Source organism: Typopeltis vanoorti, chromosome 2, assembly GCF_054136105.1.
Source record: "Typopeltis vanoorti isolate ZY-2024b chromosome 2, IOZ_Tvanoo_1.0, whole genome shotgun sequence".
In the NCBI taxonomy this organism is placed as follows: domain Eukaryota; kingdom Metazoa; phylum Arthropoda; class Arachnida; order Uropygi; family Thelyphonidae; genus Typopeltis; species Typopeltis vanoorti.
This window is the reverse complement of record NC_143550.1, coordinates 59,691,279-59,941,983: the sequence shown is the minus strand read 5'-3', so window position 1 is coordinate 59,941,983 and position 250,705 is coordinate 59,691,279. Positions and strand designations below refer to the sequence as shown.

At 36.3% G+C, this 250,705-nt stretch overlaps 3 protein-coding genes across 3 annotated transcripts in view; 2 read left to right on the top strand and 1 right to left on the bottom strand.

The window, feature by feature from the left end:
- Nucleotides 1-38,484: 38,484 nt before the first annotated feature.
- Elp6 (Elongator complex protein 6) lies at nt 38,485-55,701 on the top strand. Its single transcript, XM_090405323.1, has 2 exons — nt 38,485-39,261; nt 55,555-55,701. Exons 1-2 carry the CDS (start codon nt 38,566-38,568, stop codon nt 55,669-55,671), a joined length of 813 nt encoding a protein of 270 aa, XP_090261449.1. The 5' UTR covers nt 38,485-38,565; the 3' UTR covers nt 55,672-55,701.
- Nucleotides 55,702-79,062: 23,361 nt separating this feature from the next.
- Nucleotides 79,063-212,138, bottom strand: LOC150109068 (TGF-beta-activated kinase 1 and MAP3K7-binding protein 1-like). Its single transcript, XM_090405299.1, has 9 exons — nt 211,656-212,138; nt 200,398-200,531; nt 169,489-169,726; nt 159,043-159,181; nt 133,505-133,730; nt 125,852-125,987; nt 104,850-105,020; nt 94,907-95,337; nt 79,063-80,369 (listed from the first exon to the last, which is right to left on the bottom strand). The coding sequence occupies exons 1-8, from the start codon at nt 211,719-211,721 to the stop codon at nt 94,909-94,911; spliced, it is 1,539 nt and encodes a 512-aa protein (XP_090261425.1). The 5' UTR covers nt 211,722-212,138; the 3' UTR covers nt 79,063-80,369; nt 94,907-94,908.
- An 18,070-nt stretch (nt 212,139-230,208) lies between these two features.
- The window catches only part of LOC150109067 (protein HID1), a 423,878-nt gene continuing 403,381 nt past the window's right edge, over nt 230,209-250,705 (top strand). The window contains exons 1-2 of the mRNA XM_090405286.1: nt 230,209-230,565; nt 249,620-249,833. Coding sequence (XP_090261412.1) covers nt 230,500-230,565; nt 249,620-249,833 — 280 coding nt within the window. The 5' untranslated portion in view covers nt 230,209-230,499. The remainder of the gene's footprint in view (nt 230,566-249,619; nt 249,834-250,705) is intronic.

Sequence of the window (250,705 nt, the reverse complement as noted above, 5' to 3'; positions counted from 1 at the left end):
GAGAAGATTATATAAAAATCTATGGAATTTTGAATGCGATTACATTGCAAGAATATAGCTTACATTTTAGCCAAGAAAATATCCTGAAAATGACAGAAAACGATTATTTTGAAATACGGTATGGCGCAAAAAAAAAAGCATAGAACTTCGACACCCTCTTCAGTACACGCGCTATGATATATGCCGTTCGACTGTATGCACATTAATAGAAGAGCACGTGTAGAATCTACGCCATTACATTTAGCTATAGCAATGTTGGAAGAAAAGGCGTTTATTGTTGAGCATTATTTTCCTTCATACGGAGTTGGTAGATAAAATGGTCCAAGCCTACGACATGTTTGTGAGCACTTTATTTGTCATTTCCATAAGCGTGCCCCAAGCAATAGTGTCATCATTACCTTAATAGAGAGGCCCTTTCTCCATAATGTCTGATTCTCGGACGAAGCGCATTTCCATCGAAGCAGTCATGTGAACAGACCAACCTACAGGTTTCTTGGTTTCACGAGACCTGAATTTATTCAAGAAAAACCTCTTCCGAGCGAGAAGGTTACCGCATAGTGACGGTTTCCGGCCATGGCATAATTAGGCCCTATTTCATTGAAGAGGATGGTGCAACGATCACCTTGAATAGTAAACGCTACATCAAGAATGTGCTGGTTCTGTTCTCCCGGGATTTGCATAAGATATGTCGTGAAAAAAGAAAAGAAAGAAAAAAACATTCCGTTTCGTGCACAGGTATTCCAAAGCGACGAAGAAATCTGTCATCACGTGATTCTGGAGCCTATTTATCAGAACACTTCCCCGGGAACTCGTTTCGAGATTCACAGAATTCCCTTTCCCTTCACGTTCTCCTGATCTCACATTGCTTGATGCCTTCGTTTGAGGTATATTTGAAGGAATGGTTATCCCATCGTGACCCGCCTTCAAACCTTGATGAACTAAGGGATAAAATTACACGATATGTCCAGCATATGCTCCAACCCTTGTTCTAGAAGATGACTGAGAACCTTCGCATGCGCTACGAAACCTGTCTTGAAAGACCATTTCAAGCACGTAATCTACCGCCGTTAATGCTTTATTCCAGTGCTTCCCAAACTTATGGATGTAAAAGACCCTTTGGAAAAATTAAAATATTTCATGGCCCCCATCGAAAACAAAATCGTAATACAAACATATATTGTTATAATATTTATGGTATTTATATTCAATACAAAACATACGCATCGAATATTTCAAAAATAAAATGCAAATATTACATTTTTAGCATCTTACATACACATTTGACATAGCACACTTCGTCTTAAAACATTTAAAATTTGTTTTCATTATTTCGCGGCCCCCTCAACAAAACTAACGGCCTCCAAGTAATGTAGAACACAAAAATTGCTCAGTTACAGTTCTCCCAAAAAAAGATTTTTTTTTTTAAATTTTTATGGCACAAAGACATCAAGCGCATACTGCGCCAGGACACAGCAATACATATGATAATTGGTTAGTAGGATAATCACAAAACATCCACGCCCTTGGCGGAATTCGAACCCACAGCCTCTTGGCTAGAGAGCGGATACGCTACCCACTCGGCCAACCAGGCTGGCCCCAAAATAAAGGGAACATCCCACAGCAAGGAGATACAAGGTTGCCCTTTTTCGTACCATTTTTTTCACACACACTGCAATCTATTTATGTCAGCTGAAATTAGCGGAAGTAACTAACGCCATGAATTCATTGTATGTCTGTTAAAATATGCTTGTTTTAGGCCAGTTTTGCCGGGTAAATAACCCAAGTGTCCGGGAGGCAAAACACTGATACTTTCGTACGTAACCTTTAGTTCACGTTCGGTCCAAAAGCCTCTATAAAGGTTCCTCCCGTCCTAGACTCGATGCTGTCTCTCCGAATGGAAGGACAATATCGTGCCATCATTGGGACTGCGCTAAGTTGGCTCTCAATTTGTGTGTATTAATATTAGAGATTAGATATAATAACTGACGGTTATGCATTCAGAGAAATTGGCAAATTTGGTGGTTAATTTGGAAAATATTCGCATTTAATAGTTATTTTATATGAGGTTAATTTAGAAAGGTCTTTGCCAACATATTTTTATATGACGTTATGAATTTCAGAGCACACTGATGAAAGAGAAATCCTTGAAATACTTTTAACATGACATATAAATTGCTTAGATATTTATTCCACCATTTCATGATTTCTATTACTGCCTTTGTGGTAAAATGTAATCAGCTGCCCAAAATTACATCGGTTTCAACCTTAATATGCAATGTCGACTTTCTTAACGTGTCATCTTCTTGTAATGCTAATAGTCGTGGTTGATACTGTAAACGGTTCTCTATGAAATGGGATGATCATCATCAATAAATATCACTTATTATAATAAGTAATGATTTCTAATATCGAGGAATGGAATAGTTAAACGGAATAGTTGAATGGTTTACATTGCAGATATTAGAGACATCTGACGCAATCTTAGCCTTAGATTCTAGGATCCAAATTTCAATATTTCTGCCCTGTGCTCTTCATATTGCATATCGAGACTGAATGAAAGAGAAATGCTAAATTTCAGGGAAAACTCATTTGGAATGATAAACCCCCATGAAAATTCACGATTTCATCCCTGTACTGACTGCTACACTGCGCTTCTCTCGTGTCTACAGGGGCTGCAGGAATAACATTATGGTTTCCGAAAAAAAATATTCTTGAAAATTTTAAAACTTTAGGAAAGAAAGTTATTTTATTGCACTTTGAATCTTAAAAAAAATAATGAAATTACAGTGGGTTGTGGATTGCAGTTGGCCAAGGTGTCACTGCACAAAGTCGTTTTTTTTTTTTTTTTTTTTTTTGATGAGGTCTAAAATTTCTTTTTTGCTTCATGGACATCACTGAGAATTTTTGAACATGCAAAATACCAGTGATGTGATTGAGAATAATTGGGAGGGTAATGTGTGAATACAACTGAATTCCTTGCATGTCTTTTTTAAAAGAAACATGTCATGCAGAAATTATATGTCCTTGAAAACACTAACAAGCTATAATAAGCCAAAAGGCTATTTTACTGGCGACATAAGTTAAGTTAAAGGGAGATGGTAAATCCCGTTTTATTTTATAGCCGGTACGAAATTCGGATCGAAATCTATCGAATCCATAGAGTTTCATGTCCAAAAAACTATCGGCGAGCCCAAGTGTAAGTGATTACTTGGGTTGTACAAGTTTGCTTGGAGTTGCCCTGGTGTTGTACTACCCAAGTGATCACTTATGCTTGGGCTCGCCGATAGTTTTTTCGGCATGAAACTCTATGGATTCGATGGATTTCGATCCAAGTTTCGTACCCGGCTATAAAATAAAACGGGATTTATCATCTCCCTTTAACTTTACACTAACAAACTGTTTCAACATATACTGCAGAATTTAAAAGGAATTTATGCTGCATGATATTAGGAGGAATTTCGGATAATAGTATCGATCGACCGCATCAAGGGCAGATGCAGTTAAAGAAGCGAGCCCGGCAGGTGGAGAGAATGCTGCGAGTGGGAACATTGAATGTTGGAAGCATGACTGGAAGGGGGAATAGAGGTGGCAGACATGATGAGGCAGAGGAAGTTGGACATTTTATGTGTGCAGGAAACAAGGTGGAAGGGGGCAAAGGCGAAGGAACTGGGAGATGGGTATAAACTGTTCCACTCTGGAGCGAATAAAGAGGGAAGAAATTGTTTCGGAATTTTGGTGTGTGGCATAATGAAAGGCGAAGTACTGGAAGTGGGTAGGAGGAACGACAGGATCATGCGAATAAAACTAGGTCTTGGAGAAGAGCAAGTGATCGTCTTATGTGTATACGCCCCGCAAGTTGGCTGTACAGCAGAGAAGAAAGATGAGTTCTGGAACGTGCTAGATGAAGAAATTAGGGAACTGAAAGAAAACGAGATCGTGATTGTCGGATGAGACTTGAACGGACATATAGAAAGACAGAATAGGGACTGTGAAAGGGTGCATGGCACCATGGAGTGGAAATGATGAACCAGGAAGGAGAGAGGATTGTGGACTTCGCGGTAACGTTTGATCTAGTAATGATGAATTCGTTTTTCTGCAAGAAGGAAGAACATTTGATAACGTTTAGAAGTGGTAACAACAGTTCGCAGATTGACTATATTTTGACTACAAGAAAACATCTTAAGGAAGTGACAAATTGTAAAGTAATCCCAACAGATCAAGTGGCGCAGCAACCCCGGCTGCTGTGCGCAGACTTTAAAATAAGGTCGAAGATAAGAACCTTTGGAAACCATGTGATGAAGACAATTAAGTGGTGTCGCTTAAAAGAAGAGAGTGTGAGGAACCGGTTTAGGGATAGGGTGTTAGAGAGGATTTCGGATAAACTAAAAAGTGTACAAGATTGGTGAAGACATAATTCAAAAGCAACTCTGAGCTGTGCAATTTAGGTGTTTGGTAAAACATCTGGAAAAATTAGAGATCAGAAGGAGAGTTGGTGGTGGAATAATAATGTACAAGAAGCAGTGACGGCTAAGAGGAAGGCAAAGCAGAAGTGGGACAAGTCAAGAGTGGAAGAGGACAGAGAGAGAAAGCGAGAAGCCAAGAGGGTTGATGCGCAGGCGAAGAAGGCCATGGCATATCAAGATCTTTATGATCGATTAGAAACAAAGAAAGGACATAGGAAAATTTATCGATTAGCAAAATGTAAAATAAGGCATCAAAGGGCATCTTACATGTGAGGCAGATCAAAGACTCTGGAAGAAGCGTATTAAGGAGAAATGTGGATATACTTTGAAGGACGTTTGAATGAGGAAAATGAGAGGACTCGCAGAGATGATGTGCAGCCTTATTAGGGGATGGTGAAAAACATCAGTAGAGTGGAAGTGGAGGCCGTGAAGAGGATGAAGAATGGAAAATCGGTGGGCCCTGACAGGATCCGGGTGGAGACATAGAAGACACTGGGGGAAGAGGGAATTGACCTGCTGTGGCACCTGTTTATGAAAGTTTGCCAACAGGAAAATATACCTGAGGAGTGGAAGGAAAGTACTCCTGTCCCCATCTACAAGGGTAAAGGGGATGCACAAGACTGTAAGAATTACAGAGGAATAAAGTTGATGTCCCATACAATGAAAATCCTAGAAAGGGTTCTTGATGTAAGATTGAGGAAGGGGGTGGAGATTGCAAAGGAGCAATTTGGCGTCATGCCTGGTCGATCGACGACAGATGCTATCTTTGGGTTACGGCAGATGATGGAAACGTTTTGAGAGAAACAACGGGAGCTACATTTGGTATTTATTGATCTGGAGAAAGCGTACGATAGAGTTCCAAGGCAAGAAATCATTAGGTGTCCGAGGGAGAAGAAGGTACCGGAAAAATATGTCAGGTTGGTGCCGGAGATGTACAGAAATGTGAAGACAAGAGTTCAGACCTGCCTGGAACAGACAGAAAGTTTCAAGTGACAGTTGGCTTACATCAAGGATTAGCATTAAGTCCGTTCCTGTTTAATATTGTGATGGAGGTGGTGACGGAGGAGATGTGATAAGACTCTCCTTTGACAATGTTGTATGCGGATGACATCTTGCTTTGTGCAGAATCAAGAGAAGTGGCAGCTAAACTGGAAAGATGGAGGAAAGTACTGGAAGAGAGATATGAGGCTGAGCAGAAGTAAGACAGAGTTTGTGTTGCAAAGTGGATGGCAGCCAGGAGACAGATCTGGAGCTGGAAGGAAATATCATCAGGAAGGTTAGGGACTTTAGATACTTAGGCTCAACAGTGGAAGAGGATTGAGAGGACAAGAAGGAGGTGGGATGCAGGATGGAGGAACTGAAGAGACAGAGATGGCTGGAGTGATATGCGATGAGAGGGTGCCGATCAATCTAAAAGGCAAAATCTATAGGACAGTAGTGAGACCAGCTATGACATATGTTGTGGAAACTGTGGCCCTGAGGAAAAATAACATCAGCAAGATGGAGGTAGCGGAGATGAGAATGCTTAGGTGGATGTGCAGTGTGACTAGAAAGGATCGTCTGAGCAATGACTATGTGAGGGGAACGGTGAAAGTTACGAACTTAGCAGCGAAAATACAGGAGGCAAGATTGAGATGGTTTGGTCATGTGATAAGAATGGAGAATATGGAGGGAAGAAAGGTCATACAGATGGATGTGCAGGGGAGGAGGAAGCGTGGGTCGCCAAAGAAGAGGTGGAGGGAGATGGTGGAGGAAGACTTGAGGATGAGAACTTGAATGTGGTTACAGACCATGACAGGAGGATGTGAAGGAGACGCGTCATAAACAGCGACCCTACTAAAGTGGGACAAGCTGCAGAAGAAGAAGTATTGGTCGATAATATTGAATATTGAAAATTTTCAATATTCAATATTATAATTTCAATGATAATATTGAAATATTGAAATGATTTCAATGATAGCAAAATATTGAAAATTATGCTATCATTGAAATCAAGCTGCTTTGCCAAGTTGATTTTCCGCCGTGGGTAACATTGTGTAAAATGGCATTTCAATGAAAAAAATTACAATCTGCTGAATTATCATCCGTATTCAGTTTGTGGAATATCAGATGCTGTATTTTGTTTAAAATGCAGGGTTTGAGTTCATTCGGTGATTTCTTCACAAATAACTATTTTAATTTTTACATGCTGCCTGAGATTTGGTTTCTAACTTATTTAATACAATATCATTGATTTTTCTTAGCGATTCCTTTTTATTAGTTAATTCTTGATTATTTTCGAAGAAAATAAATCAAATTCGAAAATTGATTTCTTTGATTTATCCCTTATTTTGGAAGGCTTTCAATTTTCAGGCTTTCAACACACGCAAGTACGCAAACGAAATAACAAACACAGTAGTGTATGTATCTATCTATAGATAGATATACACGCATATTTAGATAACAAACTGTATTTGTTATCTAAAAATATTAAATATTCTTTGCTTCTGCTTGAGTTACTCCGTCATTTATACCGGTGCTTTTGTTTTTAGTCCTCTTAATATCTTCTGCTAAGTATTTATCATCTGCTTTGGTAGACTAATATTATCATCAGAGGTAGCGAATCATTTGAAGATTGTTTTAAATATTGTAGATAATTTAAGTCAATTTTTACGTTTTCCTCGAACATAACAAAGTGATAACGAAATTATTGTAAATAATTATTACAAGGATGTTTCGTAATCGAATTCTTATACATATGTAAGATCGCTCATTATCACAACGCAGAGCCTTTATTATGGATTCCTATCTCACAAGACAGATAACAGTCAGAGAACGCTGCACGTGATTGACATACGAGTATGTATACAGCCTCGTAGTTTAAAATTGTTTCGGTCAAATTCTATCCAAATCTATTACCACAACAGTTGAACCAAGAGCCGTCTTTTAGCGCGCGCGCGCACACACACACACACACACACACACACACACACACACACACACACACACACACACACACACACACACACACACACACACACACACACACACACACACAGTATGTGTATATATGTATATATATATATATATATATATATATACATATATAAGGAATAATTATCTGAAACAACATTATTAGCATCGGTGGAAGTATCCATAACAACAATGGCTACTTTCCTTCCATTCTGGCAAAATAGTCTTGTTCTAGGAGGTTGATTAACGGATTTCTTGATTAAGGAGTATATGTGAAACTACAAAACTGGTGATTATGATAGGCTCAGGAGGCAGCTCTGAGCTGTGCCTTGTTCTTTATATTGTCTCCACAATGCGTTCTTTTATATCACTGCTCATCCATGTAATCACTCCTTAATTTATTCTCCTGACCCCTAGTACTGCTACTGATACTGCTTACTGGCATTCTTCCTTGTAGTTCCTTATGCCATGGCACAGCTCAGAGCTGCCTCCTGAGCCTATCATAATCACCAGTTTTGAAAAAGAGTTTGCAATTTACAATACAATAAGCAGGACAAAGGAAATTTAGAAGGGTTTTTCGCTATGTGACGAGTAAGAGAAAGAATGATTATAGAAGGATAACTTTAATCAATGCTGATGGTAGGAAAGTGACGGAATCAGAAGAAATAGTTGAGTTACTAAGTAATCACTGTGTATGGGGTGTATCATCCACAGGACAATTTCAAAAAAGATTTTGAAATTGCCGCTGTGTCAGAGACTGATGAGAATTGAAGCAGATTAACTAGAGGTATTCGTCATATTGAAATATATGAACATAAATACAGGATTGAATGATATGTCGGTTCTCGTACTATGTGAATGCTAGAGAGCAATAGCTCTAATAAAATTGTTTAATCTAGATCTCAGCTCTGGCAAGGTTTCCAAGCAAGTGGAAAGAGGATAAGATAGTTCCATTACATAAAAGTGGCTCCAAGATGGATGAAGCCAATTACAGACCAATTAGTATCTTATTAGTGATAATTAAGGAATTGGAAAAGTTGGTTTCGGGTAGAATTCAGCAATGGTGGATAGGAATATGATACTCTACGGTGGGCAACATGACTTTGTAAAAAATAGGTCCTGCTTTAGTAATTTACTCACGTTTTATAATAGAGCGACAGCGGAATTGGATAAAGGAAATGACTACACCCTTGTACAGCTGAACTTCGCAAAGGCATTTGACAATACCTCAAGGAAAACTCTTGGATAAGTTGAAGCAACTAGGAATGGATATGAATCTAGTGGCATGGATAGGGTCTTACAGACAGACACCAGATATTAGTATATGGTGAGTGAAATCTAGGGGAATGAGGGTGATTATGGAGTGCCTCAGGGTTATTTACTGGAACAGAACAATTTTTGTTCAATTTGTATATTAATAACATAGGGAAGGATTTAGGGTGGGATTATTCACTTATTTACTTATGATGCTAAGCTGGGAAGGAGAAATAGTTGAAAAAAAAAACTGATGTAGACAATTTTCAATATAATTTAAATAGATTGACTGTGTGTGTGTGAAGGATAATGCATAACAATTTAATGTTACAAAATGTAAGGTTATGCACCTCGGCATAAAGAGATTACATGCTGCGTATGATACTCATGATATTGGATTGAGGGAAATTCACGAAGATAGGTGTCATGTGGTAAAAAGTTATTAGTACATATTTTGCAAGAGTTCACAAATTAGCTCATAGGATCACTTGGATATCGAAAAAAAAAACTAACAAGCAAAGCAATTATACTTCTTTATAAGGTTACGATTTTGTATCATCTTGACTACTGTGCGCAGATTTAGTCATCTGGATTTCTTGAGAATCAGCAGATGATGGAGGGCATCCAACAAGCTGGTGCCACCAGGTTCATACGGGTTTATCCCCTGTGAGGATAAACTCAAGATGTGTGAGCTGCAAAGTCTGGTAAAGATGGGATTATTATAGACACTTTTAAGTTACTAAACGGATTCTGTTAGAATGACATAAACTAGATTTTTAATACATGACGGGTAAAGAGAAATAGATGCCATTCCTGGAGGATGTGTAAAAGTGGGGTTAGTAAGGGTGAATGGAATAGATTTTTTGCTTAGAGAGTAGTGGCTGATTGGAAGAGATTTTTTGCTTAGAGAGTGGTGGCTGATTGGAATAGATTGCAGAGACAGTTGTGAGTGCTTTGACAGTCAAAGAGTTTATGCAAGATATATATATATATATATATATACAGGGTGTTCGGGATAAATTTGACATATTTATAATTAATTATATTTTTCCGTAAGTTACATGTATTAACACACACTTCTCTTCATTTAAAAGTTTGGACCCTTCTTCATTCATATACAAGATGTCAGAAAGGATGGATAGCTGGAACCCACCTGAATCATGGAAGAGAATAACTTGTATCATGATGATTCGTGCCCGCCATCAAAATAAGGATATTACGACTGCTGCCCAATGCTCCCTGAATACAGTAAAAACAATCAGGCATGAACTAGAGACTTGCAATGGTGACTACGAGGATGTAGCAAGAAGAAAGATCCCTAGCAGACGATCTGATTGCGTTCGTACAGCAGAATTCCTCGCAAATCTGCAGGAACAGGTGTTGAAGAACCCTGGCATTGGAATTCGGGCTTTGTTCGTGGAGTTGCTAACTGTAGTCAAGCCCTGGATAACAAGGGTAGCCAATGGTAGGCCGTATGTATGGCAGCAGGATTCGGCCCCTTGCCACACCTCTGGGAAAAGTCAAAAATGGTTGTCTGAAAATTTCTACGACTTCACCAGTCCAAATGTTTGGCCTCCAAACTCCCCAGACCTTAACCCCATGGATTATTTTGTATGGGGCGCAGTTGAAAAAGACACCAATCGCACTTCCAGTAATACAAAAGCGCAGTTAATGGATAAAATTAAAACAGTTTTTGCGGCCCTTCCCAGGGAGACTGTAGCATCAGCTTGTTCGAGGTTCCGAAGCAGAATTGAAGCTGTGGTCGATGCTAATGGTGGTTATTTTGAGTAAATCTTGTTGATAGTATTGTAATTAACTCTGCCTGTAATGTTTTTTTGTCAATTCATTAAATTTAATAGATACAAAGAAGATTTTCTTTTTCCTTACGAAACTGTCAAATTTATCCCGAACACCCTGTATATATATATATACAATTAAAATATTATTATTAAATTTTCTGTTCATTCCAAAGATTCAGCACAAAATGCTATATAACTATTATATAAACCTACACCAGTGATGGCGAACCTTTTTACTCAGGTGTGTCAAACATCTTTTTTTTTTTTAAATATTGATGTTGTTGATGATGTGCCACTTGCATACATGCATTATAAATTTAACTAAATAATCATAGATGGTGACTTATACATATCATATTAGGCTATTTATTTAATAGGACATTGATATAAAATCTATGAATTCATATTATACAATTAATTTAATAAAGTGAAATTACAAACTTACATTACATTTAATGACTTTTCTGTTGCTGAGTACTGGTAGAAAGTTACTTTATAGTAGGGATATAGTGTGTACATTTGAATGCTACACAGGCAGCGCTCAAATCATTGCTCAATCTATTTCTCCCTTTCGATTTGATATTATTTAAGGCAGAAAATAGAGTTTCACAAGAGTATGTAGAAGTTTTTACGCTAAGTTTTTATAATATCATATGACTATGCAGAAATTATAATGATTAAGAAAGAAAATGTAAATTTAAAACGCTCGTTGTTTATAGGCTACAAAATAAAATAGAAATAAGCTAACTACAAAATAAAATAGGCTAACTATAAAATATAATTCTTTCAATGAACCGAAACCTACCTTCGCCTTAACTGAGAGCGATCTCACACGATTTATCGCAGTTTTTTCATCAGAATACCAACATCTTTCAACATCCAAGGTGTGTCACCTGAAACCCTCAAGTGTGTCAGTGCTGACACGCGTGTCATAGGTTCGCCATCACTGACCTACACAAACTATAATAACAAAGCTGCATTTTGCATTTTTATGTACATTATTGCAATGCTATATTTACAGGAGCTAAAATCTGAGAAGTGAAATCGTTTTTATAATCAGTGAACTCCCTTTTTACAATAAGTCAATTTTTTTAATAATATTGGTTCTTGGTGAGGTATAATGCAATTGCATGTATCCTCTAAGCTTGTGATAAGCTTATATGATGATGACATTGATTAGTTATTGCATATTAATTTGTTGCTGTATCGGCAGTAGTTCAGATATATATCCCACACTATCATTATGACACACACACACACACACAACACACACAAGAATTTGATGGTTGCTTCCCCGAACTGGAACCTGAGTTAGTACTGTATTATAGTGCTTTGCATTAGGTCTGTAGTGCGCATTTCTCTTTCATAGTATAATCTTAGGACTTGTTTTACGAGGGTGGTCAGAAAAGTTCTCGGCCTCGACCATAGATATCAGCAAGATATTTTTTTCTAAGTTGATACATCTGCGAAATTGCAAGTTATTCTACCAAGTAGTTTGTTTTATACAGCTATCTGAAGCAAAAGTGTTGTCTGTATCCCTTGAAATGGATAAAATTGAGTATTGTGCAGTTATAAAATTCTTTGTAAAAGAAGGTTTAACGGCAAAAGAAATTCATTCGAAGTTCATAAACGTTTCTGGGCACTCTTCTCCTTCGTTTTCGACAATTAAGAAATGGGCTGCCGAGTTTAAACGTGCCCGTACCAGCCTTGAAGATGATCCAGTGAAGAACGTCCAAAAAGGGTAACAACACCAGAAATCATTGATCAAGTGCATGATATGGTATTTGATTCATGCACTTTGACCGGTGAGTCAATGTGCATGAAACTGCTGAGACTATAGCTATTTCAAAAGAACGTGTAGGATATGTTTTGCGCGAAGAATTGCAAATGAAAAAGCTTTGTACAAGATGGGTGCCACGCTTGCTCACAGCAGATCAAAAATGCACTCGCATGAACATCTCTGAACAGTGCTCAGAGCGTTCTAACAAATCCAGAATCCAAAACAGTGGACAGAAGCCACTGTTTGGTTGTTCTGCGCCAAAGAAGACAAAGTCGGCTCCATCAGCAGAAAAGGTCATGGCATCTGTGTTTTGGGAATGTAAAGGCATTTCGTTTATTAATTATCTTGAAAAGGGTAAAACAATAACTGGGGCATATTATTCCGATCTTTTAACCAGACCGGACGAAAAAATTCGTGAGAAAATACCCGGTTTGCAGAAGAAAAAAAAATCATGTTTCATCAGGATAATCGCCTGCCTAAATAGATGTTTTGGTAATGGGAAAATTAAGGGATCTGCACTATGAATTGTTGGAACATTCACCCTATTCTCCAGATTTGTCTCCCTCTGACTTCTATCTCTTCTCCAAACTAAACCTCTTCTTCGCTGGTCAGCGTTTTTCTTCCAATCAAGAGGTGATTGCAGCTGTAGAGGGTTATTTTGCAGATCTTACTGAGATCCACTACACGGACGGGATAATGGCGCTGGAGCATCGCTGGCATGCCTTAAGGGAAATTATGTTACAAAATAAAAATAATTTTGAAATTATAAATTCGTTTTTTCATTGTTAGACCGAGAACTGTTCGGACCACCCTTGTAGAGTACTGTTTTCAAATGAGAGTTTGTTTAACATATCTGGAATATAAAAATTCCAGGTGACTTTTCAGTGATGTTTGTTTTATTTGTATGTAGCATAGTTAGTCTGAGGTCTTGTTATACAGGAAATGGTTCTAGTTATTCTATAGTTGGCGCCAAAGTAATGCGTTAGCATAACTGCGTAATGGCATAGGTGTTTAGCTGCTAAGATTTTATATGCTGTCAATTCAGTGCAGATAAAGTTGGCATCATCTCTTAGCATCATCAGCTGATCTGTCATGCTCCCAGATCAGCTTTATAATTTTATACTGCAGTAATATTAATCTGTTTAGTTTATAGTCTGCACAGAATGCATACGTTGTATAGCATATTTCAATACGTTTTCACATATTGTCTTATATATATATAAGCATTTTAACGTATTTAGGAGCTAAATCTTTGAGTCTATAGCTTGCTTACTTACTATCCAGAGTTTACTTTGTGGGTGTTTTATGTGGCTATTCCAATTGATATCTGCAAAAAGGTAAGTATCGGTGAGTTAAACTGGCCAAGAAATTATATTATTTTTAATCCTTTATCCTGCTGTAAGAAAAGTGTGGATTTCATGACTGGGCTACTCCGCATAAATCTACAGGGTGATCAAAATTGAAGTATCCCTTGTGGAGCGCACCCAATAATCCAAATGCTGCCAAACTGTGCGGGAATACATTGTGCGTCATGCGGAAGCGATATCTGAGAAAACATTAGCTTCAAAATTCACCAACAGGGAGCACTGCCAAATGTAGATATAGTAATTTTTCTGTGTTTTAGAGGAAGAAAAGCGACATAAACATAAATCATACATTTTTATTCACTTACATTATGCATCACGGGCTGTACTGTGCAATGTGCTGCCCTTCCCGTTTATGCCACAAACTACATTCTTTGCACAGTGTGTTCAACGGTAAAACGCAGCTGATGTTGTGCACATACTGTCTTTCAGCGTTGGCAAGTTCTCAGTATGATCCCGATAAACCCTGTCTTTGAGAAATCAGGTGAATGATCAGGTGAACGAGGTGGTCATGCAGTAGGAAACGCACGGTGAATCACTCTGGCTTCCGTGAAATGTTCTCGAAGATCCTCCTGTACGGATCGACTGATGTGTGGAGAGAACCCCCCCCCCTGCATGAAAATGACTGTATCCATGATGCACAGACTCTTCTGTAGCTGTGGCACAACAAAATTGTTTATCATATCGTGATACCTCTCGGAAGTAACTGAGCAGATCACAGCACCCGACTGGCGAATGTCTTCAAAGAAGAATGGTCCAATGATAAACGAAGCTGCAAACCGCACCATACAGTAAATTTGAGAAATGCAAAGGAATTTGTTGGATTGCATGTGTGTTTTGCGTATCTCGTACCCTGCAAGTGTGGGTCCATTCAGGTGAAAGTGATCCTCATCTCCCCACAAAGTCATCCACGACCACGCAGCGTCCAACTGCACTCGAGCAAGGAATGCTAAAGCGAATGTCAGTCGGCTTTCAAAAGTCCTGCGGGCGCAACTTTTGCATCAGGATTATTTGAATGAATAGAAATGAAGACTCTTCCATAGAATTTTCCAGACAGTTGTGTAAGGCACATCCTTGTGTCCTGATACAGCACATGCACTGCGGGAATCAACGCTGTTATTTATGGCCTGCTCCAAAACGGCAGTAGCAACTTCATTCGCTTGTTGTGAGCTGAATGGTTTGTGATCTCTGCCAGGTCTAACTACCAACTTCAAAACGACTAATCATTCGTCGCAGAGCACATGAAGATAGTGGACATCGTCGACATTTATTCAGGCAATGAAATTCGCGGAGTGCAGGAACAGCATTGTAATTATTTAGGTAGTACAGCTATAAAAATCCTTTAATATTGGTCAATCATAAATTATTCTTCATAACCTATAATCGTATATCAATATCATGAATACCAGTAACTTGTATAACCATGGAGTCGCATCGTTAGATGCTAAATATCGATATCTGTAGTGATTTATTCAAAGAAAATAAAAAATACATGTCGGCAACAGTTGGGCGTCTCAGACCCCGGCGTCTGTTCTGCTGTAGCGTTAGTTTTTGTTTTGCCTGTATGTTAACCGGTGACTTTGTTATTCAATGTTGGTGATTTAAATTTCATATTTTTTTAAAAGTTTCAAGTCTTATTTTTTAAGCTTTAAGTCTATGCTTGCAATGTCAAAGAGGTGAAACTGCACTTGTGACCCTCGTTAATGACAATCTCCAGAAAGAATTCAAATTTATGAAACTGGACAAGCTGTGTATTGATGTAACAAAAGTGGTATACCAACATTGTAATGTCCGTTTTTCCATTGCTCATGGAGGCAGAAGCCACATTAACCAACATCTACGTAGCCAGAAACAAAAGGATGCTGAAAAGACTGGCTTCATTTAAAAACATCAGCTCGTTTATGGTGAGATGTGATTGTGATAGTGAAAGCGATAAAATTGCAGCAAGTGAAGCTCTTGTTGCTTATCATACTGTAAATGACTGCTTATCGGCATTGATTAATAAAATTTTTGAACAAACATTTTCTTTAGCAAGTACCAAATCAGAAGCAATAATTACCAATGTTTTATCACCATACATATTGGGCGAAGTAATAGAGGATTTGATTAAAACAAAAAGCATTAGTCAGTTTAGATGCATTAAACAAAAATACATCAAACTTTTTCCAATAGTTTATTATTATTATTATTATTATTATTCCTGATACCTCCAAGGAGTCCAAAGACTCATCGCGGGAGGACACCTACAACTGTCTCAACCGCTACACCGAACCTCTACTACGAATCATCTCCATCAACGCCATCTACCGCCCACCTCCACCACCACCACAACTAGTATTTTTGTCTGTAAATTGCGTGTGTTCTGAAGGGCCGATTTGTCTGTATGCGGGATGAAAAACCCGAGTTTCCTGGAGGAAAAACCCTGCTACCTCCGTATGAGATCTGCTAACTCACCTTCGATTGAAATCGTCCGGATAAAGATTCCTCCCGTCGCGACGAGAGTCGAATTTAGGCCTATTTCAATCGAAGGGCGCATGTACCGTCGTTCTTCCAATTGCGCTACGAAGGAGCTTATGCGGTAGTTATGCGGTACCTTTTTGCCAAATTGTATTCGATCAGTGACCCTCATAAAATCTATAATTGCGAGGCAGTTGGACACATGGAATAAAGAAAACATTCCTGTATCTGATAGGTGAGTACAAATTTTTTTTTGAAATGAGTGAAAAACGCCTACACTTTCAAGACTTTTGTAATATGGCAGAGTTTATGCTTTGTCTTCCAGAAAGTACAGCACCTGTTGAGAGAATATTTTCTGTTGTGAACAGTATGTGGTCAAAGGAGAAATCTAGATTAAGTATTGAGACAGTGAGGGCTATGTTAGTTATAAGACAAATTGTGTCATGGAGTGTGAGAAGTTTTATGATAAGGTGTTGAAAGACTGAAATTTGCCGCGTAAGATCACTTCATCAGAGAAATATTCATGGTTCGATCGTGGCGAAATACAGTCTCCCCCCCCCCTGTGTCTACCTAAATTTTTGTATGGATTCTATCACTGAAGAATAATGGTAAGCTCAATATGTTTATGTAATAAAACGTTTTTTATAGTCTTACTTTTTCATGAATACAGAATATTACATAACCTCCGTCCGTTTTTGTCTAAAGGAAATATGGTCACCCTAGTGCCATCCAACAACCAGAATGAAGGGAAAAATCCCGTGTCAATCGTTTTAAACCCACCTGGCATTTGCGTGATATGAAAATTCCATGCATGTGATATTTATAACGCCCTAGTGGTGAATTTTGCAATTTTTTCCCTCAGATATCGCTTCATCATGACGCACAAGGCATTCCTGTAAAATTTCGCAGCATTTTGGTCATGGATGGTGCTCCACAAGGCCTTAAGCAGGAATATTTTAAAACTAAAATAATCATTAATTTTGATCACCCCTCCCCTGTACTTTCTACTTCACATCAATCTACCTCCTACTTCACATTATAGGCCTTAATATCCCATAATGCAAAGCACACATCCTTTTGGACGTGTTATAATTCTAAGCATTATGGAAAGGGCTACTACCCAGACAGGTTTCGACTATTATTGAGGTGAAAAAGTAAAGGGTTTCTCATCATGGTATCCAGAAAATTCACCTAAAACATATATCGAAAGACAATTTGTCGAACGGCAATTTATCGAAAGGCAGTTTATCGAAAAAAAAAAAAATTCATCGATCAGAAATTAATCGAAAACAATTTATTGAAAGGTAATTCATCAAAACTAAATTTGTTGTTTAGAGGTAAATCACTATATACGTAATGAAGCAGTATATACACCTACATAGAATGTTCTAAAAATGCAAGAAAATAATTACTACGTTTCAATGACCATGTACAGTCCGACCACAAATGCGAGACTCTTCGACACTTCTGCGTATGGCAGAAGACAAATACATTCCAATAATAGGGTAATTAATGCATTTCATGGGATGAGTGTTTATTATTACACGTCGGAAAATAGATTTTCTTTTATGAATATTCTAATTTTTAAAATGGTAACCATTTTGCTTGTATAACAGTTGAAAAATTTTACTTATAAAGCACCTGATTTAACGTATTAGTGACGAATTCGTACATCGTCTTAGTCCTCTCTACTCTTCGACATGACTTAACTCTTCTTGACAAAGTGCCAGCTAGGCTTCTCGCAACTTTGGACAGATATATGTTGTTTGTATCTTGAGTAATGCTAGGTATTGTTATCGAACACTTTTGAACTATAGTTTGCAAGAAAATTATTCTTTCGATGAATTATCAAAGAATTCATCGAAAAATTATTGGTGAATTGTTTTTTCGATCAACTGCATTTTCGACGAATTGTCCTGCGATGAACTGTTTATGAGGGAAGAAAAATATATATTCTATCAAGACGGGTGGGTACCAATACCTTGATTTATGTACATGTAAACCTGGATATTAGGATTACGCATCTCCATATGTCTGCTAGTTGAGCATTGTTAAGACATATTTTTATCTTTGGTGGTGGTGAGCAGTAGATGGCATTAGTTTAGATGATGGAGATGGAAAATTGTAGAGTAGGTGCCCTCCCTCGATTAGTCTTTGGACTCATTGGAGATGTCACGAAATAATAATAATAATAATAATAATAATAATATTTTTTTTTAACTGTGTGTATAACAGTGGACCGCCCATGATGAGTCTTTCACTCCATGGAGTTTTTTTTTTTTTATTGTTCTTTCAAATATTTACATATGTACAATGATCATCTATTCAGTATATTATTTTACAAGGTTCAGCACTTTGTGCTACACATAATGAGATTTAAATAGTAATGATGATAACAGTTTTTTTATATATATAACAATCATAATAATAATTTACAATTATATTGTTCAGAGTTACATAAGTTGTATAATATTAGATGTTGTGGTTTACTTTTTTTTTTTCAAGTTTGAAAAGGTGTGATTATACAACAATATTTACACATATGCAATCTAAATATTATGTTTCCTTATTTTCACAAACATATGGTGTAAACTCATGATTTACTTTTAAAAGAATTTTTTTTTTTTTACATTGCATACATTTGTTACAGTTATTATATACATTACATACATTTGTTACAATTATTATATACATTACATACATTTGTTACAATTATTATATACATTACATACATTTGTTTATATATGATACATTACTTACATTTGTTTACATGTGATATTTACATTACGTACATTGGTTAACATATAATACATACATTACATACATTGGTTTTCATGTGATACGTACATTACATGCATTTGGTTACATATGATACATCTTGGATGAGAACTAATTTTTTTTGCTTTCATCCTCGAAGCTTATGTAAGCTTATCTGAGGACGACACCAGTTGTCATCCTCAGATAAGCTTGGTTTTTTTTTTTTTTTGCTGTGTTGGGAAGCTACGAAATCTATGGTTGAGAAATTCGCGTGCGCGCGCGCGCGCACACACACACACACACACACACACAATAACTTGGAATGTATTGATGCGTCGCTGAACTGGAAGCCTGAGCGATTATATTGTGTTTCATTAAGTTTGTATGGTATTTTGGGTGCGTGTTTCTTGTTCGTAGTATGTCCTTAGAGCTCTTTTCAGGCTATTGTAGTTTGTAAGGTGTTTGTATTCAAAAGGTAATTTGTTTATCGTGTCTGGGATGTAGAAGTTTCGCGTGGCCTTTCCGTAGTGATTATTGTATTTATATGTGATATAATTAGTAGTCTGAGGTCTTGTTATACGGTATGTATTTCTGACTGTCCTGTAGTTGGCATCGAAATAATGTTTTAACAAGGCTGCATAGTGACATAAATGTTTTGTTGTCAGTATTTTGTGTTCTGCCATTGCAATGTTTATAAGGTCGTGATTTTCTTTTTGTTCCCAAAAGATCATATCATATAATATCGCATAAAGATCATATCATATCATATAATAATAATAATAATAATAATAATAATAATAATATCCGACTTCTGGGTTTCCCTCCTATTTTGTCTAATGTGGGGTTTTGCAACACAATTCCAATTTCCAACTGATATGCTGTAGTGGACACTGTATAAACATGGTTGCAATTCCTGAGAATTTTCGTCTAACTGTTCCACTGGATGGAGCATAAACATTTATATACCTTATTACACATACACATTATTTCCAATATATTATCAAGATTCTCCTTTCTGAATTCCTTTGGATATTACAGAATGACCCAAGGTGGGGGGAGAAGAAAAAGAACTAATCCAGCTCTGGTAAATCTTCCAAAGCTCCAATAAAAAAAGAAATGAATATCAAAAATCAGTTAACACCTTTTATTCCATCATCGGAGATAGTCGAGGCTGTTTTACCCCTATCTGACTTTTGGAGACTGAGCAGTTCAATCTCTACTGGCGCCCAATCAGAGATAGCCCTCCCAAGGCTATCACTAATTTAAGCAGCACGCAGTGAAGAGACAGGTAACAAGTGTCAGCATCTTGTTGTCCCTAACCCTCACACAATTATTATTATTATTATTATTATTATTATTATTATTATTATCAATATTTTTAATATCTGAAATAATATGGGTTCTATGGTCGATTTTCTTGAGTTTACATGACAAAAAACATGCTTGCTCGTTCCAGAGAGGAGCGATTAACTAGAGAACCTATCAAAAAGAGGTTTACAAAAAGTTCAGTTAGTTGGCGACTAGAGTCAAACTTACGACGCTTTTCCTTCTGGCAGTTTAGTACTGAGGAGTACAAACACCACTTCCACTGAGCAACACAGAAGTGAACACCTATCTTTTAAAGTTTTTATATCTTTATATCACCAGAAATACGTTTCTTGGATAAACAAAAATCTAATAATTATGGCTTGGCATATGTTTCCATGTAGCTTCGTGCTTAAATGGCCTGCGGAATCCTCATACGTTTAGTGAGGAAATGTAGAAGAGAGAGAGAGAGAGAGAGAGAGATGATATGATGTGATTAGTGCCACTGGTAAGTCTTTAACTTCTAGATTTTGGATGAAGCTGATGAGGTCTTCAATCTGTTAAGACCTCCTCAACTTCTTCTGTGAAAGATCAATTGTGTAGTCTGCTTCTTGTAAATTCTTTTCTAGTTTTTTTTTCTTCAATTGCTTTTCATAGAAGAGGTTGAGGAGGTCTTAGCAGATTGAAGACCTCATCAGTAATTTCATGACTACAGTTCTTGATTTTGAAGCTAGTTATTTTCTTTGCATTTAGATGATAATCGTAATCAGTAAACCTTACGTTTTTTTTCTTTAATTGTATCCCTCGCTTTCCCTTTATTAGAATGAGATGGTTCATAAACTCTTCTGAGCCTGAGTAATTTTTATTTGACGATCCACAATTTTCTCCATTTTTACATTTTTTATCATTTCTTCTCCTTTTAGATTTTGTTTCTTTTTTAGTTCGCCTTTTAATTTTTTTTATTTATCCTCTATTTTTTTATTAATTTATCTATCTTTTTTTTATCTTGTTTACATATTAAGGTCTCCCAGGTGTTTTCTGCTTTCTGCTTTCTGTTTTCTGCTTTCTTGAAATCAGAAATTTGGTCTTGTATCTGTTCAGTTGTTATACTGGATTCATTAGTGAATTTCAGCTAATGTTAGTCAATCAATATTTGACTGGGAAAATGATTCCTATTGTTCTAAAATTTTGGGCGTAATTTATGGGTGATTTTCTCTCGCATGTTTTGTGATTTTTCCAAGTATAATTTCTTTGAAAGCATCATCTTTATTTGACTGAATCAGAAGATTCAGGAACTGTTCTTCATACCTCTCCGATAATACATTGGTGTATTCTTCTAATTGGCTCTACCGGTATTCCCAGGCGAAAGTTCTAAAAGGGCAGGCAGTAATAGGATCTTCAGAACCTTTGTATTTCTGACAGGGTTTGTGACCCAGATTAGCGATATGTCCGATCTCTATATAGTTAAAACATTTAGGCTAGGAAAAGAGGCTTCTGTAGCTCAATGGAAGTGACGCTTGTGTCCTCTGCGCTTGGTCTCGAAATCAGACTCAAGTTCAAGTCTAGTCGCCGACTGGAGGAAGTTTTTCAGCCTTTCTTCGACCGATTCCTGAGTTAGTCGATCTCTGGCACGGACAAGGTTTTTTTTCCTCCCGATGTGTTTTTTCTCCCTTCGGTGGCTGCTATAATTAGTGATAGACATGGGCCAGCTATCTCTGATTGGCTACCGAGAGATTGAACTGCCCACTCAGTCTGCAAAAGCTAGATAGGGTATAAAGGCCTCGCCTACTCCCTATAAGGGAATAAAAGGCGTTAGCTGATTTTTTTGTTTTTTATTTAGCCTTGGGGCAGTTGTCACCCAAGTGATCGTATGAACCAGACAGGCACTTCCCCAGTACTCAAAGATACTTCACCATAAGTCGAGTTGTACTGATGTTGACAAACTTTGGTTCACGCGTCTTCATATCTATTGTGAAGGTGACCTCACCAAAAAACCAGTTTGGATATTCGACTGATATACTCTTTCTTATGTTATTGATTTTATTCCATTTCGAGAATGTCTGGATAAGAATTTCGTTACTGTTTTCTATATATCCCGTTGTTAATCTCTCGATTTTTATTTGTTTAATCTGGCTTCCTACCACTACAGAAATTATTATGCTACCTTGGAATGTAAAACTCTGCAGTAGTTTATCCCTGGTTTCTACATCTTAAACTACTATTAATTATATATACAAAGAATAAGCTTGCTGTTCTCCGCTATTTCTTGTAAAACCTTAGTCACTTGTCTTGCTTTTTCACATTCTGGAATTTCAATTCTTACAGTTCGCACCCTAGGAGAAATTGCTACCGTTATCTGGGGGGGGGGGATGGAACTAAATCATCTGCGTTTAATTATAAGAGAAACCTTTCAGTCTCGTAAGAATGAAAATTAAATAATCCCGTGATGTAGAAACAATTGTATACCACTAGTAAATGCTATAATTACTGTCAGTAATTCCGTAATGTAGATATTACTGCATTCCCAGTAATCTTAATATTTACTTAAATAATCCTGTGCTAGTGGGGGGTGGGGGATTGAACCACTGCTAGCACCAGTAAAATAAAATTCAAATATCAAAGCGAAAAACAAAGGAAGAAAACTAAAGTACTTATCTTGCCGAAATCCAAGTTGTCATTTGTAGGAGCCAGATCCAGAGAGGAGTTCGACCGTTATTAAGGTCTCATCAGTGAGAACAATCAGACCCAAAAGACATACCCAAGTTGAATTCATGCAGAAGGCATATGTTTCCCACAAACACGTGTAGAGAGGTGCACCATCTCATTATTAAAATTCCCTACGTTAGAGAAAGATGCAGCGTGTTTTTTTTTAACTTGATTACAAATTCAATTAAACTTGTCGAGAAATTTATATTGTTGTATAATCCTTTATCCAAGTGTAAGCAAATAAAGTTTGCGTGTGAGGTATCTTCATGACTATGCTACTCGTATGCACATTAAATAAGAATATTAAACAAGAAATTCCTTGGCAAGTTTTATTTAATTTGTGACCAAGTGAAAATACTTTCAAGGTATACTATTGTTCAACCTGTGTAACGGTGTTTGTTTTACTTATGTGTTTGCCTTGTATGTAGGAAGGCGAATGACAGATTGTTTTGTACTTATTGTCAACTGGTTGGCTTAGTGGGTTTCTGAATATCACAAATTTGTCTTGTCAGAGTTAAGATGAATGGAATTTATGGTGAGCCATGTGGTGATTAAATGCTTGTCGTAGTGCATGTTTGCTTAAGCAGTGCTTATGTCAGTGTATGGATGGATCCCATTGCTGTGTCATCCCATTGGATGACATTGGATGATTTGGATGGATCCCATTGCTGTGCATACTGGAAAATCTTTCCTTTGGAAGGCAACTGATTGATATCATAGATATAGATATTGCAGGGGAAAGGAGTGAGAGAACAGCTCCATGTGGAACCCCACAGGTTATTGGCAGTTCTGTATTACGGGATAATCCGATGCACGATATTTGTTCCCTGTTTCAAATGTAATTTTTAAACCATATGTACAGAGACCAAGCGTTCAAATATGTGTTAGCTTTTCCAGAAGTGTTTTAGTGTATCAAATGATTTAAGCATGTCAATAGAGACCACCATCACGATATTTTTTTATCTGCGGCAGCATTGATTAGATCTATGAAATCCTTCAAGAGAGTTGAAGGATTTCATCTAATCATCTCCATAATTTGGTTGATAACTTGTACTATAACTATGGATCTGTAGTTGTTGATTGAATTTCTTTTCCCTTGTTTGTGTATGGTGTGATCAATGAGTTCTATAATGTGTTAGGTGTATGTGCAGCTTCAAAAATTTTATTTATTGATTTTACTACGATGAAATCTAGACTAACTGCGTGTTACTTAATATCTATGGGTCTTATCCCATCGATTCCTGGATCTTTGTTTGCATTGATTTGGTTGAATGCGAAGAGCAGTTCTGCTTTTCTTATGGTTGGAAACCACAATGTCTGATTTGCTTATTGTCCTAGTGGAAGATAACGTGAATGGAGGGATCGTTTTCTGTTTGTAGGGTGGACTCCACAATGTACTGATTGAAGTACAGTAATTTATTTGCTAATGTTGGAAAGGTTTGGTCTCTTTCATCAAGTTTTCATGATGTCTGTAATCATTTTAAAAGTAGTAAGCAGCCTTAGGAGTGTAATCCAGCATCCTGTTAATCAGTGCCAAAAATTTTTAAATTATTCTTTTTCTTTTTCTTTTTTATTCTGCTTCTAAAGCTGGGTTACTTGAGTATCGCTTTAGATGTTTCCACAAGGCATCCTTTCTGTAGCCATCTAAAATTCTTTTATGTTATAGAAGGATTTTGGCCTGTTTTGAGTATATATTTTGATTTTATTTATAGCTTTCTTTTATGTTCACCAGTGCAGATTTAATGTTTGAATTTAAGTATCTACAGAATCGGGTAATGCCATGTGTTTCCAGTCAACCACTAGAATCTTGGTTAACTACTTAATTATTTTTGGTACTTATTTTCAGATTCAAACAAAAAAATGATTGTGTTCCACTTAGCATATTTAATGCTGTGAAATAAAGGTACGGGCACTATGTACTTTTATGTGAATTTCATGTATTTGGTCTGTTTAGATGCTGTGATACTATTTGAAATTTTTTCCCTAGTGTATGAAGTTATTGTATATCAAGTTTGTGCGGTGTTGTGATTTGCATTTGAAATATTTAAGTTTATATCACCAATTACTATTAAATATTCGGTTGTGCACAGTCCTGGACATGAGAGCCAACTATATTCTTGTGGAAATTGTAGCTTGTATAAGTTTGGTGGCCATAAATATCATTTAATATTAGATACTGTCGATTAACTGCATATGTTATTTTGATGCAATTGTCTTCAGGCATATTTCAGTTTACAATAAATTTATTTCACCATTTATTTTTGTTTTGTGAAATTAGAATCGTACCGCCTAGTCTTCTTTGTTGGCAGTGTGTATGTAGTGCACGTTTGGAATTTACTCCAAACATAGTATTGAAAGGCAAAAGAAGATATAATTTTGTTGTTCTTGACAGAAATTAGCAAACCAATTACAAGAAAATATTAGCAATATTAAAGTTTGAGTGTTCTACCAGCAGCAACCGGTGTAACAGTATTATTATTATTATTATTATTATTATTATTATTATTATTATTATTATTATTATTAAAGGCCGTACGGCCTTGAATAATAATACGGCCTCACCTACTCCCTATATATACGGGAATAAAAAAGCGTTAGCTGATTTATTATTATTATTATTCGAACGGGAGCACGGTGATATCACTGGGCCCCTTTTTTTATAGTTTTAAAGTGGTTCCAACTCCTGTTTTTAATTTGAAAGTGTTCCCAAGTAACTCTATCAGTCACCCCGAAGTCACCGATATAAAATTCACTGAAATCGGCTAAAAAGAAACCAAATTTTGAAGTATTGAAAAGTGAACAGATAGGAACACGGGCAACAACGAGCAAAGAACAAAGGATGTCGCAATCTTTACAATCACGCCACAATTGCTCAAGGGAAGAAAGGTGAGTCATGAAGTGTATCAAATGCCTGGAGGATTTATCGTCCTACGGAAATCAATTAACCTGTATGCAGAACCGGCGCTAGGGTTTGTGCTGCCCGCATGCAATTTCTATCTAAGCGCCCCCTGTAACGATCCTGGCGTGTGTGGTTCTTTTAAGATAATAAAAATTTAATTATTTGAAATTTCTTAAATAAATTTTGACAGAACAGCCACACGTTGGTTCGCTAAATGTGACGAATCGGGGTGTTGACTAGGCAGGATAATCGTTAAAAACCCGATTATTCAAAAAATTCTCAAAAGTTAAAGCAAATTTTGATAAAGCCACTTCACTTTAATCGTTGAATATAATGATACAGGGATTATAGCCTTCTCACCGACCCGAATCGCTAACAATATTAAAATGAAATTTAATTAAAGTTAAAATTTATTTCAAATAAAGTTTAAAAAATTCTTGCATTTTACAAGATACTAAATTCTTAGTAACTTGTAAAAATTTTATAAGTGGAACTATCTTTTAGGAAAATAAAAGAATATACTTATTCTTTCAATAAATAAATATACTTTTAAAATATAAATATACTGGAATTTTTTAAATTAAAATTTTAGGGTTTTTGATTTCATATTCACAATATTAGAAATAATGGTCTTAACGTCTAATTCCGCACATATATCATTTTCAATAGCCATTAACGCCAAACTAACAAGCCTTTTTTGTGACATACTTGTTCTTAAGTAGGTTTTAATCAATTTCAACTTGGAAAAGGAACGTTCACCACGCGCTACACTAACAGATAAAGTTAATAGTATTCTTAAAGCAATTGATAAGTTAGGGAAAGATAAATTATTGGACACAATAACATTAAGAATATGGCAAGAGTTTTGAATATTTAAATGATCCTTCCGAAAAATATCCCGGAAATCACATAACTCGTCATATAGTTCTATTGCATTTACTTCTTTATTGTCGCCGTCCTACAAGAGAATCTCTAAATCGTCACAATTTTTTCGTAAATCTTCGTTATTAATTTGTAGTAATCTATACAAGAAATTGAAATTATCATAATATGGTTCTAGTTGTTCAAAATGTTCTATTAACGAACACATTGCAACGTCTAGAAGTGTATAAAACATATTCACTCTAAATTTATCTTCTGGCGATTGTGGCATTTCGTCATGATGCTCGTAGTCAAATTGTGTCTTCTTTCGTCGTCGAACTTCCGTACTAGTTTTAAATTCTTGTTCTCCTTCCACCTCTTCACTCAGTTCTTTTGCCGTTTTTAGAACTTCTTTAAAATTTTTATCTGATCGATACTCTTATAAGAATATTTTTTAAGTTTTCAATAGATTCTATAGCAAGTGTAATGTTCATATTTTTATCTTGAAGTATTTTACTTACAGGGTTTATTCTGTTAAGTAAATCATGCCAAGCTATAAGAGAGCAAATAAATCTGTAGTCCTTTATTTTAGCACACAACGTTTGTGCTTCATGCTGAGTTTCTTTATTAAAATTTTCATTATTTATAATTTCAAAAAGTACATCGTAAATTTCTCCTAACTGATATCGTAGAAGGTGGATTGCATTAGTTTTACTTTCCCATCGCGTTTCTGATGGCTATTTCAATGTTACATTTTTTACGAACTTTAAAAAGATTGCCCAACGTTTGTAAGAGAATGAAAAGAAATTGTATATTTATTGAATAATTGCAAAGAAACTATTTGTATCTGCATTCACTTTGGCTGCATCGTTAATGATTAAATTTAGAGTATGAGCAGCACATGGCACGTAAAAAGCCCGAGGATTTTTGTTCAAAAGCAAATTTTGGAGCCCATATTTTTCCCTTTTATATTTTCCCCATTGTCATACCCTTGACCTTGCATGTCTTCAATGGGAATGTTCCATTTTTCCAGTTGTTCCATTATTGTTGCACATAAACCACGTCCTGTGGAATCTGATATATCTGCAAAACCTGAAAGGTTTTTCCTGGTCTTGACAATTCCATTGTCACAGGAAACAAAGCGAATAATAATGGTAATTTGTTCTGTTTTACCTGCATCAGGTGTGCAGTCTAAAATTATGGAATAATATTTAGATTTTAGAATTGATAATAAAATTGTATCCCTGATTGCATTACTTAAAATTTCCAATATTTCATTTTGACTCAAATAGTGTACTCTATTGTTTCGTTGTAGGGCCCTTTCAACATGATTTTCCATAACGGGATCAAACTTCGCAAACAGTTCGACTAATTTTAAAAAATTGCCGTTATTCCTTTCATATAATTTATTAGATGATCTGCGAAAAGCTAAATTTTAGGTACCAAGGAATTTTATAATTTCAATCAAGCGTTCTGTCCAATGTTTCTTTTCCATTTCATACATGCTTTGAGTCTGGCAATCAATAGTAGTTTTCTTTTTTTAAATTTTTATCAAGTTCCTTCCATTTTAAGAAATTTTCATTGTGAGTTTAACTAGTCTCATGTCTATGCAAAGTTGTACTTACATTTCTTATAACCTTGAACAAGACTACTTGATTCAGTAGGTGAGAAAAGTTTGCAACAAAAGCAGAAAACAGAATTTAAATTTTCGGAATAAATCAGCCATGTTCTTGGCACGAGCTCCCCGTTTTCCATTTTTCTATTATAATATGTGTCGCTAAATTTACGACCATATGTATCTCTGGGATATATCATATTTTTCTTTCGAACAGGCCCCATTTCAGTTAAAACAACTCGTAATTTTTCATCAATATTTCCCCATTCACCAATCTTCTAAATTTACAGAGACTAACAATGTGTTAGTTTCGTGGTCAACTACAACTAAATCTTGTCCAAACTGTTTTTCACTTAAATCACGTGTCTTGTTATCTTGTTCAATAGTTGCAATAGTACTTTCATGCAAACTGGATGATGTGCACGGTTCTTCAACTGTGATTTCTGATGTGTCGAGTTGGTTACAATCTGCATCAGAATATTTTAATATTTTAACAATTTATTAAGAGCCCCAGTTTGTTTCTTAATATCTGTTTCTTTCACAGCATGACGCTTACGATTTTGTGCACCAGATAACTTTTTTTTTAAATTTTTGATCCCGTTTCCATTTTATACCCACAAGAAATTATTACACAACATGACACAGAGACGAAATAATAATTCGCACTGCGCTACTGTCAGTAGCCTACTAGATGCATACCATATGACTGGTTAACTAGCAACAAATGTTTTGTACGAAAATTATTACACAACACGACACAGAGACGAAATAATAGTTCGCACTGCGCTACTGTCAGTAGCCTACTAGATGCATATCATATGACTAACTCACAACAAATGTTTTGTACGAAAATTAGTTTCTGCGCATTAAAAGCGTTCACCGTTTCACTTTAAATAGACTGCAGTAGAAACAACATTCTACAGGTAAGCATTTAGCCCGCCCTTGCTACAAAATTGTTAACAGCAGCTGATCAAAGAGGCGGCAATATACAATTTTTTTAAATTTTTATTCGCTGTATCCAGCCTTATTTATTTTAATATTGATCAGCTTAAGAATTTTTTGTTTTTATGATAAAAATTTTGTTTCTTAAAAATGAACTTATGAACCGCGCCCCGGCGGGGGTTCCCCCTTCGTAGCGGTGCCCGCATGCACTGCATGTCTGCTTCCGCCGGCCTGCCTGTACGAAATGCAGTAGGATTCTACACTTAAAATGTGCCAGCTTTTCAGAAACAACTTGGCAACGTATAACCAATGCAACACGCGAGGAATGGAAGTGTGTAATCTGCAGGAGGAACAAAAAAACGCACCTAAGGCAGCCACTTACGACACCGCCCATTACACCGGAGGCAAAATCAGATGATGAACTGAACAGACAAAAAAATGAAGGTAAGTCATATAATTTCAACTCTTTAAATATACTAATAGAAAACGGTCTAGAGACTATAAAAGCCAGCTTAGTAGATCTTGTGCAAGAACTCAAACAAACAGAACGAACAAATAACAAACAAATCCAGCGAATATGAAGATTCGATCAAACATAATAATTTAGCAGTATTAGAAGTGTTGCAAACGGTAAAAGACATCAAAATCAGAATTAACGCACTAAATGATGGGCAACACAATTTGATGAAAGAAACATCCGAATTCCGTCAAGAATTTCATTCTCTAAAACTACGAATGTTTAAATCAGCAACAACATAAAGAAGATCTTATCATAAACGGTCTTCCTAAAACTGCACCTACAGAAAACCTGAGAGATGTAGTTTTAAAATTAGGCCATGCAATCGACATCCCACCCACAGCTTAATGACATTCAGACCGTAAATCAGATTCCTAGAAAGAGCAAAAAACAAGGCTTGCCACGACCTACACCAGTCATAGTTCGTCTTACAAGCAAGTCCACAAGAAACAATCTCATAAGAGCCAGCAAACAGAAAAAAGCAGCTGCTAAGGACTTGAATGCATTGCAAGACAATACATCAATCTTCCTATCCGAATATTTAACACAATTCAACCAGAATCTGCTGTACCAAGCAAAAACAGAAACAAATTATCAGTTTTTCTGGATCAGAGATGCCAAGATATTTTTCAGGAAGTCACAAACTTCAAAACCGATACAAATTAAAAGCTCAAAAGACATAGAAAGGCTACCACAGTGAAAAACAAAGTCTCCTAATTAGTTCAAAAAGAAGACCACAATAAAACTGAATGTGAACCACCAAGACATATGCAATAACTCCAGAACATACCAGAATTTCACTTTGGTCAGACCTTTCAGATCATTCATTTGACCTCCCAAACATCAGCCTATTTCCATCACAGCAATCAAATCAATAATAATAATAATAATTTACATATATCTAACCGGTGTCATCCACAGATAAGCTCATTAAAAAGCTTCGAGGATGCAAGCAGAGACATTACATCTCAATCGAGATCAACAAAAAAAAAATTATTTATTACATTCAAGTGCTGTAAGTTACAGCGGTTAAAAACATTAAAAAGCAAAAATTATAAAATATATATAACTTACTGGTATACTATAAATGCTGTTAAAAATGTAACCTTATCTAATTGCAAATCCATCCAATATATTACCATCCATAGTAACTATTATTAACGCATTTTAGAATACAAAAAGTGGAAAAATTTGTATGAAATTTGTATGAAATAAAAAATATATATATAAATGTAATATGTAAATATATGTAAATATGTATATATATATGTAAACGCTCTGTAAGATGATAAATAATATGTTATTACAGAAAAAAATTATTATTATTATCGTTGTTGTTGTTGTTGTTATGGGCTACTCTATGGAGTCCTTAGACTCATCAAGTGAAGTCCTAAACATCATGTCAAGGACTATCCAACGTTTATGCAGTATCTACCATAATTTGCTTTGAACTCATTCACAGTCATGACACTCACAACAGACTCTGGCAACCTATTCCACTCATTCACTACTCTCCAAGCAAAAAAACCTAGTTCTAACACCCTTGCTAACTACACTTTTACTCAGTTTCCATGGATGGCCCCCTAGTTCTTCCACCACCAGACCTATTCTGAAAAATTTCCTCTGAATTAATCTTGTAAAATACCCCTCAGTAATTTGTATGTCTCAAATATATTACCCTTTTTCCGCCTATCAACCAGTTTTTGTAACTCACAAATCTTCAACCTGTTCTCGTAAGGTTCATTCCATAGACCTGCTACCATCGTTGTCACTTGCCTCTGTAACCTCTCCCCCTCTTCCTGATCGCCAAGAAACCCTGGTGCCCTGATCTAAGTGCACATTACTCAAGATGAGGTCTTATCAAGACTCGATAAACAGGAACAATAACTTGCTTGTCTCTACTCTTCTAAGTATTCTTCAGTAACAAAGTAATCTGGTGAGCTGCTTTAGCCAATTTTGCTATGTATCCCCTAAACTTTAACTCCCTATCCACTAACACCCAAAATATTGAGCTTCGTCAATTTCCTGTAGTACAGTTCCACCAATGTGGTATACACCTGAAATAGTTTCTCCCCAAAATGCATAACCTTACACTCTGTCACATTAAACTGATATCCATTCTCCTTTGTCCAGTTTGCCAATATATCCAGATCAGTCTGCAAAGGTTTGATTTCATCTGTATTAACTATGCTCTTCTCAACTTTACATCATCGGCAAAATACTGAACAGTTCCTCTCAGATCGTTTCCTACATCGTTAATGTGCAAATTAAACAGTAACGGTCCAAGATCAGAACCTTGTTCCACGCCACTAGTTACAGACCTTCTTTTGGACTCTACTCCTGAAAAATTCCTCTCTGATATCTCTTCCTCAATCACCCTCCTATCCACCACACCAGTATTTACATAACTTTAGAGAAAGAGTAACCTCCCATTCAAGTAACTTAAAATTTAGGTGAAGATTGATAAATGAGTGTAATTCATTCTCTGAATGTGTCTTATATGCAGAGATTGTGAATCAGTTTAAGATTCTGTATGGTGCACATGTTACAAGCAGAATAGATCTTTTATGATAATTCTGTATAGAGGTTTGTCATCAGCATCATCATCATCAAATTCCTGCCATGTACCCTCAAGGGGTGTACAGGATATAAGAGTACTACATGAAAAAATTACATCATTACTAACTTCCTATCTACAATTTTCCTCCAAATCAGTCAATTACTTGTCAAGACTCCAACATTATCAGATCTTATATTTCAATCGTCTAAGGCACTTTGTACCATATCAATCCACCTATATCTTGGTCTTCTTCTGGGTCGTTTTGCTGCCAACCTGGCAGAGAACACTTCTTTTGCTAATCTTTCTTCGCCCATTCTTGTTTAGGTGACCATACCACCTGAGATTAGCTCTGCTAATGCATTCCTGGATGCTGACAATGTCAAGTTCTTTCCTAATATCCTCGTTTTTAATATGATATTGCCATTGATACCATCTGTTCACGCCTCTAATCTTTCTCAGGACTCTCATATCTGTGGTCTCTAGTCATTGGTCGAGTGTTTTACTTCTGACCCAACTCTCAGATCCAAAACCGGTTTGAACACTGTCTTGTATACAGCTAATTTAGTGTTCCTACTAATTTCTCTCTTATTCCATATGAATTTATTCAATTGACTTCCCACCATACCGGCTTTGCTGATTCTGTTGTCTATTTCTATATTTAATTTACCATCTTCAGTAAAAATTGTGCCTAAGTAGCTGAAATGTTTTACTTGTTCCACAGGTTCTCCATTCACAACACAGTTGACATTTTCAATGATTCTGCCTATTTTCATTGTCTTTGTCTTTTTATTGCTGACCTTCATGCCATATCTATTACAACAGCTATTCAATTTAGACAGAGAATCTTGCAGACTTGTAGCAGATTTATTTAGAAGTATAACATCATCCGCATAAAGCAAAGAGCTGACATTAAAATCTCCAATTTTGATATCAGTTTAATACCACTTTCCTTCATAATGTGATCCATATAGATAATGAATAACAGAGGGGATAATATACATCCTTGTCTCACACCAGATTTACAATTAAACCATCTTCCTGTACGTCCTTCAACTCTAATTGCTGACTTACAACTCAAATAAAGACTAAGTATTGCTTGATACAATGCCCCATTGACACCATATAACTGCAGTGTATTGAATAGCTTCTCTCTTGGCACCTTGTCATATGCCTTTTCCAAATCGACAAAACTTAAATACAGATCTTTGTTATATTCCCATGCATTCTCGACTATTTGTCGTAAAGTGAAGATCTGATCCTGACAGCCTCTATTTGGCTTTATTCCAGCTTGTTCTTCACCAAGTTTTTCTTCCACAATTCTTCTCAACCGTTTCTCAAGTATACTTGCATAGATCTTGCCAGGAACACTCAGTAGGGAAATACCTCTGTAATTCTCACATTCAGTTTTATTTCCCTTTTTATATATGGGTACTATGAGAGCTCAACTCCAATCAGCAGGAATTCGTCCCTCTGTCCAGGCTTTCTGAACTATGCAGTGCAGCCACTGTAAGACTTTTATACCACCATACTTCAGCATTTCTGGTCGAATATCATCTACTCCTGCTGCCTTTCCACATTTCAAGCCATTGATGGCTTTTTCTACTTCAGGTATGGATATGTATTCCTGACTGCATGCCTGGTCAGTGTTTTTTTCACTATGCTGTCATCACTGCTTGTTTCATTTAGCAGTTTTTCAAAATAATTACTCCATACTTCAAGGATATCTTTTTCTCCTGTTTTCATGTCACCTTTATCATCTCTAACTCCTTTAACAGCACTCTTTCCTCCATTACTAAGCTTCTTCAACAACCTCCAGAATATTATGCCACCTTCTTGATATTTATTTTCTATATTCTTGCCAAAGTCCTCCCATGACTTTTGTTTAGCTAGTTTTACACACTGTTTAGCTTTCTTACATTTGTCTCTGTATTCTGTAAGAGTAAAAGCTGACTTATTTGCCAGGAACTTTTGATATGCTTTCTTCTTTTCCTTCACTGCCTCTTTAACTTCCTGTGTCCACCATTTTTTTATCCTTGCACACATCCTCACTACATGCCTCTCTGGCAGAATCAATCAATGTTTTCTTCAGAGTTTGCCACTGAATCTCCAAGGTTTGATTCCTGTTCTCAAACTCTTTTATTTTATTTTCAATATTCTTTCTGTATTTTAGCCTACAGTTCACATCTGAGAGCTGCTCAACTTTTATTCGCTTTAAAACTTTCTTACATGTTATTCTTTTCAATATGAAATTCAATTTTATCCTGCTCAAGACTAAATAGTGATCACTTCCAATTTCAAATCCTCTGTACACCCTGGTGTCCTGCACCAGGGAGAAAACATCGCTATCAACAATAACATAGTCAATGAGACAACTGTTATATATGCATATAACAGTTTCGTTCTTGCTTGGAGGATTTTTCAGGGAACTTATTTTGATATCTTCTAAAACCTGTAGGACGATATAAAACTGCATAAATCCTACAAATAAAGGATGCAAATTCTTTATGTTCTAAATCTCAGATTATTTTATATCCTTCTGATAACGATACATTGTTATTCAAGTTTTCATTCAACCGCAGTGACATATTTTATATGTATTTGTTGCAGTGGCTTCACATTAAATAAATTGGTTGTGAATTTGTAGAGTTGAGATCTATTTTTACATTGGCGAGCTGTGTGTTTTTTGCAGCCCTGAACTCTAAGGCAATGATCTCAGCACTAACGCCTGTCAACTCCGTTTGGAAATAATGGCGTGAGAGAATTTTTCTCAAAAAATACGAAGAAGTAACAAGTTTAGATGGAAAAATTATTTCCTTATCCATAGTGTAGCCCTATGGAAGTGATTTGTTTCCATGCTAATAGGCTGCCCTAAGAAAACAGTTCCAAGTTAGAGGAATTTTTTCTGTTTTTTTTCCGGCTGCTTCCCAAGTTAGTCGACGAGCAAGTAGCTTTCCTCTACTCTCTCTCTTGGAAACTAAGCTTTCTAAACACGTCTCAAAAACTGACTGCAGAATTCGAAGCATTGCAGACAATAATATGAGTGTTGTTATTTAGGGTGACGAGATGATGTCATTTGTTCTATCCCTTCTCTCAAATGTCTTAGTCTGTTGATAGCTTGAGTTCGTTATCAGTTAAAGAAAGACTGAAGATAATCTCCATTAAGCTTATTGGGAGCTTAAAGTAGCTTGAAAAAGTTCCATATTTGGTTTCTAGAGCAGGATTTCTGGAATAAGTAAAACAAAAAAAATACAAAAAAACACAAAGGTGGCAATGTAGAAAACATCATTCCGCTGGAAATTTCAAAATTTCTTTATTTTTAGAATACTGCACGGCCTCGCCTACTCCCTATATGGGAACAAAAAGGCGTTAGCTGATTTTTTTTTTATGTAGAAAATTAAAATTAAAAGTTAAAAAGAAATCCTTAGCCCAACGATACTTATACAGTAGTGTTTCTCAAAGTGTGGTACGTGTACCCCCAGGGATACGCGAAAGGTCTTCAGGGGGTATGTAGCAATTTTCGGATATGCATCATTAACGCATGGAATCATTATTAAAAAAAAAAAAAAGAATTATTTTAAACGTATATATTTTTATTTTTTTTCTGAAAACTTTAGTTTACGAAAATCCCCGCATATATCTCGCTTGCACCGCGATTTTTTAGTTTTAATTCTGGGGAAAAAGTGCGAGTTATATTTGAGTAAATACGGTAAATTTTTAGCTTTCAAATTCTTAAGTATGGATATTGGTTAAAGACTGGATTTATAAAACGCACAAAAGAGAGCAATATAGCAATTACAAGTAGTTTTGAGCAACAAGAAAACGTTGGTATTGTATGGTGTATCTGGTTCAAATGAAATTGATGAGTGTGTCATCTGACATCTCTAGAGAACCAACTAGGAAGAAGATGAAAAATCTTCGTAAGTATGATATGATTTACTTGAAATGTGGATTTTCATGGACGGGAAATGAAGAGGAACCTATTCCAAATTTTGTTCTATTAAAATAAATCATATTTTTTGTTTGCATACACATATAAATGCAAATAAAATAGACATTTACAATGAAATATACTTTATTTATTTATTTATTATTATTATTTTGATAAGGGGGTACTTGGTAATAATGAAAATTTAAGAAGGGGTACGCAGATATCTGAAGTTTGAGAAACACTGTTATACAGTAGAAAGTTTTTTACCTTGGGTATATATTATGTTAAAGATACCAAGCAATTTTATAAGCTAGGTTTATAATCCTTTTTCCCAAGTAAGCAAACAGACAAGTAAGTCAAGTTTGCGGCTGTACGTAGTGCAACACTAGGCAATCGTTGTAAAGGTGGAGTAAACTCTGAGCACTTTCCTTAGAATTTTCTCCTAATGCAAAGCACATTTCCTTGCGGATATGTATGCTGCTATGCATTAAGGTAATGGTCACTTAATGTTATATCCATACCGGTTTCGACCTCTATTGAGGTCTCATCAGTGGGAGCCAGACCTAAAAAATTCCACGGGTGAAGTAATACAGAGCTTATAAATATTTTACCTAAACAAGTTGCCATAAGGTGCTTTGACCTCATTAAATAAAAATCTCCGGATGAGAGTAAGATATACAGGGTGTCCCAAAATTCACGCAAGATTTAAATTTAGCGCCATTTCTGCGGTAAAGTGTTGCCAACGAGAAAAAAAAAGACAGCGTGACAGCTGACAGTTCAGGGTTATTAAAAATGGAGCGCTACACGAAAGAACAACGCATTTTCATTGTTGAGCAATATTTTAAAAATAATGAAGGTTTGGCAGCTACAGTTCGCAATTTTCGTACAAAATATGGTCGGAACAGTGATTTAACTTCATCAACTATGAAGATTAATTAAAAAATTCAAGGAAACTGGATCAATTAGTGATCTTATACACTCTGGCCATCCTTCAACGTCTTTCAACAGAAAACATCAAAGCAGTTCGTGAGAGTGTTGCTGAGAATCCAGGAACATCAATTCGGCACCGAGGTCTTGAATTGGGCATTTCGAGAAGCTCTCTACAGCGTATTCTCACCGAAAGATTTGCATCTTTATGCTTACAAAGTTCAACTGACTCAAGAACTGAAGCCTATCTGACCACACACAGCGAAGAGAGTTCGTTGAATGGATTATGGAACAACAACAACAAGTGGATGCTTATTTTTCGAACAAAATCATCTTCAGCGATGAGGCTCATTTTCATCTGGACGGCTTCGTTAATCGACAAAATTGTCGCACTTTGGGGTTCAGAAAATCCACGAGTGATTGTTGAGAAACAAATGCATCCACAACGTGTCACTATTTGATGCGGATTTTGGGCTGGAGGCATCATCGGTCCATTCTTCTTCGAAAATGCGACTGGTAAGGCAATAACAGTTAATGGTGCTCGCTATCGCGACATGATAATCCAGTTTTTTGTGCCTAAATTGCAAGATATGGATGTGGACGACATGTGGTTTCAACAAGACGATGCCACATGCCATACAGCCCGAGAAACAATTCAATTACTGCATGAGTCATTTCCTGGTAGTGTAATTTCCCGTTTTGGTGATCAGAATTGGCCGCCCAGATCATGTGACTTAACGCCATTGGACTTTTTTCTTTGGGGTTTTTTGAAGTCTAAGGTTTATGCCAACAAGCCCACGACCACCCACGCCTTGAAGGAGAAAATTGAGCGCTGTATCAATGAAATTCAGCCACATTTATGCAAAATGGTCATGGAAAATTTCGAAAAAAGAATGCGTATGTGCCAGCAAAGCTGTGGAGGCCATTTACCCGATATGCTATTCCATGCATAACCCTATACTGTATACTTTATGAATCAATAAGAAATTACAATTTTTAATTCAAAACCTGTGTTTTCTATCAAAATTACTTCTTGCGTGAAATTTGGGACACCCTGTAGAAAGTTTTTTACCTTGGGTATATATTATGTTAAAGATACCAAGCAATTTTATAAGCTAGGTTTATAATCCTTTTTCCCAAGTGAGCAAACAGGTGTTGCACCGCGTACAGCCGCAAACTTGACTTACTTGTCTGTTTGCTTACTTGGGAAAAAGGATTATAAACCTAGCTTATAAAGTTGCTTGGTATCTTTAACACTGTTATACAGTATATGAAAGATTTATAACCTTTCGTGGGGGTGAATCATGTAGGTATGCAAAATTTAAAATTTTCTTTTGTTAATAACACCAGGTGGCTTTGAACTGCACTGTTTTACACTAACTAATTTGAATAGTGAGCTGTGTGTGTTTTCTGTGAAGATTGCGGTAGTCGATCATTAGTTTATGGTGTGAGCCGTATTCGTCAATTTATTTTTATAGTATGCTTTCTGATCTTAGTTTGGTCCTGGGATTTGATAAAAGTCTTCCTTTACGACGTCTGATATTTGTGACAAAAGATAATAATAGCGATATTAGCTTTATACTGCAGCATTCCTTATGTTTATTTCTGAAACAGCATAAACGTGTAATATTACTAAATTTATCACAGTCTTTTAGCCATTTTCATTACATTCTGTTAAAAGCCGGAATAAATTTAAAGTATTTGAAAGATACTGGACAAGTTATTTCCATTGATGTACTGAATATGTCAGCTGAATTAATTAACAATAATGTGCTAGAATTACCTCAAGATCACCCTCTTTTTGCCCTAGTCAATAGTTGTGTTCAAGATAATGGCTTGAAGTCATTATACGAAAAGTTACATAAGGCTGTTCATTCGTTTACAGAATCAACAAACGGCGAGAAAAATCAGAATATAGCCTTTCTTCTTGTGATTGATGAAATTACAGTGCTTCTTAATTTAGGAGTTGCAGTTCGTGAGATTTTAGTATTTGTGCACTACTGCACAGAATTATGCAAGAAACTGAATGGTTGTTTGCTAATTGGCGGTCATGAATCATCAGAATTAGATGACGAAGAAAACCATCACTTAATTGTTGCTTTAACTCACAAATGCCATATCAGAATACAAGTGTGTGGCCTCATTACAGGTTTTAGTAAAGAAATACATGGAAAGGTAAGCACTTAGCATCACATGGATTTTTTTGTTTAAAAAATAGCGTGGAAAGACGGATCCACTTTTGAATACAAAATTTGCGCAGTATTTCGAACGTCATTTTCATAGATAATATTAGTCATTAATTAATTGTGGTACCTCTGTAGTATAGTCAGGACTTCATGATGTTTGTTCCTTAGTTGGAAAGATCTTGGTTTGAATTTCATTCATGATGTGAGAAACCTTTATAGGGCTTTTGAAATCAAATTAGTCAGTCTCATACAAAGTTAACACTTTTACCTGCCCCACATAATGTCAGCTTTGTCCAGCATGACATACAAACTGGTCAAGGAAACAGTTAATTCCCAAAGAAAAATTATGGGAATAAGGGCTAACCATCGATTCTTAAATTTGGTTTTGAATGCTTGCTTATAAACTATGATTTTGTTAGAGTGCTCATTGTTGCAGTTTGTTTTAATCTTTATGTAACTACACTCTTTAGATTAAACATTTGCAAACTGATGTTTTTTTATAAGCTAGGAACTTATATGCATCCTCATTATGAGAGGCTTATCCACTGGTACAGAGCATAATATATATCTTCATAAATTCAAACTCTTAATTTCTAGGAATTATGGGAGAAACTGGGGCGCTTGTGATATGCTACTGTTTTTTCTGTAATGATCCATTTAACTTGAGTGTTACTCTCATATTTTCTTCTTTCATCTACTTGCCAAACTGTGCAACTTGCATTCCCATGAACTACTGTTATATTCTTTTTGTTATTTTGGTTAGCTTCCTCCAAATCTCCACCATTTCATCTTCAAAAACCAAGTACAATCTATTCTTGGAAATTCTTTGTGTTGGGTTTACCACTATTGTAATCTCTTGAACTTTGTGTGTGTCCATCATCACCTTTTCTTCTAATTTCTTCCACTAATATAATAAATAGATTTGAATTTCTTAAATTCAAAATGTGAAACATTAGTGTTGGGAACAGTTGAAGAAGTATATAATCTGTGTCTGAGATACTAGTTTATACAAAAGAGAAACCATATCAGAATCATTCCTTATTACAATTCCCAACTTTGCATCAGCATATAACTGGATAACTCTCTAAACTACCCAAACTATCAGTATACAGATAAAACAGTAGTAGTAGTAACCCAAGTACAAAATCTTGCATTGGTTATCTTTCTTCTTTCAGACTGTTCTTCGTTAGTGTACTTATGGATACATTGATTAGTCACTTTTCTATACATTGTTCTCAATTTATAACATAATTTTTCAGAGATCTTGTGCTAGTAATGTAAGAGACTTACCAGCTTTTCCATGACCGAATACCATGTAGCACACCTTATGTGGTATTTTGTCAAGATTATTTTGCAAAATCTAGATAACTGCATTTTTTTTATATATTTTTTTATTATTATTTTATTTTATTTTATTTTATTTTTTTTTGACAGTACTACCTATAAAAAATGTGCTCTTTGGCATATTTAATACTACAGATGAGCTATGGGTGGGTTAGTTAATCTGGTGGCCACCCTCAAGAGACTAGACAAGCTGCTTCAGCCTTCCATTAAGCAGGGTGATAGTCTAATGCTGACTAATGAAAATTATCTTTTATCTAAAGGACATTCATGTCACAGCAGGATATAGGTTATTGGATGGAACTGGCTCTCCAAAGATCTGTACATACACTGGAAAGTTTAGATGGCATTTGCTTTGCTAACCAGCCAGGCTAAAATAGAAATATCAAAGATCAGGAACAAATTCCTAACCTTTAGATTATGAAACTGACTTATCTAAATCGAATGTAATTTTAGTGCAATATGTAAGTAGATTACAAGACAAGACCTTTCCTTTGCCATGCTATTTCATGCAGAGTTTCAAGATTAGGGAAACAAGAAAAATGAAACTTTGTGAGAATGCATAATTTTTCAGAGATAGATCTTGTGCTGGTAATGTAAGAGCCTGATCAGCTTTTCCATGATTTTCAAACCTTAAAAACCACTTCAGGTATAGTATTTGGTCCACAGAAAGTACTTCTGTCCATCATCCACTACTGTATTCTTGTAACAACTGATTGTGGTTCCTTATCTTACACAGTGGAAATCTGCTTGTTTCCATCTGCACATTTAGTGGTACAGTGGATAAATGCCTAATTCAATAATAATATTTGTTCTGCATAATGGATTACATATCATTTGAGTCTGAAGAGATATCAATTCAGTGACTTACCTAGTACCAAAGACACTGTCATGAACCTCTCCTTTACTGACATATTATTGAAGTTGCAATGAATAGCAACAGGAGAATGAACTATGAACCAAAGCAGCTACAATAGTACCAGTAGTTAGCAGTGCTAGAGAAGCACCCTCTGTTGACTAAATACTTAATTTCTTCTTCTACACGTGTTCTTACCATAAGCATGCATGGGAACACGTGTTCTACACTTCTACACGTGTTCTTACCATAAGCATGCATGGGAACCTCCATGGAGTGCGAAGACTCATCATGGAGAAACCCATGCTATCCACGATATTTGTTGTACCTCTTCTTGAATGTTCACTGACTGACAGAGCAACTACAATATTTCTTGCAACCCATCAATTCATTCACCATTCTAAACATATACACAAATGCTTGCATCCTTACTAACCACACTCTTAATCGATTTCCAAGGCTAACTCCTTGTTCTCCCCCCCTCCCCCAAGTTTGTTTATATATATATATATATATAAGAGCTTAGAGTATGCATGGGTAAATGCTGTGTGTGATCTGTACTACTGTACAGCACAGAAACATGGAACATTGATTTAAAAAAAAAAAAAAAAAAAAAAAATTGAAGCTTTCAGATGTGGTTATACAAACAAATGCTAAAAATCCCATGGACAGCAAAAATGTCTAATCAAGATGTACTGGAACAATGGGGAAAATCATGTGAACTTTTAGATACCATAAAAAGAAGAAAAACTGCATACAAGGGTGGTCTGAAAAGTTCTTTGCCTCAACCATAGATGGCAATGCTATTGCAAGATTTTTTTTTTTTTTCTAAGTTGATACATCTGTCATAAGCATCCATGTGAAATTGCAAGTCATTCTATCAAGTAGTGTGTTTTATACAGCTACCTGAAGCAAACGTGTTGTCTGTATCCCTTGAAATGAATAAAATTGAGTATCGTGCGGTTATAAAATTCTTTGTAAAAGGTTTAATGTCAAAAGAAATTCATTCAAAGTTCATAAAAGTTTATTGGCACTCCTCCTTTGTTTTCGACAATTAAGAAATCTGCCGAGTTTAAATGTGGCTGTACCAGCCTTGAAGATGATCCATGTGAAGAACGTCCAAAAAGTGTAACAACACCAGAAATCATTGATCAAGTGCACGATATGGTATTCGATGACTGGCGAGTCAAAGTGCGTGAAATTGCTGTGACTATAGGCATTTCAAAAGAACGCGTAGAATATATTTTGCATGAAGAATTGTAAATGAAAACGCTTTGTGCAAGATGGGTGCCACATTTGTTCACAGCAGATCAAAAATGCACTTGCATGAAAATCTTTGAACAGTGCTTGGAGCATTTTAACAAAAATAAAACGGATAAACTGATTTTGTTCGTCGATTTATTACTATGGATGAGACTTGTGATTCACCATTACACACCAGAATCCAAACAGCAGTCAAAACAGTGGACAGAAGCCAGTTGTTCAGTGCCAAAGAAGACAGTCGGTTCCATCTGCAGGAAAGGTCATATCATCGGTATTTTGGAATACTAAAGACTTCTATTTATTAATTATCTTGAAAAGGGTAAAACGATAACCGGGGAATATTATTCCGATCTTTTAACCAGACGAGATGAAAAAAATTTGCAAGAAAAGACCCTGTTTGCAGAAGAAAAAAAAAATCATCTTTCATCAGGACAATGCACTTGCCCACAAAGGTGTTTTGGCAATGGGAAAATTAAGGTATTTTGCAGATCTTACTGTGAACCACTACAGGGACAGGATAGTGGTGCTGGAGCATCACTGGAATAAATGTATTAGTCTTAAGGGAGATTATGTTGAAAAATAAAAATAATTTTGAAATTATAAATTCGTTTTTTCATTGTTAGGCCAAAACTTTTTAGACCACCCTTGTATCAGGATGATAAATGGAAGAAGAGGACAAGGAAGATGAAGAAAATCTTGATTGGCAGATATCAGATAGTGGACTGGCATTAGCTCTGAGGGACTGTTCAGAGTGGCTGATGATTGCTCAAAATTTGGTGCTGCCAAACTCTGATAGGAGATGGCACTCAAAGAAGATACCTATTTTTTTGTAATAATTTTTCATTTATTTCTTACATAGTCCATTTTAACTGTGCTCTAGAGACCAAACATGGAAATTTTTGAAACCACTTCAGGCCTCCAATAAACAGGGCATTAGTCTTGCACCATACAATGAAATTCATATACCAAGACAATCGCAAACATCTGTGTCCACGGCAGTATTCGAGCCCTCAGATTGTTGGTTGGAGAGTGGATGTGCTAACCACTTGGCCAATCAAACTTGCAAGTAATTGCTGAATTGCCTCTCCATCAATCCTGTAAAACCCTTTTAGTGACTTAAATGTTTCTATTTTCTCTCTTTTTTTTGACTGTCAGCCAACTTTTGTAACCCACAAATGCTCAGTCTGTCATCACGGGAGCATTCCACAGGCCACTCACCATCTCGGTCATTTGCCTCTGGGTCCTTTCGGCTTCTTCCTTATACACAAGAAACCTAGACTTGAGCATAGTAATCCAGATGTGGAGATGTATCAAGGTTTTATGAAGAGGAATGATCATTTACCTATCTCGGCTTGTCTGTGTGCCCTTCAGAAACCAAGTAATCCTTTGGGAACTACCTTAGCATCATGCCTTCTGAACCTCTGCTATCTACCAATACCTCCCCAAATCCCTAGCTTCATTAGTTTTCTGTAGTACGGTTTTATTAGTGTGGTACACATTTTGTAATCTTTTAATCCCACAATGAATACTTTTTCACATTAAACTGGCAGCCATTATCTTTTGTCCATACTGTCAAGCTATTTAAATTATCTTGCATTATTCAATTTTGCACCAACAAACAACTGATTATTTCAACTTTATCATTTATTCACAGATTAAAAAGCTGTGATCCAATTACTAAGCTTGCAGCATACTGATTTTCTTCTCAATTTTCATTTTCAACTTCTTGTACCCATATTATCATCTTCACATCAGTCCCCATTTATTTCATGTGATATGCAGCACTTTTTCAAAATCCAATAGTATCATCATGATATAGTCATTTCCTTTATTCATCTTCCCATCACTCTATTATAAAACATTAATAAATTACTAAGGCATGACCTGCTGTTCTCAAAGCCATGCTCCCCTTTCCCATAAAGTATCATTTGTATCCTCCTATTCATGAATTCTGTCTTTAACTTTTCAAATACCTTTTACTAACACTTCAGATATATTGACTGATTTGTAATTTGCTACAGCCATCGTGGAACCTTTATGCAACAGAACTATTTCATCCTCTTTTTACTTCCTGAAACCTAATTTAATCAGCGTAGTGAAAGGCGTTGCTAATTCCTTTGAATATTCTCATAATGTGTGAGCTGATATCACATCTAATTCCAAAGCTATATTTGCATTGAGATTCTGCAATACTTACCTTGCTGATCATCTTTCTCCTTGCATACCTCTACAATATTTTATCCATGTTATCTTTCCACTACTTTATCCTGATTTGTCTTCTGATCTTGAGTATACAGTTTGATATTTCTTCCTTCAGATACTGCTTCATGATCTCCCATGCACCATTACCATCCTTATTATAATTGTTTATTATAAACTAGTGCCATGGCACTGGTTTATAATAATAAATAATTCTTCCAATTTAAAATTAAGACAGAGGTCTCGTAAAAGATTTACCTAATGGCAAACTTTGTTATTGTCATTTTTTCACTTTTTACAAATGCTTGCTTAAACACTTGGCTTTGTAAAATAAGACATGTTGATTTTTTTTCTGTCCATGCTTAAGAAGCATAGAAGGCTTCATACAGGAAAAGTAGCAATCAAATTGAAGGTAGGTAGGATTTTTTTATTTTGAACACGTTTTTTCATCCTGCAAAATATGCAAACTGCCCAGAAAAACATAATTTACTTAGTTACTTATAGTTAGTTAATTTACTGAATTACTTCAGCCTTGTCAAACAATAAGAAGGAACTGTCATGTTCATAAATTTTTCCGATGTTTATTATTTCTTACAATAAATCCCTGGTGTATTTCATCTCTTATCTTCTGTTCTTTATTATATTAAATAACAAAGTAGATGACTTATGTAAAATTAACTGTTTAATAGTAAAACTTTTGTTCGTGTATCATAGGCACTGTCAGTACAAAAAAAAGATAAATAAATAAAATATGGAATAACATAGGAACATACTTAACAAAAGAAAAATTCAGCAAAGCACAAGAAAGTTTTACTATTAAACAGCTCTTCATAAAAAGTATGAAGTAAAAAGATCTTCATCCAGCAGTGGACTCATCAGCAATTATCAGTCCAATGCTGGATGAAGATCTTTTCAAGATGACTGCAAAAATGTGATGTCAATGTCTTTCTTCTCCATGCCACACCTGCAAATCAGATTATTTCAAATTATCTGAGTTTTATTGCAGAATAAGTGTGGCTGATATTGTCAGGAAGCAATTTGAATAAATTTGTATGAAATAAATCAGGCAAAATACTATGTTAGCAGTATATAAGATATTATTATTATCCTAAGACCCCCATGGAGTCAAAGACTCATCTAGTAGGTCCTTTTCATATGCACAGCTCATCATACCTCGCCTTAAACACAATCAAATTCTCTGCAGATGCCACACTCTCAGGCAAGGCATTCCAATTATTCACAACTCTGCATGCAAAAAACCTTATCATTCCCTTGTTCATACCTGCCTTATACTTCCAGGGATGACCTCTTGTTCTTCCCTGATCTCCTACCATTTTATGAAAAAACTTCAACATTGATCCTCTAATAATCCCTTACCAACTTGTATCTCTATCATATCATCCCTCTTTCTCCTCCACTAGATTCTATAAATTGCATCTTCTCAACTTTTTCTCATATTTAACATTTCAGAGATCCAAAACTACCTTATAGTCAATCGCCTCTTGACCTTTTCCAACATCTCCATCTCTTTGTTCTTTTGAAAATCAGGTGACCAAATCTGTACACAGTAGTTCATATGTGGCCTAATCAAGACCTTGTACAATGGAACAAGAATTTCTTTACTTCTATAAGTCGGCATCCTCTGCATCATTCCCAGAATTCGTTGTGTTGTCCTCACAATTTGGCAATGTGTCTTCTAAATTTTAGATCCTTATCCACCATCACCCTGTGATCTCTTATTTCCTCCAACAATATACCCTCACCAAGTGTAAATTCTACATCCCATCTTTGTTTCCCAAATTTTAAAAACATTTTGCAGCATTGAACTGGCATCCTCACTCCCATGCCCATTCACTCAATCTATTCAAACCGATTTTAACCATAGAGAATCAGTAATGGCATAAACATATTACAAATGAAGATATCAGAAGAACTTGGTGGTAATAGTTAAGAATATATAAGCAGATCTAATCTGAATTGGTATCTTCATCTGCCTAAGGCAGGTTGAGGTCACCATGAACAATAACTTTCCAGTCCAATCTATTGGCAACCAAGTTATTTAAATTTCTGTAATAAAAGTTTCAGTCTACTTATACTCTTGATGTTTTCTATTTCCTTCTAGATCTTCCCAGTGGTATCCTTCTGTTTTCTTCTCTTCCATTTTAGAGAATTTGAGGAAACCTGTTAGTAGGTATTTTGTGTACATGTCCATACCACTGTAACTGTTTATCTTTTATTTTTGTTATTGAAAGTTTGTAGTGTAAATTCTTCTCTGATCTCCTGATTGGTTTCATTTCAGTCCATAATGTTTTATTTATTTTTCTCAAACACTTGTTTCAAAACTTGCCAATCTTTATTCTTCCTTCTGTTTAATAACCCAAGTCTCTGCACCATAAAGAACTGTTGGGGGGGGGGGAGAACCATTGAACTGTATACTTTGATTTTAAGTTCTTTGGAAAGATGTGCATTTTTCCATTTATTTAAGTTTGGTTATAATAGACCACTCTAGATTTATTCTGTGTTTAATAGATTCTTCATAACTTCTTAGCTGTGATCAATGTGCCTAAGTAATTAAATTTTTAACCTGTTCCAGTTTATTTCCTTCTACTTCTAAGTTATGTTATTCTCCATTTCTGTTTATTGTCACTGTTTTGGTTTTACTAAAATTTATGAGAGACAAATGATTCAGCAAAATATTTAAAGTACAAATAGAGGAAACGAGCTCTGAAGACAACCAAGATTTAGCCGAGTTGATGCAGTTAGGCATGTGTTAGAAGATCAGAATGCAAGCATTGATCAAATCACATACCTGATAAATAATATACTAATTTGTAAAAAAAAATAGTTGCTGATCAGAAACTAGTGCTGAAATAGTGTATTATGATATCTGGTACATATTATGAGGTTATTCAGAAAAAAAGTCAGACTTGGGAATTCAATGTAGAGTTTACAGAATAACGTATATAATGGAGGAGAAAGGGGCACCTGAAGCAAGTGACTGCAACGTGCAGTCACTTGCACGTTGTAATTTGGCTGTAAAGCAAAATTGGTCTCATTCTGTTTTCATCTCTTCAGCCTAGACATCTGACAGTCTTTTGAAAATGAAAGATTTCTTATATTAAGAAACTTTGTTTTCTTTAACTTATTTTCTGTTGTTTTTCTAGTAGCAGAGCTGTAAATGATAATGACATAGAACCTGAAAAGGGGAGTGTCAAAATGATCTTGTCACCAGCTGTGCAGCTGAGTTGTTTCACCACTGACAATCTAATGTGCTTGAATAGAGTTCCCGACTGGTGTCTGATGACAATGCATACATGTTCAATACATTCCTGCAGATCATCAGCATTTTCACTGGGAGGATAGAATACACCAATTTCAAATGGCCTTACAAAAAGAAATCCATGTGGTTTAGGTAAGGTGACCAAAGATGCTATGTAATCAGTCCTCTTTTTATCAAAATTCCCTTGGGCCTCATTTCATGGAGGGAAAAATATGGTTTTGCATCCAGGATATGTCAATGTAAATATGAATGGAATTTAGGAGAAAGTTAAGGCAAACAAAATGCAAAATGATGAGAGAGTTGAAAAAAAAATATAACACAAAAGAAGTAGTGGATGGTGAAGATGGCATAGCAGCAACAGTTATGAAAGAAATGTGGTTATGATGAGAATTTCACTTGAAAGTAATAGAGGAACTGTATTTATAAATACATAGAATGAAGATGATAATGAAATAACTTTTATTTGACTGATATTTGCACTTTGAATAGATTTGGAGTTAGATGTTTGAGAAAATGGGAGTGCAGAATCAAACTATAGCTATTATGAAGTAGGTAGGACTTATTTGTATCAGTACTGTGCAGGATTGCAGAGGAGTAGAAAGAGAGCAGGATAGTTCCCTCACGCAATGAATGATTTAAGACAGAGGTGGCTAGTCAACATCTCAGGAGTGGTGATTTAAGATTTTGGAAAAGTTGATTAAGGCCAGAATTCAGGAATATGATACTATGTCAAGAGAAGTGGGGGGGGGGGTTTACATAGCTTTGTGAAAGATATATCCTGTCTTAGTAATATACTCACTTTCTGTACAACAGAGTTAGATAAAGGAAATTACCACATTATTACTTTGCAAAAGCATTTGACAGGATACTGCATGGAAATCTATTACATAAATTAGAGCATGTGGGAATAGATATGAACTTTTATGACTGATGACATGACTAAGAGTGGCTGATAGGCACAAATCAAAGAGTATGTTGGAGCAGAGTCAGTCAAGAACGCAGATGACCAGTGGTATGCCACAGGTCTCTATACTTTCTCCTTTGGACTAAAAAGATGACAAGTTGTGTCTTACATTGATAATGAAACTGAATTGCACGAAATTGTTGAGGCTAGAGATTTGGAAGTAATGGTGATAGTCGTTCAGTAGACATTACAGAAGTAACAATATATCAAAGTGGATTGGTATTTTGAATACTTGAATTGATGGACACTTCGGATTGACAGATTCAAAATCAAAATCAGACACCTTTTGATTTTGGGTCCATCATTCTGAAGACAGTCTCAGAGTATCAAGCAGTTCTACAGTGTATGAGCAGGTTTATTAATCTATCTCCAAAGGTATCTTTGGAGATAGATTAATAGTGTAGCATGTTTTGTCAAACAGCTTATAGGAACTGTGACTTGTGAAACTTGGTGGAAAACATCTTCCATGATGTTCTCATTGATATATCTTGGATGAAACACCATGTGTTTTTCCACCATGAAATGAGGGCCAAGGGAATTTTGATGAAAGGACTGATTACATGGCATCCTTGGTCACCTTACTTAAACCATGTGGATTTCTTTTTGTAGGGCCATTTGAAATTGGTGTACTCTATCCTAGTGAGAATATTGATGATCTGCAGGAATGTATTGAATATGTATGTTTATAATGAATATACATATTCATGATGAATATGTATGCATTGTCATCAGACACCAATCAGGAACTCTATTCAAGCATATTAGACTGTCAGTAGTGAAACACAGCTGCATAGCTGGTGACAAGGTCATTTTGAACACCTGCTGTGAGAGAGAATATATTTTTCTTTATGAACAGCTGTATTTGGTGAATACTTTATCAGGAAGGCTCTTTTAGAATAGAGGTAGATAGAATGTAGGGGAAGTGGAAGAAGCAGGTTTGGTGGGTTAATGTTTTTAAGTGGATGTAGAGCACTTGCTGTTCGTGTTATAAATCTAGCAGGAAATGATTGGGGGGGGGACACATTCTAGCTTTTCCACTCATCTAGAATCCATCATTCTAGCTGAGTGGAAAGCATTTATAGAAGTGCTTGTAAGGGAGAAAAAAGCTGAAATGATAATTGGAGTGACTCTGAGAGAAGGATCATTGATTAGCTGAATTGTTGCCTATAAAATTTTTTGTGAAGATTATTTTTTACACACCACTTCAAATGTGAAAATCATAATCTACAGTTGGACAAATTTGACTTTGTAAGTTAGTAGTTGGTAAGGTGAAAAGTAATATCTTAACAGAAAAGTATCTCATGGTTTTTTGAGGAGACTGAGGAAGTAAAAATAAGAGTCATTCCTCTTTTAAAGGCTTTTGTATAATTACATCTGAATCTATGCTCAGATTCATTCCATTGGATTTTGTGGGAATGAGTGCAGGTAATTGAAGGTAGTGTTGGTTCCAAAATTTATTATTATTATTACCCAAGACCCTATGGAGTCAAAGACTCATCTAGGAGGTCCTTTTATCATACACACAGCTCATCATACTGTGCTTTAAATACATTCAAATTCTCTGTAGATATAGATACAACACTCTCTCTGCAAGGCATTCCAATCATTCAAAACTCTGCATGCAAAAAATCTGCTTCTCACTCCCCTGCTCACGCCCTCTTTATACAGTTTCCACGGATGACCCCTGATCTCCCACTGTTTTCTCTAGAACCTCTCCATTTGATAGATGAAATATGATTGAAACAAGCTATTAAATGGGTTTTATGAGATGTAGAATAAATTTTTTTCACTGCACGTCTGGAGAGGAAGAAACAAGGTTCACTCCTAGTAGTTGAATAAAAAATATGGGTAGCAAGGATGTGCGAATTAATTTTTGGCTTGAGAGTAGTGAATGAGTTACCAGAAGTGGTTGTAAGTACATTGTCAGTACATGAGTTTTAGGCAAGGCACTAGCATTGTATGAATAATGATTAATATGAGCCTTCAATGCTGAATCGTTGGATTCTGTGGATATGCCAGAGTGATGACAATCGTTTTTTTTTTTTTTTATAATAAAATTCCTGATATTTTTTTTTCTGGTTGTAGAAATTGCAGCATATTTTGTTTCTTATACCATGTGTATCTTTTCATTTTTCCTTCTGTTAGGTCTGTTGTTCCTTTTTTTTCTTTCTTTTTTTTTTTTTTTTGCTAGATACATCAACATTTGGACCCATTATTTTTGTCTTTTTGAAACTTTACTGTACTTTCATTTTTTTTTTTTTTTTTTTTGATCCAGTATTTTTAAGATATTTCTAGTTTTTTTCTTTCTTTTTATTTGGTTTTTATCTCTTACTTTTTAAATTTATTGTAAAGTACCTGTTCTTTACATCATACAAAAACCTGTATGAACACACATTTAAAGAAACCCGTGAAATTTTGATTAATCATCCTAATCGTAACAATAATGGTTGCATAAAAATCCCAAGAATTTGGAAGGCATACATTAGCCCAGCAAACCCTGACTTTCAGCGCACCGAGCAATTATTTTAGCTTTTATTGGTCACCATCCATACAGTTTTATTTTAATTTATATGTATACTTATATGAGTAACTTTGTGTGAATATGTTGCTCTCTAGCTTAATTTATTTTTGTAACCAAATAGATGATAATGATAATAACAGGATGTAGTAAGGTTTTTCCTTCTGTTAGGTCTGTTGTTCCTTTTTTTTCTTTCTTTTTTTTTTTTTTTTGCTAGATACATCAACATTTGGACCCATTATTTTTGTCTTTTTGAAACTTTACTGTACTTTCATTTTTTTTTTTTTTTTTTTTGATCCAGTATTTTTAAGATATTTCTAGTTTTTTTCTTTCTTTTTATTTGGTTTTTATCTCTTACTTTTTAAATTTATTGTAAAGTACCTGTTCTTTACATCATACAAAAACCTGTATGAACACACATTTAAAGAAACCCGTGAAATTTTGATTAATCATCCTAATCGTAACAATAATGGTTGCATAAAAATCCCAAGAATTTGGAAGGCATACATTAGCCCAGCAAACCCTGACTTTCAGCGCACCGAGCAATTATTTTAGCTTTTATTGGTCACCATCCATACAGTTTTATTTTAATTTATATGTATACTTATATGAGTAACTTTGTGTGAATATGTTGCTCTCTAGCTTAATTTATTTTTGTAACCAAATAGATGATAATGATAATAACAGGATGTAGTAAGGTTGATGTTTTTTTTCCACCAGAGGTCAAGCCAGTAGTTTTAATGGTTGACCAAATCAATGTAACTTTAGCATACCATGTAGATTGTAGTGCAGCTTGTTTCTTTGCATATATATGTGTGTATACTCCAGATGATGACCTTAATGTGAAGGTTGAAACGTTGAGTGATTATTTTGCATTATATTAAACTGAAATTTTACTCTAGCATTGTAGTTGTTTCCATAATTTTTACAATGGAAACTAATCTGCAATCTTTACTTACGGTAATTATACTTTGTTTAAAATATCTTGTAGTCCTGTGTGAAATTTCTTTGTTAATTTGCATTTGGGTGTTCTGATGTTTCTTTTGAAAAAATATATTCGTAATCTTTAATCATGAGGATTATGATGTAGATTTAGTCATGCAGATTCTGATAGGAATTTTGCGTCTAACTTTTTTGTAATCAAAAATTCCAGTTCCCCTTTGTTTTTGTGTTGTTTTCCACTTATTGATATCCGTTTCGTAGATCTTGAATCTGTTCCAAGATGCTTGTGTTTATATGTAGTTTTGCTCAATGTACCTCTTGTGAATAATGGCAATATGACCATTATTTTCATCTCATACGGAGGTAGCAGGGTTGTTTTCTCCCATAAACTTGGGGTTTTTCATCCCACATACAAATTGGCCCTTCAGAACACACGTAATTTACAGACAAAAAATACTAGCTGTGGTGGGCAGTAGATGGCGCTGATGTGGATGATTGGTAGTGGAGGTTCAGTGGAGACGGAGAGTTGTACAATAGGTATCCTCCCGCGATGAGTCTTCAGACTCCTTGGAGGTGTCACGAATAACAATAATAATAATAATTTTCTCTATATTCACAGAGGTTTTTGGTCTTAGTCTCATCTCATTTCATGTTAACCAATGTGTTTTATGACTTTCTACCAGTTGCACAGTATAATGGTAGGAAACTAGATAGAGGAGAAGGGGGAAGAGAGGAGTAGAACTAGCCCTTGAGTTACTCCAGTAGCATTGTACGTAAAGTACCTAGAAGTTAGAGAGTAACAAGATGAATGTAAGGAAACAGAAAAGGAATTTGACCATCAGATAAGTATAAACAATGGCCATATCCACCTTGGGTACCTCAGGGAAAGCCTGTCCTATATTCACAGGTGTGAATACTTGAGATAATACGCACACTCAATTCTGAATCAAAAGCATTAGTAAAAGGCGTATATACAGAGTGTTGGATATAGGTTGTAGTTTTTTAAGGACTGCAGTATTAAGGCACTGTAATGCCAACATACATAGTCCAGTTTACTAGAAATGTCTATTTAATAATGTATTCTGAAAGCTCACAGTGGTGAACAGGCTTGATATACTGAAATTGACTATAGGATTCTGGAAACCTAAGGTATTTCAGTTCCCCCCAGAAGATGTGATGAATCTCTAGTTCCTTCAGATCTACTAATAGTAGATCCTTGTCCTGAATATCATACTCCTCCATATCCTAAAAATTGCATTCAGCCCTGGTATGAAGAGATAAAGAAATACTAGGAAAATAAACCTTAGGGTCATATTCCACTGCCTTGCATTGCTGTGACCAAGCATCATGGATTCATAGTTTTGTGTTGTAATCATACATTTTTCTGTCTTACTTCCATATGAAATAACAGGAACTGGAATTCATCGCTTCATGTGACTGCTGTCTGGTCTTTTGTTATTTAGTGCAGATGTTCCTTAACCCACCTTTGCCATAGCTGCTTGTTTTTACTAAGCCAGTTTATAGTAACAATGATCAGATGTTTTCTGTTTATCATACCACTTCAACACACCTGAGATACTATTTTATTAGGAACTATCCTAGAAGGACAAGTTTCTGACATAATCTTACTAGTCTTTTTATTATTATTATTATTCGTGACACCTCCAAGGAGTCCGAAGACTCATCGCGGGAGGACACCTATTTTACAACTCTCCATCTCCACCACTACACCGAACCTCCACTACCAATTATCCACATCAGCACCATCTACTGCCCACCACCACAGCTAGTATTTTTTGTCTGTAAATTGCATGTGTTCTGAAGGGCCAAATTTGTCTGTATGTGGGATGAAAACCCAGAGTTTATGGGAGAAAAAATCCTGCTACCTCCGTATGAGATGAAAATAATGGTCATATTGCCATTATATGGCTTTCACTATCGTTTTCTGTTGAAATTGCCATTTTAAGAAGTGCTTGAACATAGATACCATTTCCTAGAGATTATCTACTGTTTTATAATCGGTGCCATCCATATGCCAAGTTGATGTTATTGGTAAATTTCATTTAGCATTAGAGGGCAACATTATATTATTTGCTTGTGTGTGAGAGAGAGAAATAGCCTGCTATAAAAATTCATGGCTTCTTGGAATTCTTGTAGATAAACTTATATGTTGCTTATACATAGCTTTTAATTTTTCAAGAAATGATAGCTTATACTAAATATTAATTAAAAATCTTAATCAATCCTTTCCTATTTTCGGAAGTGTTACATTGCGATCTTCAGGGATCACAAAACGATATGTGCATGTAGGCACTAACATTAAGCAAATGAGGCTGAAGAAAGGCAACTGAAGTCGGTCCTAGAGTCCTAAAGGTGTCCCCTAGCGGGCTAAATTGGATTGTCTTGGCCGTTGGACTGATGTTTTGGGAAGCTTTCATTCTAAGAACATCAGCCGAACAACCAAGACAAACCGAATTTAGCCTGCTAGGGAACATCTTTAGGACTCTAGGACTGACTTCAGTTGCCTTTCTTCAGCTTCATTTGCTTAGTGTTAGTGCCTGCATGCACATGTCATTGCTTTGTGATCCCTGAAGATGGCAATGTAGCATTGCTGAAATATAAGAAGGTATTGATTAAAATTTTTAATTAATCTAGTATACATTTTAATTTCCTGAAAAATTAAAAGCTATGGATTCTTGGAATTGATTTATCCAGTGATATTAGGAAAGAGCTTTTCTGTATATAATCAGAACCGAGAAGTCGCATTTTATTCTATTATAAAAATATAAAATGCTGCTTAAGAGTAAGCATGCTACATAAATGATATAGAACATTTTAAGAAATTCATACTCTTCATATTTAAGAATTCGTATGAAAATTTTTGGTTTAACATTTGCCTGTTTTAAATTTCATCTCCAGGTCATTTTAACCAAGAAAGAGAATTGGAATAACAGTGACATCACAACTTTTCATTACAAAATCTATGATAAAGGAACAAAACTATTTCCATGTGGAGCATCCCCAGCTCTGTTGTAATCGTTTGCAATAAATACTTTAATAAACATCTTTTTGTTTTTCAGTCCTCATTTAAATTACAAAAGAAAAACCTTGTTTTTACAGAATTTCAAACAATGGTTCATTGGCATAACTGCAATTTTTGGATCTCCCTTCTCTCCCCAAACACGAGGCTTTTATTGGGCTGCCTTGAAAAATTTTTGTTACAAAGATTTATGGCCTGTGTAATCCCTCCCGCTGTTTTTGCAGTTATGGTGGTTATGCCACTGAAATGAATTTTTTTTTTTTTTTAATGCTAAAGATACTGCAGGAAATTTCTATCAAAATACTTATTGATATAATCAGTGATGTTTTATTATATTGTCATAATTAAGGGAGTAAAAAAAAAAAAATAGATATGAAGAAGTCTTTTCTTGTAGTGTTGTTGAGATGGTACAATGAATACAAAGCTAACTACAAAACCACAACCATTACCATTCTCTTAGTTGAGAAGGAAGCCTTCAATTTCAGGTGTATTCTTTGTAGCTTATTTATTCTTCAAAATATTCATTCTTTCACCCTGCAATGTGGGAATAACAAACAAGTACAGTTTTTTTTTTTTTTAATCAGATGGGCATCTCTTTTTTCTTTCCCATTTACAATAGAATCAGTCCATCTGAATTATATTGTAGACACTGTTTAGTGGAGTTTAGTCAAAATCCTCATTGACATGAAAGCTTATAAATTAGAACTTTTTAAATACTGTACTTATTCAATCCTGAAATTATCATCTGGGTGTCTCCATAGAATCCTAGGGCTCATAGCTGGAGCTCATGCTCACCATTATTTTTAGTGTTGAGCATCTTTCTCTAAACTCATCCACTGACAGTGCACTCACAATGCTCTGATAATTTATTCACCATTCTCCAAGCAAATAATTTAGTCCTAATGTCCTTACTAACTACACACCCAGACATATTCATTTTCCTGGGATTATTGCTTATGCTTTCTTCTCTTATCATGTATTGAAAAATTCCATGCATTATGTATGCTTCAATCATATGCTCTCTTTTCTACCTGTCAACTAAGTTTTGCAGTTCACAAATGTAATCTATCCTCATCACAAACATTTCACAAAACTATCGTATTGGTTGTACATGTAAATCCACTCTACAATTTATTCAATGAAACCTAGGCAACTAAATCTCAATACAGTGCACCAGATTTGGTTATATCAAGGCCACTTAAAGTGCAATGGTGACTACTTTATCCCTATTCATCAGTGTACTTTTCGACATCCAAGTGATCCTTTGTCCATTTCCCACTTTTACAACTGCAGCGCATTCCCCTTAGTGTAATATAGAGCTTGTAATCCTTTCAGTCCTTAATGTGCAACCTTATTCTTTGATTACAATGTGTGTCTGTTTCAGTGTTGTAGGATCTCCAAATTATCTTCATTTATTAATGTCTTCTCCAACTCAGCATTATCAGCAGTCAGCCAAGTATTTCCTTTACATCATCCCCAGTATCATTAATGTACAAAATAAGCAGCAGTGGTCCAAGCATAGAGCTCTCTAACACCCAGTGGTGTGTCGGGACCGGCTTGTGCGAGCGGGTTGTTAAAATTTTTCAAATTTAGCGAGCCGGTTAATGTTTTTAAGTCGGGTGAGCCGGTTATTAAAATTCTTTATGAAAGGATAGATGATGAATGGTGGTATATATTTTACTCGTAAATATTTTGAAATTATATAATAAACACTTACATATATTATTATTATCAAAAATAAATGCATAAAGGAGAATTATTTACAAAATACAAACTCAATTTACGAACAGAAATTTGGAAAAGATTTTATTTACTAAACAATGTCTGTATTCATTAAAACACAAACACGTTATCAAAACTCCTGAACTGGGTATTTGAATGAACAATAATGTCTTATTTTTCGGCAATTTCCGAGAACTTGCAACATTAAGTTCTTGGAAATGCACCATTGTTGCACTATCGATACATACAAAAATTCATCGGGATGACTACAGTCTCTGGTCATTGGATAGACCACGAGTGGTAATATTAGTGTTTTTAGTTCAGGATTTCATTTGATAATAGGTAAGTTGTAGGTAATATAAGAAAATTTTCTTTAATATATGTTTTTATTTCGGTTTTTTCTTTTTTGTTTTAATAATTAAAATAATTTTAATCAGGGTTAGTTTTGCGGTCAAAATAGCAGATAGCTGTTAGTTGACAAAATGAAATAGAACGAAACTTCTTAAACATTAAAAGGACAAAATTTGAAGAAGCAGAAACAAAGACATCTGAAGATACAATAGAACTTTGTGAAGAATCAAATTTTTCATAAAGCAAGCCGGTTGTTAAAAATTTACCAACACACCACTGCTAACACCCTATTGATCATTGGGCTTTGCATAGATTCTGCTGTACTATATGCTGCTTGCTGATATATCATCCATCTAACCAAATTCTTATACTTTTCCATTTGCTCTAATTTATGTAATAGATTTCCATGCATTATCTTGTCCAGTGTTCTTTTGCAAAAGCCAGCAACATCATGATGTAGCCATTTTTTCTTATCCCACATCCTCATGGACATGAAAGCTTATAAATCAGAACTTTTTAAATGCTAGTGTAGAAACTGAGTCAATTACTAAAGAAAATTTCTCTTCACAAAGCCATGCTTTATTCTTGTGCTCCATTCATTCTTGAATCCACTGTTTTAATGATTTTGCAACCACACCAGAGATGCTGTGCAATCTTTAATTTGCTCTCTCTCTCTCTCATGGACCATTCTTTTATGTAATGGAATCTAAACCGGTGTTGAAAAGCTTGAACAGCCTGGTGATAAATACTACTAGTACTGAAGGTTGTCTGCAGGGAAGACATAGTGAGAGAGATGCTGTTTCAAAGAACAGGGATAAATGGAATGAAATAGGAAGAGAAGTTGGTCTGTTAAATCTGAAGCTGCAGTAAATGGATGCTGAATAGTAAACCAGTAGTTACTACTTGTTTTCCATGAAAATCCTCATAGAAAAGACAGAAGAATGTCCATGAGAAGGTGGTCAGAATGATTCTGTGAGAGGCATCAAGAATTCTTAGGAAGTTCGTGAATGCATCGCCAAAATATGCAAACAGTATTCCAGGGTTGGGCATATTTGAGATTTATACAGTTATAAATGGTAGTCTTATAAGTGTTAGCAGTTATCGGTTGAGAATTAGTGTCTTGACTGTAAAACAGTATATCTAGTTTTTTGGAAGTTGAAGTTATAGCTGATATGTGTTTATCCAGTAAAGCCTAGAGGTGTTAGTCAGCCTAAGAAGAGACATCTGATCAAGGGTTTAGAAATGTGGATGCTATCAAAAGTAAAGAGACTGAAGTGAGATTTTTCTTGTGAGAAATAAGAGAGGACTGTTTTTGATTCATGTTGAAGTTCCATGAACAAAAAACCGTGTAAAATTAAATTCAAATAAATCACATAATGACTAAAATTAATTTACAAGACATTTCACCATCCCAAGCTAGCATTATCAGATGCACTTTAACAATATGCAGTCAGTGAAGACATAATGAAATGACCTCAATAACAACAAATGGAGGTGGCAATAGCACTCTTTGTAGTGATTTCTATTGTTAATGCTGATTGGAAGATAGGGTGGTGTGCCAGAATCTATACAAGATTCTATGCACCATTTCTGTTGCAATTAACCAGATTAACTGCATAAAAAGTTCCATGCACTTTAAAAGCACTATAGAACCTTCAGTTAGAGGAGAATGATCACAGTGGGCTTTGACATGTCCCTTTTTTTACAGATGTTCTAGTAGACAATACATTAGTTCTCTTTTCCAAAATTCAACATGCCGATTTTGCAAACTCTATATGCACCGTCTTAAAAACAGGATATTTTAACTGGAACAACTGCTTTAAACAAAGTGAAGGTGTAGCAGTGGGCTCCCTACTTTCACTTCACATTGCTAACCTGTACATGGGAATCATTTGAATCTTTGGCACTTAATTCTGCTCTCCCTCTCCTCAAGTCTAAACTATTGTTGAGGTGCCATTTGGCCGCATGCCCATAGCTTAACATGCCCTAACTTGTGTTTTGTTAATAATATACATGTCCTGAATTAGTATTACTGTGGAAGAGTTAAAATTAGGCGAGTGGATTGGTCCCTCACATGTTCAGTCTGCTGTAAGCTCACACTACATGCTGCTTCGCATAACTATCCTGCCCAGAAACTTGGAATTTTTAAAACTTTAGCCTCCAGGGCAGAGCAAATTTCATTCTCAGGACTAGCACTGCACCTGGAACAGCAAACTTTACTTACCCAGTAGAATGGATACAAAAGGAAAACCCTCACCACACTCCTTAAAAAGAACTCTCATTCTTTAACCTGACTATACATATACCAATGCTTTACTCTCCATTAAAGGCACAACAGATAAACTGAGCTCCCTCCTAAAACAACATAGAATCAGAACATATAAAAATCTCTGAACCAAGTTTCCACCTTCCTGAGAAATCAAGGATGGCCAGCTTCCTCTCTCCTTACCAGGTGTCATGTCTATAGCATCCCATGTCAGCATTGAAAGCATTATTTTGGACAGACTACCTTGATCTGAAAAATATAATATATGCATTTAGTATGAACAATCAAAAAGCAGACTAGTACAACATACCTTGGAGGAAAACCATTTCATCAGATGGAAGAAAGTGAGGGTGCTTCATAAATCCTAGTTTAAAACAGAGAGAGACTGCTCCTGGGAGTGGCACACATTCTACATAATCTGGTTAACTGCAACAGAACTGATTGTGTGATCTTGCATAGATAGATTTTGGCATAATGCCCTATCTTACCTTCAGCATTGAAGAGTGCCACTGTCATCCTCCATGAACACAGCTGTTCCTATTTTCAAAGTCATTTCTGTCCCTTTCCTCACTGACAGTGTATTGTTAAAATGCCTCTGATAACACTAGCTTGAACTGGAAAAATTTGGTTTGTAAATAACTAATAAATAAATTTTAGTCAGCAGGTTATTTATTTGCATAGTTTTTTTGTTCCAGAAACTCAAAATGAATCATAACGGTTATGGAAATTTGAACATTAAAATAGAATTGCGGTTTGGCAGCAGTGACATTCATATCCTTGCTCCACTGAAGAATAACAAGATCAGAATTTAAGTTACTGGTTATGGACGATCATAAAGTTTTTGATGACTGTTCACTCTAAGGTTTGCCAAATGAAGGGAATGAAGTGTACTGTTAATCCATAGGATTTCAGGTTAGTGAGAGAAGATGCTTTCCTTGGTGGTGAAGAATTATCTGTTGAAGATCACCTTGAATTTTGAGAGAACTGAAGTAAGAGCATTTAGACAGAACAAGTGGATCTCTCTATTCTCATATCTATCTGTGTCTGTCATATCTGTATGGCTCCTATCTATTTCTAAGGATAAATTTAGATAGGATCTAAATTATCTCTATTCTCTCATTCTTCTTTCTTAAGCTTTGATGAAAAGGATAACGAATGCAAATGGCATCCCCTTGCAGCTCTCTCATTTCTTAGCTTTATCCTTTTGAAAAGATTTGCTCTTTTTTTTACTTGACCTATAACAAAAGACTGAGATTTTCTTTATCTTATCAGCTAAATTTGTTCTCATAATCAGCTTTTGTCATCCATACTCTGTCATTGCTCCTCTTACCTGTTCTTTGTACTGCTCATGAACATGCACATCACATTTCTCCTTGTATTCTTTTTCTCCCCCACCTCCTTTCCAGAATGATGTAAATTTGCTTGGTGATGCTACTCATCCATTTAACTTCTGAAAATATGAGAAGCACTAATATTATCAAGCTTCAGAGAGATGACAGAAATGGCTGGAGATAGAACCAGATGGCAAAGATTTGCACATAGAGAACTTGACCCATCATCTGACAGATGAGAAAGAATATTTGAAGATCCCAGTTTACATCCTAGACCACCAACAGGTGTCCCCCAGAGGATGTCCCACCTAGTTAGGGCTCTCTAGTCTTTCATCCATGCGTTTCACACTTAGTTTTGTGTGTGTGTGTGTTGCAAGTCTCATATTGTATTGCCTGTCAATGTTTCTGACTGATGAAATGTTGGAAGAATTAAATATTTTTAATCCTTTTTCAGTGCTGTTTTACTCCATTAAGCTGCTAACATGATTTTCACATAACTTGTTAACTGAAAATTATGCTTGGCCAGCATAGTTCTCAAATGGCATACCCACTACATGAGGGAGAATCCTTTCTCCACAGTCAAAGACAAAAAATCATTGTCATTAGATCTATGCTTGAGTGGTGTTGAATAGCAATAGGAAGGACAGAAGACTGATGAAAGTTCAAGAATGGGAAGTGTTCAGAATAAGTAACTGATGTTAATAAAGCTGTGGGACTGGATGGTATATCACCACATGTACTATGGGAATATTGGAAACTCGGTTGTTCAACAGAAGAGTGGAAAGAGGAAACAATAGTACCACTGCATAAGGGAGAATCCAAGTCAGTAGTGTTAAACTATAGGCTAGTGTGTATATTAAGTGTAGTGGTAAAGGTGTTAAAGGGCAGAATACAAACCTGGATTGATGAGAATGGGAAATCTTTTGAGAGAGAGAAGCATGGATTTGTTAAGGGAGGGGGGTCTTGCTTCAGTAACTTGGTTACATTTTATAATAGGATGACTAGTGTATTGGACAGAGGAGATGCATATACTGTGATTTACCTGAATTTTGCTAAAGCATTTGATCGAGTGCAGCATGATAAACTTATGTTGAACCTGAGCAGGATGGGGATGGATGGTTATTTGGTAGCTTGGTTACAGGGATTGATGAGAATGGGAAATCTTTTGAGAGAGAGAGAGAGAGAAGCATGGATTTGTTAAGGGAGGGGGTCTTGCTTCAGTAACTTGGTTACATTTTATAATAGGATGACTAGTGTATTGGACAGAGGAGATGCATATACTGTGATTTACCTGAATTTTGCTAAAGCATTTGATCGAGTGCAGCATGATAAACTTATGTTGAAACTGAGCAGGATGGGGATGGATGGTTATTTGGTAGCTTGGTTACAGGGATGGTTGACTGGTAGGAGCCAGCTAGTTGTGTATGGTGGTGCAATATCCCAAAAAAGGAAGGTTACGAGTGGGATAGCAAAGGGTTATGTTCTGGTACCACTGCTGTTTAACTTGTATATCAACGATTACAGATACCAAGAAATTATATACTTGGTTTAATCCTTTATCCAAGTGTAATCAAACAAAGTTTGCACCTGAAATATAATCAGGACAGGGCATTGGATATCAATGATATGGTTCACAGTGTGAAAGGAGATATTCATTTGTTTGCTGATGATAAAGGAAGAGTAACGTCAGGAAGTTCTGATGTGTTGTTATAAGAAGATTTGAATAGGTTGGTGCTTTGTGCTGAAGAATTGGGATGTCATTTCAGTATTTCAGTGTTGCTGATTGTTAAGTATAATAATAATACTTGGAGGTGTCACGAAATAATAATAATCATCTTCCTTTGCATCTCCAGGCCTATAACAGAATTACTATAATCTAAAAACTTAGTGTGTGAGAGTTGGCTACCACCTCTGACTGTATTTGGATCCCCCTCATCTGTTTCTGGCTTTTGTTACATTTTTTTATGGTGGTTTTAGAGGGATGTGGCCTCTACCATCCATTGTTTTTAGCTTGCAGGATAACTGGTTATTGTTGTTCGTTTCTACTCCCACGAGAGTTGCAGTTTTGATAATGTTGGTTCCTTGCTTCACTTTCCTGCTGACTTTGCAAAACCCATCATGTTCTTCAGCTATTTACTGGGTTAAATGTGAAGCAGTTTGTGAGTACTAAGTCTGGGACTGGTCTATTCTCAATGTGTAGAGTGACTATTGGCCTCTCTAGTGCAGCCTGCCATCATTTGGGCCATGTTATTATTACGGACAACTCCAGGGAGTCCTTAGGCTCATCGAGGGAGGCCCAAATCATGTCCATCACAGCTATTCGACATTCACATAGTATCTATCATATCTTGCCTTAAACTCATTCACTGTCACAGCACCTACTACAGACTCTGGCAGCTTAGTCCACTCATTCACCACTCTAAAAGTAAAGAACCCAGCCCTAACACCCTTACTAACCACATTCTTGCCCAGCTTCCATGGATGTCCCCTAGTCCTCCCACTACCAGCCCTGTTCTCAAAAATATCCTCAGAATTAATCCTATAGAAACCCTTCAGTAATTGAATGTCTCAATCATATCCCCTCCTCCACCTATCAACCAATTTCTGCAACCCACAAATCCTCAACCTGTTCTCATAAGGTTCATTCCACAGACCTGCTATCATCTTGGTCACTCGCCTCTGGATCCTCTCAACCTCCTCCCCATTAAGAAGAAACCTAGGTGACCAAATCTGGGCACAGTAGTCGAAATGGGGTCTTCTCAAGGCTTGATACAGAGGAACAATAACATGCTTGTCTCTGCTCATCAAAGTATTCTTCAGCAAACAAGTGATTTGATGAGCTGATTTGGCCACTTTTGCAATGTTCCCCCTAAACTTCAACTCCTTATCCACCAACACTCCTAAATCTCTCACCTCATCAATTTCCTGGAGTACAGTTTCACCAATGTAGTAAACTGCTACTAATATTTTCACCCCAAAATGTATAACCTTACATTTTGCCACATTAAATTGACACTATTCTCCTTAGCCCAGACCTCCAATCTATCCAAATCATCCTGCAAAATTTTGACATCATCTGCATTCACTATTGCCCAACCCAACTTTGCATCATCCGTGAACAAATGAACTGTTCCTCTCAGATCCTTTCGTATATCGTTAATGAACAAGTTAAACAGCAGTGGTCCAAGAACAGATCCTTGTGGCACACCACTAGTCACAGGTCGTCTTTTGGACTCTACTCCTGAATAAACCACTCTGATATCTCTCCATCAACCACCCTCCTATCCATCTCACCAATCCTATATCCATCCCCATATGCTGCATTTTACTCATTAGAATTCCATGTGGTATTCTGTCAAAGGCCTTAGCAAGGTCCAGTAGAATCACTGTAAACCCATTACCCTTATCCAGTTCAGCCGTCACTGTGTTATAATACATAAGCAAGTTACTGAGGCATGGCCTATGCTTCACAAAACCATGCTGTCCCTGATACAGTATCCCATTTTCATCTATCCAATCCTGTATTTTCCTCTTGACTATTTTCTCCAAGACCTTGATAACGATTCCTGTTATGCTGGTCGGCTGGTAATTTTCAACAGCAGCCTTGGAACCACCTTTATGCAGCGGAACTATTTTCCCCTCTTTCCACCCCCTTGGGACTGACCCAGATCTGAGGCTCAAATTAAACAAAATGGTCAAGGGCACTGACAATTCTTTAGCCGCTTCTCGTACGACACGAGCTGGTATACTATCCAATCCCACAGATGTATTGACATTGAGGTTCTGTAATAGACTATTTACCTCTACTTCATTCACTACAATTCCAGTATAGGCTTTGATTCTTCCATTCCTGTAATGTCACCACCTGGATGATATACGCTTGCAAACTGTTTGGGATTGTCTTTAGCCTGCATGGCCAATGTTCTTTCATAATCTGCTTTTGCTTTTCTTACCACCCTTGTTACCTTTCTGGCCTGAGCTTTATACTGTTCCAGTGCCTGCAGGTCACCTTTCTCCTTAAATTCCCTCCACAATTGTTTCTTTTTTTTTTGCAGCTCAAGCTTAATGGTGTTATTCATCCATTTAACCCCTACTTGATTTATTATTCGGACTCTTGGTATTTGGTATACAGTCAACCATTGCCTCCTGCAAACACTTCTTAACCACCTCCCATGCACTATCAATATCCAGCCCTTGCAGTTTTACATGCCATGGCACTGAGCCAAGCACACTCCTAAGCTTGTCATACTTACCAGCCTGGTAATTCCACATGTGCCCTGTCTTAATTGTAAATTCCACTCCTTTAGCCATCTCCCAAGTCATGACCCTATGATTACTCTCACCAACTGGTGGCAACGTGGTCATGTTCGTTACAGCCACATTCTCTGATGCAATTACTAGGTCAAGCACTCTCTGCACCCTAGTATTTTCCATTACATGCTGTCGCAGATAGTTGTCCCTTAATAGCCGCATAAAATCCAATTCCTTCCTACCATGTGCCCTCTCCTCCTTCCAGTCAATGTTACCATAATTGAAATCCCCCATAATAATTACCCTCCTTCCACTCATTTCTTCTATTTGCCTATGCATACTATCCCCACCATCTATTCCATCACCTGGTCTGTAGCAGCACCCAATTGTATATTTTGTTCTGCTAATCTCTATCTCACATCAACTTCTATTCTCCTTGGCTGCAACTCATCAGCTATCATCAATAACACTCCTCCCCCCTTTTTATTCTCCCTGTCACTCCTGAATACGGCCGTCACATTCAATCCCACTAGCTTTATCATCTTCTGTCAGCCATGTTTCACTAATACCAACAACCTGTGGCCTGGAAATGCCAACCAAGGCCAAAAACTCCTCCTCCTTATTCCTAATACTCCTGACATTAGTGTACATGAATTGCAGAAGTCCGTTAGTCCCATCCCTACTTTGATGCATTATACTAACTATCCCATTCTGATTTGTTGTCCTTCGTACTCGCTCAGGCACATTATACTCAATCATACACTCAACTGCCTCCCTAAAGTCTGCATATCTACTTCCTCCCCTTTCCCCTTAATAAATCTAGTTTCCCTGAGTCTGTACATCCACTTCATTCATCAACACTTTTTCAAGCCTCTGTATACCAAATCCATTCAAATGTAAACCATCCATCTTATATAAATCCTTTCGCCCATCGAACTCACGCCACACATCCACAAATTCCACACCACTCTCCATGCATAACCTGCGCATAAAGTCATTGGCAATTATGGCCCTCCTTCTAAACACTTCACTGTCATACTGTGGCAAAATACCCACCATCCTAACTCTCTCACTCTTCTCTTTTGTTACCTCAAGTAATTCCCTCACATCCTCTATCATTTCCATTTTGTCTTCTTTCAAATCATTTGTTCCAGCCACCACTATCATTTCTTTCACCCTCTGTTTTTATGCTCTAATAGACTTGCTGACATCCTTAATGTTCGGACCCAGTTGGTACGATTTCGTCAAACTCTCAACTATCACACCTTTTGCTAACGAATCTCCGTACAACACTCGCTCCTTCATTTTGTTTATGTTTACGAACATTCTCTTTGCCTGCAGGAATTTCTACAAACATCTAAATTGTGCTGATGCCTGCTCAAACTAGGTTTTCCCATTGGGATTGCCCATTTGTGACTTGATAATGCAATTTTGAATAAGTTAAGCAAAGGAAATAAAATTACTGAAAAGAACAAAAGAAAAGAGAGTAAATCGAGTGACTAACAGGTACTTGCCTTTTGTAATGCATTGAGACTGTGATTCATTATGAGCTTCAGTGACTTTGGGTTCAAGACTTTTCTGATGTGAAGTCAACATCCTCTATATACAAGTAGCTTAGTTGTGAAGATACTTCATATGCAGACTTCGTTTATGCATTGATAGAGGATCAGACAAAAATATAATTTCTTTGCAAGTATTACCAAGTGAAAAAAAAAAAAAAAAAAAAACAACTATCTCTAATCTAGAGTATTTTAATAATGTGATAAACCTTTTTTGCTACTTGTATATGGAAAATATGTGATTTCTGCATCACATATTTCACCTACAATTATAGGAGTGACCCCTCCTATAATTTTTAGTAATAACAGTATACAGATTCATATGGAAATGTGTTGTATTAAATTATGGTTTAAAACAAAAGGACATCATCTGTTGGGGGGGGGGGGGTTCTATCACAATTTCCTCAAAAAATAATTATTTTCAGTGATTTAAAATTCACTATTTTGACTACACAGATTGGTAATGCAAAATGGAACAAAATTAGTTTTATTTAAAAGGTATTCTTGTTTACCTGTTATGATATTTTAATATAAAGTGACTGTTTGTTTGTAGCAGCTAATTAACTAATGGTAATTCATGGGTAAATTAGTAAATAAAACAAAAAAAAATTCAATTGGCATTTATTTTAATAACAAAGTGAAATTTAAAGTAAAATACATAACAAGCCTCCTCAAAATTACCCACTTTTTACACTTGAAGTCCTAGCAGCTTTGTTCCTTGGATTTTTTTTGTTCTAATGGCTGATGCATCTGGCATGTTCTCATCTATTAATATACTTTTCAGAAGTATATATATATATTTAATGTTTATATATCCTGAAACTTGAAAACCATCGCACTTCATTCCTTTGAAATACGTTTTATAATTCCCATTGATTTTACTGTCAATATGCAGTCGATTTTTGTTCCTTGTTCCATAACAAAATTCACTACAGAGAAAAGTTTCTACCGAAGCAATTGGAAACAGTGTTAAAATAAATTCTACAGTGGTTTTTATATTCTCAAAAGGAATACTTTCTTTATGAAAGTGTTTGAAAATTGTTGGAAAGAAAAAATCCTAACATTTTGATAATAGAAATAAATTCATATATGACTTACAAGTTATCAGAATATAATCATATTTCTACAACAGTTATATATTTTAAGAATGCTAAGTGAAAATTTTCATCTTGGAAAACATATTGGCATCCCAAAAGCATGCCTGGAGATGCCAGGATAGTTTTTGCAAAAAGTGGACTCTCATTTGAAGTGAGATGGATGACAACTATAATTATGAGATGCTGAGGCAATTGACATGAAGTCAACAGCTTCTATATGCAAGTATTCTAGTTGCGAAAATACTTCATGTGCAAATTTTTTACACTTGGATAAATAATTAAACAAGAATATAAATTCTTGGCAATATAATTTACTTTGTAACTAAGTGAAAGCAGTTTCTTCAAGCACATCAAGTGAATGATTTAGCACTACTGGACATGATATTCAGCACTCGAATTATTATTGCACGGGCACCCTCCATGGAGTCTGCAAACTCATTGTGGGAAACCCAAACTATCCACACACTATTGTATGTCTCCTTGAATCTATTAACAGATAAAGCACTCTCAACTGACTGCAGACCCATTCCATTCATTTGCCACTCTCCAAGTAAAAAAATATAATCCTCATACCCAATTTCCAGAGATGATCTCTTGTCCTGCCCTTTAGCCAAGTGCTGAAATATTTCCTCTGTATTATTAATCCTATAAAATCCTAAATTTAACTAAAATGTTTCTATCATATTCCCTCTTTTTTGTGTTTGTCAAACAACCGTTACAACCCACAAACTCTCAATCTCTTCTCTATGAGAAGAGATTGAGAGCTTGTGGGTTGTAACTCTCCTCTGGATCCTACCACTTCCTCCCCCCCCCCCCCCCAAGAAACCCAGGTGACTAGATCTGGGCACAGTTATTCAGGTGTGGTTGTATCAAGGCAAAGAGGAATGATAACTCATTTATCTTTTCTTTTTAGTGCTTTCTTCAATAACCAAGCATTCCTGTGAGCTATCCTGGTTATCTTAGCAATATATATACCCTCTAAACTTCAATTCTCTATCTATTACTAACAAATCTTTGGCTTCATCAATTTCCTGGAATACATTTCCCTCAATGTGATACACAGCTTGTAATCTCTGTATCACTTTATACTTTTCCACATTAAACTGACATCCATTATGTTTTGCTCATACTGTCAGCCTATTTAAATCATCATGCAGGCTTTTCACATCACTTTAATTGACTATTACCATATCCAATTTTGCATCATCAGCAAACAAATGTCTCTCTTCAAATTATTTCTTGTATCATTTATGTACAAATTAAAGAGCAACGATCCAAGTACAACCTTACAATACACCATTAGTTACCTGCTTTCTTCTGGATTCTGCTCCTCATGTATCCATATCACCAGTTTCATAGCTATCCCCATTTGTTCTAGTTTGAAGAACAAAGTTCCGTGTGGTGGTATCCTGTCAAATGTCTCTGCAAAATTCAGCAGTATTATTGTGTAGCCATTCTCTTTATCCAACTCATTTGTCACTGTATTATAAAAAAACCTTAGTAAATTACTAAGGCATGACTGATGCTTAAACTCATGCTGCCCCTCATAGAGTATCATATTCTTATTCACCCATTGCTGAATTCTGTTTTTTGAGATACTGATTGATCTCAAAATATGCTCCTGAGATACTGATTGATCTATAATATGCTACTACGGAATTAGATCCTCCTTTATGCGAAGGAATTATTTTGCCCTGCTTCCACTCCCTTGGGACTTTGCCAGAGTTGAGCCAAATTAAGCAGTCTAGCCAAAGCCATTGGCAGTTCCCTTGTACAGTCTCATAAAACATGAGCTCATATCCTATCTAATCCCATGCTGTATTTGCATTGAGACTCTTCTTCTAGCCTCCATAGCTCAGTCAGTATAGACAAAGCCTTTTGGTCGGAAAGACCTGGTTCGATTCTCAGTTATGTGAGGAATCTTTATCTGGTCTCTTTTGACTAAAGGTGAGTTAGCCGGTCTCATACGGAGGTAGGAGTTTTTTTCACCCAGAAACTCTGGTTTTTTGTCCCCCCCCAATGAACACACACATGGATTACGTAATGAATATGTCCCAGCCATACCATACACCAGTCCCGAGCCCAGATAAAATCGATGGGTTGGGGGAAAGCAGTGATGAGCTACCCTGTAAAAAATCTCACCAGGAATACTTTGTGGGCAATGTCTACAAATTCACCTATGGTCGGAAACAGCTGAAAGGGAAAATCAGTCAGTCTCTTCAATATCCTACGTACCTCCACTGTTTTCATATCAGTTCCTGTCAACTCTGCCACACCAATATTCTCACTTGAATGATTTACCCTTGCAAAGTGCTCACTCAGTAATTCAGTTATTTTGTCTGTCCCTGTCACCTATGTTCCATTAGCACTCGTTGAAATCATAATTCCAGTCATTCTTCCTCTTACTTGCCACATAAAGAAAATCCTTTGGCCTGCTTGACTAATTTCTTTTCACTTTCCTTATATACCATTCACATTTTCTTTTTTTGCAGCTCATGCTTAATGATATACTAATCTATTTAACTCCTATCTGATTTACCCAACTGACCTTGGGTATACAGTAATTCTTTCACCAGACATCCCCTGACTATTCCCCATGCAATGTGAACATCCTCTTGCAGATTTTTATGCCATGGCATTGTTTCAAGCTGCCTCCTAAGCTTGTCATAATCACTTGCCTTGTATTTGTCACGTATACCTCTTAACTGAAAATTCCATATTTTGCTGCCTCCCAAGTCGAGATGCATGATCATTCTCTCCAGTTGAGGCAATGTAGCCACCTTAGTTATGGATAGGTCTTCAAATCTAATGCTCTTTTACCATAAGTTTCCTCTATGCTTCTATCCTCTTTCCTCTATCCAAGTCTCCAAAGTTGAAGTTCCCATAATAATTACTTGACCTGCACTCACTGTACTAATCTGCTGAGGCATATCTTCCACATAATCCGTGGTGTCCTCTGGCTTACAACAGCAACCAATTTTATAGTTTATCCTTAATCAAACAAGAACTGCAGATAAAAAAAAAAAAAAAATATGGAAAAGGTATAAAGAGAAAGGCAGAGAACTTGCACAAGGAATATAAGACTCAAGCTAGCAAAGTTAGTATAATGAGGAAAAATTAAAACATTAAAGGGAACTAACACTATGATTTAAGCAAAATCCCAAAGTATTCTTATGTGGCCAATAGGAGGAGAAATGATTGTGGATGAATGGCCTTACCAGATGAAGGTATTCAGGTGACCAATGTGGATGATGTCCAGCTGTTTAGCAATCTCTTTATCAGAGTATTTCATAGTGGTGAAGCAAGTCTTATTCCTAGAGGGATAGGGAAGATTGAAGGATTAGAAATGAATGAAGAGAAGCTATTTAAAACTTTAAATATCCTAGATGTTAGCAAGGGACTGGGTGAGATTTCAAGTGTTTTAAAATGGACAGGGCCATCAATCCATTTGTTTAATGAGTTTTGCAATATCATCCATGCTATGATATATCCATATTATAGCAGCAATGTACGATGTTGTCTTGGCAACACTTGCAGCGTGCCTCTTAACTTTTAGGCCACTGTTTACCATCACCTCTAGAAGTACATGTCCACCAAAACAGCGCACGCGCGCGCACACACACACACACACACACACACAGCTTATACTTCTGCATTTCGAAGTGCAACACCTTACACTTATTAAAACTGTAACCCACCTACTCATTCTTCCAAGCTAAAAGTGTTTGCATTTTTCAAGGGAGTTAGTATCAGCATCACTAATTCTCCCAAACTTGCATCATCAACAGATAATAAAAATCTGCTGTCAATCCACATGAATACAGTATAACATATACAGTATATATATTGTTAACAAATAAGAGACCAGATGGAATGGAGAAAGTCATTTCAAATGAAAAAATGGTAAGCTAATTATTTATTCAGGAGGTGACTCAAAGCATTGTGGAGTAGCTGCAGTTCAGGAAGGAGAGAGTGGGATTTCTGGAAACATCCACCTGCTATGGGTGTTTCCAGAAACATTCACAGCAGACCTATACTCGAGCATCTAACATTGACAGGTCAAGGCACCAGATTGATTACATCCTAGCTCTCCAATGATGGAAGATGAGTATCTTTGTGCATGCTCATCCTGGAGCAGACGTGATACTGACCTTTAGTTAGTAAGAACCAAAGTGAGACCGAGACTCTGAAACCTTCCATGTCAGTCCCATCCCACTAGATTGAATGTCAGAGTCATCCCTAGTGGGTTCACAGAAAAAAATATCAGCACGGTTGGATGATCTTTTGTAGACTAGTAAGGAGAACTCACCTGAAATGCTGTGGGAAGGAGTCAAAGTTATAATAGAGGATACAGCTAAGAAGTATCTAAGCCCAATTAGAAGACCAAGAGACCCATAGATATCAGATTTGACATGTGATGTAATCAAATGAAGACATTTGGAGAAGCAAAGAGATACAAGGAATGAAGAATATAAGAGTTGGAAGTTTATTTTCCACTTGGTTAGACTATAATAAATTTAGTTTAATCCTTTATCCAAGTGTATGCAAACAAAGTTTGTGCCTGAAGTATCTTCAGGACTGAAGCAACTAGTAGCAAAGGTGGACCAAGCTCTCATCACTCCTTCTTAAAGAATATAAGAGATTACATAGAGAAGTCAGAAAAGCCACCAGACAAGACAAGAAAAATTTTTATGCAATAAATGTGAAGAGATAGAGTTCCAGATGAAGAGACATCTGGAACTCTAAAAGGATGGTTTATTTCATGACCTAAAGTAAAAATTTAATACCAAATGTAATATCATCAAAGACATGAATGAAACAATACTAACAGAAGAACTGGAAATCAAAAACAGATGGAACTCTAAAAGGACGGTTTATTTCATGACCTAAAGCAAATATTTAATACCAAATGTAATATCATCAAAGACAGGAATGAAACAATACTAACAGAAGAACTGGAAATCAAAAACAAACAAAAGTGTAATGTGAGGAACTGTACAGCAGATAGGATAAGTAAAATATGGAGCCCACTCACCAGGAAATTTTCTGTTTGGAACCTCCTCCACTTAGGCATGACGTTCAAAGAGCAGGAGTAGTTAAACAGCTCAACAATAAGGCGGCAGTCAGGTGCAGATGGAATCCTAGCAGAGTTAAGGCCATAGAGAATAGGGGGATAAGTGTTTCATAGATTGATTACAAGGATATGGGAGATAGGATCATGACCTAGAGACTGGAAGAAATCAACTTTCATACCACTGCACGAGAAGGAAGATATTGAAAGATTGCAAGAACTATTAGTTTTATCTTTTATGTAAGCAAGATTTTATTAAAGTTCATTCTAAATAGGACTGAAGCCAAAGTTGAGGCAGAGATGTTGGAGGAACAAATAGGTTTTATGAAAGGTAAGGGTACCAGATATCAGATCCTTTGCCTTAGACAGATCATTGAAAAGTATAAATAATTTAGACTCCTTATGGTAATATGTCTCATAGATTACTCCAAAGCTTTTGACTGTGTCCAGCATGTGAAACTGTGGGAAGTAATGAAAATAAAGGGTTTCCACACACATTATCAGGTTGATAGCAGGTGTTTGATTAAGTGATTGGCTTTAGGTTGGCAAAGTTGCTTGCTATCTCCTTACCTGTTTAGTATCTTTGCTGAGGACATCATGCATATAACATTGCATGAGCTTAACACAGGAATTAGGAGAGGTTGTAGATATGCTGATGATAATACAGTACTCCTTTGTAATGACAAGGAAGAACTACAACGAATCCTTGACAAAATTAACGAGATCAGTTAGAACTGAGGACTTCACAACTCAATCCTAGCAAGACAAAGATTATGGTTTTTTAAAGGAAATATAGACAGGAAAACTCTGAGAAATAAGTGTACCTTAATTGAGAAAGAATTAAGGAAGTCAGCAAGTGCCAGTACCTGTGATCCATTATTAATGTGAAGAATTGTTTATGCAAGCAAAAGAGTTGGTGGTGATAGTTGGCACAAATGATCTGACTGGTAACAAGGAGGCATGTTATGAAGCTGTTAAGGAGAGTGAAAGATAACAATGTGGTATATAAGGTAAACTCATCCTACCTGTTGCCTAGGTAGGATAATGAGTTGAGAAGGCGAGTGAAGATTTTGAACGGTATATAGCAGAGTTGTGTGAGGGTAAAAGGAGTTCATTTTGTGAATGTGTGGAATGGGTTTTGAGGGGGTGGATAGAGCTGTATAAAAGAGATCGGCTACATTTGAATGGATTTGGTGTGAGTCAGTTGGAGAAGCTTGGCGCAAGAGTGAATGACTGAAATGAATGTAAGATCTGAGGAAGCAAGAGGTGTTGTGGAAGAGCAGGAGAGTTAAGATAGGCAAGTTTGTAAATGGAGAGGGTGAGTGGCTTGAGTGTGGTTAGGGTGGACAAGGGGACACTGCGTGAAAAGTGTAGCTGATGGTTCAGGAGTAGATTTGAGTGTGCAAGAAAGGATTAAGACACTCAAGGATGTGAGGGTGATATTTAGGTCTGGAGAAGGGGGTATAGTATCAGTGATGATAGACAGGAATGGATAGGGGAGAGAGTGTAGAGGAGTCATGTCCAAGAAGTGGGGTTAGTGGAACTTGTTATAAAAACAGAAATGAGCTAATGTGTATGTTTACAAATGCTAGAAATATTCAAAACAAGGGGAATAAATTGTAGTGTTGATAGTTCATTTGCTCAAAATTTATTGGTATAATGGAGACATGGTTGAATGAGAATGACATTCTGACAGGAATAGATGTTGAAAGTTTATTTTTCACTTGGTTAGAGTATAATAAATTTAGTTTAATCCTTTATCCAAGTGTGAGCAAACAAAGTTTGCGCCTGAAAGTATCTTCAGGACTGGGGTAAGGTGGTACAACACCAGGGCACTCCTTGCAAAGGTGGAGCAAGCTACCAACACTCCTATCTCAGTATCTCCCATAATGCAAAACACATCTCCTTGCGGATATGTCTAATGTTATGCATTAAGGGAAGGGCCACAACCCAGACCTAGTTTCGACCTTTATTGAGGTCTCTTCAGTGGGAGCCAGGCCCAAGTGGAGATATCAGGTGTTGTACCACCTTACCCCAGTCCTGAAGATACTTTCAGGCACAAACTTTGTTTGCTCACACTTGGATAAAGGATTAAACTAAATTTATTATACTCTAACCAAGTGAAAAATAAACTTTCAACATCTTTCTCTAAATCCAGAGTAATTTATTAAAAAAGGGTGGCACACCATTTGGCAACTCCTATAGGTAGAGATGACCTGCTAATGCTTCTGCCTGGTATCTCCACATGGGCCTGGCTCCCACTGAAGAGACCTCAATAAAGGTCGAAACTAGTCTGGGTTGTGGCCCTTCCCTTAATGCATAACATTAGACATATCCGCAAGGAGATGTGTTTTGCATTATGGGAGATACTGAGATAGGAGTGTTGGTAGCTTGCTCCACCTTTGCAAGGAGTGCCCTGGTGTTGTACCACCTTACCCCGGTCCTGAAGATATTTTCAGGCGCAAACTTTGTTTGCTCACACTTGGATAAAGGATTAAACTAAATTTATTATGACAGGAATAGAGATGGCAGTATGTGTAGTCTTTTGTGAAGACAGTTAAAGCAAAAAATGGGAGGAGTTGTGTGCATCTAGGGTGGAGATGCTAGCAGCAAATACAGTGGTTTTGAAGCAGTATGGCCACACATGGATCAAGAGTCTTGGATTTGATTACCTCAGAAGATATTGTAAATAAAGCGTCACATCATCCTCCACTTAGCGAAAGTGACCATGAAGTGATCACTTTAGGTGGTGGCTAGCCACATAATAACTTTCATGTGAGAAAGAGTTATATGTGGAGCTATAAGAAGGACAGTGATTATGATCAACTCAGGAGGCAGCTTGCAGTGATACCATGGAATGAAGAATTGCATGAGAAGGAAATCAGTGCTACTTGGTCTCCACTCAGGAATTATCTGGCAGAGGCAATGACTGAGTATATTCCAAAGGTCATGAAATTAAATAAGGTAGGTGTAAAATGGATGACTGAGGGGGTGAAGCATGCAATCTGGAAGAAAAAGACATTGTGGGCAGCACATGAGTGGAGATAATCAGTTACGTGAGGAGTACAAAGAGCAAGCAAGGAAGTTGACTTGGTAAGGATAGCGAAAGGGCACTATGAGCAGCAATTAGCAAATGATGCTAAAAGAAATCCTAGGGAGTTTTTTCAATATGTGGCCATAGAAGGAAGAATAATTATGGGAGGGGTGATGTTGGTCAGAGATGATGGGAGAATATAGTAGAGGTGTTAAATGACAGTTCATTAAAGTATTCCATCCTTGTTTGTGATTATAACATAATGTAGAACTTGAGAACAGTGGGAATGGAGAGGAACCACTGATGGTGAGTGAGCAATTGAGTAAACTTGATGTTAACGAGGCTATGAGACTTGATGGTATATCACCTCGTGTCTTGAGGGAATGTTCTGGGAAGATTACAACACCTTTAATGTACATTTTGAACATGAGTTTTAGATTAGCCCAGGTCCCAAAGAAATGAAAAGATGGCAAAATTGTTCTGCTTCACTTCATAAAGACGATAAGAATAAGGCTTTGAATTATAGGCCAATCTGCTTGTCTGAAGTTAGGATCAAGGCATTGGAAAAGCTAGTGAGGACAAGAATTCAGAACTGGGTGGGCAGCAGTAGAATTTTCTTTAATGGACAGCATGGGTTTGCTAAAGGAAGATCATGCTTTATCAATCTGCTTACGTATTATAACAAGTGATGAATACATTGGACAAGGGGAGGGGGATGCATATACAGTGGTATATTTAGATTTTGCCAAGGCTTTCGATAGATTACCACATGACAAACTAGTAGTTAATTTGGAACAGATGATGATGGAAGTAGATTAGTGCATTGGTTTGGAGATTAGCTGTTTGATAGGTATCTATAGGTTGTGTATGGGGGAAGTGATATCCCAAAAGAAGTCACTAGTGGCATTCCCCCCCCTTCCAGGGGGTCTGTTTTGGGACCATTGTTGTTTAATTTGTATGTAAATGACGTTGGAAAAGGCTTAAACGATGATATACTGGTGTTTGCAGATGATGCAAAGTTGGGCAGAGATGAGAAGTAGAACAGATGTAGCTTTGCAAGAGGACCTAAATAGACTGTGTGAATGATGTTGCAAAGTGTAAGGTTTTAAAATTTGGGAAGCAAAGATGGGTGAGATGCAGAGTATAGGATTGGTGGGGATATTTTGGAGGAGATGAAGGATTTAGGAGTGGGGGGGGGGGAGTTGTGGTGGATAGAGATTTGAAATTTCATAGACATTTTGCTAAAATTGAGGATGACACAGCAGATTATGAGAATAATGCAGAGAATACTGACACATAGAAGGATGATTTGATTCCATTGTACAAGACTTTGATCAGGCTACATAGGGATTACCGTCCACATATTTGGTTACCAGGTTTTCAAAAGGATGATGAGATGTTGGAGAGGGTCATGAGGCGATTGACTTAAGTGGGTTTCTGGTCTCTGGAGTGTGGAATATGAGGACAGATTGAGAGAATGCAAAATACAGTCCAGTGGATAGACATGATTAAGACATAAGCTGGTAAGGGATAATTACCAGATTAATGGGGATGAGACTTTCATAGAATATCTGGAGATGGGGGGGAGAACGAGATGCCATCCCTGGAAACTGTATAAGGTGGATGTGAGCAAGGGGGCGAGGAGTAGATTTTTTGCATGGAGAGTGGTGGGTGATTGGAATGCATTACCTGAGATTGTAGCAAATGCAGGGACAGTAAATGCATTTAAGTTGAGGTACGATGAGCTGTGCATGTGAGAGTGGGACCTCCCACCATGAGTCTCTTGATTCTGTGGAGGTCTATTGATGATAATTTCATTCCAAACCTCCATATCTATCTGAGAGCAATCTAAGCTTGAGGGGGAAAAAAAGCTCAGTCTTCATAGCAACTTGCAACAGCCTTTTATGCAATATCTGAAAGGGTCAAATGTAGAAAACTTGCCAGAAGTAATGGATACAACCTCTGCTTTTTTGTGCTTCCACATCTCTCACATCCAGGTGGTACTATTGTAATATCACTGTAAAATAATGCCCTCATAACCTCTTAGTATCATTTTTCTCCTCCACCTCCTGTTTATCATCTAAACAGGAGGTGGAGGAGAAAAGCCCCTATTGCCTCTTCTGCAGTAAAATTTGCAGAAGAGGCAATAGGGGCCATACCGTCGGTTGTATGAAAGAAAGAAACAAAATGCCCACCAAACTATGTTAGCTCAATTCTTTGTTAAGAAGTAGAATAATAAAATTTATATTCTGAATATGTTTTATTGTCTTTCAGCTTCATGGTTTTCCTTTAACTAGGCCCTGAGACATACCTTAATTCTTTTATAAAAAAAAATTAAGGCTCAAAAAAGAAATTTGAGGAACGAATTATACTTTTTCCTGTAGGTTATTATATTCGATTAATGCGCCTGTTTTAAAGAATGCATTAGGCACACTAATCGAGGGTTTGCTGTATTATCATTTTCCTCTGATTGCAACTTTTAACATTCCTAGTTAGCACCCATATACCCAACTATTCCATGTAAGCAGATGATGTTAAACATTCCTTTATTCTGTGATACATTGATGAATGAGAGTTGTCTAAATTCAATGTTATGTCAGTATAAACCTTTTGTACTGCCATAAATTTCAAATAAGTATTCTCACTTCAACAGCCTTGATGATCAGTATTTAGGTATATCATATGTAATAAACAAACTAGTAAGCTGCATTTATCTAGAGATTTTATTTTACAAATATAAATATCTTTATACATATTTTCACAAAAGATCAGAATGGCAATAGGCAACTGTTTGAATTCATTTATGATTTAATACATTTTGAAAAACAAAGTAGGTGAATCTGTAGATTTTCATTAATGTTCAGAGGAGAGGGGAAAACAAAATGCCATCTGCACATTAACATCAATTAATCACCAACATACTATGAAAATTGTGCATCTAGATAAGTTAAATTAACATTTTGCACTTTTGTCCATCAGCAACAGAATTTGTGTATACCAAAATGCATCATTTTGGTATACACAAGACTTGGAAAAAGCACTCATCTGCTTGTCTCCATGGCTAGTGAGAATTTACGTTGAATTGAAAAAAGTTTCAGTTCAATCATTACACTTTATTTATGTAATTCTGATTCTATGGTATGTGGTATTTAGACATTTATGTAAATTGTTTGTCTTATTATTGCTTTTGCCATACTTATTGCATCTGTTAGAGCATGTCAGTCATCACAAATGCCTGTTTTGTTGTTTATGCTTGATTTTGTTGTAAGGAAAAAGAATCAATAACAATAGTATAGGATAAGTATATGCATTATTTTATCTCTAGAAAGAGCTCAGGCTTATTGCAAAGTAACCAACTAATTGTTGTATGGTTAACTCAAATAGATGCGCTGCAGACAGCGATAATAACATTTTGTACCCAATGATGCATGTGTAGAAAGTTGAGAAAGAATTGTGTTTTTTTATTATTTATTTTCCCAAAATATATAATTTCTTTATACTCATTCTGAAAATATGACCTAAATGTTTATCGATTTTCTCTGTTGCTGCCATGTCACCAGTCCTGCCTGCCAATATTTTGGAACTATTCTGAATTTAGAAAATGCACTACTATAGTTAATGCCTATGTAAGCCTAACAGTGTTATTTTATTGAGTTTTTATGATGAGCTTTGAATGTTTTTAACTTCATCATGTGTTTATAATGTTACAAAAGAAATTTTCACTTTTTCATAAAAGAGCAATTCAGGATAACAAATGTTAGAACTGAAAATTATCATGATTGATTATGTTCATGTATCACTGCTAAAATGTTTAATTTCTTTTTTTCCCTTAATGCTTCATTGTCCACCCATTACACTAATGGAATATGGTTGTAACATACAAACTACTTATATATTTGTGCATTTGTTGGTCTAGTTTTTATCTCTTAAAAAATGTATAATTTTTTTCAAGCTTCTTCAGTCCTCCAATAAGTGGGTAGTGCGAATACCCCCAGAAATGAAATTCATCTACCTAAAAGTAAATAAATTGTTTCAACAGTGGTAATTACACAGGGTAAAAATTAGCCATAACATTCACCAAAGCTTAAATTGACCAGGTTCACAACTGAACATGTAACTGTGACTCATTTATTAGGTTATTCCACCATTATACTCTATCCAAGCTAACACTTGACCAGTGAGATACCTACCTGACTGGTAATCATGCACAAAATTTTTAAAGCTCTGATTACACACACACACCTGCATATATCCTTTCAAGTCTCCTTCCTCCATATACATATTAAAAATTAGTATTCCTCCCTTGCAGGAAAAGCACAATTATTTTTAGTGCCAAATTTTAAAACAGAATTCACACAGATAAAAACAACAAGCTTTTAGTTTTCATAATTTTTAACTTTACAAATTAATTATTTCTGTTAGACAGATCACAGAATCATCTAATCACCATTCTCCTTCCCACTCGAATTGAATTTGAAATATTAATATGTGATTCTCAAATCAAGATAGATATATTTGCTCAAGGGTTTCAGAAGTTCTTAGCCTAGTCTGCTTTTTTATTAACTTGTTATGAATGTAATGTTTCTAGATCAAAACAGAATAGCAAGCTTTTATTATTATTTTACTTTGTTACCCATGAAGGGTTGCATATCTGTAGTACATGAGCACTGTAGGTTGGTTATATTAGATAAACTATGAATCCTGTTGTGGAGACTAAATGTTTTTTTCTGGCATTTCAGGTCTCCAGTAAGAAAAATCAATATAATGTATATAAAATTTAGTTTATATACTTATATGGAACCTCCATGACACTCAGCATATACATCAGTCGAACAGTTCATTATAGGTGTGGGTGTGTATAGTTGTAGATATTCACTGTTTAAGTCAATTGCTCTGTGTCATTTAAATTTTTTTTATACTGTTTGAATCTGTAATTGTTACTATGGGACTGATGGTTAAAAATGAATTTATTAGTTAAAAATAAACAACTAATAGTGTGATCCAAATGACTATACTCAGAAGAAAACACTCAACCCATATAAAACATACATGCGATGTGCTGATGGATTTGCATATAAAGGTCTGGAGAAGCCACACTGTGTGCATGCCTTGTTACAAGTGTGTGAAACCAGATCCATCCCCCCCCTTTTCAAAAAAAAAAAAAAACCTAATACTACTGGTTTAGTTTAATCCTTTATCCAAATGTAAGCAAACAAAGTTTGTGCCTGAAGTATCTTCAGGACTGAGGCAACTCTTGATAAAGATGGACCAAGCTCTCATCACTCCTTGTCTCAGTATCTCCCATAATGCAAAGCACATCTCCTTGCAGATATATATATAATGCTATGCATTAAGGGAAGGACCACCACTCAGTGGGAGCCAGACCCAGAGGTGGTGATACTAAGGTGGAAGCAATGGAGAGGTCATATTTACCTATACAAGAAGGTGTCTCACCTTCTGGCAACTCGTATAGGTAAATATGACCTCCCCATTGCTTCCCCCCTTAGTATCACCACCTCTGGGTCTGGCTCCCACTGACCAGACCTCAATAAAGGTAGAAACCGGCCTGGGTAGTGGCCCTTCCCTTAATGCATAGCATTATACATGTCTGTAAGGAGATGTGCTTTGCATTATGGGAGATACTAAGACAAGTAGTGATGAGAACTTGGTCCACCTTTACCACAAGTTGCCTCAGTCCTTCAGGCACAAACTTTGTTTGCTTACACTTGAATAAAGAATTAAACTAAATTTATTATAGTCTAACCAAGAGTGGGGGAGAAAAAAAACTTCCAGCACCTAATACTACTGGAAAAAAATGAGCCACAAGATTTGAATTTGATTCCAGTGTCAAATGATATTAATAATTGAAGTTAACATTTGGATACTATGGAAATAACATGCATTTAAGTTAATTTATATATTTTATCTGTATGGCTGTTTAAAAGACGAATTATGAATGGAGTAAGTTTAAAAAAAAAAGTATTTAATACAGAAAGGCTTACGTGATGAGTATTTGAATGCACCTTCAAAGTGGATGTGAATTAAGAATGGAAATTAAAATTAATTTCTTTTTACTGTTCTAAGGTCAGGCAATGTGACACTATTAGGAAACTAAGGAATAGTTAATATAATTGCCATTGCAACAAACTGCAGTGTCTTAGTACATAAAAGTGGAAAAATAACTTAAAAAATACAATTAATAGTTACCTGGATATATATATATATACACATATTCATATTTTTAAAAGAAATGAAATCGTTGCATTTATGGGAGGGAATTCATATTTTTTAGAATATTATTGATGTTTGAGAAACACTGGTTTACAACCTAAAGACCAGTTTTTCATTATTAGCCTTTCTCAGCTTAGGCCAATGAGGATATGCATGTAATTTAAGGTAAAAAAAATATATTAAGTCATCTATGAAAACATAGATGATAATACATCATGACACACAGTCATAAATCTTAACTGCTAAGTCACTGTCACCTTGGTGATGAGCATATTTTAAAATAAACTGCCACATGTGCAAGGTACTATCTTTATTTCTGTAAAGCCAAACATTTTATTTTTATTGAATTGAAATTTATTTTTATTTTATTTTATTGAAATTCAAGCCCTTAAACATATGCACAGCTTCAAGCTATATTCTCAATATAATGGTGTCACTGGATGAAGTAGAGCAACCAACCACCTTTAACTGCTTAACACAATGTGCCAACTCACTTGTTTGCACTTTGGTTTTTAGATTAAAGTAAAGCCATAAAGGAATAATAAAAATAATTAGGTTGGCTAACGAATCAAACCCTTTAAATTATAATAAACAGCTTTGTTTTTAATGTTCAAACATATCAATCCAATTAACTAAAATCAACTACAAGCAGTATATAAGTAAGTATAACAAAAGACTCATTCCCAGTAAACTATCAAGACAGCAGGTGTGTAGCATGAGTTTACAGAATTCCTTGTTCCTGTACATACAAATAGGTTCTTGCATAGGTCAGATGCCTAAAATATTTGAGATAAGAAAAAAAAAACATCTTAGTGATGTAGCTCATAAAATATGGAAGAAAGATCAGGTATGGCTTATCACTCTTCCCACACATATGACATTGACTGGAACAAGACCTCTGTGCCTTATCTAGAAGGAAACTTTCTTTCCCATCAGATAAAAGAATCTACCATAGTCATTTTTTCATATGGCTCACTCAACAAGAACCAAGGGCTAATCCTTAATGATATCTAGAAATCTTCAGTTAGACTGCTTCATGCACCAGATTTCGACTCTGCTAATCATCTCCAAACAGCTAGAAAATGGATGAATTATGCCTCCATTTTTTTCCAATTGTTCATATTACAATAGTTCCTGCCAGCATCTCTTAATGTGTACCTTGTATTTGTTAACCATACATTTACATCTTTTGTCCTAAGGAAGCTACAAGTAATCTGTGGTGCAACTAGTCAGTTTCTTGTTATTTAGTATGTATTCCTCAACCCTAAGACCACATAAACCTAATTTTTCTATTAGCCTTTCTCATATAAAATGGCAAGGTTTTTCCTCTAGAATATAAATTTTTTTCTTCTCAAAACATGCAAAATGGACATAATAACTAAATTTGCATATCTAAAAACAGCAATACCAACCAACTCTTGAACTGCTTAAATAACTGGTATAATGTCTATCATGTCATACAGCACAGAGTTCTGTAGGTTCAGTTCTTAATTATTCGGAATAACTAGTAGATAAGGAATTCGAACATAAAACGCTCCAAGTATGGATGGAACTGATAATTCCACATGGTAAGACTGCTTTGAGAGAATGGTGCTGTCCACCATAAATGTCAAAAAAAAAAAAAAAAAAAAAAACCACTCATACCTTGAAACTGCAATTAACTATTCAACCATATTCACGAAAGTCTATTTGCAGATCACAAGTTAAACAATACCATTCCAGTATTAAGCATAAGAAGAAAAAAAAACTTAGAAAAGAAGAGAATATAAAGAAATACTGTCATTTATGTCTTGAGTAAACATATTTACTTACATATTTATAAAATATCCAAAAATGTTCACCTGCCCCATGGTATGATAACATAAAATACGTATAATGTGCTACAAGAAATATAAATCAGGATGATTATATGTAATGTGCTACAAGAAATATAAACCACACGTCTTGTGCAAATCAGGATGATTATATTTCTTTGCTAAAAGTTTGGCAGATTCTCAACAGCTGTAAATGTTTTATCATTAGTAATGTCCTGTTACCATTTCTAGCTCAAGCTTACACCACAAATAAAATTCACCGTTATTTCTACCTTTTGAACATGTCCTGCTTCACTGGTAATGATCTGTTATTTTCAGATTCAGATAAAAATATCTAATGCATTTGGATACTTATCAGGGCTCAACAAATACACTTGTCCACAGTGAGTAGATTTTGGCATCGGGCAAGTAGCTGCAGACTGGACTAAACAGAATATTTTTTATTTAATAAAAATAACTTTATAGACAAAATTGCTTTTTTTTTTAACAGTGCACAAAAGAATGTGCAATATATAAATATAAAGGGCCATTCTAGTAACAAAAACTAATGTAACAAATTATATTTTCAAAAAAATCGTTTTTATTGTTCTTCCTATTCGTATTACTTGACTTCTCCATATTGGAATGATTTACTCACACAAAGGAAATGTTCTTCAAACAATAATATGGTGCCACTAATCACTTTATGAAACATTTACTGGAATGCATCATTAAAAATAGAGGAGGAGGTCTTAGGCATGTAAATTTCTTTTATAGCAAGTAAGATTGTGCATTTGTCAAGCCCTGCTTATTATGGTAAAATTTTCTTGTGTTTATAGTGCATTAAAGCTACACAAGACAAATCAGTAATTGGATTTTGTTCATCTTCAGCAGTTACTGGAATTTTTTAGTGATTTTTAAAATGTTAAGGTGGCTGTATTTCTAATCCAAAATATTCATAAGAAAAAAGCTAAGATAGATACTCTTATTGCAATGTTACGTCTTCCAGATCCTCTCCTCCCATCCTTTTAAGAATTTTAAAATAATCTTAAATGAATCCATCATTTAAGAATGAATTATGCTAGCTAGCAGTTTACTTTGCTCGCAGTCCATTCTTCAGAGGTAGATTGCCTAGCAAAGCAAAATGGAAGTGATTATATATAGGATGCACATAACCTACACAGTCTATAAACAAAGTCGTTTTCATTTCATCCTAATATTGTCTGTGGTTACAGGCAATATTAGGATGCAAGTCTTAGTTTTTGCAACTTTCTAGATAGGTAGGCTTATCACACGTCCCAGTTTGAAGGTATGGTCCCGGCCAGTTTGTCCCGGTTATTTGGTAGAAATTTAAAAGTGCAGCCTCAGAAAATGGCGATTAGGCAACACGGATACCCCACTTTGACTCTGGCCTGTACGCTGTATTGCAAGTCATTGTTGAGCACGTGCAATCTTAGTTGAGGTTAGATTGTGAGTTGGTTTTCTTTTCGGCATGTTGTTTGTAATTTTTTTTACTTCATTAAATTAATTTAACCCAAAAATGCCAAAAAGAAACTGTGTTTACGGATGAATTAAAAAAGGATTATGGTCATATTGACAAAGTGAAATGTGAACAGTGCTCTTCAGAATTTTCTGTGGCTCATGGTGAGCGTTCAGACATAAAAAAAATCACTTGACATGTGCGAAACAAGGCTAGTCTAGCAGCGGCAGGAACTTCCTCAAAGATGGTCATATTTTAAAGGTGCCGATCCAAGTGACAAAGAATTTTTAATAGCTGCTAAAGAAACAACTTTTGCATTTCATGTTGCTATTCACAATCTAAGCTTTAAGTCTGCTGATTGTTCATCTAAATTGATATCAAAGCTTTTTGAAACAAAGTTTAGACTGGGTAGAGCAAAATGTGAAGCTGTATTCTATCGCTACTTCCAGCTATTGACAGAATACTTAATCTATGAGGGACTGAAATCATATTTTATTTCACAACACTGTCCGGTGATGATAAAACAGTTCTTTGATAATGATTGTGGTGAAATGTATTTGTGGTTTGTGCACGGGCAACTCAAATTGTTTAACAAATCTTGATTATGGAAAGTACAAAAGCGAGTGCAATGGATATTGTCACTGAACTTAGAAAATTAAAAACAAATCTTGAGGAAAGGCGTGATAATAAATTTATACCACAAGAAGCAAAAAAGCTTTTTAGAATACTGGAAAATAATGGAAGTATTACAATACTACAAGAGTTTACAAAATTTTATGACCAATGTCTTTCTTACATTGAGCTTTGAGAAAACAGTTTAGGTGGAGCAGAATCTTTTACTTGGATAAACAATGAATTAACTTGGTCAGAAATTGAAGCTTCAGGTGAAGAAATTAATGAAACTCTTGCAAATAATGCAATAAACATGGATGAACTGTTTGAAGTGGTGATTGCAAAAGCTTTTTGGTCGGCAAACTATGACATTTTGAAAAATACAAGTTTCGAAAAAAAAAATAGATACAATTATTCAGTCATTTCAAAGAAAAGAACATTTCATTGCCCAATCTTGTCCAAATTATAGAATACATTTTCAACCTGCCAGGCACATCTTCACCTGTTGAAAGGATATTTCTCAATAATGAATAACATATGGTCTGAAGAAAGAGGTAGAATGGCTGAATCAACAGTAAAAGCTGTATTGCGTTGCAAACTTAATAGTGAACTAAAGTGTAGTGAATTTTACGATGCGATTAAAAATAACAATTTTTAAAGAAAGTTCACGTTAGTGATAAATATTAATAACTTTTTAATAATTTATGTTCAGTTAAGAGTAATTAAAAATTATTACTACAAATTTTTTTTTTTGTTAACCACTCCATTATTTAGCCTTTTGAATCATAAGTACTTAGTGTAGAAGGCATTACTTTCTGTTTTCATAAAAAAAAATTTTATGGTAAGTCTATAGATAGGTATATTTATTAGTTGGTTCACCATATATATTTAAAGCAATAGATTTTTATTACAACCTCAACCTGTTGGATATGAGGTACTAAAAGTGTTCTCTAGGGATGCTGGCCCATGAAAGTGCATTCTGCTGTTGTCTCAGATTAAATTGCAGCAGGTTAGTCCCTATTACAGCATCTCATCCTCATGGGTGCTCAATTGGATTGGATCTAGTGAAGTATGGTAGAAGGCACCATCACATAGATAGAGCTATCTCAGCCTGCTTAACTTATCAATCTGTATCCTTTCAAATTAATGGATTCAAACATCATTTTGCTAGTTCCAAAGGACTGATAATATGAGCATTGTGAAAATACTTCTAATACCATTGCCAGAGGTGCTGTCATCTGAGATTGACAAGTCAACTGATTCATGTCATATCACGCTCTGCAATCAACGTGGAATAGCTAGAATCAGGATTAATCTGATCAGGCAACATTTCCCAAGTGCAGTTGCATCTGTAGCTGCTTGTTTTTAGCCAAGAGGAGTAAAACTCAGTGAAGTAATCTTGCTGTAGATGAGGTTTCCAACATCACAAAGATGATAATTGGTACACAGCAGGCACTCATATATGAGTATTCGTATTCCAGTAGGATATATGATATCATGATATATTCAATGGCACATCTGACACAGTCATACTGTACCCAAAGTTAGTTACTTAGGTCACACTTTTAATCCATTACATTGTCTCTGATGCCGCGGTGAGCTGCAGATGATGTATCTAGTAACTGGCCAGTCAAGTACACTCATAAACATGTAGGGTAATTTATTCTGATTCATTATTCGTCCATTTCAGAAAATATTCTAAAGTGTGTTTATTGCAAATAAAAGATACTACAAAAAGCAATTTTCTGCCAAAATCATTTCTTTGATTAAAGTGGAATTACTTTTATATCAAGTGTAAACTAATCCCAGATTGAATTCTCCTATTCAAAATATATTACAAATATCTACTAAATAATTATATATATATTCAATCTGTATTTACCTTATCACATTTTTTATGCAGTTGGAATTCTAATCAGCTAGCAGGACAGGTAAGAAAATAGTAAGCAAAAGCACAAAAAAGCTGCTTTTCAGTATACTTTTGTTTACTATTTTTATGATTATATTGAAATGAAAAGTGTGAAGAATAAATAGGGTAGGAATCAAATGGATGTGTAATATTATTAAGCAAGAGATTCGTAAGAAAAGGATAATGTGGAAGGAATACCGTGTGCATTATGAAAACTATAAGCAGCAGGCTAGAATAGTCAACTGTTATACAGAAAGCAAAAAGTCTGAGTATGAAAAGAAACTGGCTCTGCATGCTAAAGACAACCCACAAGAATTCTATCGATATGCAGCAAGTAAAAGAAAGAATGAATATAAAAGAATAACTCTTCTAAATGCAGATGGCATGAGGGTTACAGATGCAGAAGAGACTGTTCAACTAATGAGTGTCCGTTTTGTTAAAAACTCTCAACTTGGTGTATGTGACATTGAGCTCACTGCTACCTCTTCACTGGATGAAGAAATTCAGGTGTACGAGGATAAGGTATTAGAGCTGTTGCACAAAATGAATAAGAATTCAGTAATAGGGACTGATGGGGATAATAGGGATATTAGCATGTATGCTAAAAGTATTCAGCTGAACTGGCTATTCTTTGACCGGGCTGTTTAATATGAGTCTCAGGATAAAGATTTAAGGTAACCACAGTGGTGGTTACCTTAAATCAGTACTTGGTTTTGTGTACCACAAAAGTCAGTACTTGGTCCACTCTTATTCAATCTATACATTAATGATATTGGAAAGGATTTGACAAGCAACATGCAGCTATTTGCTGATGCTGAAAAGATAGGGTAATCAGGAATGGTGCTGATATGTACTTGTAGAATGATCTGAACAGGCTGGAATTGTGAACATGGGAAATTGGATGTCAGTAAATGTGAAGTCATGCACTTCAGCGTGATTAGATATCCAATGTCATATTATATATTGGTGGGATTATGGTTGAAGAAACTGATGAGGCTAGAGATCTTGGAGAGTGTTAGTAGATAGGAAATTGAATTTCAGGCCCATGTAGCAAAGATTGCAAATATAACTCAAAAGATAATTGCAATACTGAAATAAACGTTCACATGTAAAGATAAGAATGTCATTTTGCCTCTTTACAATGCATTGGTAAAACCTCACTTGGATTATTGTGCCCAGGTCTAGTCTCCTGATTTCCATTGTGATTCTGATATATTGGACAGAGTGCAAAGGAGTGTTAAAAATGATATCTGGATTATGAAGACATTGAGAATTTGTAGAGTTCAGACACTAGCAAAGAGGGGTGATATGATTGAGACAAACTTCTGAAAAGTCATACAGGATTTCAGTTGATGGAATTTTTCAATTTATTGAGGGTGGGGAAAGGACAGCAGAAAGGGACTGGAGCCTGTGTAGCTCAGTAGAAGTGGTGTTTGCACTCTATGGCACTTATTTGACTGCACGAAGAAAAACTTGGGTTCAAATCTAGTCACCAACTAGAGGAATATTTTCTAAGCCTTTTTCGACAGGTCCCCAAGTTAGTCGATTTCTGGCATGGGCAAGCGGGTTTTTTCCTCCCGGAAACTCAAAAAAAATCGGCTGTCGAACCCACACTATTTTCAGACATTCAAAATATTGTGTTAGGATTAGGGACTACGAGATGGTTGCACTTGCGAGCCGCCGCCTTCACTGTGTACTGATTAATTAGTGATAGCCTCGGGCCAGTTATCTGTGATTGGCTACCAGTGGAGATTGAACTGCCCACTCAGTCTCCAAAAGTTAGGTTGGGCTAAAATGGCCTCGCCTACTCCCTATGTGGGAACAAAAAAAGGTGTCAGCTGATAGCTGGGGAAAGGACAAGAGAGCATCCTTGGAAGCTGAGAATGAATGCTGCTAAGGGGGTGAAGGCTAGATTTTTTTCTCATAGAGTGGTGTGTGATTGGAATGGATTACCACTGGATGTTGTGGGTGCAAGCAGTGTGAATGAATTCAAGAATAATAGCTGGTGTGTGTGTAGTATGTGGATTCCCTCAATGAGTTTTTTGACTTCCTGGAAGTCTCTTTTAATAATATTTATAAGTGATTCATAAGAAATCCAATTTTTAACTGATCTCAGGTTACCTCTTTTGATTTTATTATATCTTCATGCTGTCAGTAACATATGTTTTTGTATTACAGGCTATTCCCATTGTAATGAACTGAAACATCCCAATTAAAGCTCCTCCTCTAGCCACAATGCTATTCTGTATAAATAGCATTTCACTACAAAAAACTATTCCTGTGGTCCTTAAACAAGGGTCAACTGTATCTCTTAGCATATGTATTCTCATACCCATTTGGTAGGAAGAAAACTAAGTTTCTAAAAAGAAATCACTTGACTCTGTATTGAAGGGGGGAGGGCTTATATATGTGTGTAAAATTCTTTGCAGGTTATCTTCGTGACACTATTCAATAGACCATATTGCTCTATTAAATGGTGCCACAAAGACAACCTGCAAAGAACAATACAGCATATGCTGCTTCTAAAGAAGTTAACAGACACCCCATGGGCTAGGTGCATTGTGGCATGTAACAAGTCACGTGCTTGTAACCAGTACAAATTGGAGGAATATGATGTTCCCAAGTCAGTGCAACTGTGTGCAGATGAAATGGCTGCGAGAAGGGAACTGACTGAGTTAGAAACAGGTGTGCCATTGTGATTGGATTCTATGTTACAGGCCATCCTGGGTACAACAATGATACCATACTGAGATGAAAGTGCAAGGAGCCAACTGCAAGTACTACCTGCAGTGGACAAACCCACAATACTCACCAAATATGACTATAGGATACTATGAAGAATAATATGTAAAAGCTCCTATTCGTTGGCCAACATGGGGAATGCAGAGTTCCAGGTACCAAACTGGAACATGAATCTGCATGAAAACATTCAGATCCAAGGCTCACAACATGGGTTTCCATGGTAGGATTCAACATGCAGTGTTGTCTTCAGTGGTGTAAAGAGCGTGTACAATGAGACATGGAAAGCTGTAATATAGTGACAAAGCACACTACATTCTCTGCCGAGTAGATGGACGGATACCTGGTGAACGTCTCTTACCAAAGTGCATAATACCAACTATGAAATTCAAGGTGGTGGTGTGAATATGGCCCTGTATTTTCTGTTTTGGCCTTGGACCTCTATTTGTGTTGCCACAAACACTGCACACAGAGAGGTACCTGAACGTTCTGGACAATGCAATGCTTCCTACTTTGTGTCGTTTCTATGGAAATGACCACTATCAGGATGGTTTGTGGACATAAACCTTGCCACAATTGATTGGCCTCCATAGAGCTCTGATCTCAACTGAAATGAGGTCAAGGGACATCTGCCCCATAAGTCCAGGATCTTGTTACATGCCTGCTACAGGAAGAATAGTTCAAAATTCTCACTGATTGCTATCGTATGCTTGTAGAAAGTATGCCCCATAGGATAGATGTGGTCACTGAAGTGAAAGGATGTCCTACAACTTATTAAGGTGGGTGCCGTGGCCGTTTGTTCCCCACATGGTGTCCCTTCACTTCTTTCCAAGCAGCCTATGTCCCCATAATTAACTAGAATTATGATTAAGGCTGCAAGGCCAGTAGATTATGTGTGTGCTCTCTGATCAGTTTGACTTTCTGGAAGAGAAACCATTCCATTTTCATATGACAACACACACAATTGCTTCAACCATAATTCCAATCCTTTCCAGTTTTAATCTGCAGGCCAATGAGATATAAAACCCTTTTGGCTATGAAAGTCTCTGCACACTTTTAAACTGTATGCTAGTTTAAAAAAAAAAAAGTGCTGGATTCTTGCAGAACGTTTTTTAAAATCTGATAAGGTTTTTTTTGAGGAACATCTGTGATTTTTATATATTTATTTTTTGCAAAGAAAGAAGAGGGGGGGGGAAAAGCTCTTATGACCATTGCGGCTATTTCTACTGTAACATGAACATCATCATGAAGAACTGATGATTTCACATATTCAGAAATAGGTGAAATGTTATTATTAAACATTTCACTTATTTAATAATTTAACTTTAATAAAACTTCCCAAAATAATGTGTTAATTTAAAGGAGAATGCTTCAAAAAAAGATTGTTCTAACAGTAAAAAAGTACTGTCTATAGCATAACATATAGCAATTGGGGGGGCAGGACTAAAAGCTTTAATGAGTTAAATTTAAACCATTAAGAAGAATAATAAAGCAGTGAACATATTCATAACATAACTCCAATTCTGGTTACCAGGTGTAACTGTATTAGTACAATAGTGACACTGCAACATAAAGCAAATTGTGTTGATGCGTGACCAAGGTTCAGAAAAGGTTTCAATGCGAAACTAACATCTCATCTTCCTTTTCCCCTCTTTTACCTTGCGGTGTCAAGGGTTTATTAATCATCAGACCTCAAACTGTTCACAGAATAAGGTGGTCAGCCCTATGCCTCAGTGTATCCTATGTCCGTAATGTTGAGTTCTCAAGGCCGGTTTGCCTGCTTTGAGGGATGAAAAACCCCAGGATAAACTAGGAAAAAAAACCCTACTGTCCATGCCCAAGACCGGCTAACTTGGCTATGGCTGAGGAAGATCCTTCAGCTCCTCACATCACTGATGGGAATCGAACCTAGAACATTCCTTCCCCAGGCATATGGTTGCGAAACACATAGCCACTAGGCTAACAACGTGGATGCTTTTATTTATGGTATGAGCAGTTTATAGAGAAAAGTAAAGCAAAGAGTATATCCAAAGTAAAAACTCTTTAAAGGTAAGTGTACCTTCAGTACCTCAGCAGGCTCTAAGTGTCTCAGCTAAAAATATGGATGACTTACAAAAGCTATTAAAAACAGTTACAACTGGCAAAACATAATATTTAATGATAAAGGGAGTTGATTCAATTTTTTTGAAGTTATGAAGTTAAATGACATTGTGCTGTTTATAAACGAGCTATATGACTCATTTTGTTTTCTGAAAAAAAAAAAAAAAAAACCCAGCAGAATTAGCATATCTGAACATTTTTTAGATAAAGTTGCTGCAACCTGATGACTTTAACAACATATTTCTGCTATAATAAAACACAGCTTCTGTATTATTGTGAAATGAATATCTTTCTCAATAAGAAGATACATGACTGTTGGATTGGTTGTTATTGACCAATGTCCATCACAATGGGTCTATGTTAAAGATTTTATATGCACACTGATGCTAGCCAATCATTGATGAAGTGAATTAAGCTGGCTATTGATGCACATGATGTGCAAATGTGTGGGAAAAAATCACTTAATATTACATATGCAGAGTGCACTCTTATTTTTAATAAGTTTCCCTTCTCATTCTTTTGATATTTTGTAATAAATTATTCAAGGTGTCAAGTTCATTAGCATAACCCTGTACTACCATATAAAAAAAAAAAGTATGTATGAATACTTTTATTCTGATTATGATTAAGCTTTAATAAGTGTGAAATCTGCTAAAAATAACGGGATGTAAATGTTATCCATCATGAAAACAACCCCACTTATATTTCTTTGTGGAAATTATAGATTCAACAGAAACCTGCATATGAGCTCAGTTAAGTTGTATCAGGTCCTATTACAAAGTTATTGCAAACATGAAAGCATAATTTGTAACAGTACTATGAGTACATTTACAAATTATGTTTTTTTATGTTTATAAGGGAAACCAGTGCATGCATCCAACTGATTTACTAAATAATGAATGCCTTGCTGGAAGAATTTCTTAGGCTACTGACTATATTAGTATATTTCCTGCTCCACTTCAGTGTCATCTTTGAATTCTAGTTTTAGAGAACCAAAGAGTTCAATGTGTTGTTACAAATAATTCTTTGTAACAACACAAAACATGATTTATTAAGATGTTCTATATTAAACTGCCCCTCATTTGATGAAATCATCTAAAACTAGTAATGGCTTTTTTGAAACAGTGTGAGTGATAAAATGCAGTGTTATCATTATGAAAAGAATGTGAACATGGAGTGGAAACATCCATGTTCACACTCCTTTTTTTTAGACACAGCATGCTGAATTTTAAAAATTTGTGGTTTCCATCAGTATTGCGTACAGTGAAACCTTCCATGATGACAGTCTTGTGTTGCACAGAACATCCAGGGGGAAAAAAATCTCACGTTGGTGAGCATTTGCACATCTTTCATATAGTCAAGAGCTCTTCCTATATAATTTTCATGTCTTCAGCTTCTGAAACAATGGGCAATACTTCCAGTCAGATGTTGAAGTAGAACAGAGGAACAGTGAGTGACTTGATGAGCAAGATATTCCCTATCTGAGACATCATAGCTGGGCTGTGTGACTCAGTGCTTGCAAAGACTTTATGTAACAATTGTTATTACCCTTGGACAGGTTTCTGCTGAACTGCTTTCATAATTGATCCTTTTTTGTGTAATATTTCTGAATCTCTTGCTTAGCAAGCTTTACCATATAAATATAAACAAATTATTTTAAAAAATAAAATCACTAAGCTCTTTACTTTCAGGAATTTTTCCATTCCTCTGGTAATAAATCTTGTTCATACACTTGTTGCACAGCATTAATTAAGTCACTGAAATCTATATATGGTTCAACCCTACCATCCTCATCCAGGGGAAGGATGTGGCTCTCAGATGGCTGAAACAAACGCTGTACATTTCCTGATTCTGAGCTACTTGCATTTGTGTTTGTTACAGTATTTGATGGGGAAATGTTGATTATTTGTGTAGGTGATCCAGAAAGATGAGTCCTTCTTTCTGTTGGTTGAGAAAGATCACTTGATTTCCTAGTCTCTGAAGAAGCATTAGAGACAGGCTCAGGGGCTCTAGTGATAGTAGTGCCACCCTTCATTAATGTTTGACTAGTCACTGGTCCATGTGTAGGACTGTTCAGGCTGACAGAACGAGGCATAGGTTGATAAAAATTTCGAACCTAGAAAAGTTTAAAAAATAATATAATAATAGTTATATAATAGCTGAAAAAAAAATTTCATATTGATATTGAGTAATTCATTTTTCTATTACATTTCATTCCATGCTAACATATGTTTCATGTGAAATATCGTCTCAGTATTATTAATTTAATAAAGAGAAATAAGTCTTCTCTTTAAATGTTAAAGTGATGGGTAATTTTTGCCAATCAGTGCTTAGACCACCACAATTATTGGAAGCCTGAATAAAGTAAATTATCTAATCGTCAGCCCACCCATGGTGCTAGATGAACAATGGAACTCACAACCCTTCAGAGATTTGAAATTTGCCTAAAAGAAAATGTAGAAATTTCTCCATCTGAGTTAGTATGGGCAGTAATGTATTACTGTTGAATGGAAAAAGTTTGAAACCTGTAATCACAAGAATCTGCCTAGGCTTTTTTAAACCAAATCAGGAGTTGTCAGTAGATGTAACAGAATTTTTTCACTTCATAACCAATCAAAAGCTGTATTAGCTTCATTATTTTCATGCCAGAGAAAAGACACAACATTCAGAGTTCGAGTGAATCTAGTAAATATCCTGTCAGCTAGTAAAGTTGAGAACAATTATGAATCTTAAATTGCAACTATCTGAAGGGAAATTTTGATCTGTAAAACTATACAGATCAAAACAGAGCCACAGGAGTATGGTAAATAACTATTGAGCTATTTTGTTAACAGAAAATTAACTTTATAAATTTTCCCAAAGAAAATGAAACTAAAGCACAATCTGAAAACGGCTAGTGACAGCTCACTTAACCTCCCTACCAGCCGAGTGGATGAAATAGTGAGACCAAATTGCACTTCTTATCCATGTTATTCAATGGGTGTTACAGAATTTTATTTAGATTTAGCTGGACATCTATAGACATCATGGCCAGTTGGGGGGTGTTAAAGCAACAACTCATAAGTCATATGAAAGATATGGTGGGGTACTCTTTACAGATATTTTAGTTTAAAAACATATTTATAGCAAAGTAACATTAAATCAACACAAAAGTCATATATTTTCCTAGCCATAAAGATAATTCACACACAGCCTTTATTTGCTTACACATGGGCAAAAAATTAAAACGAATGTAATTTCTTGTTTACATCATCATCAAATTAGTCTTTATGCCAATGAGATAGGAATGCTATCTCATTATGAAGTTCAAAAATAGCCAAATCCACAAGGTTTAAGTTCCGAAGGATATTTTGCATCTTCTATGTGTAGTGCCTATAAATTTTCTTGTCAAATTCTCATTAAAGCTTTATATAACAATGAGAATAGTTTCAATATTTAAAAGACGAATTTCCACAAATTCATATACTCATGAAGAATAGCTTTTTCTGTTTCTTAAATGACACTGAAAGAAGAACAATTAAAGTAACACAAAAAATAGATCACAAATCATCCATTTGGATGATTTGTGATCTACTTTTTGCATTTGTATATTTCTTTCTTCCTAATTAAGTACTGTCAGTAATGAATATGGCAAATGATCCCAGGACTGTTTCTTATATAGAATAATGGCACTCAGGCAAGGGGAACTCTCCTTAATTCTCCTCAGTTCGTTCCTCATATGTTTAATCCCTTGCCTCATCTTTGTCAACTACACTTTCATCATCAAATCAGCTTGATAAAGGATTGAGTCCACTAAGAAGAATGGTTCTCCACTTATCGCGATCTTTAGCCATCTCAATCATGAATCTATAGCTGGGAATGTTCTTTCAGCAACTTTATCTAAGTACTTCTTGGTCTGCCTCTAGGTCTTTTTCTTCCTATATATCCATTCAGAGCTAAATATGGGAGTCTATGAGGGGTCATTCTCTGAATATGACCAAACCATCTCAGTTGATGCTTAATGATTGTGTCTATTATATTATCTAGGAAGTTTAAATCTGTTCTGACTTGATCATTAGTCTTGTGTTGCAGTGGGTGTTATTAATTTTTCTAAGGCATTTCAAATGCTTGAAGTTTCTTGATTGGTTGTTGAGTTAATCTCCAGGCTTCTGAAGCATAAGTAGCCGTTGGGATAATAATTGTTTTATATAATTTTAATTTTAGACTCGTTGGGATTTTTTTATTTTTCCATATTTTGTTTTAGTTTATTCATGTTGGTCCAAGGGGTGCTTAAGGGGCAAAGCTGCATAACTGAGAGGAGACCTCCACATAGCCTTTAAAGGAATGCGGAGAACTGACCAGGGCTTCTGACCTAATGTCCAATCCTCACCTTCTCGTGGTGCACCCTGTTGGGTATCTACTTGGATACTGAACGGACGAGGATGGGCTGGCAATTTGGGATTAAGCCGACCAAATTGTATTCTTATTGGTTAAACCAAAATATAGAATGATGGTACAACATGACAAAATTTCATGCCAGCTGGGGCGTCGCCCGGTTAAACAAGGCCCCCGTTGTTTTCGCCAGGGAACCAGGGCGAACAGCAAAAAGTCAGCTACTGGAACAAATCTGAAAACCAACCCCAACTCAACATCACCAGAGTTAAAGATCGGTACTATCAACATAAGAAGCCTGAATGGCAAAGAAATGGAGCTAGCTGAGGAATTAGATAAGTACCAGATCGACATAATAGGGGTGACTGAAACAAAAAAGACCAAAACTGGTGAGATCTTTCTGAGCAATAAATACAAAATGTTATATTCAGGCAATGATAATCAAGGAAAAGAAGGAGTAGCCATAGTATTCAACACAAAATACGAGGCTAATCTTCTTGAATGGCAGTCAGTCTCAAGTAGAGTAATGTGGGCAAATATGAGAATGAGAAACTGGACAATGAGACTTATTTGTGCCTATGGTCCCACAGAAGGTTCTACTAAGATAGAAGTGGAGGAATTTTATGATGCTTTAGAAAAAGCAACTGACACAATGAAAAATGAAAAGCTGGTCCTTGTTGGGGATCTAAATAGCAGAGCAGGAAATGATTGTGAGACATACAAAAATATTTTGGGAAAATTTGGAGAAAAGAGCAAAGCTAATAATAATGGCAAATATCTGTTGGATTTCTGCTCAGGACATGGACTGGTTATTACTAACACCATGTTCCAACATAAAAATGTGCACAAATTCACATGGAGAGAAGAGGCTAGGAATAAGAAAAGTCTCATTGACTATGTTATTGTTGATAGTGATGTTTTCTCCCTGGTGCAGGACACCAGAATGTACAGAGGATTTGAAATTGGAAGCGATCACTATTTAGTCTTGAGCAAGATAAAATCGAATTTCATATTGAAAAGAATAACATGTAAGAAAGTTTTAAAGCGAATAAAAGTTGAGCAGCTCTCAGATGTGAACTGTAGGCTAAAATACACAAAGATTATTGAAGAAAAAATGAAAGAGTTTGAGAACAGGAATCAAACCTTGGAAATTCAGTGGCAAACTCTGAAGAAAACATTGATTGATTCTGCCAGAGAGGCATGTGGTGAGGTTATCTGTAAGGATAAAAAAATCAGAACTCCCTGGTGGACACAGGAAGTTAAAGAGGCAGTGAAGGAAAAGAAGAGAGCATACCAAAATTTCCTGTCAAATAAGTCAGCTTGTGCTCTCAGAGAATACAGAGACAAATGTAAGAAAGCTAAACACTGTGTAAAACTAGCTAAACAAAAGTCATGGGAGGACTTTGGCAAGAATATAGAAAATAAATATCAAGAAGGTGGCAAAATATTCTGGAGGTTGTTGAAGAAGCTTAAGAATGGAGGAAAGAGTGCTGTAAAAGGAATTAGAGATGATAAAGGTGACATGAAAACAGGAGAAAAAGATATCCTTGAAGTATGGAGTAATTACTTTGAAAAACTGCTAAATGAAACAAGCAGTGATGACAGCACAGTGGTAAAAAACACTGACCAGGCATGCAGTCAGGAATACATATCCATACTAGAAGTAGAAAAAGCCATCAAAGGCTTGAAATGTGGAAAGCAGCAGGAGTAGGTGATATTCGACCAGAAATGCTGAAGTATGGTGGTATAAGAGTCTTACAGTGGCTGCACTGCATAGTTCAGAAAGCCTGGACAGAGGGACGAATTCCTGATGATTGGAGTAGAGCTCTCATAGTACCCATATATAAAAAGGGAAATAAAACTGAATGTGAGAATTACAGAGGTATTTCCCTACTGAGTGTTCCTGGCAAGATCTATGCAAGTATACTTGAGAAACAGTTGAGAAGAATTGTGGAAGAAAAGCTTGGTGAAGAACAAGCTGGATTCAAGCCAAATAGAGGCTGTCAGGATCAGATCTTCACTTTACGACAAATAGTGGAGAAAGCATGGAAATATAACAAAGATCTGTGTTTAAGTTTTGTCGATCTGGAAAAGGCATATGACAAGGTGCCAAGAGAGAAGCTATTCAATACGCTGCAGTTATATGGTGTCAATGGGGCATTATATCAAGCAATACTTAGTCTTTATTTGAGTTGTAAGTCAGCAGTTAGATGGTTTAATGTTAAATCTGGTGCGAGACAAGTACATTATCCCCTCTGTTATTCATTATCTATATGGATCACATTATGAAGGAAAGTGGTATTAAATATGATATCAAAATTGGAGATGTTAATGTCAGCTCTTTGCTTTATGCAGATGATGTTATACTTCTAAATAAATCTGCTACAAGTCTGCAAGATTCTCTGACTAAATTGAATAGCTGTTGTAATAGATATGGTATGAAGGTCAGCAATAAAAAGACAAAGACAATGAAAATAGGCAGAATCATTGAAAATGTCAACTGTGTTGTGAATGGAGAACCTGTGGAACAAGTAAAACATTTCAGCTATTTAGGCACGATTTTTACTGAATATAGAAATAGACAACAGAATCAGCAAAGCTGGTATGGTGGGAAGTCAATTGAATAAATTCATATGGAATAAGAGAGAAATTAGTCGGAACACTAAATTAGCTGTATACAATACAGTGTTCAAACCAGTTTGAACTTATGGATCTGAGAGCTGGGTCAGAAGTAAAACACTTGACCAAAGACTAGAGACCGCAGATATGAGAGTCCTGAGAAAGATTAGGGGCATGAACAGATGGCATCAATGGCAATATCATATTAAAAACGAGGAAATTAGGAAACAACTTGACATTGTCGGCATCCAGGAATGCGTTAGCAGAGCTAATCTCAGGTGGTATGGTCACTTAAACAGAATGGGCGAGGAAAGATTAGCAAAACAAGTGTTCTCTGCCAGGTTGGCTGCAAAACGACCCAGAGGAAGACCAAGATATAGGTGGATTGATACAGTACAAAGCGCTTTAGACGATAGAAATATAAGATCTGATAATGTTGGAGTCTTGACAAGTAACAGACTGATTTGGAGGAAAATTGTAGATAGGAAATTAATAATGATGTAATTTTTTTCATGTAGTACTATCATATCCTGTACACCCCTTGAGGGTACATGGCAGGAATTTGATGATGATGATGATGTTGGTCCAATCTAAGTTTAGCCTGTGTTTTATTGTTTCCATATTGTTGAGGTTACTAGATATAAGACTGCCAAGATAAACATAGTTTCATATCTTTCATATCTTGAATTAATTTTTCAGTGCCATTTATTCAAATTGCATTTTCACTTACAAATTCATTGCTATTCTTGTGTTTTTAAATGATTAATCATAGATGTGTACTGCTTCCTTTTGTTCTGTTGTTTGCATATTTTGCATCTTCACATAAATCACAAAATTTCCAAATGTTTTTGCCAAAACTGTACTATTGTAATATTTTAAGACTGCATAACAAACTATAATAAAAATACCAAAGTACTTATAGCAAACGCAACAAGCCTTTGTATACAGTTGTGCAAAATAAGAGGAGGCTTTTTCAATTGGCTGCATTTGTTATGGTGCATACAACAGGAATTTTTCTGCATTGGCCAGCTGAAGACTGAATCTTTCTAATGATTCAGCCAAATAATGAAGCAAAACCATATCTTGGTGCATCCCTATTACATACATGTGGAAAGAAAGGACACCCCCCCCCCCAATAGGCAAGGTATATCATGCCATGCAATGAGTCACGTGTTTATAGCTGGTATAAATTGGAGGAATACGATGTTCCCAAGTCAGTGCAAGTGTGTCTGGGTGAAATAGCTGTGAGAAGGGAACTAACAGAGTTTGAAAGAGGCATTGTGATAGGATGCCATGTTGCAGGTTTTCCGTTCTGCAAATTGTTGACAAATTGGGCAATCCCAGGTCAACAATCAGTGATATCATTCCATCGTAGGACTGCAATATGATATGGAAGCGCAGGGAGTGAAGTGTAAGTGCTATCTACAGTGGATGACCTGCCACACTTGCTGAACATAACGACAGGGTGTTAAAAATGATCATATGTAAAAACTGGCATACCCATTCATCCCTCTACCTGAGGAAGCAGTTAAATAACATTGGTGATAATTTGCACCCTTGTCTCACTCCACACTCTATTGGAAAGGGAGTGCTGTAATTTACCTTGATTTCAACCATCATTTCAGAAGACGAGTACAGGAATTCAATCAGTCATATTATTTTGCTGTCTATTTCATAATGTTGCAAAATTTTCCGAAGAGCATCGCACCAGATAGAATCAAAGGCTTGTATGCTAACAAAATTATTGCACATTACTTTATTATGTTCTATGTATTTTTCTCCAATAATATGGAGCATAAATATATGGTCAACTACACTCCTGTTCTTTCTAAATCCAGCCTAGAAGTCTGAAAAATTGAATTCCATTTTTGCTTGGGTGGCTGATGAGGCTAATCCTAAAATTATTGCACTTTTTGCCATTTCCTTTTTTTGGAATAGGAATATGGATAACTGTGCACCAGTCTTTTGGTCAGCTCTCAGTGTTTTGCACCTACTGGCAAAGTTTGTGGAGTGCACTAACAATAAGCACTCTCCCTTCTTTAAGTAGTTCTGCTGAATATTGTCCCTGCTGTTTTTCCTGATCTTAAAATGGCTCTTTCTATTTCTTCTCTAAGTATAGGATAATAGCAATATTTTAGGAGATTCAGCCTGAGATATCTTGGGAATGAAAAAACAATGTAAAAGAAAAAAAAAGGTTTTTATAACTGGGACTCAGAAATAAGGAACATCATAGATGAAAAAAGGAAGGCCTATAAAAAATGTTAAGCACACACAAAATAGAGAATGAAATTGAATATAAGCACAAAAAAGCAATAGCAAAAAGAGAAACACATAAAAGACAGAGTTCAATGGAACAATTTCGTTAAACCTCAAATACAAACATATAAATTTATAAGACACATGAATAATAACCTTAGAGAATCGATCAAGATCAATACCATACCTTTGGTATTGATCTCAATTGTCCATAACTCTTTAAATACTATAAAGAGTTATGGACAATTGAGGGTCCAGAACAAGGGGTCATCCTTGGAATTTGAATAAAGGTGTGGTTAGTAGGGGTGTAAGGGCTAGACTTTTTGCTTGGTGAATGAGTGGAATGGGTTGCCAGAGTCAGTTGTGAGTGCTTTGTCTGTTAATGGGTTCAAGGAGAGGTATGATAGATTGGGTCTCCTGCAATGAGTCTTCAAACTCTATGGAAATGCCTGTATATAATAATAATAATAACTTCAGATACAAACTACTAGAATTCGTGAATAAGATCCTGAATGGCCAATTACCACCAGAAAACTGGCAAAATGCTATGATCGTCCCCAACTTCAAAAAAGGCAATATTAATGAATGTCAAAACTATAGAGGCATTAGCCTTTTTAAATGCTGGATATAAAATATATTCAAGTCTCTTAAGGACTAAATTAACTAAATATTATGAAAATATTTTTGGAGAGGAACAAAACGGTTTCTGTAAAGGGTGTAGTGACACCTTTTTTCACTCTGAAACTCCTGATAGAAAAAAGAAGAGAATTCAATTTAGAGATCCATATATTATTCATCTATTATAAAAAGGCTTTTGATAAAGTCAATCGTAATAAACTATTGGAAATTTTAAGAGATGACAACATTCCTAACCAGTTAATTAAAGCAATTTTCAATATATATAACAATAACCAAATTAAAATAAAGATAGCCTCACAAAAAAATGCAGGTGTCACGCAAGGGTGTAGTCTATTGCCACTCCTCTTTAATATTTATATTAATAATAATATAAGAGAGTGGAGGGAAACTACCAGTTTTGGCATTCACATAAATGATTACACAAACATCAATACAAGTTAATTCACTGACGATCTGGTTTTAATTGAAGATAAAGATTCATCACAGCAAGCAACCTTTTCATTAAATGAAATAGTAAAAACATAACATACAATATGGAAATCTCCACTTCCAAAACTAAAGTCATGGCATTTAAAGGCCAAGACCCATTTAGAAGCAAAATTTGCATCAACGATGATATTATAGAACAGGTTAACACATTAAAATATCTAGGCTACCACTTATCTTATGAAAGAAAGACATGCAACATAAAATAACAAATTATATAGGAATAACAAAAACCATCAATCAGATATTCAATCCAAATTTAATAAGAAAAGAATCCCTAACTCAATAGCAAGACCTATCCTAACATATGGTTTAGAAGCCTACACCATAACTCAAGCAGATAGAAAAAGACTAAGCTCTGAAATGAGATTCATGTCGAAAACAGCTGGATATACTAGACTAGAGTAGACTTCAAAAGAAATAGCGATATCTTAAAGGAACTTTTGTGATATCCATTTTAGACTACATCAGAAACGAGTGAGATGGAGACAACATACAGAAAGAATGAGTGAAGGAATAGAGGACGGCTTTTGAAAAGATGGGAAGAGACTATAACAGGCCACCAGGCCTATTATTGGAAAGGAGGAGGAAGTAGTATAGGATAATCACTGTTCTCTGTTTTCATGGGAGGAAATTTTGTCCTGATGAAAATAGAGAACTTTGTTGGTCCAAGCTGTCATTACACTTGAATAATCATACCATCGAAACTTGTCAGGTTTGTTTTTTAGTACTTGTTTAGTTTTAAAAAACAGTCTTTTTTTAATAAAAATTGGTCACAAAACTGAAATAATTTGAATGAATCATACCATAGTTTCAGTAATATCTGTTCCATCCATATCTTGAATTATCCAGCTCTTACAAACAAAAGGCTTTGTTAATTTAAAAGTTTTGTATACCATACTTGATTTCTTTTTGATGAAGGAAACAACCAAAAAGGACATAACTTTTAATTAATAATAATACATTATTACTATCTTTGTATTAAGGTAATTTATTTCAGAAATTTAACAATATGTCTTATGAAAAATAAATAAATTCAACTTGCAAACATATTTCCAAGAACACATTGTTTGCAAGCTGGGGTTTGCCTGTGTTACAGAATAGCAGCCTGAATGGGAATTTTTAATTTTTTAAAGAGTTATGACAAATATCGGTATTCTATATTGATGAATATCTTTCCAAGACATTCATCAATATCTTACAGACAATAAAAATGTGACATCAAATAAACAAAACATCGATTTCAAGTATTCTTACCAAAAGAGTAATATCATTACGTTTCTGGCATCTCTTAGAAGTTTCTGTACTATTCATGTAAGTATCATGATGGATTCGAACTACTTTATCTACCACTGCCTGAGCTACTGAATTCAATGTGCTTTGTTCTGCAAACTGTTCCATGACCATCTGACATATTTCCACATTTGGCTGCAAATAAATGAATTTTAAAATAGATAAAATACAAAATATTTATACTGTCAAAAAATATGGTAATTTTCTTGTTACCAGATGGCTCAGGTAAAATTAATTTTGGCATTCTGTGTGCCACTTGATTTAGTTTTTCAAAGAATAATAAAAAAATAGAATATCTTTATTCTCAAGTCAGAATGGGAACTTGTTTCCAGTCTATAAAGATGGACAGATACTGACATTACAGTAAATAATAAAATCTGAAAGTTTGACAGTTAATCTCAAACAGTGCGTTTGAATTGCTTTTGTGGTAATACTCCTTCAGTTCACTGTTTTATAATAACACTTATATAATTTGGTTGGTTTGACTGTCACTGATATTTCTTAATTAAGAGCACAGTATCTCAAAATACAAGAAAAAGCACCTCTATAGCTTTTTCCACTTGCCAATTGGAAAAACAAGACATTTTACCTTTTCATTGGAAAAGAAAGACTGAGTTCGATTCTCATTGTGACAAGAGGAATCTCTATATGTGAGTTTTTCAATTGAAGGTGAATTAGCCAATCTCATGTGGAGGTATATTCCCCTAAAAACTTGGGTTTTTCTTCTTCCATGCAGGCAGTTTACAGATTAAAAAAAAAGAAGTGGCAGACAGCACATGATAATATGTGTTGATGGAGGATTAGGTACTGTAGACAGTCAGTTGTGTGGAATGCTCTCCCTTGGTGGACTCATCTTGTAATAATAATATGTGACAATTTTTTTTAATGTATAGTTAGATACACCTCATATATTTTAAGTTGATGCTAATAAGCCACATATTTATCATAAATCATTTGGAAAGAAGGAAAAATTAAATTGAGTAGTCTGTGATTCAATTCTGTTTCATTTAACTTAATTTGAGCTATTAAGAAACAGAAATCTTGGAATTATGATAAGAATTCCAAGATAATAGAATTATGTGTGATAATGGAATTATTTATTTTGTCAATTACATATGATAATGGAATTGTTAATATATGTATACAAGAGAAAAATAACATATTCTTATTATGACCTTTCTTGCATCATGGGATACTAAGGCAGTCGATGCAAAATCATCAATCTCTCTCTCTCTCTATATATATATATATAAGTATCCCGTTCAACAGGTAACTCAAATAAGAATCAAGGCCTAATCCTACCAGATATATGGAAAACTCTAATTAGATCATTTAACCAAAAAGAAATGAACTTTCATGAAAATTACAATAAATATCTCAACAAATAAAACGTTGTACTACTTGCGACACGCGTATTGTGTCACGCACAGTGATAACTTTATATAATTTTTAGAATTGTCAGTTAGTTTCCTAGTTTTTGTAACTTTCCATTGCTTACCAGTGTATCCCTGAAAATGCTGACAGATATTAGTCAGTGAAACATGTCGGATATTAAACAATTATTTACTTGAGTAACATACCGAATTAAGATATATATATAAAACGTTGTACTTGCAATACGTGTATTGTATCACGCACAGTGATAACTTTATATAATTTTTAGAATTGTCGGTTAGTTTCCTAGTTTTTGTTACTTTCCATTGCTTACCAGTGTATCCCTGAAAATGCTGACAGATATTAGTCAGTGAAACATGTCGGATATTAAACAATTATTTACTTGACTAACATACCGAATTAAGTCTTTAATTTATTAACATATTCTTATGTTCTTTCTTCTGGCTACAGTCACAACTGTTAATAATGCAAGTGGATATAATTAAATAAAACTGACAGTGGCTATCACTCCATTCAATTCCTGATACTTCATGTACGTGACAATGTTAAAGTACATTTCCTAACTTATGCTTGCCAAGAAATTATATTCTTGTCATATATATCCAATTGTAAGCAGAGTCTGCATGCAAAGTATCTTCATAACTGGGCTACTTATATATATATAGAGGTTGATGATTTCACATCAGTTGCCTTAGTATCCCATGATGCAAGACACTGTAACAGGCCACTAGGCCTATTATTTATACACACTTTGTTGTGCCGGAAAAAGTGCTGATTCACTTTTGATGAGTCATCCTTTTTCCGACCCAACATAAGGTAACCTCAGAAAGGACGGATAAGGACATACTTATGCCTCCAGATGGAAAATGTGCCTGTAAATGACCTAAGAATATGTATATATTCAGTTTTGTAAATTTCAAGTAATGTTAGAGAAGCCCATAACTTGAACAGAGAGTATTTGTGAATTAATTAAGATAGAAAATCGTGTATAATTGCTAAAAAGATGTGTATAAAGTGATACAAGTTTTAGGCCATGTCAAAAACAGTTCGGAGCCGTGGTAACCAATCGGCTGCCGCCGTATGCATGACGACACCACCGAGTGAGGGCGCTGTTTTGTGGTATATAGGTTTCGGCGGGGATTTGAATCGCTCTCTTCTCTTTTTCGTCTGTTCCTGGTTTCCCGGAGAGCTGAGTAGCTGTGAAAACTTGCCGCCATGCGTAGCAAGAATTTCCCCTTGCTGTATGTGCCACGTGGATCAAAGCTGCAGCTATAATGCAACCAGAGTTCTAGAAGAAAGGACCGATAGTGAATTAACGCCAGTGTACAAGTCAGTGAAGGAGTGCTCCTTTTCGAGTAGAATAAAAGAATAGCGAAGATGCCATTAAAGAAAATACGGTGAGGAGATCCGAGAATCTAGATAAGAAGGTCCTAAATCTACCAGATAAAGCAAGAATGGTAAGCTGAAACCCTTTTGTATTAAGTTAGAATAACCAGAGAGGAAAGAGTAACTGAATGTTGAGGAAACAGCCAATTTCCATGTTGTGTTTAAAGAACTGTCTGCATTTGGACATGTTGTCTACATCTAAGAAATAAGAGGCATCTTAGGCTTGAGCCGAATAGGAAACCGAGGCTTCGGACTGTTTTTATATCGAAAGAAGGAAATTAAGGTAATTATGTTAAAATTTATGAATGCTAGCTAAAATTTTGGGGGAGGACAAAGTTTGAATATAAGAAAGAATGTTATCTCATGAAATCTATGCCAGAATTGTAGAATAAGCCAGTATATATTTTATTTGTGTGATAGTAATGGGTAATTTAGTATAAATTAACAGAGTCTGAGAATAGATATATAAGGAAGTGTAAGATTTTGTCAGTATAAGAAATTATAGTGTAGAACTTTTTTGGATGTGTTAATTTAAGAAAAGGGAGGGAACTCAGACTCTTTTAGAATTGAAGGTTTAACTAAAATGTATCTCTATGTTTTGCCAAAAATAAATATATTTCTTGTGTTTAAACCAAATAAGTTTGTCATGTTTCTGTGGATTGAATTACCACTTGAAAAATCACGAACCGTGCATTAGAGGGAAATCAATTAGTAACTAAAGAAATGGGACCACGCTTGCAAACTTCATGATCCCTGCATTTTTCTTTCTTAGTAATCTAGGATAGTATATCAGAATTCAGTTGCCGGCTGGCACAGTCATAAAATAATATAAATTTGTCGGCGGACGAAATAACTGATAAGTACATAAAATAAGATAAATGCTAACAGATAATATAAAGATAAATAACAAACCACTAAGAAAAAGAAAGATATAACACACTTTCTTTCAGAAGAGTGTATAAATGCTTAGCATTAAGGGAAAGTCAATACACAGACCAGTTTCAATCTTTTATTGAGTTTTTGTCAGTGAGAGCCATACCCACAAAGATATACAACTTGCTATAACATTTCCTAACAGTGACAATATACTCCATTCAGAGATGTTTAAAAACACAAACATATGCAAAATAATCAAGGATATATAGCTTTAATTTCCAATAATTCACACAATGTTATTAAAAAGCACAATTCCTAACACTTAATGAAATATAAAAAATAACTGCTGCAGAGTATAAAATACACGAGTGTTATGGCCACACATTATAGTGTAATGATTTGAAACATAAATGTCAATCAGTTTAAAGTAAACAGTCTATAATTAATTTTATTTGTGTGTCAAAAGAAAACCGAACTTGCTTTTATGCAAAGCTGTATTTCTTCATTTGATTTGCATGTCTGGTGTTTTGCGGTCTCTGCCACCAGGATGACAGACTTTTCAGCTTTCAGGAAATAAGTATAATATTTATATTCTTCAATCTTTTTTTTCTGCAGAAGTTTTTTGAATTTTTGGAGATGTGTTAGTCTTTCCATTATAGGAACATGGTGGTAAGAGTATGCAACTGGATTAAAAAAAAAAAAAGTAATTTTTCACTGTGAAGTTTAGAGAAATTGTCCCCCCCCACGTCAATTGGAGGTAGTATGATAACCCTACTTTAAGAATTTTTGTTGCACATTCAAAAGGTTCTTGAATTATGATGTGCATATTTGAATTTTAAGGACTATAGATATAAAAAAAAGTCTGGTATGGCTGTGCATGAGATTCCTTTCTGTTTTACAATTAGACCCATACCATATAGGCATTCAAAACTGAATCTGATGGAACTGGGTAGTTAATCCTTATTTCTGTAGTCCCCTGTCTGTTATTCTTGTTTTTCTCCAATTATATCCTATAAGGTTAATCCTATATATCTTACCTTCACATGGAAAGTCCTAATAAAGGCTATTCATGGCTTAGAGTGGATTCAACCCCTTGGTCTTTCCAACCAAAGAGCATCGTTTAAACCTGTTGAGAATAGTTATTCCTTTATGTTTGAAGTTTTCTAGAAAAATAATTACATATATAACAATTTACAAACCAAGATTATTCTAGGTCAAACCAGCATTACGTACACACTACAAAAGTAGTCAAAGATAGAGAAATCAAAAAAATAGCCTATAAAACAATGACAGTTATATTCTAGGAGCTAGAGCTGCATTCCATACGGTAATCTTCTGTAATTAATGCTCATGGAAAGAAAAAGCAATGTGCCATTTTTGCTTTAGAATTACATCATCATCATCAAATTCCTGCCATGTACCCACAAGGGGTGCACAGGATATGATAGTACTACATGAAAAAATTATATCATTACTAACTTCCTATCTACAATTTTCCTCCAAATCAGTCAATTACTTGTCAAGACTCCAACATTATCAGATCTTATATTTCAATCGTCTAAGGCACTTTGTACCATATCAATCCACCTATATCTTGGTCTTCTTCTGGGTCGTTTTGCTGCCAACCTGGCAGAGAACACTTCTTTTGCTAATCTTTCCTCGCCCATTCTTGTTTAGGTGACCATACCACCTGAGATTAGCTCTGCTAATGCATTCCTGGATGCTGACAATGTCAAGTTCTTTCCTAATATCCTCGTTTTTAATATGATATTGCCATTGATGCCATCTGTTCACGCCTATAATCTTTTTCAGGACTCTCATATCTGCGGTCTCTAGTCTTTGGTCAAGTGTTTTACTTCTGACCCAGCTCTCAGATCCATAAGTTAAAACCGGTTTGAACACTGTCTTGTATACAGCTAATTTAGTGTTCTGACTAATTTCTCTCTTATTCCATATGAATTTATTCAATTGACTTCCCACCATACCAGCTTTGCCTATTTCCATATTTAATTTACCATCTTCACTAAAAATCGTGTGCCTAAGTAGCTGAAATGTTTTACTTGTTCCACAGGTTCTCCATTCACAACACAGTTGATATTTTCAATGATTCTGCCTATTTTCATTGTCTTTGTCTTTTTATTGCTGACCTTCATACCATATCTACAGCATTTGAATACAACAGCTATTCAATTTAGTCAGAGAATCTTGCCGACTTGTAGCGAATTTATTTAGAAGTATAACATCATCCGCATAAAGCAAAGAGCTGACATTAACATCTCCAATTTTGATATCATGATTAATACCACTTTCCTTCATAATGTGATCCATATAGATAATGAATAACAGAGGGGATAATGTACATCCTTGTCTCACACCAAATTTAACATTAAACCATCTTCCTGTACTTCCTTCAATTCTAACTGCTGACTTACAACTCAAATAAAGACTAAGTATTGCTTGATATAATGCCCCATTGACACCATATAACTGCAGCGTATTGAATAGCTTCTCTCTTGGCACCTTATCATATGCTTTTTCCAAATCGACAAAGCTTAAATACAGATCTTTGTTATATTCCCATGCTTTCTCGACTATTTGTCGTAAAGTGAAGATCTGATCCTGACAGCCTCTGTTTGGCCTGAATCCAGCTTGTTCTTCACCAAGCTTTTCTTCCACAGTCCTTCTCAACCGTTTCTCGAGTATACTTGCATAGATCTTGCCAGGAACACTCAGTAGGGAAATACCTCTGTAATTCTCACATTCAGTTTTATTTCCCTTTTTATATATGGGTACTATGAGAGCTCTACTCCAATCATCGGGAATTCGTCCCTCTGTCCAGGCCGTCTGAACTATGCAGTGCAGCCACTGTAAGATTCTTATACCACCATACTTCAGCATTTCTGGTCGAATATCATCTACTCCAGCTGCCTTTTCACATTTCAAGCCTTTGATGGCTTTTTCCACTTCAAGTATGGATATGTATTCCTGACTGCATGCCTGATTAGTGTTTTTTACACTGTGCTATCATCACTGCTTGTTTCATTTAGCAGTTTTTCAAAGTAATTACTCCATACTTCAAGGATGTCTTTTTCTCCAGTTTTCATGTCACCTTTATCATCTCTAACTCCTTTTACAGCACTCTTTCCTCCATTCTTAAGCTTCTTCAACAACCTCCAGAATATTTTGCCACCTTCTTGATATTTATTTTCTATATTCTTGCCAAAGTCCTCCCATGACTTTTGTTTAGCTAGTTTTATACACTGTTTAGCTTTCTTACATTTGTCTCTGTATTCTGTAAGAGTAAAAGCTGACTTATTTGCCAGGAACTTTTGATATGCTTTTTTCTTTTCCTTCACTGCCTCTTTAACTTCCTGTGTCCACCAGGGAGTTCTGATTTTTTCATCCTTGCAGACAACCTCACCACATGCCTCTGGCAGAATCAATCAATGTTTTCTTCAGAGTTTGCCACTGAATTTCCAAGGTTTGATTCCTGTTCTCAAACTCTTTCATTTTTTCTTCAATAATCTTTGTGTATTTTAGCCTACAGTTCACATCTGAGAGCTGCTCAACTTTTATTCGCTTTAAAACTTTCTTACATGTTATTCTTTTCAATATGAAATTCAATTTCATCCTGCTCAAGACTAAATAGTGATCGCTTCCCATTTCAAATTCTCTGTACACTCTGGTGTCCTGCACCAGGGAGAAAACATCACTATCAAGAATAACATTGTCAATGAGACTTTTCTTATTCCTAGCCTCTTCTCTCCATGTGAATTTGTGCACATTTTTATGTTGGAACATGGTGTTAGTAATAACCAGTCCATGTCCTGAGCAGAAATCCAACAGATATTTGCCATTATTATTAGCTTTGCTCTTTTCTCCAAATTTTCCCAAAATATTTTTGTATGTCTCACAATCATTTCCTACTCTGCTATTTAGATCCCCAACAAGGACCAAGTTTTCCTTTTTCATTGTGTCAGTTGCTTTTTCTAAAGCCTCAAAAAATTACTCCACTTCTACCTTAGTAGAACCTTCTGTGGGACCATAGGTGCAGATAAGTCTCATTGTCCAGTTCCCCATTCTCATATTTGCCCACATTACTCTACTTGAGACTGACTGCCATTCAAGAAGATTAGCCTCGTATTTTGTGTTGAATACTATGGCTACTCCTTCTTTTCCTTGATTGTCATTGCCTGAATATAACATTTTGTATTTATTGCTCAGAAAGATCTCACCAGTTTTGGTCTTTTTTGTTCTTTTTTGTAGATAAGTACCAGATCACCCCTATTATGTCGATCTGGTACTTATCTAATTCCTCAGCTAGCTCCATTTCTTTGCCATTCAGGCTTCTTATGTTGATAGTACCGATCTTTAACTCTGGTGATGTTGAGTTGGGGTTGGTTTTCAGATTTGTTCCAGTAGCTGACTTTTTGCTGTTCGCCCTGGTTCCCTGGCGAAAACAACGGGGGCCTTGTTTAACTGGGCGACACCCCAGCCGGCATGAAATTTTATCATGTTGTACCATCATTTTTTATTTTGGTTTAACCAATAAGAATACAATTTGGTCAGTTAAATACCAAATTGCCAGCCCATCCTCGTTCGTTCAGTATCTTAGTAGATACCCAACAGGGTGCACCACGAGAAGGTAAGGATTGGACATTAGGTCAGAAGCCCTGGTCGGTTCTCCGTATTCCTTTAAAGGCTATGTGGAGGTCTCCTCTCAGTTATACAGCTTTGACCCTTAAGCACCCTTAAGAATTACATTATCATTCAATTATCAAGGTTGTATAAAACTTGAGCTACTTCCCAAAATCTTTGCAATTTGGAGTGAACTCTAATAACTTTGCTTTCTCCCATCTAATGAAGTGATCTTTATCTAAGACATGTTTCTGCTAATCTGCCATTTGGGTTGTCTACACTATATTTTTTATGCTCCCCCCCCACAAGACAATCCATCTTGTATGTCCAAAATATCAGGTGCCACATCGATATGGGATACTAGAAAGGAGAGAGAGAGAGAGAGAGAGAGAGGGGGGGGGGGGGATTCTATAGCCAAATTTATCTGCTCTTCTTTGATGCAAGATGTTTGTGTATATTTCCCATTCCATGTTAGGCAATACCTATCACAGTGAAGTAACTTGACTTCTTTGAAACCTAATTAATGCTATGATTGGTGGTTAATCCTATATGTAGATCATATTGATTGTCATTTACATGTGTTCTACTGGCTGGTTTGTCTGTTTTGCAAGATGAAAATCCTCCATTTGAAAACAGAAAAGCCCCCTGATCAAGGTTCTTCACATCTTAGACAGGATTTAAACACAGGTGTTTCCAACACAAGAGCATCTAGAAATCAAATGAGCTATGGAGGCTCATGTTCTGTCACTTCCAAAAACTGACACATTTTGGACAAACTGGAAGAATACCTAACATCCAACTGAATGAACACAGGAACTGTCTATCATCTACACCAGTGCTTCTCAACCTGTGATCTGCAGGCAGACTTAAATTAATTAAACATATATTTTTTAATTATTCAAACAAATTAAAATTGAATAAGTAAAAATTATTGAAATCAAATGGAGACTTAAAACAAACAACAAATAGCATCAGAATGTTCAAAGGCGGAAGCAATAAAAACTATATTGTTGTTCACTTCACCCCTCTTTTATTACTTGTCATTCTGGCACTACAATAATTTGTAGTGGCAGAATGACCGAATAATAAGAGGGGTGAAGTGAACAACAGTATAGTTTTATTGCTTCTGCCTTCCCTTGCTGTTTTGTTCAGATTTGAAGTGAACATGTGTTATCCATATTTCAACCAATTGCTTGTTGTTTATTGATTTTTATTACTGAAGGTTTCCTCCTTCAACCAAGGCTCAGTATACCTTCAGAAGTGCTAAATGATACTTGGACAAAGTGTGTCCTGAGTTAACCCCAGTATTTATATATTTTTTGGAAACCTTTTGTAATAATGGAAAAGTGGCTTAGAACTAGGACTTTGAAAAGAAGAGCAAATGAAACAGGTGATTCTGTGATACATGTGTTGTAACAGCAAGTAAATCTGATAGTATTAAAGTAGAAGAAACAAGCAGTTCAAAGAAAAATACAGTAGGAAATATAATAGTTCATATTTGGAATTCAGGTTTACTTAGTGTGGAGATGAAAGTGAACAGAAGCCTCAATGTGTTTTGTGTTATGAAGTGTTGTCAAACGAGTGCATGAAACCTGCGAAACTCTGACATTTAGAAACTAAACACTGCGATGTGAAAATTAAGCAAATTGAAAAAAAAAAAAAAGAATTCAGCGATGCTTAGTGACATTAAATCCTGGGAAGGATGTAGTTTCGATCATGGGTTCAATTAATAGTAAGGCGATGGAAGCATCTATCTCTTAATTTGCGAATAGTGAAAACAGGGAAACCTCATTCTATCAGGGAAAATTTATTACTTCCTGTTATAAAAGATGTGGTAAAAACTATGTTTGGCAACAAGTTACTAAAAGATGTTGATTTGACTTCTCTTTCAATGACACTGTAGGTTGCAGAATTAATGATATGGTGTTAAATTTTGAATGAAAAACAATTTATAATGTATCACTTTTCATTCAGATTTAACAAGTATCTAAATTCTCGAATACTTGTATATTAATAAAAAGATATTGAATGTAAATGAAATGATAATAACATCCTTGATTTGAAATTTTCTGAATATTGTATTGTCAAATGTCTTATGAAAAAAAAAAAAAAAAAAAGTGGGGGGGGGGAAGCAATTCAGGAATCGGTGAAGTATGTGTTAGTATGCGAACATTAAGCTAAAATCCCAGACAAGATTAGAAGATTAAATCATGACCTGAGGCCATCACATACGCAAAGGTCTATGCTGTGGGGGGGGGGGGTCTCCCATGGACGAGAACGAGAAGCATCAGAATATGGAGTGCAGAGGAATTGAGGTGCCGTGTGAAGGTCATTGAGGGAGTATATAGTTTTTGGTGACACAAAAACGAGGCTTTTGCCTATTAGGTTTTTTCCCTCAGAACTGTTCCAGTCGTTCCCAAAGAGAGGAAGTTCCAGTGTGGTCGGGGTGAGACAAATGAGTGGCTATGCGGCCAAGTAGAACGGCAACATGCGTATAGGTCCCGGCATAGCAGAAGGTCAGCATAGGCTGAGAAGAAAATGCGGAACCTCATGGACCAACATTGGAAGCAGTGCTTCGCGAACATCGTAGGCAGCGAATCGTGATTGTATTCGCATATCTACCTTCCAGAAGCAAGAACCTAAGGAACGTATCAGCCAGGTAACCTTGTCAAAAAGAGACCAGATGAAGAAATCGAGAGCCGTATAATTCCAAGCCGTACATTTTTTAAAAAAAATTACATAACTTAGTGGTCCATAGAATTCTTTTAGGCATTTTACTGGTCCTTGGGCTTAGAAAGGTTGAGAAACGCTGATCTACACTATACCTGTTCTGGAGTGACAGACCATGTCACTAACACATATCAATGAATCTGTGTCAGAGGTATATATGTGTGTGTGCACACACAGATATATACATATCTCTGTTTCACAGGTTTCAAATCTGAATGGGTTGATAATGGCATAATGCAAGGGTAACTGTGGGTCCAAGGGGATGTTAAAATGCATGTATACAAATGCCAGAGGTATCATCAAAAAAATGGGAGAGGAGAGAAGTGTTTGGCACTGATCAGCTGTTGTTGCCCAAAAATTATTGGCATCAGAAAGATCTGGTTTAAGAGCAAATTATTCTTGGGCATAGAATGTAAAGAGTATTGTGTTTTCAAGGAGGATAGAGGGAATAAGACAAGAGGAGGAATATTGCTTATGACATCTGAAGAACTTCAACATAAACAGAAGTTAAGGATAATTTTAGGTCTGAGGGAAATGGTTCATTTGAGGCTATCTGATGAGAGATAGAAGCTAATGACAAAATATATTGCTGGTTGCTACTATAAGCCAAGGGAGTCCATAAAAACATGCACAATTGGACAATATGCAATAGGGACATAGATTGGAATTTATGAAAAATCTAAGGGAAAATTACCTGAAAGAGCATGTCATGGAGAAGGACCATGGATTTGAGAGTGTCGGATCTGGTAATAGCAGCAGAAGATGTATCTATAATTATGGTAGATACTCTGCCTCCGATCGAAGAAAGTGACTATATGCAGTCTTGTTCTGTGAGGTTGCTAAACATATGGAATTCTCAGTCAAGAATGGGTTATGCTGAACTACAAATATTACAGACTTGGGAAGCAGTTTGGAGAAATGCACGACTTAATAAGTTACAAGGAAAGAATGTCAGTAGTGCATAAAGTCAGGGATTGTTTGAAAGCAGACTACATACCCAGGGTCAGAGTTATGAACCAAGTGGGGATTAAGTGGATGAGTTAATATGAAGCAGGAGTGCAAAAAAAAAACATTGTAAAGGAAAAAGTGATCGGCATACTCATGAGTAGTACAAAGTGCAAGCAAGAAAGGTGGGGGTGACTAGTATGCTAAGAAAGCCTAAATCAGTGTTTATGAAAGAAAATTAGTTAAGCATTTTTTTTTTTTTTTTTGCCATATAGCAGGTAAGAAGAATGATTATGGATGTTAGGAAGTCGACAGAAGCAGATGAAAAATTTGAGTTGCTGAGTGTATCATCCAGGTGGGGATTTTGCCATTGCTGACGTGACAGACACTAATGCGAGAATAGAGGTGAATGAAAAGGAGTGCCTCTGATGAAATTGTTTAAGACTAGGCTCTAGCTAAGATGGTTCCATTACATGAAGGTGACTAAGATAAAGTAGCAAATTACAGACCAGTTAGTACCTCAGGAGTGGTGGCTAAACTATTGGAAAAGTTGGATAAAGGTAAAATCCAAGATGGATGGATAGGAATACAATACTTTACAATGGGCATCATGGCTTTATAAAAGGTAGGTCTTCCTTAGTAATTTACTCACAATGTGTCACTATTTTATAATAGTGACAGCAGAATTAGATAACACCTACACCATGATACTGCTGGAAAATGATTTTATTTATTTATTTAGCTTATGATGATACAACAGCCACGAGGCCCTTTTTACAGGGAAGTACGGCAGCATCTCAATTCCCCCTAATTTTATCCTGGCTCTGGACTGGCATAGCTGACGAATCAGGCCTATGTCTGGGTCTTAGGTATTCCTGACTGTAATCCGTGTGTGTTCATGGGGCTGGTCTGTCTGTTCTAGGGAACGAAAAACCCGAGTTTCTGGGTGAAAAAACTCCCTAACCTCTGTACAAGACAGACTATCTCACCTATTGTTGAAAGAGACCAGATAAAGGTTCCTCATGTCAAGGACGGGAATCGAACCCAGGTTTTTCTGACCAAAGAGCTTCGTCTATACCAACTGAGCTACGGAGGCTCATGGAAAACTATTACATAAGTTGAAGCAATTGAAAGTGGATATGAATCTGGAGGCATGGACAGTGGATGGCTGATAGACATACCAGAGTAGCATATAGTGAAGTGGAATCTAGAAAAATGATCTTGACTAGCAGAGTGCTTCAAGGCTGCAAGTCTGTAATTTGTATATTTATTGATATAAAGAATGAATAAGGAAGGAATATCCCCCTCTTCCTTAATTTTAAGGGAGAGGGGGTATAAGCAGTTTCTGCATACATTCTGATGATGCAAAACATGGGAGGACAATAGCTGATATAGGCAATTTAAATAAATTGTCAGTGTGGGAAAAGGACAGCAGATGTAAAACTTAATGTTGCAAAATGCAACACTTCACTTGGAATGAAAAGATTATATACTGTGTATCACAGTATATATGATTATATACTGTGTATCACAGCTGGATATCAGGAAATTAATGAAACCAGGGATTTGGGCTGATGGTGAACAGAGTTGAAGTTCAGAGGGCATATAGTAAAAGTTAGCAAAATAGATTGGATTGCTTGCGTGTAGAATTGCTTGGATGTAGAAAAACACATTAACAACTAAAGATAGGATGGTTATTATCCTTCTTTATAAGCCTATGATTTGGCTGTATTATTATTATTATACAGGCACCTCCATGGAGTCCGAAGACCCATCACAGGAGACACAATCCATCATATCTCTCCTTGAACCCATTAACAGGCAAAACACTCACAACTGATTTTGACAACCTATTCCACTCATTCACAACTCTCCAATCAAAAAATCTGGTCCTCACACCCCCTACTAACTACACCTTTATTCAACTTCCAGGAATAATCCATTGTTCTGGTCTCTCTAGCCAAGTGCTGAACCATTTCCCCTGCATCAATCCTATAAAACTCTTTAAGCAACTTAAATGTTTCTATCATATCCATTCTTTTTCTCCTATCAATCAACTTACGCAATCCACAAACCTTCAATCTACCCCCATAGGGAACATTCCATAGACCACTCACCATCTTGGTCACTTGCCTCCACTACTTTCTCATCCCCAAGAAACCCAGAGGATCAGACTGGAGACAGTAATCCAGATGTGGGCATTTCGAGGCCTTATAAAGTGGAATAACAACTTCCATATCTCTACATGTTAATGTGTTCGATAAAGAGCCAAGAGGCTATTTTTCTGGCAGCGTAAATTAAGTTAAGGGGATAATAAATCCCTCATTATTTTAAAGCCAGATACGAAACTCGGAGATCGAAATCTAAGAGTTTCATGCCGAAGAACTATCGGCGAGTCCAAGCATAAGTCAACACCTGGGTGGTACAACACTAGGGCAACTCGGAGCAAAGGTGGAGCAAGATCCATCACTATCCTTAATAACTTACTTACACTAACTTACGCTTGGACTTGCCAACAGTTCTTCAGCATGAAACTCTTAGATTTCGATAGATTTTGATCTCCGAGTTTCGTATCCAGCTTTAAAATAATGAGGGATTTATTATCCCCTTAACCTAATTTACGCCACCAAAAAAATAGCCTCTTAGCTCTTTATCGTAGTAATAATATATGGGTACACCAGTCTGGCAATTCGTTAGTAGGGGTATATGTAAGTTCGGTTCACTTAAACCTTGGTATTATCCAGGTCCACCTACTCATTGATGAGACCTCAATAAAGGTCGAAACCGGTCTGGGTAGTGACCTCTCCTCATAATGTAAAACAGTAATATATCTCCTTTTTTTAGGGTTACACGGTGATCAGCATTCATTTTAAAAATTTTATGGAATTTACAACCGTGTTAAAAAAACTTTTTTATTATCCCGACGTTTCGATCGGGATAATTATGGTGAAGCTGGCCTTTCTGATCATGCCCTGAATACCTTACACAGAACTGACTGGAAAACCACCAGCTGTCTACATCACACTAGAACATGGTATGAACGGAAACTCAAGGGAGCCTGTGAGATTATCAGCAACCACCCCAATCTGAACAACGATGATGGTTTAAAAATCTCAAACATTTGGAAGATATATATTCGACCTTCCTCACCAAGAACAACTATAAACAGGACTGTAGAAAATCCAGTATTGTAAATCAAAAATAAGAATTGTAATACTAAAAATAGGACACCAATTGTTTCTGAAAGAAAACCATCTAAAAGAATATTTATTCCTGTCATTGTAAAAATAGAATTTAGCTTGATGTAAAAATTTATTTTTTTTATTTTATTTTAATTATATATATATATATAATTTTTTTTTCCACCAGAGGTCACGCCAGTAGAATAACGTGATCAAATCATTGTTTCTCCAGCTTACAGTTAATGATGTAACTCAGCTTATTCTGTATACTTATGTACGCTCCAGATGATGATCTTGATGTGAAGATCGAAACGTCGGGATAATAAAAAAAAAGTTTTTTTAACTCGGTTGTAAATTCCATAAAATTTTTAAAATGAGTAATACGTCTCCTAGGAGCTGCGTTTTACATTATGAGAAAATATTAAGGATAGTGATGGAGCTTTCTCCACCTTTGCCCCGAGTTGCACCACCCAGGTGTTGACTTACGCTTGGACTCGCCGATAGTTCTTCGGCATAAAACTCTTAGATTTCGATCTCCAAGTTTCGTATCCGGCTTTAAATAATGAGGGATTTATTATCCCCTTATTATTTTAAAGTTGGATATGAAACTCTGTCTACCACTACCTCTAAATCTCTAGCTTCATCAATTTCCTGGAGTACAGTGCCATCAATCTGATACATGGTTTGTAATCTGTTTATCCCAAAATGCATAACTTTACATTTCTCCACATTAAAGTGACACCCATTAATTTTTGCCCATACTGACAGTCCATTTAAATCGTCCTGCAAGCTCTCCACATCACCTTGATTAACTATTATTCTACCAAATTTCATATCAGCAAACAAATGAATATTTCCTTTCAGGCTATTTCCTATATCATTTATGTACAAATTAAACAGCAATGTTTAGTGCTAGAAGCCTTGTGGCACAGTACTAGTTACTTGTTTTCACTTTGATTCTGCCTCTCCATATACCACTTTTTGATATCTGTCCAGCAACCACTCTCTTATCCATTCAACCAATGTCATATCCATCACCATTTGTTCTAATTTGTGTAACAGAGTTCCATGTGATATTCTGTCAAATGCCTTTGCAAAATCCAGTAAAATCATTGCGTAGCCATTTCATTTATTCAACTCAGCTGTTACTCTATTATAAAAAGTTAGTAAATTACTACACCATGACTAACCCTTCACAAAGTCATGTTGACCCTCATACAGTATATTTTTATCTACCTATTCTTCAATTTTCTTTTTGACCAATTTTTCCAATACTTTTACCACCATACCTGAGATACTGATTGGTCAATAATTTGCTACTGCAGTCTTAGAACCTACATTATGTAAAGAAATTATTTTGCCTTTACATTGAGATTCTGCAATATTCTAAAAACCTCCGATTCATCCGCCTCTGTTCCAACATCAATGTCTGTCATAGAGGTTACAGCAGTAACCTCACTAGGATGATATATCCTTGCAAAGTGGTCACTTAGTAACTCAACTATTTTATCTGCTTCTGTCTCCTCGTGACCATAGTCATTCATCCTCTTACTTTCTACACTTTGGCTTGCTCAGATAGATTCTTCTCATAATCTGATTTTGTCTTTCTTGTCTGAGCCTTGTACTGTTCATGAGTTTGCTGGTCACCTTTCTCTTTATATAACCTTCGCAGCATTTTCTTCTTCTGCAGCTCGTGCTTAATGATATTACTCATCCATCTAACTCATACCCGATTAACCCTCCTTACCCTAGGTATACAATTCAATATTGCTTCCTCTAAATGTCCCTTAACTACATCACATGCACTACTAATATCCCATGGTACAGATTTTTCCAAGCATGTCATAATCACCTGCCTTGTAGCTCCACAAATACCCCTTCTTGATGGAATATTCCTCGTGTTTTACAATCTTCCAAGTCAAGACAGCATGGTCACTTTCACCAATTGGAGGCAATGTTGTCACCTTGGTTATGGATAACTCTTCTGATCCTATGACCAGGTCCAATACTCACTCACCCCTGGTCCCCTCCATCACATGCACCATAAGCAATTATCTCTTAGCATGTGTATAAATTCTATTTCCTTCCTGCCACGTGATCTTTCTTCCTTCCAGTCTATATCTCCATAGTTGAAGTCCCCCATAATAATCACTTGACTTGTACTAATTTGGCAATGCATGTCTTCCAGATCATGTGTGGAACTCCCTGGCTTATAGTAACAACCAACTGTATATTTTGTCTTACTGGCCTTAATTTCAGACAGATTGCTTCAAATGACCAGCTACTCTCTCTCTCTCTCACCTGTCTCCTATTCTTTTTGGCTGCAATTCATCTGCTATCATCAGCAGTACTCCCCCACCCATCATATCATCTCTATCTTCCCTGAAAATACTAAATCCTTCACATTCAATCCCTTTAACTACATCATCTGCTGTTAGCCAAGTCTCACTAATGCCTATAACTTTTGGCGAGGTTGCACTAACCAATGCTGAAAACTCCTCCTCCTTGTTCCTGATACTTCTGACATTAGTATATTAAAACTGCAGCATTCCTTTAGTCACCCACTCACCTTTACTTAATGAATTGACTACCCAATTCAATATTTTTTTCTTGAGAGTTAGATTCCTCACTTTGTCATTCTTACCCTCACTTACTTCCACCCTACTACTGCTTAAGTGTCACTGAATTTGCACTTCAGGATGCTCAGCAAACAATGCTCTCTCTCCAGACACAACCATTTAGATGCAGTCCATCAGCATTATACAAATTCCTGTTTCCATCAAACAGAGACCACATATCCATAAATTGTACATTATTCTTTTTGCACAATCTACGTATAACCGCATTGGCTATCAATGTCCTCCTCAGTTTGCCTCTATCATAGTATAGTTGGAGACTTACATTCTTTACCGTCTCGATCTTCAGTTTTGCATCTTCTAACAACTCCTTTACACCCTCCCTTATAGAATACTTCTCAACTCTCAAATCATTTTGTACAACGAGACAATTTCCTTCAACTTACCTTTTTTGCATCTGGATAGCGTGGCTAATATCGTGAATTTTTGCCCCCGGGGGAAACACGATTTTGTCAGACATCCGTTAAGTGCCCCCCCCCCCCCAATCATTGAGTCTCCATACATAATTTTCTTCTTAACTTGTTTTTCGGTCAGTCTTTATTATTTCTTTGGATAACCTGCTTCTTTCTTTTTCAGCCCTGGTTAACTCTTACTACTTCTACAATTTTTCAATTTTGCTCTTTGTCCTATGAAGGATAACATTTAAGCGTGCTATTTCATTATCCATTTCATTCTCTTCTATTTTCACGGCCGCACGTTCGACATTTAATAATATCCTTTTCCATCTTACCATCGGCATTTGTTGCATTCTCGTCACCTTACAGACACTCACTTTTGAAACACTTAATACATACATTCTCTCTCTCTCTCCAGTTTCAATTTCCTTCCACATATTCTTTAATTTTCTCGACAAATAAATTCCTGCAAATTCAAATTGCCGGACAATGTGGTCTTTGCCACCATTGTTCGCTGCATTGGTGCCATGCTGACAATATCACAAAAATGTTATCAAGATATTAAATACTCTAAAACACGAAAATCTAAATGAATACACAATAAAACAGATAATCACTAACTTTACACGAGCACTAAATTACATGACCACTCACAATATAACCTCAAACCAATAATTTATAAGATGTATTATAGATTCATTTCTCTATCCATCGTCACACTTGCTATGTTTGAAGATTGGTTCTTGAACTGTTTTATTCCTGCTGTGGAACGTTATTGTTCGGAATAGAAAATTCTCTTTAAAATTCTGCATTGTGTTGGGCAATGCTCCTTGACATCCAACATCTTTAGATGACCTTCACCCTAATGTAAAGGTTGTATTTTTACCACCCAACACTACATCATTACTACACCCAAAAGACCAGGGAGTCATTTCTGCATTTAAGGACTTATTACTTAGGTTACTTAGGGTATACATTCCCGCAAGTAGTCAGGGCTATGGAAGATGTGATGACCTTGAGAGAGAGAGAGTTCTGGAAGAATTATAACATCTATGATGCCATCAAAAACATTGCTGATTCTCGGGAAGAAATAAAGCAATCAACAATGATGGGGGTGTGGAACAAACTGTGCCCTCAATTCTGTGATGATTTTCATGGCTTCACAGAAGAAAACATCGCCGAAGCCAGAAAAGCTGTGGTGGATAGTGACAATGCATTGCAATTGGACATCAATGAAACTGATGTCGTTGACTTATCAGAATCCCATTCACAAGAATTAACCAATGAAGACCTTATGGAGATAGAAGCAGCTGATAGAAACACAAGAACATGAATAATCAGAAGATCCATGGCCAAGAAAGTTTACAACAAAAGAATTAGCTGAAGCCTTTCATCTCATTGAAGCAGAATTTGCTAACCTTGAGGAGCAAGATCCTAACGTTGAGTAGTTTACAAAGGTTTACTGTGCAGTTAGTGAGAATGTCAGCCTGCTACAAGGCCATTTTTGATGAAAAAACAGAAAAAGGTTGTACAAACAACCCTAGATACCTTTTTCAAGAAACTAACTTCAGTGGTAAGCTTCCCTCCTCCAGCAACAGAATTAAATCCTGATTCTTCAGCACCAGATCCATCCTCTCTAGCACTAGAATCTGATCTCCAGAACCACTCCATCATCATCTGCTGATTAATGTTAGCCTACCTTCTGTTTATGTTCTGTTTGTTTGAATTAAAAGAAAGAGCACAATAGTTTCTGTAACTTATTATTACAATACAGGGATATTATTATTATTACTGTATATGCGCTGTTCATCAGGGATCCAAGTTACATACAGATCCGACCTAAAGACGTTCACAGGAATGTATCTCATCCATAACCTGGGGACTGCCTGTATAATAATATCCATTTTTTGTTAACTGAATTTTTTAATAGCAAGATTAGGCAAAACAATTTTTTATCCTGTAGTACATTATGCTAAAATAGCTCTTGGTTCAACTGTTGTGAACAGTCTTATGATACAAGAATGCTATCAGAACACATTTTTTATGTCTTGGCTGGAATCATTTCCTTATTTGTTACTATATTATTTATTTATTTACATTCATATAACTTAGTTTAGTTTTAATAATTTTGACAGGTTTTATTTCAAGCTTTTTTGCTATGTTGATCATAATAAGCTATGATCAACTATGATGTAATGTGATGAGAGTATCTAATTCTCTTAATCAGAAAACTTTATAACAACTAAGAAGCTTCAAATAACAATATTTGGAGAAAAAAGTGTATTCAAGGTGTATATTGTTCCTATCTTTTTAATGTTTATACTGAATGTTATGTGATTAGCTGATTTAGATAAAGATACAGAAGGAATTAAGACTGGGAGTAAAGAATAAATAATTTGAGATATGCATATGGTACAAATCCTCATGACAAACTAAAGATCAGGATTCTATTAGTTAAAAAGGGAAAGTATGAAAAAGCTAGGCTTAATTTAAGTGTAAGTAAAGCAAAAGTGATGGCTTCTGGCAATTTAGATGGATTTATGATCAAGGAAGATAAAACAGAGGTGACTGAAAGTTATGATTTACTTCCAGAATAAGAAATGGTCAATGTGAAAATAAAATTGAAAGAAGGATAAGTTATGGTTAAAAAATAAATAAATAAGAGTTTATATAACCCTTATTTAATCCTTAATCCACTCAATACTGTACAAAAGGTTTCCAACCCTTGATATTAAAAAATGACATTAATATTCTCATGACAAAACAATGATAACACATCCTACATTTGTAGTGCCAGTTGCCTCTTCTAGTGATCTATATAATCCATTAGACATCAGAAGTAAAAAACGGCAAGAATCATCAATTGTGATGCCTCCATGAATTTCAGGTTCAGCTATAACTGGTTCTGCTTTGGCTTTACTAAAAATAAAAAATCATACAGTTTATAAAGTAGTTCATTCAAATATACTGTTTAATGCTAACATCACACTGTGTAACTATACACAGTACATATATGAAAGAATTTTTTTATCACAAATCTCAAAACATTTAGCAAACTGAATGTGATAAAGAGGCTATTTTTTATTTTATTTTATTTTATTTTTTTCGGCGACGTAAATTAAGTTAAGGGGATAATAAATCCCTCATTATTTTAAAGCCGGATACGAAACTCTGAGATCGAAATCTAAGAGTTATATGCCGAAGAACTATTGGCGAGTCCAAGCATAAGTCATCACCTGGGTAGTACAACACTAGGGCAACTCGTTGCAAAGGTGGAGCAAGATCCATCACTATCCTTAATATTTTCTCATAATGTAAAACGCAGCTCCTAGGAGATGTATTACTGTTTTACATTATGAGGAGAGGTCACTACCCAGACCAGTTTCGACCTCTTAGATTTCGATCTCCAAGTTTCGTATCTGGCTTTAAAATAATGAGGGATTTATTATCCCCTTAACTTAGCAAACTGAATATTTTTGGCTGTCATCATCCCTATAACTTTCCATTATATAAATGTAATATTACTGCAGACTAACATGTACTAAAGTATAAAAAATAGAAAAAAGCAGATGAATTTTTAAATACTTGGAAATGCAGGTTAACTGAGAGGGAGTAAAACAGCAGTAAATTAAGGGAAACAAAAGTTCTGGGCACATGGAAAAATAAGAATTCAAATATTGTAACAAAAATCAGTATATTATTCTTTCATGATACCTCCAAGGAGTCCCAAGGCTCACGAGTGAAGGCACCTATTCAACAACTCTCCATCTCCACCAATTATGCCAAACCACCATCATCATCTACACCAATGCCATCTACTGCATACCACCACCACTAGTATTTTTTGTCTGTAAATTGCATGTGTTCTGAAGGGCCAAATTTGTCTGTATGTGGGATGAAAAACCATTTACAGGAAAAAGAATCCATATGAGATTGGCTAACTCGCCTTCAATTGAAAAACTCCAATATAAAGATCCTCTCGTCATGACAAGAATCATACTTAGGCCTTTTCCAATCGAAGGGAATGACGAATGACATACTGCGTTGTTCTTTTATTGTGCTATGAAGGTGCTTATATATATATATACATATACATACACACACCCTCTGTCCAAAAAGAAACCGAACTTTTCGAAAATAGAAGGAACTAGTGGCACCACTTGTATCTTTCTGTTGTCGAAAGCGGCAACCTTCATAAGTGTTGTATCAACTGTTTATGACATTTGTTTCATTATATATCTTGGCACTATAAGCCGAGTTATAGTGCCAAGAGTGACAGTATGTTTTGACGAACAGTCGGAAAATGAGTTTCAAACAGAGAGTTGAGATTGACTTTTGTGTTAAACTTTATAAATGTTTTACCGAAATGCATCAAATGCTTCAAAAAGCATATGGTGATGATTGCTTATCCCTTACTCAAGTTTACGAGTAGTTTAAGCAATTTCAAAGTGCTTGCAAGACGCTCGAGGACGATGAAAAACCGGGCTGAGCGAAGTTAGCATCCAAAAAGTGTGTGATTTCATCAAAGAAAAGCAAAATCATCCATGAGATTGATTGAAGATGAATTGGGGATTCCAAAAGTAACTGTGCACAACATTTTGACTGAGAATTTAGGCCTTCGTAAATTGAATTCACGATTTGTTCCCCACAAGTTGACTGACGACTAAAGTATGTATCGAATTAAACACTGCAAAGACCTCATTAAAACCGCTCATAAGGACTCAAACTTCCTTGAAACGATCATTACTGGTGACGAAATGCAGTTTTTGAGTATAAGTCCAAGTGGTGAGTGGAGACCATCAGAAGAGGGACATCCGAAAAAAAGTCACTTGGAGAAGTCAAAAGTAAAGACAATGCTGATTTGTTTCTACGATTCCAAGGGCATTATCAACAAAAAATTTGTTCCACCTGGCCAAACGGTCGATGGTGAGTTTTATCTCGAAGTTTTGAAGTGATTGATAGTGAGAATTCGTCTCGTATGGCATGAATATCGTGATCGACCGTTCGTCAAAACACACTGTCACTCTTGGCACTATAACTCAGTTTCTAATGAAAAAAAGTCATAAACAGTTGACACAACACTAATGAAGGTTGCCGCTTTCGACAACAGAAAGATACAAGTGGTGCCACTAGTTCCTTCTATTTTCGAAAAGTTCGGTTTCTTTTTGGACAGAGGGTGTATATACATATAAAAGGCCAGTTTTTAACTTGGGCAAATCTGAAAGAACAGTTGACCAAGAATATACTTAGTCTAGCCATACTGTTACAACTTGAGCAGCTCATAAGATGTTATACCCTGATAAGTTAAGAATGTTAAATTTCCACTTATCGTGGTATAACGAGCAAAGAAGTAAAAACCCTGGAAAATAACTAAGTAAACATGCTTGTTTCTAAGTAGGTATCATTGTGAAATTTAGAAAATATTGAATACATTAATTTAAGAAGAAAGTGATAATTAATCAGCTCAAGGAGGATTTTATAATAAAAAAAAAGGGAATTTAGATAAATATGTATAAAGCAAAGTTGCCAGAGATAAAGTGTAAATTAAGAGAGTTATGGTTTTGTGTTGATATTAAATTCAATGTAAGAATAACTTGTAAAAGAAAAATAAAAATGAGCTCGAAGTTCGGGGGGTGGGGGAGCAGTCTGTTGCCCCAAGCGGTTGCGTGCTTGGCACGTGGAGTAAACAAGCAGGAGAGAACGGACGTCATGAGGTCATGCGACAAGAAATCGAGGTGCCGGATGAACAGCGAAGTTTTGTTTTTTTTCCAATAGGGTGAACATATAAAAGGGTTAGGAACCCCCCGACACACTCTCTTGGTTTTTTTCCATCATGTGGAGTTCTCAGATTTCCTCAAGTAGTGAAGGTTTAGCCTGGTGCTGGTTCGGGGATGGCCGAATGGGTACACCATGAGAAGGTGAGAATTGAACATTAGGTCAAAAGTCCCATTCGGTTCTCTGCATTCTTTAAAAGGCCATGTGGAGGTCTCCTCCCAGTTATACAGCTTTAATCATTAAGCACCCCCCCCCCCTCATATATTTTTATATGAGCCAAAAAAGCCTGTTCTAAATACCGAACAAGGAACATTTCTCGATCCACTTCAAGCCAACAATAAGCAAGGTGGTGAAATAAAATTCATGAAAGCAATGAACTTCATCTCCAACATAAAGTCATTTACAAACAAACTTTCATGCTTGTAGTAGGATTTGAACCCGTGACCAAGTTCTCATTCAGTTTGTGCAACAGCTCTAGTACTTCTCCCTTTTCGCATCTTTTTCTTAAGAATTTCTTGCTTAATAAAACTTTTATTCACTCCTACCCTATCAATTCGTGAAACACTAGGGACACATTATGGCTATTGCATCATTTAAGTATTTTTGAAATGATTCCTGTGAACTGCTTTTATCCTTCCCATCCAACAACCAATTTCAACCATGGTCAGAACCCAGCATACTCCTTAGCTGGTCATAATTTCCTACTTTGCAGTTCTGCATGTAACCTTTTCTGAATGGAACATTCATAAACTTAACCATTTCCCCAAGTCAGTAAGTACCACATGATCACTGTCACCAACACAAGGCAGAATAGTTACGTCATTAACTGAAACCCTCTCTGACACTATAATCAGATCTAATACTCTTTGACCTCAAGTTCCTTCTGTTCACATGATGCAACAGCTCAATAAATCTGTTTTCATTTTTCTCATGAGACTTCACTGCTACCTAATGAGCGTTCGAATAATTAGTGAATAATCATCATCTTGAACATCTGTCAAGTTCCCTGATGATTACTAATTTCACATCATCATCATCTTTATAAGTGGGAGCCAGACCCAGAAGGGATACCAAGATATCCCTTCTGGGTCTGGCTCCCACTGATGATCTCAAATGAAGTAATGCTAAAGTCATATGTTTCCCATATATAAGTAGTAAAAAGGTGTATCACCTTATTAAATTACTCGGGGATCAGTAATACGTGTTGAAAGTTTTCTATATATGAGTAGCCCAGTTGTAAAGATATTCCATGTGCAAACTTTGTTTGCTCACACTTGGATAACGGATTAAACCAAGAATATAATTTCTTGGCATCTTTAATTTATAGTACAAACAAGTGAAAAAACTTTCAAGATCTATCTCTGATAGAGTAATTTAATAATAAGATGATACACTTTTTCAGTACTTATATATGGGAGATATATGACACAGTACTTCAACTTTGTTATCCCTTCTGGATCAGGCTGCCATTGATGAGATCTCAAATAAAGGTCAAAACAGGTCTAGGTAGTGATCCTTCCCATAATGCATAGCAAAATTATACACACACTTTAGGGTGTATGCTTTGCATTATGGGATACTAAGGCAATTGATGTGGAGTCATTAGCCTCTATATAAAAGTAGCTGTCTTGAATATACTTCATGTGCAAATTTGGTTTGCTTATAATTGGATAAAGGATTAAGCCAAGAATATAATTTCTTGGCATCTTTAATTCATAGTATAACCAAGTGGGAAAAAAAAAAAAAAAAAAAAACTTGCAACAATGCCTATTAGGAATCCCACATTTGGAGAATGACCTGACAGCAGATCACATGTCAGGGCTTGGATTTTGAACTAACTATATTTATAAAGAAGAGAAGATGACGATAGGTCAGCATGAATTTGAAGATGCTAGTATTCACTTTTGGTAAACACAGTTGATCTCATCTCATTTTTCTTTCCCTTTCTTTTACTTAGCGGTGTCAAGGGTTTATTAATCATCGGACCTCAAACTGTTCACAGGATAAGGTGGTCAGCCCTACGTCCCGGTGTATCCTATGTCCGCAGTGGTGTTGAGTTCTCAAGGCCGGTTTGCCTACTTTGTAGGATGAAAAATTCCAGATAAACTGGGGAGAAAAATCCTACTGTCCATGCCCAAGACCGGCTAATTTGGCTATGGCTGAGGAAGATCCTTCAGTTTCTCATGTCTCTGACAGGAATCGAACCAAGGACACTCCTTCCCCAAGCATATGGTTGCAAAGCGCAGCCACTAAGCTAATCGCACGGACCATAGTTGATTATTAAGTATTTTAAATTAAAAGAGTTATCAAATTTTATTTAGTAGCTTACATACTTATACTGATGGTGTAATTCTCACATCAGCAAAATATACTAAAACAGTTCCACTCATTTGTACAGTGCCTGTACTTTTCCTTGGCATTTTATCATAAATCTTATTAGTGATGCAGAATGTTCTTATGATTTCTTTCAATGTCACCTTATTATTTTATTTGCCACCTTCATGGATTTTTTCAATGGGTAACTGGAAGATACAATACAGTATCCTCTCCAACTAGGAGAGGATGCTGTATTGTATCCTTCCTTATTGTATCTAAGGGAGTATTGTTACTGTATTTTATCTCCCTTAGTGTATCAGGAATTTTCCACGGTTCCCAAAGTCAGAACATAGGCCTACCTAACAGTTGAAATGTATGGTTGGTGCGATTAGGTTGGTTAAGTTTAAAAAATAAATGAAACACGTATTTCATATTCACAAACAATTTATGTAAAAAGTATTAAATAAGTACAGTTGACCTTTGAAGAACTCGGGTTTGAATATGCAGATCCACTTACATGCAGTTTTTTTTGAATAAATATATTTGAAATTTTTTTAGAGGTTTCTACAATTTGAAAAAAGTTGCAGACGAACTGGGTAACTTAGAAATATTGAAAAAAAAATTAAGAAAATGTTAGATATGTTATGAATACATAAAATATATGTAGATAGTAGTCTACATATAAAATATTCGTGTATATTTTATCATAAAATATACACGAATATTTTATAAAAAAAATTAAAATTTATCAAAACTTACACACACAAACACTTACAGACTGTATGCGGTCACAGTCGAGAGAAATGTAAACAAACTTAAAGATGCAGTATTAAATCATAACTGCATAAAATAACTGTTAATTAGTTAAATTAATTAATTAGCATAAAATAAAATTATAACGATTCATTCATTAGTGTACAGGCTAGGCTACCATAAAGCAATCATATTGCTGATTCTTCATTATCAATGTATAAATTGTTATACCTGTAAATAAATATAAATAATTTCTTTTTCACATTATCTTTTCATTTTTGATGTCTAGTGTTCATAATATGTATAACATCCACAGTGTTTTGTATCATATAAGAAAATATTGATGTAAGTACTGACAGACAGACGATTCATCTTGTAGACAGACAACGTAAACTTATATCAATAAATACAGTACAGTGCTGTAAATGTATTTTCACTTTCTTATGATTTTCTTAATAACATTTTCTTTTCTTTAGCTTACTTTATTGTAAGAATACAATATATAATACATATAACATACGAAACATGTGTTAATTGACTGTTTATGTTATCGGTAAAACTTCTGGTCAACAGTAGACTATTAGTAAAGTTTTTGGGGAGTCAAAAGTTATATGTGGATTTTTGAACAATGCACATGGCTCCACCTCATTGTTCATGGGTCAACTGTACATATTTTGAACAATCAAATGATTGAATAAATAAATCATAATTAGTGGGATGGGTGAGCCTGTTGTTCACTCAATCAAATCTTGGAATCAAACTGGACACAGCCATCCTCATTTCCTGTTCCACATTGATTTTCACATAAAGTTTGCTTTTTATCACAGCGACTGCTGAAAACCCAGCTTCACACAAATATTTCGCAGTGCCACAGGGCACTGCGGCCTATTGATTTAGAGGATACAGTATCCTCTCCAACTAGGAGAGTTTACAGTATTATACTACAAAATCCACTCATTATGAAATGTATTTCTGCCTCTTAATTACATGTGTTTACCTGTTTAATGGGAAGGAAAATACTCAGATTTCCAGGAGGAAATTATTTCATAAAGCAAAAAGAACAGTCTTTATTTGGCATGAAGACAACATGTTCTTCCCCAAGTTTCTCTTCTAAAATTTTTCTTTAGACCTTTTTGAGTCTCAAATATAATAATTATTATTATTGTTACTACAGTAACATCCATGGAATTAACAGACTCCAAAATTTTCAAGCCGACAATGCAAATTCTGTTTTGCAAGCTTGACTCGAATGATCCGTTCGAGACAGACTCGAAAGAGTATTTATAACTAAATATATATGAATAATTCTTCCAGTATCACTTTGAAACAAATACAATAGCAATATCTATAAGAAAAAAAAAAAATCTTTAGTGTGTAGAATTGTGTTATGGTTGTTTATTTATGAATGAAAATACTATTAGATGCAGGTCCTAATAAAATAGCAGAGTAGAGTATATTAAAAAATAATCTATTAAAGGATATAAGTATCTCTACATAAGCAGTGATGTAAAGTTATTAATTGCATCCAGACACAGCACATCTATTTTTACTTCTACTTTCAAGAAAATTAAAAATGTGTATGTAATAATTACCTGAGAACATCCAGGTCTTTATAACCTCCTTTAACAGTGTAGTTACCAATACAGCGTGTATTTTCTTGAGATCCAAGTTTATTTTCCTTAATTTTTTTTACATCTAGACCCAATTGATATAGCCTTAACAGTTCATCTTCATTAGTAAGATTGTGATCAGTACTCAACTGATGAACTTCAGGAATACCAAACTCATTTATCTGACACAAAAGAGCACGACTGTCACCTAATGTAAAAGTCCAACCATAACCATATGGATCTCAATTCAAAATGTAACTCAAATGAGTATTATATCTGATAAAAAGAATTTTAAAATACTCTATTATTTTGATTTGATTTCTGCTAACAGCTACTGAATCCTGTCATAAAAATATTTCAGTAATCTTGAATTACAAGTAAAAAATTTTAAGTAATATGTGTTGTAGTATTAGTAGTTTAATTTAATTTACATTCAAAGTATATCTTCATTCCTTCCAATAAATACATTAAAAATTCAAAAGTATCTTGGAATTTTTTTTTTTTCAGAAGTAAAGTATAAGCTAATTTTGATGATGCAAGAAAAGAAGTTACCAACTTCTTAAAATAATGCAACTTCATCAGACATGATCTCTTACACTTTAGAAACACAGGAGATTAATGGATACATGAGCTATGCTGTTTAGGAACATTATCACAGCAGTTGAGGCATCAGCATATTATACCCACTGATAACCATTTTCAAGGCAAACAAGAAGTAAAAGCAACTAGTTGCTCTTACTTCTAAGTTTACCTTGAGTAAAAAAGTACTTGCAAATGACGACTGGTGAGATATAAATATAATTTCTAAAATTATAACAAATTAACAATTTTACACAACCATTCTGATTTAAGGGCAGTTTGTAGAGTAAGACTTCTCTGCTTTCTTTAAACAGTCTTCCAGATAAGAAAGAGTTAGTAAGAACAAACCAGATCTTCTTTCAGCATACTCCATGACTAATGACATGATCAGAAAAATCCAATTTATGGATCCTGTTGACCATGTCACTTCAGGTAGCAAATGTAATCTCATGATGCTCATCTCATCATATCGCTGCAGATACGCTGTTCCATTCAAAATATAAGAAGCTGTTAGAATTTAAAATCTGATATACACCTGCAAAATCAGGGGTCCAGCTTAACCTCACCATTCCTATTCATCCATTCCTGGATTCTAATCCTCAACCAGCTTTTCAATACCTTAACCACCACAACTCCTGAGATACTAATTGCTCTATATAGTTTGTTATATATGTTTTGAAGCCTCCTTCATGTAAGAGGAACTATTTTGATCTCTTTCCATTCCCTTGGAATTTTACCAATTCTGAGACTTAAAATTAAACAGCTTGGTTTAGGAGCAATGCCATTTTTCTTGATTTCATGAGCTGATCTCCTGACAAATCCCATGGCTATTTTTGGCATTGAGATTTCTTAACATTTCCCATTTATCTACTTCTGTTCTCATGTGATTCCTATTACATCTGTCTCTGCATTATCTCAAATTCTATCACCTTTTCATCATTAGCATTCACCAATATTACAAGGTCTGATAAACACCTAGAACAAAAATGATAATAAATCAACTGATATAACCACAAGAAATAACATACTAGTAGCAGAGTTATGAAGGTAACTTATTATTATTATTATTAAGAAAGACCTCTGAGGAGTCAGGGACTCATCGAGGGAGGCCACATACTACATGCAGCAGCTATCATACTTATTCTTGAATTCGTTCACACTGCTTGCACTCACAATATCCAATGGCAATCCATTTCAATCACGCACCACCCTATGAGAGAAAAATCTAGTAGCCTTCATCCCCTTTTTAGCAGAATTCATTCTTAGGAAAGGACAAAAGGGCTTCCAAGGATGCCCTCTTGTCCTTTTCTCAACTTATAACTTATATTTTTATATCCTTGTATGTTCCTTTGTGGTTATATCAGTTGTTTTAATATCATTTTTGTTCTAGGTGTTTTTCAGAACTTTCCAGACCCCTCCCCCTCCCCATATGTACACCCATTGCAAAGATTAGAGCAGTACACAATAAAAATAAATAAAAAAATAACATTTTACAAGTAAAGAGAATAAATTTTTAAAAGCTGAACAATATGGTACACACAAATTAATTCTTTATAAGAAGTTACAAACTTCATGCAAGCTGAAGTTAGACAAGATCTGCCTGAGTGTATATGGCTCAGCCACATTAGGAAAAATTACATTCCTCTGTCAGGTAAATTGCTAGAATTCCAGAAGACATGTGGTAAGGCAGGTGTTACAGTGTCCACACATAGGTAGGTTATCTGCCCTCAGCAGATAATAATAACTGAGCAATCTCTGAGGATATACTGGATAGCAGAGGAAAATTATTGCTTGCATATGTTCTCTTTGACATCCCACATAAAGAATGGCAGGAGAGCAGATTGTGGAATGCAATAGGCAGACATCTGAAAGTAATGTTTCCATTATTAAGAAGAAAGATACTATTATAATCAAGGATATGCTCAACAATTCTGCATGATCCATTCGTATTGACCATCCCACAGAACATTGGATCCATTAAAGTTGCCCGTAAGAAGTATGAGGTGAGGTGGTTGCAATATAAGATTATCAAGGTCAATCTGAGTTAATTCAGAACCTGGTGATAAATAAATGAAACAAACATATAAAAAGAAATCTCATTGAGAAGCAGATGGATATAACTTAAAGTGTAATTTGGACACTGAAAAGTAGTTTCCCACAAAAATAGTGATTCCTTCATGACCAAATCCATGTCCTGTTCTGTCTTTATGAATAATTGTGAAATGTCTTAAGGTGGAGTCCCAAATTGATTTTAAATTTCTCACTCTCCTGCAGACAGAAACAGATATGTTTATGCTTCTGCAGAAGGATGTTGATATCATCCCTATTTTGGCAGAATCCATTACAGTTCTACTGTAAGAATTTTCCTATACCTTTGACTTTAAAGACTTATCTCGTTTCAGAGGGATTGAAAACTTATGTTTTCCTGGTTTGTGTTTGTCATCTGATTTTGGGAAATACAGACAGGGTCCATCTCTTCCTCCAGAAAAAAAATTTAACACATCATCAGATATGTCTTGGTCAGTAATTGCATTTACTTTAAAATTCAACTGATACTGAAGTAAAATTTTTTCTACTGAGTTGCCTGGAGGTTTTTTTTTTTTTATGTGGCGTTTCTGCCATGATTTTTTGACAAGTGGATTCTTGTTTCAGGGGTGAGATTGTAATAGTTCATGCATTTAATGTGCTACAAAGAGAATTATTTACAATCTCCAAGTACAGGTATGCTGAATATATGGATGGTGGGATAGGCATACTAGTTTGTGTCTCTTGATATTTTCTTAACTGTCACTTTCTCAGCATAAGAGACTTCAAGGTCAAGTGTTGTAATAACAAGCTTCTTCTCTGTGTCTTGATTCTTGATATGAGATGTTCTGATCAGTCCTGATTCTTTACAGTTAACATATTGAGGTTTTTTGTGGCACACAATCTATTATTATGCTCTTTAATAACACACTAAGCATGGGTGGTAGAGCCACAACTGGCAATTTGGACATATCCATGATTTAAAAATAAAACTATGAAAATTAGTCTTGTAAATCAGACACAATTATTCCGTTAAATAGATGTGTAACATCCTATGGTTTTTGTGAGACTAACATAACAGTTACTTATAAACCAAATAATTACTATGAAACAAATGTGTTGTTGCAAACTGATTGTTACTTACTCATGTATTACAATTATTTTATATTTTTGACAAAATATTAACAGAATGATCATAGAATGATTAATGTAGTTTCACATGCTAAAACTGAATGAGATGCTCGTTAAAAGATTCAAGGGTACCTGTGGGCCCAAGGTGATAGTGCAAATGAATGTATAATAATGCTAAAAGTATCCGGGACATTGGTGAAGAGTTTGTGTATTGGTTAGCTTAACGAGAATGGGGAACTGGACAATGACACTTATTTGTGCCTATGATCCCACAGAAGGTTCTACTAAGGTAGAAGTGGAAGAATTTTTTGATGCTTTAGAAAAAGCAACTGACACAATGAAAAAGGAAAAGTTGGTCCTTGTTAGGGATCTAAATAGCAGAGTAGGAAATGATTGTGAGACATACAAAAATATTTTGGGAAAATTTGGAGAAAAGAGCAAAGCTAATAATAATGGCAAATATCTGTTGGATTTCTGCTCAGGACATGGACTGGTTATTACTAACACCATGTTCCAACATAAAAATGCGCACAAATTCACATGGAGAGAAGAGGCTAGGAATAAGAAAAGTCTCATTGACTATGTTATTGTTGATAGTGATGTTTTCTCCCTGGTGCAGGACACCAGAGTGTACAGAGGATTTGAAATTGGAAGCGATCACTATTTAGTCTTGAGCAGGATAAAATTGAATTTCATATTGAAAAGAATAACAACATGTAAGAAAGTTTTAAAGCGAATAAAAGTTGAGCAGCTCTCAGATGTTAACTGTAGACTAAAATACAGAAAGATTATTGAAAAGAAAATGAAAGAGTTTGAGAACGGGAATCAAACCTTGGAGATTCAGTGGCAAACTCTGAAGAAAACATTGATTGATTCTGCCAGAGAGGCATGTGGTGAGGGGCTAGGACGTCTATAGACATCCAGCTAAATCTGGATACGATTCAGCCCACCTGTTGAAAGAACATGGATAAGAAGTGCAATTTGGCCGTGATGCCGTTTAGAAGGTGTGATAAACCTTCACGCTAAAGAGAACACTTAATCGGATTATCTCACATTGAGGTTTTTTGTGGCACACAATCTATTATCATGCTCTTTAATAACACACTAAGCATGGGTGGTAGAGCCACAACTGGCAATTTGGACATATCCATGATTTAAAAATAAAACTATGAAAATTAGTCTTGTAAATCAGACACAATTATTCCGTTAAATAGATGTGTAACATCCTATGGTTTTTGTGAGACTAACATAACAGTTACTTATAAACCAAATAATTACTATGAAACAAATGTGTTGTTGCAAACTGATTGTTACTTACTCATGTATTACAATTATTTTATATTTTTGACAAAATATTAACAGAATGATCATAGAATGATTAATGTAGTTTCACATGCTAAAACTGAATGAGATGCTCGTTAAAAGATTCAAGGGTACCTGTGGGCCCAAGGTGATAGTGCAAATGAATGTATAATAATGCTAAAAGTATCCGGGACATTGGTGAAGAGTTTGTGTATTGGTTAGCTTAACGAGAATGGGGAACTGGACAATGACACTTATTTGTGCCTATGATCCCACAGAAGGTTCTACTAAGGTAGAAGTGGAAGAATTTTTTGATGCTTTAGAAAAAGCAACTGACACAATGAAAAAGGAAAAGTTGGTCCTTGTTAGGGATCTAAATAGCAGAGTAGGAAATGATTGTGAGACATACAAAAATATTTTGGGAAAATTTGGAGAAAAGAGCAAAGCTAATAATAATGGCAAATATCTGTTGGATTTCTGCTCAGGACATGGACTGGTTATTACTAACACCATGTTCCAACATAAAAATGCGCACAAATTCACATGGAGAGAAGAGGCTAGGAATAAGAAAAGTCTCATTGACTATGTTATTGTTGATAGTGATGTTTTCTCCCTGGTGCAGGACACCAGAGTGTACAGAGGATTTGAAATTGGAAGCGATCACTATTTAGTCTTGAGCAGGATAAAATTGAATTTCATATTGAAAAGAATAACAACATGTAAGAAAGTTTTAAAGCGAATAAAAGTTGAGCAGCTCTCAGATGTTAACTGTAGACTAAAATACAGAAAGATTATTGAAAAGAAAATGAAAGAGTTTGAGAACGGGAATCAAACCTTGGAGATTCAGTGGCAAACTCTGAAGAAAACATTGATTGATTCTGCCAGAGAGGCATGTGGTGAGGGGCTAGGACGTCTATAGACATCCAGCTAAATCTGGATACGATTCAGCCCACCTGTTGAAAGAACATGGATAAGAAGTGCAATTTGGCCGTGATGCCGTTTAGAAGGTGTGATAAACCTTCACGCTAAAGAGAACACTTAATCGGATTATCTCACATTGAGGTTTTTTGTGGCACACAATCTATTATCATGCTCTTTAATAACACACTAAGCATGGGTGGTAGAGCCACAACTGGCAATTTGGACATATCCATGATTTAAAAATAAAACTATGAAAATTAGTCTTGTAAATCAGACACAATTATTCCGTTAAATAGATGTGTAACATCCTATGGTTTTTGTGAGACTAACATAACAGTTACTTATAAATCAAATAATTACTATGAAACAAATGTGTTGTTCCATAGTAATCATGTTGTTAAAAATAAATAAATAAATAAATAAAAATTCGGCCGATGTTCCAGATTATATTATTTTAATTTTTGTTCAAAATCATCGAAATCGAATAATACTTCACAGATTTCCTGAAGGACGCACTTGTTCGGCTTTGCTTTATAGAGAATAACATGAAATTCTTCAATCATATCACTAAATTTTTTTTCTTTATATAGTAATCTACTGTTCTTTGCACTTTCACTTTCTTGGTTTCCCTGCATAATTGATCATTACAAAATGAAATTAACAGTTATGATTTAAATTTATATGTATATATTTTCTGCATAATTCAGATATTATGCTCCAATTTTTAAAGTAAGATACTTTTGCTTATATTCTATCATTCAAAATATGTATATACACATACATCAAATGTGAAATTTCATTTCCATATTTTTACAATAGAACTGAATTTTATATCGCCTTTGATAATTTAACCCCCTCCCCCTGTTGCATCACTCACACACACCTGAAAACTGTTATGAAACATGGTACAGTTTTTATTTAATTCGTTAATTTTCTCTAGTAATTGTTCCACATAACTTTAATTTTTCAACACAGAAACTAGATGGTGATTATTATAAATCAGAAAATATACATATTATTTCTTGATTATTCTAAATCAGGAAATTATGTAATATTGATAGGGGAAATTAATATAGTCCTGTTCGGGAGTACAAATATTGATAGAGAGATACCTGACTGTACTGTTTCCAGTTCGTCTTGAAGGTGAATTTTTTGAGTAGTTTTTATAAAGAGAATGATATATTGTTCTTTCAAAATGTCATCATCATTAAATTCCTGCCATGTACCCTCAAGGGGGTGTACAGGATATGATAGTACTACATGAAAAAAATTACATCATTACTAACTTCCTATCTACAATTTTCCTCCAAATCAGTCTGTTACTTGTCAAGACTCCAACATTATCAGATCTTATATTTCTATCGTCTAAGGCACTTTGTACCGTATCAATCCACCTATATCTTGGTCTTCCTCTGGGTCGTTTTGCTGCCAACGTGGCAGAGAACACTTGTTTTGCTAATCTTTCCTCGCACATTCTGTTTAAGTGACCATACCACCTGAGATTAGCTCTGCTAATGCATTCCTGGATGCTGACAATGTCAAGTTGTTTCCTAATTTCCTCGTTTTTAATATGATATTGCCATTGATGCCATCTGTTCATGCCCCTAATCTTTCTCAGGATTCTCATATCTGCGGTCTCTAGTCTTTGGTCAAGTGTTTTATTTCTGACCCAGCTCTCAGATCCATAAGTTAAAATTGGTTTGAACACTGTCTTGTATACAGCTAATTTAGTGTTTTGACTAATTTCTCTCTTATTCCATATAAATTTATTCAGTTGACTTCCTACCATACTAGTTTTGTTGATTCTGTTGTCCATTTCCATATTTAATTTGCCATCTTCAGTAAAAATCATGCCTAAGCAGCTGAAATGTTTTACTTGTTCCACAGGTTCCCCGTTCACAACACAGTTGACATTTTCAACAATTCTACCTATTTTCATTGGCTTTGTCTTTTTAATGCTGACCTTTATATCATATCTATCAACAGTTATTCAATTTAGTCAGGGAATCTTGCAAACTTGTAGCGGATTTATTTAGAAGTATAACATCATCCGCATAAACCAAAGAGCTGACATTAACATCTCCAATTCTGATATCATGTTTAATACCACTTTCCTTCATAACGTGATCCATACAGATAATGAATAACAGAGGGGATAATGTACATCCTTGTCTCACATCAGATTTAACATTAAACCTTCTTCCTGTACTTCCTTCAATTCTAACTGCTGACTTACAATTCAAATAAAGACAAAGTATTGCTTGATATAATGCCCCATTCACATCATACAACTGTAGCATTTTGAACAGTATCTCTCTTGGCACCTTGTCATATGCCTTTTCCAGATCAACAAAACTTAAATACAGATCTTTGTGATATTCCCATGCTTTCTCAACTATTTTTCATAAAGTGAAGATCTGATCCTGACAGCCTCTATTTGGCCTGAATCCAGCTTGTTCTTCCACAATTCTTCTCAACCGTTTCTCAAGTATACTTGCATAGATCTTGCCAGGAACACTCAGTAGGAAAATACCTCTGCAATTCTCAAATTCAGTTTTATTTCCCTTTTTATATATGGATACTATTAGAGCTCTACTCCAATCATCGGGAATTCGTCCCTCTATCCAGGCTTTCTAAACTATGCAGTGCAGCCACTGTAAGACTTTTATAGTACCATACTTCAGCATTTCTGGTTGATTATCACCTACTCCTGCTGCCTTTCCACATTTCAAGCCTTTGATGGCTTTTTCTTCTTCAAGTATGGATGTGTATTCCTGACTGCATGCATGGTCAGTGTTTTTTACTACTGTGCTATCATCACTGCTTGTTTCTTTTAGCAGTTTTTCAAAGTAATTACTCCATACTTCAAGGATATCTTTTTCTCCTGTTTTCATGTCACCTTTATCATCTCTCTAACTCCTTTTACAGCACTCTTATTCCATTTCTAAACTTCTTCAACAATCTCCAGGATATCTTACCACCTTCTTGATATTTATTTTCTATGTTCTTGCCAAAGTCCTCCCATTACTTTTGTTTAGCTAGTTTTACACAGTGTTTAGCTTTCTTACATTTGTCTCTGTATTCTCTAAGAGCTAAAGCTGACTTATTTGCCAGGAACTTTTGATATCCTTTCTTCTTTTCCTTCACTGCCTCTTTAACTTCCCATGTCCACCATGGAGTTCTGATTTTTCTATCCTTGCAGACAACCTCACCACATGCCTCTCAGGCTGAATCAATCAGGGTTTTCTTCAAGGCTTGCCAATGAATCTCCAAGGTTTGGTTCCTGTTCTCAAACTCTTTCATTTTTTCTTCAGTAATCTTTGTGTATTTTAGTCTACAGTTCCCATTTGAGAGCAGCTCAACTTTTATTTGCTTTAAAACTTTCTTACATGTTATTCTTTTCAATACGAAATTCAATTTCATCCTGCTCAAGACTAAATAGTGATCGCTTCCAATTTCAAATCCTCTGTACACTCTGGTGTCCTGCACTAGGGAGAAAACATCACTATCAACAATAACATAGTCAATGAGACTTTTCTTATTCCTATCCTCTTTTCTCCATGTGAATTTGTGCACATTTTTATGTTGGAACATGGTGTTAGTAATAACCAGTCCATGTCTTGAGCAGAAATCCAACAGGTATTTGCCATTATTATTAGCTTTGCTCTTTTCTCCAAATTTTCCCAAAATATTTTTGTATGTCTGACAATCATTTCCTACTCTGCTATTTAGATCCCCAACAAGGACCAACTTTTCCTTTTTCATTGTGTCAGTTGCTTTTTCTAAAGCATCAAAAAATTCCTCCATTTCTACCTTAGTAGAACCTTCTGTGGGACCATAGGCACAAATAAGTCTCATTGTCCAATTCCCCATTGTGATATTTGCCCATCACTCTACTTGAGACTGTCTACCATTCAAGAAGATTAGCCTTGTATTTAGTGTTGAATACTATGGCTACTCCTTCTTTTCCTTGATTGTCATTTCCTGAATATAACATTTTGTATTTATTGCTCAGAAAGATCTCACCAGTTTTTGTCTTTTTTGTTTCAGTTACCCCTATTATGCCGATCTGGTACTTATCTAATTCTTCAGCTAGCTCCATTTCTTTGTCATTCAGGCTTCTTATGTTGATAGTACCGATCTTTAACTCTGGTGATGTTGAGTTGGGGTGTGCTTTCGGATTTGTTCCAGTAGCTGACTTTTTGCTGTTCGCCCTGTTTCCCTGGCGAAAACAACAGGGGCCTTGTTTAACCGGACGATGCCCCAGCCGGCATGAAATTTTGTCATGTTGTACCATCATTTTCTATATTGGTTTAAGCCAAGAATACAATTTGGTTACCTAAATCCCAAATTGCCAGCCCATCCTCGTTTGTTCAGTATCCAGGTAGATACCAAACAGGGTGCACCACAAGAAGGTGAGGATTGGACATTAAGTAAGAAGCACTGGTCGGTTCTCCGCATTCCTTTAAAGGCTATGCGGAGGTCTCCTCTCAGTTATACAGCTTTGGCCCTTAAATACCCCAAAAAAATTTCAAAATGTCTAATAGTATATTTTCGAAGGAATTAAATATAAGAGGAACTGGAATACTCTTTCCAGTTCCTCTTGAAGACAAAATTTTAAGTTGTTTTTATAGCACACAGAATGACATATTATTCCTTTGAAGTGTCTTATAGTACATTTTCGAAGGAATAAAATAAAAATAGGGATAACCATGGGAATATCTCATGCTTTCTCTGTGCAAACTTTTTTCATATCACCAACCGCAAGACTTTGGTATCAGTACCACGTTATTACTATATGTAGGGAAATCATAGATGAGACTAAATATGTTTTTTCAAGCCTCCAGCAAACTGAGTGATGGCCTTGCACTGTGCTTTGTTGCAGAACCAAATCATAATTATATCAGATGTTATAATGGCAAAAATAGTAAGAAAAAAATCATCTGCACTTTCTTTTCAAAACAAAACACAAAGAAAGAACGTTGTATATTTAGTCAATGAAAAAGAAAATGCTACATATTTTTCTTCTGTTATCTGATTTTTTTTTCGTGTAGTACAAAGAAGAAATCACTGCATATAACATGGGGTATGCAAGAGGGCAAAAATCTGGAAATTGATTACATTATAACGAATAGAGAAATCAGCAGACATAACGACATTTTCTTCTAGTTTAGATATGTTGCACTGTTGAAGTAGCTAAACCTTTGCTACTATTTTACACTAAAATGAATGGGCAGGTTCCCCCAAGTGATTTATGTTTGTAACAGTTATCTTGTGAATGATTTATAAAATAAATTCTCTGAAATATCTGCAGATTGATTAGGTCTATACCCCCCCTCCAAAAAAAAGAAGATTATGAAATGCATATGCAGTTTTTCTTTTAATATAATTCAAATCCTCTTTTTCAAGATAATTGCATCAAATAATTTATAATTTTTCGATAATAAAAGTGAAACATCATTATAAATTAAGAAATTATTTTGGCATAAATAATGTATCAGCATGTAAAAAAATGTCAGTATTTCAGTTAGGATATCTGCTAAACAACAATTGAAAAGGAAACAAGACATTTTTGATGTATTCTGCACTACAGCTTGAAGCACTTTAGTTTTCTCTCTTTTCTTTCTCAATAGCAATGAGAGCAATAAGCCTTTAGCTTTTCCTCCAGCTAAGAGGATAGTATCAAGTATTTCTAAGACGTAGATTATTTCAGCAATAGCAAGCAGCAGCAGCAGCAGAAGTAATATTTAGATTTTTTTAAGAAAAACAAACAAAAATAATACTACTGAACTTTCTTTTGTGTGGTATGCATATAAACAATTTTGCATGGTGAAAATATAGCATGTTATTTCTAAAATTTCAAATAATTTCAGCAAACAGTAGAACAGCTGATTTTAGATTGCAAAGAAATAGTACAAAATTAGAAGCTTCATGGTACAACAATCTTATTGCCGTATTTCTTTTGTCAAAATGGTAAAATGAAGTAATAGTTTTTGAATACTATCTAGAAAAGCTTTCAAACCTGTAGAAATTTAGAGTAGTTATGCAATTGAGTTCCAGGAGAGGATAAGGAGGGGTGGGGGTAAGCATTAAACAAAATCTCAGAATGAGCAAAAATTTTGAATCATTCCGTATATGATATCTTTCATATTATATTTTCAACATATCTATGAGGATATGTACTGGATATTATCATAATATGCATAATACAAAAAAAAAAAGAAAAGAAAAAGACGAAGGTGAAGAATCACTGCTAAAATATCACTGGATATAAATTTTTGATTCCAAAAAGATTCACAATCGGAAATAGAGTAATGCAATTTAACATTTGCTGTTCATAAAGACAAAACAAAAAAAATCGTTTCTAAAACTGAAATGTGATGATCCATATAATGGTGTTTTGCTAGAAAAGAAAGCAAAAGATCGTATTTATTTCAATAAATATTATTTAAAAATATATATACTTGACATAATATTTTCAAAGCAAACATTTGAAAATACAATTGCGAAAAAAAGTGTTTCTATATTATAAATAAAGTGAAAGAACAATCAGTGCAACTCTTCCAGTGCACTGATTTGAAGAATAAATATAAATTTACTATCACTAAATAGATTCATTGCAAAGGCTGATCGGTAGTCATTTCAGGATTCATTATTTTCGCACATGTGAAATACGTATCGATTTTTGGGAAGAGACATAATAAATCATTTTAGAAGCAAAAAAGGTCAAATATCTTAAGACAGTAAAGGAAATTCCAAGTAACACAATAGACGTAAAGACAGGTTGTTGGATTCTGAATATATAGAGATTTGAGTAATTAATATTTGATTAAGAATCCAACATGATCTTCCATCACATAAGCTAGACTTGTAATTATTATTTAATGTAAATCACTTGTTTATAAATTAATATTCATGTAACTACCTTTAAGTTCTATTAATAATTAATTAATTAATCAAAGATATATAATAATAGTGAAAAGACTGTATTAAAATATTATTAAGTTTATTTTATTTATTGCTATGTTATATTATAAGAATTTGTATTCAACATTTTAATTGCGTATTAATTGAAATGTAAATATTCCTTATTTGTTCCTGTATGTAGAGGTATAACGTTATGCAATGCCTCAGTTTTATTATATTTTGTTTTGGTTGTCATGGAGACATATGTAAGATAGCTAGCGCGAGTTTAGAACAGTGTGGCAGATTGGTATTGAATGGCTGGAAAGGATTTTAGTAGAAGTAGAGCACGAGAATAATTTCAGTGGGAAGAAGGGATATATATAAGTGAAGAACAGAGAAAAACGATTCATTCGGGGGAATCAAAGTGAGATAATAGCGAGTCGGCGAGTCAGTCAAGAAGCTCGCTAAAGTCTACTAGTCGAGGAGCAAGTTAGCTAGTAAGTTGCAGAACAACAAATAAAGCAACGGAAGATAGCAAAGTAGCAACTGGATAACTAGCGATAATTTTGTTGGGATTTTGATTCAGGACCGACCTTTCAGGAACACACAGAAACTTGAAGAATAGCACGGAGTAACTAAGAGAATACGTAGAGGCAGCAAGGTTAAATTTAAACGATAGCTGTGCTAAGAGATATAGTGCCTAAAAGATTAATTAAATGCTGGAAGAATAGGCAACTGTGCATAAAAATTTCAAGTTAAAGAATTACTGCGTGTTACTTTAGTTCATGAGTTATTAGTAGAATACTGAATTGGTCAAGTGATGTCAAAGATAGTACAAGCGTTTTGCTCCAAGCAAGAACCTTTAACTATGTGAATTGCGACTATTAATTTATTCAGTTATTACTAAGAGCATTTGTTTTTAATGAGTGCTGTTAATTGTTTTAAGTGAATACAGTTATAAAAGGTGTCCGTATATAAGTAGATGAACAAGAAACTTTACCAGTAAGAATTAACCAACTTTGTTATTCCTATGCGGAGACATGTGTGTGTTTCTTCCTAAAATATCCCTACATTAACAGTAACTTTTGCAGAGATAGCTGGAGTGTGGATCTAAGAGTGTATACTGAAGAAGCGTTTCCGCCCTTATATTGTATTTGAAACTTAAGTAACTATGAGATATTAATGTAATTGGTTACTAAGGAACTTTATGACATTGAACTTTATCAAATAGTTAATTGAATTTTGTGAAGGCTGTATTTCAGACAACAGATTAACCATTGCCTGAAGTTATATGACTATATTATCAGATGAGCCAAAATGTTTGTAATACCTTATTCAGTAAGTTAAACTAAAGTGTATAATTTGTAAGCCTATATTAAATGTTTGTTTTGTTAATCTAAAGTTGTACTTTGCCTGAATCTCTTTTACTGCACCGTTCATAAAATAATCGAACCAAAGCGGGTGAATTAAATAAGTTAAATAAACTTGGCCTGTATACATAATAACAACTCATAAAAGGGAAATAGTTGAGAGTTGGTTTTACTTTAATTCTTGGACTAATTTAGATATAGAGTGGCGCAGTCATTAAATACAAATTTTCTCTATATTTGGATTAGAAATCAACTAGCAACTTAATTTTTTGTTTAAGAACATTAGTGACAAATTGACGGATCCAAAGTATAGGTTAAGACGAAATAGGATCCAACAAGGTGACACAAAGGTCACTCACCAACAGTTAATCCACTAATGGCTCTAGAATAGCCGTAATGGGATTAACAGCAGAGGAAGGTAATGGCATGATTAAAGGTAGAATGCCGATGAAGCTTTGATCCATGAAAAAAGCTAGGGTCTGGCTATTTCATCCACCTCAGCCAGTAGGGGAGTTAAACTGATCAAAAATTATAGCATTAGTGCAACTTAGTTAAGAGACGATGATAATGCCACAGGTATGGAATGTCAGGGATACTGTAACCAGTGAAACCTGAAATTCGGCAAGCAGATAAAGAGTTGAGAGAGAGACAGTAAACTTGAAGCATTTTTGTGCAAGATAAAATGCCTAAAGGCCAAAATATATGGTTGGTTGCTGCTATAGGGATATGGATAACATGCATCATCACATTAACTCAATGAGCACATGACAATCACTATGGGGAGATTTCAACTATAGAAACACTGAAAGAGAATAGCACTGGAGAAAGGAAATGGAACTTATGCAGCTATTGAGAGATAATTACCTAAAACAGCATATGATGGAAAGTATCCTGGGTGAGAGAATACTGGATCTGGTGACAGCAGCTGAGAATTTGTCCATAATTAAAGTAACCACTTTTCTCCAAATGTGGAGAGTGATCATGCAATCTTAACTTGGGAAGTGTCTGAGCATGTGGAATTTTAAATTATGAAGGGTTGTAAATGGAACTACCAAGCTGATGATTAAGATAGGCTCAGGAGCCAGCTTGGAACAGTGCTGTGGCTTAAGAAACTGCAAGGGAAAGATGTTAGTAATTCATTGGAAATGATCAAGGATGCCAGATCTAACTATTATTTCTACTAAAAAGAGAATTGAGTTAGGAAGAATTAATGTGTGCTACATGAGTGATGAGAAAGGATCCTGTGAAAATGAAGAATAAAGTCATATATCTTCGGAAAAGGGCCTTGACAGAGAAAGAAACTGGCTATGAACATTTTGTCATTGTGAAAACAAAGTGTTTAGTCTAGTCTTAAGTGTAAGTCTATTTTTAAAAGGCCTTGGATCCAATTAATTCTGTAGTTAGTTATAGTTATGTAAAAATTTGTTTGAAGTGTATGTATATTGTTTGTGTTTTATTAAATGTGTTTATTTTGTATTTTGGTCTTGAGTCAGTGATTATTTGGATTCTGAAAGAAATAGTAAAAAAAGGAGATCACTGCACCAATTGGAACGAACCCTTGTGCATATATAGGTACACTCCGAATTAAAAAAATAATTGTTAGAAAACGAGATCAAATAAAAATCCTATATTTAAACAATGGCGCAGCTGACAGGATTGGTTGTGACTTAACTTATTTTTAGAATCCAGAAAGTAAAGCTTGACTCAAGTAAAATGGCTACAGGAGATAGTAATTCTAGTAGGGAAATTTCTTTAGTTAAAGATGAGGAATTTTTTAAGTTTGTTAATCCAACTTTTGTAATACCTTCATTCTCAGGTGACAGTAGTAAAAGTGTAGAAACATTTTTTAAATATGCAGAAAAAATTAGATTTAGGAAAATGGTCAGATTTTCATTTGTTGATTATGCTTCGTAATAAATTATTGGGCAAAGCCAAAACATTTTTAAACACATCTCCTTTACTGAGAGACACTGACAGTTATGCAACATTTAAAAGTTTGCTAACATCAGAATTTTCAGGTGTAAGAGAATTAGGGCTTAACATTTGGAAAATTCATCAGTGCATTCAAAGTAATAGTCTGTTTCAGAATATTATCATAGACTTTGGAGCATTGCTCATAAATTTACTGTTTCATCTGAAGAGAAATCCTCTTTAGAATAGTTGCTGTTTAATCAATTTAGGCATGGTCTTAAAGATAATTTGAAAGAAACAGCATACAAGAAAAAGGTTAAAAATCTTGAACAGCGTTTTGAACTTGTTAAGGAAAAGGAAGAGAGAGACTTAGAGATATATTTCATTCCTCAAACAATAAACATGTGAACTTTTTTTCAGTATAATGACACTCATTCTCCTAGCATTGTGGCTACAGATAAAGTGAGAGAAGGAAAGTCTAAGGAAATTTCTGTAAATCTAACAGAAAATGTTCCAGAATCTGATTTCAAGGTACAATTACATGATTTGGAAAAATTAGAGGAACTGAAAACATTTCTTAGTGAAGAAATAGAAAGACAACAAAGACCAATAGTATAAGGACAGGAACTTCTGTTTAAGATGTTATCAGATTTAACAATATCCAATAATACTACAGATAATCAATCTTTCTCTTGTAAATCTAATGGTGCTGACAGGAATAAAACATCTCAAAGGAGATATGTTCCAAGATGCTTTAGATGCAGTAAACCAGGTCATTTTGCTAAAGACTATTATGTTAGGGATAAATCTTGTTTTCAAGATAAGAAATCAGAGAATAATTATTATTCCAATATTATACTGGCAAGGACAGAAATGTCAAACTACTCATTGGACATGGGTAAAGACATAGACAGCTCCAACCCTAAAAGAGAGTTTGATGTATTCTTATGCTAATGGAGATAATCCTTTGACAGTTCTACAAGGATTTATTGAAGATGTGCCTTGTGAAATCTTGCTTGACACAGGTGCATATATTTCACTAATTTCTTATGGTTTGTTTAACAGAATTAAATCTATAATTCCAAATGACATTTCAGTTTTAAGTTGTCCAATTAAATTAAAGGGTATATTTGAATCAGAAATTTCAGCTGATAAGCAAATAAATGCTTTTACCTCAATTCCTTGTTTTCCAATGAAAGTTTGTCATCCATTAATAGTTCTTCCAGAATCATCTAATCCAAATGTACAAGTAATATTTGGAATTGATTTTCTGAAACGTCATTCTTTTGCATGTAATTTTGTTGATAATACAGTGTCCTTGTGTGGACTAGAATGCGTTTAGACAGGACATCAGATGACAATGGAAAATTAGAGCAGTCTCCTGAAGTTTTTAAACATGTTAATGATAATGATCAAGTGTTTAATATTGAGACCCTAAAGAATAAGGAACCTAGTTCACAAATTTGGGAAAAGGATAAGATTGTCCAAGCTCAGAAAGATGATCCTGTACTTAAAACTATTTATGAAGCAGTATTGAAGGGTGAAACTCAACTGGATACATTTTTAAACCTGAAAAACTTATATTTAGATAAAGATGGGTTACTCTTTTCTAGACAAATGGAAGAAGGTTGAAAGTGAAAATATTGGCACCAACTCAAACGATTCCTCGGATTATGTACACTTTCCATGATTCCGACTTGGCAGGATACCAAGGATTTTCTAGAACTTGGGAAAGAATAAAGGATCGTTATATCTGGAAAGGTATGAAGAGTGACATACTCACATATGTCAAATCATGCCAAAAGTGCCAAATAAGATCCCTTTTTAGAGGAAAAGCTCCATTACAACCATTTCCAATTCCAACTAGACCTTTTCAGGCTGTTGCTATTGACGTAGTAGGTCCACTGCCAATTACTAAAAAAGGCAATAGGTACATTCTAGTAGCCATAGATATGCTAACTAGATTTCCTGAAGCAGTGTCAATGAAGGATCAAACTGCAAAGACTATTGCAAGGAAGTTTTTGAATATGACAATTTGTAGATATGGAACTCTTCAGACCTTACTTTCAGATCAAGGAGCAAATTTCATATCTGAACTGTTGTTACAATTATGTAAATTACTTAATGTTAGGAAGATTTTTACTACACCTTACCACCCACAGTGTAACGGTATGTGTGAAAGGCTGAATAAAAATATAAAGCGAATACTTTCCAATCTCGCAAATACTAAAATGAATGATTGGGATACATATATTTCTCAAACATTATTTGCATGCAGATCTACTTTTTATTCTGCTAAGAAAGAAAAACCATCTTTTGCTTTATATAGCTTTGATCCAATCTTTCCTAATGAACTTGTTTCAGTCATTCCTAATACAGGATACAAGGATATAAATGAGTATCTGGAAACAGTAGTAGATAAATTTTCCACTACTCACAGATTAGTACATGAAATAAGTAAATTAAGTTCTCAGAAAACTAGGCAGTATATAAATCATTTTAGAAAATATATAAGTCATTTTCACCAGGAGATTTAGTATTGTTAGATGATAAATCTAGTATAAAAAGCATTGGGAAATTACGAAGAGGAAAGCTTTAGGTCCATATAGAATTTTAGAGAAATTTTCTCCTGTGAATTTTAGGATTCAAAATGTCAAAAATCCTAGTAAAATTACACTCTGATAGGTTAAAAAAACTATTTTTAGAGAGTAGAAATTTAGTTATATTAGGAGATAATATGAATAAAATATTGAAGGATGAGAGTTGTTTTCCTGATACTAAGTGTGCATCTCATTCACAATCAAATAATAGGAAAGGGAATAGTTTTAAACCTCATATTTCAAATACACAACAAGGGAGAAAATTAAGAAATTTGGGTAAAACTAAACTGCAGGAAATTTTAGAAATCCCAAGGCACATAATTCAGATAATGTACAATGTAAGAGTGACAATAATCAAACTGACTCTAACATTGATGAAATTATAGCAGAATATCATAGGTTAGTTAATATAGACTTAAGTAAACCAGAGGAATGTGAAAATACCTCTAATTTAGTTAATAAGAATAAGAATCTCAGACACCTGTAGAATTTGATTCTGATAGTGATGATTCTGCAGATTTTGCTGATAGGTTAAAAAAACTATTTTTAGAGAGTAGAAATTTAGTTATATTAGGAGATAATATGAATAAAATATTGAAGGATGAGAGTTGTTTTCCTGATACTAAGTGTGCATCTCATTCACAATCAAATAATAGGAAAGGGAATAGTTTTAAACCTCATATTTCAAATACACAACAAGGGAGAAAATTAAGAAATTTGGGTAAAACTAAACTGCAGGAAATTTTAGAAATCCCAAGGCACATAATTCAGATAATGTACAATGTAAGAGTGACAATAATCAAACTGACTCTAACATTGATGAAATTATAGCAGAATATCATAGGTTAGTTAATATAGACTTAAGTAAACCAGAGGAATGTGAAAATACCTCTAATTTAGTTAATAAGAATAAGAATCTCAGACACCTGTAGAATTTGATTCTGATAGTGATGATTCTGCAGATTTAGAGCATAATTCAAGTAGTTATAATAAAATATTTGAGAAGTATAGAAATGAGATTTGTAAATATAATAAATTGGAAGAAGAAATTCAGAATTATCTCTAGCATCAGATGATTCTGAAACTAGTGATTCCTACTTGAAGTAGAAAAAGCCATCAAAGGCTTGAAATGTGGAAAGGCAGCAGGAGTAGATGATATTCGACCAGAAATGCTGAAGTATGGTGGTGTGAGAGTCTTACAGCGGCTGCACTGCATAGTTCAGAAGGCCTGGACAGAGGGACAAATTCCCGATGACTGGAGTAGAGCTCTCATAGTATCCATATATAAAAAGGGAAATAAAACTGCATGTGAGAATTACAGAGGTATTTCCCTACTGAGTGTTCCTGGCAAGATCTATGCAAGTATACTTGAGGAACGGTTGAGAAGAATTGTGGAAGAAAAGCTTGGCGAAGAACAAGCTGGATTCAGGCCAAATAGAGGCTGTCAGGATCAGATCTTCACTTTACAACAAATAGTCGAGAAAGCATGGGAATATAACAGAGATCTGTATTTAAGTTTTGTCGATTTGGAAAAGGCATATGACAAGGTGCCAAGAGAGAAGCTATTCAATACGCTACAGTTATATGGTGTCAATGGGGCATTATATCAAGCAATACTTTGTTTTTATTTGAGTTGTAAGTCAGCAGTTAGAATTGAAGGAAGTACAGGAAGATGGTTTAATGTTAAATCTGGTGTGAGACAAGGATGTACATTATCCCCTCTGTTATTCATTATCTATATGGATCACATTATGAAGGAAAGTGGTATTAAACATGATATCAAAATTGGAGATGTTAATGTCAGCTCTTTGCTTTATGCGGATGATGTTATACTTCTAAATAAATCTGCTACAAGTCTGCAAGATTCTCTGACTAAATTGAATAGCTGTTGTAATAGATATGGTATGAAGGTCAGCAATAAAAAGACAAAGACAATGAAAATAGGCAGAATCATTGAAAATGTCAACTGTGTTGTGAATGGAGAACCTGTGGAACAAGTAAAACATTTCAGCTATTTAGGCATGATTTTTACTGAAGATGGTAAATTAAATATAGAAATAGACAACAGAATCAGCAAAGCTGGTATGGTGGGAAGTCAATTGAATAAATTCATATTGAATAAGAGAGAAATTAGTTGGAACACTAAATTAGCTGTATACAAGACAGTGTTCAAACCGGTTTTGGATCTGAGAGCTGGGTCAGAAGTAAAACACTTGACCAAAGACTAGAAACCACAGATATGAGAGTCCTGAGAAAGATTATAGGCGTGAACAGATGACATCAATGGCAATATCATATTAAAAACGAGGATATTAGGAAAGAACTTGACATTGTCAGCATCCAGGAATGCGTTAGCAGAGCTAATCTCAGGTGATATGGTCACCTAAATAGAATGGGCGAGGAAAGATTAGCAAAACAAGTGTTCTCTGCCAGGTTGGCAGCAAAACGACCCAGAGGAAGACCAAGATATAGGTGGATTGATACGGTACAAAGTGCCTTAGACGATAGAAATATAAGATCTGATAACGTTGGAGTCTTGACAAGTAACAGACTGATTTGGAGGAAAATTGTAGATAGGAAGTTAGTGATGATGTAATTTTTTTCATGTAGTACTATCATATCCTGTACACCCCTTGAGGGTACATAGCAGGAATTTGATGATGATGATGATGTGATTCCGAGAGTGAAAATAATGATGAGCAGGAATCACGTTATTTTTTAAGATCTAGGAATAAGCATTAAAAGTTTTCTTAGATATAAGTTAAATATTTAAAATTTAAAAAAAAAAAAAATTTTTTTCAGAGAAAGATGAAACTGATGTAAAAATAATCATAATTTATAATTCTGAATATTTTTCCGTATTAGTTATTATTATATTATAATATTACATATTGGTTATTATAATATTAAACTAAAACTAATAAATATTAGAATATTTATTAGTTTTAGTTTCTTAACACACATTGTCGGCACTTGTGATTTGCCCGTTATTGAAATTATTTTGTCAAAGTGATATGTAAAGCATTTAAAAATTTTATGTACTTACCGAATTTGAATAGTTGTGTTACTTTAAACAAATTTATTGTAATTTAAGTTTTGTGTTTTAGGAAGACATTCTCTTGTCGCTAACGGAGACACTGTGTCAGGCATTATGCTTAGTTTCTCGCTTGCCACTTTCATGGAGTGTGCATGCTCGCTGAGAAGGTGAGCATGCGTTGATGTGTGATTGACAGCTGACAAAAAGCATTCGGTATCGAAGCAATGGGTGTAAACAAGAAGAGTGTTTGGAGAGAAAATTAGAACACAGGCCGGCAGACATTTAGATTCAGAGGAATTTGAGTTTTTTTTATGTGACAGTCAGAGGAAAATCAATAGTATATTCTGAAAAAGGAATCGTGGAACTATGAAGTTTCAAAGTGGAATAAGTATTGATAAATAAAAGAAAATATTGCTATAGATGTTTTAAAAGGAATATTCGAGGAAACGCTAATTGGAAGATTAATAGTATATTCCGAAAAGGGAATCGTAAAACTGTGAATTTTTTAAAGTTGAAGAGTTAAGACTGTCAATAAGCATTAGTGAATAAAAGAAGAAATTGCTATTTATGTTCTAAAGGAATGTTCGATAAAACTCTGATTAGGAAGTTTCATCTGTCTTAAGGACGCAGGATCTAACTATTATTTCTACTAAAAAGAGACAGAATTGAGTTAGGAAGAATTAATGTGTGCTACATGAGTGATGAGAAAGGATCCTGTGAAAATAAAGAATAAAGTCATATATCTTCAGAAAAGGGTCTTGACCGAAAGAAACTGGCTATGAACATTTTGTCATTGTGAAAACAAAGTGTTTAGTCTAATCTTAAGTGTAAGTTTATTTTTAAAAGGCCTTGGATCCAATTAATTTTGTAGTTAGTTATAGTTATGTAAAAATTTGTTTGAAGTGTATATATATTGTTTGTGTTTCATTAAATGTGTTTATTTTGTATTTTGGTCTTGAGTCAGTGATTATTTGGATTCTGAAAGCAATAGTAAAAAAAGGAGGTCATTGCACCAATCAAAGTGAACCCTTGCGCATATATAGGTACACTCGGAATTTTTAAAAATAATTGTTAGAAAAAGAGATCAAATAAAAATTCTATATTTAAACAATGGCGCAGCTGGTAGGATTAATATTATGATAATATCCTCTATATAAATAAAAGTAAATCTCTTTCTATAAGCCCTCCTATTATATTTTATTAATGATAAAATGTGAAATTAATGGATCAATAACACTGTGTTGCAACTGCTACTGAAAAATAATAAATACAGGCCTTTAGTTCCATCTGTTTTGTTTCTTGGCAGTCACTTAATAGTTGAATTTTTAAACAATTTTTTTTAAATTTCTTTCCTCACTGAGAGAATATATGAAAGACTTGCTAAATTAGACAAAAATAGAACAAGAGTCAAGATCATGAGCCTTTTGCCAAGGCAGTATGACATCAGTTACCTGAAATGGAGAAGATATAATTGCTAATAATTCAATGCACAGACTGTGCAAGAGAAATGGTTTGTAGTTTTAATGTCACTCTCTTATAGCATATTTGTACAATGGGTGCAGTTAAGGTGTTTTATTATTTCTACTTTTTTTTTCATTGAATTTTTTTTTAAAAAATATAATCCAGAAATCCTGCCCTCAAGATTAAACATAAAACGTTCAAGCCACTTCACATATATACAATTTAAAACACTGTTTACAATTAATAAGGATCAGACTTTCCAAATTTTTCATATGGAAATAAAGTTATTCCAGTTCAAGTTAGGATGATGTAGTAGTGCTTCAGCACTCTCCTTGAACTCAAATTCAATTTTTTTTTTTTAAACTGGATATATATATGCATCACCCTTATACCTACCATACTATACCACTCTAGCACGCACTTGTATTTCCTTTAAAATCTATTATTATTCTACCTTTCTAAATTATCAGTTACACTAAAAATAATCTGCAAATTTCAAATATTTGGTTATATACCATATTAATGCCTCTATAAAAAAGGGATTTGTACTTTTTATGACTCCCATAAGAAAAGTTGTAAACCCATAGTAAATTAGCACCATAGGTAGGCAGGATTTTTTTTACTAATTTTATTAGTTTTATATTTTTTAAAATTTACTTTTTATGTAATCCAGAAAACCAGCCTTAGAAAACAACCAAGGAGACTTTTTTCAAGTCATTCAAGATCCTCCAATAAGTGAGGGAGTGGTCTCACATTAAGTAATGAAATTCATCTCCCACTTAAAGACAATCACAAACATCCATATCCATGGCAGTATTCAAGCCTGCAGTTTATTGGTAAGAGAGCACATCACTAACCACTTAGCAAAGGCCAGTAACTTGCATGATGGATAACATTTAAATAGATTTAGTGTTAGCTGCTTGAAGAAACTGTTGTTCGGTGAAAAAATGAATACAGGTATAAAGAAAAACTAGATACAACAGGACAGCTGTATAAGAACTTAAGACAAACATTTTAAGATAGGAGACTGACATTGTTATGAGAGAGAGAGAATGATAGTATAGGAGGGATGATCCACACAATGGTGAGACTAGTTTTGTCAGACGACAAAAGCAATCCTCTATAGAGAACCAGCATGTTAAAGGTTCTATTCCATTCAATCTATTCATATTTTATAATTCAATGACTGTAGTTAGATAAGGGAAATGCATATGTTACAATACTTTTCAAATTTGCCAAGTCCTTTGACAGGGTTCTACATTGATCGTCGTTATAAACTCAAAGGAATGGGTATGCAAAATAGGCCTGTGCCATGGATGGGAGAGTAGTTGAATGAGCTAAAGTAACTGGTATTACAGAGCGATGTATGGAGGTACCATACATTTTGAAAAAAAAAAAAAAAAACTGATTCTATGGGCAAATGACAGTGAATGTCATTGCAATGTTGCTAAGAGGAAGGTTATGTATTTTGGACTGTACACACTGCAAGATATGGCCAATGAATAAAAACTACAGACCTGGGAGCAATGAAAAGCAAAGTTAAACTTAGGACCACACTGCTAAAGTTGTGAAGTCAGCACACTGCATAACTGCACTGTTGTAGGAATAAGGAAGTTATTGTTCCAATGCATAAGACTAATAAGATCACATATTGACTACTGGCTCATATATGGTCACCTGGGTTCCGAGGAAACAAAACAACTGAAAAGAGCAGAGGTTAGGTAGCAAAATTACATCTGGCCAATAGAACTGTGATGGAATATGCTTGTCAAATTATAAATAACAGATCAACAAGGGGGACATATATGATAAAAACATAAGTTGGTAAGAGAATCTTGCATTGTAGGCTCAAGTGGAATTTTACAACTCATGGCATGTGGGTGGGGACTCGGGATCATTCTTGGAAAATAAGTAAGGGTGTGATTAGGAAACATGAGGTCCAGGTTCTTCTCACGGCATGTGGTGGTGAGTGTGTGGAATGAGCTACAAGTGAATGCTATACCTACATCTCCAGTGAATGTTTTTAAAGAAAAATATGGTAAATAGTTAGGGTTCCATTAAGGAGGAAGTACAATAATAGTTCTGTCTTTGATATTTTTATATTTTAAATCATCACAGATTATTCCAGTTTTATGACCTATCTCTAGTCCTGAGACTGCTGGATATTGTATAATGCATTGTGCTATATAAAATACATAAAACAATTTAATTTTGAAATTATGAAATATTAATGTTAAAATAATTATAATTTCTACAAGAAAAAAATTATGAACATACCAACATTAGCAACATAAAGTTTATTGTTGTATATGAGAGCCATTACAACTGTAGTTCCACTAGATATCTCAGTCAGAATTGCATGTAGCCGATTAACATCTTCAGGATACTTCTGGTAAGCTTCACGAGTACTTATTTCCTTAAAAAAAAAAAAAAAGTCTGAAGTTTTTTTTTAAGAAAATTGCATAAATTATATATTAAATTAAATTAAAATTATATAATTATGAAGTTTACATTCCTATGGCTTGTAGTATTCATAATTATGAAATTAATACTGCCAATATATATATATATGATTTACAAACAAAAGATTATGAGACCTATAGCATATCAGCCTAGTGTGGGTAAGAGGAGAAATTTATTGATATGACTTTTATATAGTTTACAGTTGTAGCTGTTGGGGAAGAGAGAGTGTTCCAAAGAACAGAGGTAAATGAAATGAAAGAGGAAGAGGTTTGAAAGTGGGTGGTAAACAGATGTTACCCAGCAGCTGCTCTTGTTCTTACAGTTTTTGAAAAATGTGGAGGAAAATCAATCCTCTCAAGAGACAATTTAGCAGAATTATGAATTATTGAAAATGTGTGAGTAGTATTCTGAAGAAGGAAAATCTGATCATTTTATTATCTGAGTGACATGAGCTTTCTTGTGGGAAATTATAGGATTGTGTTTTAGAAGCATTGAAGTTCACAATGTTAACTTCACCCTATTGAAGAATAGGGAGGAGATCGGAGTTTAAGGAATTTATTATGGAGGATCTTGAGGCTTCAAATGACTGAGCACAACAAGGTTTGTTGAATGAGAGGGAAGAGTGGAGTGTACTATCATCAGCAGAACATGCCATTTATGTATGGAAGAAAGACTGTGGATGAAAGTATAGAGACCCAGGTACAAACCACAATTCAATATAGAAAAGAATAATCAGACAGATTAATGACTTGCTGCTTACCCACTCACTCCACTGCATTTGCACAGGTGTTTAGTTTCTATTGTATGCATCTGCTATAAATATTTCCATGACAAATGTTCATAACTAGCATCAATAATTCCTCTACCACTGTACCAAATCCAGTGAAACATATACATCTGCAACCCAACACTCCTTCACAGTCCAACAAACTCACAGAACAAGCTTCTCTTCCTACTCATTCATTTCTGCTACTGCTGTACTCTGGAGCAGATTCTTTTTGTATGTGTTTCCCACTTTCTCCTTGCTTCTCATTTTTCATTCACAGTACCAACATACATGAGAGGATGGTTGGTCACCACTATTCTTTGTCTCTACACTATTATTTGGTGCATTATTATATTGCTTTTCAATGACCATTTCTTCAACAGAATTACAATGGTTAACCTACATTGCATTAAACTTGCTTGAAAATGTGGACTGATATGTATAATTAGAAATAAATGTGCTTATGTCTGATTTATAAACATACACACACACACACACACAGACAAATATATATACACACATATCAACCCATATATCCCCACATACAACAGATCACAAAACCCATAAATCACCAGTGCCAAGTAGTTAAGGAGAAATAAGGAATCCATGAACAAATTTCTTGAAAAGCTGGGGGTTGTTGCATTCACTGGAGAAAAACTGATATAGGGCTCTTTCAAAGAACAGAGGTAGATGGAATGAGGAATGGTGATGATGATAATGATAAGAAAATAAAAATTCATATTCTCATCATCATTATCCTCATTATTAGAGGAAAGCTGAGGAATGGTGACAGCTAGTTTGTTGGAGCAATGTTCAGGAACAGTGCCTATGTGAAAGTGACTAGAGGAAGTCTGTGAGAGAGAGACTACCTGTTAGGTGGAATGCCTCTTCCATTTGTGTGTCTTCAAAATCTTCCTTAATCAAGAACTCTTAAGGAAGTTTGGGGTGCACCATCTAAAAGATTAATAAATGTTAGGAGAGAAGTAATGTTATAGAGGGGAAAAAAACAAAAAAAGCCAAGTCCATTGGAGGCTAAAGAAGTTATGGATTAATATGTTTATGCCAGGATAAGCTAAATGTGAAAGTTAGTCCAAGAAAAGAAATCTAATCTTAACTGGAAATCAGAACATTATATTAATACCACTGGAATATTGATATTAAAATATTCTTAATAATATAATTACTGAAAATAAATAACAATCACTAACTCATTATTTATGGCCATAATTTAAAACAGCAACATCTAAGCTAAGCTGTGCTATGGAAAAAAAAAAAAAAAAAAAAACAGCATTTATTGAAGCAAACTTATTTACATATTTTGCCTATCATTTTTTTTTTATGTTAAAATAATTAGAAAATTAAAATCCTTTTTTTTATGTAACTCCCACCCTACAAAAGGTTGTAAATTTATAGTACAATAGTACTAAATATGAGCTAAGAATTTTTTCTCCTATTTTTATTAATTATATATATATATATTGTATTTTTTAAATTTTATTTTAAAAATACAATATATAATATAATTTTACATAACCCAGAAACACTGCTCTGGAGACCAAACATGGAACTTTTTTTTAAGCCATATCATGCCTCCAATAAATAGCGCAGTTGCCTCACACTGGGTGATGAAATTCAACTGCTGCCAAAGGACAATTACAAGAATCCATATAGCAGATGGAGAAATTCGAACCATAGCTTGGTTGGAGAGTGCACGATTTATATTTTACACACAAACCATTATGTCAGGCATGCCACCATCTGTTAAACTGCAGAATTCAATTTAATAACTAAAATAATTGTTCTTTATTTAAATACTGTTTACAAGAAAAGAAAAAACTAATTCTTAAATCAGCCTGCTATCAGGATTATTTCTCATAATTGATGGCAGTTTATCATATTTTTCAAAAATAATGCCTTAATTTACAATAACTGCACCTACACAAAAGAAAATACATCAATGAAATAGAAAAAAAAAAAGCAAAAGAAGTGAAGTCTATACTTTCTTTTTATATATTATCTTTGAGCATAACCTTACTCCCTTTCAATATATTCTCTCTGCTGCAAAACAAGTTTCTGAAAACAACTGAACTAAAACTCAAGTTTTTCTCCAAAACATTTTCTCATCTCTACTTGAGCATATTTGTCAATGTCACTTGAGATGATATTCACTTGAGGAAACAATCAAAAATCCAATGGAGCTAAGTCCAGGCTCTCCCCACATGAAATCATCCAGATGATGTCTCTGAGACGTTTCAAGACATTCAAGTTTGCAACTTTAATCCTTCATGAAAAGAGCTTCCTTCAAACATAATTTGCTTAGTGCAGCCATTTGCCTTGTATCCTGTTGAGTGCTACCACATGACCCCTTTGTGAGCAATTTGAAAATTTGAATGTGTACCTGCTTTCCACTCGAAATTGTTAGTTATACAAATTGCCACAAGTTGATTTGTCTGAACTTGCACTGCATATATAATTTATATAATATGGTAATCACTGATGCTCTGTAAACATTTAAAAACCCAGGGTGACACTCAATGAGTGTTAAAAATCTGCTTGAGTGTATAGGGCTCAGCATCAAATTATGAAAGTGACGAAAATAATGACTGCACTTATTGGTAAAATGAGGGCAATAGATTAAAATATGAATGATGGTTAGTCTGACATTACACAATCATACATAGGCATGTCATCATCCTTCAAAAGGAAGGAGTATATAAGATGACCATGACCAGGGCTCTAGAAATCCACTCACCACATGCAAGTTATCAGACAAGTGGCAGGTGAATTTTCAGCCTCTTTCTAAATACATTCATAATGTATTGCCTTACTTTCTTTGCACAATTAACACTTTTTTTTTTTGTTTCATTTGAAAACATCATCTCATTCACTGTTTTACTTTTGAGAGTTTTTATTTCCAGGGAGTTGGAAATAAAACTAGACCTGAAATCCATAATTTAAGTGTAAAATCTTGTATAGAAGGAATTTTGTACAAAATCATTATATACCAATTTTACTTGAAAAAGAAAGTCAATACAAAATACTTGTAGTTTAATTAACATTTTTTCTTTAGTGTATTATGTAATCTAGTAAATTATTAGAAAGAATTGCTAAGTTATTTGACTGCCAATATTGTACAAACTATCACGTTGTACAATATTGGTGGTCAAATAACTTAATCCCAGACAGGATTAGAAATGTGAACCTGAGGCTATCGTCAGGTGCGAAGGTCAGGGAGTTACGGGGTTTTCCCGCAATGAATCAGCGATTTCGTAAGGGGAAGGAACCCCTGGTAGAACATCTGGGGAACTAGATCTGAAGAAGTCCCAAGGTCGTGAAGGTAGAATAAAAAGGAAACAGGTGCTATGCTCCTGGCTCAGGCTCTGGTTCGCTCTCTCTCTCTCTGTTCCTGACTTGTTCTGGTGTTGCATCAAAGAGGTTCCTGGGTCCAGCCATTCCAAGGATGGAGGAAGGATATCCCACTAGCAGTATTTCAGCGATGATAGGAGATTTTTAATGGCAGTGTCGGCCTATTCGAGAAGTCCAATCGCGAAGTTCCTTAAGTGATCTCCGAGAATGCTGTATCAATGTTGCCGTGGAGTAGTGTCTGTTTGTGGTTCTAACGCGAAAGAAGATTACATTCGTGATCTCTAGGATCTTGAATGCTGAACTGGCTGAGACAGGCTTCAAGTAAGATTAATGTAGAACTGTTATGGATTGTGAACCTTAGAGCAGGAACTGTTGATTATGTAGTTGTTAGTATAACGTAAAGTTGTGAAGTCCGAAAACCGCACTTCTGAATTATTGTGAAATAGTTATCTGCAGAGTGATGAGCATTTGTTAATGTTAAAAGGTTATTGTTAAGGGTTAAGAATTAATTTTGAAGGAGAGATTGAATGTGATGCATATTTAAGCATAATTCTGTTAAAGGTCTAAGTTGAATGGAGTTGAAATGTGTGTGAAACTAACCATGTGTCTGACGTATATGTGATCGTATAAATTTGTCTTCGTCTTTAAGCTATAGGCTAGAAGTGCTGATTTAATTAATTTGAGAACCAGACACATATGTTGCATTGTTAGCATAGCAGAATTGATAAGAATCAGATAAAAATTGATTTGTGTGAAATCCTTTTCTTTTATGTTGCAATTACCATGTCTTAGTATGAATAAACTGTTTTGTTTGTTAATAACATGCCTGATTTCGACTTACCAAAGCACTTCTTATAAAAATATAGAACCTGTGTGTGTGTGTGTGTGTGTCCTTAAAGTTAAAGTTAACCACGACTGACTGATAGTAAGAGTACTGTTGAATAGCGAAACTGTGAACAGGATTTGAAGTCAAAGAAAGGAGGTCATTGATGTAAAGGAGGAAGAGTGTGGGTGATAGCACAGAACCTGGACGCACTCCAGCATTGATGGGGAAATCTGATTAGAGGAAACCATGCACCATGACACACAATGAATGACCAGTGAGGAAGCTGGCAATCCAATCACAGAGTGTAGAAAGGAGGGCCATAATGGCAGCTTGTTCAGGAGGCCTTGGTGCCAGACACAATCAAATGCCTTAGAAATATCGAGAGCGATAACACGAGTTTCTCTAAATCTTTCCATGACCTGAGTCCAAAGGTGGATGAGATTAGCTAGGTCAGCTGTAGAACGAAAATGATGGAATCCATATTGGTGATTGCTAATTAACTGATGAGTCTCCAGGTAATGAAGAAGCTGGTTGTTGATAACCTTTTCCATCATTCTGAAAGTACGGAGGTGAGAGCAATGAGATGATAATTAGCTGACTTTTAGTCTCCCTTTTGGTAGAGGCTGAATGTGGGTTTGCTTCCATGCTATAGGGTAGATGCCTGCAGAATGAAAGTTTATATAGATGATAGAGGATCAGTGTCAATTCTGGAGCACAAGTCTTGAGCACAAATGAAGGAGGAATACCATCTGGACCAGGAGTTTTATTAGTATTAAGATTAATGAGGATTTTTCGGATGTCCTTGTGATGAAAGTTCAGAGGAGGCATTTTTTGTTCAGTGGTGGATAGTTTGTGTAGATCTGCTTTGGTCGTCCAGGCAGCAGTTGAAGGAAAAATCTGATCCTAAGAGGTCTGCCTTTTCCTTGGATGAGGTTACCATAGTGCCATCAGGATGAAAGAAAAGTAGCAACATGGAAGGGCAGAAGTTATGCTCCAACAGCCTTAGCAAGGGACCAGAAGGCTGACTGCCAGTTGAGTAAGAGGGAGGCAAATTTATTGCATTTCATTCTTATAAAGTCTGCTTTGGAATTATTAATAACTTTTTTACACATGTTTCTGGTTGTTGTGAAGCTGAATGAGAAGTTGGAGTTTTTAATTTAAGTCATTGAAACATAAGCTGCATTTTTATCACGGATGGCAGAGGCACATTTTTTTGAGAACTAGAGCTTTGTTACAGGTTGGGGGGGGGCAGTGGAGTAGGAAATGAAGGCTCTCATTCCAGTGAGGATTATTTCGGTTATTAGTTCAGTGCAGGTGTAAAGTTTAAAAACAGACAAATAAAATAAGAGAAAGAGCTAGAAGCCATAATGGAAATATTCTTGAGCAAAGTTCAAGATGATATATTGTTATACCCTGATAAGTTAGAATATTGAAATTTATCTTATCAGTGTCTAACAGAGCAAACACCCAATAAGAAACATAAGATTATGCCTGTTATCTAGATATGAGTAGTTATGAATGCATTAATAAGAAAAGAAAAGAAAGAATTGTAGAATAATGAGATGTTACTTACTTGATATAAAAAAGGGAATATGTAGGAAAAGGGTGCAATATTAATGGTATAATTTAATACTGAGTTAAGATTAACATTACCTGAAGTGTAAAATAACCTTTATTGTGAAATAACATGCAAGGCCAGACCAACATAATCTGTGTAAATGTAAGCTCGAGGGGCAAAGCAGACAGCTGCCCCAAGCGGTCTCGTGCTCGCAGAACGTAACTAGAAGTGGCGGGAGAGAATCGGACAGTATGAGGTCAGACACACGTGACGGCAAATTCAACGTGCCATGTGAATGGCCAAAGTTACGCCGATGGCCGTTAGGGAGGAAGCATAAAAGGGTTAGAAACCCCCCCCCTCTTGTTTCTTAGTTTTCACCTCACGTCGATCGGAGCTCTGTGGTGCGAGGTCCATCGCTGGCATGCGATTGGACGGTTTTCGGCGGGAAGTCTAATCCCGAGATACTGCAGCAGGCTATGCCGCATGGAACGTCTAAGAAAGTACGTGTCCGGAAAGCTGTAACAAAAGAGATCAAATAGAAGATCACGTTAGCATATCGATGATCGGAAGCCTAAACCGTGCTATAGAAACAAGGCAGTGAAGAAGGAGTTTAGTGCAACAAAGGAACAGAACCATTGTGAATAGATAAGTAGATAATTTGTTATTTGATCTTGTGTGTATTCCATGGAATTAGTATTATTTAAACTTAAAAATGAAGGACTCAGAGAGATTTCTTAGAAAGGACTATAGGCAAGAGAGTTATTGTGTAGAAGATTATGAGTGGAATAAGTATAATACGAGTTTGAATATTGAATATGTCTAAAATATGTTAAAGAGGATTTGACCCAAGGAGTGATTGTTAACTGAAATTCCAAAAAAATTGAAGATTATGGTGTGAGATTTATGCTTTGTGTATAATAGTTAAGGTTGATAAAAATTTAATGTGCTTTTCTGTGGAAAGTGTTGGAGTTATCAGAATTGATATATTCTTTAACTAGGTTTGAATGAAACCTTTTATTTCGTATTATTAGTAGTATGTACATTTTGCTAAATAAACCTTGCTATTCTTTAACCTATTTTGAATCTTTATGGAATTTGATGCACACTTGTAAAATTAGTTACGAATCTGGGTGGAGATTTATAGAAAATAATATACGGTCACGATTGCATATCTCGTGTTATCTTTGTTCACTTCTTACCAACATCTCAATTAACATTCTAATTAATCTAATAGTCCTAAGTGGCGCAGCTTCAATAAATAAATTTTCTAGGACTAAACGAGAAGTTGGTAACGAAGGGTCCGTTACATAGGTTTTGGCTCGACCCTGGGGCTATTCCTTTGTGACCCAGAGAAACCACTTGCCTCACATAGGCAAGGCTTTAAGGAAACACATAAAATATATGATTTAAAGGAAATGGGACACAACAATATCGAAAGCAATATTAGCATTTAATGCATTTACTTGATCGAAAACAGGGCTCAATGAATACACTTGCCACTCAAATGTTGCTAGTAGATGTAGATTAGACAAAATAGAATATTTTTTATCACCATCAATTTCCTGATATGTATCCTCAAGGGTTGTTTAGGCTGCAATGACAGTACTACATGATTAAGTTTAAATTATTAATAGCCTCCTACCAACAAATTTCCTCCAAATTTGTCTATTACTTGTCAGCCCTCCAATATTACTGCATCTAACATTTCATTCTTCTAAGACACTTCTGACTGAATCAATCTGTCTAGACCTTGGTCTTCCTCTGGGTCTCTTTCCTGCCATCTTGGCATCAAACACCTGTTTTGCTAACCTTTCCTCTCCCATTCTGTTTTAAGTGATCAAACCACCTTAGATTAGCCTTGCTCACATATTCTTGAATGCAAACAATGTCAAGATCCTTCCTAATGTCTTCATTTTTAATATAATTCTGCCATTAATGCCATCTGTTCACTCCCCTAATTTTTCTTACAACTCTCATATCTATGGTCTCTAATCTTCTTCGATCAAGTGTTTTATTTCTAACCCAACTCTCAGATCCATAACTTAAAACTGGTTTGAACACTGTCTTGTCTATTGCTAATTTAGTATTTTGGCAATTTCTCTCTTATTCCATATAAATTTATTCAACTGGCTCCATACTTGAGCTTGGATTATTCTGTTGTTTATTTCCAGATTTAACTTGCCATCTTCACTAAAAACTGTACACAAATAGCTGAAATATTTTACTTGTTCTTAGATACTCCATTTGGAATGCTGCTGAAGTTTTCTATGTTCCTGCCTATTTTCAGAGTTTTGGTCTTTTATTGCTAATTTTCATGCCAAATTTGTTACAGCTGTTATTCAATTTAGTTAGAAAATCCTAAAAATTTGCACTGGATGTGTTTATAAGAGTATAACAGTTTTAGCTATATACAACATCATCTGTATATAGCTAAAAGCTAAGTTTGATATCTCCAACTCTAATATCAGGTTTAATGCCACTTTCTTTCATAATGTGATCTATATAGATGAATAAGAGTAGAGATAATGTGCATCCTTGTCTTACACCTGATTTCACATCAAACCAACTTCCTGTATTTCCTTCAATTTTAACTGCTGACTTATAACTTAAACATAGATTGTATTGCTCTTTATAATGTTCCATTTACCCTATATGACTGTAGTGTTTTGAAAAGCTTTTCCATGGGCATGTTGACATACACCTTTTCCAGAAATACAAAATTTAAGTACAGTGATTTTCATATTCTCATGATTTCTGAACTATTTGTGATAAGGTAAAAATCTGACTTTGACAACTTCTTCTTTCACAATTTTTCTCAGTCTCTTTTCAGTATGCTTACCTAAACCAAAGATACAGCGCTGCTAATCACTTTATGGGATTCCTACTGACTTAGTGGTATATATCATTAAAATAATAATGGTAATAAAATATAAATAAATAAATAAAACATGGGGATCTTGGTCAAGTATATATTTTGCATGGCAAGTAGCATTGTGCATAATTCGTCGAGCTCTGACAAAAATCATGAAAATAATTATTCTTGTGTCACTATAAGGCCTTTTTTTTTTCTAAAGAAGTTCACTATAGTGAACTTCTTTAAAATAGCATGCTTATAAGGATTTGACTAGGACAATTTGTGGTAGTTTGTTATAATAAGCGAATTGTTATAAGTGGGAAAGGTCACTGTATTATTATTGTTACCATTATTATTTTTTAAAGCTATTCATCATTACAACATTCAAAAGAATGGGTAAAAATCCTGATATTTAAATTTTTTTTTGCTATTACATAACACCTCCAGGGAATCCAAGACTCATTGAGGGAGGGTACCTACTCTACAACTCTCCGTCTCCATCACTCCACCAACTGCAACTACCTTCATCATCTGCACCAACGCTATCTACCGCTGACCACCACCACTACTAGTATTTTCACAGACAAACATCCATGCCCACAGCGGATTTGAACCCACAGCCTTTTGGCTGGAGGGCAGATATGCTAACCACTCAGCAAAACAGGCCGGCATTTTTTATTTATATTTTATTACTTTAACTTTTTTCTAAATGCTCTGCACTACTGCATATCTAAATATTAAATAAGTTAAATATTATGGAAATTAGCAAATCGATTTAGTAACTAACAAAACTGTCATGCAACGTTTTTGGTTAAATGCTAATATATTTCCAATTGTTAGCATAGACAACTATTTTTGGCAGTTTTTAATCTCTATTGTTTTCTGCTTACCTGAAGCTGTAACTGTAATTTTGCTTTCTCAGCCAACAAGTCATCAACAGTTTCAAAAAATTCTTCTTCAACTGCATGAAATGCTTGCAAAAGAACTGCTTCAATTTCTTCATGAGTTTCTTTATCATTCAGCTGATCAAGCAAGATTTCTGCAGGCATCCTCTGTGCAGCAAACCTGGAAACCCAGCTTCCATTGTGACCATCAAACAGTGCATAAAAATATGTATCATTATCTACTCTGTTAAAAAAAGAGAAAAATAAATAAATAAAGATGACTATTTTTTACCTCATAAAAATTACACAGAAAAATTATTCAAAATATAATCTTCTAAATTTTATAGCAATCTGTCCAAGAAAGATTGAGAGTGTAAACAAGCCTGATATACAGGTTCTGTAGGTAGATCAAAAACTAGAGATAAATAAGAGAAAATTTCTAATGTGTAGGTGATAGATAATTTTCATTGCCTGTTGCAAGAATACTCCTGCTTGTTAGAAACCTCAAATGGCTTAAAAATGTTCTGGATTCTCTAAAGAAACAAACCTGGAAATTACATGTTCCAAAGACTTTATCCCTGGTCCCTTCCATTACATGCTGTTTCAGGTAGTTATCCCTTAGTAACAATATAAATTCCATTTCCAACTTGCCACGTGCCCTTGCAACTTGCTCCTCCAGTCTACACCTCCAGATTACATGTTTTGAGAAATACTGATGGAATATGCTTGTTTCATAGAGTACAGATAGCAAAAATGTAAGCAGATCTCTGTCAACAAGATGATAAGATTGAAGATAGGCAGAAAAGAGATGGCAACCGATTGTACTCAAGTTTTATCATGTTTTATAGAGAATGGCAAAATTATAAATTCGAATTCAAATAAATTTATTGTCCATGGAATTATCTGTAAAAGAACCTTGAGCAATTAGTATCTGCATGATAACAAGTGGAATGAGTTAATAGGAAAAGAAGCATTAATAAATCTGATTGTTCTTGCACTGTCTACAGACGAGTCTAGAATTTTTAAGGAAGTTTGGGATAACTTGTCAAAAGTAACAGGATTATGTAGATGGGTGCATCTGGGAATTTTAGAGAATCAATATTGTTCAAGTGAAAACAGTATCTAAACAGAAAGATATGTTTTGCATGCTGAAGCAATTACAAATGTGATATGTCCAAAACACAATATCTGCAGATCACATAAATAAGTATCTTAAATTAGTCTTTTTAGGGGTTTTATAGTAATCCCATCTACAAGAGGTTGTTCAACTTATAGTATGTTGGTATGTAGATGGGTAGAAATGTGAGCAGTAAAAAGAAATTTTAACATTGGATTTGAAGACCTGTAGCCCTCAGGAAATACACATAAAGGAAGAATGTTCCAAAAAACAGCAGCAGAAGGAATAAATGAAGACAATTTTTTTAATGTGAGTTTGGAGTTGAACTGTGCAAGTATGTTGAATGGCTGTTGCACATTTTAACAAATTTAGAAAAGAGTAAGAGAATTATTGATGCAAATTTTGATGAACAGTATCCATGGAAATATTTGTAGCAAATAAAAACAACAGAAACTGAAGGTCTGTATGAAAATGAATGGAGTGAATTAGTGAGAGACTAGTCATTAATCTAAGTGCTCTCTTCTGAATTAAGTCATGTATTTTTAGAGAAATCATAGAGGCACCACCCCAAATGTCAGAACAGCATTCATGTTGAAAATAAACTCCTGTGGTTGGAACTGTCCAGGGTATTATTTCTAGTATGAACCTCAAGAAGAAAATACTGAGTAAATATTGTTTATTCAACAAGTTTCCTATACTCTATGCCACACTTCATCAGGAATAAAATATTTTCATTTGAAAAAAACTTGTATTAACAGACTTATTCCTAAACATAATTTGCTATATAAACAACTGCCATTAAATCATGCTGAGATTTCAAATATGTGCCTCATTGCTGAGTTGCACTATGTAATGTCTATCATAATGTAGTTCCCAGTTTCTTAGATCTTTTTTGTATGATGACAGTGCTTTTTTTTTGTTTGTAAAAAAATAGGTCCTGATAATCATTCTTTGCTAGCAGGAAAAACAAGATTTAAAGGATATGAAAAGAAATCTAAAAAAAGTATTTACTTATATTGTTACTTCATACTGTGATAACATTTTCTTTCTTAAAGATAGTAGCTGTTGCTGTCTACTTTTGCCAAAATAGTCAACTTCATTGTTTGCTCACTCCTTAGAAATCTTCATGTCCATCATTTTTTTCCACTTCAAGAGTTCTTTCCATTCATTTACATAATGCACATTCAAGCAGGATCGTAACCCCTAAGCAACTAATGCCTAGAAGCAGGCTTAGAGAGCTGCAATATTGTGTCTAAACCATTAAAAAACAAACATATTTTCTTGAATGTATGGATATCATATACCCTAACAACGATCCTGCATGCAGGTCTCTTATTTTGATAAATTAGCCAGTTATACTTTGCACAGAAGTCATTTTTTGATCAAGGCCAGTCATTACTGTCAATCATTCCTTGATGTTGGATGCTGATGCCATCATGAAGAAAAACAGTGTTTGACACAGCCTCTGTAGTTAACTCTGCACTCAATTCATTTTCTCACTTGTTTTTAATTTCTGAACTTGGAAGGGGGAAAGATATCTTTTAATTTTTTACTTGACAGTCAGGACTTTTTTTTTTTTTTGTATTACTTCTTACATGAACACAACATGTGTGAAAGTCAGATGTTATACTTCACCTTTAGGAAGGACAGGAGAATTTGTCCGGTGCTTTCTGATTGTGTATCTAGTGTATATAGGTAGTTTAGTGTTAGAAAGAAAATTATCTTGTATATTGAAACACATTTTCCTTTCTAGCATCATACTGCACAGAAGCAAGCAAAATAACATAAATTTTTATTGTAGCCAAAAACAGCACACAAACGCAATCAATATATACTATATTTACTGAAAAATAGAGTATTTTGGTGTAATTAGAAACAACTGGAGTGAATATACTGCATAACTGCAAATCAAGCAAAGTAAAAGTTTTATTGTAGCACTAAAATAGTCCTGCTTAAGGTGCAACTGGCACGAGACACAGCCTCGCATGAATGTATTACTATATAAACATGAAAGAAATTTAAAATTCAAAAAATAGTTATAGCAAATATCTTTACCGTTGTTCTAGCATGCATGGCAAATGGAACCAAATTAAAGCCGACAGTGATATTTAAAAGGAAGACAATTCCGAAGCATATGAAATTTCCACCAGGTGTCTTTGTTTGCGCCAATCAGGAAGGTTGGATGGATGAAGAAGGTGTACAATTGTGGCTGGATCAAGTATGGAACATACGTCCAGGCAGCTTGTTACATTAACAAAGCATGCTAGTCTGGGATATGTTCCGGGAACATATAATGGAGGCAAGCAAAGAGAAAGCACGTGAGCTACATACAGACCTAGCAGTCATACCGGATGGTCTAACTTCCGTTTTAATGTCAGCTTGATTAAGCCGTTTAAAGATTACTTACGTGAAAAATGGAGAAAATGGATATCATCTGGTTTGGTGAAGATGACAAAGGGTGGGAATTTTCAGAAGCCTGAGATCACCCTAGTCACCAGCTGGGTTAAAGAAGCTTGGGATTCGATACCATCTGAAATAATTCAACGCTCATTTCTTAAATGTGGAATAAGTAATTCAATGGATGGATCCGAAGACGACGTCATATACGAAAGCGAGGATGACGCACAACAAAATGGAGAGCATGACGACAACTGCTATATTGATGATGCAATGCCTACAGATGAATTTATAAATGAAATGTTTGATGACTCAAAAGATGAAGAATTTAAAGGATTTTGACATTATGTTTTAAAATAAATATTTCTTTCGTTAATTCGTAGTGTTTTATTTATAATGTTAGGGAACAAGATTAACAGATCTTGTTAATTATACATGGATACTGCATTTTAGGGCTAGTTTTCAAACAAAATTTCTAGTTCGCATTATACGCGAAAATATACGGTAATTTACATTGGAAAAATACAATAAAGCCTTAGAGTTCTCTTTACACAAATGTTTTAAAACAGATTCTATGAAACAGGTGTACATTTTTTTCAATGGATCCAGTAGTGTTCCATGCCACTAGGTATAGGCCCAGGCCTAGAGCGGCGGAAATTTTCGGGCTCTCATTTTTGTAATTATATTTATATTATGAATTTACAAAATAAATAGGTTATGCATGTAAATCAACATGTTCATTAAATATGGGGGGGGGCACTTTCTGCAGGCCTAGGGGTGGGAAATACCTAAATACGCCACTGCCTGACTTTTGGTAACAAATATAGTACTAGTGTATGCTAAGGCTTCTCTAACGAATGGCTTGATTGTGCAAAATATGTTACACAGGAATTGGTAAATACAAGGTAGAAACAAAGGAGAGTATTTAATTTTGATGGTAAGAAGAAAACGGAACAGTTTGTTGAGAGGGAAAAATATGTAAGGATTATATGATACTACAAAATTCTAGTGACAGGTTCAGGAATTCCAGACACACACACTAGATGGGAACACTATACTCAACAGAGGTATCTCATAGAGGTAGAATAATGTGAAACTATGATAGACTGAATATTTTCCAATTTACTTGCATAGCAGTTTAATAGTGTAGAATTCCTGTAGTAACAATGAAGGAGACAATCAAAATGGAATGAACTTTGCTAAGTCTTGGCAATATATATTTTTGGGGAGGAAGAATGGACTGAATTATAATGTATGTATTTTGCATGATGGATAAATAAGCTACCTGTGTTTTACTTTTCCACAATGAACTTAATATTGCTATAAATAATGGATCAGTTATTAGTGGAGGCTTATTGGAATATATATACAGACCTAGGGAAGGATTAAAACTGATTTTAATGCTTCCAATATTTTGTCTCAGTCACTGAGACATCTTCAAGGATTACAAAAAGAACGATTGTAATACACATGGATGAGTCTTAAGTCTTATTTAAGTGGTGCACCCTCTATGGGCACACCACCAAAATAGGACTTAAGACTCATCAACCTAAATAGGGTGTAAGGTGGGATATCTTGGATAATTAATGTTTCTCAAATTTTGGGAAGTTTTATGCAACCGTATTTATTTAAATCTGGTTGATTTCTGAGTGCCGCTGCAGATTCTAAAAATAGTCTTTCTTTTTTGTGCAATATATGGTGGAGCATGGAGGATTTTTTCCAGGAGTTCCTATGGATTGTATACAAAACATGGTCTGCAACTAGACTGACAATAGTCGTGATTACAGAGGCAAGATTTGTGTTCTAAGCAGAGCTCATCTGTCCAAAGTAAGCCAGATGGCAGGAAAAGGATACTTTATAAACTCCAGGCACTGAGAGAGGATTGGTCGGTCGGTTGGCTTATAGTTTATTTGGCACAAAAAACCACAAAGGTCATACTGTGCCATACTAAAGGTTACAACATTAGCAATTACAGAAAAATAGTTTCACAAAGCAGCATCTCTAGGTAAACAGAACTGCTGCAGAGGGCACAGCAACACACAAGGTCGGAGGTTATTACAGTGCAAAAATAGTTAACAATATAAGTTAATACATAATATATGAAACACTAAGCCAAGGAATGCAGTATCTACATACATGTAAGATTATAATAGATGCCTTTATAGCAGTACAAAAATAGGCAAAAAGGGATTATTATACAATATGCATGGATGAAAATTAAATTTAGCAATGCAGCCGTTTGGCTTTTCATCACAGTAGAAACAGAATTTAGAATACATATAAACAGAATTACTAGAAAGCACACAAATAGGTAAGATGTCCTACAGCACTACATGATTATTCAAAAAATAAAGTAGTAAATAAGATGCATACACAAAATGCATGTTAAGTGATGCAGTATCTACATATAAACAAAATTACTGCAGAGGTTTCAGCAGTACATAAATAGATAACTATAGTTGCATGTATATACAAAACAAGTCGAGGAAAGCAGTGTCTACATCTAGTAAGATTACAACAAACATTATTATACTAATACTTAAAGAGTCAGAAAGGAATTATTATACAGCATTGATGCATAAAATTTAAGTTTAGCATTATGGTATTTACATATTAACAAAATTACAGCAGGGTGATACAAATATACAAGATCAAGGCCTATGGTAATACATAATTGGTCAGATTTAACATAATGAATAATATGTATGTATAAAAGTTAAGCAACAAAGTATTTACATATAAACAAATTTATGGTCAAATGTGTTTGTACAAATTCATTCTTTCTAAAAAATTAAAACCATCATGCAATTTGCCTGAGTCTGCTAGCATTTCCCTGAGTGTATATGGCTTGGTTAGATAGGTGAAAATTTCATTCCTCTCGCGTGTAAATTTTTGACAATCTACAAGAATATGATGAATAGTGAGATGTGTGTTGCATTTTTCACATATGGGAGGGTCATCAGCTCTCAGTAAATGAGAATGCATAAGGTGACTGTGACCTATGTGGAGCCTAGCAAGGACAACCTCCTCCCTTCTCTTTGTATGTTGACTAGAATGCCAGTGTTTAATTTCAGGTTTAATGTTATATAATTTGTTTGTTGATGTTTCTTGCCATGGTAACTCCCACTGAGCAATTAGCTTTGATCTCATAAGTTGTCTGTAGTCTGTATATGGAACTGTCAAATAGTATGTGGAGAAGGTATGGGCTGATTTAGCAGCTGCATCTGCAGCCTCATTTCCTTTGATTCCGATGTGGCTGGGAATCCAGCAGAACTGAACATCGAAAGTAAGGGTTTTCATTTTGTGAAGCAGATGTAGCATTTCATAAAGTACTGGATGAGGATTATACATAGGAGAAGAGATAGCCTGTAAAGAGCTGAAGGAATCTGTATAAATTATACACTTTTGGTAGCAGTTTTCTTTTATATGCACAAGTGCAAGCTGAATGGCATGTAACTCTGCTGCATAATTACTGCAGTCAGGTGGGATCTGATTTGAGATAATAATGTCAGGAAACAGCAGCAGCACAGCCAACAGAGGTGTTAGTTCTTGAACCATCAGTATAGATGGGTAAGAAATCAGCATGTGCTGCTCTGTGTGCATTAAACAATTGCAGGTAGACGGATGATGGGGTATAAGATTTCTGTAGCTGACAAAGTGAGAGGTTGCAGGATGGTGCAAACCTGCCATGGAAGAATGCTGTTATGTTTAGTGTAGCTAATGTTGTCAACATTTATACTAACAGCTTGCACAGTTTCTTTAATATGCATACCAAAAGGATGTATAGCAGTTTGATGTGTGAGATATTGAGCTTCCCAATGCAGAGAGAAGATATTATTCCATGTAGGGTGATATGGGAGAGATTTTATTTTTAGGGTGTAATTAAGAGACAACTGTTTTCATCGAAGTGATAGAGTTGGTTCATTTGCTTCTATAGAGACTTGGAGTGGGTGAGGTGCGAAAGGCACCAGTAGCTATCCGTATACCCTGATGATGGATGGAATTCAACCATCGTAGGTTACTCTGTCTTGCCAAACCATAGACTTGGGACCCATAATCCAGCTTTGAACGTATAAGTGCATGATAAAGATGGAGCAATGAAGCTCGATCAGCACCCCACCCAGTAGAGGATAGAGTGCGAAGGAGGTTCAAAGTTCTTTTGCACTTTTCTCTTAGTTGACGAATGTGTGCTAGAAATATGAGTTTTCTGTCAAAAATGAGTCCCAAGAACTTGGTTTCTGTAGTTACTGGAATAACAGTAGGTCCTATTCTTAGTTCAGGATCTGGGTGATGAGTGCGTTTTCGAAAGAAGCGTACACAGACACTTTTTTCTGTTGAAAACCAAAACCCATTATTAAGAGCCCACAGAGAGAGACATGATCAATTGCTTGCCGAAGTTGTCTTTCAATTACCCTCCTGTTACATGAGTGACAGTAAATTGTGAAGTCATCAACATATAGAGCATTGTCTACAGTGGGAGGATGCTGTTCAATGATTGAGTTGATTTTAATAGCAAAAAGGGTTACACTTAAGACAGAGCCTTGGGGAGCACCTTGTTCGTGAAGATATGGTCGAGATAGCGTATTTCCCCCTCTGACTTGGAAAGTTCGCCTGAGCAGAAAGTTTTTAATAAATATAGGGAGGTGTCCTTTGAGATCTAGGTTATAGAGGTCTTTTAATATGCCATATCTCCAGGTTATGTCATAAGCTTTTTCCATGTCCACTAGGATAGATACTCTTCCATGAGCAGGACCATCTCCAGTTCTATCCTTATATACAACAGTGAAATTCCTAAAGGTACGGTCCTCATTGGGTCTTAAGTAAGTTTCCTGTAGACAGAAACAGAAAGGTTTGTGTTTCTGCAACAATATCTTGATATCGTCAATATTCTGGCAGATCCCACGACAGTTCCATTGTAAAAATTTTCCTATTATTTTGATTTTATTGACTTGTCTGGTTTTCGAGAGGCTGAGGGCTTACCTTTGTCAGATTTAAATTTATCCACTGTTTTAAGGAAGTATGGACAGCCAGTGTCCATCTCTTCCTCTGGTAGAGTGTTTAAAACATCAAATGTGTTAGGGTCAGTTGGAATGCTTAGTTTGCTTTCAGTGGGTATCAAGGTATCCATTTTTTCTGTGCGAGTGTCTGGTGGTTTATCTTTGAGTGAAGTCTCCCCCATAATTTTTTTGACAAATGAGTTTTCATTAAATGGGACCATTTTTTAAGTTGTCTCTGGAGTAAGGCTATAGGTCTTGTGATTAATGCGCTCAACAGAGAAGCACTTACGATCGTAAAGTTCAGATATGGTGAAATTATCAAATGGTGGTAGACATACATGTTTGAGTTGCTGTTGGCACTTTTTTAATTGTTATTTTTTCAGCATAAGAGGATCGCAAAACAGGTGTAATGGTGGCTAGCTTTCTTTTTGCATCCTGATATGTTATGTTTTGTTCTGTTTTTATTTTTTTTTATCTCTTTTTCATCTTTCCATTTCTGACATGCACAAAAGTATGCTGGATGATCTCCCTGACAGTTGACAGATTTAGCTTTTTTTTCACAGCAAGATTTATTTTCAAGTTCTTTACTACCACATCGAGCACAGGTAGTAGAACCACGACAGGCAGTTTGGGCATGTCCATATCTTTGACATTTAAAGTGTCTCAGCGGGTTAGGGATGTACATTGTAACAGGACAGCTGAGATACCCTGCTTTTACAGATATCGGAGGCCTAGGTATATCAAAAGTAAGGATGATGTTCTTGGTTGAGACCAGGCGACCATCCCTGCGTATCAGGATGCGTCTCACACCCGTCACTCCTTGATCTTTAAGCTCTGAACATATCTCCTCATCAGGAACCTCAAGGAGATCGCATTCTGATATCACTCCTCTACTGGAATTGAGCGTTCTGTGAGGTGTTACTGCAATTTGTATTCCACCCATTGTCGTTGCTCTCGGTAGTTTCTCGGAATGTTGTTTGCACATTGTTTCCACGAGGATATCACCAGAACGCAATTTCTTGACAGTTTTATCCTGCCAATCCTTCTAAACCTTTTTGGATAAAGAAGGGCGACATTTTCCCAATTGGTTTCTCACCTGTTGCATGAATGATTAAAAAGGTTGGTACATTTTTGTTAGTATCCGATATCTTTTGTTTCTTACTTATGTTTCCATATGCTGTGTCTATATTATCAGTACTTGGTTGGGACTTTGTTAGGGTCCCTGAAACATTTGAGGATGAAGAATTCATATTTAAGGAATTTTTAATTCAGCGCCAGAGCTCCCCACCCACCACGGAGCCACACATGGATGCCCACTACCTGGCAAGCAAAGAATGCGCTCAGGAGTGGAACGCCAAGGGCTACCCTGGACGCTATACCGGCACTGCAGCAGGTCTAGGATCCTGACCCCGGACCATGGGGTGAGAGACTTACTGCAAGGCCGTTGACCCTTGCAGGCAAGCCCACTAGCTGATTGATCCTGGCTGGGCCATCCAGTACCACCCGTCTTGCTGAAGCAGAAGCCAAAGTAGTGCAAGACTACCAGGATTCCCCTTTCCGGATGTCAATGGGTCACACCGCACGGCAAACACGGTGGCAGGGCGTTGGATCCCAGTGATGGTGGTCTGGAAAAAGGATAGCGAAAAAGACTCAGGAGAAGTAGAGCAAAGAAAAAGAGGAAGAATGAAAAGGGCCAGTACCATCACTGGGAGGTCTCCTCCACCATGAACAGGTGCCTCACATGGAGGGGACTGGGAGGAGGAGGGATCTAATCTTTGGTAGAAGATAAGGGCAGCAAGTTTACAGTGGGGCTTGAATGTTGTGTGGAGGTTGTACTTTTTTTTAAGGACCTGGCTATTTTTTCTGATGTGCCACAGATTTTTTCAGAAATGCCATCACCACAGTATGGTGATAGCATTTCTGAAATCCTTCTAAAAAGATGGCCAGGGGAATTGGGCTGATTATTTTTTGAACAACAGTAAAAAGTGCTTTATGACAAATAGTTGAGAAATCATGAGAATACAAGTTTTGTAGATATGGAAAAGGCATACGACAAGGTGCCAAGAAAAAAGCTATTCAAAACACTATGGTTGAATGGTGTCACTTGGGCATTATATCAAGCAATACTTAGTCTTTATTTGAGTTGTAAGTCAGCAGTTAGAATTGAAGTACAGGAGGATGGTTTAATGTTAAACCTGGTCAGACAAGGATGTACATTATCCCCTCTGTTATTCATTAGCTATATGGATCACATTATGAAGGAAAGTAGTATTAAACCTGATATCAATATTGGAGATGTTAATCTCAGCTCTTTACTTTATATGGATGATGTTATACTTCTAAATAAATCCAGTAAAGTCTGCAAGATTCCCTGACTAAATTGAATAACTGTCGTAATAGATATGGTATGAAAGTCAGCAATAACAAGACAAAGACAATGAAACTAGAAGTGAAAATATTAACTGCATTGTGAATGGAGAACCTATAGAACAAGTAAAACAAGTAAAATAAGAGAGAAATTAGTCAAAATACTAAATTAGTTGTATACAAGACAGTGTTCAAACAATTTTAAGTTATGGATCTCAGAACTGGGTTAGAAATAAAACACTTGACCAAAGACAAGAGACTGCAGATATGAGAGTCCTGAGAAAGATTAGTAAAGTGAACAGATGGCATCAATGGCAATATCATATTAAAAATGAGGATATTAGGAAAGAACTTCACATTATTAGCATCCAGGAATGTGTTAGCAGAGCTATTCTCAGGTGGTATGGTCACTTAAACAGAATGGGAGAGGAAAGATAAGAAAGCAAGTGCTCTCTGCCAGATTGGCAGGAAAAAGACCCAGATATAGGTGGACTGATACAGTAAAAAGTGCCTTAGAAGACAGAAATATAAGATCTGATAATGTTGGAGTCTTGACAGGTAACAGATTGATTTGGAGAAAAATTGTAGATAGGAAGTTAGTGGTGAAGTAAGTTTTTCATGTAGTACTATCATATGAAGTTGAAGATTTGGTTACAGCAGCACAAGGAGATGGAATGCATAAAGGTGAGGATGAAACAGGTAGGAATGGAAATCAGTCAGGATCGAGGAAATGGGAGTGGTCAAACTGAAGAGAGAGAGAGGTGTAGTATAGCAGCTAGAATAGAGAATGTTGGTGCTGCTAGGATGGCCTCAAACACACAGTGATTGTTATGTTTATACACAAATGTAAGGAGTATTTGAAACAAGAGAGCTGAGTTTGTTGCATTGATTGAGACACTATGCCCAAGAGTAATCGGAATAAGTGAAACTTGGTTGTCTGAGAAGGATGTGATGTCAGGAATAGAATTAGAAGGATATATAATTTTCCAGAAGGATAGAGATGTGAAAAGAGGAGGGGAGAGTGCAATTAATGACCACAGAGCAATTGTGTCCACAAAATATGGAAGTTGATAGTGTATGCACAGATTTTGAATCTGTGTGGTGTGAAGTTGAAATAAACAGGTTAGTATATCTCATAGTATGATGTTATAGGCCAGGGAATGCAGAGAATACTCATTGTGAAATATTTAGGCAAATTAATTGGGCATGTAAAAAGAAGGTAATCCTGATGGGAGACTTTAATTACTGGAATATAGACTGAAAAGAGAATATAGTGTATGGAAACAAAGAGAGCAAGTTTGTGGAATTTCTGAGAGATAAGTATCTTAAACACATGATTGAAGCAACTAGAGGCTTTAATGTTTTGGAATTGGTGATAACTTCACAAGATGTAGTTGTTAATGTAATGTTGACACTGATGCTAGTTGATGAGAGTGATCATGAGGTACTTCTTTGAGAAAGTCATCCTTTCCCAAAATGAATATATGTGGAAGTATAAGTAGTGATTATAGGAAGCTCTGTAGTCGGTTAGCATCAGTACGTTGGGTAGATGAGCTGAGCGGAAAAGATGTCGACAATGCATGGAAATTCACAAGGCAATATCTGACAAAGGCAATGTATGACTGCATACAGAGGATTAAGCAAGTAAATAGAGTAGGAGGGAGTGAAATGGATGAACAGCCAACCAACAAATCAACCAAGCTGTGCTGGAAAAGAAAATGTTATGGAGGAGGTACAAGACAGCTAGTGGTGATCAGATCCATGAAGAGTATAAAGTGCAGGCAAGAAAGGTGACGAGCTATATGATAAATATGTTCTCAATTGAATGAACCTCTCACGATGAGTCCATCGACTCCATGGAGAGTGTACACCCTTGAGGGAAACATGTCAGGAATTTGATGATGACAATATTATGATTTTTTTAATTTTGTAATCGCTGTAGCTATTGGAAAGGAAGGTATTGTGTATGCGGTTGAGTTCAGTTGAAAGGACAGTTCCACTGGAATAAAGATCTTGCTGCCCTTATCTGTTCTACCAAAGATCAGTTCCCTCCTCTCTCAGTGCCTGGAGTTTATGAAGTATCCTGTTCTTACAAGCTGGCTTATTTTGGACAGACAGGCAGATCAGCAACCATCCACTTAGAAGAACACAAATCATACATCTGTAATCACGACTATGGTCAATCTGGCCATAGTCATGATTATGGCCTCAGTATTTCTTTTTTGAATTTATTATGCTCCAGCATAATAAATCCAAAAAAGAAAGAATTTTTAGAATCTGCAGTAGCAATTAGAAATCAAACTGAATTTAAATAAATATGGTTGCATAAAATTTCCTGGGGTGCTTAAGGGTCAAGGCTGTATAACTGAGAGGAGAACTCCACATAGCCTTTAAAGGAATGCGGAGAACCGACCAGGGCTTCTAACCTAATGTCCAATCCTCACCTTCTCGTGGTGCACCCTGTTGGGTATCTACTTGGATACTGAACGAACGAGGATGGGCTGGCAATTTGGGATTTAGCCAACCAAACTGTATTCTCATTGATTAAACCAAAATAAATAATGATGGTATGACATGACAAAATTTCATGCCGGATGGGGCGTCGCCCGGTTAAACAAGGCCACCGTTGTTTTCGCCAGGGAAACAGGGCGAACAGCAAAAAGTCATCTACTGGAACAAACCCAAAAACAAACCCCAACTCAACATCACCTGAGTTAAAGATCGGTACTATCAACATAAGAAGCCTGAATAGCAAAGAAATGGAGCTAGCTGAGGAATTAGATAAGTACCAGATCGACATAATAGGAGTGATGACTGAAACAAAAAAGACAAAAACGGGTGAGATCTTTCTGAGCAATAAATACAAAATGTTATATTCAGGCAATGACAATCAAGGAAAAGAAGGAGTAGCCATAGTATTCAACAAAAAATACGAGACTAATCTTCTTGAATGGCAGTCAGTCTCAAGTAGAGTAATGTGGGCAAATATGAGAATGGGGAACTGGACAATGAGACTTATTTGTGCCTATGGTCTCACAGAAGGTTCTACTAAGGTAGAAGTGGAGAAATTTTTTGATGCTTAAGAAAAAGCAACTGACACAATGAAAAGGGAAAAGTTGGTCCTTGTTGGGGATCTAAATAGCAGAGTAGGAAATGATTGTGAGACATACAAAAATATTTTGGGAAAATTTGGAGAAAAGAGCAAAGCTAATAATAATGGCAAATACCTGTTGGATTTCTGCTCAGGACATGGACTGGTTATTACTAACACCATGTTCCAACATAAAAATGTGCACAAATTCACATAGAGAGAAGAGGCAAGGAATAAAAAAAGTCTCATTGACTATGTTATTGTTGATAGTGATGTTTTCTCCCTGGTGCAGGACACCAGAGTGTAGAGAGGATTTGAAATTGGAAGTGATCACTATTTAGTCTTGAGTAGGATGAAATTGAATTTCATATTGAAAAGAATAACATGTAAGAAAGTTTTAAAGCGAATAAAAGTTGAGCAGCTCTTAGATGGGAAAAATGAAAGAGTTTGAGAACAGGAACCAAACCTTGGAGATTCAGTGGCAAGCCTTGAAGAAAACCCTGATTGATTCAGCCAGAGAGGCATGTGGTGAGGTTGTCTGCAAGGATAGAAAAATCAGAACTCCATGGTGGACACAGGAAGTTAAAGAGGCAGTGAAGGAAAAGAAGAAAGCATATCAAAAGTTTCTGGCAAATAAGTCAGCTTGTGCTCTTAGAGAATACAGAGACAAATGTAAGAAAGCTAAATACTGTGTAAAACTAGCTAAACAAAAGTCATGGGAGGACTTTGGCAAGAATATAGAAAATAAATATTAAGAAGGTGGTAAGAATTCTGGAGGTTGTTGCAGATGCTTAGAAATGGAGGAAAGAGCACTGTAAAAGGAGTTAGAGATGATAAAGGTGACATGAAAATGAGAGAAAAAGATATCCTTGAAGTATGGAGTAATTACTTCGAAAAAATTGCTAAATGAAACAAGCAGTGATAGCAGAGTGGTAAAAAACACTGACCATGCATACAGTCAGGAATACATATCCATACTTGAAGTAGAAAAAGCCATCAAAGGCTTGAAATGTGGAAAGGCAGCAGGAGTAGATGATATTCGACCAGAAATGCTGAAGTATGGTGGTATAAGAGTCTTACAGTGGCTGCACTGCATAGTTCAGAAAGCCTGGACAGAGGGACGAATTCCCGAAAGAGGTTTACAGGTAAAAGTGATCTGTTCATCACTTTTACCTGTAAACCCCCCCCCCCAGATGAAAGGAGATCACAGATGCACTGCTGCCCAGGGAAAAGTCCCACAATCATCACAACATCATAGCCAGTGTGTTCCATCTCAAGGTGAAGATAATGGCTCTGTTGAACAAGGACAGCCTGTTTCGGAGAGTGCGGTGCTTCATGTACTCTGTGGAGTAGCACTGCTCTAACCACAGCAAGATGTGAGGCACAGGGTGTGCCTCACATCTTGCTGTGGTTAGAGCAGTGCATCTTCTCTGACATGATCAACAAAGTCATCTGTGCTGAAATACCTAACCCTGAGCAAGACACTCTCCTCCACAACATCATCAAGGCCAACATGATTCGTGGACCCTGCAGCAGCTTGAACCTCTATTCACACTGCATGAAAGGAGGTAGGTGCAGCAAGAGGTACGCCCCCCCCCGGCCAATTCTGAAGGACATTCGGACAAGAGATGATGGATACCCACAGTATCGGAGGATGTCTCCAGCTGACAGTAGCTTCACTGTAGAAATCAATGGGATAGAGCTAGACAACTGCTGGGTGGTGCCCTACAACCCTGTCCTGTAATGTATTTTTGATGCTCACATCAATGTGGAATTACGCAACTCTGTCAAGTCCATTAAGTACATTTGCAAATACGTGAACAAGAGCAGTGACCAGGCAGCTTTTGACTTGGAGAATGAGAAGGATGAGGTGAAGTTGTACGAGAGAGTGGAAGGTACATCAGCAGCTTGGAGGTTGCCGTTTCCCATTCATGAGAGGTACCCCCACTATCTTTTCCACCTCACTGTTCACCTCAAGAATGGTCAGCATGTGTACTTCACCTCCAACAACTTGGCCAAGAATCTCAGCATCCCTCCTCAGACGATGGATAACCACATACCCACTCTTGGCTTTCTTTGAGCCAAGCAAAAACTGACGATTTTGCAAAAACCCTCCTGTACTCAGAAATCCCTTCTTATTTTGTGTGGAAGAATATCAAGTTCACGAGAAGGAAGCAGGGAAGGATGTCGATGGCTGGCCAGGAGTGAAGAAGGACCACGCACTGGAAGGGTGTAAACCATCGACCCAAACAGCACTAAGTGTTATCATCTCCACATACTGTTATATGAAGTTCGAGGGCCAGCATCCTTTTCAGAGCTGAAGACTATGAATGGTGTTGTCCATTCCACATTCCAGTCTACATGCAAGGCTTGCTCGAGGTTGACAAGTACTGGGACACTACCTTAGAGGAAGCTGCCCTGTGTGATTCTCCCTTCAAGCTGAGGGAGCTCTTCACAGTTATGCTGGTGTCCTGTCAACTCTCTGATCCTCTAGTCTTTGGGAGAAGTACAAAGACAGTCTCTCAGTGGACATCACGCAGCAGGTGGAGAGGGAGTTGTAAGGTAGTGCACATCAGGTGATGGACAAGTGTGGAAGAATAACAAATACAAGGTTACAACAAATGCCTGGTGATTGAGGATTCAGTGTTGGCTTTGGGAGGACAGGGCTTGCCACATTACGGCCTGCCTTGGTCAACAAGGTCTGGAGGAGTCTTGGGAAACAGGAACTGAGGGAGACCAACTATGACACGAATGCCTTGGCACAGGTGGTGTCAAATAATAATGGTTCGCTGATGGATGAGCAGCTCACTGTCTATTGGAAGGTCCTTAGCAGCATTGAGTCAGGTGCTGGATAGGTCTTTTTCCTTTTCCTGGATGCTCCTGGTAATACTGGGAAAACCTTCCTCATCAACTTGCTCCTGGTGAAGGTAAGGAGTGATCGTGGCATTGCCTTGGCTGTCACATCGCTGCTATCCTGTTGAAGGGAGGCAAGACAGCCCATGCTGCCTTCAAGCTGCCCCTCTGCATGGATGAGGTTGAGGGTTATGCTCAGTGCCTCAAAACAAAGCAACATGACCCAAGTGCTGTGGGACTGTAAGCTAATTGTTTGGGATGAGAGCACCATGGCACACAGGGGGGGGGGATTGAGACACTGAGCATAACCCTTAAAGACATCAGGGATAACGATGGAGTGATGGGGGAGTCACCATGCTGCTGATTGGAGACTTTGGGGAAAACTCTGCCAGTGGTGCCAAGGAGAACTTGAGCTGACGAAGTTAAGGCATGTGTCAAGGTGTCGTATCAATGGCCCCCTTTCTCTCAGGAAGAACATGAGGATCCACTTCACAGGCGATATCTCTGCTGGGCAATTCGCTAAACTCCTACTCAAAATAAGGGACAGAGAGTATTCCAAGTCCGAGGGAAAGATGACCATCTCTGCAGGCTTGGGCTCAGTAGTGGCGACCCTACCAGACCTCACAGCCAGTATATACCCTGATATCACCAATATCAAGGAGAAGTCCATGGAATGGCTGTGCGAACATGCCATTCTGACCTCCAAGAACAACAAGGCTGCCATCATTAATGACATTCTACTTAACTTGTTTGAAGGGGCAGAAAAGCAGTACAGGTCTGTCGACTCAGTGCTGCAAACTGATGATGTGATCCATTATCCGTGGAGTTCCTCAACACCCTCAACCCTCCTGGCTTCCCAGCACACAAGCTTCTCCTCAAAGTGGGACTCCAGTGATATTGTTATGAAACCTCAACCCACCCAAAAATTCTGCAATGGCACCAGGCTGCGAGTGAAGGCTCTCCACAGGAACGCCATGTTCACCGGCTGTGCTCAGGGAGAGTCGGTGTTCATACCATGCATACCACTCATACCATCAGAGTATCCCATTCAAGTTCAAGAGGCTGCAGTTCAAGGTCTGCTTTGCTATGATCATCAACAAGTCCCTGGGACAGTTGCTGAAGGTGGCAGGGATTGACTTGCGGGGGGGAACTGCTTCTGAAATGGACAGTTCTATGTGGCCTGCTCCAGAGTGAGCTCACCCAGCAGCCTGGCGATCCTGGCGCCTGAGGGGGGGAACCACCAATGTGGTCTACAAAGAGGTCCTTAAGTAGGGAAAAAAGGTCATATGTATTTTTCACTACAATCTTCTATTTTTTTTATTTCTTCATCAAATGTTATATTTCAAATTTCACTTGATCATTTTTCTGCATCAACACGCTTCACTTTATTCAAACTATATATACTTTTTTCTTTATTAGTTTTTATTTACTTTTGTGAACACCTTTGCAAAGCACAGGTGCTATGCTATTATATCACAAAACCCATTCAAAAATCAAATATAACAATTTATAAAACAAAAAATATTATTATTATGTGACACTTCCAGGGAGTCCAAAGACTCATCGAAGGAGGGCTCTACAACTCTTTGTCTCCACCACTCAATCCACCAACTACACTAACACTATCTACTGTCCCCCCACCACTAGTATTTGCACAGACAATCACAAACATCCATGGCAGAATTCAAACCTGCAAACTTTTGGCAGGAGAGCAGATACACTAACCACTCGGCGAACCAGGCCAATGCATTATAATTGTCATAATTTTTATTATATTGTATTAATATTATAAAAAATATTATAATTTGCTTGTTTTTAAATAATAAACATCTATAAATTTTGAATTCTATGTACAAATGTCTAAAAATATAATGTGAGGTATCAAATTAAAGGGAATTTTAACCTGAACATGAATGTGGTGTTAGTCAAGTCATTCGATGGAACCATGACTTTTAATAATTACAGGGTGTTGCCTGACATGGGGTAGTTGTGCTAAATATAAATTATTCATTGCAATCAAAGGAGAGTTTATTGGAGTCAAAATGGATTTATAGTAGTTAAATACCGTAGCAAAGCACCAGTATCATGCTAGTATATATATATATATATATAAATTACTTCACAGACCAAACATGAAATGTTTTTAAGCGATTTCAGGTCTCCAATAAGTAGCAGTGGGCCTCTTACTGAGTGATGAAATTCATCTTCCACCTAAAAACAATCACAAACATTCATGACAGGATTAGAACCTGCAGCCTACTGGTTGGAGAGTGGGTACACTAACCACTTAGCTAACCAGGCATGCAAACTATTTGGCTGTATATAAAATTAAACTGGATAATTATGAGTTAAAAAATTCTTGAGAATACAATCTATTTCATCATCATCATCAAATTCCTGCCATGTACCCTCAAGGGGTGTACAGGATATGATAGTATTACATGAAAAATTTCATCATTACTGACTTCCTATCTACAATTTTCCTCCAGATTCTGTTACTTGTCAAGACTCCAACATTATCAGATCTTATATTTCTGATGTCTAAGGCACTTTGTACCGTATCAATCCACCTATATCTTGGTCTTCTTCTGGGTCGTTTTGCTGCCAACCTGGCAGAGAACACTTGTTTTGCCAATCTTTCCTCGCCCATTCTGTTTAAACGACCATACCACCTGAGATTAGCTCTGCTAACGCATTCCTGGATGCTGACAATGTCAAGTTCTTTCCTAATATCCTCGTTTTTAATATGATATTGCCATTGATGCCATCTGTTCATGCCTCTAATCCAGGGTTTCTCAAACTTTTTCTACGACGGAACACTTCACAAATCCTGAAATGTTCACGGAACACTTGGTTATTTTGTAATGTATTAATTAATAATTGATAATTAATTATTAATTAATTAAACATCAATTAAACCATAATTAAATTAATTTGTGCTGAATTTCATTGACATATCCATTCTGATCACCAAAAATTTATAATATTATTATAAATTTTTGGTGATCAGAATTTTGATGAAAGTGAGCAACATAAAGAAGAACATCTCCCAGGAAGACCCCACCTGGTGTTCTCTGGTGAAGTCACCTTCACCACGGACATGCGACAGCCTGTGCTAAATCTTGTTATCATCGGCACGTCACGTGTAATGGTGAACTATCCCTGAGTGCAAAGACAGTGTTTGCGGTGCGGCTCCAATGAACATCTGAGGAGTAACTGCCCCAGAGCCAAGTGCTTCAATTGTTTCGGCATTGGGCACATTTCTAATCAGTGCCCACACCCCTGCCGAAAGTGCAACGACAAAGATCACAAAGTAACATCATGTCCTCTGCGCACATTCGCAGAAAAGGCAGGGGTGGCCATTGAGACACTATCCCCGCAAAAGACGCCGGTGAATTTCCGGTACTCCCCAACACCATCGGGGAGAGTCTTTCTCACAGATTGTCTTGGGGAAAATCAAGAAGCGTCCCACTGCAACAACATCAGCAAATGAGACTGTTTTTCCCCCCAGCAACAACATCCGCTGAGGAAGCAGTACCCCCCTCGGACACTTCCATCGTTCCACCATCACCATTGGAACAGGAACAAAAACAACACACACAGCCGAGGGGAGCGCACAGGAAGCCATGGATAGCGCAACATCAGCTATCCCCCCCCCCCCCTCAACAACATCAGAGGAAGCTTCTTCAGCGGACGCTATGCAGATCTCCCCCACAGTAGCCAGCATCCCCCCCCCCCCTGCAGTGGAGTTGAATACAAAAGAGGGGGAACAACTTCTTCCAACCCCCAAGGACCTTCCTAAAAAAAGAAAAGAAGCGGCTTCTCCAAAGTTGGAGAAAAAACATCAGCGAAGTCGCCCCAAGGGAGGTCAGGACTGTACGACATCAGAGTCCAAGATGGAAGTGGAAAGCCCCTCTACTCACAGACACAGTATAAACTCCAAGTACCAAAAACTCGCCGACTTCCAATTCAACTTTTACGATTACAAGATAAAAGATGATAAAATCACAAGCTTTAAAATCGTTAACACCCAGCACGAATTCGAAGTTCTCTCGAACTTCGGTACAAGACTGGAAGCTGGTCTGCAGGAAGCGGGATATTCTACCTCCCCCCTACAGATCGAAGATCTGACCACGTGTGTAAGGAAATTATGTATTAAAGACTTAGGCAGGGTTTAAACCACTTAAAAAATCATAATACCGCCACCCACTTCTGTGTTGCCTCCCTCGACATCAGAGGGCTCAGTTCACCATCTAAACAACAGGAGGTGTGGAATCTCATGCTAGCCCATAACATCCGGCTCTTGTTCCTGCAGGAGACACACTTCTACAATTTCAAGGACATGCAGGAACCGAGTCATAAGTACCCTGTAAAATCCTATTTGAGCTTCAGCACAAGTAACAGCGCCGGGGTACTTACTTATGCTAACCCTTTATCCTCGGAGCCTTTCATAACATCCAAACGGATACAGAAGGAAATGTTCTTGCCGTCGACTGGAAGTACCAGGGCTGTATCACCAGATACATTAACATCTACGCCCCGGCATATGCAACATTACAACCAGCATTCTTCTAGTCGCTCCATACATACCTGTACGGCGCCCATCACGTCATCTTGATGGGGGACTTTAACTGTGTGGCAGACCCGGCCTACGATAAACTAGGGGGAAATTCCAACACAGGTACAGCTGGCTACAGGGAATTGAAAATTCACCTTAGAAATCTCCAGCTGACAGATATCTGGAGGGCTCACAACCCCTACTCTCGGGATTATACTTGGCCAGGCCGAGGCATCGGCACACGACTCGACCGTTTCTATTTGTCACCATCCCTTGTCTCCAGAGCAGAAGCAATAAGGCACGTTCCAGTCAACTATTCCTTCGAGCGAATGCAGACTTTTTCTCCTGTGTGCTGGTTTCGTAGGGTAGGTAAATATAAATAAAATAAATGAGTAAATCTAAGTGTTAAGAAAAAAACAATCATTTATTGTCAAATGTTAATTAGTAAAAACAAAACACACATTGTGCGAGACAATGCACGTGTCTTGGGAACATGATTTATTTGTTGCGAGACATAATGCAATTGGCGTGAAAGTTCATTTCTTTGACGTTTAGTGATCTGATTAAAGCTTTCCAAATTTCCATTAGGATTAGACCTTGATTCTTATTTAGGTTTCCTGTTGAACGGGTGACTGCAGCAGCCTCCTTGAAGGCTCTGGAATGGTAATTCCCCTCTATATAAGGCATATGACTCTTATCCCACTCAATCAGATGGTTGGTAGAGGCAAAGTGTCAAGAAAGGCTTGAAATATCTTGTTTGTTGTTTCTGACATAGCCTATGTGTTCCTTCTGTCTCGTTTCGAAGCTTCTAGAGGTCTGACCAGCGTAACTAACACCACAGGAGCGAGGTATATTATATACTTCATAGTACTTGTAGAATGGATGAGGGTCTTTCAGTGATCTTAAAAATTTCCGAATAGTATTGACTGGCTTGATTGCTACTCTAATATTGTGTGGTTTTAGAAGGATAGCCAATTTTTTGGAAATGCTGCTGACAAATGGAATAGTTATAGTACTGATGTATTGGGTGTCATCACGTTGTCTTTGTGGTATATCCGAAAAGAGAATCTTGTTGCAGAGTCTTTTTGGATAACCATTTAAGGATAGCTTTCTGGATATTGTAGTTAATTCTTTTTGTAAGTCATCTTGGTCTGTTGTGTAATGTATAGCTCTTTTCTTAAGCATATGGATAATGCTAAGTTTCTGGGATATATGATGTGATGAGTTGAAATGGAGACAGACAGGTTGATACTGTTATTGGTTTGTTTCTTTATTAGGATGTCTTGGAATGGAAGTTTTTTTTTTTTTCAATTTCTGATGTGAATTTGATGGTATGGTGGAAACTATTGATTTGGTTGAGATAATCCATTAGTTCTTCTTTTGTGCGATTCCAAATGATAAAGATGTCATGAACATATCTGTACCAAGTTTTTGGTTTTGGGGTAATTTGTGATAAGATTTTACCACTAGGTCTTCCATGAATAAGTCAGCACAAGAAGGAGAGAGGGGGCTACCCATGGCTAATCCGGTAAGTTGTTTGTAGACTGTTTTTTGCCAAATGAAATAGTTCGAAGTTAAACAATAATTGAACAAAGTAGTGATGTTTCTTGGGAACAAGCTGTCTAAGATGTTGATGACTTCTACAACTGGAATATTTGTAAATAAAGATGTGAAGTCAAGGCCTGCTAGCATATCATCTTCAGAGATAGGGATGTTTTTTAATTTATAAATAAAATGTTGTGAGTTTTTAATATAAGTATCCAAGTTGTGAATGTGTTGTTGTAAAATCTTGGCTAGATATTTAGACAGTTGGTAAGTAGGAGAATAGATTCCATCAACTATTGGACGTAATGGTATACCTTCTTTATGTATTTTAGGAACACCATACAATCTTGGAGTCAACAGGTGCATGGATTTTAGCTTTCTTGTTAAGTCTATAGACCAGTTAGTCATTCCACATAATAGTTCATTTGTGTCGTTATGGTTATTTTGCGTAGGATCTGTACTGAGAACGTTATAGACAGACATGTCTGATAATAGATTTTTAATTTTTTCTTCATAATCTTTTGTATTTAAGATAACAGTATTGTTGCCTTTGTCAGCTTTAAGTGTGATGATGTCTTTATTATTCTTTAATTTGTGTAGTGTTCTTCTTTCCATTTGGTTAGAGTTAGGAGATCTTGACGGAGCGGAAAAGATAATGCTGCTTTTTAATCTTAAGTCATTAGCTATTGGGTGTGGAAGCAATGAGATGGTTTTTTCTAAGTTGCAGATGAACTCTATTTTAGGAATAGTAGTAGGTTTTAAGGCAATACTGAATCCTTTTTTGAGAACTGAGATCTCAAGTTTTGTTAAAATGTGTTTAGATAGGTTTATTATCACTTTGTTATCTGGTAGAGACGGTTTAGAGTTAATATAATTATCATACAGCAAGTTGAATTTATCAATTTGCGTCTTTTTACTGTAACTAAAGGTTTTGGCATAACTGTTGCTAATCATATTATATACCAACAAATTTACTCGTAAATACCTTTCCAATTTTTTTTAAAGTTCATACATTAACCTAGGTATTATTAATTAATTATGGCATAATCATAAAGAGTATTAGTGCACTTATGTATACGATGTGTCATGTTGACAAATATAAATTACATTTAAATTAGTTATCAATTACTGGGCTAATGAAATCTTGTAGCATGTCGTAGTTTCTTCAAGCAAACATCATTAAATTAATTTGTGTTGATTTTCATTGACATATCCCATTCTGATCACCAAATACATTTATAATATTATTATAAGTACTTACAAGTGAATGCAGACTTTTTCTTCTGTGTGCTGGTAGTTTTCTCCTCCTTTTGTACATCCATCACAAACACCTTCAATAAGAGATTTCTTAATAACAAAATTAAACAAAGTGCCTTGTCTCTTATTCATATTAGATTTTAACTCTGTATTCCTATTACTTTTAAAAAAATCACAGCACTCCGGTTTCAGAATAAGCACTTACACACTGCAATACGACTTGCGAAAAAGTAGTCAGTAGTAATAGATTTGAGAACCGGATACAGACTACCTTGATCTTCAATTTCAGTGGAAAAATTTTCTTTATACTTCCCAGCTGATTGGTCACTGACATTTGCAACACAGATATCATTTCCTTCAGTTTTGAGGACAGACGATATGACCAATTGTTGTAATGGGCTTGCAGGCAATTTCTATGACCTGTCATAAACAGCGGCATTCCCTTTCCCAAATGTTGAAAGGTTTCGATGTGTGAAAATTCACGATACACAGATGTTATTAGTTGTTCTGGGTCTGAGCTTTTCGACATATTCTTGAATATTATTCTCCCCAGAATATTTTTATTATAAAATATTTATTCATGAAAAATGCTTAGAAAACTAAAATGACAAATTCCAGAATTTCTCGCGGAACACCTATTCACCTTCCGCGGAACACTAGCATTCCGTGGAACACAGTTTGAGAAACCCTGCTCTAATCTTTCTCAGGATTCTCATATCTGTGGTCTCTAGTCTTTGGTCAAGTGTTTTACTTCTCACCCAGCTCTTAGAACCATAAGTTAAAATACAATCTATTTAATACAGTTAATTATTATTATTATTATTATTATTATTATAATTGGTGTGAGATTGTGGCTAGCAGAACTAAATATACAATTGGGTGCTGCTATAGACCAGGTGATGGAAAAGATGGTGGTGACAGTATGCACAAGCAAATAGAAGAAATGAGTGGAAGGAGGGTAATTATTATGGAAGATTTCAACTATGGTCGCATTGATTGGAGTGAGGAGAGGACACATGGGAGGAAGGAATTGGATTTTATGTGGTTATTAAAGGATAACTATCTGCGACAGCATGTAATGGAAAATACTAGGGGTCAGAGAGTGCTTGACCTAGTAATTACATCTCAGGATTTGGCTGTAATAAATATGACCACATTGCCACCAATTGGTGAGAGTAATCATAGGGTCTTGACTTGGGAGGTGGCTAAAGGTGTAGAATTTTCAATTAAGACAGGGTACATGTGGAATTATTGGGCTGGAAAGTATGACAAGATTAGGAGTTTGATTATTTCAGTGCCACGGCATGTACAACTGCAAGGACTAGAAGTTAATAATGCATGGGAGGCAGTTAAGAAATGTTTGCATGAAGCAATGGCTGACTGTATACCTAGAGTCCGAATAATAAATCAAGCAGGAGTTAAATGGATGAATAACACCATTAAGATTGAGCTGCAAAAAAAGAAACAACTATGGAGGGGATTTAAGGAGAAAGGTGACCGACAGGCACATGAACGGTATAAAGCGCAAGACAGAAGGGTAACGAGTGTGGTAAGAAAAGCAAAAAAGGATTACGAAAGAACATTGGCCATGCAGGCTAAAGAGAATCCTAAACAGTTTTTTAGATATGTAGCAAGTAAAAGGAAAAATGTGCATGGCAGAATGATTTTGAAGAATGCTGATGGTAGGGAGTTAGCTGAATCAGTTGATATAGTTGAGTTACTGAGTGAGCACTTTGCAAGAATATATCATCCAGGTGGTGACATTGCAGAAACGAATGTGCCAGTAGATTATACGGGAATTGTGGTGAATGAAGTGGAGGTGAGTAGTCTATTGCATAACCTCAATGTCAATACATCCGTGGGATTGGATGGTATACCAGCTCATGTCGTACGAGAAGCAGCTAAAGAATTGTCAGTACCCTTGACCATTTTGTTTAATTTGAGTCTCGGATCTGGGTTAGTCCCGAGGGGGTGGAAAGAGGGGAAAATAGTTCCACTGCATAAAGGTGGTTCCAAGACACCTGTTATAAATTACCGACCGATTAGCATAGCAGGAATCATTGTCAAGGTCTTAAAGAAATTAGTCAAGAAAAGAATACAGGATTGGATAGATGAAAATGGGATATTGTATGGGGGACAACATGGTTTTGTGAAGGGTAGATCATGCCTCAGTAACTTGCTCACGTTTTATAACACAGTGACGGCTGAACTCGATAGGGGTAATGGGTTTACAGTGATACTACTAGACCTTGCCAAGGCCTTTGACAGGATACCACATGGAACCCTAATCAGTAAACTGGAGCAGATGGGGATAGATATAGGGTTGGTGAGATGGATAGGAGGGTGGTTGAAGGAGAGATACCAGAGAGTGGTTTATTCAGGAGTGGAGTCTAAAAGACGGCTTGTAACTAGTGGTGTGCTGCAGGCTCTGTTCTTGGACCACTGCTTTTCAATTTGTTCATCAATGATATAGGAAAGGATTTGAGAGGAAGTGTTCATTTGTTTGCTGATGATGCAAAGTTGGGTAGAGCAATTGTGAGTGCACAGGATGTCAAAATTTTACAGGATGATTTGGATAGTTTGGAAGACTGGGCTAAGAAAAATAGATGTCAATTTAATGTGGCAAAGTGTAACGTTATGCACTTTGGGGTGAAAAGAATAGCAGCAGTATATCACAATGGTGGAACTGTACTCTAGGAGATTGATGAGGCCAGGGATTTGGGAGTGTTGGTGGATAGGGAATTGAAGTTTAGGGGGGCACATTGCAAAAGTGGCTAAATCAGCTTATCAAATCACTTGGCTTCTGAAAAATACTTTAACATGCAGAGACAAACAAGTTGTTGTTCCTCTGTATCGAGCCTTGATAAGACCCCATCTGGACAACTGTGCCCGGTTATGTGCACCAGGGTTTCTTCATGATGGGGAGGAAGTGGAGAAGATCCAGAGACGAGTGACCAAGATGATAGCAGGTCTGTGGAATGAACCTTATGAGAATAGGTTGAAGATCTGTTGGTTGCAGAAATTGGACGATAGGCGAAGGAGGGGTGATATGATTGAGACATTCAAATTACTGAAGGGTTTTTATAAGATTGATGCAGAAGATATTTTTGAAAATATGACTGGTGGTGGGAGGACTAGGGGCCATGCATGGAAGCTGGGCAAGAACATGGTTGACAAGGGTGTTAGAGCTAGGTTTTTTACTTGGAGAGTGGTGAATGAGTGGAATAAGCTTCCAGAGTCTGTTGTAGGTGCTACGACCGTGAATGAGTTCAAGGCAAGGTATGATAGATACTGTGTCAATGTCGAATAGTTGTTCTTGATATGATGTTAGGGCCTCCCTCGATGAGTCTGTCTACTCCTTGGAGTTGCCCGGAACAACAACAACAATAATAATAATAATTATTCAGGCCTCCATGGAGTCAAAAGACTCATCATGGGAGGTCCTTTCTAAGAAACACAAGTCTATCAAGACTCATCAAGGGAGGTCCCTCCTAGGAAACACAAAGTCTATCATACCACTCCTTAAATGCATTGACCGTTCTCGCTCTCACCACTCCATCAGGCAATGCATTCCATGGTTCAACAATCCTCCATGCAAAGAAACCACTCCTTACCCTCTTTCTCACAGTTTCCTTTGAGATTAAGGATGATCTCACAGTTAAGGATGACAATTTCCTACATTTTAGAAATATTGAGGCAGCTGTAACAACTGAGGTTGGTCAATGAAGTAGAGTTTTGGCACATTTCTTGTATAAATGTTCATGTTTATACATGGATATATGTAACAGTTTGTCACTTTGAGGCCATTGTTTTCAATCCTGTGTTGTGCAAAGCCAGATTTGTAAGGTTTGATGAGTCAGATATAGTCTTGATTTTCAGAGATGTGCTTGTTAACAGATCTTTCTGTTTGTCCATAGTAAGATAAGTTTCACATGCATGTTACTTTGGGTACACCAGGTAGAATCAATGGTGAAAGTCTATCTTTTTGAGAAGGTTAAAGGTAAAGGTATGGGAGGAGGAAAAAGAAGACTAAGAATCAGTAAATTCATGCAGCATGCCTTGAAAAGCCCAAAATGTGAGAATCAACAATTTAATTCCAAAACAAGTTGGTAGAAAAACAATTGATAGGATGTTAGTAATAACGTAAACTAAAGGAGTCATTAAAAATCTCAACTACAGCAAGGTACCTAGAGTACATAATGCTGAATCTGAACTACAAATAACCTTCATTATACAAAGGAGTTGTGTTGTTATTATTATTATTACTACGTAACACCTCCAGGGAGTCAAAAGACTCAACGAGGGAGGACATCTACTCTATAACTCTTCGTCTCCACCAACTGCAACTACCTTCATTGTCTACACCAATGTCATCTACCGCCGTCCTCCACCACTAGTATTTTCACAGACAATTATAAACATCCATGCCCATGGAGGGATTCGAACCAGCAGCCTGTTTTCTTGAGAATCGCCAGTATATTGATAATGTGTAAAACAGGAGGCTCATAACATGGAATAACAGAGTTTGAGTTCCCAAGCAAGCGAGATTCTGATCTTTCAAGATTAATATAATCAAAAATGCACCTATTATTTATACATATTAAGGCATAATAGTAGTAAATAAAATATTCAGTACATATAAAACAAATAACCATTAAAGTAGTTGTTTATTTTCATGATTAATACATTGTAACCACATCTTAATAACATCTCTATTTGACATGCCGAAGTTGAGGACTCAAAGAAGGCTGAAAGCTACTTTTTAAAGAATCTCTCAAAGGAAACCTGACTTGCAGTTTTCAACTTCTGATTCTCTTGGTATGTAACTTCCTTCTGATATCTTTGCTTTGAAGAGAAGTTTGGGAAATTCTTCAGTTGCAATGTGAGCTGCAGCCTTGACAGTCATTTGGAGATTGTGGAATGCATAGTAACTCTTATAGCTGTCAAATCACCCACAACTTTCAGCAAAAGGTGTCAGCAGCTTTTCATTTTTCATGAGATCTTCACACATATCTTTTGCCTTCTCTTGTATGACTGCCTCAGACAAAGGCATGTTCTACTGGTTCTGATGCTTGATCCATATAGCCAGCATCCTTTCCATTTCAACTGAATGACATTGAAATTTCATTACTATGAGTGGTCTTGCAAATTGTATCAGCCATTATCACTTTAAAATTACTCATTCCCAAGGCCCTTTTAATGTCAATGTATGTTCACCTCTATCAAACCGATTCAGAACCTCCAACTTCACCTCTGAAGAATGGGATGATTTCCTAGACATTTTCTTCATTTAGTTTTTCTCTTGCCAGATATCATGCTGAGAGGACATAGAAGTCATTTACAGATAAAGACAAATACCGCATAGACTAATAAGGCAGTAGGAACACTCACTCAGCCACTGAAAACACACACACACACACACACACACACACACACACACACACACACACACACACACACACACACACACACACACACACACACACACACACAAAATAGGCACTGAGCCACTGAACACAGCAGATGGGGATAGGTAACAAGGCATAAGCACAGAAGTTTCTACACCTTGTAGAGGAAACAGTGGTATCCTTGTCATTCAGTTGAAATGGAAAGGATGCTGGCTATATGGATCAAGCATCAGAACCAGTAGAACATGAAAACAGGTGAACCAGCCAAAGAACACATGTAACTAAAAAACTTGATACTGAGTGGATTGTTCTCCACTGAGATGGCAAATAAGAATTGAAAAATCACAAGAGCATGTCATCAATTACCAAATTTCCTAGTTAAAAAGATCTAAGACAAAATGCCAAGGACAAGTAAAATGTAAACCTGTGGAACTGCTTAATATAGTATATTTTACTCATGTCCTAATATAAGTATCTCAGCTACAGGGGCAGCTCGTGCATAGGCACTGCAGAACTGCAGCACCACCAATTTTTTTCGATATATAAATATCTTTATTAATTTATTTATATTTACTTGTGATATTTAATTTTATCATCAACAATCCTATACAATTATCTTATTTTCTAAAAAAAAATAATAAAAATCCATCTTGTAGCACTTAGGAGGGCGAAGGACGCTAGCAGCACTGTGTTTTCCACAGTGTCATATTGTTATGTGCGTAAGCATATGCACGTCATAGTGAGATGCGAGCTATCAGCATAATGCGCCACTGTCCGTCGCAGTTCCACTGTTGTTTATATGCAGTTTGTGCCAGTAGTAGAGTGTTCGTAGTGTTTATCGTGTTTACTCCATCACTTTAAATATTTGGACATTACAATTAAAGACATAACATTTGTTATAGTAAGTTAAGGGGATAATAAATCCCTCATTATTTTAAAGCCGGATACGAAACTCGGAGATCGAAATCTAAGAGTTTCATGCCAAAGAACTATCGACTATATTTGTTATAGTAATTTTTAAGTAATTTTGAATTATACTAAACTGTATAATTTTATCGATAATAAACAATCTTTTTTCGTGTTTAATTTTTTTTAAATTTTTACCATAATTTTGATATTTTATCCAAACATGTATACACTGTACTTACAGTGCATATGTATATTTTGAAAGTTGCAGCACCCCCACAATTTCAAGCCACGAGCTACTAAACAAACTTTTTTAGCTAATAATTTGATATAACAAAGATAAATTCAATTCTTTAATATGTGGTATTCTTTCTCTACAGTGAAAAAATTAAAACTACTTAATAATGAACTATTTTTACCGAAAGTGAATACTTGAATCTTCAAATTCATGCTCTTCTGTTCTGTTGCCATCTTCTCTATAAATCTGGTTAGTTGAAAATCCAAGCCCTGACATGTGACACACTGGCAAGTCATCCGTCCAAATATGGGATTCCTAAATAAAATAATATGGTATATGCATATTTTGAAAAGACTTTCTAAGACATTGAGTAGCTGTAACTGATAAACTGCTTCTAATGTAAACATTTCTATTACTGTCAAATTAAATTGATTTAATAGCCTTCTAAGTTTCGATTATTGATCTGAAAGTAATTATGCCCATCTGCAACATATCACAGTTTTGTATCTGCATGGCTGTGTGATGTACATGCTAACTGCCTTTATCAAGATGCTAAAGTCAACCAATTTACCCTATTACATTTGCAATGCTTGCCAACAAAACAGCAAATACTCTTGGATGGTGCACCAAAACCTTTCTAAAATTGTCTGATTCCATCCAGAAGACAATTTGCTTAATAGGTGAATCCTCTCTCTCTTTCTCTCCACACTTACTGAAATAATTTCTTAGTCATGTTTTGTTCCACTTTATGCCTCTTTTTCAGAAGCCTTCCTTGCACCATTCCTCTCCCACAGACTATGATATCTTAGCTGTTCAAGAAATACATCAACAAGTTCCCTCTTTCTTGTTAATTAAGTTTACAGACATTGAAAGTTTATTTTTCACTTGGTTAGACTATAATAAATTTAGTTTAATCCTTTATCCAAGTGTGAGCAAACAAAGTTTGCACCTGAAAGTATCTTCAGGACTGGGGTAAGGTGGTACAAGGGATGACCTTGCTAATGCTTCTGCCTGGTATCTCCACTTGGGCCTGGCTCCCACTGAAGAGACCTCAATAAAGGTCGAAACTAGTCTATGTAGTGGCCCTTCCCTTAATGCATAACATTGGGAGATACTGAGATAGGAGTGATATTAACTTGCTCCACCTTTGCAACGAGTTGCCCAGTGTTGTACCCTTACCCCAGTCCTGAAGATACTTTCAGGCGCAAACTTTGTTTGCTCACACTTGGATAAAGGATTAAGCTAAATTTATTATAAGTTTACAGACAGTACTATAGGCTGCAACTTCTCATGTGTGTGGGCTGATATATATATATATATATATTATTATTATTATTACCCCAAGACCTCACGATGTCAAAGACTCATCTGGGAGGTCCTTTTATCATACACACAGCTCATCATACCATTCCTTGAACACATTCAAACTCCATGCAGGCACCACACTCTCAGGCAAGGCATTCCAATCAATCAATATATATATATAAGGTGATTCTATAAGGTAGTGGCCCTTCCCTTAATGCATAACATTGGGAGATACTGAGATAGGAGTGATATTAGCTTGCTACACCTTTGCAACGAGTTGCCCGGTGTTGTATTTTGTACCACCTTTCCCCAGTCCTCAAGATACTTTCAAGAGCAAACTTTGTTTGCTCACACTTGGATAAAGGATTAAACTAAATTTATTATAAGTTTACAGACAGTACTATAGGCTGCAACTTCTCATGTGTGTGGGCTGATATATATATATATATATATATATATATATATATATATATAATTATTATTATTATTATTACCCCAAGACCTCATGATGTCAAAGACTCATCTGGGAGGTCCTTTTATCATACACACAGCTCATCATACCATTCCTTGAACACATTCAAACTCCTTGCAGGCACCACACTCTCAGGCAAGGCATTCCAATCAATACATACACACACACACACACACACATATATATATATATATATATAAAAGGTTTAATGACTATTACCGAGAGAAAAGATGACAAGATATATTTAAAAAAAGATACTACTAGTTTACTAGTTTCGTTACATGAACATCCTCAGGTATCACATTCAAAGAAGTATATAAAAAATTACAGAGACTTAAAATTGTACTAACAGAACAAGTATAAAAAACTTGCATTTTTTTCAAACGCGCTACTGTTTTTTATACTTGTTCTGTTAGTACAATTTTAAGTCTCTGTAATTTTTTATATACTTCTTTGAATGTGATACCTGAGGATGTTCATGTAACGAAACTAGTAAACTAGTAGTATCTTTTTTTAAATATATCTTGTCATCTTTTCTCTCGGTAGTAATAGTCATTAAACCTTTTTTATAATATTCCAACCGAGTAAAAATGAATTTTGAAAAAAAAAAAAATATATATATATAAGGTGATTCTAAACAGTGTCATAAACTTTCTATAAAGTTTATGCCACAGTTTGTAAGTCCAGAAATCTGGCATTTCCTGAAATACAGCCCTTTGTAGTTGCAACATTAATGATGACATTTGCTGACTTGGCTGAGCAAACACATAGTATCTCCATTCTCCAACCAATAGGTCATGGGTTTGAATCCACTATAGGCATGGTTATTTGTGAATGAGTTTAAAGTGGGATATGTCCAGTAAAAATCATCACTCTGCATACAGGATACTTGAAGAGATTTGAAACATAAAAAACATAAAAAAAGTAATAAACACAAAACAAAACTTACAAAAATAAACAAAAAAATGCACTACGTGAGTCCCACCCATAAATGGTTTACAACCATTTATAGGCGGGAGTCACAAAAATGCAAAATAGATAAATGAAGTTCAATAAATCCCATGATTGTAAACAACCAGAATCACATACAAGATGTATCAGGAGACAGGAACGGCATTGAATCTAATAGCTTCTCCCTGAGCAAGTGGCAGATGATATTTGCTTTCATGTTTCTAAGCCATACAACAGTGCTTTGCAATGGAGTAAGTTCTAGTTTACTGAATGGCTGACATACACTTTATATACATGTCAATGGAAATGCATAAGAAGCACATCAGATTTATCAAGGAGGCTTTCTCTGGTCATCAAATTCCACATCTATAAACAGTCTTTATTGCCTGCCTGTGTGAAGCCATCAACAGTAAGATATCTTCACAGCTGCATAAATGGCAACAGACATCACATACACTCAGTAGGCAAAACATTAGAGAAGGGGTGATGAGAAGTTGACACTGGCATCTTCTGCACAGAGTGAAATGTACCCAAACCAAATGCAGATGGTAAATAAGCAGACATCAGGTTTTCCCAACAGTGCATTGCAATTGACAAACATGGGTAGATCTTAGCAACTTTTGATTGTGGACATATTATCAGCACAAGACAGATGGATCGTTCTATCACCCAAGTAGTAAGAACTCTAGGGTTCTCGAGGGCATCACCCTAGGGTATCAATGGGTCTGCTACATACCATCAATGGACGTACCAGCACCCAGCAAGCAAGCAGTAGCCAACCACAAGCCACTGATGACCAGGGTTGATGGAGACTGTCCAGGCTCATCGAGACCAGCCGCAGGGTGGCACAAATCACATCCAATTTCAATGTCGGAGGTCCAAGTAACATCAACAAGCATACAGTATGGTGTACCCTGCATAGCATGAGCTATGGGAGTCGACACCCTAATCATATATCATAGCTGACAGCTAATCATCAGGCATTGTGCCTCTTCTGGTCTCAGGACCATCAAAATTGGACATCTGAGTGAACCAGAGTCATGTGGTCTAATGAATCCTGTTATCAGTTATACCGAGCTGATGGGAGGGTGCAAGTATGGTGTCGACAACATGAGGCCATGGCCCCCATCATGCCAGGTTGGCTCTGTTCAAGGAGGCAGTGGCTCTGTGATGGTTTGGGAGCCTTCTTATGTGACACATTAGGTCCCTTAGTGTGTCTGGGGAGGTCCTTAAATGCTTCGAGATACCAGAATGTGCTAGCTGATCACCTACACACACTTTCATGGCCTTTACGCATCATGCAGCTGATAGTCTGTTTCAGCAGGACACTGTAGAGTCCACTGAACTGCAACCACACAGGCATGGTTCAAGTAATACTCACCTGAGTTTAAGACCATCCAATGGCCCCAAGATCCCCAGATTTATATCCAATTTAATCCCTCTGGGATGAAAGACATCAAATAGAGCAAGACATCAAATCCATGTATCCAGGGCTGACGTCTAAGGCACAGTTGTCAATAATGCTGCAACAGACATGGCTGGAATTATCTCCAGCATCTGGTGGAGTTAATACTTCGGAGAGTACAGGCTGTTATTCATGCTAGAGGAGGACCGACATGCAATTAGATAGGTATCTCTAATGTTTTGTCCATTGAGTGTATGTCAGCTGGTGTGAGGTAGTAGGTTCATCTTACAGTGGTTCTTTTAACCAGTTACTGAACAATATATGATTATTTCTTGACGTTTTCCCCTCTACCAGGGCTGTATCTAAAAAATGCAAAGGTTTCCAAGACCATTGTTTATTAAGAATTTTTTTTGTTAGTGTTGAGATGTAAGAGTACATCCTCAAGATTGCAGTTAATTTTGGGTCAGAATTATATATTATCTGATTAGAAGACCAATTCATTTTAAAAAAGAATCAGAGTCAAGTACATTCCAGAGGTGAACTGTATGCTCAAATATACAAATGTTATTCAGGAAAAAAAAAAAATGGAAGCATTTGAAAGAAAACAGAATTGAACCTTGGAGACTCAGTGGCTGTCTTTGAATGGTGACTGATTCAACAAGAGGCATGTGGTGAGGTTGTATGTATGTATGTATGCAAGGATAGAAAATCAGAACCCCATAGTGCACTCAAGAGGTTAAATCAGTAGTTATGGAAAAGATGAAAGTTTTAGAACAAATGGGGATGGATATGACACAGGTTATGTGGATAAGAGGGTGGCTACTGGAAAAATACCAAAAGTGGTATATGGAGAAGCAGAATCCAGGCAAAAGCAGGTGACTAGTGGACTACTACTGGGTAATTTGTACATAAATTATATAGGAAATAGCTTGAAAGGAAATATTCAGTTGCTTGCTGATGATGCAAAATTAGGTAGAGTAATAGTTAATCAAGGTAATGTGGAGTGCTTGCAGGACAATTTAAATAAGCTGTCAGATTACTTGGCTATTAACGCACATGCTAACAAATACTATTACTACTACTATGTTCACTGGGCATCTACAGATGTCGTATGATCACTCCGATGCTAGGTGATGTTCACACCAGGCCTCGCCATGTAGTCCTGTCGTTTGCTTTTCTGGCAGCCTCAACTCTCTGAAGATCAGTCATTTCACACACGCCATCCATCCATCTCATTGATAGTCTACCCCTGACTTTTTCCAGGAACTTTACCTTCTATTACTGTTCTGAGAAGTCCTCCTTCCATCCTTTCTATGTGTCCAAAATATTTTAACTATCTTCTGTCAATATCCTTAAGGAGCCTTAAAGTTCTACTGATCTTTTCTAACACCCATTCATTTGTACACTTTCAGTATATGATATCCTCAACAGTCTTCTGTAACACCACATCTCAAAAGCACATATCCATTTCTTATCTAACTTCTTTAGGTTCCAAGTCTCACATCCATAAGTCGCTGTTGGAAAAACAACTGCATCCAAAATCCTCAACTTTGTTCCCATGGAGATAGATCCATTCTTCCAGATTTTAGACAGGGTTTTAGCCATTCCTAACCTTTTTCTGAATCTTCTGAACAGCAATTCTTCACATTAATAATGGATCCCAGGTACTCAAACTTGCTGATTTCCTCAATTCTTTCTTCATTAAGGTACACTTGTTTCTCAAGAAGCTTCTCTGTTTCTTTTTCCTTTGAGAACCATGATCTTTGTCATGCTAGGATTGAGTTGAAGTCCTCTGTTATTACTGATCTTGTTAACTTTGTCAAGAATCAGTCCTAGTTCTTCTATGTCATTACAAAGGAGTACTGTATCATCAGCATACCTCACATTACTGATTAATCTACCCATATCCTAATTCCTGTCCTGAGCTCATCCAATGCTTCACACATGATGTCCTCAGCATATATACTAAATAAGTGAGGAGAAAGTAAACATTATTATTATTATTATTGTTCCGGGAAACTCCAAGGAGTCGACAGACTCATCGAGGGAGGCCCTAACAACTATTCAACATTCACACAGTATCTATCATATCTTGCCTTGAACTCATTCACGGTCGTAGCACCCACAACAGACTCTGGAAGCTTATTCCACTCATTCACCACTCTTCAAGTAAAAAACCTAGCTCTAACACCCTTGTCAACCATGTTCTTGCCCAGCTTCCATGCATGGCCCCTAGTCCTCCCACCACCAGTCATATTTTCAAAAATATCTTCTGCATCAATCTTATAAAAACCCTTCAGTAATTTGAATGTCTCAATCATATCACCCCTCCTTCGCCTATCGTCCAATTTCTGCAACCAACAGATCTTCAACCTATTCTCATAAGGTTCATTCCACAGACCTGCTATCATCTTGGTCACTCGTCTCTGGATCCTCTCCACTTCTTCCCCATCATGAAGAAACCCTGGTGCCCATAACCGGGCACAGTAGTCCAGATGGGGTCTTATCAAGGCTCGATACAGAGGTACAACAACTTGTTTGTCTCTGCATGTTAAAGTATTTTTCAGAAGCCAAGTGATTTCGTGAGCTGTTTTAGTCACTTTTGCAATGTGCCCCCTAAACTTCAACTCCCTATCCACCAACACTCCCAAATCCCTGGCCTCATCAATCTCCTGGAGTACGGTTCCACCAATGCGATATACTGCTGCTATTCTTTTCACCCCAAAGTGCATACCCTTACACTTTGCCACATTAAACTGACATCCATTTTTCATAGCCCAGTCCTCCAAACTATCCAAATCATCCTGTAAAATTTTGACATCCTGTGCACTCACAATTGCTCTACCCAACTTTGCATCATCAGCAAACAAGTGAACACTTCCTCTCAAATCCTTTCCTATATCATTGATGAACAAATTGAAAAGCAGTGGTAAAAGAACAGAGCCCTGTGGCACTCCACTAGTCACAAGCCATCTTTTAGACTCCACTCCTGAATAAACAACTCTCTGGTATCTCTCCTTCAACCACCCTCCTATCCATCCCCATCTGCTCCAGTTTACTGATTAGGGTTCCATGTGGTATCCTATCAAAGGCCTTGGCAATGTCTAGTAGTATCACTGTAAACCCATTACCCCTATCGAGTTCAGCCGTCACTGCGTTATAAAACGTGAGCAAGTTACTGAGGCATGATCTACCCTTCACAAAACCATGTTGTCCCCCATACAATATCCCATTTTCATCTATCCAATCCTGTATTCTTTTCTTGACTAATTTCTCTAAGACCTTCACAATGATTCCTGCTATGCTAATCGGTCGGTAATTTACAACAGCAGTCTTGGAACCACCTTTATGCAGTGGAACTATTTTCCCCTCCTTCCACCCGCTCGGGACTAATTCAGACCGAGACTGAAATTAAACAAAATGGTCAAGGGTACTGACAATTCTTTAGCTGCTTCTCGTACTACACGAGCTGGTATACCATCCAATCCCACAGATGTATTGACATTGAGGTTATGCAATAGACTACTCACCTCCACTTCATTCACCACAATTCCCGTATAATCTACTGGATTATTCGTTTCTGCAATGTCACCACCTGGATGATATATTCTTGCAAAGTGCTCACTCAGTAACTCAACTATCTCAACTGATTCAGTTACCTCCCTACCATCGGCATTCTTTAAAATCATTCTGCCATGTACATTTTTCCTTTTACTTGCTACATATCTAAAAAACTGTTTAGGATTCTCTTTAGCCTGCATGGCCAATGTTCTTTCATAATCCTTTTTTGCTTTTCTTACCACACTCGTCACCCTTCTGGCCTGCGCTTTATACCGTTCATGTGCCTGCCGGTCACCTTTCTCCTTAAATTCCCTCAAGCTTAATGGTGTTATTCATCCATTTAACCCCTACTTGATTTATTATTCGGACTCTAGGTATACAGTCAGCCATTGCTTCATGCAAGCACTTCTTAACTACCTCCCATGCACTATCAACTTCTAGTCCTTGCAGTTGTACATGCCATGGCACTGAGCCAATCAAACTCCTAAGCTTGTCATACTTTCCAGCCCGATAATTCCACATGTACCCTGTCTTAATTGAAAATTCTACACCTTTAGCCACCTCCCAAGTCAAGACCTTCTTGTGTAGAAGGTCTGACTTGGGAGGTGGTCAAGGGTACTGACAATTCTTTAGCTGCTTCTCATAAAAAAAAAAATCCATTAAACCTCCAACATAATAACAAGTCAAGACCCTATGATCACTCTCACCAATTGGTGGCAATGTGGTCATATTTGTTACAGCCAAATCCTCAGATGTAATTACTAGGTCAAGCACTCTCTGACCCCTAGTATTTTCTATTACATGCTGTCGCAGATAGTTATCCCTTAATAACCGCATAAAATCCAATTCCTTCCTCCCGTTTGTCCTCTCCTCACTCCAATCACCTCAAGCCCACCTCAATTCCGTGTGTCCTCTCCTCACTCCAAACATCCTTGCTTAACTTCTTTTCCAACTTGAAGCCAGTCAGTCAATCCAACACCTGTTCTTACCTGTTCTCAATCCAATCACCTCAATCACTCCAATCACCTCAAACCCACCTCAATCCCGTGTGTCCTCTCCTCACTCCAAACATCCTTGCTTAACTTCTTTTCCAACTTGAAGCCAGTCAGTCAATCCAACACCTGTTCTTACCGTGGCTTCTTACTCCTTATACAAGTTGGTTATGAACCTGATAGTCCATATCTGGATTACTATGCTGAAATCTGGTCTCCTGGGTTTCTTGGAGATGAGGAAGTGGTGGACGAGATTCAGAGGCAAGCAACTAAGATGATGAGTGGTCTGTGGAATGTTCCCTATGAGGATAGACTCATGGTTCATGGGTTGCAAAAGTTGATTGATAGGCAAAAAAAAAAAAAAAAAAAAAAAGGGAGAGGGATGATATGATAGAAATATTTAAGTTACTTGGAGGATTTTATAGGATTAATACAAAGTATTTCAGCACTTGGCTAGAGGGGGGCGGGGGGGGCAGAGCTAAACTTCATCCCTGGAAGTTGGGTAAATGTGTGGTTAGCAATGGCATGAGGACTAAATTTTTTGCTTGGAGAATGGTGAATGAATAGAATGGGCAGCCAGTGTCAGCTGTATCTGTTAATGAGTTCAAGTAGAGGTATGATAGCTTGTGTAGATAGTTGGGGTCTCCTGTGATGAGGCTTCGGACTCCATGGAGGGACACGTACTACAATAATAATAAGAAGAAAGCATATCAAAAGTTACTAGAAGTCAGCATGTGTTATGAGAGGATACAATAAAAAATTAAAGGAAATGCAGCAAGAAGTAACTAATACAAGTCATGGAAGACTTCACTAAAAATATAGAAGATAAATATCAGGATGGTAGCAAAATGTTCTGGATGCTATTGAAAACATTTTAAAATGGATGACAGATTATGTTAAAGGAATCAAAGATGAATAAAGCTGATGTGAAATTTGAAGATAGTCTAGATGTATGGAGTAATTACTTTGAAACACTCCAAATGATACAAGTAGAAGAATAGTGGTATAAAATATTCAAGAAACACAAGTGCATATCAGTAGTTCAGGTAGAAAAATCCATTAAAAACCTGAAGTGTGGAAAGGCAGCTGAAATAAATGATATTCAACCAGAAATACTCAAATACAGAGGTATGGAAGCTTTACAGTGGCTATACTGCATAATTCAGAAAGATGAATATTCCAGATGACTGGAATACAGCTCTCTTAGTAATGTTTATAAATAATAACAATAAAATAATGTGAAAATTACATAAGAATTTCCCTAATGTAATAATAACAAAATGTGAGAATTATAGAGGAATTTCCCTAATGAGTGTTAAGGGTCAAATTTACAAGATTAAACAAGGTTTTGTATTTAAGTTTCGAATATCTGCAAAAGGCCTATGACAAGGTTAAAGCAAAAAAGCTATTCAAAATGCTACAATAATATGTATTTGAGATGTAAGTCAACAGTTAGCATTGAAAGATTACAGAAGAGAATCTGACTTAAAAGCAGGGATGAGACAAGGGTGCAGACCATCTCCACTGTTATATATCACCTACATGGATCACTACTCTCACCACTAAGCTGAGAGGACTCCTAACAAACAAATCCTGCAGAATTCTTAACTAAATCTGTTACACCAGTGATTCAATTTATTGAATAACTGATGTAATAAGTTTGTTATTACAATCTCTAATAAAAAGACAGTGAAAACAGACAGAACACTGAAATACATTAATTGCATCCTAAATGGGAAACCTATAGAACAAATAAAACATTTCACTCTTTAGGAACAGTTTCTAAAGATGACAAATAAAGGTAGAAATAGACAACAGAGTAAACAAAGCAGGTGTGATGGGGAATCAGAAAAATAAACGCCCATTGAATAAATGAGAAATTAGTCAAAACATTAAAACAGATATATACAAGGCAATGTTCAAACAACTTTTAATTTATGAATCTGTGAAATATTGGGTTAGAAATAAAACAACTGATCCAAGAACAGAGACATCAAAGATATGAGAGTGTGCCGAGAAAAATCAGGGGAATGAACACATGGCGGAATCAATAAATGAATCATATTAAAAAACGAAGGTATTAGAACAAACTTGATGTTGTCGTTATTATTATTATTCAAGAATGTGTCCAAGCAGAGCTAATCTCAGGTTGCTTAATCACTTAAACAGAAAGAAATGCTATCAAAGCAGCTATTTGATGTGAGAATGAGAGGAAGTATACCAAGAGGAGGATCAAGATCTAGGTGGATTGCTGCGATTAGATATTAAGGTGTTATGCTGAAATATAAGATATGACAATTATTGGTGGCCTAAGATAATAGTAACTCACAGGAAAATTATCAACAGGAAGTTAATAAATTAAACGTCTCGTGTAGTACTCTCTTATTATCCTATACCTCTTGAGGGTTCAAAATCAGAATATGACAATTATTATTATTATTCGACACCTCCAGGGAGTTCCAACTCATTGAGGAAGTGCACCTACTCTACAGCTGTCTGTCTCAGCTACTCAATGATGACATTCAGCTAGGATAAAATACCTAGTGCATCATGACTTCAAGCTGCTTTACATTTCGGATTGCTCTTAACTGAAATACTCACTCACATCATCATGATATAATCATTTTAAGTTCAATTTCGTTCTCATTATTAACTATCTTCAGACGATACTGATATACGATCTACACTTTGGTGGCAACTGCCATAAGGAATGCGCTACATATCTGAATGTTTACTGTTCATATGAAGCTTACCTCGTGTAATGATAAATGAAGTCCTCCAAGATGTTTTGGGGGTTCGATTTCCCTTCTAGTTGGCATGTCCGATGCTTATACAATTGATGATTTTATTACTAAATTGTCATCCAATCGTATTAACACATGGAAGAATGTAACCTTGAGAAAAATCACTTCTCAGGTGAGAACACCAACCACTTCATCTTTTTCCCTAAAAGAAATAGATAGCTTCACGTACTCAATTAAGCAACCAGCTACACTAGCATCAGGCAAATATATTGATAAGTTCATTTTTCAGGAGCTAACCATTGATTTTACCATCCAATATATGTACATCACACCGTTTAAACATAAATCATTCAGTTTCTTCATAAGTCACATCCTGTAAAAATTGTAAAGTAACAAAACACAGTAATAATAAACGGTAATTAACTTAAAACGCTGGAGAACTTAATACATTTATTTACAGAACACCGCATCATTTCACACTAACAAACTGAAAATAACCTAAGAGATCGTCACAGTCATAATTTCGTAATTCCATGAAACGTCACCAGGGAGATTTAAATACCTACTATTTTGGGTTTGTTTGTTTGCCAGACTTGATTCAATAAAAGGTGTCAGAAGAATTATTGGCAGAACGCAGAACGTTACTGGTTTGATGAGTGAAGCATATTTGCTTTTCATATTCCGCTTTGTTTGAGAGGAAAGTTTTTTCAGTGGAGAGTTATTGAGCTTTAAACTCACCCTGGAAGGGCAGTGAGATTAGCTGTGTTCAGCTGAGCATAGAATTTGCATTTGTAAAATTCTGCTTCATTGTAGTCTGAAGCTTGCTTGATCAGCGAGTTTGGATGATTGCTTGTCTTGATGAAGAACTTTTCTGCTAGATCATGAAGGAGAGATGTGATTAGCGAATGTTGACTTCTCTATGAATCTGGGAATTTCTAATGAACCATGGGGCGTCCAAAATCATTCTCGGGCATTTATTCTGTATCCCCTGCAGCTTTTCAATGTTTGTATCCGAGGTATGGCTCCATGCAGGAGATGCGTAAGTGATGACTGGGCGTATTACCATCCTGTATATGAGTAGTTTGTTCCGAATATTCAGTTTTCTTCTTCTGTTGATCATAGGGTAGTGTTGCGCGATTACTTTGGATGTCTTCGAGCTAATCTGTTTTATGTGACTGGTGAACTGGAGTTTTATTGTCAAGCATCACGCCGATATATTTGGCTTCAGTCTGCCATGGAATCTTGACTCCTAGCAGGTGTATGCCCTCCTTGGTCTGGACCTTCTTTTTGGAGAACAGCATGGCTGAACTCTTCTGGGGGGGGGGGTTTGCTTGGATCCTCCAGTCCATTCCATTCCATCAGCCACTTCTCCAGTGTATGAATACTGCTTTAGAGTCTTCTGATAGCCAGTTTGGGGCTGGGAGATCTTGCTAATAAAGCAGTATCATCTGCATATAATGCAATGATTGTTGACCTTCGGTTTTGAGAGACATCAGCTATGTAGATAGAAAATAGCAGTGGGGCCAAAAGTGAGCCCTGCGGCACACTTGCTAGGATCTTGTGTCTGGATGATACAGTTACATTTATTTTGACCTGCATGTATCTGTTTTGAGGTATATGTCAATTATTATTTTTATTAGATTAATTGGTATATTGAAATTGAGGAGTTTGTAGAGAAGACCGTGATGCCACACCTTATCAAAAGCCTTCGCAGCATCTATAAAGACCTCAGCTGTGTGGAGGTTCCAGTCGAAACCTTTTGTGATATATTCGACCAGTCGGTGTATTTGTTGGTCAGTGCTTTGGTTTTTTCTGAATCCGAACTGCTCCTCCGGAATAAATCCTAATTTATCCGTTGCTGCCTGAAGACTTGTAAGGATGACTTTTCCAGCTACCTTTCCAAGGCTGGATAGGAGACTGATAGGTCTGTAGCTTTCGAGGAGTAGAGAGTTCTTTCTAATCTTTCTGATTAGGGTGATATCCGCCGTCTTCCAAGTTATGGGAAAATGCTTGAATCTGAGGATGGCATTGATTATGTTCACTAAATGCGCAATGGCTTTTCTGGGGAGTAGTTTGATTATTCTGTTTGTGATTCCATCTGGACCTGGAGCCCTGTTGTTATTCAGATGGGTTATGATATTTATAACTTCTGCTAGAGAAGTGGGCGTGATAGGTTCTGAGTTATCCTTTTGTTGTCTTAAGACCTGCTTGACTAGGTGGTGAATCTTGTAAATAAGATTGATATTCAGATTTTCATAACAGGGGTTACGTTGAGTTTCGAAGCTGTCAACCAGAGCTTCTGCTTTTTCTTTGTCAGTTTGATCTACTCCCTTCTTAGTCTGAATTGGGGGGGGAGGTATAAGTTGCCTTTTAGTGCAGAGGGGTTCTCAAGAATTTCCATATGGAGTTGTCCTCTGGGTTTAGGTTAGCCAGTTTGGTTTCCCAATCTTGGTTTCGATGTTTTTGCAGAGCTTCACGGACTTGTCTATTTGAATTATTCAGAGTTGTTTTATCTTAAGGGGGCTCTTGTATTATGGTACCTCTTTCTGGCTTTGTTTTTTAATCTGATTAGATCCTTGATTTCCTCGGGAATCCGACTAAGCAGGTGAAAGACTGTAGTTTAGGTGACTGAATTAATTGCTTTTTTGATTTGACTGGTTAGGTCGTTTACATCAAAGTCTATCTCCTCTTTATTGTGAATAACATGGGCTGGGCCGATGTGCTCTGAGAGAATTCTACATAGTTTGTCCCAAGGTATGAATGAGTGTGGTGGAGTGAGTTTCTCGAGCGTACTGAGGAGCTTAAACAGGATGGGGTTGTGGTCGGAAAACAGTTCATTTAGTGTTTCCAGCTGATACTGGTATCTAATGTTTTTGAGGATGACTATATCAAGTACATCTGTGTTTCCGGCTGGGCTGTGAGGAGTTGGCTCTATAGGTCCGGCTGTAACTATTGAGGTTTGGGTTGAGTAATGGTATAGAATACGATCTTTTTCATTAATTGTGGAGTTGAACCACGCTGTATGCTTGGCATTAAAGTCACCAGCCATAATAATGGAGTCAGTAGAGCCGAGAATGGAATTCAAATTAGCTGCCAACATTGGGATTCCAGGTGGGTTGTATGCAGCGTATATTTTGACGCTGTCGGTACTGTTAGTATGACCTTCAATACCTGCTATCTCAAGGTTCTGGTTTGTGGGTTGGTCGGACGTCTTGGCTTAAATAATTGTTTATGTATACGGCTGTGCCTCCTCCACCGACGGTAAGTCTGTCTTTTTTATACATCATAAAGCCCTGTAATTTTGGGCTATTAGCTGCCTAAAGTGCTTTTCGTTAACTAAGACTATATCTGGGTTGTATCTGTGAGTGAACTCTTGCAGTTAAAGTATTTTGTTTAGCAGGCCATTACCATTCCTTGCAATTATTGAGTGAGTTTGGTTTCAGTTTTTTATGCATTGTATAGTGCTGTCAGTATGGATTGGGTTTCTAGATAAAATCTCTTTCTGGGAGATGGTGAGGAGCTTGCTTTGCTGAATTCCAATGGTGGCAAGTGGCAGTTAGAACCGATGTTAGTTGGAGCTTGCTTGCCCATGTGATGAAAGAATCTTAGTTCTAGCCGGCTCTGCATATGTCTCGAACATGGATGAAGATCGCATGCCTTCCTGAAAGGCTGAAATTGAGCTATTTCGAACAGGAGGTTAACCTACTTGGTTGCTTATAGGAAATTACTTGGAGGAACAGGGTTCACTCTTGCTGACTCACGATTTTTTTGGTGGAAAAGCCACCCCTTGTAGTTTTGCGGGGTGGGGTCCTTTACAATTGGCACAAGAGGCATGTGCAGTCCGCGGCTTGGTGCAGGAGCTGGTCTAATGTCCTTCACCATATTTTAGACATCTGTAGACTGCTCTGCACAAATTTTGGGCATGCTCAAATTTTGGAATCTATGGAAAGCCTGTACAGCTCAAGAGCCTGTGTGGCTCAGTAGTAGTGGCGTTTGCACTCTATGGCGCTTGACTGCACGACAAAAGGAGTTCGCATATAGTCAGTGACTAGAGAAACTTTTTCTAAGCCTTTTCGCAACCGGTTTCCGAGTTAATCGATCTTTGGAACGGGCTAGGGGTTTTTTCTCACGGAAACGCGAGTTTTTCGTCCTCTTAACTCAAGAAAATCGGCCATCGAACCCACACTATTTTCAGACATTAAAAATATTGTTATAGGGTTAGACATCACGAGATGTTGGCACTTGCTAGCCGCCTTCTTCACTGCGTACTGATTCATTAGTGATAGCCTTGGGCCAGCTACCTTTGATTGACTACCAGTGGAGTTTGAACTGCCCACTCAGTCTCCAAAAGTTGATAGGGCTAAACGGCCTCGCCTACTCTCTATACAAGAACAAAAAGATGTTAGCTGATTTTTTTATGGCATCGGCCTGCCGATACCCTTTTCCTTAGAGGCTCAGTAGTAATTTTGAGCATGCAGATATATGTCATTTCGTATATCCTTTTCTGTGTTGCTGATTTCTACTAGTACTAAAGGCATTGGCCTTTTGTCAGATCTCAACATTCTGTTAACTTTGATTGGGGTAAGTCCTTGACTGATGAAGTCGGAAGTGACCTCATGTGATGCCCTCGGAAACCCATTTGAGGACCACTTTTAGATTTTTCTCGCTTGCTAGTGCAAAGGTGTGGAAGGGCAATTTGGAATTGTCCAGCATTTTTGTAATTTTGCGATAATCTGAGACAGTAGAGGGATGAACTTAACTCCCTCATCTGTGTTTTTGGCCCTGGAGAAGTTGATGTTTTGTTCACCAAGGGTCTTAAAACCGATGTACACTTTTCTTTGTCTCGGAGAATCGCTGGTGGGACATTTTCTTTTTTTTGTTTTCTGAAGCTTGTGGTGTTAAATCTTCTTCCATAAGATCTTAAGAGGTCCTCCGTCTTTTGGTTGCCTGTGCACCGTAGGAGTCGATCTGTGGAGTGTTCTTGGATGATGGGACCTTTGTGAATTCGCACTCGGTATCCTCATACTCTCCTTCTTGATCATTGACCTGGGTGTACATGTTTATAAATCCGGAAATTCTGTATCAAACCTTTTTTAATATCTTCTTGAACAGGTCAAGAAAGTCTTTCAACCGAAGTCTTTTTTCATGTGGTGATGTGTCGTAAAGTGCTCACATTAATACAGAAATTTTCTGAAACAATTTCATATATCTCTTGTAATAATAACAATAATAGAAATAGAAATGTTATTATTACAAGAGATAAATGCAAGAAATGTTTATTAGAAATGCCTATTGGGGAGCTTGTGTAGCGCAGCAGAATTGCCATTTGCACTCTATGACACTTCACTGCATGAAGAAAGAATTCGGTTCAAATCTAGTCGCCGACTAGAGGAACATTTTCAAAGCCTTTTTTTCGACCAGTTCCGGAATTTCCGGCAAGCGGGATTTTCTTGTAAACTAGGAGTTTTCATCCCTAGAAACAAAATATTGTGTTAGGGTAGGAACCACGAGATAGCGACATTTGTTAGCCGCCTTTTTCACTGCGTACCGATTAATTAGTGATATCCTTTGGCAGCTATCTCTGATTGGCTAGCAGTGGAGATTAAACGGCTTACTCAGTCTCCAAAAGTTGGAAAGGGCTAAAATGGCCTCAACTACGCACCATATACGGGACCAAAAAAAGGCATTAGCTGATTTATTTATTTTTTTGTAATGTTTATTGGGTGAGGGAGCAATCCTGCTTTCAAATCAACGAGAAATTTACATTTAATATAAAATTTAAATTACATTCAGGAGAGTTAAAAATACATACCTGGTAGTGCAATTTCAGAAGATATTTGGAGCGAACTTGATGAGTCGAAACCTACAATACGAGAAAGGTTTGTTTGTTGAAAATGAAGCTAAATTGTATGAATTTAAATCAGAATATTGAATTGCCGAAAATAAAACATGAATATATCATACGGAGGTAGCAGGGTTTTATCTCCCGACACTCGGGTTTTTCATCCCGCATACAGACAAATCGGCCCTTCAGAACGCACGCAATTTACAGACATAGAATACTAGTCGTAGTGGTGGTGGAGATGGGAGGTAGATGGCGTTGATGTAGATGATTCGTAGTAGAGGTTTGGGTAGTGGTTGAGACAGTTGTATCAATTGAGACAGTTGTAGGTGTCCTCCTGCGATGAGTCTTCGGACTCATTGGAGGTGTCAGGAATAATAATAATAATAATAATAATAATAATAATAATAATAATAATAATATATTGCATAAACAATGAAGATAATGATTGAAGCAGACTTCAATAATAATGTATTAAGTGTTATTTAAAAGTGAGTATCTGTTAGGTTACCGGAATGCAACAAATACCAACGATAAGAGGGAAAATTATGTTAATAGTACGCTTAAATGGTATCCTTCATAGAACAAAGCCCGGAATTAAAAAATTGCAGAAGCGGCAAGAGTTAAGCAGGACTGAAAACAGAGACAGGTGATCCGAAGAATAATAAAAACCGACCGAACAAACAAGAAAAACAAGTTACGGAGAAAATTATGAATGGAGACTCAATGTTCAGGGGAGTACTTAACGAAAGTGGGACAAAATCGTGATTCCAGAGTCAAAAATTCACGATTTTAGCCTCGCCATCCGGATGCAAAAAGGTAAGTCGAAGGAAATGATTGTTTTGGTTACAAAATATGACTTATTGTTAAACTGACCATAGATTTTTAATTCGTACATATGTTCGTACAATATTTCCTACCGGTTTCGTAACTGGCTAGCTTTCTCAAGGCTTGCACAGTACAAAAAAATGGTAAATGCAAAAAATTAAATGCAAAAAAAATAAAAGATTAAAGAAGCAGCAGTAATGCTACGTACAGGCAGCAATCTAAACAGAAATCAAGGCGCCATACTGAACGATACTTGAAAAAATCTAATTAATTCCCTCAGTTGAACGGAACTACAGTACGCGAATAATCACATTACGCGTTTGCATGTAACGCGTGTTCATGATACTGAGTAGAAATGTCACGCGAACGTTTTATCATAGCTATCTAACAGGTACTAGCGTTTTTTTGTATTCTTAAACTTTTTTTTGTATTTACCATTTTTTGTACTGTGCAAGCCTTGAGAAAGCTAGTCAGTTACTAGCGAAAGCGGTAGGCAATATTGTACGAACATACGTGTGAATTAAAAATCTATGGGCAGTTTAACAATAAGTCATATATTTTGTAACATTTTACAACCAAAAACATGTATAATTTAGATTGTCTTGATTGTTACAAATGATTTGAGAAGCGAGAAGAGTTCTATGAATGTGTAAAGGAGTAGTTAGAAGAGGCAAAACTGAAGAGTGAGAAGGTGAAGATTGTAAGGTGTCCTACTACGCTATGATTGAGGTGAACTGAGAAGGAGAAGGAGGGGCATTGATAGCCAATGAGTCTTTACGTAGATTGTCAAAAGGAATGATGTAGAATTTCTGAATCTGTGGTTGCTGTTTGACGGAAAGAAGAATTTGTACAATTCTGAAATTCAGAAAATAAAGGTAAGTGAAGGAATAAAGGGATGCTGCAGTTTTTGCAATTAAAGAGCCTTTGACTAGGCTCTTTAATTTAAATCTCAACTCTGGTAGAGTTCCAAGAGAGTGGAAAGAGGACAAAATAATTATTTTGCACAAGTGAGGTTTAGACTGCAGTAGCAAATTATTGACCAATCAGCATCTCATTCGTGGTGAAAATAGTACTAGAAAAATTGGTCAAAATGAGAATTCAAGAATGGGTAGATAAAGTGTGATCTGTATGAGGATGAACATGGCTTTATGAAGGGTCGGTCATTCCTTAGTAATTTACTAACTCTTTATAATACAGTAACAGCTGAGTTGAATTAAAGGAAATGGCTACGGAATGATTTTGCGGGATTTTGCAAAGGTCTTTGACAAATACCATGTGAAAATGTGTTATGTATATTAAAAGAAATAGTAATGAATTTGCCAATGGGTAAGTGGATAAGAAGGTGGCGGTTGGACTGATATCAAAAAGTGATATATCTTTATCTTACCTATTCCACTAGACCTTGCAGAGCATAGATCTCAAACAATGACTTCCATTTGACTCTATTCAGTGCTTCTTTTTTTATTTCTTTCCAGGAACATCCCAGCTGACTTGCCTGTGTTTCTAGTTCTCTTCTTCATGTTATCCTGGGTCTAGTTCAATTTTTGCTATTTCTTTATCTGGATTCCTGATGCGTGACTATCAAGTTCCATTTTCTTTTAGTGATTACAATTTTGATGCTGGCTGCTTGACCTGTTCTCTCCCAAAGTTCTATGTTAGTTATTTTATTTGACGGTACATTCCTGGTATGTTCCTCAAGCATTTGTTTATGTAGACCTGTACTTTATTTATGTTTTCCTTTGTTAATGACAATGTATCTGCTCTGCATAGTAAAACTGGTTAAACATTAGTGTTGAAGGGCCTAATTATGGTTTTTAATTTCATTTATTTGGATCCCCAAATTTTCTTCATCATACTGAATGCAATCTGTGTTTTCTGGATTCTGTTTTGCATGTCCTATTTCGTTCCTTCTTGTGTGCTAATCTTTGATCCCAGGAAGATAAAGTTATCTACCTGTTCCAGTGTTTTCCACAGTATTTAATAGATTAATCTTGTTTGGGGTTTATCTTCATTACTTTAGTCTTGTTATGATTAATATTCAATCCACATTTATTTGCTTTCTGATTTAAATTATCTATTTTCTTTTGGAGGTGTTGATGTTTTTGTGCCAAAAGGCATATATCGTCTGCAAAATTCAGGTCACTGATTTTATTTGACCATCTTAATTGAATGTCAGTTTTTTATTCAGACGTTTTTCTCATCTCCCAATCAATAACAATCAGAAAGATGGTCAGAGATATTATACATCCTTGTCTTACTCTTGTGTTTGTTGTAAATGGTTCTGATAGTTTACCATTATTTATTATTTGGATTTTATATTTTTCATGAGTTTTATTTGTTACATTTATGATTTTCTGAGGAATCCCGTAGTGCTTCATTAACTTCCATATAGTCTTTCAGTCTATGCTATCAAATGCACGTTCAAAGTCGATGAATCCCTAGTATAGGCTACTCTGCCATTTCTATTGATTGTTCAACAATTACTCTTAATGTTATTATCTGATCAATACAAGATCTGTTTGGCCTGAAACCAGCCTGTTCTTTCCTCAGTTTAGTTTCAATTTCTATTTCATTCTTTCTAGCAATATTCTAGTAAACACTTTACTTACAACATTTAGAAGTGAGATCCCTCTCCAATTTTATCTCCCCTTTTTTGGCATTTTTACCAGGAGTCCTGTTTTCCAGTATTCTGCCCATTCCTCCTTTTCCCATATTTGATTAAATATCGGATGCAGCATATCAACAGTAGTGTTTATATCTGCTTTCCACCTTACCGGCCATTATGGATCAAATACGTATCCGCATACGCTTTGTATCTATCATATATTTCAATGTACTATCAATGGTATTACAATTTTAATATGCACTTCGCATCCATGATAACTTGAACGTCTATAGACGTCTTGGCCAGTAGCGTGGTTGTAGTTCAGCTTGAATATTGTCACTATTAGCTGCTTTTTGTTTTTTTACTGCCTGAGGTATTTCTAGTTTAATTATAGTTCCTGTATTTATTTTAAGTATTTCTTATTCTTCTGGTGTTTCTGGTAATTCTTGTTCTAGGTTTTCTATGTCTCCATTTAAAATTTCTTGGAAATGTTCTGCCCATCTTTTTTCTATGTCTGCTTCATTTGTGAATAACTTTCCTTGTTTATTTTTTACAGACCCTTCTCTTTTAAAACTCTTCCAAGCTAACTTTCTTGTTATCTCAAACAACATCTTTGAGTCAAATTTAATTGCTGCTTCTTCGCCGTCTTTACACATTTCCTCCAGGAAAACTCATTTATCATTCCTTGCACTTTTTTACCTGTCCGTTGTTAAGCCTGCCTGTATCTTTCATTAATCCTATTTCTTTTGTTTCTTCCGTACTTTGCATAAGTGTATTCCATAAAACTTTCCTTTCTTCACAAAACTTGATGGTTTCTTCAGAGATCCATTGTTTCTGATTCCTACTCTGCTTTCCCAGGACTTCTTCGGCAATACTATTAAATATATTCTTTATTTTTTCCCAGTTCTCTTCAATGTCTATTTCCTTATATTATTCTATAAGGCTTCCATATTTATTCCTTCATGTTACTTTATATTTGTCTTTTGTATTCTTGTTTTTCAGTTTGGATATATTGTATTTAATTCTTTAGTTCTTGCCTTTAAATATTTTTCTTAGTTTCATTTTTATTTTTGTAATCAATAATAAGTGGTCTGTAAAGTTATATGCATCTCTCCAAACACTGACATCCATCACAGAGGTTCTCCAAGGTCTGTTTATTAAAATATGGTCTATTTGGTTTTTGGATTTTTATCAGGTGATATCCAAGTTTGTTTATGGATGTCTTTATGTTTAAATAAGGTTCCTCCTATGATCGTATCATTCAAAGAGAAAAAGTCTTTTAGGATATCCCCAACTTCATTACAGTTTCTTAAAACTTACTTTCCTGTTATTCATTCATATCCCACGTATCTCCTACTTTTGCATTCATGTCCGCTATAATTAAAAGCTTTTTAATTATAGGGAGCAAAAAGAAGTAGATTTTTCATTTACTACTTTTTGCAGCATGCCATAGAAGTCTTCTTTCTCTTCCATTTTTGCATTGATTGTTGGTCCATATATGTTTAATTTCTGTATTTAGTTTTAAATCTAGTTTTGATGATTCTTTCAGAAACTGGTTTCCATTCAATTAGTGCTCTTCTAGCATCTGTTGTTAGCATGAAAGCTACACCTTTGCAGGGGCGCGCCAGTAGTGTCCGACGCCTGTTTGCAAAACTTTAGTTGGCGCCTCCCCACTCCAGTAAAAAAACTAAAAAAACGTTTTTTTAAGTATTTCCTCCTCCTCTTTGGCGCCTTTACTATCCTGGCGCCTGTGTGCGTCGCACACATTGCACAGATGGTCGCGCGCCCCTGCACCTTTGCAATGTGTTATCTTCGTTCTGGATTCCAGAATATAAAATGTTTTTGTTTGTTGTTAGTAGGAATTATCCACTACTGTTCCATTTTGTCCCGTTTAGACCTAGTATTTCTATTTTGTATCTGTCCATTTCTCTGGTTAGTAAGTTAGCTTTTCCACTTTCGCACAGAGTCCTAATATTATTATTATTATTCCTGACACCTCCAAGGAGTCCGAAGACTCATCGCGGGAGGATACCTACAACTGTCTCAACCACTACATAGAACTTCTACTACGCATCATCCAATTTTGGTTAAACGTTTTGGGCTAAAAGGTTTTTTCTTGGAGTTTTCCTCCTGTCAGCTTCCCCAATGGGGCTTTCACTGGCTTGCTTCATTTTCCCCAGTACTGCTCCCTCTTGGATTTCGGTTTTTAAATAATGGTTGAGGTTTCTGTAGAAATATGTTTTTTCCATATTGTCGTGGCTATCCACAAGTACAACCCTCCTCTTTTCTCATCCGGGCTTGGGACTGGCAATGGCGGAGTTAAAAAAAGTGGTATATGGAGGGTTAGAATCAAGGCGAAAACAGATGACTAGTGGTCTTCCACAAGGTTAAGTGCCGAGATCATTGCTGTTTAATTTATACATAAATGATATAGGAAATAACTTGAAAGGATATATTCAGTTGTTTGCTGATGTCGCGAAATTAGGTAGAGTAATGATTAATCAAGGCGATGTGAAGAGCTTGGACGACGATTTAAACAGGTTGTCGATATGGGCATTGGGCAAAAGTTAATAGGTGTCAGTTTAATATCAAGAAATGTAAAGTTTTGGTATAAACTTTGGAGTAAATAGATTTTTTTGACGATTTAAACATTTTGAGATAAATAGATTACAAGGTGTGTATCATCTTAATGGCACTGTGCTCCAGGAAATAGATGAAGCTAGAGATTTGAGGGGGGAGGTAGACAGAGAGTGAAAGTTTAAAGGCCATGCTGTTAAGGAAGCCCATAACATATCTTGGCTATTGAAGAACACATTAACAAGTAGAAATAAGGAAGTCGTTATTCCTCTTTATAAGGAACTGATACGCCCACTTCATCTGAATTACTGTGCTCAAGTCTGGTCCCCTGGATTTCTTGGTAATGAGGAAATGGTGGAGAGGATTCAGGAGTGAGTGTCCTGTGGAATGTTCCCTATGAGGATAGATTGTATAGGGTGTAGTTTCCAGAGTTGGTTGGTTGATTGGAGAAAAAGTGGGGTTATGACCGAAACCTTTAAATTGCTTAAAGATTTTATACGATATAGGATAGGATAGATGCAGGGGGAATGTTTCAGCACTTGACTAGAGGAGGAACCAGAACAAGGAGTTATCCCTGGAAGTTGAATTAAGGTGTGGTTAGTAGAACTGCGTGGACTAGATTTTTTGCTTGGAGAGTTGTGATTGAGTGGAATGGGTTGCCAGAGTCAGTTGTGAGTGATTTTTCTTTTAATAGGTTCAAGGAGAGATATCATAGTTTGTGTGAATAGATTGGGTCTCCCGCGATGAATCTTCGGACTTCATGGATGTGCCCATATAATAATAATATTAATAATAATAATAATAAACTAGTAAATTAAATATAGCCTCATTGACATCTCTCTGTGTGTGTGTGTGTGTGTGTGTGTGTGTGTGTGTGTGTGTGTGTGTGTGTGTGTGTGTGTGTGTGTGTGTGTGTGTGTGTGTGTGTGTGTGTGTGTGTGTGTGTGTGTGTGTGTGTGTGTGTGTGTGTGTGTGTGACATTTTTTTGGGAAAAAACGTCTCAGATGATCTGAGTAAAACTTTGTGTGAGCTTCCTGCATGGTTTAAATCATGTCTTATAATATTATATGTATAATTATGTATTATGATTTGTATTATTTGTATAACTATGTTATGATTTAAAATTATACTAAGTGGAGTTTTTACTATTTCAATCAGATGGGGTTTTTTGTGTTTATAACATCCTGATTTGTTCTTATCACTAATTGTTAGAAATTAACGATGGTAACTTTTTGAATTTAAGAGGATTTTGGATTGTATAGCGTACAATGAAATTTCAAGAGCGATGTTTATTGACATTACTTGTGTGATTTGAATTTCTTTTTAGTGCTAGAATGCAAGCATTCTGGTATGAGAATATTGCAGTAACTAAATGCCGCAATATGGAAGATTTTATATGAATAGCCGATTCAATGAATTAGGTACTGAATCCTGATTGGTAGTTAAATCTTTAACCAATATTATGCAATAGTAGTGGTAGTAGAAGTTTTAGGTCGGTGTGAAATATTGTGGTTGTGTGTTTTGGTAACTTTATTAGACAATTTTTGATTGAAATGTTTGAAGATGTATTTTATGGTTTGATCGAGTTAAGTTGTTTTGGAAAAGGGCATACGTCTTGGGGCTGTTTATGAATGGTGAATGGCGAATGGCATAATCTCTTAATTGTTGAAGGCATTGGCGAGAATAAATGTCAATGTGTTTTAAATGTGTGGTTTCGTGGTTAACAGCAGTGATTCAGGAAGAGTATTTGTAGGAGTTGATGAAGTGTTTCCTGTTGGCAGATTCTTATACTTAGTGCAATATACTTTACACTTTAGGATTGATATAATGGTCAAGTCTGGTGAGAGTTAAATTTAAGACATGGATTTATCCTCCTTATATTTGATGGTGTAGCTTAGTCTGTGTCTAAAGTGTTGAAAAACAATTTTTGTATAGCATTCTTGTTATCGATACATAGTACATCATCGACGTATCAACCGTAGTAAGAAATACCAAGGGATGGGTGGAGATGGTGATAAGAAATGGGTTTCCATATGAGCAAGAAAAAACTCCGTAATTTACTGCTAATGTTTTTTCTCACGGGACAAACAGAAAATTGGTTCCTAAACTTGGTCATTATATTTAAACAAATTCTCTAAGAGTATAGCCTTAATTAGAGAAAAGATATTAGAAGGGGACAATCTGTGGAAAAGGGAAAAACATTATAAGAAGTATGGATATATGTCCAGCGTTTTGCATACATCGAAGTTACTATATAAGGAAGAGGCATGAAAAGAAGAGGGAATATTCTCTGGGATATTATTATTATTATTGTTGTTGCCGTGTGGGGGTTTTCCTCCCCCAATTTTCCTCATCTGTCCCTCAAGACCGGTTGTGGTTGTGCCCTCCAACAAGGGACTTCTATGTACCGTATTTACTCGAATATAACTCGCACTTTTTCCCCCCAAAATTAAAGTTAAAAACACATGGCGCGAGATAAATGTGGGAATTTTCAGAAACTAAAGTTTTCAGGGAAAAAATGGAAACGCATATGACTTACCAAGGATCTCCTATTCGCTATCGTTCCATTCGTCCGCGAGAGCTGTTGCCTTGTGTGCATAGTCAAAGTCACCTACCCAAATAGCATTATCTTCTCTCCCATTATTTCAAGCAAAAATTACCAGTAATTTACAAGACTTGAGATATGTAATGGACAATCCTTCACGAAGGACTAATGAGAAATAAAAGCAGAAGCAATTGTAGGCAAGTAGCGATAGAGCAGCTATGAAGATGTGCATATAATTGGTGTGTATTAACAAATAATTACGCGACTCAACGACAAAGGCAAGCTGACAATTGTCGAGTTGAAATGCTGATTCTCTTCAACCAAATTCCAAAATATTGGAAACTGTCACAGCAACATTCACTATATATTTTTTAGATTTAACACGTTCACATCAGGGTGGTGTTTTTTGCCCGTTTATCTTTCCGATTAGACGTCTCATTATCGTTTGTGTGCCGCTCCTGCGTGGCGCAGGTAACCTCAACTAACACAAAGTTTCAACTCTTCAGTTGAATTTTATTGTTTGTTTGTTTGCATGCCACTTTCGCGTCGGGCTGGCTGGCGGACACACACACACACACACACACACACACACACACACACACACACACACACACACACACACACACACACACACACACACACACACACACACACACACACACACACACACACACAATGAACGGCCTGCTTCAATTCTCAGTAGAATTTTATTTGTTAGCCTTTGTGATCTGTCTTAATGACATCAAAATTTTCAAATGCAATCGAACAAACACTTATTTCATGTAACTGAAAATTTGAACAAATGTTTGGACAATAGTTTTTAATTGGATATGTGTTTGGTGGTTCAGCATACGGTTTTGTTTGAGTCTATACAGCATAGTTTCTGTGGGAATGGACATATGATTCATTAGTTAGTGCTGTTTTTATCCCACTGTCTCAATTTGTTTACAGATACACAGACTGCAAATCTCTCTCTGTACCTTATTCAGTGATACAATAAAACTAGGTACTTGTTTTTCTTGCATCTGCAGTATAGTGGTTGTTGGGTAGGGGTCGTTGTTTATCTTGAAGAGCGATTTACTATCACTCTAACCTGAATGTGTTCATTTTTCATGTGCGAGATATATGCGAAACGTTTCAGTTTATTTTTTCGTAAAATAAAATCAGGTATGCGAGTTATACGCAAGGGCGAGTTATATTCGAGTAAATACGGTATTTGACTCTAAATATGTGTGTTTACTGGCCATTTGCTTGTTCTGAGGGGACAAAAAAACCAGAGTTTCTGGGAGAAAGCCTGCCTTCGTATGAGACCTGCTAACTCACTTTTATTATTATTATTATTATTATTATTATTATTATTATTATTATTATTATTATTATTATTACATAACCCTAAGACCCTCATCTAGGAGGTCCCTTTGTCATACACACATCATTCAAATTCTGTGCAGACACCACACTCTCAGGCAAGGCATTTTAATCATTCACATCTCTGCATGCAAAAAACCTTCTTCTCACTCATTTGTTCACACCTTCCTTATACAGCTTCCAGGGATAGCCTTTTTCTCCCCTGATATCCCTCCATTTTATGAAAACGTTCGTCATCATTGATATACTAACTTGTATATCTCTATCATATCAACCCTCTTCTCCTTATCCATTAGACTCTGTAAGTTGCATCTTCTCAACTTCAGCATTCCAGATATTAAAAATAATCTTAGTCAATCGCCTGTGTACCCTTTCCAACACCTCTTCGTCCTTTTAAAAATCAGGTGACTAAATGTGTGCATAGTATTCCATGTGTGGTGTAATCAACGCCTAATACAACGCAGCAAGAATCTCCTTACGTTTTATGTCAGCATTCACATCATTCCCAGAATTCGTTGTGTTGTCCTCACAATTTTGGCAATGTGCCCTCTAAATTTTAGATCCTCTACCTGCAACAATATTTCCCCAATAAGCGTAAATTCTACATCACATCATTGTTTTCCAACTTTTAAAACCTTATATTTTGCAAAATTGAACTGGTATCCCCACTCCCGTACCCATTCACGCAATCAATTCAAGTCTTCTTGGAAGGCCATACCATCTTTTCTACTCCTCACCAACTTTGCATAATCTGCAAACAACTGAATATCTCCATCCAAATCTTCCCCAATATAATTAACATACAGGTTAAACAGTAATGGCCCTAAAACATACTCCTGAGGCATGCTACTAGTGACTATCGTCTTACGGGATATTGCTCGTCCACACACACACACACACACACACACACACACACACACACACACACACACACACACACACACACACACAGCTTGCTGATACCTATCAGACAGCCAATCTCCGATCCAATGTACTAGTCTAATATCCAACTCCAACCGCTCTAGTTTGACTATCAACTTATCATGCAGTAATCTATCAAAAGCCTTTGCCAAATCGAAGTATATTATTATTTCTTGACCGCTCTAAGGAGTCCAAAGACTCACTGATGGAGGACACATATTCTACAACTCTCCGTCTCCATCATCTACACCAATGCCATCTGTTGCTCACCACCACAACCACTAGTATTTTTTGTCTGTAAATTGCGTGTCTTTTTAGGCCGATTTTTGCCTCTATGCGGGATGAAATACCCGAATTTCTGGGAGGAAAAAACTCTGCTACCTCCGTGTGAGATCGGCTAATACACCTTCAACTGAAATCTACTGTACTACTGCGTATCCATCTCCTTTGTCCAAATGAGCCATCAGTAATAAGTAAGTTGATTACTAAAACATTACCTCTTTAGCAAATCCATGCTTGTCTATGAAAGATAGTAACATTTTTGTTAACCCAATTCTGGATTCTGGTTCTCACCAGCCTTTCCAACACTTTAACCACAACAACTGACACACATATATATAATTTGATGATAGACCTATAATTTGATGGTTGAATTCTGTCACTTCGTTAATGAAGGATATGATAGCTTGATTTATGTTTGAAGAGTTTCATAGTTATTTTTAATCATAAAGTTTGATTTTTTTTAAATTTCTTTTTTTTAGCAATGGTTTGATTAACTGGAAAATAAATTTTGATAAGGAGGCTAGTTGTGGTGTGTTTGTATGCCTGGTTTATCTATTATAACTTGTCCGAAAATATTAGGAAGATGTAAGATAAATAGTAAAAGGCTTGTACGGGGAATGCTTTTTTTTATTTTTTAAACAGTGCATTTATCTATTTTTTTTCTACTTTAAGTTGATATTAGAGTTTTTCAATTTTTTTATGAAGTCTGGAGGGTCTTCTGTAATTATTTTATTAAGTGTTGGAAATGTTGACGAAGTCTAAATTATAATGATAATTTAGACTTCGTTTTGCCAATTATAATGGTAATATCGTCTTTATCTGCCTAATTGATAATTATATTAGGTTTATTTTACTTTTTATTTTTTTTCCCTTTGATTGGAAAGCGTAGCTATCAATTATTGTGCAACGTTAGATATGGAAATATATTTGAGAAGGTTGTTGTTATCTGTGATTTCATATAAGAATGTTTTAGACTTAGAACTAGTGAAAAAAATGCCTCCCCTTCCCCCCGCCTCTACCCATCAGGACGGGGTATATTCCGCCTCTAGGCAAACACTATTTTGCTTCCCTTGAATTGAGATACGATTTTTCCGGTTTTAATTCGTCCGTCAAACTTGACGCTCTCCCATTGCCTTAGTGCTTAGTGGGTTACGAATCCCCCCCCCCCCAACCTCTTCGTAAGCGAAACTTTTACTGTTTCGTTTACTAAATCATGACACTGAAATGTAAAATTTGTCATCTGGATTCCTAGATGTAACTCTTTTCCCTCATTAAATACTCTCCGATAACGAACGACGAGTCTGCCGACGCCATTGAGAGTGTAATAATAATAAAATAATAAAACACCAGAATCTGGATCCGATATAAACTGCCTTTTATACTCTGTCTCCTACTTTAAAAATATAATGTCTGGACGTACTTAATAAAATTATTTTGCTAACCTTAACAATCTACCTACTGTGAATAATTCTCTCATCCTTAGAAATTTCTAGCATGATGCTACTAACTTTAATTTCAATTTTCAGATATGTTGGCACGAACTCTACCGAGCATTTTGGTTGGCGTTGTCAACAGGATGCTGTGGCAAGATGCGCTCTCCGGTGTATCTTTTGCGTTAGTTTTGTATATACCGTATGTCACTGATTGTAGCTGTAAAATAAGCTACCATAAAAATAATAGACCCAGTGCTATAGTTCTTGAAAATATTAGTTAGATGGTGTTGGATTATTTTGTGTATTGGATCTACAATAGTCTGTGTTTTGTGTATTATTCAAGCAGCTGGGATTTTGCACAGTAAATGTTACGGATGTGCATTTAAAGGCTGTTTATTGTTGAATATGGCGTTGAAACTTTAACATCTGGCGGATTAAAATTGTTGATACTAATGGGGAATACCGACACAAAACTCAATTTTCGAAAAGCTGTAATTCAGCTTACAACCAAAACACAAGTAAGTTTTAAACTTAGGACATTGTAAGAGGGATGGTATTTAAGATCCACGGATTAATCAGTTTTATTGCACGATTAACATAAAATAAATTGAAAGATCGGTATATTTTATTTCAATGTTTTGCTTCATTCACATATTATAATAGTTTATATGTATATATGCTAATTGTTTAAAAATATTTACAAAGTCAATTTATTTCGCAAGTACCATTTAAACGGTATCTCCTTAATCAATTACAAAACTAACTTTTAAACAACAGTACAAACAGAGAATTGATTCAGCTTATGATGCTTCCTGCAGTTTCTCAGTTTCTTGTGACTGGTATTATTTTGATCTCTTTGACTAAGCTCGAATGGCCACAGAAAACGGTATTTCTTTAACCGCACGATACTGAGGAGCACGATTTGACACCTGATATGGCCTCAGAAAGTCCTGCCCTTTTTTTTTTTTTTTTTTTTTTTGAGGGCTTTAGTAGTTTCCGGATAAGGATAAATGGTAAAAAAAAATCAAGAGTTGAACATCTTTTCGTGTAATAATAGGATCAATTTCGTGTAATAATAGGATTGCTTTTAGTGGTAGAAGTTTCGTCCCATTTAGACTTAAAAAATATAGAACAACTTTCACATCCTTCATACCATTGGTCACTCTTAATATTTTCTGGATTATCATAAATTGCAAATGCAAAAAAATGAAAAAATAAAATAAAATAAAAATAAATAAATAAATAACACAATAATAAAACTAATTAATTAATTAAAATAAAATGGATTTCAGATTTTTAAATTAAAATTAAAGTGAATAAATAGTGCAATACATAAATTTGTTGGTAGTTTTTTTTTTTGAAATTTTTTTTTTTTTTTTTTTGCTTTCTATCTTTATAAAGATTGGAATATGAAAAGAAATAAGGACCTGAGCTTCCATAGATCACTCATTATGGATGAAGCCCTTTGGTTAGAAAGATCTGAGTTCGAATGCAAACCACCTTTGTCAACTGCAGGCAAATTACTCTGGAGGTAGCAGGATTTCTTATCCCGGAAACTCAGGTTTTTTTATCCTAAACAGGCAAACTGGCTAGAAAACATATGCAATTAATAGACATAATACACTGACATCATATCCTTAATTTCTGCAACCATAATTCCAAGCTACAACAATCATGGGGAAAATTTGCAGAAAGTCAGAGTAATTTCTATAAAAAAATCAGGAAGTTGCTAGGAGGGAAGGAATATTAAGCATTTCAAAGACGGATTTATATAGGATATACCCATATTTATCAGATGGAGAGCCAGATATATTCCTGATATGTATGTTCATGTGGTTTGTCTGTGGGAAGAAAAACAAATGTGGCAGAGATTTTCTCATGAAAAAGTTTTTGTGAGAAAACCCCTGCCACATTTGTATGAGATCAGCTATTACTTTCACTTGAAAAGCTTTTATAAAGATTCTTTGTGTCCTAGATGGAACTCAAACCCAGAGTTTCCATCCAGAGGGCATTATTGTTACCCTTTGAGTTATGGAGGCTTAAGCACTTATATCTTGGTCAGAAATGAGCATTAATTTAATGCTTACATATGTTCAGAAAAACACTGGGACCCCCTTCCCCTTCCCTTCCCTCACAAGTTCATATCTTAGTTGGAGAATTACTCAGAAAATATCTGAATTTACTAATTATATGGATCTAGATTTTTACCCTTTTTGTGGTACCATTGAGATATTAGACACTTTTTTTGCTATATGTACTAAATGTACTCATAAATTATTATTCTTATGCATAATAATAATAATAATAATAATAACAATGCAAAGGCAGTTTTTTAACATTTTATTTCAAATTTCATGTGGGAAAACATGATTGCTTTTCAAGCAAAATAGAAAAAAATAATATACAGTATGCAGGCTGTTAGCTATGATATAGTTCTAAACTTATTATGTAGCAGTAAGAGGGGGTAGTGTGAACAGAATTTATGGCACTAGGAGAAGACAGTTTCATAAATAAGTAATGCATATGCACTTTATATGAAAATAAATAAATATCTAGATTTCACTATTTGGATGAAATGAATATTTCATCCAAATAATGATTGAATTTCAATCAAATAGTGATTGTAATGAGTGATTGAAAAGATCACTTGGAGTTTTTGGAGAGGTAACCGCTCATACTTTAATAATACCTCAGTAAAGGTCTAAACTGATGTGAGTAGTGGCCCTTCCCATTATACATAGCATTCCCCACACCTGAAAGGATGCGTACTTAGCATTATGGGATATTAAAGCAGTTGATATTAAATTAATGCAATGGTTTAATGGAATATTAAAGCAATGGTGTTGCACTACCTTACCTCAGTCCTGAAGATATTTTCAGGTGCAAAACTTTGTTTGCTTACACTTGGATAAAGGATTAAATTAAATTTATTATATTAAAGCAGTTATTGTGAAGTCACTAGTCTCTGTATCTCTGTATACAAGTAGCCTAGTCATGAAGGTACTTCACAACTAGGCTACGTACTTCACGGTACTTCACTTACTCTTGGATAAAGGATTAAACAAGAATATAATTTCTTGGCATCTTTAATTTAAAATCCCCAGCCATCATTCACTCCTTGAATGGTGGGATTTTGAATGGAATGGTAGTAGTGAAGCATTCTCCCACCTCTCAAATCTAGAAGTTATACCTTCATGACATCATTCAAAAATAAGCAGACTTCCTCTTTAAGATGGCAAATGGCGGCTCACGTATTAGTTCAGTGCGATAGTTTTGAATGATAAATGATATATATAGAGGTAAGCGTTCTTCATTTTCTGAAATTTCATATGATATTGATTTGTGCATTTGGCTAATCGCTCGATATTGCTGGCAATCCTTTTCATCTGCAATATCCTCTACAAAATTTCTACTGGCAGGTCTCAAGACCTGCGGGATTTCTAATTGCGATCATAAGCAATTTTCCAATCACTACCTACTAGATATAACAACAAATAAAACAGACATGGATAATATTACTGATCTGCTAGAGCATCTAAACAAAGAACAAGCATTAAAATTGTTTAAATTACTGCTTAAAAAATTTGATACTGAATGGCCAGGTTTCCTAAACCTGTACACACAGCCGGAAGAATCCGATGATATGGACGGCAAAGTGGAAGAGATCAATGACACATCCATCTCCCGGCCCGAGAGCCTCAGTCAGACGGTCTTCACAGGAGAACAGACGGGCAAGAGACGTAGAATCGAGGATGATCAGGTGGAAAACGAAACTCCCTCACAAACAGTCCCGGAAAAAAGGGAAAAGGTCCCCCCGGTAATTCTCCGTGAAAAGGAAAAATGGACCACAGTTGCAAGAAACCTAAGAGAACATCAAATTGGATACTCCTGGGCCAAAAACACCGACGAAGGTGTAAAAATTCAACCAACAACAGTGACAGATTATAGAGGAATAACAAAAATGATGGATAACAACAAACTACAGTACCACACCTTCGCACTAAGCAGCGAAAGAAATCTAAAGGTTGTACTGCGAGGTGTCACCGAAGGCATTACCTCCGAGGAGATTGCGGCTGACCTTACCCAGCAGGGCCTAACACCTATCAAAGTCAGCCGGATGTACAGATCCGATAAACAACCAATGCCATTAGTATTGGTTGAGATACAGAACACTCAAAGACAAATTTATGACATAACTGCGGTCTGTGGACTTAAAATATCAACAGAGCCACTCAGGAAAAGGGCATCAGCAGGGCAATGCCATCGTTGCCAAAAGTTTGGCCATGCCCAAAGACTCTGTAAAGCCGAGTTCAGATGCCTGAAGTGTGGCGAGAAGCATCAAACCATTACATGCACAAAAGCAAAAACCACACCAGCCAAATGTGCCAACTGTGGAGGTCCCCACCCAGCAAACTACAAAGGATGCAGCCACCATCCCAGAAATCACGGAACTACAAGACCCGCCCAACCTCCCCCAATCTGGACCACCAATCAAAGCATCTCTGCTGCACAGTCATCAAACCATCAAAACCCAAGCCATAAAAGTCAGGAAAGGGCTAAACCTTCCACCAAGACCTATGCTGAAGCAGCCCGCCCAAAGGACACAATACAAAGCAATCAAATAGGCTCCAACATCACAGCAATACTGACTGCTTCGCTAGCCACTATGCTCCAGGAATTCAGCAGAACAAACCCAACTCCATCCTCCACAAAGAGATTCCTGCAAGGAACCCATTCCATACTCACAGCACTCAACTATGAATAAAACAAAAGTAAAACCTAACTCGCTTCTAATTGCAGCCTGGAATGCCAATGGCCTCACCAACAAAACATTAGAACTACAGGAATTCGCACAAAGACACAACCCGGACATAATGCTGATCAACGAGACCCACCTAAGACCTGCCAACAACCCAAAAGTGAGAGGATACACAATATACCGAACGGATAGACTCAGCTCCAGAGGGGGAGGCACTGCCATCTACATCAAACCATACCTCCACCACAATGTCATATCCAACCCACAGACTACAAACCTGGAAACCACAGGAATACAAGTCCACACAAACAATGCTGGAAGCCTCAAGATATTTGCTGCCTACAACTCACCAAGCAATCCTCTACTGACAACAGACCTGGATGCAGTCCTCGGCACCACAGACCCCACCATCATAGTAGGTGACTTGAACGCCAAACACACAGCATGGTTCAGCACCACCAACAACAGAAGTGGTCGCATACTACACAACTATTCAACACTTAACTCAGTTGTGGTAGCAGGACCCACTGAGCACACTCATTACAGCCCTCATGGCAGATCAGATGTACTTGACATAGCTATCCTTAGAAACATCAGTTATCAATACAAACTAGAGATGCTCAATGAACTATCATCCGATCACAACCCAATCCTGATCAAACTTGGCACACAAGATCAACTGGCCCACCAGCACACCTTCATATCGTGGGATAGGCTAGCTAAAATCCTACCAGAATACATTGGTCCTGTACCAATCATCCACAAAAAAGAAGACATAGATGAAGCAATAAGCAATTTAACAAGCCAAATTAAAAAAGCACTAGAAGCAGTCACCAAAACCACAACCAACCACCCATCCGGTCGTCTCCCAGAAAACATAATGGACCTCATCAGAACAAAAAACAAAGCCAGGAAAAGATACCACAACACAAGAACCCCACAGGACAAGAAAACTCTGAACAAGTTGAACAACCAAGTCAGAAAAGCACTTCAAATCCACAGGAATCAGGATTGGGACAATAAACTATCATCACTCAACCCAGAAGATCACACAATATGGAAATTTCTGAAGATTCTGCGCACTAAACACAATCCCCTACCGCCCATGCAAACTGCTCATGGAACGGCGCACACTGATAAAGAAAAAGCAGAAGCAATAGCAGAAAACCTAGAAAAACAATGCAGCCCGTCATATGATAATATAAACATCACCCACATATATAAAGTCCACCAGCAGGTCAAGCGTACCTTAAATCAGTCCGAAGACAAACCAACCAGCATCACCCCCACTACTCCAGTTGAAATAACCAACATCATAAAGCATCTAAACAACAAAAAAGCTCTAGGGCCAGATGGAATTACTAACAGAATCATCAAATTACTTCCTAGAAAGGCTATTATGCACCTGGTTAACATAACCAATGCAATATTGAGGATACAACACTTCCCCTCTACATGGAAAACAGCAGACATCATACCAATAAAAAAGCCAGGAAACAATCCGCAACTCCCGCAAAGCTACCGTCCAATAAGCCTGCTCTCCAACCTGGGAAAGATTGCTGAAAAAATTATCCTTTCAAGACTACAAGAAAAATCTGACCAATTAGGAATAATTCCAAACGAACAATTCGGCTTCCGCCGTATGCACAGCACAGTGCAACAAATACACCGACTAGTGGAGCATATCACTCAAGGATACAACTGGAACCTTCACACAGCTGCAGTTTTTCTGGATATTGCCAAGGCCTTTGATAAGGTATGGCATCAAGGATTACTCTATAAACTCATTCAGGCCAACATTCCAACCAACCTTACCCGTCTAATAAAATCATACCTCACTGACAGATCCATGCAGATAAAAATAAATGGCACCATCTCAACTAGGTGCAAAATCCTGGCAGGAGTACCACAGGGATCTCTTTTGGCTCCTTTACTTTTCACAATCTACGTGGCTGACATTCCACAGAACCTGAGGACTACCATCACAGCCCTATATGCTGACGACACAGCCATAATGACAAGATCTCTCCGCCCATGGCGATCAGTCGTCTCCAGGATACTATCACAAAGCTAGAGAAATGGTTCTCCGACTGGAGGATACAAGTAAACCCCGTCAAAAGCTCAGCTATACTGTTCACCAGACGCAAAGCCTTCATCCAAGATGATATTGAACTTCTCGGAAAAAAGATACCATGGCAGACAGAAGCCAAATACCTTGGAGTGCAGCTAGACAAAAAGCTAAATTTCAACAGCCATATCAAGCTCATAGGCACAAAGACATCCAGAACCATAGCCCAACTCTATCCCCTGATCAATCGCAACAGCAAATTGGATAAATGCAACAAGCTGTTATTATATAAGATGGTAATTCGACCAGTAATCACATATGCATCCCCGGCATGGAGTCACACATCCAAATCTAACATCCAGAAACTACAGAGGATACAAAACAAATGCCTGCGGATGATCTTAGACGCCCCATGGTTCGTCAGAAACACGCAGATCCACAGAGAAACCGGAACCCCTGACATCCGTTCTCTCCTTCATGACCATGCAGAAAAGTTCTTCAGCAAGGCACATTCTCATCCCAATCCACTAATCAGACAAGCTTCCAGTTATAGTGAACATGACTATCAAAAACACAAAAGACCCAAGGCAATCCTGCTTTCAGCAGAACAGAGCTAACTCCATAGCTCACAAAGTGCGAGCATAAGTCTCACAACCTCCCCCATCAAGCTTCTCCACACAGATAAAGGGGAAAATAAAAAGCATTTTATGCTTCACCCAGCAAGCCAGTAATGTTGTTGTTGTTGTAGACTTCCTCTTTACTCTGTCTAACTCCTACATTGATGACCATGGCAAATTACTCCCCACAATATCAAGAACAACTCATCTTCTACCTCTCCTAGTCCTTTGTGAGAAATACATCAGAAAAATCCTTAGTAGCTTGCATACCAACAAATGTTTTGCTTGTGATTATATTTCTCTTGATTATGCTTAATATTTGTATACGTATCAGACTGCTTTGTATGGCCTTCTGTCATTTGCAACCGGGTTGACAGATACCTCACTCTGGCTGTTCACTATGTTATAGTAGATGGTTTTCTCTTCCTAGATTTCTCTGCTAGTCCTAGTGTGTGAAGGATCCTGAATTTTTACTTCTCTCCTCTCTTCTTTCTGTATGTAAATCACCTTTCACTGACCACAAATCCTGCCCATTGCTGATAGTCAAAAATCTTAAAATGCTTATTGCTATTAACGAAAGGTTAGTTTAGTTCCTCTCTCTCTCTCTCTCTCTCTCTCTCTCTCTCACACACACACACACACACACACACACACACACACACACACACACACACACACACACACACACACACACACACACAGAGTCACTCCAGTAACTTTCTTATAATTGTTTGGTTTGTTTCTGCATTATATCTCTTCTGTAGGTATTTTAATTGGAAATGTCCTATTGAACGGTCCACCATCATTCCTCTATTTCTTTCTAAGACATGTATGAACACGACTGTCTGCTGGGCAGCATGTTTTCACTGTCCAGCTTCAAACTTACCAAACCATCTTCTCTTTTTTTTTTTTTTTATTCATTCCATCTACTTTTGTTCTTATTCCCTCACCAGCTGTTCAAGAAAATACATCAGTAGATTCCTATGTTCACTTTGATCTTTTGTCCACACACACACAAATTGATGTTACTGGTCTTGCAACCTTTTGTGTATGTGTGTGTGTGTGTGGGGGGACTTTGTATTAAAAAATATGCATATATTATTATTGTTAACATCTGACCTCCATACAGTCAAAGGACTTATCGGTTTCTCATGCCAAAAGATCATTGAACCGTGCCATGAACCGATTCACAGTTTCTGCACTCACCACATTTTCAGGCACATGCATTCCACTCACAAATCACTCTTGATGCAAAGAACCTGCTTCTCACTACTCTGCTCACACCCCTCCTTATTCAGCTTTCATGGGTGGCCTCTAGTTCTATCCTTGCCTCCCTCTACTCTATGAAATATCTTCTCCACATTAATCTGGTAGCAACTCCTCGCCAATTTATATGTCTTAATCATATCTTCTTCTTCCCTCTTCTTCTTCTTCTTCTTCTTCTATTCACAAGACTCTGTAAATTGCATTCCCTTAATCTTTCCTCATATCTGATTCCATAGACCTGACACTAACAAACCTTCTCTGGATCTCCAATACATCCTCATTCCTCTAAATATCAGGCAACCAAATATGTGCACAGTAGTTCTTATGTGGCCTGATCAAAGCCTTATACAAGGGAACCATATTAATATCATTATCACCATTATCTGTTGGAATGCTTTTACAATTTTAGCACAGTGATCCCTAAACTCCAAGTCCATTTCCACCATCACTCCCAGATCTTTCATCCCCTCCACCTCCTCCGAAATTTCTCCATTAATTATATAATCTTAATCCCAACCTTGCCTACCAAATTTCAGTATCTTGCACATTGCAATATTAAACTGATTTATCCACTCATTTGCCCACTCACATAGTCTATTCAGATCCTCCTGCAAGGCCACGTCTGCTCTACTTCACATAGACCTTCCAACTTTGCATCATTGGCAAACAGATGCACATTTCCAGTTAAGCTGGTCCCAATGTCATTAACATACAAGTTAAACACTAATACTCCCAAAACATATCCCTGGGGTACTCTACTAGTGACCTTCCTCTTTTAGGATACCACTCTTCCATATACAATCTGCTGATATCTGTCTGACAACCAATCAGCTTTCCAACTTACTGGTCTGTTATCTAATCCCATCTGTTTCAGTTAGCTACTAGGTTGTCATGTGGCAGTCTATCAAAGGCCATTGAAAAATCCAAGTACACCAGCATATATGCATCAATTTTATTGAGCAAATTTCTCACCTTATTGTAATAAATAAGCAGATTGCTGAAACATGACCTCCCCCTAACGAACCCATGCTGGCCATTATAAAAACCTCTGAAAACTGGCGACCAAATCTGTGCACAGTAAGGTTAGATGATAATAAGTATGGTTAGTATTGTTAGTAATTAAGTATGGTTAGATGATAATAAAGGAGTGAAATGTGTGTAGAAAATGTAAGGAGAATGAGGAATTAAAGTGTATTTCAGGCCGTGAGTGTGATATTTTTGTCAAACTTCAGAATGAAGAAAATAGTGATATGACAAGAAATGATGAGGTTGTACCAGAGAACTGTGAGGGCGTAAATGTAGAAAGTGTGAATGATAGTATTAATTCAGAGCATATTAATAGTTTTACAGAGAATAAAAAAGATGAGATAGATGCAATGAGTGAGATAGCGTTGTTGAGCAGAGCGATACAAAGGGCAAAGCGGCAGCTAGAGCATATGAACAAAAGTCGACTGAGTGAACCAGCCAATAATAAAAAGTATGATAGGAAAAATAAGCGTATGAGTGTGAACGTAAACAAAATGAAGGAGAGAGTGTTGTATGGAGACTCGTTAGTACAAGGTGTGTTAGTAGAGGATTTGACAAAATCGTACCAATCTGGTGCGACCATAAAGGATGTAACTGAGTCTATTAGAGAGCAAAAGGAAAGGGTGAAAGAAATGATTGTTGTGGCAGGTACGAATGATTTGAAAGGAGATAAAATGGAAATGATAGAGGACCTGAATGAACTCTTTGAGGTAGCAAAAGAAAAGAGTGAGAGAGTTAGGATGATTAGTCTTTTGCCGCGGTATGACAGTGAAGTGTTTAAAAGTAGGACCATAATTGCAAATGACTTTATGCGTGGGCTATGTATGACGAGTGGTGTGGAATTTGTGGACGTGTGGAGTGAGTTCGATTGGCGAAAGGATCTATATAAGATGGATGGCTTGCATTTGAATGGATACGGTGTAAGGAGACTTGAAAAAGTGTTGCTGAATGTAGTGGATGTGCAAAATCAGGGAAACTAGATTTATTAAGGGGGGGGGGAAGTAGATATGCAGACCTTAGGGAGGCAGTTGAATGTATGAATGAGTATAATATGCCCGAGCGAATAAGGACAACAAATCAGAATGGGATAGTTAATATAAGGCATCAAGGTAGGGATGGGGCAAATGGGGGTCTTAAATTCATGTACACTAATGCTAGGAGTATTAGGAACAAGAAGGAAGAGTTTTTGGCCATGGTTGGCACTTCTAGACCACAGGTTATTGGCATTAATGAATCATGACTGACTGTAGATGATATAGCTAGTGGGATTGAATGTGATGGGTATGGTGTGTCTATGGTCGCATTGATTGGAGTGAGGAGAGGACACACAGGAGGAAGGAATTGGATTTTATGCGGTTATTAAGGGATAACTATCTGCGACAGCATGTAATGGAAAATACTAGGGGTCAGAGAGGGCTTGACCTAGTAATTACATCTGAGGATTTGGCTGTAACAAATATGACCACATTGCCACCAATTGGTGAGAGTGGTCATAGGGTCTTGACTTGAGAGGCGGCTAAAGGTGTGGAATTTACAATTAAGATAGGGTACATGTGGAATTATCGGGCTGGAAAGTATGACGAGCTTAGGAGTTTGATTGGTTCAGTGCCATGGCATATACAACTGCAAGGACTAGAAGTTGATAGTGCATGGAAGGCAGTTAAGAAGTGTTTGCATGAAGCAATGGCTGACTGTATACCTAGAGTCCAAATAATAAATCAAGTAGGAGTTAAATGGATGAATAACACCATTAAGCTTGAGCTGCAAAAAAAGAAACAACTATGGAGGAAATTTAAGGAGAAAGGTGACTGGCAGGCACATGAATGGTATAAAGTGCAGGCCAGAAGGGTGATGAGTGTGGTAAGAAAAGCAAAAAAGGATTACGAAAGAACATTGGCCATGCAGGCTAAAGAGAATCCTAAACAGTTTTTTCAATATGTTGCAAGTAAAAGGAAAAATGTATATGGCAGAATGATTTTAAAGAATGCTGATGGTAGGGAGGTAACTGAATCAGTTGATATAGTTGAGTTACTGAGTAAGCACTTTGCAAGAATATATCATCCAGGTGGTGACATTGCAGAAACGAATGAACCAGTAGATTATATGGGAATTGTTGTGAATGAAGTGGAGGTGAGTAGCCTATTACATAACCTCAATGTCAATACATATGTGGGATTGGATGGTATACTAGCTCGTGTCGTACAAGAAGCGGCTAAAGAATTGTCATACCCTTGACCATTTTGTTTAATTTGAGTCTCGGGTCTGGGTTAGTCCCGAGGGGGTGAAAAGAGGGGAAAACAGTTCCACTGCATAAAGGTGGTTCTAAGACTGCTGTTATAATTTACCAACCAATTAGCATATCACGAATCGTTGTCAAGGTCTTAGAGAATTAGTCAAGAAAAGAATACAGGATTGGATAGATGAAAATGGGATATTGTATGGTGGACAACATGGTTTTGTGAAGGGTAGATCATGCCTCAGTAACTTGCTTATGTTTTATAATACAGTTATGGCTGAACTGGATAAGGGTAATGGGTTTACAGTGATTCTACTGGACCTTGCCAAGGCCTTTGACAGGATACCACATGGAACCCTAATCAGTAAACTGGAGCAGATGGGGATGGATATAGGGTTGGTGAGATGGATAGGAGGGTGGTTCATGGAGAGATACCAGAGAGTGGTTTATTCAGAAGTTGAGTCTAAAAGACGGCTTGTGACTAGTGGTGTGCCACAGGGCTCTGTTCTTGGACCATTACCTTTCAATTTGTTCATCAATGATATAGGAAAGGATCTGAGAGTAAGTGTTCACTTGTTTGCTGATGATGCAAAGTTGGGTAGAGCAATTGTGAGTGCACAGGATGTCAAAATTTTACAGGATGATTTGGATAGTTTGGAGGACTGGGCTATGAAAAATGGATGTCAATTTAATGTGGCAAAGTGTAAGGGTATGCACTTTGGGGTGAAAAGAATAGCAGCAGTATATCACATTGGTGGAACTGTACTCCAGGAGATTGATGAGGCCAGGGATTTGGGAGTGTTGGTGGATAGGGAATTGAAGTTTAGGGGGCACATTGCAAAAGTGGCTAAATCAGCTCATCAAATCACTTGGCTTCTGAAAAATACTTTAACATGCAGAGACAAACAAGTTGTTGTTCCTCTGTATCGAGCCTTGATAAGACCCCATCTGGACTACTGTGCCCAGTTATGGATGCCAGGGTTTCTTCGTGATGGGGAGGAAGTGGAGAGGATCTAGAGACGAGTGACCAAGATGATTGCAGGTTATTGGGGTATTTCATCCTGGAGAAGTATGATTTAATACTAGAGGGATAGGGCAGGTTCAAGGTTTAGAAATGCAAGAAGAGAGTGCATTTTGAATACCGAGTCCTCTGTATGTCAATAAAGCAATGGGACTGGGTGAGGTTTCGCCACAGGTTTTGAGAGAATGTGCTAAAGAACTGACAGTTCTGTTGATCTGGCTTTTCAATGACTGTCTGGCATTCATCTCCATTGGGAAAGGTACCCATGGAGTTGAAGGAAGGTAAGATAATGCAATTCCATAAGGGTGGTAAGACTGGAAGTGTCAAAGTATAGACCAGTTTGTATTTTATCAGTAGTTAAGATCTTGGAGAAATTAGTGAGCGATAATTTACAGCATTGGGCAGATGAGGGTAATGTTGTCTCTGAGAGTCAACATGGGTTTGTTAAGAGGTGCTTTTGTTTTCGTAATATGATTGCCTTTTATAATAAAGTGACAACAGCAGTTGATGCGGAAACAGCATATTCTGTTATTTGGATTATATCAGTTTAAATATCAGTTTATCATGTGGTACCCTGTCAAATGCCTTTGGATTTTACAAAGGCATTTGACAGGGTACCACGTGATAAATTGATATTTAAGTTGCAGCACATGAATTTAGATGTCAGGTTAGTGAACTGGATTTGGGATCGGCTATCTAACAGGTATCATAAAGTTGTGTATGAGGGAGCAATATCAAGGAAGCAGAAGTTTACAAATGGGGTCCCACAGAGCTCAGTACAGGGACCTGTATTGTTTAGCCTTTATATTAATGACATTGGCAATGGACTGCAGGGAATATTCATTTGTTTGCTGATGATGTGAAGCTGGGAAGGGTTATTAGGAATAGTTCCAATGTGGTAGCCTTGCAAGAGGATTTGAATAAACTAGACAGATGGGCAAGTGAATGTGGATATCAGTTTAATTCAGCTAAATGTAAAGTTTTAAAGTTTGGGATATATCGATGGGAAGATGCATACTCTGTTGGAGGAACTGTGCTGGAGGAAGTGGGAGAGGCAAGGGAGATGGGGGTGATGATTGATAGAAACCTGAAATTTAGGGAACATATTGCAAAAATCATAAAAGCTACCCAGAGAATTGCTGCAATACTGAAAAGGATGCTGGCCTACAGAGATAAGAGAGTTGTCATTCCATTGTATAAAGCCCTGATGAGACCACATTTGGACTGTTGTGCTTAAATTTGTTCCCCAGGATTTGAAGGGGATAACTTAATCATAGAAAGAGTGCAAAGGCAGATACCAAAGATATTATCAGGACTGTACAGTGTTAGTTATTATTATTATTATTATTATTCGTGACACCTCCAAGGAGTCCGAAGACTCATCGTGGGAGGACACCCACTGTACAACTCTCCATCTCCACCACTACACCGAACTTCTACGACCATGTAGAGGTTCCATGAAGATAGGTTGAGGGAATCTGAATTCCCTCAACCTATCTTCATGACTAACACTGTCATGAAGAGAGAAGGAGTGAAGACAAGGGGCCATCCCTGGAAGTTATGAAAGGAATTTGTGAGGAGTGGTTTCTTTGCAGGGAGAGTAATTAAATTGTGGAATGCATTGCTTGATAGAGTGGTGAGAGTATGAACAGTCAGTGAGTTCATGGAGTGGTATGACTCCATAGATGCCTAAATCATAATAATAATAATACAGACTGGTCTATAAGTGGAAAATTCTTAGCACTAATTTTCCTTCCTTTCATTTATTTAGAACCTCTCTATTGAGTATGATTAAGCAATTAAGTCAAGGGCACAGTATAGAGGTCAAATCTCTCAAGTGATTGTTTATCTCTTAAGTTTTTTATGAAAGGTTAAACTATGCCTTTTTTGTTTGGATTAGGAAATGCATCCAGAGTTTTATAGCAAATGACAACAGTTGGAAAAAAAGCATATTTATTGGAACATGCTGAACGTACTATCATTCTTTTAACTAGAGTTAATTTTCTACTAACTAGAGTTTTTAGCAAATTAAAAAGAGATGTTGGAACCTGGAGTTTGGAATTTTCCCCTTCTTGTTGATGCAGGCATACTTGTAGGATGGAATTAATTATAGGAGGTGAAGTTTATAAGTTACTGTTGGAACTTGGCAGTTTCAGATCATCCTTTTTTTTTATATAACAGAGCTTCCCAGTATAAACAACACCAAGAGAGAAAAAATAAATCAATCCCCCCCCCCTCTCTCTCTCTCTCTTGGTGTTGTTTATACTGGTAAGCTCTATTGAATAATAAACAACACCTAAGCCTTTCTATATGTATCATCCTTTTTATTGGCATATTTGTAGAAAAGAGCTCAACAAACAAGTTACTCCTAATAGTATAATAGTGTTTATTCACAAACAGAGAAGAAACGTTTTTGTCTCTCCATGGTATTTATATACTATAGGTTGACTAAGCTCTCATGGATTGGTTCCCCATAAATAAAAACGTTTGGGTCCAGGAGGTATGGAGGAGTCATTTTTGCTCTGAAAGAGGAAGTTGGTGGTAATTCTTCAGCAACTGTATATCGAGTTGATTTTTTCATAAGACTGGAGAGAGAGATCCTTCATAGTTAGACACTGGCAGATCATATTTTGATTATGCTTAGACCATCATTCAGGCTAGGATTAACAATATAATTAATTTAGTTTAATCCTTTATCCAAGTGTAAGAAAACAAAGTTTGCGCCTGAAGTATCTTCAGGACTGAGACAACTCGTGGTAAAGGTGGACCAAGCTCTCATCACTCCTTGTCTCAGGATCTCCCATAATGCAAAGCACATCTCCTTGCGGATATGTATAATGCTATGCATTAAGGGAAGGGCCACTACCGGAAACCCAAACCGGTTTCGACCTTTATTGAATGTTCAAGTACAGGTCAAACTCCAAAAACTCAGCATTGTTTCCCTCAGTACCAGGCTTACCCTACCACTGAGAACTCTCAGAACCAGTTGGTTCTACACCATGGCAGGCTCACCCCACCACCGAGCAGAGCCGCTCATTTGCTCATATGTCATCTGAGGGGTAACAGCAACAGCCGTGCCTCAGTTAACTTCACGGGCTATAGCATTGTCATTCATTATCCCCCCCCCCCCACACACACACCCAGGACACCTGGGTGACAGCAACAGCTGAGTCTCAGTTAAAACTTCATGGGCTATAGCATTGCCATTCATCACCCAAGCTTCCAACCGGTTTTGACCTTTGTTGAGGTCTTGTCAGTGGGAGCCAGACCCAAAAGTGGTGATACTAAGGCAGAAGCAATGGAGAAGTCATATTTACCTAAGGTGGTACACCTTTTGGCAACTCGTATAGATAAATATGACTTCTCCATTCTTCTGCCTTAGTATCATCACTTCTTGGTCTGGCTCCCACTGACGAGACTTCAATAAAGGTCGAAACTGGTCTGGGTAGTGGCCCTTCCCTTAATGCATAGCATTATACATATCCGCAAGGAGATGTGCTTTGCATTATGGGAGATACTGAGACAAGGAGTGATGAGAACTTGGTCCACCTTTATCACGAGTTGCCTCAGTCCTGAAGATACTTCAGGCGCATTATGTTTGCCACACTTTTTTTTTGCTAGTGGCTACAACCCTCATCAAACAGAAAAATTATCCATAAATTATCTAAGATAAATTTATGGATATCGGATAATTTATGGATAATTTTTCTGTTTGATGTAATCAGTGCTTGACCAAAATGGTCGAGCACTGATTACATAAATCTTATGTAATCAGTGCTTAAGACCATCCATATACAGAAAAACGTGGTAAGGTCAAGCTTGATTTAAAAAAAATATTTTTGTAGCTAATTTGATGGCAATAAAGGGAATTTGACTCCCTCAAAAAAAAAAAAAAAAAGGTTCAGCAACCTTAGATGTCTTTGTAGAAGGAATTCAACAATTTCACATAAGCCATTGGATTAAGAACATAAAGCATATCATATATATCTTTAAAAAAATGCTGTGCATTCATTGCGAATGACTGTAAAATACATGATTAAAAAGTCATCTATTTCTAATGACAAGCTTAGAAAAGTGAGAAGGGAGGGGAGAAATCCAGATTTACATCCATTAAACTCTTTTAAATAATCGGTCAACATGGGGGTGAATATTCTCAGTAACTCAATGCATATCATCAAAATCTATTCAATTCTTGTGTACCACTAATGCTAGAAGTTGACATCATTATTTGATTTGTCTGTAACTTACCTGCTCCACTGCATCATTGTTTAGTATGAGGTTTTTATTCTCTGTAATGCCATGTGATTTCTTTATTTCACTTTTTCATGTATATTCTTAATTAATTAGCATAGGTTGGTTCAACTTGGCCAAAAGTTACAGGCATTAGTGAGACTAAGTTGCCAAAGGATGACATAGTCAGAGGGATGGGATGTAGGGGAAGGAACAATATATTCGGAAAGAATAGAGAAACAGGATGGGAAAGGAGGAGTTTTTTTACTAATGATAGCAGATGACTTGAAGCCGGAAAGAGTAAGAATACATCAGGATGACAGGGAGGAAAGGGCAGTTCATTTGATACTGTCTGGTATATGTGTGTGAGATAGAGTCCAACAGAATGATATGTGTAATTGGTTGCTGCTATATATATAGCAGCAACCAACTTATATAAGTATATATATATATATAACTATATATAAGTTATAGCAGCAACCAACTTATATAAGTATATATATATATATAACTATATATAAGTTATAACAGCAACCAACTTACATAAGTATATATATATATATATAACTATATATAAGTTAGGAGGTGGAAGGGTGAGCGTGGATGGCATGCATTAACAAATTAGCACAATCAGTGCAGGGCAAGTAATTATTATGGGAAGGGGGGGGCATAGATTGAAAGGAGGAACAGTCACAGGGAAGAACAGAAATGTCATTTATAATGCCAAGAGATAATTACCTGAGATAACATGCTGTGGAGGGGAGGGACTTGAGGTTCGAGAGTGCTGGATCTTGTGCATTATTGATCTTGGCAGTAACCAAGTAGCCACATTAACTTTGTCTGGAGAGAGAGAGAGAGAGAGCAGTTATGTGGTCTGTACCTGGGAGATTGCCAGACATGCAGCATTTTCAGTTAAAAAGGGGTGTATGTTGAATTATTAATTATTAGAAAACAGGTGACTATGTGACTATGACAAACTGATAAGCCAGCTTAGAACAATGCCATGATATAAGAATTTGGAGGGGGGGGGAGATGTTAGCAGAGCACGGAAAATGGTTACAGAGTGTTTAAAAAAGCAGTATCAGATTCTGTGCTTAGAATTAGGAGGATAAATCAGGTAGAAATTAAATGGACGAATAGCATCATTAAATAGAATTGCAGAAAAAGAAAATGTTGTGGATGGTATATAAAGAAAAAGGTGATATGGAAGCCCATGAACAGTTACAAGGCAGAGGTAAGGAAGGCCAAAACTAATTATGAGAGGAAGCTAGCTAAAGAAGCCAAAAGAAATTCCAGAGAGCTATTTTGCTGTGTTGCAAGTAAAAGAAAGAATGACTATGGAAGGATAGCTTTAACAAGCACTGATGGTGGAGAGGTTTTGTGATTTTGCAAGAGTGTACATCCAGGTAAAGATACTGCAGTTCCAGATGACATATTGACTGATATGAGAATAGAAGTAGATGAATTATTGATGTGTTTTATGATATTGCAGAACCTTAATGCAAGTACAGCCATGGCATTAAATGGCATATCAGCCTGTGTGTTGTGAGAATGTGCGAGGGAATTGGCAGCTTTCAGTTCTTGGAAAGAGAACAGAATAGTTCCATTGCATAAAGGAGGCCCCAAGAGACAGAGGTAGCAAATTCCATGAGGATGAGGAAGTGCTGGAGAGAATCCAGAGGCTGGTTGCCAAGATTGTTGTAGATTGATGGGATACTCTCTATGAGGAGAGATTGAAGGTCAGTTTGCTACAAAGATTAGTTGATAGGCAAAAAAAAAAAAGAGGACATGATAGAAACATACATTATTAAGAGATTTTATAGGGTTGACATTGAAGACTTTTTTCCGTACATGACAGGATTGGAGAGAACATGACTTCCAGGGATCATACCTAGAGGTTATGAATGCAGTTAGCAAGGATGTTACGACTAGAGTTTTTGCTTGGAAAGTAGTGAATGGTTGGAATGGGTTGTCAGTAAATGAGTTAAAGGAGAGGTATAATAAGTATCACGTAAATAGTGGTTAGTGTGGGCCTCCTGCAGATGAGTCTTTGATTCCATGAAGATAGATTCCTGAGAAAATAATAATAACTCAAATGCTACGAATGAAGAAGAGAATGAAGTTGGTTTATTAAATGTATTTGTTTTCTACAGGTGTGAAAAACAGTCTAGAAATAGCATGTAAAGGATCAATTTCACAATCTTTAAAAAACATAATTGTTTCAATAAATTAATTTCTTAAGTCATACAATTAATGTTCTATGTGTAAAGGCTTTCAAATTATTTTAAAAAATTATTTATAAATAAACAGTTTTTTCTGAACTTTTAATACTGAATTAAATTATTTCAGCCTATTGATGCCAAAGATGATGTATTCTGGGATCAGTTTTGGTCAGAAAGTGTTCAGAGTGTACAGGATGTATTCACATTGATCCCAGCTTCTGAAATCCGAGCTTTAAGAGAAGAGTCACCATCTAATTTGGCCACCCTTTGTTATAAAGCTGTTGAAAAATTAGTCAAAGCTGCTGATACATTGTGTAATACACATGCTCAGCAACAGACAGGTAAATCACTAATTTTTGATGGAAATTTTATTTCAGTATTTATTACATGTAAAAATAGTTTAAATTAATTGATCTAATATCAGGAAATGGTGTGTGTGTGTGTGCGAAAAGGTTTTTACCTTGGGGATAATATATATATTAAGGATACCAAGTAATTTTATTTTTTCTCCCAAGTAAGCAAAACATTTAAGTTTGTGCCTGAACATAGTTCAAGTCTAAAGGTAGTGCAACACCAGGGCAACTCGTTTTAAGGTGGGTAAAGCTGTGATCACTATTCTTAGTATTTCCCATAATCTAAAACACATCTCACTAAGAGATGTATACTGTTATACATTATGGGTGTGTGTGGGGGGGGTCACTACCCAGACTGGTTTCAACCTTTTTTGAGGTCTCCTCAGTGAGTAGCTAGACCTTGAAATACCAAGGTTTTTAGTAATACAGAGCCTTATCAACTTTACCTATACAAGTTGCTACAAGGTGCTTTTACTTTGAATAAGAAACTCTAGATGAGATAAAGATGTGAAAAGTTTTTTATCTTGGGGATAATATATATTAAGGATACTTGGTATCCTTAATATTGAGGTCTCATTAGTGGGAGAAAACTCCTACTGATGAGACTTCAATAAAGGTCGAAACCGGTCTGGGTCGTGGCCCCTTGCCTTTAATACAAAACATCATACATGTATGTGTATATATATATATATATATATATATATGTATGTATGTATGTATAAATTTTTTAACTTGGGGATATTGTGTATTAGGATAACCAAGTTATTTTATAAACTTGGTTATTTTAACTCCTAATCCCAAGTATGCAAACAATTAAGTTTGCGCCTGAAACAAAGTTCAAGTCTAAAGATGATACAACA

Excerpts from the sequence above, each read along its gene's own strand:
- Elp6 (XM_090405323.1), top strand. The coding sequence starts at position 38,566 with ATGCTTTCTGATCTTAGTTTGGTCCTGGGATTTGATAAAAGTCTTCCT. Across the intron at positions 39,262-55,554 it reads GTAAAGAAATACATGGAAAG|GTCATTTTAACCAAGAAAGA; the intron begins GTAAGCACTTAG and ends TTTCATCTCCAG.
- LOC150109068 (XM_090405299.1), bottom strand. The coding sequence starts at position 211,721 with ATGCCAACTAGAAGGGAAATCGAACCCCCAAAACATCTTGGAGGACTT. Across the intron at positions 200,532-211,655 it reads TTCATTTATCATTACACGAG|GAATCCCATATTTGGACGGA; the intron begins GTAAGCTTCATA and ends TATTTTATTTAG. Across the intron at positions 159,182-169,488 it reads AATTACAGTTACAGCTTCAG|GAAATAAGTACTCGTGAAGC; the intron begins GTAAGCAGAAAA and ends TTTTTTTTTAAG.